Source organism: Dama dama, chromosome 21 (genome assembly GCF_033118175.1).
Source record: "Dama dama isolate Ldn47 chromosome 21, ASM3311817v1, whole genome shotgun sequence".
NCBI lineage: Eukaryota > Metazoa > Chordata > Mammalia > Artiodactyla > Cervidae > Dama > Dama dama.
Genome location: NC_083701.1, coordinates 2133881 through 2406024, shown reverse-complemented (window position 1 = coordinate 2406024; position 272144 = coordinate 2133881). Strand labels below are relative to the sequence as shown.

The following is a 272144-nucleotide window of genomic DNA, read 5'->3' as shown; positions in this document are numbered from 1 at the left end:
CTGAACTGAACTGATGGACAGTACCTTCTGTGAGGGTTGCACATGGCTCTCACGGCCTGTAGCTCTAGAAGCACATAGTCTGGTCCCAAATATAAGAAGTGGAGAAGGAGCAAATAAAGGGCAGGGAAACTCCACAATTGGGGGCCACACAGCAGTCATTGGTCCATGGTGCACATGAATCCTGCTGGACGCAGGTGTGGAGATGCCACCCCTGGCAGAGGAATAAGAATTCTTTGGTTAGGGACTTCCCTGGTGGTCCAGTGGCTACGATGCCACCCTCCCAATGCAGGGGTCCTGGGTTCAATCCCTGCTTAGGGAACTAGATCCTGCATGCCACAACTAAGACCTGGCAGAGTCAAAGAAATAAATTAAAAAAAAAAAAGAATTCCTTGGTGAGCAACTGAGTAAATGATGACATTTACCCAGATGAGGAAAACGGAAGAGTGAGATTGGAGTGGGGGTGTTCTGGGAAATCAGTTCTTTGGTCATGTCCAGCCTGAAACATGAGATGTCTGGGTGGCATACACCAGCAAGAAAGGAAGGGGGCCGTGTCTGCATGCTACTGCCACCCCTTTCCTTGCCCATCTGTCACTTTGTAACTCAGTTCCTCCCAGACATTCACTTAATCTAACAGTTCATGGTCTTGTTTCTCTCCAGCCCCAGAAGGGTTGCTGGCACTCTTCTGTTCCAGAACTTCAGTTCCAAGCTTGGAAAAATAAAGTCCTTTCTGAAGAAGTAAATTTACAAGGGAATTCGTAGGCGGGAGGATTTTGCCCTTGACCATTCTTGACCCTTGCCGGCTTCCAGGGGGCCTTCCTCTACCCTGAAAACAAGGATGGAAAAGCCCACAGGCAAAAAAAATAAGAGCCGGACCCCAGAGGCAGAAGTGCATGTGCAGAAGGACACTGCCAAGGAAGAGAAGGCATCTGGGAAAGAACAGCCAAACCAGAGCCCCACTTTGGCGCAAAAGCACAGGAAGGAAGCCCACCTCAGTCCTGAGAATGAGGAGCACATGTGTGAGGCCTTTGATGCTTCATTTAAAGGTGACTTTGAGGGAGTTCCATGTTCACTCGCTTCCAGAGGAAGAAGCCCTATGAACGCAGCGAATGTGGGCGCATCTTTAAGCACAAGACGGATCACGTTCGTCACCAGAGTCCACACTGGAGAGAAGCCCTTCCAATGTGCCCAGTGCAGGAAGACTTTCAGACACAGCTCTGACGTGACCAAGCCCCGAAGGAGTCACACCAGAGAAAAGCCCTGTAAGTGTAGTGAGTGCGGCAAAGCCTTTAACTGCAGTTCCAATCTCCTGAAACCAGAAAACCCACACTGGAGAGAAGCCACATGGATGTAAGGAGTGTGGGAAGACCTTTACCTACAGCCCATGTCTCATTCGCCATCAGAAACATCACCCACGGAAGAAGCGCTGAGCGTGGGAAGCCACCCGCCAGACTCGGGGCTTTGTGCCCACACGAATGTCCTGGCAGGCCTGCCTGGGGGTCCTCTCCCCTGGAGTCTGAGCGGGCTGGAGAGGGTCCTGCCCTCACCAGGAGACTCACCTGAACCAGGTCAGCAAACGCCCAAACCATACAGAGAATCTCCAGGTTGAGACACCATAATAACAAGCATGCAAACTGCTGTCCACAGGGCAGGCTTGGGACCCGAGCACAGCCCAGCACCTCCCACTGCTGCCTCACCGGTGGCACCCATGCTGGCCTCAGCCCTCCCACCGGCTCCTTTGAAGACTGGTCTGCAGACCCTTTGCCCACTGTGTCCCGAGTCCATCTCCGTGCAGCCTGGCAGGAGGCCTGTGTCCCTGGGCTGGACAGCAGTGCTTCTGCAGTGAGCACCGGGGACCCCACTGTCCCCCCCACCTCGGCTGGCTGTGCCGGCAGTGAGGTGCTTTGTCCTGTGCCTTCCCTCCTCTGCTGGAGCACCATTCCTTGAACTTGGCTCCCATCCCCAGGAACTGGACTCCCTGTGTGTCCTCCCGGCTCAACCACCATCCCAGCTGAGCAGCCTGGCTTACCAGGTGGACCACTCAGGACACTAAATGCTGCCAGCATGGGCACTTCCTGCCCTGGCCACGTCGGCTCCAGGATCTTGATGGCAGCTTGGATCCAGCTTTTGCCTGCATTGCAGCTTTTCAGACACAAGACAGAAGGCCAGCTCTCCGTTCAGGTGAGTTCCACTTCTCCAAGCCTGGCTCCCAGGTTCTGTCCCACATCCTGCACATCCATGTGCGTGCCTGCCCTTGTCTGCCCCCCAGGAGTGGTCTGGCTGGGCCTTCATGTTCTCCTGGGTGGGGGTGTGGCTTGCCCCAGAATTTTAGCACAGTATAAGAGGGATGAGGGGCCAGAGGGATGAGGGGCCTGTCATCCAGGAAGTAATACAGCTTTTTATCAGTAAAATGTTGACACCTACATTTTCAGCTGTTTGGACCCAGAAAACTAATAATGACCCTGGTCTTAGGGCCTCCTCCATCAGAAGACAGGAGAGAGTGCTCCCAGTGCAAACGTCTCTCCAGGTTAAGAGTGCTGTTCTTTCTAAAAGCTACAGCACTACAACAGCTCTGCCTGCACCAGGCACCTCCATTCACAGCTCAGTGGGCCCTTCTCCTGTACCAGCAGCCCGGCCCCAGGTGTGGCCGGCCATAACCTGGCACTGTGATCCTGCTGGCACAGGCCCAGAACTGGAGATGTGATGAGGCAGAATTGTTCAAACAGGTGCCGGGGGCCTGGCTTAGGGAAAACACACCTGGGATCCTGGTGGGAAAGGTTGCTGTAAGGGATGCTACTGGGACATTTGGCAAACCTTGTGTCTAGACTGTCCACCAGTGGGGGAGGGGGGACATCAACATCCAAGCTCCCTGGTTTGATGGCCTGCAGCCATCTCAGACAATGTCCTTGTCATGAATGTCCTTTATTTTACCGAAGCAGGCGGTGGGCCAGATTCGGCTGATTCTAGATGAAGGATATGTGATATGTCCTGGGGGTTTGGCTTGTTGTTTATTAATTGTGGTTTATAATATCCCATGATGAGTATATTGTTACAATAAAAATATTGTTGTATAACACACATTAATACCATAGATGGAAATGTATCACATGTACTGTAGAAAAATTATCACTCTCTGTGCTAGTGTGTCTCCCATGTTATTACCAATAGGAAGCATTTTTTGTGGCTACCTAATGATCCGTCCTAAAGGAGATCAGTCCTGGGTGTTCATTGGAAGGACTGATGCTGAAGCTGAAACTCCAATACTTTGGCCACCTCATGCGAAGAGTTGACTCGTTGGAAAAGACCCTGATGCTGGGAGGGATTGGGGGCAGGAGGAGAAGGGGACGACAAAGGATGAGATGGCTGGATGGCATCACCGACTCGATGGGCATGAGCTTGAGTAAACTCCGGGAGTTTGTGATGGATGAGGAGGCCTGGCGTGCTGCGATTCATGGGGTCGCAAAGAGTCGGACACGACTGAGCAACTGAACTGCCTGAGTGACTGAATGATCTGTTAAATAAAAAGCCGACTTAACCATTTCCTAACGTGTAGGCTCTTTCTAGTTAGGTCACTATAAACAATGCAGTAAATATCTTTTCCACATTTAGGGCCAATGATGGGTCGCCAGAAATGGACTGACGGATGGAGATCTTGCTGGCAGATACTTTCCTCCAGGTTGTGGCCCAAAAGTGCTCCAGCAGCTCATAGACAGCAGGTGAGTTTTAATCTCACCAGTTTGTTAGAAGAGAAGAAACACTGTAATCTGGTGTCTGTGATTTCCAGAGAGGAAGCGGGTGCAAAGAGCATACTCTCTCGAGCCGGGGTCACCGACTCACCCTCATGCCTTGGAGATGTGGGGCCTCGGCTGGTTCTCACCTCCTTGTGCCTCCAGTTCCCCAGACATCGGAGCATTGACGGTGCTCAGCCTGGTCACTGCCTGTGTGCGACCTCAGTGCCACGCTGACCCCCAGTTTAGCCTCTGTCAGCTCTGGTCACGTGTTAGTGTCCCTAGTGGGGGGACATTGGCCCAGAGGCATGAGAGGTGGCCATGCAAGCAGACAGCCTTCAGTGCCTCTCCCAGGAAAACAAGAGAGACATGAGAAAACAATCACGCAGCCTGTCTACAATCAGCCACCAGCTCTTCTGCCGCCTGGTGTTTGGTACAAACTGATGGTCTCGTTTCTCATTTCTTCTGAATTAACCATTGCGACACCACACCACCTCCAAGCACTGAACCCCACACCCTTCAGATATAAATCTATTTTGATGGTTTTGTTGGCTATTGCTCTTCAAATGAAACTCAAATTCCAGAAAAAGAAAACCTTCTAAGTAACCTGAGTCAAAGAAAAAACCATAATGAAAGTTATAAGATAGTTAAACCTGAATGATAATGAAAATACAGCTTGCCGGAACCCATGCATCTGTGGTCAGTTAATCTGCAACAAAGGAGGAAGACTATACCATGAAGAAAAGACAGTCTCTTCAGTAAGTGGTGCTGGGAAAACTGGACTGCCACATGGAAATCAATGAAATTAGAACATTCTCTAACACCATACACAAAAATAAACTCAAAATGGATAAAAGACTTAAATGTAAGACCAGATAGTATAAATCCCTTAGAGGAAAACAGGCAGAACACTTTTTGACATAAACTTGCAACAATATCTTTTTGGATCCACCTCCTAGAGTAATAAAAATAAAAACAAAGCTAAACAGATGGGACCTAATCAAACAAAAGTTCTTGCACAAAGAAAGGAAACCATAAAACAAAAACACAAGCTACAGAATAGGAGAAAATATTTGCAAATGATTCAACTGACAAGGAATTAATGTTCAAAATATACCGACAGCTCATGTAGCTCAGTATCAAAAAAACAACCCAATCAAAAAATGGCAGATCTAAATAGACATTTCTCCAAAGAAGACATACAGATGGCTAACAAACATATGAAAAGATGCTCAACATCAGAAATTATTAGAGAAATGCAAATTAAAACTACAGTGAGGTATCACCTCACACTGCGTCAGAATGGCCATCATCAGAAAGTGCAAATAATAAATGCTGGAGAGGGTGTGAAGGAAAGAGAACCTTCCTACATTGTTGGTGGGAATGGAAACTGGTGTAGCCACTGTGGAGGACAGTATGGAGGTTCCTTAAAAAATTAAAAATAGAGATATCATATGATCCAGCAACCCCACTCCTGGGCATATATCCGGAGAAAACCATAATTCACTGAACAGAGGAATGGATAAGAAGCTGTGGCCCATTCACACAACAAAATACTATTCATCCATAGAAATAACTGAGGACCACCACCCTCTACAACACGGATGATGCTTAGGGTAAGAGCCAGGCACAGAAGGACAAACACTGTGTGACCCCACTTACATGAGTCCCATCTTGCTGTGTGTGTTCATATAGATCAATTGCCCTGCAGCGGGCACATGCGTAGGAAGTGGAGTAGCAGTTACCAGGTGGGAGGAGGGCGTTGAGGGTTTGACAGGTACCGTTTCTGTTAGGTAGGGGTGACAGGCACACAGCACTGGGAATATTTAATGCCACTGAATTACTTACAGTTGGTTAAAATAATAAATATTATATACTGTTTTATCACAACAAAAAAAGTCTGTTGAATTTGATATACTAATAACAAAATGCAACTTTCTAAAGCTGTCATCCATTTTAGCAACAAAAATGGCATTTTCTGGCAAGTTGAAGATGTGCTTACCTGCTGACCCAGAAACATCACTTGCTGACACGCCGTAGAGGAACTCTGGAACATGGGCCTAAAGAGACATCTACAGCAGTATTTACGCTGAAGTGGGTAAACAGGCATCAGCGTCTGCGGGTTTCAGACACAGCACTCCACAAAGACAGGAGGACACGCAGTATGATTTCAGTTATTACCTTGTGCAAGGCCAAGAAAACAGCATGTCATTCAGGGGCGCACATGGGGAGAAACAAGAGTAGCTCCCCAGCAGGCAGGGCTCGGTGTTTGGTGGCCTCTGCTTCCTGAAGTAGGTGGAAGCCGGGCGGGCTGTGGTCCACCCCCGTAATTTCATCATAGTACATACACCCTACGAAACAGTAGTTTGTTTCCTCACAATCCTGTTGCCAACCAGGGTGGGGTCCCCCACGCTCCAGAGCAGCATGGTCCTGTGACACCTTCCAAAGCTGAAACGGCGGAAAGCAAAGAGGCAGCTACCTCGTTAGAACACATCTCATTCAGGGTGCACAAGACAAATCAAGATGACTCCCCGAGACACGGTTAGCAGCCCTCATGCCTTGGTGCTGAGCCTGGATCCGAAGGAAGGAGCTTGGTGTGGCCGCTCTTAGCCAGTGGCTGATTATAGACTGGCTGCGTGATTGTTTTCTCATGTCTCTCTTGTTTTCCTGGGAGAGGCACTGAAGGCTTCTGCTTGCACGGCCACCTCTCATGCCCGTGGGCCAATGTCCCCCCACTAAGGACACCTGGAAGATGTCCAGCTGGAAGATCTGGAGAGGAGGCAGCTTTCAGCAGAAGCTTGTGCACTTGACTGCACAGAAGCCCATTCAGGCTGGGAAGGCTGGCAGGGCCCGGGCGCCCTGGACCTGGGGCAGAGATGGGCAGAAAAATGGTGATTGGCTGAGAGTAATTAGATCCCCTCAGGTCTCCCCACCCTCGTAGGAAACAGAAGCCTGCCTCCATCCCTCTGAAACAAGGAGCAGGACAGAATGAAGAAGAGGACGCGTGAAAGTCCAGCCCACGGCCACCTCTGTCCACCATCAGGGAGGGCACACTGGAGGGTTGTGTGCACACTCATCACCAGCTCCCCCCTCCCCAGTCATCTCCCATCTCTGGAAGCAGCCAGCAGCCACACTCCAGCCAGAACCCTAAGGTGTCCTCACGCCCACATCCCAACCAGCAGCGGGTACGGTCAGTTCTGTCCCCCGCACGCCCTCCCCCAGCCTCCTCTCCACCTCGCCCATCTCTCCCTTCTCTCCTGCCTCCCCCCTGACCTGAACCGATCTTAAATGCACTCTTCACTCCCTGCTCAGGACGTTTGGTGGCTCCTGGTACAAGAAGAATGAAATCCAGGCTCCAAACTGACTCTAAGACACTGTCCAGCTTGCTCTGGAGTCAGGGACCTGCCCTGTCCCACACTGTGCCCCAGCCTGTGACCCAGGACCTGGCGCCAGGCCAGCAGAGGGGGCAGGGGCACCTTCCAGAACCTGCAGGGCTGGGACGCCTCGAGGCTGGGGCAGGAGTCAGCTGCCCAGGCACCTGTTTCTCCAGCTCCAAGTGTGCTTCAGCCTCTTTCTCAGTTCTCATCCTGGTCTCACCACCCACCAAGGGAGGCCCCTCCCCACACACTTGGTCCTTCACATGTCCCTGGTCACCCAGTTTCTCTGCTGCCGTGGCAGCCACCTGGCACCAGATGTCTCCTCCTCCCTGATGAAACCCTCAGGCCTGGGGCTGTGGCTCCTCTCTTGCTGTCTTCTGTCCTGTACCTGCCCAGACTCAGAGGTGGCCATGGGGAAGCAATTCTGCTGGACATCCACCCCTGGTGGATGTTCATGGAGTCCTCTTTCAGCTGTTGCTTTTCCCAACGAGAGAGTGAGTCCACTTCTCTTTCTGGCTGTAAGATCCGGACTGAGAAGGAGACTTAGTGAACATCAGGAAATTCAGGAAGAATTCCACGAAAAGGTTATGGGAAAATCTGTAACACTCCTCAGGACCTAAAGTTTGGGAATACACTTCAATGGCAGGGTAGTTTAGGGGGCATTTGAGACACCCCAAAAAGAGAGGAGGACTGTCTTCAGCAAGTTCCCTAGCAAATGATGGCCGTCCATGCTAGGGAAAGAGATACCCCCGAGGATGCTTTGGGTGGAACTTTTCTTCTTGCGGACGGGAGCACTCCAGTGGCTATAAGAACTGTGCTTGTAGAATATGTGTGAGCCATCCCTGCCAGGCGCGCGCTGCTCTGGAAGCGTGTGCAACCGGGGACTGAGAGCTCAGCAGACGAACCTGGGGCGACTGACTTCGACAGGCTGCGGGCTCCCGTGATCAAAGGCCAAAGATACTTGTGGGGCAGCCCCCCTCGGCAGCCGTCCAGGTCCACCGGCCTCCGGCCGGCGCCGCACGGGTTAAGGAACTCCCCTCCCACCGCTGTGCCCCGCCCACCGCCCCGCGAGGTCACCGAGGCAGTGGTCCTCCCAGCACCCAGAGCGTCCCGGAAGTGCGCCCGGCCGGGCGGGGCGGGGCGCGGGTGCACTTCCGGCCCGCGCCCGGGCGGCCACCTCCGGCTCGGAAGGTGAGTGGGTACCGGGCAGCGGTGGTGGAGGCTGCCAGGGCGCCTAGGCCCCCTGGCTCTCGTGCGTCGTCCCCGCGGGCTGGGCCCCGCCCCCGCAGCCGCCGCGACCTTGGCCTCGACCGGGGGTGGGGTCCTTAGCGGGCACACTGTCCCCGAACGGTCGCGGGTACCCGTTTGCGAGGCGCCTCCCCACGCTCCCGAAACCCCAGGGACGGGAGCTGGGGCGACCCCACTCTGCAGACGGGAAAGACGCTCAGAGCCGCCTCTGGCCCGAGGTCGGTGGCCGGACACAGCCCGGGCTGCCTGCTCTCTGCTGCGAGGCGCCCGGAGTTCGGGCCCTTTCCCACGGGGCACAGGCTCCAAGCTGGGGAAGAGAGAGTAGGCAAGGTTCGCGCCCGGGCCAGGGCTGTTTGTGTCCCCTCCGCCTTCAGCCTGTCACAGCAGCGTGGAGGTGGAGGGTTTGCGTCCATGTGTGACTGCCACCTCCCCTTAGACAGCCCGGGTAGGGGTGGCCATGCCTTTGCCCGGGTAAGTTCCCTGGACATTAACTACGGGTCTTAGCGGGGATGAGAACCTGCACCCAGGTTCAGGACTGCAGCCCTGCCCTGTGACAGTTTACCTAGCTGCCGGTGACCTTTGCCATCATTAGGGGCTGAGATCTGGTGGGGGCTGACCCCGAGGAGCCCTGTGGCGGCTGCCTCCCCGCCTCCTTGAAGCGGGTACTGTCTGCACCATTGCTGGATGTACGTTAACTTTGGTCCTTCCCCTGCCCCTTTTTCACCCCCACATAAGACCTTCTACTTCATTAAAGTGTGAAAGAAGAACTCTCCCCTTGGTCCAAGCTGTTGTTGCAAAGCAGATTAAAGGAGGGTGTTTTTGCCCCGGAGGAGACTGAGCACCGGGGTGTGCTGGGGCCAGGTCTGCGGCCTCTGAGGGCTCCGTGGAGGGTTTCCTCTCTGGAAGAATCTCCTTGAGAGTTAAGCTGGAATGTTCATGCTCCAGCAGGCAGGATTCAGTTTTTGTCTTCCCCAGAGCCAGCGGCCCCTAGCTGTGACAGGTTTTTCTGGAAGAACAGCCTGCTTCTCTCCGTGGGCAAGGCCTTGGGTTGGGAGAACATTCTGCTCTTGTAGGTGTGCTGGTGCTGTGCACCTGGGGGGACTAACAGCTCCAACACTGGCCCACAGGTTACCTCTTGGTATTCCTTACCCCGGGAGGGAGGCTCCGCCTGCGGCTGATTGCCACCCCCGACCCCTGGCACATCCCTCTCGCCCCCTCATCCTGCCATGGTTTTCATTTTCCCAGGTCCCCGGTGTGCACTCCTTCAGCAGGCCTTAGGGGAAGATGGCAGCCCTGGGGGATGGTCAGGAGCCCCCTCATGTCCTGTCCCCGGTCAGTTTCGAGTCACCCGGGACACCTGGAGCCCACCACCATGAAGCCCAACTTCACCTCCACCTCCACGGTCATCAACATGGTACTTGCCTCCCTGCACCATCACTGCGGGCAGGCAGCTTGCTGGGCACTGGGGCTCCTGCACCCTGGTACTTGGGTTGGGACTCAGGCAGTGGTGGTTGAGCTTTGGGCTGAGCTGTGTGAGCAGTAGCTCCCTAGGGGACAGTCCCCTGGACTGTGTTTCTTTAAGGGATCAGTGCTGCAAAAAAAGCAGCCTTGATGGCCAGGCCTGTGTGACAGAAGCAAGTCACCTTGTCTCTCCCAGCCTTTGCTCCCACGCCAGGAAATAATGTCTAGAGATCTGGGCAAGCTGGTTTGGGTGGGGACCCCTGTGGGGATGGAGCCACCAACCTTGCTCCAGCCCCCAGCAGGATCTGGGGGTGTCCACGTGTAGAAATAGCCAACAGCTGGTTGGGGAGGATGCCCCAGCCCTGTGGCGTGTGGTGCCCCGGGCTCTGCTCACACTCAGTCATCAGAGTCCGGGGCTTCCTTCCCTGTCCCACGTTCCACAGGAGGCCTGGCCTCACTCCTCTCACAGTGGAGGACACAGATATGCTGGTGACAGCTGGATGGGGGCCCAGATGTGTTCCATTGCTCTCAGGGCAAGTCTGAGCTTGTGCCGCTGTCCTGAAGAGCTGGCAGTGTGCCCAGGGCCCACTCTGTGCCCAGGGTTCTCAGTCTTAGCAGGTCCTGGCGTTATAGCAAGTGATGTTATGGCAGCTGAGATGGGCTGAGCACCAGCTATGCTGGGTGGCAGCTGTGTGCTGAGGGCTCTGTGTGGGGCCAGAGGAAGCCAGGGGTGGGCACTAGCACACAAGGACAGTAAGGCCCACAGAGGTCGAGGGGGCGGCCTGAGGTCACACGCAGTCAGAGATAATGGGTCAGTTGAGGACTGGAGTAGGAGCTTCTAGCATGCCCTGTGACGGCCGGGCTGGGGCACGTGCAGTGGGTGTGGAGCTGGGTGCTGTCCGCAAGGAGCCCAGACCCTGCCTCCCGGGCACACACCTGTGTGGGGCTGGCAGAGCCAGCTGCCTCTGCCCACACAGTGGTTTCAGGGCCCCCACACTGCCCCTGGGGGCCTGCACTTCACCTCCAGCTCCTCATGTCACCCTCACACCAGCCTGGCGAGTAGGACCTCCTGTTGCCACATATCTGATGGGGATCTGGAAGCCCAGACCTGACCCTGTGGAGACCAGCAGAAGCCAGACCCCACAGCCTGACTCAAGCACTTGACCTCGATGCCCTTGCGGGCCCAGCGCACCATAGCTTCTCCCCGAGGAGGCAGACCAGCAGGACACAGGACTCAGGAGGGGCTGTCCTGAGGATAAGAAAGCTGGTCCCCAAGCCCCTGCAGAGCAGGGCTGCCCCGACCTAATCTCGCCCAGCCACAGGCAGCACAGGCCCAGAGGCTGGTCTTGAGTGCTCTAAGCCATGTCCAGGTGCCCTGAGGTGCCTGAGGGTTGCCCAATAGGAGGGAGTGGGGCTTCACCCCTCCCCACTGTATCCAGGCTGTTTTCCAGGGCAGAGAGAACCCCTCAGGCTCTCGAGCCTTTCCTCTGCTGCTGAGGCTTCGCTCTTCAGGGGTCCACAGAGGCCTCTGCAGGAAAGACCCCAGCATCTCAGGAACCTGCCCAGAGCCCTCCAGCCAGCGAGGCCAGGACTTCTGGAGCCCCAGCCTCCCAACTCCCAGGTCCAAGTTGGTGAGATGGGCCAGAAAGAGCATTCGGGGAATCCACCCTGGCAGGCCTGAGCCCAGTGACCCCCCCACACCCACCCTGCCTCACCTCAAGGACCATTTCTGAACCTACAGCTGAGCACAGTGCTGGACGCCAGGGAAGGCCAGAGGGTGTCCTTAGAAGGGAAGCCCTGGTCAGCTGGAGCGGGGCAGGGAGCAGCATGGGCCGAGGGGACGGGGCCTGGTCCCTCGCAGGGATGCTGAGGGGGGGGCAGTGCAGGCGCAGGGCAGGGCACGGCCCCTCTTTGATCGCTGCTCCCAGAGACTAAAGCGGAGCCACGCCCAGCTCCACTGGGCTGGGCAGCGGCCCTGGCACAGTCCCTCAGGGAGTAATGCCCTGCAGGCGGAGGGCTGGACCCCTGGGGCTCACTGGCTGGAGGAGGGAGGGGCCCCTGGCCAGGAGGCAGTCTTTGTAGAGGTGCCCTTGGCCTGGCGCCTGAGACAACTCCAGGTGCCCAGTGGCCAACCCCACCCCCCTGCTCTTCTCCTGCAAGTGTGTGCAGGCCCAACAATGCACTTTCTGGGCTGTTTTACGAGGAAAACTTTGAGCCAAAAAACCACCCCACTGCTTTCCCCCTGGAGCACCGGCCACAGTAGCGCGCTGTCCACTTAAGCCTCAGGCCTGGGGTCCGCGGCCAGGATCGGGCAGGCCTGTCACTGTTGCTAGTTAAGAGTGGCCTGCCTTCAGGCCAAGCTGTAACCCTTCCATCACAGCCACCCTGGAGGTGCCCAGCGTAGGGGGTCACAGCACTGAGCTCTGTGAGAGGCTGTGTCAGGATGCGGCCGTATGAGCAGGCTGTCCACCTAGTGGGATGCCTGGCCAGCCCCAGGCTTGGGTGGTTGAGTGACAGAGGCTGAGGGCAGCAGCCCAGAGCTGCCAGTGCTCCAGGCCTGGCCCCCCCCCCCCCCCCACCTCCCCCATTGCAGTGCAGCCACGTGGTGTCTTGGGGCCCCTCACACACCTGTCTCCTGAACACTCAACCCGTTATGGCTCTCAGGAGCCTCCAGAGGAGGGGAGATGAGCCCAGGCCCCCTGTGACCCCCAGGCTTCCCCAGCGGCAGCCCTGAGGTGCCCTCTGGGCCCCCTCAGGGGGCGGGGCCATCGGACCTGGACTTCCAGGACATGGCGGAGGCCCGGATCTGCAGAGACACCTGCTGGTCAGGTGAGTGAGTAGGCCGCACCAGGGCCCTGCCCGCAACAGTTACCTACGGCTGCTGCCCGCCAGGCTCCAGGCTGTGGGAGCGAGGTAGGCTGTGTGCCCACCACACAGCCAGGCCCCTCTCGTCCCTGGCTCAGAGCACTTCCGTCCCCCACAGCCTGTACCCACTGACACCCATCCTGTTGCTTCCACTGTCTGGGCTGTGAGTGCTGCCCAGGCCCCTGTAGCCCCCGCCTGTCCAGCTAGCGTCTGCCCTAGCATCGCTGCCACCCAAGACCAGCACTCAGGGAATCGTCCTGGCCCCCCTTCCCCCAGTGTATCCCCCCCCTCCCCTCCGTTTGCCCCCTAAATCAAGCTCTGGCCCCATCCCCTTCTCCCCAAGGCCTGAACCTGGCTTCACCCACCCAGGCTCTCAGCCCCTCCGTGTCTCTGCTGCCTCACCCTGCCCCGCCTCTCCCCCAGGGAAGCCCTTGTGGTGTCCCCTGGGCGTCCGTGAAGCAGCTCAGGGGCCTGGAGAGGCGCCTCCTCAGGGAGGACAGAGCGGCAGCTGCTGGCTTCTCGGCTGGAAGCCTCGCCCCTGCAGGGCAGTAGCCTCGGGAGCAGGGGCTTTTCTGTTTGGCTCCGAGTCTGAACCTCCTGTCTGCCCCGCCTCTGAGCAGTCCACGCAGGTCCCATCCGCCCCCACCGTGGCGCAGGCACCCGGGGTGGGACGGGGGTCCCGTGAGGGACGGCCGCTGAGAGCCATCCGCCTCTCCTGCTTCTCTCTTCAGGTTCGGAGTCGGAGCCAGAGCAGGCCCCGTCGTCTCCCCGCCCACACAGTCCTGAAGACGAGGTGCACCAGGCTGGGGGCGTGCTGAGGACCCTGCTGAGGAGCCTTCCCCGCAGACCCGGGGTTGGGGGCCGCTTTGGGCAGGAGCCCAGCCTGGAGCGGCCAGCAGGCCAGCCACCGAGGGCCAGGCCCCGTTCCCAGAAGAGAGGCACCTGGCTCGGTTCGCAGGGAGCCTCCGGGACGGAGGGCAGCCCGGGGCGCACGGCCGAGCTGGCAGGCAGCCTGAGCCGGGTCTCGGGCCTCGGGACCCAGCAGGGCGGCCCGCGGGGCGGGAAGCCGCACAGGTGCGAGGCCTGCGGCAAGAGCTTCAAGTACAACTCACTCCTGCTGAAGCACCAGCGCATCCACACGGGCGAGAAGCCCTACGCCTGCCACGAGTGCGGCAAGCGCTTCCGTGGCTGGTCGGGCTTCATCCAACACCACCGCATCCACACGGGCGAGAAGCCCTATGAGTGCGGCCAGTGCGGCCGCGCCTTCAGCCACAGCTCGCACTTCACACAGCACCTGCGCATCCACAACGGGGAGAAGCCTTACGAGTGCGGTGAGTGCGGCCAGGCCTTCAGCCAGAGCTCCAACCTGGTGCGGCACCAGCGGCTGCACACGGGCGAGAAGCCATACGCCTGCAGCCAGTGCGGCAAGGCCTTCATCTGGAGCTCGGTGCTCATCGAGCACCAGCGCATCCACACGGGCGAGAAGCCCTACGAGTGCCCCGACTGCGGCAAGGCCTTCCGCGGCCGCTCGCACTTCTTCCGGCACCTGCGGACCCACACGGGCGAGAAGCCCTTCGCCTGTGGCGCCTGCGGCAAGGCCTTCGGCCAGAGTTCCCAGCTCATCCAGCACCAGAGGGTCCACTACCGGGAGTAGCGGGCGCTGGGGACGCGGGGTAGCAGCCTGGGGTCGAGGCGGCATTCCCGCGGCGGGCTTCAGCCTGCGCGCCCTCCTAGTTGGCACAGCCGGCATCACGTGCCATGTCCCGAATAAATTTTTTGTACTTGATAGAGACAAGAGGAGGCCCAGGAGCTGACTTCATCACCATCTTGGGCTCTGTGCAGGGGGTGGTGCAGATTGCATGTGCATGTGGGTCAGTAAATAACAAAAATGGACCTAAACCTGGAGATTTCAGTTGGATACAGGGGTTTTTATTTTTACACGAATAGAAGCAGTGTACCATGCTGGCTATGAAAACCGACTGGAATCTAAAGCCCAACTCTACACTTAACTGTAAGGTTAGACAAGTTAATCTCTCCAAATTTGTTTTCTAATTAGGAAAAAGAGATAATATTAGGGCTCTCCAGAGAAGCAGAGGCAGTTGGAGAGACGGGTAGGTTAGGAATTGGCTCCTGAGATTACAGAGGCTGAAACGCCCCAAGACCTGCAGGGGTGCTGCTGGAGACCCAGGAGCATCAATGGTGTAGCTCCAGTCTGGAAGCAGGCAGGCCTAGGATCCAGGAAAATGCAGTGTTTCAGTCCACGTTCAAAGGCAGAACGAGACTGATACCCCAGTTCAACAGTCAGGAAGAAGTTCACTGTTACTCGGCCTTTTTGTCCTATTCAGTCTGAGCTGATCGGCTGCGACCCACACACGTGAGGGTGAGCAGCCCCAGCAGTTTACTCAGCCTACTGACTCAGATGACCATCTCACCCAGAATAATGTTTGACCAAATATCTGGACACCGTGTGGCCCAGTCCAGTTGATACGTAAAATTAATCGGCAAGGATAAGATCATACTTGATGCTGTAGAGTTGGCCTCATTCCTCCTGCTATGGGTGCTCTCTCTCTCTGGGACACAGACTAGAGCTCAAAGGAGCTCCAGATCTATTGCTTCTATTTTACACACTAGAGGGGAAGGGAAACATTTCAGAGAAGGGTTCTGCTGGGGTCTTAGGCCACTTACTGTCCATCCCTGGGCTAGGGGCTCTAACCAGGGAGATGGGCTCGGAGATTGCCATTCAGCCTGATTCAAAGTCACACCGGTGGCTGGTGGCAGGATTCTGGGATGAGCAGACAGAACCACAAGTTCCTCTGCCCACATTTTCAATACCATTATTGTCCATGTGCTTATCTTTGTCAGTTGCAATGCATCATTCCATATGGGGCTACCTCAGTATCTCATAAGTCTGAACTGGACGAGCGGTTAGGATGGACCCAGACTCCTGAGAAAGGAGCATGTCCAAGGCCGGGGTCAGAGCTTGCTGAAAAACGTTCCCAGACCCCACATCAGGGAAGACAGATTCAGTAGACCTGTGGTGGGGCAAGGGAGTCTGGATTTAGCTCCAACACCCCCAGTGATGTTGACAGTGTGCCAGGCTTGGTGGCCTGTGGGCTCACCCAGCCCCTCAAAGCAGGTGTTTCTGCATGGGCGATGGTCCCATCCCTACTCAGACACCATCTGGAAGGGGGCCAGCACCACTGGACTGCCTGGCTGAGGCCAGGGTCTGCCCTCCAGCGCCAGCCCTCCCAGTTCTGCCCTCTGGGCCTGTCATAGCCTGGTTGTACTCAGCGGAGGAAGAACCCTCAGAATTTGAAGGTGGTGGTCACGCTAGGGGCCGTCTCCTCGCGTCTGCGGTTCTTTCCTAAGCGCTGGGTTCGTGGACTTGCCTCAGCAGCGGACAGTAACTTTCTCACCTCAGACCGAGCCCACACGCGCCCTTCCTCCCCTGGGCCGCCCCAACAACCCAGAACTCGCCTCCGCCTCCCACCCCCTCCACCAGAGTCTTCTGGAGTCACGAGTTGGGTGCTGTCCCTTGCTTGCTTGCTTTCCAGAGTCTCTCCTACCGCGCTCAGGGCCCTACGCGCCGAGCCTCCTTACCCTTTCCCTCCCAGGCTCTGTCTCTGCCTCACCGCCCACTTCGCTGAGGCCCCACGGCGAGTTGCTACCCAGCACCTCGGACAGCTCCAGGGAAGCGCGCCGGTCCGGGCGCAGGCTCAGCCCAGCGGCTCCCGGGGTCTCCTCTCCGGAGACCTCTGTCCCGGGCCAGGTACCCCGCGAGCCCCCCGAGCTTCTGAGAGCTCCGGGAAGTGCTGGCGGCGCGGGGCGGGGCTCGCTTTGGGCGCAGCGCGCCCTTCCGGCTCCCGCGGGAGCTGCGGGTCCCTCGGCCCTGCGGCCCAGCTGGCGGTGGACGCGGTGTCACGGCTGGCCCCCGCGGGCCTTCCTTCCACAGTCCGCACGACCCCCAACTGCAGAGCTGAGTCCGTGCGCCAAGAGGGCGCCCCCCGCCCGGTGGGCCCAGGGACTCGATGGCCGGAAGGCCAGGTTCCCAAATCATGCTTCTCCCTCCTCCTCATTTTCGGGAGTCCGCTGGAAGAGTTGACAATCCCGGGAGAGGCCGGGTTTCGCTTTGGAAGAAGCTCGTCTGGGAGTGTGCGGGCGGAGCTTGTGAAGCCCGGGCCGCTGTGCCCCTGCGGGGAGGCTCCAGGCACGGCCCCATCCTCGCCGCTGGGGTGTGTTTCCCTGAGACCTCACTACGGATCAGCACGACGTCACCCGCTGTGACCTCACCTCCCACTCCGTCTGCCAAGGGCACCAGGCCAGGCTGTCCTCTTCTGGAGGGGAGACCTAGTGACACGGTACTCCCCTTTCGAGCGCCGGGCTGTGTCCCTTTGGCCAGAGTCCTGACCTCGGCATCTGTCATTCAGTGTGCGGCCCAGTCTCCTCCCCGCTGCCCTGCCGCCTCGTCCCAAGGATCAGCCAGATTCCGGGTCTCAGGGGAAACTGAAGGCTAGTCCTCAAGCAGGACAGGTTTTAACAGATCTTTTAATTTTTTGGTTTAATTTTAAAAGTTTATTTGAGCAAAAATCATTTGGAATCAGGCAGCCCCAGACCGGAAGTGGTTAGGAGGGCTCCCAGATTTCTGTTTCTTTAATGACATTGCCGGGGGTGGGGAGGGGTAGAGACAGGTAGTGAGTTGGAGATCGACTTGTACACACTGTTATATTTGAAATGCTGTTGCTGCTGCTAAGTCGCTTCAGTCGTGTCCAACTCTGTGCGACCCCATAGATGGCAGCCCACCAGGCTCCCCCATCCCTGGGATTCTCCAGGCAAGAATACTGGAGTAGGTTGCCAGTTCCTTCTCCAATGCATGAAAGTGAAAAATGAAAGTGAAGTCATTCAGTCGTGTCCGACACTTCGAGACCCCATGGACTGCAGCCTACTAGGCTCCTCCGTCCATGGGATTTTCCAGGCAAGAGTACTGGAGTTGGTTGCCATTGCCTTCTCCTTATATTTGAAATGGATAAACAGCAAAGACCTACTGAACAGCACAGGGAATCCTGCTTGATGTTATGTGGCAGCCCGGATGCGAGGGGAGTTTGGGAGAAAGTTAATACCTGTATATGTATGGCTAAGTCGCTTTGCTGTCCACCTGAAACTATCACATTGTTAATAGGCTATACCCCAATACAAAATAACATGTTGAAAAACATTTTTTAAAAAGAAAGAAACAAGATGAAAAAATAATATTTTGGGAGTTTGTTCCCTTCTCACACACTTCCTCCCCCTAACCTTGATCCCTGCGTAACCCCACCCCAGACACGGGGTTTAATTCCCTTGTTCCCTGAATTAAATGAGATGACGCACCTTCCCCAGGTCTCTGCACACTCCGGTTCAGAGGCTGCTGTCATCTGCTGCCTCCCCTTCCGGCTTCAGCTCAGAGTGAGGAGGAGATTCCAGGGCAGGAAACCCCGGAGAAGGCAGAACCCCAGTGTGTCCGGGGGACAAGTCTCAAGTCTCCGGCGGCAGGGCCAGGGACCTGCCGGACTGTGCAGAAGCCATCAGGGTTCCCAGCTGGCAGGGCTGCCACAGGAGACCTGCCCGCACCAGGGGCAGGAGGAGGAGAGGAACCAAGACCTTGAGACCGTAAGCAAAGCCAGCCTCACCGCCAGCCTGTGACCTGCCAAGGAGACCGCACAAGAGGGAGGCTGGGAGTGGAGAGCCCTACTGTTTGAGCCACTCCGAATCTAGCAGATGTGGGGAGCCCCGGCCCGGGAACCAGCTCTCCACCGGCCTGTGGGCCGCAAGGCCTCCCTGCGCGGACCAAGGCCTGGAGTGGCAGAAGCTTCCAGGTGGGGAGAAGCCTCACCAGTGCGGCCAGTGCGTGCAGGAGGGTTTTCAGGTGGACGTCGGACCAGAGGATCCACACTGGCAAGAAACCATCTCCTGTAGCCAGCGCGGGAAAGCCTTTGTGCACAGCTCCCAGATCACGCAGCCCCCGCAGTTCCGCAGCAGCGAGAAGCCCTTTGCGTGTCCGCAGTGCGGCCCTTCCTTCAGCCAGAGCTCCAGCCTCACTCAGCACCAGCAGGGCCACCGCGGGGAGGAGCAGTATGCCTGCCAGGAGTGCGTGGCGCCTTCAGCATTAGCGCCTTCCTCAGCGAGCACCCGCGTATCCACACCAAGGAAAAGTCTCTGAGTGCAGCGGCATCCTCAGGGCCCTGTCGGATTTCTTCCGGCACCAGAGGGTCCACACCGCAGAGAAGCCTTTCGCTGTGCTGAGTGAGCAGGTCCTTCCTCTGAACTCGCACCTGAGCCAGCGCAGGTAGGTCCATGACACAGAGAGAACCGAGGCAGCCAGTGGCGGGGTGGCGCGCTGGGGCCTCTGCTGCACCGAGGTGACCCTGCACCGGAAGGCGCTGGGGACGCTGCGGACGCCTGTGGTGGTTTGGTGCAGGCGTGGGGAGAGCTGCGCTCAGATGCGCCCTGAAGCTGGCCCGGGCACCTGCACCCCGGTTAAGACGCCTGCGCTGGCTCCCTCGCCCGCAGCCCTGCCAGGCCTTCACTGCCCCCTGGGCCGCCCGGTAACAGTGCGAACAGAGTCCCACTGGCTCCCCCTGGAAAGCGGGACGGGAGGTCGCGGCAAGGCGGCAGCGCCCTTTCACTCGCCGGTAGATCTGACAAATATGCTGTTGAAATGAGCTCCGTGGTCCCCCTAATGGCAGCCCTGAGAAAGGCCTAGACCAGGGGTCAGGCAATGGGAAAGAGCACTGCGGTACACACCCTTCAAGCGGCCAGTGGGCTTTGCATATGTGCGGGCGACGAACTCTTTTCTTTACCCAAAATTTGCAGGCGCCGACGGTGCCGGGGCGCCGAATCGCAGTCTAGCTGGATCACCTCTTCACTGTATTTTGAGGTTTGTACTGTGTTTTCAGCCTCGTGGGTCCTTTTTGGTCATGGAGCTGGTCCAATAATGCAGTGCATAGTCCCTGGCTTGGAGAACATAGTTGAGAAATGACGGCCATGGTGGGACGGTCATGTTTTCAGGTGAGACCCCGTGTCTACTTGGTGTGTAGTGGGAGCGAAGGTTCTGGTGCGGGAGATCGGGTTTGCGTGGTTGGAGTATTTCTTTTGGGAAGAGTGGTCCTCCAGAATATTGCAGGTTTTCCCCTAAGATGTGTCTTGAATCTTATTTCTAGTTTTTAGGTCAACTTTTTGAGATGTTTTCATTTTTACATGCGCTTTATGATTTTTACAATGTTACACATAAATAATGCAGTGCGCGGTTGGCCGTGTATTCAGTGTTTACTGACGCAGGAAATGCCTCAGACACAGGCTCCTGAGGATAGGCTGGTGGGAGACAGGTGCAGGTAGCCCCGTTTGTTGGAGACTCTGGGAGAGTGTCCAGAGGGGCCCCCGGGGATGACGGGGAGTCCAGGGCTGGAAGAGTAGCGGGCTGCAGGTACTTTGGATGCTGGCGATGGTCCAGCTTCTGCCCTTTGGGCCACGTGGCTTATATCTGTATTCTGCCCTCTGCCCTCATGTTCTGAAGCTGTTTCTGAGCCCCAAAAGGTAACGTCTAGGCAGTTGGTGGGGCTCCAAACCACCTGTTCCCTCCCCTCCTGGCGTTTTTGCTGCCCAGCTGCCCACCAGAAAGCCTGTCCTCTGTACTTAGCTCCTTCATCCCCCGCCACCACCCATCTGCCTGCCCCCCAACCCCACCCCAGCACCGTGGCAGGTCTGCAGGCTCCAGCGCTCTGGGCAGTAAAAGGGAATTGGGAAAGCCAGAGGGCTTTGTTCATCTCTGTGTCCTGCACCTGCAGTGACCAGCAGCAGCGTTCCAGTAGTGCCTGTTCCACTGACTGGGCCCTGGAAGGCGGAAGGTGGGCAGAGCTGACCAGGTTTCTCTCTCTCTCTCTCTCTCTCTCGGTTGTTAATGTCAGAAGAGGTGATGGACCCAGGGCAGGGCTCTCCAAGGAGATTGTGGCTGAGGGCAGGCAGGAGAGGGATTTGCACTGTTCCCCAGGGGATGTGAGTGGAGGAACAGACCCGTGTGTGGTTGGGGCCACAGGCCAGGCTGAGTTCAGCTTTCCCTGCCTTGGGCTGGCCCAGCCCTGGCAGCACTGAAGCCCCTTCACTCCTCTGGGCACTGGCCAGCTCTCTGGGGCCCAGAGCCTGGACCTGGAAGCCAAGTGGACCCCCTACCCACTCACAGAGCAAGTGACACTGGCTCGGGTAGCACATGGGGTCAGGGGATTGCTACTGGAACCCCAGGAATCTGAGTTTTCTGGTGGTCAGGGAGGTCTCTGTCCCCTGCCCACCTCTCGTCTCTGCAGGCCCCTGTGGCCTCAGGCTCCAACTGCTCAGGTCTGACACCATCTCGGCCCAGGCTGCAGAGGACACAGCCCTCCCCCCGCTGCTGTGCAAGTGTGTCTCCCCCCGCTGCTGTGCAAACCATAGAGAGTCAGGTCACAGGCCCATCCTGGGGAGGCTGGTGGTATTGGTTCCAGAATGATCTAAGGAAGAGAGGGGAGGGGCACTCCCCACAAAGAAGGGGTCCCAAGCAGAAGCAAACAGGCACCCCAGAGGCACCCCTGATCCTGCTGGGGAAGAAAAACCAGTGCATATCCCATGAGGAAGCTGTCGCTAGAGCCCAAATGAGAAAGCTCGCTCTGGCACCTGGTTGTGAAAGCGACAGACACATGATGGGACCCCGTGGGGACGTCTGGAGGAGGACAGCCTCCACCACCTGCGTCCTGGGACAGCAGCATCGGCCTCAGTGTGCGGCTGATGGTCTCCTCTGGCGCCTGCAGAAGAGACAGACTTAACCCATTTCTACAAGGTCATCCACAAGCTCTGTTTCTCAGGACTTCGCTTTTTTTTTTTTTTTTTTAGGACTTCACTTTTTTGATAAAACTTGACAAAGCCCATTTTCCCTATTATATAAACAGAATATTTTGTAGAAAATTTGGGAAATGCAGACAAGTAGAAAGAAATCACACTAGTTCACATCACATGGCAGAACCATACCTTTTAACTTTTTATATCTATACAAATTCTTTTTTCCCCAAGTCTTTTTAGAATGGATTGCATCCATTATGCCTCTTAGCCCCATAACCCTTTAGTGTGTGTTTCCTACACTCAGGGATGTTCTCTTACAGACCCACAGTGCAGGTACCAAGTTCGGGTAACTGGACACTGACACAACACCCAGCCAAGTGGAGCCTCTCACCCTGTCCATGGTATTTTCCTTCCAACCCAGTATCCAGCGGGGTCACGTCTTGTCTCTGGATGCGATGTCTCCTTAGGAGTGTGAGCAGTTCCTCAGCCTTTCTTTTCTCCCCAGAGATGGTTTGTTCATTGCAGGGGAAACATGGTGCCCACAGTCAGAAAATCAGACAGCAGTGACCATGTGATCAAAATGTAGCCAATGACGAGTTGGTGGACACCATGTCACTACACGTGACACCCAGAGGACACATCGTTGCAGGATTCCAGCGGGAGAGGCATGGCCTGTGTCCAGTGATAAGGGAGGGGAAGGGAATGGGCCAAGGCTCAGAGCGAGGCAGGAGCCAGCCGGGCAAGGTCAAGGACTGGTGACTGGTTTCACAGCAGGAAGAGCTGGAGGAAGAAGCAAGACTGGAGAAGGGGTGAAGGCTAAGGGCCAGCGACGGGCTGAGGGAGGGGAGGCCTGCTGCTGGCCGCCCACTGGGCCTGGGTGCTGAGTGGGCTGAGAGTGTGGGGCGGCTGCCAGAACAGAGCAGAGGGATAGTGCCAGGGGCCTGGGTCATTTCAAAGGCTCTCTGCGCTGTGGGGGGTCCCAAAAGGTGTTAGGATGGGGTGGCTGAGAAGCAATACAGGAGCGTCTAAAGGAAAGTGCCCGGAGCATGGAGAGACAGCACAGGGCAACGCTGGGCACAGGACACCCCTCGCCCAGGCCCAGACCTGTGTCTGAGGCTGACGCTGGAAAGGTTTCTTGGCCAGGGTTCAACACAAGACCCTGTGTCAATCCACTCGGCACACGACCCCACAGCTGCAGCCCCACGTCGCCTATGGAGCCTAGAGAACGCCTGCCCTCCAGTCCTTAATCCTGCCCACAGGCTCCTGAGCCAGCATGGGAGACCCCAGTGGCCAACACCTCGCCTCGACGTAGGAGAGACGCCAGGAAGGTCCCCGCCAGGCTGTGCCCCTGCTCGTGCAACCTAAGGACACCGTGAGATCGTAAACCCCTCAAGTGTGTGGTCGCTGCGGACCAGCGGGGAGGCAGGCCCGGGGACACAGGGCAGGCGGGAAGAGGGGGTCCACCTGCCAGGACCAGCCGCCGTGAGGCTCCGGCGCCCTGCCCTCGGCGGATCTCCGTGGGGAGGGCGGCCCAGGGGTCTCTCCGGCTCTGCCTGCCTCTTCCACCAGGCGCTCCCCGCTTTCTCCACGAGCGCCGGCCTTCTCCGTCCGTGCCTTCGCCCACTGCCCAGTCAGCAAGGTCACCATCCGGAGTGACGACCGCGGCCGCGGACCCTGACCCGGTGGAGGCCACGGGGCAGGCGGGGAGGGCTCGCGCGGGAAGAGGAGGGCCCGGGAGGCGTCCCGGAGGTCTGCGGAGGGAAGCCCAGTAGGGGCAGGAGCGGTGAATGTGAAAGAGGCCGGACAACCGCCGAGGGTCGTGCACGCAAAAGCTAGGGAGCCCGGCCCGGACTCGCGCAGGCAGGTCAACCGTCCCCGTGGCTCCGGAGGCCGCCCGCGTCCCCCAGGGCAGCCGAGTGCCGGGCTTCTGGCGCCCAGAGCGTCACCGGAACTGCGTGCGCCGCCGGGGAAGGCGCTGCTTCCCGCGAGCGGAGGGGCTCCGGGTGAGTGCGGACGAGCCTGGGGCTCGGCGGCGAGAGGGCGGGGTGCGGACGCCTCGCCGCGCAGGGGCAGGAGACCGAGACGGGCCCCAGGAGCCGGGCACGGGGGCTCTTGTCTGTCCCGGGCTCCGCTTGTGAGAAGGCTCACGTCCCGGAGGAGAGCGGAGGCGGCGGGCGGCCCTAACCTCGTCGGGGCCAGAGAGAGCATCCCCCGCCCAGGGTGACGCCCCGGGACAGCCCCCGCCGCCAGGGTGACGCCCCGGGACAGCCTCCACCCAACCCCCCCCCAAGGGTGACGCCCCGGGACAGCCTCCCCGCCACAGTCACCCCCCCCCCCTCAAGGTGACGCCCCGGGACAGCCTCCCCGCCCAGGGTGACGCCCTGGGACAGCCTTCCCCCCCGCCCTGGGTGACGCCCGGGGCAGCCTCCCCGCCCAGGGTGACGGTCCGGGACAGCCTCCCCCACCCTGGGTGACGCCCGGAGCAGCCTCCCCGCCCAGGGTGACGGTCCGGGACAGCCTCCCCCGCCCTGGGTGACGCCCTGGGACAGCCTCCCCGCCCTGGGTGACGCCCCGGGACAGCCTCCACCCACCCCCCCAAGGGTGACGCCCCGGGACAGCCTCACCCGTTCCTTCAAGTGGAATCAGTCTGCCTGTAAGGCCTTTGTAAATTGTTGAATTACCAGCAGTGGAGTGCACCTTGTCCTCTCCCAACGGTGCATGAAGGTACTTGTTTCCCTAATTGTCTCAATGCTCCTAAGGGGCCACTGCTTTTAAGCCTTTGCTACTTTTAGACTGAAACATATTTTAAATTTCATTTTTAATTGCCAACAACGTGGAACAATGTGGGACCTATGTTTAAAATATATATATTGGCTGCTTGTTTATTTTCTTCTCTGGTTACCTGCTCGTAACTTTTACTAGTTTTTCATGCTTTCTTATGTATATATAGTGAGATATCTTGAGGTTATGAATCCTTATCTGTGTTGCAGGTATCTCCCCTGGTTTTTTTGGTGTTTTTTTTTTTTTTTTTCATCTGTTTTTTTATTCTAAATGTCCTGTGTAGTTAAGTCTGTTAGACTTCACCTTTGGTGTCACGCTTAGCAAAAGCATTCCTCAATTCAAAATTGCACCATTCAGATGACTTTTTATTTTTTTTGGTTTCATGTTTTTATATTCAGATCTTTATCAAGAAAAAATTTAAATACATAGAAATGTCTCCAGACGTTTATGCATGTGTGCGTGCTAGGTCTCTTTGTGACCCCGTGACCGTAGCCTGCCAGGCTCCTCGATCCATGGGATTCTCCAGGCAAGAATACTGGAGTGGGTTACCATGCCCTCCTCCAGGGGATCTTCCCCAGGGATCGAACATGCATCTCTTATGTCTCCTGCACTGGCAGATGGGTTCTTTACCACTAGCGCCACCTGGGAAGCCCAAGGACTGCTTAAAGGTGCTCGTTCATCCCTCATGGATCTGAGACCACAGCAGGCAGCTGACAGGTGCTGCCTCATTGGTCTGGGCTCCTCATCTGCTGGGAGGCTGGGGTGAGGGGAGCTAGCGTGGCCTAAACAGAGTTCCCACTAGTTTCTGGAGTCTCTGCTTATTCAGGACCTTGGTTGATAGTGAGGGCAGGCTCTGAACCTCCCTTCACTGAAGGAGCTCTGACATCCCCCCTGTCATTTTCTTCCCTTTTTCCTCTTTCTCCCGGGCAGGGGTCCCACTGTGGGCATTTCTGCAGGAAGCAGCAAACAGAGCCCGGCCTGGGTCTCCAGACCACTACGGAGAGGGCTGCCCTGATGGACACACGCACAGGTGAGGGTGTGGGGCGGCCCGGTCCAGAAGGCTGTCCTGAGCTCAGGGATGTGAGGACAGCTTAGGAGTTGGAGCTTCCCTGTCGACCTGCCTGGCGGCTGTGGAGATGTCACTAGACTCTGGCAGCTTCTGACACTCACAGCGCCCCACCTTCATGCCTTTGTGCTCCCCGCACCCCACGTCCTTTGCTCTCCGGGCCACACTTTTTTTCCATAATATTCACTCATCCAGCTGTGCCGGGTCTTAGTTGTAGATCTTTTAGTTGCTGTGTGTGAACTCTCAGTTGCAGAGGGCGGAGTCTAGTTCCCTGACCAGGAGTCAAACCCGGGCCCCCTGCATTGGGTGTGCAGAGTCTTTTCTCCTAGCCACACTCTGCAGCCCGCTGTCTCTCTGGAACCCCGACCTGGATACTTCTGAGAACAAGAATTTTGTTTTTTTTTTAAATTGTAGTTGATATACAATGCTGTTAGTTTCAGATGTACAGCAGAGTGATTCAGTTATATGTATATTCTTTCTCATGTTCTTTTCCATTATATGTTATTATAAGATATTGAATATAATTCCCTGTGTTATACAGGAGGACCTTGTTTATCCATTGGGTTGCCCAAGTAATTTGGGTTTTTGGTAAGATGTTACAGAAAAACTTGAATAAACTATTTGGCCAATCCCAGTTTTGTTTATATTGACTTCCTCTATTTTTTTTAACCAATATTTTATATATAGTACTTTGCATCTGCTAATTCCAAACTCCAAATTTATGCCTCCCCCCTTTGCTCCTTCTCCCTTTCCCCTTTGGTAATCATAAATTTGTTTTTGGTCTGTGAGTCTGTTTCTGTTTTGTAAATAAGTTCATTTCTATCAGTTTTTTAGATTCCACATATAAGTGACATCATGTATTTGTCTCTGACTTACTTCACCCAGTAAGATAGTGTCTAGGTCCATCCAGTTTGCTGCAGATGGCATCATCTCATTCTTTGTGGCTGAGTACTATTGCATTGTCTGTGTGCACCACACCTGTCATCTGTTGATGGACATTTAGGTTGTTTGCATGTCTTGATTTTGAACCCAGTGCTGCTGTGAACACTGGGGTACATGTATCCTTTTGAGTTTGAGTTTTCTCCAGATATATGTCCAGAAGTGGGATTTCTGGATCATATGGTAATTCTGTTTTTAGTTTTTAAAGGAACCTCCATACTATTTTCCATAATATCTGCACCAGTTTACATCCCCATCAACAGTGTAGGATCCCTTTTTTCCACACCCTCTCCAGCATTTGTTATTTGTAAACTTTTTAGTGATGGTCATTTTGACCAGTGTGAGGTCGTTCCTCACTGTAGTTTTGGTTTGTATTTCTCTAATAATTACCAGTGTTGAGCATCTTTTCATGTGCCTATTGGGCATCTGTGTTTCTTCTTTGGAGAAATGTCTGTTTAGGTCTTCAGCCCATTTTTTGATTGAGCTGGTTTTTTGCTATTGAGTTGTATGAGCTGTTTGTATATTTTGTAAGTTAAGTCCTTGTCAGTTGCAACACTTGCAAACAGTTCTCCCATTTCTGTAGCTTGTTTTGCTTATGGTTTCCTTTGCTGTGCAGAAGTTTGTAAGTCTGATTAGGTCCCATTTGTTTTTGCTTTCATTTCTTCTGCTTTGGGAGACTGACATAACAAAACATTGCTATGGTTTATGTCAGAATATTTTGCCTGTGTTCTCTTTTAGGAGTTTTATCGTATCACATCTTAGATCTGAGCCTATAGGCCATTTTGAGTTTATTTTCGTGTATGGTGTTAGAGAATGTTCTAACTTCACTGATTTACATGCAGCTGTCCAGCTTTCTCAGCCGCACCCTATGGGTGCTCTGAGATGGAGGCTTCTCTGCTGGAGGTGGCCTGTGGCTCTGGGGCATTGAGCAGCCTCCCTGGCTTTCCCAACTTGCTACCAGTGTGACCAAAAGTGGGGTCCAGCTGCTTACCCCCTCAAAAGCCAATAAAGAGGCAAGGGTGATGGAAAGTAAAGTTTGCTTTATTTTGGATGCCAGCAACCTGGGGGTGGGGGGCTCTGCCCTTTGAGTTGGGGGATGGGGGCAGTCAAGGCCACAGTGTTGTCTTGGGGAGTCCAAGGTCCGAGAAAGAGGCTGGATCCCAGCATGTGCCATCAGCACCGCTTGCCCCTGTGCTCCTGGATCTCTGCTTTGCTTCCTCTTGCTCTGCTGCCGACTGCTCTCTGGGCTCCAGTCCACGTGGCCAAACCAGGGAGTCACCAGACCCTGACTGAGGGTCTGTCCCCAGACTTGAGACCAGGCAGACTGAGATTAGAGGCTTGGGCTTTTCTGGAGTCTCAGGGAAGGACCCTGACCACCCTCTCCTGGTCCCTCATCCTGAGACCACAGGGGTTAGAGGTGGAGGAGAACTGGGCAAGACGAGGACAGGCAGGATCACAGGCATCTTGCTGTCAGCTCTGTCAGCACACAGCTCTCCAGCACCACCTGTGTGTCCTTAGCCGAGTTCTCTTCTGAGTTGTGTATCTCTGTCCTCTTTTCCAGCTTTCCAGGCATCAAAAGGAAGCCACTGGGCTTCCTGCTGTGCAGCTTCAGCAGCTGAGCACGGGGCTCAGAGTGCAGGGCTGATGCCTCGGCAGGTGGCCCTGAAAGAAGGGGGCCATGGAGAGGCCACGCCAGGACTGTTACAGGGTCCCTCCCGGACACTGGGGCTTCCAGACCCTTGTGGGAATAAGGAAGCTGCAGAGAGGCCCAGAGGTTCCCCTCGGGTACCGGCTGTTCATGAGGACAGAGTGTCCAGGTCAGAGGTCACCCTGAACACAGCATCTGCAGTCAATGGGAGAGGCCCCTGGAAAGGGCAGCCTTACCGATGCAGCACCTGCGACAGGAGCTTCAAATGCTATTCAGACGTGGTGAAGCACCAGAGCATTCACTCTGGGGAGAAGCCCTATGAGTGCAGTGACTGTGGGAAAGCCTTCATCCACAGCTCCCATGTCGTCAGGCACCAGCGCATTCACAACGGGGAGAAGCCTTACATCTGTAAGGAGTGTGGGAAAGCCTTCAGCCAGAGCTTCAACCTCATCAGACACCAGAGGATCCACACAGGAGAGAAGCCGTATGAATGTGCTGAGTGTGGCAAGTCCTTCAGTCAGAGGTCAGACGCTATGAAGCACCAGAGGATTCACACGGGGGAGCGGCTCTACGAGTGCAGCGAGTGTGGGAAAACCTTCATCCACAGCTCAAACGTCGTCCGGCACCAGAGGATTCACCACAGAGAGAACCCCTATGAATGCAAAGAGTGTGGGAAAGCCTTCAGCCAGAGCTCCAACCTCATTCAGCACCAGCGAGTCCACACAGGGGAGAAGCCCTATGCCTGCCAGGAGTGCGGGCGTGCCTTCAGCCGCAGCTCCTTCCTCAGCGAGCACCGGCGCATCCACACTGGGGAGAAGCCCTACGAATGCGGCGAGTGTGGCCGCTCCTTCAGGGCCCTGTCAGGCTTCTTCCGGCACCAGAGGATCCACACCGGGGAGAAGCCCTTCCGCTGTGCGCAGTGTGGCAGGGCCTTCCGCCTGAGCTTTCACCTTATCCAGCACCAGCGAGTTCATGGCACAGAGTGAACCTGTTGTGGGGTGAACATAGAGTAAAAGTTGAGTAAACAAGGCTGGAGGGTGGGTAGCACGCCCTTCAGTTTTTGCCAGCCCCCCGAGGCTTGTGCACTGTGCTCCACGGCCCACAGGAAGATAACACTGTCTTGTGGTCTGTGAGCTGGCCGTGCAGGCCTGAAGTCTACCACCGCCTCCGGGAGCAGCAGAAAGGAAAGGGGCTGGGGAAGGAGACTTGATGCTGACATGTGCCTCTGCAGCTGCTGTACTTCATTTTCACAGCACCGGGGTTTCCTAGAGTATAGTTTATATGTGGTGTAATGGCCAGCTCTTCAGTGTTTGGTTATATAACAAATATAACCTGTTCTAACCTTTATGACTACCACACTATCAAGATGCTGACTATTTCCATCAATCCAGAAAGATTCCCTAGGCCCCTCATCCTTAGAAACAACCAACAATGTTGTTTTTGTCACTATAATTCTACTTGTTCTGAAATGTTATATAAATAGTGATATAATTTATACTCTTTATGTATTTTTCCCTGTGCTTAAGTTTTGAGGTTTATCCATGTATCAGAAGTTTGTTTTTGGTGTTTTTTTTTTATGTTCATAGCACTTTTGAAAAGTGGTCACTGTTTATGATCTAACATCTCAGACATCACAATACAGCAGCTTTACAGACACCTGTAAATGTTACTTGCCAGATAGGAAGGGAGAGGTGTCTTTGTTGGGGATGATACTCTGCATATCTCTACAATAACAAGCTAAGTGAAGTCATGTTACTGAAAGCTGACTGTAATGTAACCTGGCCACAAGTTCTGGGGGTCCAGCTGCAGGACCCAAATCTGTCATGGCCAGGCTGTGGTTTGGTGCCCCTTCATGGGAACTGTCTACTCTAGATTAACTCCTGACTGAATTATGTGGGTCCTATAGCTGTCTGGGATTTCCAAAACAGTAGCTCAACTTGGGGGCTTCTGTTGGTACCTGTTTGTTTTATGGTGTCCGCTCAGGTGACAGGGCCGTGGAGCCTTTAGGGGCAGAGGTGCCCTCAGTGGCTCCACAGCAGTGGGCTGCCGGCTCCTGGGCCAAAGTGAGGTGGAAAGCCAAGCCTGGGACTCCCATGCAGAGCCAAGACCCGGGTTTGTGCTACCTCCCAGGTATAACAGCGCTCTGGAGGAAAGCTTCCCCTACTTAGACTCTGGTGGCCCTGGATCATGAGATCAAAGCAGTGAACTTAAGGAAGTCACCAAGCACACAGGACAGCATCTCACTGACCAAGGGTTAACAAAATCAGCAAAGAACAGATACAGACCCCAAAGAACTGCAGATTATTGAAACTACCAGATAATGCAGGCAAGAGAATAGTTGTGTGTGAATGTTTAAAGAAATATTAATAAGACATCTTCCCACTAAAATCTGGAACAAGACAAGGATGCCCACTGTCACCATTTCTATTCAACATAGTACTGGAAATCCTAGCCACAGCAGTCAGACAAGAAAAAGAAAACATCCCAATTGGAAGAGAAGAGGGAAAATTACCATTATATGCAGATGACATGATACTGTATATGCAAAGCCCTAAAGGGTCCACACAAAAACACTAGAACTGATAAACAAATTCATCAAGGTGACAGAGTACAATTAACATACAGAAACCTGTTGCATTTCTTTACACTAACAATGAAATACTGGAAAGGTAAAGTTAAAAAAAAAAGTCCCTTTTAACATCACATCAAGAAAAAATAAAATATTTAGGAACAAACCTGGCCAAGGAGGTAAAAGACATACACTGAGAACTATGAAACAGTAACACAGGAAACTGAAGGTGGTTTACAGAGATGGAAAGGTGCTCTTCCCTCCTGTGGCCATCACTGAAGTGCCAGCGGCCAAAATGAAGTTCAGTCCTGTTGTGACTTCTGACCAAAGCAAGAATCAAAAAATGCATTTCAATGTGCCTTCCCACATTCACAGGAAAATTATGTCTTCTCTTTCTAAAGAGCTAAGACAGAAGTACAGCGTTCAATCCATGCCCATCCAAAAGGACGATGAAGTTCAGGTTGTATGAGGGCACCACAAAGGGCAGCAAATCGACAAAGCAGTCCGGGTTTACAGGAAGAAATACGGCATCTACACTGAACGAGTGCAGCGGGAGAAGGCTGGTGGCACCAATGTCCATGTGGGCATTCACCCCAGCAAGGTGGTCATCACCAGACTAAAACCGGACAAAGACTGCAAAAAGATCCTCGAACGTAAAGCCAAATCTCGCCAAGTAGGAAAGGAAAAGGGCAAATACAAGGAAGAAACAATTGAGAAGATGCAAGAATAAAGTCATCTTGTCTACAGCTTTCTTTAAAAACTGTTAAAATGAAAAGAAAAAAAAAAAATGGAAAGGCATGCCCTTGAATTGAAAGAGTTAATTTAGTTAAAATGGCCATACTACCCAAAGCAATCAACAGATTTAATGCAATCCCTATCAAATTACCCATGACATTTTTTTCACAGAACTAGAATTAGTAATCCTAAAATTTATATGGAACCATAAAAGACCCAGAATTGCCAAAGCAGTCTGAGAAAAAGGAACAAAACAGGAGGCATAACTCTCCCAGACTTCAGACTAGACTATAAAGCTACAGTGATCAAAACAGAGTAGTATGGCACAAAAACAGACATATGGATCAATAGAATACAGAGCCCAGAAATAAACCCACACACCTACCATCAATTACTCTTTGACAAAGAGGCAGAAATATATAATGTAGAAAAGACAGTCTCTTCAGCAAATGGTGTTGGGAAAGCTGGGCAGCCTCATTCAGTCAATGAAGTTAGAGCACTGCCTCTCTCCATGCAAAAAACTAAACACAAAGTGACTTTAAAAACTTAAACATAATACATGAGGCCATAAAACTCCTAGAGGAGAACACAGGCAAAACATTCTGACATAAATTGTAGCAATATTTTCTTAGGTCAATCTCCCAAAGCAGAAGAAATAAAAGCAGCTGTTTGGCTTCTGTCTCGCTGAGAGCCATCCGATCACAGACTGTCTCTGACATGCTTCCTGTCCGTAACTGGGTCACCACAATTCTTGAGACTCTTCAGGTTGTCCTCTGTCATTCAGTCTGCAGTCTCAGTCTCTCTGAGGAGGAACATCAGTGTCAGAGCAGTGCCATTTAATAAGGAACTTGATTCTGTACAGAAACTCTTCATAGGCAGATTAGAGAATATGGAACTAGGTGACAGACCTCTGGAGGACCCACTGATGCTGGTGCAGAGTGTCAGGGAGAACTGGACAGAGAGCTTTTTAAGCTTAAGCAAATGTATGGTAAAGCAGACATGAATATGTTCCCTAACTTCACATTTGAAGACCCCAAGTTCAAAGTTGTCGAGAAAACACAGTTCTAAAGAAATAAAGTAAAATTTACTTGGTAATTTGGCTTAGATTAGTGTGTAACTGACCAGAAGTAACAGAACAAACATACAATCCACAGCTGTCAAATGTTCTTTTAATTCTGATTTCAAATTATTTGGTGATGTTGGGTATCAAAAAAATAAAAGCACAACTAAACAAATGGGACCTAATCAAATTTCTGCACAGCAAAAGAAACCATAAACAAAACAAAACAATAGCCCATGGAATGGGAGAACATATTTGCAAGTGCTCTAACAGGGGCTTAATTTCCAAAATATACAAAGAGCTTAGCCATAAAAAAGAATGAAATATTGTCATATGCAGCAACACAGATGGACTTAGAGATTACTGTACTAAGTAAGTCAGAAAGAGAAAGATCAAATACCATATGACAGTACTTATATGTGGAATCTAAAAAAAAAGAAATTATACAAATGAACTTGTTTACAAAACAGAAACAAACTCAGATATAGAAAACAAACTTACAGTTACCAGAGTGGGGAGGATAAAGTAGGAGTTTGGGATTAATACAGACACACTATATAAAGTAAACAAGATCCTACTGTATAGCACAGAGAACTATATTCAATATCTTGTAATAAACTATAGCAAAAAATATTATAAATATCTATATTAATAACTAAATCACTTTGTTATATACCAGAAACTAACACAGCATTATAAATTAACTGTATACCTCAATTGAAAAAAAAAAAAGAAGATACAGTGACAAAGCAATAAGAAAATATCAGGTAAGAAAAGGCAAGGTTTTTAAAACAATTTTTAGAAATAAAAACTACAGTCACTGAAGCAGAACTCAGTGGGTAGGTTAGGTAGTAGATTAAACACAGCTGAAGAAAGTATTAGCATGGTGGAAGAAACATGTAAAGAGGCACAGGATACCACAAGGACAAGGAGATAGGAAACATGGAGGAGATGTTTAAGATTTGAAGACATGCAACAGGCAAATTTGGCCTTGGAGTATAGAATGAAGCAGGGCAAAGGCTAATAAGAGTTTTGCCAAGAGAATGCATTGGTCATAGCAAACACCCTGTTCCAACAACACAAGAGAAGGAAGACTCTACACATGGACATCAGCAGATGGTCAATACTGAAATCAGATTGATTACATTCTTTGCAGCCAAAGATGGAGAAGCTCTATACAGTCAGCAAAAACAAGACCGGGAGCTGACTATGGCTCAGACCATGAACTCCTTATTGCCAAATGCAGACTTAAATTGAAGAAAGTAGGGAAAACCACTAGACCATTCAGGTATGACCTAAATCAAATCCCTTATGATTATACAGTGGGAGTAAGAAATAGAGTCAAGGGATTAGATCTGATAGACAGAGTGCCAGAACTATAGATGAAGGTTCATGACATTGTACAGGAGGCAGGGATCAAGAAAAAGAAATGCAAAAAGGCAAAATGGTTGTCTGAGGAGGCCTTACAAATAGCTGTGAAAAGAAGAGAAGTGAACGGCAAAGGAGAAAAGGAAAGATATACCCATTTGAATGCAGAGTTCCAAAGAATAGTAAGGAGAGATAAGAAAGCCTTCCTCAGTGATCAATGCAAAGAAATAGAGGAAAACAATAGAATGGGAAAGACTAGAGATCTCTTCAAGAAAATTAGAGATACCATTTCATGCAAAGATGGGCACAATAAAGGACAGAAATGGTAGGAACCTAACAGAAGCAGAAGATATTAGGAAGAGGTGGCAAGAATACATAGAAGAACTATACAAAAAGATCTTCATTACCCAGATAATCATGATGGTATGATCATTCACCTAGAGCCAGACATCCTGGAATGTGAAGTCAAGTGGGCCTTAGAAAGCATCACTACAAACAAAGCTGGTGGAGGTGATGGAATTCCAGCTGAGCTATTTCAAATCCTAAAAGATAATGCTGTCAAAGTGCTGCACTCAATATGCCAGCAAATCTGGAAAACTTAGCAGTGGCCACAGGACTGGAAAAGGTCAGTTTTCATTCCAGTCCCAAAGAAAGACAATGTCAAAGAATACTCAAACTACTGCAAAACTGCTCTCATCTCACACACTAGCAAAGTAATGCTCAAAATTCTCCAAGCCAGGCTTCAACAGTACATGAACCATGAACTTCCAGATGTTCAAGCTGGATTTAGAAAAGGCAGAGGAACCAGAGATCAAATTGCCAACAACCACTGGATGATTGAAAAAGCAAGAGAGTTCCAGAAAAACATCTACTTCTGCTTTATTGACTATGCCAAAGCCTTTGACTGTGGATCACAACAAACTGTGGAAAATTCTTCAAGAGATGGGAATACCAGACCAGCTGACCTGCCTCTTGAGAAACCTGTATGCAGGTCAGGAAGTACCAGTTAGACCTGGACGTGGAACAAAAGACTGGTTCCAAATTGGGAAAGGAATACGTCAAGGCTGTATATTGCTACCCTGCTAATTTAACTTTTATGCAGAGTACATCATGAGAAACGCTGGGCTGGATGAAGCACAAACTGGAATCAAGATTGCCAGGAGAAATATCAGTAACCTCAGATATGCAAATAACACCACCCTTATGGCAGAAAGTGAAGAAGAACTAAAGAGGCTCTTGATGAAAGTGAAAGAGGAGAGTGAAAAAGTTGGCTTAAAGCTCAACGTTCAGAAAACTAAGATCATGGCATCTGGTCCCATCACTTCAGGGCAAACAGATGAGGAAACAGTGGAAACAGTGAGAGACTTTATTTTGGGGGGCTGCAAAATCACTGCAGATGGTGACTGCAGCCATGAAATTAAAGACACTTGCTCTTTGGAAGAAAAGTTATGACCAACCTAGACAACATATTAAAAAGCAGAGACATTACTTTGCCAACAAAGGTCCATCTAGTCAAAGCTATGGTTTTAACAGTAGTCATGTATGAATGTGAGAGTTGGACTATAAGGAAAGCTGAGCACCGAAGAATTGATGCTTTTGAACTGTGGTGTTGGAGAAGACTCTTGAGAGTCCCTTGGACTGCAAGGAGATTCAACCAGTCCATTCTAAAGGAAATCAGTCCTGAATATTCATTGGACTGATGCTGAATCTGAAACTCCAATCCTTTGGCCACCTGATGCGAAGAACTGACTCATTGGAAAAGACCCTGATGCTGGGAAAGATTGTAGGCGGGAGAAGAAGGGGGCAACAGAGGATGAGATAGTTGGATGGCATCACCAATTCAATGGACATGAGTTTGGGTAAACTCCAGGAGTCGGTGATGGACAGGGAGGCCTGGTGTGCTGCAGTCCATGGGGTCGCAAAGAGACACGACTGAGCAACTCAACTGAGAAGAGAATAAGTTCTGATGTGGATGTGACAAGAATCCCAGAGGGAGGGCTCCCCAAGTGGCTCAGTAGTAAAGAATCTGCCTGCCAATGCAGGAGACACAGGTTCAATCCCTGATCTGGGAGGATCCCACAAGCCACGGAGCAGCTAAGCCCATGCACCACAACTATTCAGCCTGTGTTCTAGAGCCCAGGAGTGGCAACTACTGAGCCCACGGGCTGCAACTACTAAAGCCCAAGCACCCTAAAGCCCATGCTCTGCAATAAGAGAAGCCACTGCAATGAGAAGCCCATGCACCATAACTAGAAAGTAGCCCCCACTCGCTGCAACTAAAGAAAAGCCCATGTGCACATGTAGCAATGAAGACCCAGCACAACCAAAAATAAATAAAAATTTTTTTAAAGATTCTCAAGGGGAGAGAGTGAAGAAAAGGAGTATGGCAGAACCCTGCACTGACCACTGTGATTATGTAAACTGTCCCCCACAGGCCATCCAGCCCTGCTCTCCAGCTGATGTCCTGCAGGCTGGAGAGTGAGGTGAAGGTCAGGTAGGCAGAGAACAACAGTCAGCCCCATCTGGGGAAGGTGAGTATCTACATCCCCAGTTTTAACCTCAACCAGCCTCCCTGAAATCAACAAAACTATTAAAGGAGTTCAGTTCAGTTCAGTTCAGTCATTCAGTCGTGCCTGACTCTTTGCAACCCCAAAGTGAGTTCACATTCTTTTTCCTACTGTTGAAATCACCATGAACTTCAGACCCACTGCACGTCTCCTCTGGGGGCAGCTACATCCCAGATGCTCACAGCCACCTGCAGCAGCGGCCACGGATGGGACAGCTCGGGTAATGGTTGACAGTGCCATGTCTGCTCCTCTGCTGCATGACCATGAGCAAGTTACTTAGCCTCTCTGTACCTTGGTGCCCTCATCTGAAAAGTGGAGATGGTACCTACCTCATCAGGACTGGATAAAAGCAATGCAGACACAGAACAAGCTCTTCATGGGGGCCGGTTCTCACCAGCATCCCGTGAGACCTACATGTCAAAGCTCACCGGTCCCCACTACAGCATTCTGGGGTGCCCACCACATGCGCACAGCTGGCAGAAAAGGCCAACACTGACAGCATGACCTGTTCCTCCAGCTCCCAAGAGCATGAAAGAGGCCTGGAGGCGCTGGGGGCACTGGGGCTCCGGGGTCGTGACAGGTTGGGGGTGGTGATCAGCGGCGGGGCGTACCATCTCCACCTGCCTGCTCCGTCCTGCCCCGGCCCAACGGTGGCCTCCCCAAGCCTGTTCTTGCCGCTTCCTCCTGCCGCTCCCTCCGCACGTCGCCCCTCCTCCTCGCGGCCTCTGCGCTGCTCCAGGCCACGCTTCTGCTGTCGCTTCTGCTGCTGGGTGTCCTCCCCGGGCGGCGTCCGCGCTCGGAGGCGCCCCCCAGCTCTGCACTCCCACGTCTCCCTTCCTCTCCTTCTGGGGCCCCTACCCCACCTGTGTTCTCTTTCCTTCTTCTGTCTTTTCTGGAAACTACACTCTCTGATGCGACCTCGCTGCCAGCACTCCACCGTTTCATCCTCTTCTTTAACCTCTCCACCACCGCCCCCCCCTGTCTTGTCTTTCCCCGCCTTGATCTCACCGGGCAGCCGCTTGCTACCCACCAACTCTATCCCACTGTCGGTATCGGCCAGCGTCCCCGCAGGGGACAGTTTTCTGGCCCCTGTCCGCGCGTCTGCCCGGCAGCCCCTGGTGCCCATGCCCTTCCCCACAGGACTGCCAGCAGAGGGCACCCCACCCAGCCCAGTGTCTCCACTGCCTCTGAAGCAACCTCAGCAGATGGCATGTGTCTCAGCCCTGCCTGGTGGCCCTCCTCAGGAGTGGGCCCAGGGCGGCGCACAGCCTGTCCACCAACCACCAGAGCAGAGGGCACCCAGGCTCCACAGACTCATCTCACAGACATTCCTATTAGCAAGGTGGACAAGTCAGACAGTGAAGTCACTCACTGTCTTCTATTTTCTGGCCACACAGCAGGAGACCAGACACGACAGATGGAAGCCATGCCCCTGAGATGGAAGCACAGAGTCCTAACCACTGGACCTTCAGTGAAGTCCCCACTGTCTTCCTGCACTTGCAAGACTGAACACCCAAGCGCGAGTGCTTAGAAAGCTGCTCACGATGTAACACCTGAGGATGTCACCTGGCCTTTTTTCCTGGACAGCTTTTCACAGTTATTTTTCTTCACTGGCTTGCTGATCTCTGCAGGTCTAGAATACAAAACTAGACATAAATACTTATGAACAGTATTTCCTAAGTACTAAAACAGAGGAAAGATTTCCTAAAACAGAGGAAAGATTCAAAATAACATAGAGTACAGAGTCTCCAATCTTTTCAGTGGACTTTTTTCTGTTTTTCACAACGTGCTTGGAACTATGAGCACACGCACATCTGTGGGCGGGGGGCTCAATGAGCACAAAGGCAGTCTGACACGAACAAGCTGCTGGAAGCCACGAACACCCCTGGCACACCTCTTGCCAACAGGAGACCTGCTGGGGCTGCAGAAGGAGCAGCTGGCGGGGCCGGCCCTGTCCCTCACTGGGTCCACCTCTGTCCTGCTCAATACTGACGGCCAGGGAATCATCGGTTTAGAAAAGCGATCCTTCAAGAGTAAGCTTTAGGCAGCACCTGCCCAAACGAAACAGAGCGATCAGATATAATGGGCAGAGGCAGGGCACCCCCTCGGCTGCCACGCAAACACCCCCACAGAGCAGGCCCTGCGGGAACCAGGAACAAGGCTGCTTCCTGGTCCCAGCCTCCCACTGGGACGTCCCACTACCAGCTGACTGACCACCCAAAACAGCCCACACCCACAAGGACGGCTACTCCGGGAGAGACGTGAAGGACAGGGGAGCCTGGCGTGTGGCAGTCCATGGGGCTGCAAAGAGTCAGACACGCTTTAGTGACTGAAGAACAACAAAAAGAATGGCTCCAGCAAAAAAGATGGAAATAACAATCACTAGCAGGGACATGGAGAACTCAAGCTCCCTGTATGTTGCTGGTGGGGATGTTAAATTGTGCAGTCACCTGGGAAACAGTGTGGCGGCTCCTGAGCCAGGCGAACGGCTCCCGCGAGACCCAGCAGCTGCGCTCAAGGCATGTGAATGGTCATAGCAGCAGTATTTACAACAGCTCAGAGGTGGAAACAACCCAAAACACCCACCACCAGGTGACTGGATACTCAAAAGGCAGTCTGTTCAAACAGAAATATTTTCAGCCATGAAAATGCAGCACTGATACACAGGCTACAGTGTGGATGAATCTCGAAAATACATTAAGTGAAAAAAGCCAGACACAAAAGGACAAATACAGTATGATCCACTTGTACAAAATACCCGGAATAAGGAACTCCATAGAAACAAAAGGCCAATTAGAGGTTGTGAGGGGCTGGGCGAAGAGGGAAAAGAGCGGTATGGGGTTTCCCTTTGAAGTGATGAAAAAATTCTGGAATTAGTGTTGATGGTTGCCCAAGACTGTGAATGTACCTAGTGCCGCTGGACTGTACACTCTGAAACGGTTAAAATGAATTTTACATTAAATGAGTGTTATCACGATAAAAACAAACACAAAAGGGAAGTTTCCCAAATTTTCTGACATTTTCCAGGAGAGGAAAAGGAAAGCTGCAAGAGGACACCAGGCAGAGAAGACACCTGCCCCTGCTCGTAGCGCAGGGCCGCACCTTTGTGTCTGCCCGACAAGCAGGCTCCCAAAACTTCAGCAACAGGTGACCGCTTGTGATGCCACGCCATGAGAATCCCCACGTGGGGGTGTGTGGGCTGCAGAGCCTGCTCACGGTGCACCCAGGGCTCCCAGTGGGTCCGAGAGCCAGGGACAGAGGGAGAGAGGGAAGGAAAGAGGGCAGGGGGCGCAAGGCAGCAACAGCAGCCAAAGAGGGAGCGGCCCACCCCCCACCCCAGCCCAGCAGATCTGACATGATTCAAACTAACTACTTCTGTACTTGGAGGCCAGGCGCTTCATTTCAAACTGGAAATACTATTAGAACAACAGAGCTCGAAATGCCTGATTTCAAAGCTTAGACTCCTTTCACCATGAACTGAAATGCAAATCCTGTCATCAAGCCACACAATTGTTTCCAGAACCAAAGTTTCCAAAAGCAAAACCTACCCTGGTTTTTTCCATCAGGTTTCTTTCTTGGTTTTACTGGACAAAGGGAGCTATTTACACTACCCTCTGAAACACGAAAATGGCAGAAAATAGGAGATGTAAATAAAGGTCAGTGACAACTGTATACCTAATGCCTTTTAAACTGTTTTTGGTTCAATTCTTTGAAACAGAATTTGGTTACATTGATTGTTACCTTGTTTACAATTATTTCTGACAAGATTATTTGAAACGAAAACCATAAAAAGGAGGACTAACGGCAACTGAGAGGGCCAGTCTTCAGGTCAGTGGCCTGACATGTGGGCTCTCACAGGACAAGCTAGAGACTACTTTCCTGTGGCAGCTCCTGTGACCAGTCACTCTGTAGTTCTACTGCATTCTCAGCTTCTGCCCAAGTGAAAGCGAAGACTGGATAAAAACAGGGAGAGCAGGTCCCAAGTCCACTGCCAAGGCCAGACTCAGGACAGAGGTGCCGTCACTACCCCTCCCACCATATCCTCACCTCCTGCACAAAGGAAAGGGACACAGAACAAACCTTACCCAGTATCTTTGGAAATGGAGAAGGTATTTTCTTCTTTCAGGTAGTGCTATGAGTCTTAAAAGACAGAACTTTACTGAGAACATTTTCATGTTGCAGTAAATGGTTAGAACTGTTAAAACACAAAAGTGACCACCACCAGTGTGTCCTACAGGTGGCCCCTGGAAAGCCCAAACATGACCCTCAGGAAGTGAGCAAGTCAGATCCAGGCCCCTGAGACACCCCTGGCCAGTAACTTCCTCAGAACTCAGTAAGCAGGTGGCAGCCACGCCAAAGGGTTCTCAGGGGGAGTAACTGACAACCCCCCACCAGGCCCGGTCCCAAGGACCAGGCACAACGCAGTAAGCAGCACGCCTTCTGGAATTAGAAATCAAGGCACTTCACGAGAGTACAAAGTGCATATTTGAAAAACTATCAAAATGACATGAAAAATGAAGAAAGGCTTGTGGGTTAAAAAAAAAAAAAGAAGAAGAATATAACTTACTGAAGACTGTAAGTTTAAAAATAGAACATTTAACAGCAAATGAAAGATTCAAACCTGGTCTTTCCCACATCTCCCCTGATTTTTTTTCACTTGGCTCCTTCACTTTCTGTTTCTTTGGGTTTTCTAGGTTCATCTGGCCAGTATTCTCCCTCTTCTTTTAATGGGAAAAAAAGAATGTAATGTGAATCCCAAGGGAGGAAATGCAAAGCCAACAATGAAATGACGACTCTGGCTGGAAGAAACACAAACTTCACAGAAGAGCGACAGGATCACCCCTCCGTCTCCCTCCCCAGCCTGACAGTCTCCTTGCTTGACACCACCTGGGCCTCATCTGTGTGCACAGGCTGCTCCCATCCTATTTTCCGTTAGTTCGGGGATCGGGTCAGTTAGACTAGGCTGTTTCAAGAGCTGAGCCAGCTTGTTAACAAAAATCACAATTCACTGAGCAAAGACCACTTCTGCCCAGAAGCATTCAGTTACCTCCCGAGGACAACCTTATCCTTCACTGAGAAAGGCTTCAAACCAGACACTGGACCATCTCCCATCGTGTCTTCTTTATTGGTAATTGTCTGTCTCCAGCTGTAAGAAGACACAGTTGAGATGCCTCACAGAGGAGGCCAGGTGGGCAGCAGGTCAGTTGGTGAGGAGGTGAGCCTGGGCCCATGTGCAGGGGCAGCCTGTGGTCCATCATACCTGTGGCTGGTGGTCCCGCTGGGCGCGTCAACCTCTAAAACACAGCAAGAGCTAAATCATGTCCACCCACAGCCTAGAGAAGAGCAAGGCCCGCTGCTCAGGACATCTCTCTGAATAGGCGCACCAGCAGGTGCTCGGCGTTCCTGACCCCATCAGCAGGCAAACAGTCTCTAGGCAGAGTTTCAGTTAACAAGTCCTGAGTGTTTCCCTGCGTTTTAGCTGTCATTATCTTTATATATATATTTTTTTATCTTTATATTTTTAAACATCACAATTGACTATCTTGAAGGCAAGCATAACTCCACTGAAAATAGCCCGTTTGCCAATTCTACATGAGTACTTACGGCCTTAGATGCACAGGTCAAAAGAAAAAGGAAAAAGAAAACCAAAAAAAGTTAACTTGAGGTGTTTCTTACAAGATGAACGCCAGTAGGTAACAAAGAGAAAAAAGGCAGCTGAGAACTCAGGAAATGCGGGGGGTGGCTCCACGACCTGGACGGCCCAGGGGCGAAGGTGGAGACTCGGGTCCAGGGCGCCCCCGCCCGGAGAGGATGTGCATCGTGAACAGCGGTCCAGGCCCATTCCCAGCGCGGCCGCGCGGGCTCAGGGCCCTGCAGGCTCGAGCGCAGAAGAGCGGACGGGAAGGAACGGCCCCCTCCGGGCCCCACTCGCCACGCGCTCTGGCCGTCCCACCTGCGGGTCCCCGACGTCGCCGGGCCTTACAGCGACTGCTCGGCCACCCTGACGTGCCGGCCCCTGTGATGCTGTCTGTGCACGCTCAGCGAGGCCTCCACGTGCAACGCCTCGACGGGGCCAGCCTGGAAGGCTGGGCAGCGCCTGCGCGGGCAAGACAGGCGCGAGCCTGAGGCGCAAACTCCTCCACGCAGGGCGCGCGCAGGGGAGCGCGCGGGAGGCGGAGCTGGGCCAGGACAGTGGGGGCAATAAGGAGCAGCCCAGGGCCAAGGCCTCATAGGAGATCTTCGCCCAAGTGTGTGTGAGTGTGAATACATGTGTGTGAACGTGCATACGCACCTGCAGGTTGGGGTTGGGCTTGGGGAAGGGCTGGTGGTGATGGTGCAGACACCGGGTTGGCGAGGCGCTGTCAGGTTAGGGAATATAACCACCCCCCACCCCACGCCCCGTTGCATTTAGAGCGTTGAATGGACCTCAGGGGGCAAGACAGCTCTCGGGGCAGGGAGTCCTGTGGGCAACGCTGTGCCTGGTCCCTTGGGAGACAGCGGTGAGGTTGGCCAGCTCAGGGTGATGGAGCTGGGGACGAGAGGAATTGAGGATGGCACTCAAGGCTCCAGTTTTGATGCCTGCATGGGTGGGGTGTCCTGTGACCCTAAAACCCCATCACAGGAAAACCACCTAAAAACATACCTTAGGTGAAAACAGAGGAGGCCATTACAAACATGCTCCTTATTTTACAACTTGGTTGCTGTTTTATAACTTCTGGTGCCTTTGTTTGATGTTATTAAAGATTCCATTTTCCTACTCTCTTAACAAATGGGTGTTAGGTAAATAGCTATTTTCCTGCTTTGGTGAATAATGGCCAGACGAAAGTCTTCTGTTGTCTCCATGGCCTCTCGCTGCCAGCCGAGTGTGTGCAGCGCAAGTTTTGCATAAAGATGGCATCTAATCTACAATTGCGCCTGGATTTACTAGAGACTCATGGAGGCTGAACTCATTTTATTCTGAACGCCACAGGAGCGATAACCAAAACAGGATACCATGAAGGCAACATCTATCATATGCTTCTTAAAAAACCCCATTGTCAGCATCAGTGACAATGGCATTACCGCTCAGTCACTGAGATTAAAAATTAGTCATACGTGGAAAATAGAAACAGGTTTTCAGGGAGAAGAAAGCTTTGGTTCCACTGAATTATGCCCCTTTTTTGCTTGGTAAATAAATGATGCATATTTTCTGATGATATATATTTTCAAGGGAAGCTACGTCTAGGTGGTCCGGGATTTGGCATAAGAGCCTTATTGTCAGTTGACTGAGTGGGCAGGCATCAAACATATTTCATAAATTGTATCCTAAACAGCCTGACAACAGGGTGTTCAGTTGTGATGTCAAAGTTACCTCCACCCGAAACTGAGTCTTTCTGGATTAGGTTGCAAAGGAATGAGTCTTTGGAATAAAGGGTATTTTCCTTCTCCTAGGTGCCACAGTCTATCAGAGGCACAGTCCGTCTGCAAAGCACACTCAGCTGCCCCCTCACCCATTTAAACCCTGGCTAAACCCAGCTGTCCGCCTTCTGTGCAGCCACACGCCAGCGGGGTCCCCCCTGCCAGAAATCCCCAATCCCTGTCCTTAGATGTCCCCCTCCTCCCCTGCTGTGACCTCCAGCACCCCTCCCCGGTCCACTCTCAGCGAGGGCCTTGCTTCCTATGTCACCAACACACAGCAGCAGCCCACAGGGAGCGTCTGTGTCCCCCACCCACGTGCGCCCTGCCTGTGACCAGGGCTCTGCCTCCTCCGGTACCTGCGGCTGGACTGCTGTTCACTCCGTTAAAGCCCAGCTAGCCCCTCAGCTCACCCCTGACCCCACAGCCACATGTCCCACCAGTTCTCTGCACCCCCAGAGCAGAAGTCCCCACACACGTGCTCACTTCCTGTCCTCTGGCTCACTTTCAATTCTCTCAGAGCAGCCTTTTGCCCCCACAGCCCACTGACAGGCCCCGGCAAGGTCTCCAGAGTCCTCCACCACCTTCCCCGGCCGTGTCCCATCGGCCGTCAGCAGCGTGGGACAAGGCCATGCCCACGGGCGCTCCTTGGAGCCTGCTCCTCCCGCCCTGTCCCTCTGGGTGGCTTGTGGTCCAGCCCTGCTGCCCCAGCCGCTCCTCCTCTTCCCAGTGCTGCCGTGAATGGCTGCGCCACCTGTCCGTGACTGTCCCAGCACAGGCGGCCCTGCCTGCAGCCCGCCCCCTACCTGGCCTCCACTCCTCCAGAGCACGAGGTGGTCCTCGGCCACAGGATCCACCGAGAGGGCTGTGGGGAGGCTTCAGTAGGGGAAGACCTGCAGGCGCCTCCAGCCGTCTGCCCGGAATCAGACCAGTAACCGCCATGCTCTGGGCGTCCCCACCTTGTGCTGTTGTAAGGAAGAAACCAGTTCCCCAGAGGGGCCAGAAAAATGTCTGTGGAGCCAGGCCACGATGCCAGACTACAAGGACCTTCCTTAGACTTCATCCCCCTAAAGAGCCATTCCCCCAGAAGCACCTTCCTTGCTCAAAGAGACCTCTCCTTCCCGCCCCACATGTACCACATGTCCAGGAGGGAGACAGCGCAGACGTGGTCAAGGAAAGGTGCAGAGCGTGCTGGGCACTCGGGGCCCTGGGCCAGGTGCCCCAAAGAAGAAGACACTTTTCAGGCACTCACTCTGCTCCCAAGAGGCTTTTATAGGTGCCCTCTGCTCACTTTTCCCCCCAAGAAATGACTCTCAATTTGCCTTCAAATAAGAATAAATATGTGTGTCTGTTTCCCGAGCCTTTGACAGCCCTGAGCTGGCCCCGGGACTTGGGCAGGATTGATGGCCCTGCCTCACTGGGAAGCCGGGTGCGTCTTTTACTAAAGGTGGTTTCCCAATGATGAATGGCTTTCTCAGGAACACAAAATTGTTGATTGTATTTACAAACAATTCCTTTTTCACGTCCCGTTGATTCTTCTACAGCGTCCGTCCCTTGGTGACGCCCACACAGTGATGCATTGGTGGCTATTACCACCATTGATTAAGGCTTCCTGTGGTCCTGCAGTGCCTGGTATGCCATTTGTCACAGACAAGTGGCTCGCACACAGCAGTATATCACGCTCCCTTCGGGCTTTACGGTTATTTATTCTTCAGTTTAGTTTACGGTTATTTATTCTTCAGTTTATGTTGCGTACCCTCTAAGTAGAGGCACACACCAAAACTCCAAACTCTTAGCATGTCACAACAGTGAGCAAGTATGTGAGTAATGGAATTCTTTGCCAATCCTGGGCCTCCAGAGCCTGACTCCTCTGCCCCTCATTCTGAAAAAAATGCAAATGTAAATAAACAGTGTTAGCACCAGTCCTAATTGAGACTTGGGACCAGAGAGAAACTCAATGAAAGTGCCACCACTTTTCACCAAGTCATCTGACGTTTAGCATCGAACTGAAAGCTCCCAGACCCAAATCCTGCAGTGCCTCATGGGGAAGAGGCCCAATCAAAGTAGCCCAATCCAGACCGGATGGGAATTTTCTAGAATCAGCTGCTCTCTCTGGGTTTCTCTGTCCCACCTCCTCCTCCTAGTACATTTTTGGCTCCCTTGGGCATTCCCCATGGAGCAGGCTGTGTGTGGAGAAGATGCTGGATGCTATGAGGGTCCTGGCTCCTCCAGCTGCATGGCCCCTGGGTCTTGGGCTGGCTGGTGACTCTCCAGATGGCCAAAGGCTCAGAACAGAGCCCAGCTTTCTTCCAATTCAAAGATCATTCACACTGAGAGCCCATCTGGTTTGCATGTGCAAAGTACTGATCAGTGTAAAATTGTGAGCCAGAGCCCATCAGGACTTGTACTGCCATGGAGAGAAATTTATTTTCTCACAGTTCTGGAGGCAAAGTCCAAGATCGAGGAGCCAGCCAATTCAGCTCATGTAAAGACTCTCTTCCCGGTTTGCAGACAGCCACCTTCTCACTGTGTCCTCATGTGGCTGAGAAAACAAACTCTGATCTCTCTCTCTTTTTTTTCTTTCATCCCACCATGCAGCTTGTGGAATCTTAGTTCCCCAACCAGGGACCAAACCTGGGCCCTTGGCAATGAAAGTGGAGAGTCCTAACTACTGGCCCACCAGGGAACCCCCTAGTATCTCTTTTTTTTTTTTTCATATAAAGACACTAATCCCATTGTGGGGGCCCCACCCTCAGGTCAGTTCATTTCAGTCACTCAGCTGTGTCCTACTCTTTGAAACCCCGTAGACTGCAGCACACGAGGCTTCCCTGTCCATCACCAACTCCCGGAGTTTGCTCAAACTCATGGTCATTAAGTCAGTGATGCCATCCAACCATTTCATCCTCTGTCGCCCCCCCTCTCCTCCTGCCTTCAATCTTTCCCAGCATCAGGGTCTTTTCCAATATCAATTCTTCCCATCCGGTGGCCAAAGGATTAGAGTTTCAACTTCAGCATCAGTCCTTCCAATGAATATTCAGGACTGATTTCCTTTAGGATGGACTGGTTGGATCTCCTTGCAGTCCAAAGGATTCTCAAGAGCCTTCTCCAACACCAGAGTTCAAAAGCATCAATTATTCAGTCCTCAGCTTTCTTTATGGTCCCACTCTCACATCCATACATGACTACTGGAAAAACCATAGCTTTGACTAGACGGACCTTTGTTGGCAATGTAATGTCTCTGTTTTTTTAACATGCTGTCTATGTTGGTCATAGTTTTTCTTCCAAGGAGCAAGTGTCTTTTAAAAACTTCATGGCTGCAGTCACCATCTGCAGTGATTTTGGAGCCCAAAAAAATAAAGTCTCTCACTGTTTCCACTGTTTACCCATCTATTTGCCGTGAAGTGATAGGCCCAGATGCCATGATCTTAGTTTTCTGAATGTTGAGCCTCAAGCCAACTTTTTCACTTTCATCAAGAGGCTCTTTAGTTTTTCTTCGCCTTCTGCCATAAGGGTGGCATCATCTGCATATCTGAGGTTACTGATATTTCTCCTGGCAAACTTGATTCTAGCTTGTGCTTCATCCAGCCCAGTATTTTGCATGATGTACTCCACATATAAGTTAAATAAGCAGGGTGACGATATACAGCTTTGATGTACATCTAACGCTAATCACCTCCTATAGGCCTCACCTCCAAATCCTATCACTCTAGGGTTATGGCTTCAACACAAGACTTTGGAAGAGGAATAAAATTCAGCCCATAACATAGTTAGCTTAGCTACCTTACCAAATGATCTAATTAGTCCTAATAAGGGGTTTTTTTGGTTAAATTTCTTGCACGGAGGTCTCTGCCTTCTGGGGCTGACTGGCCACCCCTCCCAGGCGGATTCTGTAACAACAGGGGCAGGGCAGGCAGATGCCAGCAGGTTCTGACACTCAGCTGTGTGGGCAGAGCCATGCAGGGCCTCCTGGCCTCTCCTCGTTAGCCGTGGGCCTCTGACCTTTGTAAGCCGTTCCGTGTCCCTCCATGTCCTACAGGCCGGGGTCCTCTGAGAAGTGGAGGAGATGTCTGCTCTCAGATGGATTTGCTGCAGGACTGTTGAGTCTGGTGCCCCTTTCAGCAGTTTGTTCTATACTCATTGGTCTATCCTTGTTTTTCCACTTTTCTGGGGTCAGCTTTGATGGTTGATATTTGGGAACAGAATCATCTGTCTTCTCCAGACCAGTTTACTGTCATAATGCTCTCTCACGGTTTGTAGTTATCTCCCCGTGCCTTGGTAATTGTCTCTTTTCCTTTCTTGATGTGATGTACTTGTGCTTTTGTGGGGATCCAAACCCATCCTGGTTGTACTGACAGACAGAACCACAATTATTTTGGGACGGCACGCAAGGACAGTGCATTTGCAGCCTCCGATGCAGACACACGAGGCCATGTGACAAAGTTCTGGGGGAACTGGGGGGATGTCTTGTTTTTCTCCTGATGCTTCTTCCTTCCTGGAAACCAGAAATTAGCCCAGAGGAAGTAACCTCACCTCCACTGTGAGGCTCACTGTGGTGGACACCCCTGCGGATGCACCTGCTGCCACCACCCACCTGTGAGTGGTGACCTGGGGAAAAATAATAAACATCTCACTCCCCAGGGCTAAGCAATGCACCCAATCTTATGCAATCAGAGGCGGAGTCCAGCGGATAAAATCTTTTTGCCCACCCTGATTGGGCCTCTTGGGGATTAATCAATTTTTTCCCTCAAATCCTCAGTTTCTTTGCTATGTAACTGATGTCAGCTTTAAATGTTTTGTTATTTCCTCCTCCTTTTTTTTTTAATTTGGTTAATTTACTTCACATATATATGATATCTACATAGTAATAAACTCACATAAAGTTACAGAATTTCCTTTTGTTCTATAAATTTTATATAATGTTATTTACTTTCTAGTTATTTTTTAGGTAACATGCAGTTTGTGTTCTTTCTTCTAATTCACACCTTATTTAGAAGTATCTCTTCATTTCCAAAGGTTTCCTTTCATTTTGGATCCTTTTTGTTGTCAATTACTAGACATCCATTCTTCAAAACACAAGTTTTGGGGTTACTTTGTTATAGAAGGTTTGGGGCTTTACCAGCCTCAGGTCTCCAAGACCTGCTGAGCCAAGAAGGAACCTCCTCCAGCACCCCACTGCCTCTGCAGGGGTGAGCTGCAGATTTGGTGTTGAATCCCACAGTTCCGAAGAACATGCATCTGCAACTGGAGGTTTTTCTTTATTTATCTATTTGTTTTTGGCTGTGCTGGGTCTCCGCTGCTTTGTGCAGGCTTTCTCTAGTTGTGGCTAGTATGGGTTATTCTTCCTTGCCGTACACGGACTTCTCCTTGAAGTGACTTTTCTTGTAATGGAACACAGGCTCTGGAGCATGCGGGCTTCAGTAGTTGTGGTGTTTAGTTGCTCCATGGTATGTGGAATCTTCCTGGACCAGGGATCAAACCTGTGTCCTCCATGTAGGCAGATGGATATATTGATTCCTATCCACTGTGCCACCAGGGAAGTCCCAGACCACATGCTTCTGCATCTGGAATTCTGCTTTCTAACTGAGGCCTTATCTACTGACTTCCCCTCAGCAGAATGAAGCTTCAGCTTCTCTCACCCACTTTTCTTCACCCTTCCCCTCTCCCCTCCTCCTAACAGAAACTCCTTATGGTGGTCTTATGGCCAAGCTGCCAGGGCAGCCTGAAATACACAGCTGAGTCAGGTCATATTATGTGTTACATTTTATTTTCCTCAGAGTTAACAATTACCTTATTTTGTTGTTACTATTGTTTCAGATGGCCAGGGTGGGCCAAGGAACTTAGTTTACAGGATTTAGCTCTGGGGAACTACAAGATCTGGCGTGGCCATTTGGGGAGGGGCCCAGGGCTCTGCACCGAGGCACGGCAGGGACCGTGGGGAGATGGTTATGATGGACAAGGCTGGAACTTTACCGGAACCTGATGAAGATGTGCTGTGGCTACTGCTTATGCTCTGGTGTTCCTGCCCCTGCTCTTCGGTGAGGTGAGCCCCACATGAAATCTGAGTGCGTTACAGAGTTGCCAACTAGAGATATTATGAAGGGCCTGGGGGGTAACCCTGCAGTGAGAGCAGGTTAGGGAGAGTTCGGTTCTGGAGGCAGGCCGGTCCCGGGAGTCAGTTCTAGATGTAGGTGGTGAAAGTAAGATGACTCTGGAAGTAAGTTGTCTAGGGGAGGTTCTGGAGTGTGGGCTCCAGAAGCGGGTTCCCGAGGAAGGTTCTGGAAGCGGATTCTGGCCACCAGGCCAGAGCCTGTGTCCCCAAGCGGAGACAGCAAAGCGGACCTTAAGAGCTGCACGGGCGCTCATGCCAGGAAAACCGTTAACAAGCCATCGCGGGTAACGGACTAGCCCCGCGGAGGCCCCGCCGCCCGGCAGGTGGAACCCGGACTGCCCCTGGGCCCTGCGCTGCGCCTTGTTTTTCCCTTTTCCGCCGGCCGGCGGTTGCCAGGGGCGACCACATTCCCCCGGGGCTCCGCGGGCGCGAGTGGGCAGGGCCTGGCTTCGGGAACCACCTCCCTCACGCTCTAGTTGGCCGGCGCTGCTGTCCGTCGGAGTCGCCGCGGCCGCCGATTGGGCAGCGGGAAGTTTCGCACGCTCGGAGGCCTGCGCCCCGCCCCTCCTGCCGGCGGGGCAGCCACCCCCAGGAGAGGGCAGTGCGGGGTCCCGCGCACCCGGGGTCCCTGCGCCTGCGACGGCCTCCAGGCGGGCGCGGCCCGAAGAGCGAGCGGCGATGGTCCCCGAGGACAGATCGGACGGCCCGGGAGCCGGCGAGGAAAGGGCCCGGCTGCGAGCGGCTGGCACCGTCCGCAAGGTGGGAGCGCCTGGCGGGCGGGGGGCGCCGGGAGGTGGGTTCCCAGACCCGGCCGCACCTGTTGCCCGCTGCCGCCGGCGAGCGCTGGGCTGCGGGATCGGCACTGGTTTCTCCCGTCCGAGCGCGCCGCTGGACTCCGGGGCGAAAGGTCGCGTATCGCACGCCCCTCAGAGGCAAGGTGAGCTTGACGCTGGGGACTGGGAACCCGCGCGGAGCCAGAGCCCGGCCGCTGGGCTCCTGTCTAGTGAGTTTGGGGGACCCCTCCTGCGTCGACCGGAACAGGTCGGAGCGCAAGTCCAGCTCGTGGTTTTCTCCAACACTCCAGGACCCCCTTCTCTGGCAGGTGCTGGGCTCTGGTCAGTGACAGCCCGTGGCCCTCGTGTTTGTTCCTGGCATCTGTCTTCCTCCTTTCCTAGCTGTTCCCTCTCTCCTAAGGCTGTTCGGCTGTGCCCTGGCCACCCAGCTCTGTGTCTGATGGAACTTTTAGCAACAGGTGCCTGATGCCCGCCGGGTACAGGAAACGGCTGGAGGATTTCCCAGCAGGGTGGTTTGGCCCTCCTCACTTCCCCGCACCTCTGCCGCCTCCTGAAATCCCTGATCCCGCGGGGGCTGTGGACTGTGGACCATTTCCAGGAGGACTGAGGAAGCGGTAGAAGGGAGGAGGGTGGAGACATTTGAGTCTGTGTCTGAGGAGGAGGTGCGCTCTGGCTGCCTCACCTTGCAGCCTGGGAGCCTGGTCGCTCCCTGGGAGTCACTGAGAGGCTTCCCAGTGTTTATGCCAGGCCTTGGGCATCCAAATACACAAGAGTTTTCAGTCCTGTACCACCAAGCATAGCTGCACCTACAGCAGGGAGGGTGAGGCCTGGCCCCGCCAACCATCTTGCAGTCTGTTACCAGACCTGTGCTGGCCTAGTTGCCTGCACATTTAGCCAGTTCTGGCCACTGCCCTGCCATTTCCTCCTGGGCTTCTGGGGAATCCATTAGACCAGTGCTGCCAGGGCTGCAGCAGGGAGGGCGTGGGAGAGGCTCGCTGCTCTTCTCCATCAGGTGGGGGTTCTTCCACACATGCGTGAGCTGGCAGACCCCTTCACCACCCGGCGTGGAAATGGGGGTGAGCGTGGCTCTCGCCCACCCAGCACTGCAAATTGGGCCGCAGTCACACTTCCTACCAAGTCATGCAGTCAACCTGCATCCTGGAGGGTGCGTTGGGGTCACGAGGCCATGAGGGGTGCTGACTGCAGGCCTCAGAGGGGACTATGGTCTCCTGACTTCAAGCACACCTCTCCGGGAGCACTTGACATCGGACACCCAGTGAGCTGTGTTGACAGGACAGCCCCGCAGGGCTGGCAGCCTCTCCCCAGTATATGGAGCACCCCTCCCCCAGCAGACAGCCATGCTGCTCACTCAGAACCTTAGGCTGGAGCTGTGCAGCTGGACCATCAGAGGGAGAGGAGTAAAGCTTCGGCTGTGGCCTGCCCCCTGTTCTGGATTCTCAGGCCTCCTGGAAGGGAGACTGCCTGTGTCCTCTTCTCATTCCCTTCTGCACCAAGTGGGTATGGGAGGTACCATGGGGAAGAGGTGAAGGCCAGTGGGAAGACAGACACTCAACTAGCAGAGCGGAGAGAGGAGAGCTGTATTTTGACTTCTTCCTGCCTGGTGCCACCTTGACACCAGCCCCCTTTCTGTCTACAAATGAGGACCTGCCCAGAGTCCCCCAGCAGGCAGTCATCCAAGGTGGTTGCTGTCTCTCTCCTATTGTTCAGTGGTGACAAGTCCCCTCTCCCCAGTTACCTCAGGACCACTTGGAAGTCCCAGAAGAATGCTTCCTCCTGCAGGAAGTCTTCCCTGATTGATCTCTCCTGAGAATACTGGAATGTGGAGGAAACATTGAACTGTAATCCAAGGTGGCCATGTGCCATGAGTCTTGTCTGTGCAAGAGAGTAAGGCCTTCTTTAGGGTGCCTCCTGCTGTGGGGCTGGGATAAGCTAGAGCCCCCAGGAGGCGGGGACTGCTCTGTGTGTGACAGCGGAGACATACATCCTCAGATTTGTGCAAGACAGCGGCCACTGCAGAGAGGCTGCGTTAGCCCTGCGCGTCTATGCTTTCAGGGTGGGGTCCTAGGAGGCAGTATGTCCTCTTCCCTGTTCTGTACCAGAGCCAGGAGACCACCTGAGCCTGAGGACATGGTCCAAGGAAGAACATTCTGAGAAGTCCTTCCCAACTCTCGGGCTGGCGACTGACCAGGCCAGGAGGTCCCTAAATGGCCGCAACTGCACCCGTCCCACTGGGGCCCTGAGAGCTCCTCCCCTCAGAGGAAACCTCTCACCCTCTGAACCTGCTGCAGGGCTCCCTGCCTGGGGCCTGGGACGCAGGCAGGCTGGCGGGATTGCCCATGTGCAGGGCAGAACCCACACTGAGGCACCTCAGATGGGGATGCCAGAAGGCCTGGCCCGCTGCTTATGAGCGGATTGACCCTTGGGGCCTGTGGTTTGGGCATTTGCCACAAGTAAGCAGTCAACTAGGATGGAGCCTGGCCACAGAGTGTGTGGCCCGGGGGAGACCCAGCACCCTGCAGGCAGGGTGCTCTCCATCAGTGCCCTGGCAGGAGCTGGCTGGGTGTCCCCTCCATCTAGACGTGCGCAGTCTGGCATTTATGTGGGCGGGACGGGTCGTGGGGGTTACAGAAGGAATTCAGAAGTGCAGGAGGATGCGGGGAGCAATTGGCCGTCTCCCGGAGGGGCTCCAGCTGGGCTTCTGAGCCCCAGAGCGGCACCCAACGGGCCCAGCGTCTTCCCAGGGCAGTCCAGCCCTGTCCCCACCCGCCACGTCCTTGCTGGCCTGGCCCTGGTGACCTGTGGCCTCTCCACAGGGCTGTGACCTCCCGGCAGATTCATCGCATGGCCACCTGCAGAGCCGCAGGGCCCGGATCCACCAGCAGATCGACAGGGAGCTGAGAATGCGGACGGGCGCTGAGAACCTGTACAGGTGGGCGCTGGCTGCCCGGGACACCCGCCCCCGGCTGGACCCCCAGGAAAGCAGGGCTGTGTTCCCGGAGGCCCCTGTGAGGCAGGTTCACTCTGGGGCAGGCAATGACCCAGCGGGTGCCTGGTCTTTTGGTCCATGTGTAAGTCCATGACCAGGCCTCCTGTTCAGGCTCCTGAGAGGCAGGGCTGGACTTCGCACCAGGGTCTGGGGCAGCCATGCTGCCCAGCAGGGACGCTCACAGATGACTCAGGCCCCCACCTTGGTGGCTCTCACTGGCAGGGTCAGCTCAGGGCCAGCCAGGTTCCGTGCTAAGCTGGAGAGGATGTCCCCACTGGAATGAGCATAGCAGCTGCACTTCTTAGGCTGAGCTGTGGAAGTGACAGGTGTCCCAAGATTGAGGACCTGAGAATGAGTCCTTGACACAGGAATGAGTCCGCCTAGGAGCCTGTATGCTCAGACCTTCACACCCACCTGTTCTCCAGGTGCTGATCTGAGGCCCGGGAAGGGGGCCTCGCCTGCCCGAGCCCCCACCAGTGGGCACAAAGCCAGCTGCAGACCAGGGCTCTGCCAGGCCCTCCTTTTCCTTAGCAGCCCGGCCTCCCTGTCCACCCCGTGCCTTCCTGGGCACCCGCCGGTCACTCTGGCAGGCACAGAGGGAGTCCGACCACATCTCTCCAGGGAAGTTGCCTTCCAGTTTCCAGAGGACGGGCTTGGTGGGAGGACTTACGCCCTGGAAGTTCTGGGTCCAAGCACATGCACTCAGGCCAGAGTCATGACATACATGTACAGACAGGAAACTGCATGACCCACAGGGAACCTCAGAGAGGAGGGGGTCATCTGGTGGGCCCTGGACCCCACCACTGCCTCCCAGGGTGGCTGGGCCCCTTGGCACATCACTGTGGAATGGGCTCCAGAGCTTGGGCTGCGATGAAGCCCTGGGGCGTGGGTCCCTTGGCAGCGCTAGGGCTTCACCTCGGCCTCCCTCCTCTAGAGCTACCAGCAACGCCCGCGTCAGGGAGACTGTGGCCCTGGAACTGAGCGACGTCAACTCCAGCCTGCAGCTGCTGAAGGAAGAGCTGGCGGGGCTTGACAGCAGTGGGGACACGGCCCAGCCCGAGAGGTGCGTTTGTGAGTGTGTGCAAGGACGTGGACTGGCCCCAGAGGCGCGTGTGCGTGTGAGCGTGAGGGAGAACACCACCACCACGCCTGTGTGTGCAGGGCCGGCACCCAGGCAATACCTGAGAGACGTGGTGTGGTGTACCAGAATTGGGGGAGGTGCGTCCCGTGTAGCAGGAGTAGTAGTGGGTGACTCCAGGGCCACTGAGGACAGCGGAGTCCAGCCCTAGAGTTTGGACTCAATACTTCTGCTTCTAGCGAAGCCGTCACTGCCCCCATGATCCCCCTGGGGCTGAAGGAGACCAAGCCCCTGGATTGGGCCCCACCCCTGAAGGTGAGTGCCAGCCTGGGCTCAGCTCTCGGGGGCTTCCTGGTCAGCGGTCTCACTGAGGTGAGGACTCAGAGGGAAGAAGGGTCTGACCTGGAGCCACCTTGCCTCCACAGCCAGAGGGGATTTTGATTGGGTGGGCTTTGCAGAAGAACGCACCCTGGGATGGATGTCGGCAAAACTGGAGGTTCCAGGATGGCTGCAGGGTCCCCGACTCCTGCACTGAGGGTTCCGCTGGCTGGAGGCTGCCCCTCTAGTCAGAGCCTGTGCTGAGAAAACCCTCAGGCTCTGGGAGGCCTTGTGGGCACTCCCAAGCCCCTGCAGCCAGGCCAGGGGAAAGGTGCCTCAGCCTCAGCCTCAGGTGTCTGCTGGCAGGTGGCACTTGGCTCATGGGAGTTAATAAGGGTAAGGGGTTCCAGTAGAGATATCCCTGAGTCCCTGGGCCCCACATCTGTGGTGGGGGTCCCCTCGCTATGGGGCTTCAGCCATGTTGAGCTGGGAGGCTCCAGGGAAGTCCTGCACCCAGCCCCACCCCCACCCCCCACCCCCACCGCCTCAGGAGCTGATCTGCAGGCACTTTGGGGAGGACGGCGCTTCCTACGAGGCTGAGATCAGGGAGCTGGAGGACCTGCGGCAGGTGGGTTTTGGCCCCCCTAGCCCCCAGGTGAGAAGACTGCTGGCCTTTGGGAATGGCTGCTCTGTGCCCGTGCCCGCCCCAGGGACCTTGCCCAGCCTCCCGCCCCAGCGGCCTGCAGTCCCCTGGAGTGGCACGTGTGGTCCCCAGCAACCCCAGGGAGGGCAGGTGTGACCATGTTCACCCCTAGACCCTGAGACGTCCCCTGGAGCTGTAACATCCCTTGGGCTGCCATGTGTGCCCTGGGGTGGGTGGGGGCGGTAGGACCCAGCTGACTTCCATCTGGCAGGCCACGCGGACCCCCAGCCGGAGCAAGGCCGGCCTGGAGCTGCTCACGGCCTACTACAACCAGCTCTGCTTCCTGGAGGCACGCTTTGTCACACCTGTCCGCAGCCTCGGGCTGCTCTTCCACTGGTAGGGGCTGGGGTGGGTAGGAGCCCCGAGGCCGCTCCTGAGACCCCCAGCTTCTTGAGGGAACTCTTCCCAGCCTGATGCAACCCTGCAGGTATGACTCGCTGACGGGGCTCCCAGCCCAGCAGCGGGCCCTGGCCTTCGAGAAGGGCAGCGTGCTGTTCAACATCGGCGCCCTGCACACCCAGATCGCGGCTCGCCAGAACCGCTCCTGCCTCGAGGGCATCGGCCGTGCCGTGGAGTCCTTTCAGAGGGCTGCTGGTGAGGCCGCCAGACCCTGGCACCACAGGTGTGCCTGTGCAGTCCTTACTTCCAGGCTCGAGGGCCAGAGTTGGGGTCGGGGGACAGGCGTGGTGGCCCCCTAGCCTGAAGGGCTAAGCACACACAGGCTCTCTGAGGGGGGCCCAGGGGCTCGGGGCTCGGCCGGCAGCCCAGCTGAGCCCCTCTGAGCCCCCCTCCCCCGCAGGGGCCTTCAGCCTCCTGAGGGAGAACTTCTCCCACGCGCCCAGCCCGGACATGAGCCCCGCCTCGCTGTCCATGCTGGAGCAGCTCATGAGCGCCCAGGCCCAGGAGTGTGTCTTCGAGGGCCTCCTGCTGCAGGCCCCCGGGGCCGCCCACGACTGCCTGGCCCAGCTGCGCCTGGCCCAGGAGGCGGCCCAGGTGAGTGCGGGGCGGGGGGGGGCGGCTGTCCCGGGGGACGGGCCAGGCTGCAGCTCTCAGGTGCCCGCTGAGCTGAGGGGCGGGGCCGGGGCGAGACCGGGGCCTGGGCCGGGAGGGGCGGCTGCAGAGTCTCTCGAAGCCAGCTGTCCTCGTGAGCTCCGGGGGGCTGTTCAGGGTCCCGGGGCCCTGAGTCCCCACGTCTGGGGCAATGCCAACCAGGGCAGGGACTGGGGGCCCCAAGCCCTGAGCTCGGCTCGGCGTGGGGCAGGGCCGCTGGAAGTTTGGTGGAGGCGGGGCCCCAGGGTGGGCAGAGGCCGGGGCCCAGGCCGCTGGGCTCGCGGCAGCGCCCTCCGTCCCCCTGTGCACCAGCAGGTGGCGGCCGAGTACCGGCTGGTGCATCGGACCATGGCCCAGCCGCCCATCCAGGACTACGTGCCCTTCGCCTGGACCACTCTGGTGCACGTGAAGGCCGAGCACTTCCGCGCCCTGTCCCACTACCACGCGGCCCTGGGCCTGTGTGACGGCGCCCGTGAGTGCCCCGCCCCGCGTGCCCGCGTGCCGTGCCGCCAGGGGCCCGTGCGGCGGCTCACCGCCCTCTCTGACCTTCAGCGGTGGCCGAGTCGGAGCTCCCCGTCCTCGAGCAGGTGTTCCTGGCCTCGGCTGAGGCCCAGAGCCCGGCGCTGCCCCAGGAGCGCGAGGAGCGCAGCAAACTGGGTAAGGCCCTGGGCCCCTGCCGGCGTGAGCGCCCCCCTCCAGCCGTCACTCCTCACGGGGCCCCAGCAACACGGGTGGCCTCATGGGCAGGGCAGGCACCCGTGGGAGGCAGCTCTTCCCCGGCGAAACCAGGATGAACTCGGAAGCCCTGACCTGCCCTCCTCGGGCTGCATGTGGGGTGGGGGCCTGGAGGGGCCCAGCAGCGCGAGACAGCTCGGTCCCCGCAGGCAAGGCCCACCTGAGGCGGGCCCTCCTGGGGCAGGAGGCGGCGCTGCAGCTGCACGCCGTGTGCCGGGCCCTGCGCCGGGAGGACCTGCTGCAGGCCGTGCTGGCCCGGGCGCTGCGGCGCTCTCTGGCCAAGTACTCGGAGCTCGACCTGGAGGACGACTTCCACGAGGCCACTGAGGCCCCTGACGTCCAGCGTAAGCAGCGGCCCTGGGGTGGGTGTGTCTTTGCCCGGGCGTGGGCGGCGGGCGGCAGGCAGAGGCCCCTGCGATCAAGCTCCGTGTGCCACACGGAGGGCCCTCGGAGGAGGAGCCCGGCCGCGGTGGCAGCTCCCCGCTGCTCGTTCCTGCCCCGCCCCCCATGGACGTCAGACGCCAGAACCACCAGGATCCTCCTGCTGGTGGTGCCCAGGGGGGCCGGAGTGCACGGCTGCACCTCAGGCCACCACCCTGGGACCCTGAGCCTTGGACTCAGCCCCACCTCCCTTCACCACCCTTTCAGCTAAGACGCAGCAGAGGCCAGAAGGCAGGACACCCAGCTTCTCCCGGGTGAAGGTGGCTGATATCTTCCACAGGCTGGTGAGCACCCTCCCAGGCCTCCCCCTCCTCAGCTTTCTCCTGATGCTCATGCAGGTCCTCCAGGGCCGCCCCCCTCCGCCCCCGCCCAGGCCCCCTGCAGACACCACTGGTCTCTGTCACTGAATGGAGAGATGGCAGCAAGGGCGCTCCAGGCTGGGGGGGAGCGCCCCCTCCAAGTGCAGCAACCCAGCCCGGCCTCTGACCTCTGACCCCCCAGGGGCCCCTGTCCGTGTTCTCAGCCAAGAACCACTGGCGACTGGTGGGGCCTGTCCACCTGTCTCGAGGAGAGGGAGGCTTCGGCTTCACGCTGCGGGGAGACTCGCCCGTTCTCATTGCTGCCGTCGTTCCGGGGGGCCGGGCTGCGGTAAGGCCCCCTCACCGGGGGGCGGGGAAGGTGGGACCACCCAGAAGTGGAGGGGTGCGGCGGGACTCTCCCGGTCTGCTGCAGGAGGCCGGCCTGAAGGAGGGTGACTACATCGTGTCGGTGAGCGGGCAGCCGTGCAGGTGGTGGAAGCACGCGGAGGTGGTGGCCCAGCTGCAGGGCGCGGGCGACGGGGGCGTGAGCCTGCAGGTGGCCACGCCATTGCCCGCCACCGAGCTGCCCATCTCGGTGAGCCCAGGGCCCTGGGAGGGTGTCCCTAACTCCTTGTCCCACCCCAGCCCTGGCCTTTGGCCAGGCCCCAAATACCCACGGATGCTACGAGGGTGCCGGGACAGTCCTCCATGAGGCCCAGCCCGCCCCTCAGCTGCTCCAGGCAGAGGCCGCCTCTGGAGCGCTGCCCCCCGAGCAGGGCAAACCTATGGGGGCCCCGCTCCATGACCATCCTTACATGGACCCCCATCCCCTGAGTCCCCACCACTTCATCCCCTGGCATTCACCAGCTGGCCACAAGCAGGCCAGGCCAGGGGAGCTGACCCACGTCCGTTTCCATGCTGAACACAGGGGGACCGCCAGCCAGCCCTTGGGGGGCTTCTGAGGAGCCAGAAGGAGTGTGGCCAGGAGACACCAGTGCCCTCACGAGCCAGGCCGAGGCCCAGGCCCCTCCTTGGCTGGAACCGCAAGGCCAACAGGGGCAAGACTGGAAGGACGCTGTCCCCAGCCCCACAGCCCTGAGCTGCTCGCCGCCCTTACCCTCTGGGTTGCCCAGGGTGGTGGTGAGGGGCCGGCTCCCCCCACACATGGGCCCCAGTGCAGGCTCCAGCTGGCTGGGAGCGAGGACCCCATGCAGGCCTTCCCGATCCAGGACCCAGAAACTTCAGCCAGTCTGCTGCCCCACCCAGTGCCCGGAGCTGCCCATTAAAGACGGTGTCTGATGAGATGTGTCTGAGCCCAGTGCCGGGGGCCAGGTGCAGCACCCGCACGAGAAGTGCCACAGTCACTCTGGGCACTGAGTCCCACATGCCAGGAGCCTGTGTCTGACCTGCCCTGTCCTCCTGTGCCCTGACTGTCCACTTGAGGGCAGCTCCCCAGTGGAGGTGTCCATGGACTCTTCTCGGACTGGAAGGAGCTGTCACGGGAGAAGGGGGCAGGCTAGGGGGATCTGTGGCAGCGGCCCCTGCAGCTCAGAGGCCCGCTACCTCTGTGCTGGGCTCCTGAGGCCCCTGGCTGAGCTCTCCTGTCCCCTTCCTCCCAGCATGCCACCCCCTGTCCACACCCTCCCTCAGGACCGCAGCCCCAAGCCCAGCTTCTCTTTGGCCTGCAGTGACCCCTGCCGGGCACCCCCCACCACCACCACTGGTCCACCTGGTGCCCCACAGGCTGGAGAAGGACCAGCTCCCCTCCTGCCCTGCCCCTCCCTCCACAGACAGCCCAGGTGTCCACAGCACAGCCTCCCATCTGAGTGGTGTCTCAGCAGAGGCCAACTACTGCATGCCTTCTGCTGTCCCTCGGTGCAAAGAGCGGGACTCCCTCCCTGCTTCCGTACCTCCTGTCCCCTCTCCCAACCCCTTGTGCATCGTGGGCCTCTGACCCGAGCCCGGCCCCCACGTTCCCTCCGGCCAAGCTCCGCCCCCGCCCTGCCTGGTCTCCACCCCCACCCCGTCTGGCCCCGCCCCGTCCCTCCAGGCTCCACTTCCTCTGCCCCCGCCCTGCAGTCGAGCCAGGGCGTCTGAGGCCGCTGCTCCGGCTCAGGGGGTATCTATGGGGCCGTCTCAGCCTCCTTGTTCCCAAGCCCAGCACAGAGGGGTACCCCCAGCCCACCCTTCCACCCTAGCTCCCTTGGACTTCTCCCCAGCCCCTTCGGCACCAAACTGGGCTCCTCGGACCGTGAGCCTTCAGGGACCACGCCGCCCCAGCCACGCATACTGAGAACAGCCCCAGAAACCAGGGCGGCCACTCTGCCCCAGGCCCCACGGTGGTGTGGCTCAGGGTCTGGCCCCAAATGAAGGGGTGGGAGGTGGGAGAGGCTGCTGTCTGCAGTTCTCGCCGGGTTAGGTTGGGGGGGGTCCCGTGGCCACCAGGGGGCAGCCACGGCCCGCTCACGAGGCTGCAGGAGGCGGGGTCTCTGGACCGTGCAGGGTTAGGGAGGGGCGGGCAGCAGACCCTGGAGAGAAGGAAGGCCCCCTGCAGACCAAGGTCTAGCCCCCTCTTAGCACATCAGGCCTGTCTCCTCCGTGGGGTCCCCAAGCAGAAGCAGCCCTTAGGGACCTGGACCCTGCTCTCTCCCACCTTCACCATTACTGGGGCTGGGGAGTGAGTGGGGGACATTGGCAGGGGTGTGTGAGGGTGGATGAGTGGGTGTGATGAGGGTTCGCAGTGTTGGGAGTGGGAGGGCAGGGCTCCCCCCATCTGCCCGAGCCGGGGGACAGGACATCCAGGTGCGTCCCTCCTCGACCACCTACCCCTCCCGGGAGAATGCCCCTCTCAGCAGAACCCGCCAAGGTCACCTCAGCTCATATTAATTTGATTAATAAAACTATGCGTCAAGGAAGCCATTACACGCTAATCAGGGACGACAGGACTGGCAGGTCCTGTCCAGAACTCAGCAGCATCCCCGCTTCCAGCAGCCGACCTGGACCCGGGAGGGGCTGGGGCTGGGAGGGAGCCACCTGCTTCTCACCCAGGCTGGTGGGGAGGGCCTGTCCCAAGGCCCAAACCCTCCCAGCCTTCCCAGGCGGCCTGGCTCCGGGCCCTCGGGCAAGCCAGGGCCTTTGCTCCCCTGGGTCAGGGGTGGCTGGGAGTCGTGCTCTCCAGGAAGCAAGGAAGTCTCTTTCCAGATGGAAAGTAGGCGTTGAGCGAGGGGCACTGACCAGACGATGCCCCCAAGGAAGGTGGGGGCTCCGCCTGCACCCTCCCAGCACCCCGGGGTGGCCCGGCCCACCTGGTCTCCCTGGCACCTCCCTGGTGTCCCCAGATGGCTGAACCAGCAGCTGGTGGAGTCCTGGGCTGGCTCCAGGAGGCCTCGGGGATGAGGTCATGGACACGACTCTGGGCCTGGCAAAACCCCCAGTGGTCAGCTGTGGGCCGACCCCCACCCTGAGGGCAATACTGCACCCCCAGGGGGCCGGGACTCAGGACAAGAGGCCAGCCTGCCACCCAGGGGTGGGCATCGCCATGCGCCTACCTCTCGGACAGCAGCCCCAGCTCATGTCAATACCGGATCTGGCCCAGGAGAGAAGCCCGTGGCCAAGGGGCTTCTCCGAGTGCTGGGGGTTGTCCAAGCTGGGAGACAGGCTGTTTGCCCCGAGAGCCCCCAGGTCCTATACCCTGATGGGCTGGCTCGTGGGGTCCACACACAAGTGGGTGTGCGTGTGAGGAGGCGTGTGCCTGCCTGACCGTCCACTCTGCTCTGTTGTATCTGGGTGCACCGTCTCTTCCCATCCGCCTGCTGCCACCAGCCTCACTCTGTGCTCAGCCTATGCTCTCTGCCTCCTTGATTCTGGGCTGGGATGCACTCAGCCTTCCTTAGACGCGGCCACGTCTGAGGGCCCGGCGTTAGCCCCCCACTCTCTGGTCCAGCCACACCAGAGAGTTGTTGTGCCCCAGATGGGCTGTGGGCCATGGATGGGCACCAAGCCCGCTCCTCCATGCCAGCAGCAGCAGGACACTGCCCTGTCCCCGTGCCCAGCGCAGAGAGGGCCCACGGAGGACATGGAGAGCCGGGGGCTGGAGGGGGCGCTGGGCAGGAGCACACAGATGTCCCCAGCATGTGTTGTGCCCACGACCAGGCCCCCTCCTCGGCCCGGCCCGGCAGGGACGTCTCACTTCCCAAGGCGGTCCTCCCCTGCGCGGGGAGGTCGAGGTGAGCGTGCGCTGTGATCATTTTGCTTAGCCAACAGAAAACTGCCGAGAGGGGAAAAGGCAAACTCCGTTTCGCTTGGGTCAGCAGTGAGCCAGTGCAGATTAATGTGTGGAGAGGCAGGCGGACGGGAGCCCCAAGGCGGAGGCAGCAGCGAGGGAGCAGGGATCAGAAGGGGCGCCAGGCGGGGGACCATGTCAGAGCCGCTGGCTTGGGGCCCTTCCTGGCTTCCCTCTCCCCGACAGGTTCACTCTCCCCTGGGCTCCTCCCTCAGTTTCCACCTGCCCCTGATCCCCCTAGAGGCAGGGTTGACCCAGGAGCCTCCAAAACAGGGCCCGGAACAATGCCACACACCAGCCAGAACCCCGCTAACTGTGGCCACCTGGGGGTTCACACCCTTCACCCCGCTGGACACAAGCGCCTGGGCTGAACCCACAGGAGGCAGCACTCGGGGATCCAGGGCCAGTCTGAGAGGTGCTGAGTGTCACCCAAGCTCACAAACACAGTCACTGGTGGAGCTCAGCCCCCAAGGCCCTGTGGAGGAGGCTGGGGGTTACAGGTCTACTGGTCATGGAGGCCGGAAGGTAGGGCTGGAGCGCCGGGGCATTCCAAGCCCAGGATGCCTGGGGCACATTGTGTTGCCGGCACCCCAAGTCGGAGCCTTTGCTGGAGAGGCTGAACTTGCTGCCTGGCTGCAAGGGGCTCATTGGTGGCCCCAGACATGCAGCCACCCAGAACTGTGAATGGGCCCCAGTTTAGGAAAAGGACCTTTGCTGGTGTGATCACTTAATGGTCTTGGGATAAGACCATCCCGATTACCGAGATGGGCCCTAAATCCACCCATGCATTTTACAGTAAGAGACAGAAGGGGCGAGGTCATGTGAGGATGGGCCAGAGACTGGAGTGGTGAGGCCACTAGCCAAGGACGCCCGGAGACAGCAGAAGCTGGAAGGGACCACAAATGGTTCTCTCTGGTCTCTGAGTGAGCACGGCCCTGCTGCTTTGCCAACACTTCAGTCTCAGACTGTTGGCCTCCAGACCTGGGAGAGAACAAGTTTCTAGCACTTTAAGCCTCCAAGTTGATGGAAATACAATAAGCCAAACTTCCTTAAGTCCCCGAGTTTCTGGACCTCAGTTTATCCTTCCGTAGCAGATGTGACCCAACAGGGCTCAGGCGCTGGTTTAGAGTGGTGGGCTCAGCCCCGTCGTTCATGAGAAACACCCCCCCTGTTAGGGAAAGCCCACCTCACCCCCAGATTCCAAAGCGTGTGGCTGGGGCACTCAGCCACAATGGCCTGAACACGTTTCCAGACTTCCAGCTGGAGATTGACCAACTCAACAAGGCAGCCGCAGACACCCCCAACCCTGCCCCTCTCCCCTGGCTTCAGAGTCCTGGGGATGCAGAGCCTTCTGTGCTGGCCCCCAGGGGCTGTGTGCCTTCGGGGTGTCACTATCTCTCAGATGGACTGTGGCTCAGCCCCAAGTGGAGGGGAGGCCGTTCTAGCTGTGGCCAGCGAGGTGAGGCCCCGGGACTGTGGGGTTGCTCAGAGCCTGCGTGGAGCAGCGGCCAAGCTCCTGGCTGTGTGTGCTGGGGGGCTGAGGCCTGGGGGGCTCCCAGGCTCAGCCAGCAGCCCCATCCCACACACCCATCCTGGCCAGGCAGCCTGGCAAGCTCTGCTCCGCGCCGGGGTCTGTGCATTCAGGCATCCTGCGGGCGGGTCCACCTCACCGAGCTCCTGTGTGGACGGTGAGCCCAGGTGCAGTCACCCCAGGTGAACTTGGGGGCCCTCACTGGGGATGTGCAGGGAGGTGGAGTGCAGACCTGGGCCAGGGTCCGTGTGGCTCTCGCGGGGACGCCCCCTCACCCACCCCCATGAGCCTCCATCTCCCAGCCCCAGGGGTGAGGGCCTCCCCGGGCAGTGCACCCCCCCTGCAGAGTGTCGCTAGGTCTCCGCTTCCCTACCTGTGAGCTCAGAGCCCTGCTGCAGGGGGCCGGGGCGCCAGCCTCGGTCCTGGAGGGGACACGCCCACTGTGACCCCTCCGCTCAGGACGTTGATTGTGTCAGCCTGGCCAGCATGTGCTCACACACACAGCCACCCTCTGCCAGGCCCTGTGGACCCCAGGCTGGGTCCAGGCCCACAGGGAGCACAGGAGGACACACCAGCCCTGGAAGGCGGGGTCACCTCAGAAATGCAGGAAGGCCCTCCTCACTCCGGGGACCCCCTCCAGGCTCCTGGGCCCTCAGAGGCCACTGCCACCTGCCCTGCTGGCCCCACGGCTACGGCTGGTGCTCAGACCAGCAGCAGCTCCACCTCCGTCTCACCAGCACCGAGGGCGCAGTGGGCCAGGGCAGCGCCTCCGCCCCACCTGCACCCACGGCCACCAGCACCCGCGGCCCCCCCACGGCCTCCGTCAGCACCCCCGACAAGCAGCACCATCCCCTCCATGGGCTCACAAGTGTCGCCACCGATTCGGTCTCAATCCCCTCAACGGCCAGGACCCTCCAGCTCTAGAAGCCCCTGTCCAGGCCTCCCTTCACCACCGTCCTTTCCTTGGGACAGAGGACCCCAGGCTGGGGCCGGCTGATGTTGGGATGATGGCTCTGGGGACCACAGGCAGCCACCAGGGCCCCGCTCGGCTGGCCTCGCTGAGCTGGGCTCTGGGCACTAAGAGGCCAAGCTGGGCCTCCGCCTGGTGCGCCAACCAACTGGGGGGCTGAGAGAGGCGTCTCAGGGCAGTGGCGGAAACAGCACAGGGAGCTCTGGGAGCCCAAGGGGCCTTGACCGCCTGCCTAGTTTCAGGTTGGTCCCTCCAGGGATGGGGGGTGGGAGGCAGCAAAGAAAGGCAGCGTGGAGCCAGGGGGGCCAGGGGCCTGGAGTGGGGCGCTGTGGGGGACTGGGACTCATTCCAAGAGCCCACTGGGGGAGGGCACAACCTCCGGGCTGCAGCCTGATCCCGGAAGGCCCCTGGAGGCCCAGACCCTGAGGACTAGGATTCGCAGTTCTAGGACATCTGTGAGGCCACCTGAGCTGGGGGTGGTGGGGTGGGACTCCAGGAGGCAAGCAGGTCGGGGTGGGTCGGCTCAAGGAGACTTACTGGGCTTGGACTGTCAGGGAACGAGGGGCGTGTCTGGGGAGGTTGGGCGTGGTCTGGGGCTGAAGGGGAGGGCTGTGGGTGGGCCAGGAGGGCTACCTGAGGCCTGGCAGAGGGCGATTGGGCGGTTGGGCAGGAGGGGTGCAGGACAGCTTGGAGATCCCACAAGAAGAGGCGAGGGGGAGAATCTCAAGGGGTAGGGGGCAGCCTGGAGCACTGTGGGGAGCAGAGAGAGGAGCGGCCAAGCTGGGGAGGAAGAGAGGGGGTCAGCTCCTCCCTGCCCCCAGGCCAGCCCGGCTCAGGCTGGGTGGCTGCAGCTGCAGGCACTGCGGACCCTGAGGTCTCCAGAGGATGGAACTGGGATGAGTCCAGGAGGGGCAGGGGCCCCTGCTGGTCAGCGGCACAGACCAGACTGGGGGGTGGCCCTCCCCGGGCCGGGTGAGGAGGATGGACAGAGGCCTGGGCAGGCCGCACTCGAGGGCAGCCCCTGGGGTCAGAGGTCTCGCCTTGCTTTGACCAGGAGGAAGGCCTCCGTGGGCCTCCCTCCTGGGAGCGGGCCTCTGGCCTTTGCTGACCCTGTCTCACACACCACCTCTGTGCCCTCCCTGCAACTCTGCACGACTCTGTGCTCTCCTCCACAGCCTGGGGCCTGCGGCTGGGGAGGGGGGCCTGAGGCCAACGCCCACCCGGGATGGGGCCCCATGGGGTGCCTCCTTGGGCCCAGGCCTAATGCAGTATTTACCGCCCCCAGGCTCCACGATCCCCTCCCCCTCGGCCCCTGGACGGATGAGCCAGACGTGCATTAAGACAAGAGTGACTTATCGAGCTGTCAGTGGGAGCGTTTTAAGACAGAATTATAGGGGAGAGGAAAAAGATTTTTACCAAATTAATGAAAAATCAATCTGGCCTCAAAAATCCATTAGCCTTCATAATGCGCTGGTTACAGGCGGAGCCGCACAATCCGATAGCGGCCGTTAAATACTGCAGCCCCCTCCCCCACTCATCACCCTTCGGTGCTTACTTCTGAGAATGACACCTGCCGCCCCGCCCCCCAGGCGTCCAGCCTCGGCCGGCCCACGGCTCCCACCCAGAGCCCCTCGAAGGCCCACGTGCTGGACCACTGCCCAGGGCAGGCCCAGGGATCCCCCAACAAGACCCAGGGGTCCCCAGGAACTGAGTGAGGTGGCAGTATGGTGAAGAGGGGGCAGACGGGATGGGGGAGGCTGGCTGGGAGTGTGGGTGACATCGGTGTCCACACAACTGGCCGCACGGGTGGAAGGCAGGATGTGGTGGGCCAGGGCTCAGGGTGTGAGGCCACAAGGGTCAGTGTCACCCACGACGGTGTTGCTGGCTGCGGAGGTGGGCTGGTGCTGTGCGGGTGAAGAGGCCCCGCCAGCCCGGGCGCTGAGCTGGCTGCTGAGCCCTGGGGTGGGCGTTCTGGGTCCAAGAGGACAGGATGGGCCCGCTCCTGGGAGCCAGCTCCTACGGAAGCAGGTGGCATGCCTGGACCTCCCCCCCAGTGGGCTGCCACTGCGTGGAGGCCACAGGGCCCAGGGCTTGGGGGCAGCAGGAGGCTTCTAGCTGACACCAGGCCCAGGTGTGACCAAGGGGCTTCCTTCCCCAGCAAGAGAAGGTGGCCAGTGGAGGGAGGTCCGCCATGCCCACCAGGGGCCTGCACTGGGCCAGGAGGCCAGATTGATTGACTTTCCATTAAATTGGCAAATCTCTCTCAATTTCTCCCCTCTCTCCTGGAACCCTGCCTTGAAACGCCGCTGGTCTGACAGCCGCATCTGTCAGCAGCCTGGCTCCCTCTGACCCTCCCAGGAGGTGCAGTCAGCACCCTCCTTTCACTGTGTCCCTGGAGGGGTGCCCTCAGGCCTGACCTCAGTTGGGCAAGACCCCCAGGAAAGCCCAGGGCCCAGAGGGCAACCCCCTGCCCCAGTCGTTTTCCTCAGGGCCCCGCCTAAGCTGCTCTAGTGACGGCCATGTCCCCTGCCCTGTGCTCCCTGACTCTGCCCCCACCACACCCAGGTCGTGTTTTACAGTCTTTCCTGGAGCCTCAACTCTGAGCTGTCACCCTGCGGCATCCTCCTGGGGCTCTGCTCACCTCACTTGTTCACCATCCATTCATTCGCATGCTCTTGACCATCCTGGGGGCTCGCCCTGCCAGGCCCTGCTGCCCAGATGGGGCTCAGGCCTGGTCCCTGCCCCCGAGGGGTGAGTGGGGAGGTCAGGCAGGTGAGGGGAGGGCCCCCAGGGTGGGGCGGGAGGCCGGGCTGGGGGGACAGAGGGGTCCAGCCACCAGGAGGGTCTGGGGGCAGATGTGGTGCCGGCCAGGGCCTCGCAGCGGGTGTGGAGGAGAACGGCGTGTGGTCAACCAGGCAGGGGGAGCCCGGGGCGGGGGCAGCTGGAGAAACCCCTTGGGCCCTGCACACCCCCCTGCCCCTGGGGCTCGCTGCCAGAGTGGGTCACACTCAGGAGTCCTCCCAATGTGGGGAGCCCCAGCCCAGAGGGTGACCGCCCCCGGCCCTGAGCAGAAGGGCGGCAGGCGGGGGTGAGGCCTGCCCCTCACCCGCCAGCTGGAGCCAGACAGTCAGACGGGCAGTGGCGGGCTGTGGTCTCGAGGATCAAATCCCAATTCATTAGCGGTGCAGATCTGGGCGGGAGGGCCGGTGTGGGCAGGGGGCCGAGACCACGTCTGCGGTTTTCCAGGTGGCCTGGCCGCCTGGCTCCAGAGGCTCCCAGACCCCATCAAGGGAGCCTGCTCCCAATAATCAATCAGGGGTGGCGCTTGCCAACATGAATCCCTCAGACCGCGGGCGGTCCAAGGTGACTTGAGCCTGGCCTGGCCTCTGTGGGGCGCACGGGGCAGCGAGGGCTGGGTGCTCTGTCCTGTGGCTCCCTCTCTGTCTCGGCATGCCCTGGTGGGGGGGGGGGGGGGGCTCTGCTCCCTTTTTCACCCCCTCCCCCGCCTCCGGTCCTGCGGGTGCCACCTCCTGCTCTGGTTCTTGCGATCACACCCCTCCCTCGCCAGGGGGGCACCATCAGTTCTCGGGCCTGTGCCTTCTCATACCTGGGCAGGTCTGGGGGCCCAGAACCAGTCAATGCAGGAGGGGGCCAGGCCCCCCAGGTCACAGGGCCCCATGGAACAGGCCAGCAGTGTGCCTGCTAGGGTTCAGAGGTCACAGACGAGTTCCCACTTTGCCTGATATCAGGAGTGTCTGGTACCCCTGCCAGGGCCAGGCCCCAGCTCTGGGATGATGCCAAGGCAGCCTCAAGGATGCCCTGGCCTCAGGGTGGGCCCAGCAGAGTGTGGTGGGCACAAGGCAGAGGGTAAGTCTGCACCTCCATCACCCTGCACAGGCAGCCCCACCTCCCCAGGGCCTAGCCCAGCCAGCATCCTCTGATCAATGGCCAGGCAGGACTTGACATCCTGAGCTGGGGCTGGATCTGCTGACCCAGGCCGGCTGGCCCCGTGCTGTCCAATCAGTCGATAGCAGAACATCCCGTGCTATGCTGTTCTCAGCCCCCCAGGGACCCTCGGCCCTCAGGGACCCTCAGCAGGACGCCAGCCGGGCCTACAGCCACAGCGGGCAGGCCCTGGGAGCCAGGTGGGTGGGTAGGCGGTCAGCTGCAGGCTCCTGGGCCTCTCCACCCCACCCGTCTCCCTGGTGGTCTCCAGGGCCCAAGAGGGTGGCCTCCCCAAGCCACCTGGGGGCCTCTGCCAGGCCTTGCCCCCAGGCCTCCTGAAGGGCTGACCTCCCACCTCTCAGGCATTGCCTTGTGGGGAAAAGAGCCTGGCAAGACCTTAAACTCCCACCAGGGCACTGGGAGGAATTCCTGGGCCAGACCACCCTGTTTAAAGAGCTTTCTTATTTTTGGCCGGACCACGTGGCATGTGGGACCGAAGATCCCACTCACGCCCCCTGCACTGGAAGGTGGCGTCTCAACCGCTGGACCGCCAGGGAAGTCCTGGAGGAGCTCCTACGAGACACAGCTGTCTCAGGGGTGGGGACCGTGGAAGGAGGAGTCCCCGTCACCGAGTTGCTCACGACAGGGCCAGTGAGCGGCCCCCGGCAGACAGCTGGGGCCCTGCCTGCTCAGACGGCCGCCTCCTCTGTCCCCAGGGGCTTGCCTGAGCTCCACACACAGCTTGCACACCACCACATCCTGAACTTCCCTGAGCAGCTCGCCCGTCAGACAGAGCTTCCTGCCCTTATAACAGGGGCTCCAGGAGGAGATTAGCCAGCCTGGGGGCAAGCCTGGACCACCAAGGGGCTGCCGGCCAGTGAGGACTGGGTCGCGGCTGGGGCTGTGGCGTGGTCAGTCAGAGGCTGTGTGGGGTGGGCAACCTCAGACAGCAGCCCGGGGCCCCTCAACCAGCAGGACCGCCGCCTTCGGCTCTTCGACCCACAGTGCCCCTGGTGGCCTAGTGACCTTTTCACTGCATCACTGGCCCTCCAAGCCCTGGACCCTGACACAGGTGTTCAGGTCCCTGGGGCTGAGCCTGAGCTTCTGTTTTAGTGCCCAGAGAGGTTCTGAGACCTGTCCAGTGTCACACCGCGTTTGGGCAGTCAGTGGACCTAGACACTCCCCTCTGGGCCTGTTCAGGCAGCTGGTTAGGGTCTGACTGGGAGCCCCGAAGGGCAGGCCCACCCTCTGTCTGCCACCGTACCCCCTGCTGTGGGCAACCCCCACTTTGGTGCAGAGTGGAGGCAGGAGGAGGCAGGGCGAGGAGCCTTCACTCTCTGCCCTGGAGGGAGGTTGTGTGGGGGCCACACCCAATGGCCCCCTGTGGCTGACTTGGCATGTGGACTGGAGTTTACCTGTTCTTGGAACTGGAGTTTACAGATATTCCTGAAGTGAAAGGTCCATCACTTATCCCCGGAACGTGGCCATTTCTCTAACTGGGAGAACATGCAGTTTTCTACACCTTGGAAGAGACGCCGGGGTGGATCGATGGCTGAGCGAGCGCCATCTAAATCCTCTCTGGGCTGGCTGCTTCGCGGGCAGCCGGCCCCCTCCCTGTGGGACCCCCGCACTGCCAGGTCAGCAAACCCCTGCCTCCCACTGCTCATCAGGACAACAGCCGTGATCCCTGAGATGGCCAGTCTCAAGTGCCCCGCCCCGGCCTGAGGACCCCCCACCTGCCCTGTGGGTGACAGGGGGATCCAGTGAGGAGCACCTTGGGGTCGGCCTGCCCTGTCCCCGCCAGGCATCTAGGTGGTCTCATGTCTGGGGGATCTGCCCGCCTGCCCTGCCCAGAAGGGGGTGGGTTAACTGCAGAGTTGAAAAACTCCAGTTCAGTTCAGCTGCTCAGTCATGTCCGACTCTTTGCGACTCCATGGACTGCAGCATGCCAAGCCTCCCAGTCCATCACCAACGACCATCTAAAAGTTGGCCTGCTTTTTATCATGACCGCATTAACCAGTGTCAACAAGAAAGTGCCCGTCCCCCAGCAGACCCTCCTCTGCACCCACCCCCAGCCCCGCTTCCTGCAGCCCCAGCATGGGTCTCAGCCTCCACTACAGGGACAGCGGGTGGTCTCCTGAGCCTGAGTCTGTCCTGGGGGGCCTGCACTCCCAGCCTGGCCTGAAACACCACCTGCCCCCCTCCACCAGCCCACTTGCATCCCCCAGGCTCCCTCGGCCACTGCCACCCCACCCAGGACGTCCTCAGAGGAGGGCCTGCTGGGCCCGGGAATAGAAGGAAGAGGTGAAGCGCACAGACCCCTTAGTACTCCGCGGCCAGGTGCCGGGAGTGGGCGTTGAGGGCATGAGACACGGTGCACTTATATTTTTTCAAATCATATTAAAATATATTTCACATAAATTTCTCCATCTGAGCCATTTTCATGAGCACAGTTCAGTGGCATTAAGCGCATCTACCTTGTACAATCTGTACCACCAATCCGGCTCCAGAACTTTCTCACCTTCCCAAACCAAGACTCCCCCCGCCTAAAAGGCCAGGCAGGGCTGGAATGCCGCCCAGCCCGAGGGGCAGGCCTCACTCCGGGAGGGTGGGGAAAGCCAGGGGGACCCCTCAGGTGGAGGTGGAGCGGTGGAGGGGAGGCGGTGCCGTAACTATAGTCCAGCAGCAAACTGGTATCTCCAGCGGCCGGCAGCCTCCCAGAAGCCCTGAGCTCAGCATCCCCGTGTGAGGCTGGGAGGGGCCTCAGCACTCAGCTCCCACCCCCTCCTCCCCGCCAGGGCTGCCGGAAGAACTGTCGAGATGGGGAGGCTTGTCCTGTGGGTCTTCAGACACCGGTTTCCAGCCCTGCCTGCCAGGCCGGAACTGCCCGGCCCTTGGGGGCCCTGCTGGGGGCAGGGCCAGATTGAAAGCTCCCTCAGCCTCCTCGATCGTATTTGTCAAGGGGCCCATTAGTTGCTGACAGCTGCTTCCCTGGCTGCCCATCTGGGGGCGAGGCCATGGCCCCCAAACCCCCATCAATCACTGACCTACTGGTGATCACTGGTCTACAGCCCCCGCCACCTTGGCCTGGGCCGAGGGCCCTCAATAGGACTGTTCGTCCGGAAAGGACAGGGCAGCTTGTACAGAGGAGGCAGCTCCCAAGCCGGGAGGGGCAGCATAAATGGCCGCCCCCACCCCTCAGCCCCGTGCCCGCTGGTGGACGGAGCACATGCACTGCCCCTGGGGAGCCAGGGTCAAGCTGGCCGCAACCCCACCCCTCATGGCCCACCCTCGGGAGGGGGCCCGAGGCTGACCCTGCTGGCTCTCCAGGCCTGTTTTTGCCCACCACCCGGGCTAGAGGGTGCATGGGAGCCAGTCAGAGCCCAGGAGGGTGCAGCCGTGGGTCCTGTTGGGCTGAGCTGCTCCGGGCGTGGACGCCGGCCCAGGGAGCAGGGAGCCACCGGAAACGTCTGGCCGCTCGCTCCTCCTGCGGAGGCTGGGTGAGGGCCTGGGTGCAGGTGATGGCCTGGCCAGCCCAGCAGCTGCCTCCAGTTCGGGCCTGCCCGGCAGGCTGTGGTTTATTTATATGACGAGGTTTATTTATTTATAGGGCTCCCCCTGGGCGTTGCCCAGCTGTGGACTGGGAGCTCCTGGCGGCTGCAAGGCCCTGAGCCCTGAGTTCCTCAAGGCCCGGCTGCAGAGGGCCCACCGCAAAGCTGGCTGATGTCCATCCCCCACCGGGAAGCGGTCCCCAAGTGGGTGGGGAAGCAGGGGCCACAGGGTGAGTCGCCGAGGGGTGTCGGGCCGCGACGATGACAGCAGCCCTCCAGCACCGCGTTTCTGGAGCACCACGCCCTGACTGCTGGCAGCTGCTGGGCACACTCCTGCAGGAGGCTGGTGGAGATGAGTGGGCCTGGGGGATGGGCGGCCTGGACCCTGCCGGGCCCTGTGGTCACAAGACTTCCCTCCTGCCTATCCAGGGGCTCCCATTCCCTCCAGGGTCTTCAGGTAAAGACCCCACAGGACCCCACAGGCATGCGCATTTTACACAGGCTATGGATACTCTTTGGTATAAGTATTTCCCAAATCAGGAAGGGACATACTTATACTCAAATGAAGTTGTTGATCTGAAATCTGACTGTGGCCAGGTCTCTTGGGATTTTATTTACTGAATCTGGCTGCCCTCCAAACACTGGACAGCAGCTGCCCAGACACCCTGAGGGGAGAAGCAGCCCCACCCCACAGAAGGGCCGCAGAAGGGCCCCAGGGCTGCCCGGCTAGAGCTGCCCTGCCCGCCGCCTCCTCACATTTCAGCCTCCCATTTGCCCTCTGCCCGCCCCCTGCACCGCGCCTGGATTAATTTGGGAAGGGCAATGTTTATATTAACCGTTCATTTATCGACATCTGCTTGCTGGGTCAATAGCCAAATTTATTGTCTCACAAGATGGGCCTTATTGAGCCGTGTATGCCCCTCCCCCAGCCCTGGGTGGACAGACACTGTCGATATGCAGACGGCTGACCTTGGGCCTGCCCGTCTCTGCTGGGGGCTTAGGGTCTCCCAGGAGAGGCTGCAGGAACTGGAGGAGAGCACCCCTAGACCCCACTGTCATTGCGGCCCCTTCAGCAGTCAAACCTTCCCTCCTGGGCAGTGGTGGAACTGCCAACAGGCCACAGCTGGGACCCAGGCAGGGGGAGGTCAGAGGCTCAAGGAGATGGGGGACAAGCCCACTGGGCACCTGCCAGGTGATGAGGAGGCAGGCAGGAGACAGCTGAAGGCCTCAGCAGTGCACAGTCACACGTGGCAGCTCCAGGCCGGAGCCTGTGGGGGGGCGGGGGGCCAGGTCAGGGAGGGAGCAGAGACTCCAAGGGTGCCTGAGAACTGGCCCTGCCCTGACACCGGAGTTACAGGTTCGTGTAGACGGCTGGGTCATGTAGATGACTGGTGAGGACCCCTGTGCCAGCACGGAGGTCCTGTGCAGACTGGGGCATTTGCAGGCCATGCCCACTGCCAGCTGAAGGGGAGACCAGGCCCCCAGGGGCCCTGAGCTTCCCCACATTCCAGGCTTGTCCTGGTCCCAGGGGTCAGTGTGGGCACTTGTCCTCCTGTCTGTAGGGTCCTGTGGGGCTTACAGACAGGAGTCTTCCAGTCGGGGAAGCTGCCAGCGCCAGGGTCCTGAGCAAGAGTGGGCAACAGCCCGGGGCCAGGGGCCAGCGGGGGAGGCTGCCCAGGTCAGGGTCAGCAAGGGTGGGGAAGGGTGAGCAGGCAGTTCCTGTGTCTTCTGAAGGAAGACGTGAGAGAGGAGGGGTCTGGTGGCTGGTGGGGAGCAGAGTTGCTGGGGAGCTGCTCTGCTGGAGGCCCACCCCGCCCTGAGCTCCCCCAGGCCCCCCTCCCCACCCCTGCACTGTGATGCCAAGGGCTCACTTGTGGGCAGCAGGTGGCCGGTGGGTCCAGGACAGCACGGTGCTGACCAAGATGCCTCCCTGTGTTAGAGCCTCCCGGGGGGGGGACAGGGATGATCAGCTCATCTGGGGAGCAGGGCCCAGATGTGGGGAGAGACAGGGGCTGGGAGGATGTGTGGGCCCCCTTGGGGCAGGTGGGTCCCATCCCCTCAGAGACCCCAGCCCTCCATCCATTCATGCCAGGCCCCACATCATTTTGCTGTCTCCTTTGATAGCTAGGTAGCTAACTGCTGCTGCTGCTAAGTCGCTTCAGTCGTGTCCGACTCTGTGCAACCCCATGGAGGGCAGCCCACCAGGCTCCCCGTCCCTGGGATTCTCCAGGCAAGAACACTGGAGTGGGTTGCCACTAGACAGGGGTAAATATAGAAATAAAATTCATAGACTTTGGGGGGAATTCAGTGGTTAGGAGTTGGTGCGTTCCCTGCTGCGGTCTGTATTCAACCCCTGGATGGGAAACTAAGCTCCACACACAGAGAATTAAGAGACCACTTTTGAGCATTTTTTTTTTTTGGCTGCACCGCACAGCATGTAGGACCCTAGTTCCTCTACCAGGGATGAAGCCGCGCCCTCTGCTTGCAAGGCAGATTCTTAACCAGTGGACCAGCAGGGAAGTCGCTTTGAGCATTTTTATGTCTATGGAAAAATGAGCAGGAGGTAGAGTTTCGGTGGACCCCCTCATCCCTTCCCAGCACATGGCACTAATGTGATACTTGCATTGTAACCGATGAGCCAATACTGACACATTATCATTATGAGCTGAAGTCTCTAGTTTTCCCTAGGGGTCACTCTTGGCGGTGCACACTCTCTCCCGTGTACCCACCACTGCGGTATCATTCAGGAGAGTTCGACGGCAGAGAAGTCCCGGGCTCCTGCATTCTCCCTCCTCACCACACCTCTGGCAAACGCGGGTCCTTTCATTATCTCCGTAGTTTTGCCTTTTCCAAAACAGTCATAGAGACTGAATCACACAGTATGTAATTAGATTAGCTCTCTCATTTAGGGACATGCGTTTAGGGTCCCTCCATGTCTTTTCATGGCTGACAGTTCTTTTCTTTCTTTCTTCCTTTTTTGTCCCCTTAAAGAAATCTCTCTCTCTTTTTTAAATTGAACCGTAGTTGATTTACAATAGCAGGTTAGTTTTAGGTACATGTAAGCAAAGTGATTCTGTTTTATATACATATACTTTTTCAGATTCATTTCCCTTACAGGAAATGAAGCATAAAACGCTGAGCACAGTTCCCTGTGCTATACAGTAGGTACTTGTTGGTTATCTATTTTATGTACAGCAGTACGTGTCTGTTAATCCCAACCTCCTAATTTATCCCTACTGATAGCTCATTTCTTTTTCCATTAATACTCCATTGCCTGAACGGACCACAGCTTCCCCACTCACCTACTAGAGGACCTCTTGATTACTTTCAAGTTTTGGCAGTTATGAAGGTGCAGGTTTTGTGCAGGTGTAAGTTTCCAGCTCATTTTGGGTAAATACCAAGGAGCAGGATCCCTGGACGCTGTGGTAAGGGTATATTAGTTTTGTGAGACACCACGAAGCTCCTTCTAAAGCAGTTGCACCACTTTGCATCCCCCCCGGCAATGGATGGGGGGGGGGGCACCATTCCTCCACATGGGTGCCCATGGTCAGTGTTTCCTCTTTATTTCCAAATAATCCGTGAACGTGGCTCTCTTGATTTTTCCAGCGTTAGTCGTCCCGGACAGTGGTCCCCTTCCTCCTCAGAACAGGGGGGTCTCCAGGCCCCTACCCTGCTCCGCCCACATCCTCAACAGTCTCACCTGTGGTTACAGCGCTCTCTGGCGGGCCCTTATTGTGGCAGTGTAGACCTGTCCACACGTGACACTGAGTCCCCCAGCTTCCTGAAGCCAGTTCCCCCCACCAGGGCTCCGTGCCCGCAGCGACTCTCAGCAGCGTGACACTCCCACGGCCTCCCCCAGGCCAATCCTGGACCTTCTGCCTGCAGGGCATCCCTCGTCCCGGGATGACCTTGCTGCTCCTGTGGCTGCCCCCTGGGGCTCTCTCTCCTGTGCCAGATTCCCTTCTCTGGGGACCCATGTCTTCCTCCTCACTGGTTTTCTCTCACAGCTGCTGTCTGCTCACTTCCCCAGGAAGTACCCTGGAAGGCAAACCTCCGGGGACTTGGCACACCTTGAGCTGTCCTGATTCTACACCCCACTGCGCGGCGCGGCCAGCCCACACTCTGGCTGAAAGCCAGCTCTGGGACAGCTCTGCTGTCTTCTGGCTCCTCCCCTTCTGATTTCCTTCGTTGCCTGTGACCTGGGCCACCCCAGCCCCTTTAGGATGTTCTCTTTGTCCTAGGGTTGGGAAGTTTCAGACTGATGTTTGGCCTCTTTCCACCGGATGTCATGGTCCAGGAGTGAGATGCCTCATCGCCCACGGGACCCCTGCTAGCATCCCACCTCTCTGCACAGGAGCGGGTGCCCCCTCCCTACTCAGCCATGCCCCCTGCCTGCCCCCGCTGCCTTGGCCACCCAGTGGGGGCCAAGGGAGGCCGAGGAATAGGTGGGCAGCCAATTGGATGCCCAGGCAGGGCGGGAGCTGGGAACCTGATGTCCTGCTTGGGAAGGGGGAGGCTAGGGCAGGCTGGAGGCTGCGGAGGTGCCCCCACCCCCGGGCTGAGGTCACCTTCCAATCTCAGCCAGCTGCATTATTCATGTCGCGGCGGAGTGACCTGAAACCCAAGCCCAAGGCTCCAGTTCCCTCTGCAGAGCCCAGGGCCTGGCCCACTGAGGGGCCGTCACTGGCCAGAGCAAGGGCGAGGGCAGAGGTGGGTGTGGGTGCTGCCCACGAGAATGTGCCCCAGGCCCTGTCCTCTCCACTCCCTGGCCTCTCGGCCCTAGCTGCAGGTCACCTGCGAGGTCACCCCCATGTCACCTCCCCAGGAAGCCCTCTCCCAAACTGTCCCTCCACCGTCCACAGCCCCTGTGATCCAGCGATGTGAACCTGGCCCCTATGAGTTTGGCCCCAAACCCTGAAGGCAAATTCTGGGCAAGTCCTTGGCCCCTTGGGGTCCCCAAGACTCCTGGTGCTGGGTGGGCACTGTGGTGGGTGCCGCCCTTAAGCACATGGGGTCTGGGGAGCCTACAGAGAGGGCCTGCGGCCCTTCTCAGCCTTTTAACGCCTCCCTCCCACCAACACGTTGTGATAAATATTATATACTTCACTTCGGTCAAATAGATCTGATTAGGAAAACAGAGCTGAATTTCATTGCTTTGAGAAAATAAAGCAAATGCAGGCCAGAAAGAAATTCTATTTATTTTAATAAAAGTGCATCAGGCCTGGTGGTTTTTAAAAGGCCACACCCTACAGCCCCTCTCAGGTCCTCACAGCAGCCATCTGCTTCCAGGGCAAGCATCCCACCCCCGACCCCCACTCTCAAACCCTCCAGACTCTTCTGCAGTCTGAGCCCAGGGACCTCGCACACTGTGCACAGCGGTCTCTGGGCTGCAGCACGCCCACGCCTGTCCTTCAGTCTCCACCCCGCCTGCACCATTCTCCCGAGGACCACAGCACCGTCTCCAGTGCCCGGAGCACCTGCCCCTCTGCGGTCTCCTCCCACCGCCCCACCCCTGGCGTGTGGCCACCCCTCCCCACCCGGGCCTGGTCGACCACCCTCAGCACCGAGCCCACCCACGGCAGCCAGGAGGACAGGGAGCCCCCTTCGGAACGGGGACCCAGTAGGCTGGCCTGGGCAGAAACAGTGCTCCTCTCCCAACGGCCCCTCACACACCTCCTGCCTCCACCCCAGAGCGGCTTCAATTATCCACAAGCCAGCCAGTTCCTGGGACCACCACCTCCTTCCAGAAAGCCTTCCTAGCCCACTGCCCACCCCTCATCCCAGGGGAGAGGGCAGGAGGCAAGGCCGCTCAGAGCAGACCTAGGCTCCAGGACTCCAGCCCTTGCTCTGCCCGCCTACTGCCTGCCCCCAGGAGCCATGACCTCCTTTTTTGTCTCCAGCACCCCCCCCTCCCAACCCCACTGAAGGCCTCACAGGGGCTCACAGACTACAAGTCTGTGCTCAGAGTCTGCTCAAGACAAGTGCTCAGCTGGCCGCAACAATCAGGGGATGTGCCTCCCCCGGACCCTTAGAACCAGCCCATAGCGGCAAGGCCAGTGCCCTGGGACCCCCGGCCTGCCCTGTGTTTTGAGGCTGTGTGCCCACCCCCGCCGCCCCATACCCCTCATCTTCATCTGGGGGCAGCCAGCCTGGAAGCAGCTAAGATGGCCCACCATCCATGCCCTAAGGGTGGGTGCCCTTTTAGCTGGATCCTTGGTGTAGGTGTCCCCATGGGACAGCTCCCAGGGAAACAGGGGTGTTTTTCCCCCCCCCTGACAAGGAGACAAGGGTGCCGGGCTGACAGTTCAGCGAGGCCTCGGAGAACTCTTTGTTGCTGCGCCTCTTCTTCTGTCTTTAAGCCTCTGTTTCCTGCCTAGTCTTCGGATGTCCTGTGTGTGCATCCTCAGTCTCTTCAGTCCTCTCTGACTCCTGGCAACCCCATGGACTGTGGCCCACCAGGCTCCTCTGTCCACGGGATTCTCCAGGCAAGAACACTGGAGTGGGTTGCCTTTTCCTCCTCCAGGGGGTCTTTCCGACCCAGGGATGGAACCCAGGTCTCCCGCATTGCGACGAAATGCTTTACCGTCTGAACCACCAGGGATGTAGAGTACATCACCTAAATCATCACCTGGCCCCACGCCCTGCCACCCAGAGCAGGGGTGGGGAGCAAACAGCTCACCTGGGCCGCAGGGGCAGCCCGGGGCAGGTGCCATGGCGCAGAGGCAGGCAGAGCCCGCGGGGGACGCGAGGAGCAGGAAGAGCCTGCTGGAGAAGGCGAGGGACAGGGAGGGCACGAGGCGGGTGTCCCGCGGGCTGGTCCCGGGCGTCCTGGGAGCCCCGGCCGCGCGTGCGCACTGGCGGCCCGGCCCGGTGCCGCGCAGCTGAGACTTGACAGCTGCGTCCTCCCGCTCGCTGGTTCCCACCTCGCCGCGCCCGGGCGCGTCGGGACAGCCGCGGGCACCGGCGGTGGCAGCTCGGCGTGTCACCTCCCTTGCCACCCGCGCGGCGCAGCGGGCACGCGGCCCCTCCAGATGCGCGGGGCCCGGGGCGTCCTCGGCGAAGGCGGGGGTCCGCCCGGGGCGGCGCCATCTGACACCCCCTCCATCCATCCGCCCCACCCTGCGCGCCGCCATCTGTCTGCGGTGGAGCCGCGCTAGGCCAGGGGCCAGGGCCGGGAGGGCGCCCCGGCCGCTCCCCACGGCCAGCCGTCCCCGCCCCCCCCCGGCTCGTCCCAGGTGACGCCCCTGCGGACAGGGCAGGGAGGGTGTCGGAGCTGCGGTGCCGGAACCTCTGCGGAGCCGAAAGAGGAGCCCCTGGGACCCTCCTTCCCAGGACTCCGCTCTGGGGCCTCCTCGGGTTCAAGCACGCCTGCCTGCTGCGGCCCTCAGTGTGCCCCGGTCCGGCCCCCAAGCCGGCGTGCTGCCGGCTCCAGCTCTCCAAGCGCCCCCTCCAGGCTCCTCGGGTTGGACCCTGAGTGCCCTTCACCTCTAGTAAGCGACCTCCGACCTCCGCAGCCCCGGAGCCGCGAGGAGCCTGGGGGCACTTTGCCGCTGGTTCACTCTTCGTGGCCCCTACTCAGGACCGCTAGCGGGATCCCCCTGGCCCCCCAGGCCATGCCGCCTCTCCTCACCTGGGAACCGGGCTGAGCAGCAAAGAGCCACGAGGGGGGCCGGCCCCCCTATCCCTAGAGGGAGGCTCCCCATCACCCGCCACTTTATTTACAGATGAGGCAGCAGAGGCTTCGAGGGGGTGTGGCCATCCTCTGGCCGTCCCACCCTCCGCACCTGCCCATTGGCTCCTTCAGGGAGAGGACGGGTATGCTCTTCCTGCCCTGGGGCAGTGGGACCGGGAAACCCCCAGGCCGGACAGTGCAGGGCAGGCACTGTGGGCTGGAGGAGGGCCACAGGAGCTCTCTCAGAGAGACCCGACCCCTGGGTTCCCCCCACCTCTAGGCTGTCTTCTCCTCTCCCCTCCCCTCCCCCTCCCCCTTTTCTTTTTTCTTTTTTATCTTATTTGGTTGTGCCCTGCCGGGCCTTAGTTGCCCTCTGCAGGGTCTTCAATCGTCACTGCAGCGTGTGAACTCTTAGTTGCAGCATGTGGGCTCCAGTTCCCAATCAGGGATCAAACCTAGGGCCCCTGTATTGGGAGCTCATAGTCTTATCACTGGACCACTGGGAAGTCCCTCTTCTGATTTTATCAGTCTTCCCACTCCCCACCCCAGATCCACTCAACCCGATGACCTTGTGGGGAAGCGGCCACTCAGAGATGGGCTGCAAAGGTGTGGGGGTCTGCCCAAAGCCATTGCCTGTCAGGCCACTGAGTCCCAGTCCCCTGTGGGTCCATGGCTGATTGGAGTGAGGGAAGGCCGAGCTGGAGGGCAGAGGGGCCCAAGGGTCACAAACGGGTCAGGACCCTACAGAGGGCAAGGACCCTGCCATGCGGTGTGGGCATGCTGCCCTCACGGCCAAGAGCTATGGTCAGGGCTGTGGCCAGGAGCCCGAGGACATGTGTTCCCTGGGAGAGCCATCTCCAGAAAGACGTACTCCCCACCACTGGGCGAGCTCAAGTCCTTTGGGCAGGGATGTTGAGGTGGAGAGTGGCCGGGGGCCAATCTGTCCGCAGTGGTTGGAGAGGGACAAGAGAGGCCCGGGGCCAGGGCCAGACCCAGGAGACGCAGGGAGCAGAGCGCTAAGGACGGGACCCGAGGACCAGGGCTGACCTGAGGGTGGGGCCAGCCTGGGAGAGCCAGAGAGCGGCCCAGCGAGGAGGAGCGTCCGCTGCCAAGGCTGCCCTTCACCCTCCTCCAGGCTCAATCAAGCTGCTAATTAGCATCCTGACCACTCAATTAATTAGGCTGTATGTTCTTAATTATGACAGAGCGCCCGGCAGGGGTGGGGCTGCGTTATCAGCCTGGGCCCCCCAGGAGCTGAGGTTTATTGACCAGAAAAGACATATGAGAAGACCCTGGCAGCAGGGGTTTGCCGGGTGAGTGGAGGGGTAGGGGAGGCAGGCAGGAGCCCCTCAGCCCTGTGTGTGGGGGGCAGCCCCATGTCCTTGGCCCGGGTCCCACCCAGGTCCCTGGGTGACCCTTTCCACACCTCTAGTCCCTGAGTTTCTACCTGAAGTCATCCCAGGCAGGGTGGATGTGTGGCCTGGAGTCCCCAGAGTGGAGGCCATACCCATGCCCAGCCCTCTTCTCTTGGGGCCTGGAGCAGGTCACCTGGCATGTTCACCCCCAATCTGTCTGCTGATCTGTTCAATTTATGATGGACCACCAACCACAGTGGCAAGCCTCATTGGCCCTCCCAGACAAGCCCAGCCTAGAGATTACTCTTCTGTGGGCAACAGCCATTAATCTGGCATTAGTTTTCCTCAGAAATGACAAGAGGTTGTGTCTTATCTCCCAACTACATGATCATGAATCTAGCAAGGTCTGCAGTAGACACTGAGGTACATGAGGCAGTGGTGATGGTGCTGGTGATGGTCAAGGTCATGGTGGTGATACTGGTGATGGTGCTGATGGCCACGGTAGAGGTGATGGTGAGGTGAGGGGCCTGCCTTGGGATGCTTCTTACAGGCTTGAGTGACACGTGTCTTGAACACAGCCTGGCAAGGCTGAAGGAAGGTGCCCTTGTCTAGGAAAAGCAGCGCCGGGTGTGGGCCCCAGGGACCTGGGCGGATGTTTGGTGGGCTCTGGGCTGCTTCTGGCTCCTGACCTCACCGTCCATATGGGGAAACCCAGAGTAGACCTCCACCTGACCTTTAACCTCTGTCCCAGACGGCCTGTCCCAGGCACACAGTAAGGCAACACTGTTAAGGACCCCAGTGCCCTCTGCCCAGCTGGGCCTCAGAGGTGACGGGGACACAGAGGGACAAGTATTCAGAGAAGAGAGACTGGGGCGGGGTAGGGCCCAGGGCTTCTGAGGTGGGGCTGAGGGGCTGGAGGCAGCTCCCTAACGTGGGAGGCGGGGCCGGAGTCCCCAGGGGTCTTCCCAGCGCGACCTGCAGTGACCGAGATGCCCCCCACTGTGCACCTGCGCCCCCAGGCAGTCCCTGCCAGAAGTGGTGTCTCAGCAGAGAGACGCCCACCGGGGATGGCAGGAGGCCAGGAGGCCCCTGCGGCAAGGCCCTGCGGGGGAACAAGGAGTCCAGGCCAGACCCAGAGGGAGCCTGAAGCTTCCTGGGAGGGAGAGAGGCGAGCGGCCCCGTCCTGGCTCTGGTGGGGTGCCCTGGGCCCCTGCGCTGGCCTGCGACGGACTCCCATCAACACTGGGAAGCTGAGAGCCTAGCCTTCCCCAGAAGGTGAGGCCAAAGAGGACCCCTGTCCCAGGGGCCACGGAGTGGAGGTTGGTCCGGTCCCAGGGAGAGGGTGGAGCTGACCCAGCTGAGAGGGCCAAGGACTGGTACCCCTCACCCCCGAGGCCCTGGTGGGCGCTGGGAGTCAGATACAATTACTCACTCTGTGCATCATAATTACTGCAAATAGCCCATTAAAGAGAAATTACCATCAATATGATATTAGCAGACAGCGGGGAAATGAAGAAAGAAAAGTGCTTATTCTCCCATTGTCCCCTTAATGGGGACACGGGCTGGAGAGGCAGTGCCACCCTGCTCGATGACCTGACCCCCTCCTCATTGCCTGCATCCCCGCATCCCCGAAGGACCTGCAGGCCCAGGGGCCACGGCTGGACTGGCGCGGCCCTCCGCCCTGCCCCTCACAAACCCAGCTCCGGGCACCCCGGCCAGCTCAGGCTAGCCTCCACTGGCCACCCCGCCGTCTGGCTGGGGCCTCCCGCCCCAGGCTCTTGGGAAAAGCCCAGAGATAGGAGGGGTCTGAGCTCTGCCCATCCTGGCTCAGCGCAGGAACACCCCTCAAGTCCCGGGAGCCCAGACTTCAGTTAGACGTGGTGGCGGGGATACGGGTGTCACTTCCTGGAGTCTCCCAAATAACGGCCAGCGTGACAGAGAAGCAGAGAGAGAGATGGTCAGTGGAACCAAGAGCCGGAGAAAGGACGTCCCGCAGAGGGTTCAAGAGGACCCTGTGGGCAGGTGGAGGGTCTGCTGGCAGAGCCTGTCCCAGCCACGCAGAGGTAGAGGTCTGCCTCGGGGGAAGCTGGCTGAGCCCAGGATCGGGGAGGGGGGCATATGGCAAGAGTGGCTCTCTGTCCCCAGAGCACTCGGGGACCTGTCTTGGTGAGTGATGGCCAGGAGGCTAACTGTACCCAGAAGGTACTTGCAGGGCGAAGGACCCCGAAGTAGGACAGAGCAGAGAGCCGGGGGGTTGCCTGACCCTGCCCTGTGCCCCCCGCCCCACCTGTGTGCCAGACCCCCATCTGGACTGTCTCTGGTGGTAGCAGGTAGAGCCCAGACTTCAGCCTTGAGGAGAGAGCGCCACGGGTGGGGGGTCTCAGGGAGCTGAGGGTGTGGATGGAGACGAGGGCCTCAGTACTTCTTAAGCAACCCAGGCAGGAGCCAGAGACCAGCTCGGGGGGGTGGGGGGTGGCAACTGGGCTCTAGGAACGGATGAGACGGCGGAGGGGAGCCCTCACAGGGTCGGTCCATCTCTCCACCCCCTTTTCCTGTTTTCCCCTTTCAACAACTATTTTTTAAGCATGTAGTCTGTGCCAGGCACTGTTATAAGCTCTAGGAAACCAACAGGGAAGTCACACAGAGGCTGCCCTCCTGGAGCTGACACTGTGTGGTGAGGGGAGGTGGAGTGAGTGAAGAAGTAAGGTGTATTAGAAGTGATGAGAGCCGAGAGAGAAGCAAGGCTGGGCGAGGAGAGGGGAGCAATGCGGACCCCAGTGGTGCCATAGGCTTCTCGAATCTGCAAGTGCAAGATCAAGGAGGTCTCTGAAAAGAGGGGAGAAGGGGACAGAGGTGAGCAGGTTCTGATGGGAGAGTAATAGTTTTGGAGTTGCCCCAGAGCTTTGTGCAGCATCCACTTACCTGTCCACCCACCCACCTACCCACCCATCTATCCCCATTCATCCATCATCTACCCACCCATCCATCTATCAACCATCCATACATCCTTCTATCCAGCCACCATCCTCCTGTCTTCCCACCTGCCCTAGCCCTCCATCTTCCTAGTCATCCATCCAGTTTTCTATCTGTCCATCCATCCATCCAGCTAGCCAGCCAGCTCATATGTATCAAGTGTCTTTTCACTCCACATGGCCAGTCCTGACCCAGGTTGCAGCTGCTACCCCATTAGTGGCCTGGACTGTGGGAGTAGGAGTCTTGGGGTCTGGATTTGGCCCCTGGATTGGGGGCCAGTTGCCTGGGGCTGTAAGTCATGGTTTCCTGGATCATAATCTCGACATGACCCTAAATGCCCTGTCCACGCCTCAGAATTTCTGAATTCAGCTTAATTCAGCCCCCCAAACTCAGTAGTATTTGCTGAGTGATGGGAACGGGACTGGCCCCCAAGAATAACCCCAGTGCACAGGTCTGGGCAAAAGCAGTGCAGGCACAGCCCCAGACTGGAGGTGGAGGAGCTCTGAGGAGTGGGGGGACTGGGCAGCCTGGTGCCCCTCCTGCACATCTTCCTTCCCTGCCCGCCTCCCTGGGGCCAGGAGCCTGGCATGAGGCTCCTGCAGGTGGTGGCTTCCACAAATGTGATCATGGCTTGCAACCCCTTTTGCAAACCCTGCCCCAGTGCACCAGGAGAGACATGTCCTGCTCCCTTCTGTGCAGAGCCTTGTCTTCCAGGAAGCCTTCCCAGACTGACAGAGGACTTGCCTTTTCTCCTTTATCCCTCACAAGGACCCTGGTGGACACGGGTGCGGACAAGGGGAGCTCTGTGTCCTTTCCACCCACGAGGTGATTGAGCCCACAGAAGTCACTCCTCCTACTTCCAGCTGGTGAGGAGCAGACTGGGAACAGAATCAGGTCTGACGCTGGTCTTGGTGTGGGTGGGGTGGTGATTGGGGTGGGGGAGCCTGGGGAGCCAGGGGAGGTGTCTCCCCAGCCCGACCTGGCCCCTAGGCCTGGCCTCCGCCCACCCAGACTCGCATGACCCAGTGCCTAGGCACGGGCAGCCCTGCTCTGCTCCAGAGAAGGGGCCTTGCCTGGCTCCAGGCGGAACCCTCCACACCACCCCGTGCTTCCTGGACTCTTGAGGTGTCCAGGTGCTGGTGGCGTGTCTGCCAGCACCCACAAAGTGCCTGAGGGGCTGCCCTTCAGGGGCACCCAAACCAGACTCTGACCCTGGCTCTCCTGGGGGGTTGGCGAGATGGAGGGACAGGCTCTGATCACTGTGGGGGTGGAGGCTCTGGGGCCAAAGTTACCCTCACCGCAGCCCCAGGGAGATCTGTGTCACCACCAACCACAGAGGAGATTGAGGCTAGAATGGGGCAGTTGTTGGCCCAGACCTCACCCGCCTGGCAGCCCGGGGAGGCACATGCCTTGGCACAGCGCCCCCAGAACCCAGAGGGCTGAGATGAGGGCAGGCAGGGCACCCAGGAGTGCCTGCACTCAGGAGAAGGAAGAGGGTGAGGCCCCCAGGCCAGGCCTGCCTGGCTATACCCGGCCCCGTTTCATCCCCAAGCAAACCCGAGGGAAAACTGAGGGCTCCCGCCCCTCTGAGCCACAGCTTCCTCTCAGCCCTCCCCTGCCTCCCTCCTGCACCCCCTCCTCCACTACAGCCCCACGGATTGGGCCCCAACCCCACCCCTCCCCACACCCTCCCCCACCCCTTCTCCCTGCCACTCCCCCGCCCGCCCGTTTTACTGTCTGCGATGCTCACCTCACTCTGACTTACTCTGTCATTTGCTTAACTTGCTGACGGGCTTCTTCCTAACAGAGCCCGCACCTGCCCCCCAGCACAGCCCCTCCAGCGCCCCAGCATAGTCCCTGCTGTGCTGTTCCCAAGCTGTGCTCACACCCGACCGCCCCGGAGTAACAGGTCCCAGCACGGTGCTTCCACGCGTGTCCTGCGGCGACCGAGCCAGAACGTCTCACACACGGAGACACACATCTGGAAGTGCCACCTCTCGACACCCTCTGCCACTCACACCCACAGTCACGTGTCCCAGCCTGGGAAGGAATGCGGCCCTCCTCGCCTCCACAGTCAGCGCTGGAGGAAAGCCTCCCCCGGCCCCGGGGGTGCAGGTCAGGGACCATCCCCCACCACCCACCAGGGCCACTCCAGCTCCTTCCCCAGCTCCACCCTCTGGGGTGCCCTGGACTGGGGAGGGGTCAGCTGTGTTGTGGCCCCAGGCAGGTCTGCTGGCCACGTGGTGGGGGTCTTCACTGCCGATGGCCTGGCGAAAAGCCCTCCATCTACCTCCTGTGTCTGGGGTGGATGAGCAGGGCACCATAGGGGTCAGCAAAGGGGATACTAGGAAAGGGTCGGAGTCAGCTGAGACGACAAGAAAGAAGAGCCTCCTGAGAGAGGAATCAGAGAGCCCTAAGGCCCCAGGGCTGTGGTCAGATCCCTCAGGAGCTGGGGGTCAGGGCACCGGGGAGCCACAGGCAGCTCCTGCCTGGAGCTGAAGAGGAGAGACCAGAAGCAGGAGGGAGAAGCTGGGGTCAGGCTCTGGGTGGGCCCTAACCTCGGCCAGTTGTGTTTAAAACCCCTTCTGTCTCAGGGGAGCAGGGGGCATCCTGCGCCTTCTGTGTCCTCAGCGCTCCCTGGGGCACCTGTGCCCTGCAGAGAAGGAGCCATAAGGGGTCTCTGCCGCTCCCCCGGGTCTGTCACTGAGGAAGAAGGGGCAGCGGGACCATCCTTAGCAGAGCAATGGGGCACCTGGGCATCATCATCTGGCCTCTGGGGCCCTGCTGAGCCCCGCTGAGCCTCCTCAAAGACAGTCCCTCCTCCCCCAGGCCCCAGCCCCCACGCCCAGCCCCTCATCTGCAGAACAGGCCATTGCCATGCCAGGACCATTCCCAGGAGGCCATCAGGAGATCTGGAGCCTGGTGCATGCTGGACACTCCATGACATTCCTGGGCCCTCTCTGAGGACAGGGCGGGACAGAGGGCCATCAGAGGAGGGCGGTGGGAGAGAAGGGAGGCCAGTCCCCTGGGGGGCCAGGACCAGACTAGAGCGATGCAAGTGTCCAGGTGGAGGCCCAAGGGGCTGGGTGAGTGGAAAGGAGATGGAGTGGGATGGGATGGGGCTGAGGGCGGTGGTCTGGGAAGGCAGGGGCCTTTGAGCCTGGCATGGCTGATCCCAGCTGGCCTCAGCCCCCTCCCGGGGTGTCAGACAGCAAGGACTCCAGAGTCAGGGAGGCCACTGTGGAGGACGTGGTGAGGCTCACGGTAGTGCAGAGCCAAGAGAGACAGGCAGAGGGCTGCTGCTTCGGGCAGCTGGAACACCCCTCCCCCTTGGCTCCTGCCAGCACTGGGCTGACACCCACCCCCACCGATACCCACCGCCTGCTTCTTTCGGCACCACCCCCTGACTTCTGGGGGCTCTCCCTGCAGGCCTCTCCACCCCTGACGCTTGCCTCCTCCTGCGACCAACTCGGGCCCCAAAGAAAACCTGGTCTCTGCCCCCTGCCCTATAACTTCAGTCTGAGCGCCGTAGAAATGCAAGTCAGGCACCTGCATTTTAGCAGGGTTCTAGCCGAATCGTGAGGATGTTCCGACCCGGTTCTCCTCCCTAGGCGAGGATGCAGGGTTCACCTGGAAGCCTCCTGAAAGAGGGGGCGGGGGACAAAGAGGAGCCAGGGAGGCCCCGCCCCGGCTCCCGCCCGGTGCCCCTGGCCGGGCCCTGGCTGGCCCCGCGCCCGCGGTCGCCGCCCATCCTGTTCTCCGCCCCCGCCCCCAGCCTCCTTTCCTGCCGGGTCGCGGGTAATCGGCTGTGACAGCTCGAGTCCTCCGCAGCTGAGCGGTGTCACCGCGCATTAGGCAGGCGCTGAGCCCGCCAACCGCAAATGACTCGTCGCTGCAGCGCCGGCGGCGACGGCCTCGTGAACAGCCCGGGGCAGGTGTGCCGCGGGCTCGGTCCGAGGGACGGTATGGGGGGCGCGCCCCGCGGCCCGCGGTGCCCGGCCGTCCCCACAGACCCTTCCCAGCACGGCAGCCCCAGCCCTTCTGCCGCCCCTAGCCTTGCCGACGCCCACCCCACCCTGGCCCCCCACCGCCGGTCCTCGCCCACCTCCGCCTCCGCTGATCTGCTTCTTCGGAACTTGGCCCGCAGAGGTGGGAGCGCGCCTCCGCCTCCCGGGCCGACGCTCCTCTGCCGGCGGCCTCCCCGCTCCTCCGCCCCGCACTTACCCAGTTCAGGCTCTGGCTCCCCGGCCCTCCCCGGCTGGCCTCCAGCGAAGTGTCCTCCGGGCCCTCTGGGGGTGGGGGCTCCGGCTCAACTCTGCCACCTCGGGACGCTGCAGCCCGGGCCCGGCCCCCCACTGCCCCGAGGGGCCATCACCCTCAGCTCCCTACGCAGCGCCCCTCCTGGAGGTCCTCGCAGGCAGCCCCACCCGCAAAGTGCTCCTCTCTCCTGCAAGCTTCACCTCAGCCCCACCACACCTGTTACCTTCTCCTCCCCCAGATCCCTCCGCCAGGAAAGTTCCATCCCAGTTCTTGGGGCCCCAGGTGTCAGCGGTGGGTCTCTGCTGGCTACCCCCGCCCCGCGCCAGCCGCTACAGCTGATCTGCGCCCCGGCTGGAGGGCGGCCTCCCACCAGAATATGACCAGGCGGTGGGCTTCCTGTTCCCAGGTCTGACCTCACCTCCAAGAATAGGCCTGGCGCGCAGTGGTGCCTAGTGGATAGTTCGGAGTGAATGAATAAGCCCCCTCCCCTGGAGAAAAGGAGGCCCTTCTTTTCCAGGCTGGCCCTTCTCCACCGGGGCCAGTGTCCCCTGGCGGCGGCGAGTGGGCTGGGCTTGTATCTGGGCGGGCAGGGCCGAGGCCGAGTTCCCAGCACCCTAACAGGGCCTCCCCAGCGAGTGGGTAGGGGAGACTCTGGCCTGGGGAACTGCTGACCCAGGGAGGGCCCAGGGAGGTGAGCCGGCTGGTCCTGTGCTCAGAGCTGCAGGCAGGGCGAGGTGCTCGGCAGGGGGACAGCTTTGGACTCCCGCAGGACTGACTGGTGGCCCTTGCCTGTCCCTCAACTGTCCCCTCCAAGTGCTGAGGACAACTCAGCCTGTCATCAATGTGGCCGGCTCAAACCTCCCGCTTGTCTGCTCCCTGGAGCAGCTAGAGGTGAGGAGACCCAGGCTCCCATGCGCTGGCTGAGTGTGCGCCCATCCTGGGGAGGGGGAGGCCAGGGAGGCAGGCGGATACCTTGGCCTTGGCTGGCCCCACCCCAGGAGCAGCTATAAATAGGAGGCCAGGGAGGGGCCTCCAGACAGTCCCCTGCAGAGGGCAGGGCTGCTGTGGAAATGGAGAGGGGCTGGGGGGGGCTACAAATGGAAGTGGGGTGCTCCCAGTGTAGAGCCCCCTCTATAAGGCCAGCAGCTGGTGAAGGGGGCCAGAGCCTCTCTGTCTCTTGGAATCCCAGCTCAGGGTTTTTGCTGGAGCCCTTAACCAGCTGCAGAGGGCGGGCAGCTGTGGCATGTGTGTTTGGGGTGTAGGGACCCCTGCACCAGTGGAGGGGGAGGCCCAGCCGGGTGCTCTGTGTGTGGGGCGGGGCCTGAAGTGCTGCTGCCCCCAGAGGCTGGGGCAGGCCCTGCGCGGTGAGCCGGCGGTGGAGGAGGGCTGGGTGGGGTGCTGGTGACCAGTTCTCAGCTCAGGCAGCCTCCCTGGGCCAGGAGCTGGGGCTGTCGGGGTTGGTAGCCCTGGGGATCCCAGCGGGCAGGGAGGCACTCGCTGCGGTGGGGCAGCCTAGGGGAGTGTGCTGGCCACAAGCGTGCACCCGTCTGCGTGTGGATCGTGTGTGTCGCGTGTGTAATGAGTCGACAAGTGTGTCCAGCGTGCTTGGGTGCGTGCGCCTCCCTGTCCCCTCCAGGGTTGCACTCTTGGCCCTCAGGCCTCAGGAGGGCGACTCTGGCCCCGGGAACACTGCGTGCATGCTGCCCCCCAGACTGCCCCAGATCTGTTCTAACGTCCCAGGTCCCCCCGAAGTGCCGCCCCTCCTTTCCTCCAGGCACTCAGCCATCTCTCCCCGCTCCGGACAGGGCTGAGATCTTGGTCCAGCCTCTGGTCCCCAGTGGACGAGGCAGAGTTGGGACTCACACTGAATGAAGTCACAAAGGAGTGAAAACCGAATCCCCCCCAGAGGTGGGGGTAGGGTAGGGGGTCGGGGGTGGGCCCAAGGCTGCGAGGTGCAGCTTCTGTCTGCAGGATGTTTCAGGAAGCCTCCTCCCAGAGCGCACAGGGTGGCGGTGTGAGCCGGCATCCCTGCCACGCCCGAGGCGCTGGGACAGCGCAGCCCATGAACGTCCGGCGGGCACGACAGCCCAGGGACCTGGGCGTTGAGTAGGGGTGTGTCCTGCAGCCTGGATGGGCAGCGCCCTCCACCCCAGGCCGGGGCCCTCGCTGCCCCACCAGGTCCCTCTCAGCCCAGTCCAGGTGGCTCCGGGGTCTCGGTGCCGTCACTGCCCCTCACACCTACAGGATGCAACCCACATCACAGGCACACAGGTGGGCACAGATATCACAGGCACACACATGGGTACAGACACGCCCAAGCACTGAGCATGCCCGAGGTCCCCAGGTGTGGTGAGGTGGTGGCCCTCCACCAGGCACCTCCCTCCTGGGCCCCCACTGGCTGCAGCAATCCTTCTGGGGAGGGTAGAGGTTCAGCCCCCAGCACCTATAGGGGCGGTGCCCCGCTAGAAGGGGGCGCCCTGAGGGGGCACGTGGGGGCCTCTGCTCTGCTCTCCACAGGCTGCCTGCTTTCCTGCAGGAGGTCTGCACCCCATCAAAAGCTTTCTGGAAAAGCTTTGTCCCTAAACTCACATATGAGCACTCCTCCTGTCTCCCCGAATAATTTCCACGTCTTGTGTGTTCGTTTGTCTCTCCATTTTATCTTAGAGGGAAAACTGGAGGAAAGAAGTTGGGGGGGGGGGCGGGGGAGGAAGGAAAGAGGGAAGGAGGGAGGAAAAAGAGAGGAGGAAAGTGAAACCAAACCCGGCACACAGCCCTTACTCCGGCCAGCCTGCCCTGCAGAGAAGCCCAAGCAGGAACCTAAGCTGCGGCTCGTTTTGCGGGTGGGGTGGCCCCTCTTCCCAGGCCTCCCCAGCCCCTGCGCTGGATTCAGGCCCCAAGAACTGGGCTCTGGGAGGCCTGGGGTGCTGCAGGGAGCCTGGCTCCCTCCCCCTAAAGAATACTGTCGGCCCGCGGCCCTCAGCCCTCAACCTGCTTTCTCTGCCAGGAGGACTCCCCAGTGGCTCCTTAGGCGACAGCAGTGAAAACTAAGGTGCCCTCACTCACACCAGCCAGCAGCCCGGCCCTCCCAAGCACGCAGACGCTGGGCCCTCCTTGGCCAGGCCGGCAGGGATCCTCCTGGTGCCCCCTGGCTGCGCTGCAGCCTCCCCAGCTACCCTTAATTCATCCCCATCCCTGCATTTCTACTTCTCTCTGCAGCAGCAGTTTTGCCCACCGAGAGAAGCCTGCTCCATTCCGGGCAGTTAGGGTGCTCAGCCTGTGTTTGGGGATTTTGCTCAATTCCTCTCGGAGACCCAGCATCTTGGTTCTAAGTTTCATTCTAAAGCAAAGAGGAAGGGGGCGGCCCTCGGTTTTGCTCTGCCTCTCGGATTGAGATTCTGAGACCAATTTAGGTGATGTCCTCTCGGGAACCGCAGCTCTCCCAGCCCAGAGGAGGAGCTGATGCCCCCAGACAGAAAAGCTGGGTGCTCTGCGGAGGCCGGCGGGCTCCAAACGTGCAAACCACAGGGTTCACCGGACCCTGCCCCCATCCCAGTGTGAACAGACAGTACTGGTCAAGCATCCTGCGCTGACCCCAGCCCCCCAGGGCGAAGTTTCCAGGGTGCCGCCCTGCCCGCTGCTCCTGCAGTCCAGGCCTTGGTCCTGCAGGTGGAAGATCGCAGCCTCAGAAGAGCTGAGGACAGCGCCTGCCCTGCCCAGGACACATTGTGCTGCCAAGGGTGGCCTTGAGCGCAGGATTGCGTTGGGCTGTCATGGGGGTCGGGGCCTCGCTGTGCGGCTTCCTCCCCACGGGGCAGCTCAGGGGGCAGGTTCCTGCCAGTTGGCCCAGACTGCAGCATTTTTAAACAACTCTGGCCACTCCCCCCTTCAGCCAGGGTGGGTCACCTGGAGCTAAGGCAGGGCTTAGTTCGGGAAACTCCTTTTCTTTCTATTCAGGATGAAATACGGCAGAAACGAAAACCACAGAAAAACCAGCCAGGCTCCAGTGACTTTTGGATCTAAATGAATTTATTTTGTGTGTGTGTGTTTTTCTTTCCTCAGTTTCATAGCAAATGAAAAAAGAACCCAGCGAAACCCCACAACACAACAAAACTTGCAAGAAGTTGGTGTCTCCCGGGCCCCCCACGTGCAGGCACAGAAGGAGCCCAGGCCGGGGTGCAGGGGTGCAGTCCGGGGCTGGGGGCTTTCAGAGGCCGGAGCTCGGCCTCCCCTCCCTCTCTTCCAGCCACTCCAAAAGTGATCAGATTGTTTAAAAAAGAATCCACAAACAAAACGAAACACATTTTAAATTAAAATAAAAACACTTTCTCCACCCGACCCCATGCCAGGAGATTCAGGCGAAACCTCCTCTCAAAAAAAATTTTTTTTCTGCTAGAAATACTGTGCATTACTTTTTTTTCCCCCCACTTCTCTTGAGGGTTAAAATAAGATATATTTCCCCAGGAGTCATAAATAGGATCTGGTGCATAGAGAAATAGCAGCACGGGAGTCCCGGCCAGCTCCCCCCTCCTCCCCCCCCCCCACCCCCGTGGAGTACAGTAGGGCAGCAGGACTGAACACAGCTTAGATAATGCTCCTCCGCGTCAATCTCTAGGGGACACCAGTGGCAGGGTGGGGGGCAGGCGGGCAAGCGGGCAGGCAGGGTCCGGGACCCTCCGAGCGAGCGACACATGCTGGGACACGCGGACATCCGAGGGCAACCGCGGAGGGAAGAAGGGAGCTTTCTCCGGGGTTTCCTTTTCTGATCACGGAGCAAAATAAATACAAATACTTCGAAAATAAGACCGCTTCAAAAAGGAGTACAAAAGGTCTGGGTAGGGAGGCCGAAAGAAAGGAGACCAAGAGTGCAGGGCGGCGCGGGCTGCCCGCGGCGGTCCGGGTGAGGTCGGGCGCACAACCGCGCTCCACGTATGTATAAGCGGACGCCAGGAAGGACTTCGACCCGGTCCAGCTTCCTGGGAGTCGCCGTGCTCCGAGCAGAGGAATTGGAGCAGAGTCGGGACGGCGACCCGGGAGGTGCGCAGGCCGGGAGCGAGGAGGCCGCGCCGAGGGACGGGCCTCTGTCCGGCTCCTGCAGACGAGGCGCGCGGGGCCGGCTCGGCCGGAGGCGGTGGCACTCACGCGGGGGCCGGCGCGCTGGGGAGGCTCGGCCCGGCCGTGCGTCCTCGCCCTGAGCTGCGGAGTCCAAGTCCAGGCCCCCGGCCACCCGCGCGAGCCTCTACTCCGCGGTGGCGCGGGCTCCTGGCCCCGCGCTCACAGGAAGAAGTCGGGCGCGCCCTTGGCCCCGCCGGGCCCGGCCTGCGGCGGCGAGGACTCCCGCGGAAAGCCGGCCCCGCCCGCGCCCCCGGGGCCGCCCCGGCCGGCCAGCTTCTCGTATTTCTCCTTGTACAGGTCCCGCTCCTTGGCCAGGCGCCCCACCTCCAGCTTCAGCTGCTCCACCTGGCTCTGAAGCTGGCACTTCTCGCTCTCCAGAATGTGCCGCTGCTGCACCCGCTTGAAGCGGCACGACTGCGCGTAGCCGCGGTTCTTGAGCGTGCGCCGCTTCTGCTTCAGCCGGATGACCTCCTCCTTGCTGAAGCCGCGGAGCTGCCTGTTCAGCTCGCGCACGGACATGGACACCAGCTGGTCGTCGGAGAAGCGCTCTTCCAAGCGCACGTGGTGGGAAGTGCCGCCGCCGCCGTGGCCCGCGCCGCCGTGGTGGTGGTGGTGATGGTGGTGGGCGGCGTGGTGGTGGTGGTGGTGGTGGGCGGTGTGGTGGGTTCCGTGGTGGTGGCCGGCGCCCATGTCGTCCGCGCCGCCGCCGCCCGTGAAGCCCTGGCCCCGAAAGGCCTCGTAGGCCGCAGCGGCCGCTGGGTGGTGCGCGCCGTGGTGCCCAGCGTGGTGGCCGCTTCCGATGAGCGCCTCCACCGCGTCCTCGGGCGTCAGGTTGAGCGCCTCGGGGTTAAGGTGGTGCTGGTAGCCACTCATCCAGTACAGATCCTCCAGCGCCGGCTTCCCCGAGGCGCCCCCGACGGCTCCGGGGCCCCCACTCGCCTGCCCCGGGGCGGCCCCGGCCTGCGCCGCGCCGCCGCCGCCCCCCGCGCCGCCGCTGGTGCCGGGGCTGGGCGCGCAGAAGCTGGGCGAAGAGGGCACGGAGGAACAAGGCGTGCTGAGCGGCGTCGAGGACAGCGAGCCGGGCGGCAGTCGGTGGCAAAAGCGCTCGGCCTCGGGCGGCTCCTTCTTCACCTCGAACTTCATCAGGTCGAAATCGTTCACGTACTCGATGGCCAGCGGGCTGCTGGGCAGCTCGGCGCCCATCGCCAGCTCCGCGGCCATCGCCTGGGGGGCCCCACAGCCTCGCCCGGCTGAGCCCCGACGGGAGGCGGGGCGGGGGGGGGCGAGCCGCGGGCCTCTCCCCCCCCTTCGCTTCCCACGGGCGGTGGGTCCGGGCGGCGAGGGGCGCGGGCTTCGAGCCGAAGCGAGAGGCGAAAAGTTTCACGCGGCCAACTCTGGGGTAGCCAATGGGGACGCCGCCGGTAGGGCCTCTCGCGCAACCCTGGGTTGCTCCCCGGTGGATGCAGGCCGGCCGCGGTCCCTTGTTCCCCCCGCCAGCGGCCCGGCGATAGCCGGGCAGGCGGCTGTGCAGCCACCGCCTCGGGCTGCTCGGGGTCCCCGCGCTCCGCCCGCGCACGGCCGGCCCCGCCTCTACTGCCAAGCTCCGCGCCGCGCGCACCCCTTTATAGGGCCGGCCGTCTGGGCCCGCCTCTCTGGGAGGAGTACGCGCCTCCGGGCCAATAAGAGCCCCAGATCCGTCACTTCGTTTGCATATCCCCATGGCAACCGTGAGCCCAGCTGTCAATCTCCTGCGGGGAACAGCTGTGGGAAGGGGTGGTGACCCGCCGCCCAGCAGAGGAGGGGCAGGGCCCTCTGGTGGCCGCCTCGGGGGGCTGCACGGGCAGGAGCTGGGGCGCCAGGGGCGCGCAGGGGCCTGCGGCCTCCGAGGCCTCGCGTCCGCCACGGAGTGGCAAGAGTCTCGGGGAGCAGGGGGTGCTCCTCGGTGACCTCGTCCTCCTGCCGCCGACTGGCCGTGATCCCACAGCCCCCTCCCAGGATTTTTTCCGTCTGTCCATCGGGGAGCCCGCGTCCAGCCTACTAGCCTAGTGGCGCCGGGACATTCCGGCCTCTCAACACGGGTGACGCTGCGCGGCCTGGCCGGGCGCTGCGCGGGAGCGCTGGTTATTTTTAGCTTCGCGGTTCAGGCGGGTTCAGGAATTTAGTCAACAAAGTTGCTGGCACCTCGGTGCGGCGGGATTCACCGCCGGCCGCCCGGTGCCCCGCTGTGCGGTGCAGGTGGAGAGGGAGTCGCGCGCGGAGCAGCGAAGACGGGGCCAGGGACCCTAGCGTGGGGGCCAGAGCCCGCGCGGCTGGTGGGGCCTGGGGCTCCAGGGCTGGACCGACCCGGCACGGGCGGGGAGCGGGGGCTGGCCCAGGGCTGAAGGGCTGCCAGGCCGACACAACGTTAGGAATCCGCCCCCAGGTGCCCACCCGCCCAGATCTGGCCTCCTGGCCCAGAATGGGGCCCAGAGCTAGGTGGGGGCAGGGATGGGGGGTGGGCGGAGGTGGGAGGCCTCCAGCGCCATGAGAAGCCTTGAGAGCCGGACTGAGAACCAGACTCGCGGAGCAGAGGTGGCTGGTTCCCCAGGGCTTGGTGACTGGGTAGTTATCTGTGGAGCCACAGATGTGCCCTGAGCAGGGGCCCTCTAGGGTCAACTGAGATGGGGGGCATGACCCAGAGAGCCCTCCACCCATTCTCTATACTATTATATGACTTCTACAGTTGAATTCATTCTTAAATGCAACCGACTATCTATGCACAGAAGGAAAAGTCTGGAGGGACTACAGGCAGGACATCACCAGGGGCAGCCTAGCCATGTGCTGGGGAGCATTTATCTATCAGGGCTTCTACCCTGTTCCTCACAAGTGTCTAGTATTTTATAAGAAGAAAACTGTCACAATGGTGAGTAAAACCTCACTTTTTAATGTACCATGGGGGTGACCCAGCTCCTCTCTCCTCCCACAGGGATGGCCCCAGCCTGGGTGCTCGGGCACATGTGTTGCCAGGTTTGGGGCTCCCTTTAAAGCCCTTTTGAAAGAGATGGGCATACCAAACCACCTTATCTGCCTCTTGAGAAACCTGTATGCAGATCAGGAAGCAAGTTAGAATTGGACATGGAACAACAGACTGGTTCCAAATAGGAAAAGTAGTATGTCAAGGCTGTATATTGTCACCCTACTTATTTAACTTATATGCAGAGTACATCATGAGAATGCTGGGCTGGAGGAAACACAAGCTGGAATCAAGATTGCTGGGAGAGATATCAATAACCTCAGATATGCAGATAACACAACCCTTATGGCAGAAAGTGAAGAACTAAAGAGCCTCCTGATGAAAGTGAAAGAAGAGAGTAAAAAAGTTGGCTTAAAGCTCAACATTCAGAAAACTAAGATCATGGTATCTGGTCCCATCACTTCATGGCAAATAGATGGGGAAACAGTGGAAACAGTGGCTGACTTTATTTTTCGGGGCTCTAAAATCACTGCAGATGGTGACTGCAGCCATGAAATTAAAAGAGGCTTTCTCCTTGGAAGGAAAGTTATGACCAACCCAGACAGCATATTAAAAAGCAGAGACGTTACTTTGTCAACAAAGGTCTGTCTCATCAAGGCTAAAGTTTTTCCAGGGGTCATGTATGGATGTGAGAGTTGGCCTATAAAGAAAGCTGAGCGCCAAAGAATTGATGCTTTTGAACTGTGGTATTGGAGAAGACTCGACTGCAAGGAGATACAACCAATCCATCCTAAAGGAAATCAGTCCTGGGTGTTCATTGGAAGGGCTGATGTTGATACTGAAACTCCAATACTTTTGCCACCTGATGTGAAGAGCTGACTCATTTGAAAAGACCCTGATGCTGGGAAAGATTGAGGGCAGGAGGAGAAGGGGATGACAGAGGATGAGGTGGTTGGATGGCATCACCAACTCAACGGACATGGGTTTGGGTGGACTCCAGGGGTTGGTGATGGACAGGGAGGCCTGGCATGCTGCGATTCATGGGGTTGCAAAGAGTCAGACACTGAGCGACTGAACTTAAAGCCCTTGGCATTCAGAGAGAAGCCACAGCTCGGAGGGGAGATACCGCATGGCAAACTGGTGGTCCATCTGCCCCTCTGAGATGGAGCGAGCCCTTGCACTGGCCACCTGGGCTCTGCTCCTCATGGTGTGGCTTCAGCCAGGTTGCTGGACCAGGCAAGAGTGTGGTTCCAAGCTTGGGAGGGTGCTGGGTGGAGCCAGGATGGTGCAGATGGGGGTCCTCCTCACAGCTCCTGGCCCCAGGCCAAGGGCCACCGACCGCAGCCATTCCCGAGTTCTGAGGCACCCCCAGTCCCACCCAGTCGCCACGCCTTGTCCTAAGAGGTGCAGTAAGGCTGCTAAAGCCAGGGAGGCCTTGCAGAACAGCCCCGCCTCACCCCAAACCTCCGTGAGGCCTGCGCTCGGCCACCCTAAGTCAGGGACAGCTGCCCCGCATCTGGCCCCAAAATGTGGTGCTCCGGGGTGCGGGCCAGAGCCAGCCAGCCCCTTGCCCAGTCATACTCACAGGCCTGTCACTGTCTGTCCCCAGGGGAGAGGGACCCAGGGCAGGGCCAGCTGTAGAGACTGCACTCAGAACTGGGAACAGGCACAGGGGCCTTTGGGCAGCCTGGGACCAAGCGAGGCACCCATGGCCCTGACTGCCTCAGACCCTCGGTAAGTTCTCCAGTCCTGGGCTTGGCCTCAGGTCAGACTGGCTTCCCAGAAGGTCTCTGGGCCTGCAAGCCTGGCCTAAGCTCTCAGGAGCAGGAGCCCTGGAGGGTGGAGGGGCCTGGAGTCTGCTCCCTGGCTTCTCGTGGTGGCGGCTGAGCCCTTCTCTGTCCTGAGTCACTGCCAGGGGGCTGGGAGAGGGGCTGAGCGCCCCCATACACAGGCCCCGAACACCTGGCGCCCTGCACTGCGGGCGAGACGGGCTCTTCCAGCCCAAGGAAAGTCTGCCCCTTCCTGACTTGGGTTGCGGGCTTCAGGCTCGCTCCTTTCTCTTCAAAAACCTCTTTGCCACTTGGTGGCCTGGGACCAGGCAAGTTCAAAGAGGGCCTCTCAACTGACTCTCAGGAGCAGAGGCCACGAGGGCCCAGGGCCACCTCCTCTCTGCCACGAAAGGCTCGCAGCCCCCAGAGACGGCACTCAGGAGTGCTTCAGGCCCAGCCGTGGCTCCCTAGACCAGCAGTGGAGCCGGCAGAGGATGCGCCAATTCCACGTGGCCCAGAAAAGGCTCCTTTTCTTCCTCGCCCTCTGGGGGCCTGCCCCCGCTTCCCCGCCCCCAGCAAACCACCAGCACTCGGACCCAGGGAGCCACAGAGACTGCATAGAGGCTGCTCAATAAATACACCCACGTCTTTACTGAGCACTTTCTGTGTGCCAGGCGGCCTGTCCAGGGGCAGTTTCCAGCACCTTCCACCAAGGAGGTGGCCCAGAGGTCCCTGGTGGGAAAGAGATGCACGTGCGCTCTGCAGTGGACGGGTCATCCTGGGTGCAGCTGGACCGTGGCGGCTGGGAGGACTTGAAGGCTGAGGGACAGGACAGCTGGTGGCCGGCAGACTACAGGGCCGTAGCCAGACCAGCATCCACACACGGCAAACCTCACAGCATGGCGGCTGGTTCTCAGAGTGAGTGTCCAAGGGAGCCAGGCATGGAGGTGGCAGTGCTTATATCCAGGGGGCAGACACCATCCCCCATGGAGTCTGTAGGAAAAACTACACAGTCACAGCATCTCTAGAAAATACAATCTACCAGAGAGGGGGTGAGAGAGCAGGAAATAAACCATAAAATAGAAAGTGAACTACATAGCACATCGGTTTCCTGCTGCTGTGCAGGAAGTCAGCACAAGTCCAGCGCCTGCAAGCAGTGCTGTCCGGAGTCCTGTGGGGCTACGGTCTCAAGGTCGTGGGTGGGGGCGCTGCTGTCTGGAGGCTCCTCTGAGGAAGATACTCCCAAGCTCGCTCAGGTTGTCGGGACTCTTTCTTGGCGTCTGAGGAGCCAAGACCCCGGGCTCAGGGGGTTGGAGGCCGCCCTGGTTCCCCACACCTGACGACTGCCCTAGAGAATCCAGGCAGGTGGAGGGGCCCCTACAGAATGGGAGACGGGAAAGGCCAAGGGGCCTGGCCTGATGAGGGGGGATCGGAGCCTGGGGGGCGGCCCCTCTGGGGACCGCGGGACCACCCTTGGGCAGCGCGGTGCCAAGGTCTCAGCTCAGTGCCTTAGGCTCTCGACAAGTCCAGCCGCAGGGTGCGTGCGCCATCACTCAGCACTGCGCGGCAGGGTCTGCCCGGGCCCAGCGGTCACCCAGCCGCCCAGCCTCACGGAAGTCACAAGGCGAGGTTGCAGGAGTCCTCGTTGGGAACAGAGGATCCCGCTCTCCAGGCGGGGCTCAGAGGTGCTACACAGGCTCAGGCCCGGCCCGGCTGAAGACGTGGCAGCCCCACTGTCCCACCAGGGGCTCCTTCCTGGACTCAGTGAGGGGTGGGTGCCTTCCCCACCGACCACGGTCAGGAGCAGGCAGCGCACCCTGGGGAGGGCTCAGGCTGCAGAGGAGCCGGGAGAGGCAGGCCCCTCCCAAGTGGCCCCTTCCCCAGACCCCATATGGGGGCACTTTCGGGTCCCCACCTGAGATGCCTCCCCCGAGTCCAGCAGCCCAGATCCCGAGGCCCTGCTGGCTCACCTGTGGGTCCGCCCTGCCCGCGGGAGAGGTGCTTCACTGTCACCGTGCCCATCCCACAGCCCTCACAGGAGGCTCCCTGTCCTTGCGGCCGTCACCTGAGAGGCAGCACCAGGGCGAAGGGCAGTCCACGGGGGCACAGGCCTGGGGCGGCAGCAGGCCCCCGTGAAGGGAACAAAGGTGCAGGGCCTGCCTGGAATCCCCGCCCCCACGCAGTCGGGGCTGGTGGGGACGACGGACCCTTCCTCCCGGGAGCCCAGCTGATCTGCCCTTAGCACAGGGAGCCCAGAGTGACGGTGACCGCCTCCCCTGCCAGGAGCAGGGAGTCTGACCAGGCCGAGCCCGAGACTGACCGATCCTCCGGGGGTCACGGGGTTCGGGCCCGCATGGCAGGGGCCCAGGAGCACAGGGCAGCTGTTGGCAGGGCTCCCCCTGCGCCCTGGGGTGCCCAGCCCTTCCTGAGCCTTCCACTCTGGCCTGCAGCTGTCAGGCCGGCTGCCTGGTGGGCTGTGCCGTGGGCAGTGGGCCCGGGTACAGGAAATACACCTGAGGAGGCGGAGCGGCTGGGGAGGCCACAGCACTGGTCCCAGCCGGGCGGTGGGCAGCCAACAGGAGGGGCCCAGCACCCACTGGTCTGTCGGGAGCGCCCCGCGCAATGGATACACCTGCCCACCTCCTGTCCAGCTGGTGTCTGCCTCACAGTCTGGGGTCCCCTCCGCTACTGTGGAGGGAAGCGTAGGGAGGTCAACTGGATGGGAAGGACAAACACCTGATTCTCCATCAGTCTCCCGTCTGTCCAGGCAGGGGAGGGAGAATTGAACCTCGGTCCTCCCATCATCAGAGGTTCCTCTGCCCCTCTGTGGTGGAGCCAACTGTGGGAGTCAAGGGCAGCATATGGAGGAGGTGGGGGAGGCCTCGGTGGCCTCCAGGCTGCGCCCTGGTGCCTGCTCCTCCTGCCAGCCTTGCCCAGGAGGAGGAGCCGAGCAGGGGGCTCAGCCTCGGCCCAGGGCGCCCGGCCGGGCAGGTTGCTGCCCCAGCTCTGCGGGCTCCTCACTGTCAGCACTCAGCCCAGGGGCCTCGGCCTCCCCCACCCCAACCCACACGGCTCCTCCAGGGCTGTGACTGAGGCCTGCACCGAATCCCACGGGGCCAGCTGGAGGAAGCAAGCGGGCCCACAGGGGGCCCCTCAGCTTCCTGCTGGGCTGGGGGCCCATTCTTCGCAGTCAGGTCTGAGCTCGGTCTCCGCCAGCCTGCTGAACTAGCACAGGTCAGGCCCCAGAGACAGGGCTCGGGGCCCCGGGCGGTGGTGCCAGCGATCAGCGCAGGACGACGGGAGCCCTGCTCTGTTGGACAGCGGGCCCCTGCGCGCTGACGCCAGGCGGGCTCCTCACCACGGTCCCCCCGCCTGGCTCTCGTCATCTGTGGGACCTCGTCTCGGCCTGGGGGGGGGCAGTGTCCGTCCCCCCTGAGCCGGGGAGGGCCCAGGGGCCTCCTCTGGTCAGTGGGACCCTCGAGGAGGCAGTGTGCACAGAGGCCCGCACTGCCCCCGTCAGCCAGTACAGGACAGCGCTCTTCCCACCAGGGCCAGAAGCAGTAGCAGGACGACGAGCGGCCATGCAGCTGACTCCCCTGCGGTCAACTGCAGAAGGCGTGTGGGGCTGCGGGCAGGGGAGCCCAAAGGCGCCCCACCTACGGGGTGGTTTGTGGTGCAGATCCCGGGCGGCAGCCGACTGACTGACGGGGATGGAGGCAGGCGGGGGCAGGGGTACCCCAGGAGCGAGGCTGTGGGCAGGTGCTCGAGGGGAGCACACCCTACTTGCCTGGGGGTGAGGGGCAGATATCCTGAGCGGCCTGGCTCTGCTCCAGGCCTTGGCAGTGGGGGGCTACCAGCCGGGGCTGCATCCTGTCAGGGCCCCGGGCTGAGGCCATCACTCTCAGCCAGCTCGCCCAGGTGCCCTGGGACTGGAGACAGCTCAGGGGGCGATGAGCTGTGCCCTCTGCCCTACTCTGGCCCAGCTGCTCTCCCGAGGCCCCGGGGCAGGGGCTCTGGAGGAGAGTTCTGCTTGGGGGAGGCCCTCTGGCCCCAGCCTGGCACCTCCAGTCCCCAGGGCCTGCCTGGGCCTCTCCCAACCGCAAAGCACACTGGCCTGGCCATGGGGGACAGGCAGCCTCAGCCCTGAGCCACCCGGGGCGGCAGGCGAAGGGCCCACGTACCCGCCCAGAGGCCGGGCCAGGTGGGCGGCGGGGGCTGGAGGAGGCTCTGGGGCATACCCCTCACCTTTCCCTCCACCTCAGGCCTCCAGGCCCCCTGGAGTCGCACCTGGGGGAGGCTCTGGGACCCCTAGGCCCTGTGCGTCCACCTGCACTGTGCTCAGCAGGCAAGGCAGCAGCGGCAACGGTCGGGACAGCCAAGCAAACACAGGACAGAACCTTTATTGCTGAACACAAAGTACCCGCCAGGGAGGCCCACCCAGCAGTCTCTCCTGCAGCAGGAGGCCTGCGGGAGGACAGGGCAGGCATCGCACGGGGGAGCCCTGCCGGGCACCCCCTGGGGCAAGGCTGAAGGCCCAGGGGTGGGGAGGTGGTGGGGCCCAGCCTGAGGGGGGCCAGGCATGGGCACTGGTCACACAGGGCTGAGAGCCAGGCAGGCAAGGGGACTGCCCTGCCGCCTCCGGGGGCACTCCGTGGCAGGCGGCCCCTCGTCTGGGGCGGTGGCAGACGGAGCCTCCTTCCTCTTGGGACAGGGCTGAGGTAGGCGCGGGCTGGCCCCCTGGGCCCTCACAGACGCGGCTTGATGTGCAGCGACTTCCCTGTTCCAAGAAGGCCAAAGGTCAGGCATAGGAGGGCCCCCTCAAGGCCTCTGGGTCAGGGCTCGCTGGAAACTGGAAGGGGGCTGGGACACCACCCACTGCCTGGCCCAGGGTCCCGCATGGAGCAGGCCCAGGCCTGGCCCTGGGCAGGGGGCGGCCCCGCAGGAGCTCAGCAGCCTGCAGCTGAGCTGTGAGCACTGGGAGCCGGCGGCCTGCACACACAGCTCAGGCTCACACCTGGACGGGTGTCTGGCGCTGCCAGACAGCGCCTTCCACACAGAAAGCCAGGGTGTGTGTGAGCAGCTGCTGGGGGCCAGGGCCCCGCAGACCGGCCGGGGCTGCAGGGCTAGAGTGGGAGAGGCTTCCCAGGACCGAGCAGGCTGCCGCCCTTGGCCCCACGCCCACTGGGCACCCCGGTGCCTCTCCCCACCGAGGACACTCCTGGTGACCTCACAGGCTGGCAAACCAGCTGCCCACAGGCCAGCATTGTCCGCGTGCCCCCTGCAAGCTCGCGTCTCCTCCTAGGACCCCACTGCAGGGCCAAGGACCCCAGTCACCTGCTCAGCCAGCCAGAGCCCCGGGCCCCTCAGCCTGCCCCTCAGGCCCCCAGGAAGCCGGCAAGGCCTGGGCAGGGAAGGACGGCCACTGGGCCCCAGCCGTGGAGGTTGACAGTCACCTGGCCCGCAACCCTGCTTGCTGCCTCTGATTCTAGGTTGCAGGGTTCCCCGACGTAATTAAAAAACGAAAATTAAAACGCTGGTGGCTTGGGGCTATCTGCTCCTTCCTCCCGCCCTCAGGGCATCCTGGCCACGGAGGGCCTGGCCGCAGCTCGGTGCCCCTGGCTTGGGGGCTGAGCAGGCGGCGTGTAAGCTCGCTCAGCAGAGCTGGGAGAGGAGGCTGCAGCAAGCATCTCACATTAACATTACGACCGTGAAATATGACAATAAAATGATAGCCGTATGGTCGCAAATTTGCAGCCCGCCGAGCTGCGTGGGGTTTATCGTCACTCAAACGCGCAGAGAGCTGTAAAATGTTTACAGAAAGGGTCGTTTGCAGCCATAAAATCCTCTTTTCTCTCCTAAACAAGGCTGAGTGGAGCCATTTACCAAGCCCCAAATGTTCATCGGGGGAGAGGAAACATCTGTTCTCTCCAGGAGTGTGCGGTGATCTTCCAGAACAAATTAACAGAAATGGGTGCTTTCTAATTAAATCAGCCCTCGGCTGGGCAGTCTGTGAGTGGCGCTCTGTGCCTGCACCTTACGCCCGCCCTGTGGGCCCGCAGGCACGCACCTACCATGCCAGAGACCATGCTGCTGGCTCCCCAGGACCAGCAGGCCCCCCAGGCTGACCCACAGGCCTGAGGTGCGCGCGGCCAGAGGTGGGCTGCCTACCTGAGTCCTTGGAGGGGGCGCTCCTGGGAGCCCGGGCCGTGAGCTGGCCTCCAGGACTGGGCGAGGACTGCAGGGCGATGAAGGAGGGCAGCTTGGAGAGGCCGCTGGAGCCCGCTCCCACCGAGACCGAGGCCGCCTGCAGAGACAGCTCCTCTGGCTCCAAGGACAGGGAAGCCGAGGGGGGGCAGGGGGAGGAGCGGGAGGGGGAGGAGGAGGGAGAGGAGGAGGAGGAGGGAGAGGAGGAGGAGGGAGAGGAGGAGGGGGAGGCTACAGCTAACACCCGCGGGGAGGAGGGGGGCGAGATCGAGCCAGCAGCCATGGAGCTGGGGGGACTGGACATCCGTCTGGCAGGGCGCAGGGTGGCCGAGGGCTTCCTGCAGGAACGGGAAAGGAGCTGGGTGTCAGGGGGGCGGCGTGGGGCAGGCGGGGTCCAGAGGGTGCTGGTCCACCACCTGCACACCGCCCGTCCCTCCCCACCCACTCCCGCCCAGCCGCTATCAGGCATTGCCACGCAGGTTCAAGGCAGGCCTGTGGGCCCAAGGACAGGCTGGTGACACTTCAGGGCCTCCAGCGGCTGCATGCTGACGCTGTCCTCGCCTCCTGGAGCCTTCCCTGTCCACACGGGCTCCCACACGTGCAGGCAGGGGAGCACACCGTGAGGCCCAGCCACAAGCATCGCCCAGGACCTCCCCTGCCCCGGAGAGTGGGGTGGGTCAAGGATGCTCTCGGCTTGTCCAGCCTGAGGACCGGGGGTGGGGCACCTCTGGAGGTCACTTCCCCGTCTTTGACAGAGGCTTCTTTGGGGGCATGAAGCCCCCAGAGCTGGCGGGGGTGCAGGGCTCCCTCCCGCCCCCACCCCGAGCTTACACATGCCACACCAACGTCCCCGTCACCTGGGCCCGTGGCTGGTGGAAGCCCTGCTCCTGGGGGGCGTGCTGCTGGGCTCCGGGGCCGTGGGGGTGGCTGCCCGCCGGCCCGGGCGCCTCGGGCGGCGGTGGAGCAGCTGGCACTGGGCGCCGCGGGGGCACACGCCCCGGCGGGAGAAGTCGGGGCACAGTAGCGTGTGCTTCTTCTTGCACTGCGGGAGAAGGGGCGCAGCTGGGCGAGCCGGTGGAGGCCTTGGCACGCGTGGGGGCCCCGCCTGCTCCGCCCAGGGGGGCTCGAGCTGAAGCGTTCCTGTTGGGGGGCTGAGGTCCTCAGGCCGGAGAGGCCCCAGGGCACGGTCAGTCTGAGGGTCAAGGGCACTGCCCTGGTTGTACCAGCACCACCCAGCCTGGCCCTGGGCCTGGACTGAGGCTGGGTGGGGATTCCCAGGGCGCTACCTCCTTCTCCTGACAGCAGCCCACCTGTCCTGGCGGAGGACCAGGGTGGGGGGCACCCCACGGGGGGTGCACCGTCAGGCAGGTCAGGGAAACAGGTGGCCTCAGCTCTGCCCACCAGGCCCACAGGGAGCATAGAGCCTGGACCCAAGGCCTGCCTCTCCATAGCCCCCCTGCCCCCACGGTGGGAACTGAAGCCCTGCCGTGTGCCTGCTTCTTGCCCGGTCCTCCTAGAGGAGGGGGCCTATTCTCCCACCCCTAACAGCGGGCTCAGTGGGCACCACCCAGGAGGAGGAAGCCACCTTCATGCTGACCAGGTGACAGGTGACATGCCTGAAAGAGACCCAGATGGAAACCTCTGCAAGTAGAACCCAAACCCACCCAAAACCACGCTGTGTGCACTCAGGCGCTCCATCGTGTCTGACTGTGTGACCCCATGAACTGTAGCCCACCAGGCTCCTCTGTCCATGGGATCTCCAGGCAAGAACACCCAGAGTCAAGTTTAAAACCAGCCCTGGTGCCTGAGCAGCTCGATGGTGCCCCCTGGCACAGCCACTGGAAGTGTCATGGCAACAGCCTCAAGACCACTTCCTTCTGGACCCGTCACCCACACTGGGCACATGTCCTCTGAGCCCCAGACGTCGGCCTGGCTCCCAGCACCCAAAAGCCGGCCGAGGACCCCACGGAGACTGTGCCCATTCCCGTCCCCACACCTGGCCCTCGGCTGCCATGCAGGAACCAGAGGCCCTTCACACTGGTGCCTGGGGCTGGTGTTAAGACAGGCAGTTAGCACCCCTGCACCCAGATGGCTACCCCTCCCTGTGCTGGGCAGACCCAGCCCTGCTCCCCAACACCTGTTCCCCCAGCCCTGGAGCCAAGGGCCCTCTGCACTGAATCCCAGTGGTCCCCTCGGTGGCACATGCTGCAGCGGGGCCTCCTGGGGAACGAGGGGAGTCTGAGCAGGCAGAGGGATGGGCAGGCCCTCTGGGCGAAGAGCCCACGCTGGGCTGGGTGCAGAGAGGTGGCTGGAGGGTGCTCTCTGTGCCGTCCTGTGGTGGCCCTCAGCCCAGTGGCTCAACAGGAGCGACACACGGGAGGCGGGACCCAGCACAGAGGGACCCAGTAAAAGGCAGCACCTTGGTTTCCTCCCTGACTGCACAATGACATCTGTGAGCTACTGGGTCACATAAACTCATTCCAGCTGTTTCTGTCTCACTTTCTTCTGGCGGCACTAGAAACTGTGGAATCCCACATGCGGTTCACATCCGGTTGACTGTGGGACTAGAGATGGCTGGTCTGAACTGACTGTCCTCCCAGAACAACCGAAATCTAGGCTTAAACGTAAAGAACTTTCTGAAATCATCCAAGAACTACTGAGCAGGTGCAATGATGGAGGAAAGTCTACACAGAGATGTGGTGGGTGCAGGGCTGGTCTCAGACCTCAGAGGCCCCCTGCCATCCTTAGAGCAAGGTTACTGAGGAAAAAGCAAACCCAGCACCCCTGCCCCTGCCCCATGCGCCCCGTAGAGCTGGAAATAAGGAAAATTCCTGGGATTATAGACTGCCAGGCTCTTCTGTTCATGGAATTCCCCAGGCAAGAATACTGGAGTGGGTTGCCATTTCCTTCTCCAGGGGATCCTCCCGACCCAGGGATGGAACCCAGGTCTCCTGCATTGCAGGCAGACGCTTTACCATCTGAACCACTAGGGAAGCCCGGAAATAAAGAAAGTCACTGCTAAATAATGCGTCAGTCAGTCAAGAAGCAACAGAAATTAGGTGATATTTAAATGACAACACTAAAACAACCCATCAAAGTTGATGGACTAGAGCTAAAGGAGTGCTTGGAGCAAAGCCCTCAGCCTCAGAGTCTTACGTTAGCAAAGAGGAAACACCTCAAGTTAGGGCAAAACAGAAAAATAAATAAAAGAAAGCAGACAGAAGGACACAGAGAGAAAAGGAACATATAAACTATATTAGGAATGACAAAAGTGTCGTTAACTTCTGGTGCTGCAGAAGGTGATACAATGAACAAATTTTATGCCAATAAATTTGAAAACACAGACAAAATCTACAAATTCTAGAAAAACTGCCAAAAACTGACATTAAATCTGAATGAATATTCCTATGACCATAAAGGAATTTGAATCAGTAGTTAAAAAAATAAGGCAAGTGCCAGCCCAGGGTTTCACGGTGGTTCTACCAGATATTCAAGAATGCACCACCAACTTCCCATGAACCGGCCCACAAAAGAGGACAGCAGAGACCACTCAGCTCAGTCTACTCAGCCGAAGGGGTCTTAAAACTGGAGCCTGATCACAGCAAGATGATCAAACAACCTTCAGGCCAACTGCATGAACAACAATCCACAAGTTCTATGCAAATCATAAATAAACTGAGTCCTGAAATGTGTAAAAAGGCCATGTCAGGACCAAGCTGAGGTTATCTCAGGAATGCAAGGTTAGTTTAACGTTAGAAAATCAGGGAATCGAAATAAGCACATTAGCAACCTAAGAGAAAGGAATCACATGATCATCTTGAGAGGCAAGAAAGAAGAGCTTCATAAAATTCAGCATCAACTCAAAGTTTAGCAAATTAGCGATAAAAGGGAGCTTTCTTAGCTTGATATAGAACCTTCTAGAAACCATCATCATCACTCACCAAGGGGTGCAGCTGGAGGCCCACAGCCGTGAGTTACTATCTCACTGGGCTTATAGGCAGGGCAGAAAAAGAAAAGGCATTTAAACTCAAAAGGAAGAAAACACAGTCATTATTTGGAAAAGATATGATTGTTTATGTAGAAAAACCCAAAAGACTAAGTCCCATGGATAAATTACTACAATTATTAATATAATTTAGCAAGACTGATGGAAACAAAATCAATATTAAAAATCATATGTCCGTAACCAATGAACAGTGAGAAAATAACATTTAAAAACAAGCTCTTTATAATAATAATAATAAATGTGACAGAAATAAACTTAACAGAGGTAAGACAAGCAAGAATTTTATCAAACGTCAAAGGAGAGTCTGTGTCACGAGAGACAGCGCCTTGATCATACACAGGAGACTGACTGTAGAGACCGGTGAGACCAGTTCTCACCAAACTAAGGCACAGGTTCAAGACAACCCGAATCCAAATTCCATCTCTAAAAACCTTACCTGGAATTTAAAATACATTTCCGGAAGGATAAATGGGCAAGAATAGTTAAAATAGCCACAAGGAAGAAAAAAGTGAAGGAATCTGCTTCCTTGTTATGACTTATCCCAAAGCTCAAACAACTGACAAAGGTCCCTGTAGTCAAAGCTGTGGTTTTTTCCAGGAGTCATGTATGGATGTGAGAGCTGGACCACAAGGCTGAGCACTGAAGAACTTATGCTTTTGAACTGTGGTGCTGGAAAAGACTCTTGAGAGTCCCTTGGACTGCAGGGCCATCAAACCAATCAATACTAAAGGAAATCAACCCTGAATATTCATTGGAAGGACTCACGTTGAAGCTGAAGCTCCAGTACTTATCCATCCACCTGATGCCAAGAGCCAACTCCTTGGAAAAGGCCCTGATGCTGGGAAAGACTGAAGGCAGGAGGAGAAGAGGATGACAGAGGATGAGTTGGTTGGATGGCATCACTGACTCAATGCACATCAATCTGAGCAAGCTCCAGGAGACAGTGATGGACAGGGATGCCCAGTGTGCTGTAGTCCATGGGGCCGCAAAGTCAGACACAACTGAGCGACTGAACAGCAGCAACCTGGGGCTGTCTAAATAACACCCAGACTCGTGGGACAGCCAAGAGTCCAGGTTTCAGCAGGAACTGATTCCATACCAAGAGCTGCTGGCATGGGGACAGTGCATGTGGTGGGCTGACTATAAAGTTACAGGCAGATTTTATACTGTGTTGGGGGTGTGGTGGTATTCAAGGGTCAACTGTATAGTACAGAGATTGAATCAGGTAATCATAAAACCTCCCAACCAAGAAAAGCCCAAGACTAGATGGTTTCAACAGGTGAATCATACTAAACATGTAAAGAATTAATACCTGTTCTTTTCAAATTCCTCCAAAAACACAGAAGATGAGAGAATACTTCCGAACACAAACAAATCTCACACACAGCCAAAACAATCTACAAGGCTAGCCTTACCTTGATTCCAAAAGCATACAGAGATACTATAAGAAAAGGAAATTATAGATTGACATTATTATGAATACAGATGTCAAAATCCTCAACAAAATACTACAAAACTAGACTAGTGGCGTATTAAAAAGATTATATACTATGATCCAGTGGGATTTATTCTCAGAATGCAAAGATGGTTCAACATCCAAAAATCAATCAATATACTTGTGGTCAGTATGTCTGATTGACCATCTTAATAGAATGAAGGGGAAAAAACCCACATGATCATCTCAACTGATACAAAAAAGATTTGGGCAAATACTCTAAGATTCCACCTATGTTAAATACCTAGAATAGGCACAGTCATGGAGACAAAATGTTGATTTGTGGTTGCCAGGAGGTGGAGAGACGGGGGAACAGGGAGTCATTGCCATGCGTTTAGAGATTCTGTTTGGGGTGATGAAAAAGTTTTGGAAACAGATAGTGGTGATTGTATAATATTGTCAATGTAATTAACACCACTGAACTGTACACTTAAAAATGGCAAATTCTGCTAAAATTAAAAATGTAATACACAAAACCCACAGTACTGTGCACTTAAATGGGTGATTTGTATGGGATGTGAATTCTCTCTCAGTAAAGCTGTTAAGATTAGAAAAGACTGATGCTGGGAAGAATTGAAGGCAGGGGGAGAAGGGAACGACAGAGGATGAGACGGTTGGATGTTATCACCGACTTGATGGACATGAGTTTGAGTAAACTCCAGGAGTTGGTGATGGACAGGGAAGCCTGGCGTGCTGCATTCCACGGGGTCACAGAGAGTCAGACCCAATTCAGCAACTGAACTGAACTGACACGGAGACACTGTCTGTGATTTCAAAGGAAGACATCCAGAGGACAAGGAGCTTCTGCAGGGCAGGAGGTGGCGGGGGTGGGCCACTTACACACGCGGGGGACAGAGAGATAAGGAAGTTGTGGAGAGCCGGCCAGGGACCACGAGGGTGGGGGAGTCACTGTCGCTACAGAGGCACCAGTGGATGATACCCACGCTCAGGTCTGCTCTGCTCCAGGAGGGCCTGGAGAGGTGACCCCTAGCTGCAGCGCGCACCCAGACCGCGAGTTTCAAACCAAGGATGGAGCCAGGGGGCCTGGAGGTGCGGTGCTCCAGGCCAAGGCAGGGGTGGATCTCCAGCCAGAAAGCGCCCTGGGGACTGTGTGGGCAGCATGGGTCTGGGAGGAGTCCTTGGCCCACAGTGCCACAGACACCTGAGTGGGCAGGCCGGGGCGGAGGGCAGCACTGGTGACGCAGGGGCCGGTGCTCCGTGCTGGGCGCTCATCTGGAAGACCAAGCAGCAGCGCTGTAACACCGCCCTCGGTGTCTCCTCGACACACGCGCGGACTCGGCAGCAGCGCGAGGAGTGGCAGAGCAAGCGTGAGGCAGTCGCTGGGACATCAGGCGGCTCACAGAAGGCTGGCCGTGTCCCCGAGTGTCTGAGAGTCCGGAGGGACAAACTGAGGAGCCATTGAGCCCCAGACCCAGGAGTAGAGTGTGGCCCCTTAAGATGAAGGACAGGGATCTATTCCAGCTTAAATTATTCACAAGAAAAGGGGACGCGTGTCTTTAACAAGCCAGCACTTTATGAAGCAAGGTTAACAATTCCACTTGATTCAGTGGAATATTATAAACTCTCTGGGGCCCATCTGAGGACTTCCACTTCAGGAGCAAGGTGACGACTCAGCACTTTTTATATTATTTAGAGAATAAAATTAACCCTCGCCAGCCCAGGCTGCTGCCTCCACCCCCGCTGGATCCGGCCTGCTCAGCGCTTTTCCCATCTATAATTACAAGCCGCTATCCATCATGTGGCAGCCACGCAGCGCCCACACGCCGAAACGCACGCAGTAAGCACTTCCACTAATAGAAGCAGAACTTAAATATCGCCTTGATATTTTCATTTACATTGGAATCTTTTACAATAATCACCCACAGTCTCCGTGGGGGTCCTGCGCCCCCGCCCCACCCCCCTGGGCTGCTCTGGAGCCGCCAGCCGGGCCCCACCTCTGCAGGAGGGGCCTCCTCGGGGCCAGCAGGGGAGCAGCGGTGCTCCCGCCGTGCTCCCCACAGGGCGAAGCCCGGCCGGGACGGAGAGCTGGCCTGCAGAGACGCGCACTCCCCGGGCTCAGGGCCCGGCCTGCACCCCCAGGGCAGCCACAGGCCCCGAGGCAGGGTGGTCACTCACGAGCACCCGTGGCCTGTGGACGAGGAGGCAGCGAGGCGTGCTGAGGCCCCTGGGCTGGTGAGGAGGCTCCCCCTTGGGCACGGGGCCTGCTGCCCAGGGTGGGTGGGGTCTTCCCCGGAGCAGCGGGGCTGAAGCAGGTGGGGAGGACAGGCCCCCAAGGCAGGGTGGGCCTGGCCCCCAGCGCCCCCCACCCCAGGCCCCTTACCTTGGCGCCCAGAGGACAGTAGCCTCTGAGGAAGTCGGTGCAGACCTCCGCCTTGCGGGACACGTACACGTGGCTGTAGGGGCAGTTGCTGTTGCTGCAGACGCCCTTCAGGAAGTAGGAGCAGACCGGCATCTGCAGGGCGGAGGCAGTGAGGCCCAGGGCAGCACCCCGGCCGCCCTCCGTGCCCCGCCTCAGGCAGGGCCCACCTAGGGCTCCACCACCGGGCGTGAGCCCATCCCAACGTGGGACTCCCAGCCTCCCCGGGGGCAAGGCCGCCCAGGCTTGCGGTCACATGAGGACAGAGATGGTGACCCAGCCAGCGGGATGGCTCAGGCCCAGATGTGCTGTCCCCAAGTCCGCCACCTGCCCCGAGCCTGCCTGCTCTGGGCTGCGGGGCTGTGGGGGCCTGGAGGGGGCCGGCACCCAGAAGAGCAGGGCAGGGGAAGAGGGAGGCAGCGTGCGGATGCTCCAGCGGGGTGACGGCCTACAGGGCCTGACATCCAGCAGGCTTTCCAGCTGCCCGACAGGTGGGCACCTGGCAGGGTCCGTGAGCTGGAGCAACCCTTGTGGGGGCTCTGCTGGCACTGACCAGGGGCGGGCACCATAGGGGCCTGGCAGGGGGCAGGCCGGCCCAGGGGAGACCTGGCGGGGGACACAGGTGGGCAGCCCACCTCCGCCTGCAGGCCAGCCTCCTGGGGTGGGGGAACCCTGCCAGGAGCTCACACAGCTGTGGCCCTGCAGGTCTCACGCTGCGCGCCTCTCCCGGCCCCTCCCTGCGCTGTCAGCCCTGCCTGCCCCATCCATGTGGTGCCCACTGCACCCACCGGGCGCTCTCCTGCCTCCAGAGGACACAGAGGGGCTTCACTTTTCTGGAAGGAAGTGGTGGGGCTGGGGGGGTGGGGGGTATGACTGTAGCCGAGGAGGGAAGGAGGGAGGAAGCAGAGAAACAAAGGGTGATTTAGCGAGGAGAGTTTATTTTTAATTGTCTTTTAACTGCAGCGCAGAGGGGAGCGGCCGGCCTGGGGCTGGCGGAGCCACGGCTGCAGACAATTCCCTTAATGTGCGTTTTGATACAGGGCCCAAATTAGCGCTAATAAAAAGGGATAATAAAGCCAACTCTTGCACCAAACGGAACTCCTCCTAGCTGTCAGCACCGCTATCAAGAGGAAACTGCATTCTCATTTCAATTAACCTTGTTTGCACCCAGCACGTCCACACAAATAACAATAACATTAATTCAGGGCGCTGGTGCGGGGCGTCCTCCTCAGACAGCTCAGAGCCTGTGCTGGCTCCAAAGCCGGAGCTAATGAACCCGAAACTCGACGTGAATTTCCAAATTGCTCACAACAGAGTTTCGAAGCTCTATTAGGGAGAAAAATGCTGATTCTTCCCAAGTTCCTCAAGGGGAAAAGCTGTAGCAGCAGCAGCACCTCCCCGGGCCCGCCACAACCCCCTCTCGGGGCTGGCAGGACACCAGCAGCCACCACAGACCCCTGACTTCAGCTGCCCGAACAGGGGGGCTGACACAGCTGTGCGCCTCCCTCTCCCACCGCTGGCCCCCCACTGGCGCACCTGGTGGGGGGGGCCCCCCACTGGGCGTGTGGGGGATGGGAGAGGGGCCCAGGTGAGCCTAGCAGGGTGGAGGGGCAGAGCCTTGGGGCTGCGCCAGCCCCAGGCAAGGGGGGACGCTCACCTTCTCCTTAGAGACGTGGTGGGAGAAGGGGCAGGTCCCGTCCGTCTTCTTGCAGGTGCCCCGGACAAACCTGTGCACACAGGGCGGGTCTGAGGGATGGAGCCTAGGACAGCCCTGGCCCCACGCCGCCCCGGGCCCGCCTTGGGGTGGGGGCGCACCTGGTGCACACGGCCACCTTCTCAGGGTCGTGAACGTAGGGACAGCGCTCGCCGCGGTTGCACCGGCCGAAGCGGTTGTAGTACATGCAGTACTCCTCCTTCCGCCGTCGCCGCCGCTGCCGCGCCTGCCGCACGATGGCCAGGCTGCGCTGCACGGCCCGGCTAGGGGCAGGGAGAGAGCTGTGAGCCCCAGCAGGCCAGGAGGCCGGGGAGCCCCCCAACCCCGAGGCACATACCTGGCCAGGGAACGGCTGCAGCTGCCGGCAGGGTCCATGCGGCCTGTGGGAGGAGGGGCTGGGTCACTCCAGGCCCACCGCCCAGGGCTCTGCCCTCCCCCTGCTCACCAGCCAGGCCACCCTGGCCAGGGCAGGGAAGAAGCCAAGGGGAGCCGGCAGAGGCCACCCTGGTGTCTGGCCAGTGGTCCTGCCTCAAAGCGGGTGGTCACAGGAACAGGAGGTGGCCTCCCTGCCACCTCCCTCTGCTTGGAGCAGAGCCCAGGGACATGGGACCCAAGTGGGGTCTCAGAATGCCACTCGGTTTTGCAGCAGCTAAGAAGGACTTGTTTAAAGCACTGTAAAATAGAAGCTAAGAAACGTATGGCCACAAATGCTGAAATCCTCCACAAAAGCTGAAACCCACCGGAAGATGGGTGTTCCCTGCCTGGAAACCAGGATGGCCTGAGGAGCAGGCTGTGGGCTGACCTGCCTCACGTGGCACCCCGCTCCGGAAACTGTGGAGGCACCCCACAAGACACTCCTCAAAACCCCAAGTACGCAGACCAAGCAGGGCCTCTCTGAGGTCACTGACTGTGGCCCGAAGGGGAGTCGTTGACGGTGTGATCCGTGGTGACAGGAAGACAGGTGGACACGCGGCCAGGCTAACCTGCAGCTCCCGCCTGACATTTAGATACCCGGGCAGTCCCCAGGACCGAGGCGGGCAGGCAGGGTGAGAGCTGCTCGGGACAGCCACAGCTCCTCAAAACACACGTGACCCTCCCCAGACCAGATCGGGTTTCCCACAGGAGGCACAAGTGACATCACTCAGAAATTCTAAGGACCTGAGGCGATGACAAAGCATTCCTGGTTTAAAAAGGGACGTCCCCAAGCTGCCCGGCCTGGAGGCGGCCCCCTCGCCACCTGGAGGGCCCTCCCCCGGCTCACCACAGGGCGCCCAGTGCCACCCCAGGCACGCGCCGGCTGAGCGCTCTGGGCAGCGCCCGCACTGCGCTGCTGGGGCGCTCCTCCGAGCCCCCGTTTCCTCTGGTTAGAAGGCGGCTCCAGGGCTGTACAGCGGAACCCCTGGGAGGGAGGCCGCTCCTGCGGGGGTCCAGGCCCAGGGGGCGGAATTACATGGTTGAATGGGGGGACACGACATGGAAAGGAGAGGGGTGCCCAGAGCTGAGGGGCCGGCACGGAGGGGTCTTGGGGCAGCTCCAGGCCGTACTGGACTCTGGTTTCCAGGCAGGGGACACCCATCGTCCAGTGGCAGCGGAGGTCAGTCCAGACGGCACGTGGTGGCCCCCACCTGCTAGTCCGAGGGTGACAGTGCAATCTGATAGCGGTCAGTGAGTGCGGCTTCCCGGCCGTCACCCAGGCCGCCACCCAGGCTGCCAGTGATGCTGGGGCAGCGCCTGCCCCCCAGGGACATCGTCGTCAGAGTCCGCTGTCAGACCAGACCCAGGCCTGGCCTCTGGTGGGTGCTTAGGTTCAGGCCTCTTTCCACAGTGGCTCTTAAAAAAATGTCAGTGTGGGCCTCGGTAGGAATTTTTACAGGAACAGGAGGAGGCACCTTTGCAAATGCTTTGCAGTGTTAAAACATGCACATAAAGTAGCTGGCTTGAGAGGCGCTGAAACGCTCAGCTGGAAACCCTGGCAACCTCGGGGCAGGGGGGCTGAGCCTTCTGCAGAACTCACGCTTCCTAGGGGTCTTCCCGAAATAGAGCAGCAAGGCCGCCCCACCCCCTCCCACCCAGGCAGCGGCTCACCGCCCCAGCTGAGGGCCCTGGGGTCCGAGCGCACAGAGGGGCAAGCACCGCCAGCTCCCACAGCCCCTGCCCGCCCATGATGCCCTGGAACACGCCACCCTGGGGAAGAGGCGTCCAGGAGTGGCAGAGGTCGCAGGGCAGGGCCTTGGATGCGCAGGGGCAGACTGACCAACCGGTGAGACCCTCTCTCATATGCAGCTCTGCGTGACCCTGCAGCACCCAGAGGGAGCGACAGGTCACAGGTTATAGGTGAGGTGCAGAGATCCCCCGCCTGCCCCGGGCCCGAAGTGGAAGGCTGGTGGCAGAGAGACTGCCCCCCACAGCCTACGCCTGGGGCCTAAGGCTCAGAACAAACCTGGGAGCCAGCCCCGCAGCGCAGGCTGAGCGAGGGGGCTGGGGCAGGCGGACTGGGGTCTGCCCTACTGCAGGGCCTCGCAGGCTTTTAGGGCTGACCCGTCCTTCCGGGCGAAAGGGGAAGTGGGGAGTAGGCCCTGGGCTGGGTCCTGCAGGCAGGCAGACTTAAGACCAGGAGGAAGTGCTTGGCTCCAGGGTTCTGGGGAAGTGAGGTGTGCCTGCTAGAAGGCCCTGCCCCTGGAGCTGAGAGACAGGCAGGGCACGGCTCTTCCCCACAAGGCCTGGGATGGTGGGCACCCCGACGGGGCTGAGGCTGTGCTGAGAGGCCTGCAGCCAGGAGAGGGGGGATGGAGCCCCCAAGCCCCACAAGGAGGGCTGCACTTTCTTGCTGAAGTCACAGTTCCGTCGACACCAGAGGAGAAAATTTATTTCTTTAATTATTACTCATCTAAGTGAGCTGCTAGTCTGTGGGCATTCCCACAGCTGGGAGCAATCCACCCTCCTTACAGCCAGGAGCTGGCCACCGGATGTGGGTCCAGGCAGCTGGTGCTATGCTGGCCGGCCTCGTGCCCCCAGGATAGGCTGCCCTGTGGTCTGTGCACCAAACCCCACCTCCCTGCCCCCACGCTGAGGTGGGGGACTGCCCCAGCTGACTGGTCAGCAGAGCGTGGGCAGTGGCAGCCTGTGGGGGCAGGTGGGGCAGGGAGGTGGCTGGGGGGCCAGGGAGAAGGATGGGGAAGGCCAGGATCCACCCCCCCCCCCGCAGCTCTGCAGGGGAGGTGGGTTCTGCGGAGCTCAGCATGCAGCGTGGCAACTCCCCAGAGAGAAGCATGCTGCCAGCCCCGGCGGAGGGGCCCCCGGGTGAGGGGGATGCGCCCCCACACCCCAAAGGCTGACCCCTCCTGCCCTGACCATGCCCCAAGGCGGCAGCGGCCTCAGACTCAGGCCCCGCGCCCGGCGGATGGCTCTGACAGGGCTGCTGGACTGTGAGGGGGCAAACCCGTGTCTTCCTCCCACTGGCGGGTGCCCTGGGGGGCGGAGCAGCCCAGGTCACGGGTGGCCCCCACAGCCCACCAGTCCATTTGGGATCGGCCTCACATGCAGCCCAGGATTCCATGAGAGCCACAGTGGCCAGCGCCCAGTGGCCAGCCCGAGGGGGCAGAGAGCAGGGCCCACACAGAGGCCTGGTCGCTCCACAGCCCTCGTGGGCTCGTGTGGAAGGGTCCCACGCACACCGCCTGGCTGGGGCAGCCCTGTATGGGCTCCAGGTTCAGGGAGGACAGAGGGGGCGTCTGAGACCCCTGCCCTCTGAGACACCCAGAGCTGTATGTGGGGCCCACAGACCACGTGCACCCGGTGAAGGCAGCAGAGGGGGCCTGCACCTGCGGCGCCACCAGGCAAGCTTCTGAGGCTGGGCAGAGGGCGGGGGCAGGCCCACAGAGAGCCCAGCTCCTGGAGGGGGGCAGGATGCGCGGGGGAGCAGAGCCCTGGGCCCCCAGCCCCCTGCGCTTGTCCTGGGGGGCCCGGTGCACCCGGCCTGGCAGAAAGGAGCTTCCAGGGGGCCCTCCACTGTCTCCTGTGCCAGCCGGCCCCACGCCCCACCTACTTCCTGAGCTGGGCTTTTTCTCCCTTCTGCCCCTCTGGGGGGGTCAAGCTAAGGACTGGGGGTAGCTGGGCCTGTACAATCCCCACAGCCCCTGCAAACCCCACCTTTTTTTTGACAGAAAAGGAAAGGAGTAAAATTGGACTGAAACCAAAATACTTTTCTAGTTAATTTGTACAATAAGCGAATCCGAAGCATTTCCTTCCCTGAGGCCTGTCTCCCTGGGCCGCGGGGATGCCCGCGCCTCTGGGCACGGTTGGGAGGCATTGCCAATGCGATCAGGCGCCACGGCCCCAGGTGCTCACATGGGCTGTGTTTACCATACCTGACTCATCTCCTTTGTCCCCGAGCAAAACACGGAAAATCAGAGGCGGCTCAGCCAAGCGCGAGTTGGGTACAGCCGGCGCGCCCTGGGGGCCTCCCTGCCGCTGCCGCCTTGGCGGGGGCAGTTCCAGGACGCTGTCGGGGTGCCCTCACAAGAGCACAGGCACAGCATCCCCCCCAGGGGCCTCACCTGTGCGCAGCAGGGGCCTGCCACCCCCGTCCCCACCGGGCCGGCTGTAGGTCTTGGAGAGCTTGTTGGCCGAGACCTTGTAGAGGACACCTCCGATGCAGCAGTAGCCTCTGCTCCGCCACCGAGGGGAGCCGGTCTGGGCTCTCCCACCCGCAGCTGGACGCAGGGTGTTCAGTGCCAGGGACCTGCAGAGACAGGAAGGCCCGTCAGCTCAGCCCTGGGCGGTCAGAAGACCTCTGTCCCCCACCGTCCGCGGGCCCAGGAGGTGGCACCCTCAACCCCACCTCTGAGGCTGGGGCGCCTTTGTGAGGGGAAAGCGCTCAGTGCCAGCACTAAGGCGGCCCTGGCGGGTCACCGGTGTCCGGAACACCTCCTGGACGCTGCCCCGTGCTGCACCCTGACTCTGGGACAGCAGTGTTGTGCGGTCAGCACAACTCCTCCGCTCCTCTGTCCTCTGCACGGAGCGCCTGGCATCGCAACCGGGAAGGGAAAGCCTCATGGACCCCCCAACCCAGGGAAGCAATCTGGGGCAAGACTGGAGTCGCCTCAAGGTCAAGGGCTGGTAAAGGCCTGGGCCGCCTGTGGGGCCAACCCAAGGGCAGATGGGTCAGAAGTCCCCCACAGACCCCCTGGCCACAGCAGGCAGGGAGGGCCACCCCCCCCACACCCCCGACTCAGGTCCCACAGAGGAGGGCCTGCAGCTGCCCAGGAGCTGCCACATGGGAGGGGCTCGGGACTCCAGAGCTACTTGGCCTTGACCTTCCACGTGTCTTAGTAGAAACCTGCTTATGCAAATTGAGCTCAGTTCTCTCTGAGCTCAGGGCACGTCTGGGCTGCTGGCAGAGCTGGGCAGGGGAGCGCCCATCCAAGAGTGTCACGTCTGCTGCGGCAGGTGGGGCGCGAGGAGGGCGGGCAGCAGCAGGCAGGGCCACCAGCCGCAGCTCTGGGCTGTCCGGGGGTCCTGGGCTCCCCAGCGCCTCCTGCTCCTTAGCAGGAGGAGGAATCCTGAATCCTCTTCCCCAGGAGCCTATGAACCCCAGCTCCACTGGAGCAGCAGAACACGCTCTTCTGGCAACCCTGGGACCACACGGCGGGGAAGCCCTGACCTGGGTCTGCAGTGCAGAGCTTGCCCCACAGGTGGCCCACGGCTGGCCTGACTCCCCACCTGCAAAACAGCCGGGCAAGCCAGGACCTGAAGCTGCAGTGTCAGGAGGGAAGCGCCGAGCAGGCCTCTAGAAAGCACTTAACCCAGTTTCCCTTAATTAAAACTCAAGTTCACAAACACCAATCTTGGAGGGATCAACCCCCACCAAGGTCCTTGACAGCCCTGCCCACCCTGGCTGCGCCAGAGGGGCTCCTGCTGCCCACTCCCTGGTCCAGCCAAGCGCTGGAGAGGCAGCCAGACCCCAGGCCCTCCCCAGACCCCAGGTCTCGTGCCTTGGGGTCAGGGCATCTGCGTGCCCAGCAGGCGCCTGGGCTCCTCCAAGGCAGGCAGGGGCTGAGGAGGGGCGGGGCTGGGGGGTCCCGCCCTCACTGAAGAAGCCCATCAGCCTCGGGAGCTCTGGAGCCCCTGCAGGAGTCCCGGACATCGCCCAACGGTGCAGCCGGCCTGAGCCCTGACCCCCCACGGACAGTGGAGCCCAACCAGTGGTCCCCACAGCCCCCAGCTCGAGGCCAAGAGGCACCCGCAGTCCCAGCCCTGCGCTGCCCAGAGCCCTCAGGGGCCTCCCACCCACAAGGCAGCTGCCCTCTGTCAACGTGCCCTGGGCAGGGGGCAGAGTGGGGGGTCACCATCAGGGCACCACCTCCAGCGCCCCCCCAACAGTCTGTGCTCTCAGATGCCAGGATGCACTTGTTGGAACATGGCCCTCTCAGCCATCCTCGCCTCGCTGGAGCACCCTCTCCCCCAGCGCTGGCCCCCATGAAACATGAGACACAGGCAGAACAATGCGAGACAGTGGCGGGTAGGAAGCAGGGCCACGGATGCCCCGAGACCAGCCCTCCAGGGGGTGAGGAAGCGCCCTACTTGGGCACACGCTCCGGGCTAAGGCTGGACAGGACACCACCCCCAGAGGCAGCCACACAGGCGAAACTATGGATCCCAGCAGCACAGGGCAGCCCAGCCCTGGCAGGCCCAGTGGGTGGAGGCTGGAGGGCCTGGGAATGACTATTCTTACAGATGAACATGACCAACCAACCCGGCCCCTTTTCTAGAGAGAAGACCGTGCTCCTGGGCTCTGCTGCGGGCCTCGGGATGGGGCGGGGGCGTAGCAGCGGGCCAGTGCTCACACCCGTGCTCACACCTGTGCCCAAGGACCCACATGCCCAGGCGCAGGGCTGCGGCAGGGCGGGAGCCTGGGAGCCAGGCTGGGAGGAGCCGCGTCCCCAGGATGGCACCCTGGGGCTGCAGGGGGGAGGTGGGCGCCCCCAAGAACTCGGGGAGGGCCCTGCACCCATGGGCCCCGGCCCAGCCGGCAGCCGCACAGCCCCCTCTGCCTGCCTTTGCCCACTGGGCCCACTGACTCTGGGCCTGCGGCCAGCAAACGCCGGGGCAGGAGCGGGCTGGAACACTGGGCTGGGGTGCTCGCCCCAAACGCCTCGTAGTTTTTCACTGCTGTGGGTGTCACGGCACTCCAGTAAATTGTTACCCTAATGGAGAGGACAGCCTTTGGAAACGAGCTGTATTGAGAAGAGGGGATAAAATTAATGAGATAATAGCAGGGCCAAGGACCCAGGGAGCGCTCCTGCCCTCGCGGCAAGGGCCTGTAATTCCTTTTCTACAACAGGAGCCTCAGACCTAAAGCCTTCTCCCATCCATCCGGCAGGCCCACGCCGCCAGGAAATTTCATTAACGCTGGAAAATAGGAAAGGTATTAAGCGTGGATAATGAAGGCCAGGGAGGGAACCATGCCTTAAGATAGTCCTCTTTCTCGCCTTTGTAATGGGAGGCATGAACTTTCCCTTCAAATCCATTTCTAATCCATTTGAAATACTACAGCAAATTATCTTTCCTTCAGCCCGAAAGCGGCCAGCCAATTTACTCCGAATAGAAGTGACAATGCCCCAGGATTTATCACCATAACCTTGACTACACAGGGGTGAGGGCTGGGCTTCTCCTGGGCGCCCCCCCCCCCGGGGGGCACCACGAAAGACAGGGCGGGTGGGAGATAACATTTTAAATGAAAAGAGCTGGTAACGGGGAGAAAGACACACACACCGCAAAAGTAGGTTTAAAAAGAAACGCGATCCACATGTCCGCTGCCCGGGGAGCAGCTGAAATGTTCCAGGCCCAAGGCCGTCCAGGAGCTCCCAGGGGCTCTGCCCTCAAAGGCCCCCTCAGCTGCTGCGCCCAGGAAGCAAGGGGACGGTCCCAGGGAAGCAGGACCCTGAGAGCCAGGGCATCAGTCTGGGCAGGACAGGAAGGCTCCCCCAAGAGCCGGGACAACTGTGGCACATCCTCTGCTGGGTCTGCAGGTTGCCCCCCACCCCGCAACAGCACCGAGCCCACCCTGCAGGGTGCCCCCCAGTAGCACCCTGCCAGAGTCCCCCTGGGCTCCCTGCACATTCCCTGGCCACTGCCCAAGCAGGTTGGTGCAGGCCCAATACTGCATACAGGGCACCTGCCGCGGTCTGCTTCTTGAGCTGCACGGCTAAGATGGGCCCACCCAGGCATCCTCGCTAGTGGCCTGGCAGCCTGGGGCACAGGCGTGCACCCAAAGAGCCACAGGCAGACGGGCTCCCAAACACGCCTACACACTGAGCACACGTAGCTTGCCCTCCCACTGGCAAGACCTGATGCACAGTGAGTGAGTGCACCCCAGGCCCTGGGCCGGGGACAGGCAGCCTATGGGTTGTGTCGCCTGAAGGCCACAGAGTGGCTCCCCCTGAGCATGCAGGGAGGTGGGGGCAGAAAGCTGACCTGGCCCTGGAGACTCTGGAAATGGCCCCGGCCCCCAGGACGCCCGGGGCAAGGTAAGCTGCACCCTGGAGCTGTGCCCACCTCCGGCCCTGACATGGGCCCTGCCTCGCTGCTGCTGCCCGGCCGGGACCACAGGAGCACACGGGAGCGGAAGGGGCCCGGCTCCAGCAGACCCAGGGCTGAGGGTGCCACGGCCTCTCAGCGCCCAGTCGTAAGGCAGCCTGACGAGGGTGGGCCCTGTGCACCCAGAGAGGGTGGGGAGCCCCTCGGGACAAGGCCAGGGCCAGGCCAAGGGGCCCACACCTGGACAGGGAGATGCTGATGGAACTAAGGGCTGCTTTCCCACAGGAAGGCCTCTCAGCACAGAGGCGTCTTGCTGGCCCGTTCTTCCCGGCCCCCACAGCCTGCGTCCCCTGGCTCCTCCTGGAGACCCTCACCTCTCTGGGGACCACAGGCCCAGACCCCAGTCACCAAGGACCCTGCGTCCCTGAGCCAGCCTCCGCTCTCGCCCCAGAGGCAGTCTGGGGCCCTGCCCTCACTGAGACTCCCCGGCGGGGTCCCCGCCGCACTCTGTCCCATCAGCTCATCTGAAAACCTCGAGTCGGGTCCGGCTCCCATCACTCCACGCCCTGGCAGTGCTCCCTGCTCTGCTGCGGGGCCCTCAGCACCGCTCCCACTGCCTGCCGTCCATCCCTGCGCGGGGCCTCTGCATGTGCTGGGCCTCTGCCATCATCTGGGTCCTGCCCTGAGCCCAAGCTTGGACGTCGGGGCCTTGGGAAGCCTCCCCTGACCCTATACAGGGCCCAGTCGCACCTGGGGCAGGGGCTCCAGAGACTCGTGCGGGGTGAGCTCACACCAAGAAGAAGGCTTGGAGACCACCCGAGTCTCCCACCCTGGGGTCTGCCGGGGTGCCAGTAAGAGAAACGAGGGGAGATCTTGGTGGGCGGGAGCCGGGATGTGTGGGCACCCACACCAGGAGAGGCCTTTGGCTCAGCGCGGCGGGCCAGGAGGTGGGCAGCCTGTAGGGAGCAGAGAAAACAAGCGGGGAAGCAGTTTTCAGGACGTGGAGTGGGTTCTGCGCAGCTTGAGCAAGCGAGGAGTGCGCCGTCAGCAGAAGGGCGCCAGGGGCGGCCGCACAGCGAATCCCAAGTAGGTCAGGCTCGGCGCCGCCACCGTGACGGCTGCAAACTGCTTAAGCGGGCTTTCCACAGAAACGCTGACACCCGGCGCCCCACAGGCCGGGCCGGCCGGCACGCAGGCAGCCGGTCCCACGGGTGCTGACAGAACACGCTGGGGACAAGGGCCCAGGCGGGGCAGCGGGGCAGGAGGGCCAGGAACTCAGCGGGCAGGCGGACAGACAGACAGCGCGGGTCTCGGGGTGACTGGGGCCACCTGGCCTCCTAGGACCCTCCTCCCAAGTGTGCCCACCTGCCCTCTGAGCTCCAGCCACCTTGCAGCAGGGCCAAGGTGATGGCTGGGCTTCCCAGGACGCACTTGCTCGCAGTAGCTGGGGCTATGGCCCAGGTGGGAGCTGAGACCTGAGGACCCTGGTGGGTCACAGCAAGGACAGGACGGCACCCAAGAGGGCTGGCGGCCCAGGGCTCAGGCTGAGTGCTTGTGGGGGGGGGGACTAGGGGTGGGGTGCAGGACACACCTGAAGGCCCTGCTCCTTCCCCAAGGACAGACCACTGCTCCGTCTCTCCCCAGCCACTAGCAGAAATGACTCGGGGGCGCCCTGACCAGCGGCACCAGAAGGTGGGGGAACAATAACTGCCACCCCCAGGGCGAGCACGGCAGCTGCTCTAAGGAGCCAGGGCTGTTTTATGTGCTCACATCTATTCAATCGGTATTTCGATCAATGGATGCATTACAAGCTTTCCCTTTAAGAGCCTAATAAACAACAAGATAGAAAGTAAAATTCTCCATAAAATGACACTTTTAAAAATCCATTTTAGCTGAAGCTATTGGTGTTTTGCGTGTTAGCTGCAAAAAGCAGGTATCGCTGGGCCTTAGGGGCCCCCCTCCGAGTGCAGAGCTCAGCAAGCCAGGCCCAAGATTGGCCGGCTCAGCCGCCCCGATCCTCGTTTCCCGGTGTTATCCTGTAGGCCGGGCGGTGGCTCAGGCCCCGGGCCTGACACTGGGGACGGCGGGGAGGGCCTGGCCCCGCTGCAGCCGCCCCTCCAGCGCCGCTCACTCCAGCCATCCTCCTCCTCTCTCTCTGGCCCACTGATACCCCAGCCCCAGCTTGCTGTGCATGTGAAGTCCAGTCCGCCCATCCCTGTCCTCTCCCCACACGGGCAAGAGGGGAGGGAAGGAGGCTGGGGCAGCAGAGCCCGTGCCCCGACTCCTCTGGGAGGGACTCAGCAAGTCGAGGCCCCACCTGGCTCACTGGCTCCCAGAGAACACCCCGGGGTCACCTCCTGGGGCTCCCTCCTCCACTCTGGGCCTGCCCGTCAGCCCCACTGCCCACACACCCCCCTCACTGCAACCTCTCCTCTGTTCCCTGGTGTCCGTGGCTCAAACCCCATCACCAGGGGCGTGGGGGCCAGCCCAGCGCGCACCCTGCCACCACACCAAGAGCCCCGGCAGCTGCCACCGGTCGCTGTCCTCTCAGCAGGACAGGTCTCGCCAAGGCCCCGATCAAAAGCCTGGCTGCCTGGCCTCTGGCAGCAGAGGGCTGCACGCCTTCGCAAGGCCTCCCATCACGTCCTGCTGGTGACCTCGCTTGGGGTCTCTGCCCTCACCCTCCTTGGGAGTGCTGCTGGCCCGCCCTTCCCAGGACACCGCTCACAGCCCCTCCCTTGCTGAGCCCCGCGCAGGGCCTACTGCTCACAGTGGGAGGGCGCTGGCCACCTGGGCCCCACGCTGTCTCTCCAGCTCCCCCTGCCACCAGGCGGGCCCGTCACTGGCCCCAGGACCCAGGGCCACTGTCCGCCTAGCTTGAGCCTCCCTGTCCCTGCAACTGCAGCCCCTCTTCACCTCTGGATCTCACACCAGTTGCCCATGCCCCTCTGGGGAGCCCTAGGACACTCATGCTCGAGGGTACGTCATGAAGGGGCCCCAGTACCTGGACACGGCTGAGCAGAAAACACCAGAGGGCGGCCCAAGCCAGGGACACGTGACATAGTGGAAATGTTACAAGACCCCAGACGCCTCAAGCCCCGGCCATCAGTGACCCTCGTGTCACGGCTACCTAAAGATATTCGGGAAGAGGGGAGATGGGGGAGGCAGGGGACCCACCCCACCCCACAGGCCCCAGCAGGAGGGCTCCTCTTAGAATCCTGTGAGCACAGCACAGCTCCCGGGAGAAGCTGTGGTGGGAGCGCAGACCCCAGGCACAGTCCCCTGAGCTCAGCGTAAAAGCTCCTGCAGGTCAGATGGTGAGCAGGGAGCCAACTACAAGTGAAGCACTCCCACCGAAGCTGCCAGGCCACCAGTGGGACCAGCTGGACCACCAGAAAAAGCCGAACAAGCACTGCAGGCGACGCTGTGGCAGGTGGCCACTGGGGAAGGCCGAGACTGAGCCAGTGTTCCCACGGCTCACCTGAGGAATGCGGGGGGCCCAGCAAGGGCACAGTCTCTGGCTCTGCACTTCTGGGGGCGGGGGGTTCAGCTCACTAAACGTTTTGCTGTCAGGAGACCAAGGAACCTCGACCCTCCCACCTCAGATCACAAGTAAAAGTTAACTCATAAGGGATCGCAGACTTAATATAAACACTGAAATAGCCAAGCTTCCAGAAGAAAATGTGACCTTGGCAAACAGTTCTCAAACAGGACGACACTCATAAAAGAAGACTGATGAACTAGACAGCACTGAAGGCAAGCCCCGCTGTAAGAGGATCTCTGACACAGGAGTGTAGTCATCATATATAAAGAATACTAGCAAATCAATAAAAAGACCAACCGACACAAACGTGGGTGAAAGACTGCACAGGGCACTGCACACTACGTCACGTGTGCAGCCTAGGGTGGCCTGCGGTAGCTGTCCTCCCCAGCCACCCGCTGCCCAGCATCCATCTGCCCACTGAGGCTGCAGCTCCACGGTGGGGCGGAGGGCGGGAGTCCTGGTCACTTGGCAACATGCCCCACAGGACATGGCAGCAGAGACAAGAAAGCCCCAGACGCCCACCGAGAGCACCGTGAGTGCAGCGTGGGCACACCTGGAGAGGAGCAGGACAAGCTGGCTCTGGCTGCTGTAAAGCACCCGGTTTCCCCACAGTCCTGGAGGCTGGCAGCCCGGATCAAGGCACCAGCCAGGTTAGCTCCCAGCACGGCCTCTCTCTCTGGCCTGCAGAGAGCCTACGAGCGCTCACAGGGCCTCTCCCCAGGGTGACTGCAGAGCAAGCCCCGTCATCTCTTCCTCCTCATATAAAGACACCAATTCCATCAGATCAGGGCCCCACCCTAATGACCTCATTCAGCATTAATCACTTCTCATCTCCAAAAAGCCACAGTGGGATTCAGGCTTCAGTCTATGAGTCTGTTTGGATAACAAATGGTAAGCAAAAGGAGTTACACAAAACAGCACCTATTAGACGAACCTACTTATATGAAGTTCAAAAGTTTCGAGACAGAGATTTTCCAGACAGAGAGGGACCACAGGGTAGGTGGGGATGTATGGGCGGAGCACCCTGCAGGGGGTAGGTAACGGGCACACTCTGTGGTAGATACACAAGATAAAAATCCACAGAACTGACTACTGAAAATACAAACAAATCACCCGTTTTGCCTATGGAAATCGAATGTCTGTTCAGAAAGTCAAGTTCAGGAATAAGATTTTACACAATAAAGGTGACATTTTCAAATAATGTGGAAAAGTCTAAATGTTTGATAAATGTTCTGAAGACAACCAGATAAGCATTAAACAAAATTAAATTCGACCTTTAACCTCACACCAAGTCTCCAAATAAATTCCAGGTAGATTACAGTTTTAATTGTAGAACTGGAAAGTACAGCACTAGAAGAGAATACCTGACCTCATGTTATCACGGGACGACGAAAGCAGTTCTAAGCAAATCAGTGTCTTAAGAGACTGACAGATCTAAGAATACAGAAAACGTAAAAGTTTCATTAAAAATCCTCACGAACAAAAGGCAAAACAGAAATTGAGGAAAAATGTGTACTCTGCCAAAAGGGTGCCCCCCTAAATATTTAGATTCTTGAAAACCTGTAAGAAACAGGCCAGTGGTGGTCTAGTGGTTACGGTCTGGCTCTTTCACCACCATGGCGGGTGTTCAACCCCTGCTGGGGGAACTGTGATCCCACAGGCCACGTGGCATGGCAGCAACGAAAACAACCAAAGTCTGAATGAACACTGGATTGCAATCTCTTCTAGAATAGGCAAAAAGTTTGGCAGGGGCAGCTAACACCTGGAAGGACAGAAGACGCACACCATCGCGGCAGAAGGTGCGCACCTGACTCTCCCCACAGCCCAGGAGCCGAGGCCCGACCTGGACGGACCAACCTCAGCTGCGGAAAGAAGACCGCCACCGAGCGGAGCAGCCCCTTGCTGCGGCACAAGTGCAGACTAGGGCAGCGCCGGGGAGACCGGCCTTGCGGCTACAGTCCAGCATCCACCGCGGAGGCTGCGGTTCAGGCCGCATCCACCTCCACTGCCAGCCCCGGGAGGCTTCCAGAAGGCTTCCCGGGGAGGCAGAACCCTGGGCGAAGCCTTCTGCGGGAGCGGGAGGCGGCGGCAGTGCAGTCCGCGCAGGGTCTCACACGGCAGAGTCCTTACCAGCACCTGGGGCACCTACCGGCGGACGACCGTCCAGGTGCAAAGCACTTGGCCCACCCCCCCCCCAAAAAAAAAGTAAAAAAAAAAAAAAAGAAAAGCACTTGGCCCCCACGACCCCTACTAGGGGGAGGGGCGGGTTGGAGGGAGCCCTGGAGGGCAGGGGGGCAAAGCCCACCCTTCCAGCACCCAAGCCCAGCAGGGAGGGGCGCTGCAGCCGGCAGGCCGCGCCCCAAAGCAAACCCCGCCCCAGGCACGCCCACCGGGCAGGCGGGCAGGGCCGAGCGCAGCCCCGCCCCACCCCGCCCCAAGAAGGGCCCCACCGAGGGACAGAGCCCGGCCTTAATTTATGGTCCCCCGCCTATGCTTTATGGCTTTCTTAATTCGGCTCCTGCTACTATTAATGTAGTTAATGCTGAGATTATATCTATTTTCTGGTGTCAGGCGGTGATTTATTCAAGCCATTTTTCCGGTGGAGGCTCCCACGCTGTTAAATCAAGCGCCTTGCCAATTAAGTGCTGACTTGGGAAGTGGACGCAATCTTAACAGACATCTAACCGCAAATTAAACCGGGGCTCCTTACTCTGGGGAGTGGGCGCAGCAGCCACAAAAACCTTGCTGACTTCGAGGAAAGTCAGAGAAAAATAAACCAGCTCGCTCGCCGGCTGCCCTGACTCCAGGAGACTGCTGGGCAGGCTCGCAGCAGCCGGGGTCAGGGTCCTGCCCGGCCGGGAGCACGAAGTGAGGGTGGCCGGGGGAGGGCAGCAGTCGCTGGACCTGCCCCAACACACAGAGGCTCTGCACTCGCAGCCCCTCCCACCTGGAGCAAACGCTGATGGGCGTCTGGCTCAGCAGATGCTGGGTGGAGCCCTAAACGGCAAGGGGTGACTGAGGGGTTACCGAAGGCCCCCCTCTGAGGACCCGCAGGGCACACGGTGGTGGGGGTGGGGGCAAGCACAGGGGGGGAGCAGGAGGCTAACTGGAGCTCTGCAGGGGGAGCACGTACCCAGCCCATCAGAGGGTGCCCATGCCCGCTGGGAGCTGCCTGCCCAGAGCGCCTGAGAGCCACACACGGGGCCCTGGGGACAGGCGGCCTGAGGCCTGGCAGGGCCTTTAGGGCATGGTCCGCAGCACAGTGAGCCCCCACACCCCACAGCCAACGCAGGGGGCCCATTTTTCTGTCCAGGGAAACCCCTAGAACAGTGCCTTCCCTCACCCATCTCCAGAGGCCCTGGCCCGGCCCTGAGAGGGGAACTGTGTTTTGGGGTACGACCAGGCTGGAAGTTGATATATGCAAAGAGTTAAATGTGGTATTGATTATCTGAACGATACTTTACTACCACCTCTAAAACCAAGATAAAAGTGGTGTTTAAAACGATGTTTGATTGTGTAAGGCACCCAGGAACCGCTGGGTGACAAGGACGTTTTATTTCTTCCTGTCAGGAGCAGTATTTTCAGCTTCCCTGCTCCTCACCTCCAGGGACGCCCGGGGGCACCGACACAGAATGCGAGGGCCTGGTGCAAGGTGTGGCTGGGGCCTGGGCACGACTGAGGGAAGCCCCATGGGGCTCCACGGGGAGGGGCCTCGAGGGACCCTCCCAGCGTCCTTCCAACAGTCCTGCTGCCTGCAGAGCAAAGCTTCCCTCGGGCAAACACGGGGGTTCCCTCTAGGTTTACCCTGAAGCACTCTGGCAGATCCAACCGTGTCTCCGTGAGGCGTGCCGCCAAGCACGTGGGGCGGCCAGGCGGTGGCCGGTCACACAGGGCCCTGCAGGGGCCAGGGCTGGCCAGGGCAACACGCTGCCTGCCCGACCCTTTTCTACTGCCGGTCTGAAGGCTGCCTGGCAGGCCCTGGACACTTGAGCCAGCTCCCAAAAAGCAGAGACGCCAGCTGCACATCCACAATCAAGACACACTGCGCTGTGGATGGCCTGGTGTCCAATGGGGGGGGGGGGGGCAGGCAGGGGGTCCGCGCGCAGCAAGGATGAGGGTGGCCTGGGGCAGTGCTGCCCCGCCAGGCTGCAGGACAGAGGCTCAAGGGTCACCGCCAGAGGGGCCAAGGACGCGGGCACCCTCCTCACCTCCCTGCTCCGGGTACCCGCACGCAGCCGAGGCACCAGGGGGCAGAACAGAGGGAGGGGTGCACACGTCTGTGCGTGGAGAAAAGGGACAGAAAGTGAGAAAGCCACCGATGTGAGGAGGCAGCGACAGACAAACAGGACAGAGAGACTGAAGAAAGAAGGCCAAAGGCTAGAGGGCCTGTGAGTCACACACAGACGAGAGGCCAGCAGGGCAGGTGGGCACCTGGGGGGCTGCAGATGACAGAGACTGTCCCACAGGCGACGGGCCTGTGGCAGAGCCTGGGTGGGGGGCAGAACGCAGGCCACCCCGGGGGCTGCCATGACCGACCAGCCCTGACCCCAGCCTTCCACGGCAGCTCCTGCCGACCAGCATGGCCTCAGGGACACCAGCCCAGGGAGACACCCTGGCCCACGGGCTCTGGGCCAGCTCGCCATGGGCCTGGAGAGGGAAGGGCCCAGTGCCGCGTGCCGCAGCTCCGGTCTAAAATACAGAAAAGGGGGTCCAGTGTGTGCCACTTCCCACACCGCCCACAAACGGAACCCAGGTGCCACCTGTCATGCGGTCTAGCCACAAACACTGTGGCAACAATGCCCGTGACCCGGGCCCACGCCAGCAGTCCCATAGCCAAGGAAGAAGGGGGACACGGAGCAGCCTCGGGGGCAACCGTCACAGCGCTGTTTGGACACCGAGGAGGGTGGACCACAGGCGTGGACGGAGCCCCACACTGGTGCCTCCACGCCCGTCAGTGTCTGCCCAGAGCTGGCCAAGGAGGACAGCCCAGCTTCGCCCCTGCCCAGGGGCCGCGTGGCACCGGTGGCCCCGCCGAGCACACCCTCTCCTCAGGGCACTGGGCCCTCGGTGCTGGGCCCCCACACTTCTGGCCACTGCCCCCGACCTCACACGGCCCACCCTGGAGCTGCCCGCGCTGGGGAGGATGGGGACAGACCGGGCCCTGATGACCAGCTGGTCTGGTTTGAAGCCAAGGCAGCCCTGGGAGGGGGCTCCACGTGCCAGCCCACCCAGGGTGGCGCGCTGACAGAGCGTGGACAGAAGAGGGAAGACGGCAGCTGGCCTCGGCCCGGGCCCCTGAGGGTCCTGCGTGCCAAGCCTGGCCTGCCAGGCAGGGGCTGGGCTCTAACAAGGCCAAACAAGGCTCCCTCTGGACCAGGTTCTGGAGACAGAGTGGGCATCCCACGGCACCCCAGCCCCTGTGCCCACAGGGGCAGCTGTGGCCTAGCAAGGCTGGTCCCTCGCCTCCCCCAAACTACCGAGGGGGCAAGGAGCCAAGGCCGCAGGCCCTCCCAAGCCCCGCCGAGGAGGCAGACAGGCTTTAGGCCTCAGGGCTGCTGACAGCCAAAAGGCCTGCTGGACTCAAGAGAAATGAATCAACCACCTAGGCGCGCTCTGAAGCTACTTCCAAATTAAGAGTTGCATCCTTGCTGTCAGGCCCCCGCCAGCAGTTTCCGTGGCACCTCCCATGCAGAAACGCACCTCAGCCCATCTATTAGAATGATGGAGGCAAAGGGACCCACAACCACACTCCTTCCTTAATGAGCAGCCAAAGGGATCGGTAAGCATAATTCCAGAGGCCAGTAATATTTTATATAATCGCCGAGTGGTTTAAATTGAAAACCCCCAACTGAATCAATATTTACTGCATTGAAACGAAATGAATAGTAATAAGTCACTAAGCTCTCTGTCCTGTTTCATAAAATAAAAAATTATAAAAATGAGCACAGGCACAGGGAGGCCATCACATTAACTTTTACAGCACTCAGGGAGCCGTAACCGCCTGTTCTCATAAAATAAAACCCTAAAAAACCTGCCAGAGGAGACCTGCTTCAGCATCACACAGGGAGGCAGGAGAGGAGGGGATGGGGGTCACCTCAGGGCCTGGCCTGACCCCTGCCAGTCCCACCGAGTCCCCAAGAAGGCCCAGAGGAGGCGCCCCAACCCCTCCGAAGCTCAGCACCAAGAGCTCTGGTCTCGCACCCACTCCCCGCCCCTGCCATCACCCGCGGGCTGAACTTCCTGCTCTGATTTCTTTCCTCTCTTCAAATCCCACCTGGCGTGCTCTTGGCAGCTCCCGCAGGCACAGGAGAGCCTGTTGTTTGAGAATACAGGCGTCTGTGGCGAGGGTGGAGGCCGGGCTCCAGCACAAAGGTGCTGTGAGAGGCAGGCGATGCCGCAGAGCACCGCCAGGCCAGGTAAGAGCCCCCGAGAGCCCCTGAGACCTCACGCTGAATGGGGCACAAGCCCCTAGCGGGCCGAGAGCCCTGGCAGACCCACCCCAGGCTCCAAGGCGGGAAAAGCTGGGCACAGAGCCCTACACAAGTGGATGGGTCCTGGGGCTCAGGAGCAGGAGGCACAGCAGCCATTAAAAACAGACACGGGCCGTGAGCATGAAAGACAGAGGAGACAGGAAGAGCCTCAAGTGTCTGTGCTTAAGTGTTCAACACCCCTGGTGACCAGGAAACTGCAGATTAAAGCACCAGAGAGCCACATACGTTGAGAGCATGCCCGTGACAGGAACACATGGGACTCTGACCCGGGAAGGCCTGCAAGGAGGATGCACACCCCTGCCTAGACCCCTCGACATGCTCCTATCACCCGTCAGCACTGTCGAGAGACCTCCCTCCCCTGCCCACATGGGCTGAGAACCACCAGGAGCCACTGGGCTCCCAGGAGTTGGGCCCACAGAGAGAAAGTCCCAGGTGAGCCTGGAAGTTTCTGCTGTGTGGGCGAAGGAGGCTCGGTGAGGGGTGGTGCCACGTGGAGGGAGCCAGGGCAGCCCCCAGGGGCCTCCACAGGCCAGTGAAGATGGCAAATGGATGGTCAGAACGGAGCAAATGGCAACAGATCAAGTAAGGACCTCGAGTCCACGCAGACGGAGCAAACAGTAACAGATCAAGTAAGGACCTCGAGTCCACGCAGACAGAGCAAACAGTAACAGCTCACAGCCTGTCAAGTAAGGACCTCGAGAAGGACGTACAGGGTGGTGGGAAGGAGGGGAGGCGGCTCCCTGCAGTATGCCGCGCCCCTGGGGCAGGAGGCGCGGAGGCTGCGGGAGCACTGAGGTCCAGCAAGGACAGGCCGCTCACACAGCCAGGCACAACAAACACCCCGAGGGACCTACAGGGCTCCTGCCGAAGGGCGAGCTGCGTCTCCTCATGCAGGGGGTTGTCTCTGGAGCCCTGGTCAAGGGCGCTCAGGCTCGTGTCCCCACAGAGGGGGCGGAGCAGAGGGGACAGCGCAGCAGATGGAGTGGGGTGTGCAGAATCAGGGCGCCCAGGCAAAGAACACACTGTGGTTCCACACACCATCACTGCAACTCTTCTGTGCTTCTGTGTAGCTGAGAATGCAGTTACCCACAACACTGTATGCTAGAAACTGACGAGGAAAGGGACCAAGAGTGAGCCCAGGAGCCCGTGGGACTGCCTGCCACCCCGCCCTGCCCACCGGCCCAGCCCCACCCTGCCTCCTGACGCACCCCTCTCCCCGACAGCCCCTGGCATACAGCTCCCCTGGGGTGGACAGGGGTCAGCCGCAACAAGGCACTGTCCCCAACATGCTGACATAAAGCGGCCACTCAGGGCACGAGCCACAGAGCAGGGCTGCAGCCTAGAGGTGACCATCTGGACAGAGCTGTGCCTGGTCCCCTCCACGCAGCGCAGCCAGGCCTGGCGGAGACCCCGGGCGGCAGTCACGCCCGGGTGGCACCCAACACAGTCGGTCTGCCACTGGGCCACAGCTTCCAGACAAGCAGGGGCCTGACACAGGGCAGGCCCCCCACAAGCACCTGGGGACTGAGTGGACCAGAGGAAAGCATGAACTGACCCCTCTTCCCGAGGCCCAGGGGCAGCAAGGTGTCACCAGGGTCACTTGCCTGGGGCCTGCTCTGCTTGGCCAGGCCTGAGCTGCGGCACTGACAACCCAGGAAGGAGAATGCTCAGCCAAGAGTCACGTGCAAACACCCGCCTAAGTGGAAGGCCTGTCTCCAGAGGGAGCAGCCTGTGGGGGCCGCGGCAGGCCCTGCAGAGTGTGGGGGCCCCTCCTGTCCCATTCAAAAGCCCCAAGGAAGTGCTCTCACCCACCCAAGGAAGTCTCACACACCGGGTGAGGGGTGGCCCCACCCAGCTCCCTGACCTCAGACGTCCAGCTCCAGACCGAGGAGTAAACGTCTGTGTGAGCCGCCCAGCACCCTGGTGAGGCGGGTGGGGGGAGGCTGGGCGGGGCAAGGGGGCTACCTGCCCCCCCAGAAGGGCGGGTAAGGGGACGGCGTGGAGCCACAGCCCCCGCAGGGACGCTGCCCATCCTTGCAACGAGTGTCACTTTGGAGAAGCGCTTTAAAGCCTTCAAAGTCGCAGCCAAAACCTCGTCAAACCGCCTGAGATTACTTAAGATTTACTGCACAGACACAAAAATAAAATAAAAGAGGGCAGCGCGGCGAGCGGCAGGCCCGGTGACAGCATCATTTGTAGTCGGGACAGCGCGGCCTACAGACGCGGCTGCTTAAGCACAGAGGCTTCTGTTTATTCCGCACTTTCCCATCAGATGAATTCGGAGAAAAAACAAGTGACAGACTGTTTAGGGACATAAGTCATACCTCAGCTTCAGTTCAGATTCATGAACTTGCTAGAAGCCAGCGAGGGCATGGCAAATCCACAAATCTTAGAACTAAAAAAATTAAGCCCTCTCAGCGTGAGCCTCAGCTCCGGGGCGCACTCTGTGAGCCCCTCTGGAGCAATCACCAGCCTGGGCCCGCAGGGCCAGTCACCGCGGCCCCCACAGCCAGGTGGTCCCCAACTGGGGCGTCTGCCGGCCTGGACCGCAGCATGGAACAGCACCGAGGACTCCACCCAACTCCGGCCAGCGTCGCTCCCAGGAGGGGCAGATGCCCCATCCTGTGTCCCACCTGCTCGGGCCTCCACACACTCTCCTGGCCAGGGTAGCCCGGGGCTTTCGACGGGACGATGGACACATGTCTAGGGAGCCTGGTGGGCAGTGCCCGGGACAGGGTGGCGTGCGTCCAGGAGCTTCTTACCTTCCATCTGCCCCAATGGGATGAGGGCTGACTGGCCGACGGACCTGATGGGCTAACGGCCCTACTTCCAGCGGACTGCCGTCTCAGGTGTTTCTGGAGTCAGAGCCTCACCACAGCAGCACCAGGACCTCCTCCACCTCCAGAGCAGACAACAGGGGGCGGGCAGGGACCCCAGCCTCCTGCTGCGAATGTGGGCTACCAGGTGGGCCTCAGCCCCCCACACGTGAGGCCAAAACTGACTGGGGGCTCAGAGTAGGTAGGTTTCCATCTAAATCAGGGGGCAAAACGCAAAGCCACCTCGTGAGGCAGACGTGCTCCCTGGTGCCCGGGATAGCGCTAACAGTGGTGGCCATGCCAGTGCGTGGCTCAGGCCACAGTGAGGCTCACAGGCCTCCAGGGGGTAGAAGGATGCTGCCATCTCTGTCTCTTCCTGGACACCAGGAGTCAGGTCTGGGGACAGTCACCCTGCTGGCTCCCGCAGGGCAGGGGGTGGGCAGAGGGGCTGCCGCCCCCCAAGGATGGGCGGGTGGGCTGAGAGCAGGCTCAGCTTTCGGAGGCCACAGGCCCTCCTGAGACCTTGGGACGGCAGGGCCTGTCCGCCAGCCCGCTGCAGGCATCCTCTCTCCCTGGGGCACCAATCTGTAGCCTAAGAAGAGCCTTTGGTCCCTGGGCTCAGCCCGGCACCTGGTGGACAGCCCCGCTTTGCCGTAACTCAGCAGCCAGAAGCCCATCCTGGCCTCGGCCCAGTCGCCAGCCCAACTCCTCCCGCCAGGGAGAGCTGGGGAAGCTGCCACTGCAGGACAGAGGTCAGGGCCAAGGCCAGCAGGCCCTGGGACCTCTCCACTGCCTGCCGACCACGCACAGGCAGCCCCAACTCTGAGGAACTGAAGGAGCAGGGCGGGCAGGCATCAGGGTGGCCGCCAGCCCTGGGGACAGGCCCGTCCCACTGCCTCGACAAGCTGAGCCGGGCGCAAGCAGCTGACGGCGGGAGGGGCAGTGGCGGGCGGCAACTCTGCCAAGGAGGAGGCCGCACCAGGGCACAGGAACCCATCCACTGGCAGACACGCTGCCTGGGCCTCCCGGCCGCCCAGCTCCCCCACCCCCAGATGACGTCCGGGGGCCTCCCAGGCGCCTGGCGGGGGTCAGACAGGCCTTCAGGGAGGCGGCCCCTGAGCAGGCCCCACAGTCGCCCTCAGCTAACACGCAGCTTGGCCGCACCTCCGCACGGGGCTGCTGAGAGCTGGGGCAGCTGCAGCCACCAAGCACGGCCAGGGCTGCGGGGCGGCGACCCACCCTCCCCACCGGGCCGGGACACCTTCACAGGACGCAGCGCTTGAGGCAGGCAGCGGCCGAGAGGGGCTGGCGGCCGGGCTGGGTGGGCCCGTGTCAGCAGCCCGTGCTGCGCACCCGACCCCTCCACCTGCCCACACCGCAGCCCCGCGGCCCCCGGACCTGAAGTGGAGGCACAGCCCAGGCCCTGCTGCTGACCGGGCCATCCTCCACCTGGGGGGCTGGGTGATCGGCTGGAACCAAGGCGGCGGCTGCCTCGGGGGTGCGCCCGGCCACCCCCTCCTCAGGAACCCTGCCCCTTAAGCCTGGTGCTCATTTCTGGTCAGTGACCCCATCATGGCCTGGCACGCTCAGCACTCAACACTGGCCCAGCTGGATCCACACCGGGGCTCCCATGGCCCCAGGAGCCAGAAGGAGAGGCCCGTTGGCGCCTCCTGACAAAGGTCACGCGGCCCCAGCAGAGGTGGGGCCAGGCCTGGGCTGCCAAGGCGGCCGGATGCCGACTGCAGGAGGGGGAGGCAGGAGCAGGAATCAATAAATCTGAACCTCATTCACGATGATCTGGGGCTCTTATTAAGTAAATTAATTTAAGTTAATTTAGCTCGATCATGACTCCCGATCACAGTGATTTAGTGAGGGGGAAATTGCATTAGGAAAGGCCATGCTCACCAGATAGGAGAACGGAAGAAAATTAGACCCACTTAGCACTGTGAATTAATATGGAAATAGAAGGTGTAAATTTAACCTTATCGAGAGAGTGAAAATTATCTTCATAAATTTGTAGAAATAGCCCCCAAGATGCTTATAAATCTATTTAAAACAAAAATATTACAAAAAGTGCAGTAAAATTAATTTAAAATATACTTCTAGCTATCGCCTCCAGAAAAGTCAGCAGCAAGGCCAAGTTTCGTGTGGCCTAGCAGGAGGGAGGAGGGTGGTGGGCACTGCTGACCACCTGGGCAGGCTGACCTCCTGGCAGACCTATCGTGGACCAGCAGGTCCCCAGCGCCTCTCCCACGGCCACAGGGCCAGGTAGCCACTGTCCAGAGGGTGGGGGTCCTGAGGGGGCTGGCAGGAGGGTCCCTGCTCAGGGCAACAGCTGCTCTGCCCCATGGTCAGCCCCAGTGCACCCGGCTGGACGCTGACAGCGATCCCTCAGAGGGGCAGAGGGCAGAGGGGAGGATTCCCACCCACTCGAGCTGTCACCCCCTCCCCTGCCTCACTGAAGGAAGGGGCCACACCCCACCTTCTGCAGCCCTCCTGCTTCTGGGCCCCTGGCACCAGGAAAGAGCATGGGGCCGCCCACCCTGCACACGCCCTCAGCCATAGGCCGCCCGGAGTGAGGCCACAGCCCTCGGCGGGCAGAAGGATCCTGGTGCCAGCAGCTGGAGCAGGCTGCAGCCTCACCTCGCACCCCTGACGATTGCCCTAAGGACAGAAAGCTGGCCCAGCCTCTCTCACCAGAAGCTTCTCCCTGAGGGACACCCAGTGTGCTGTGGCCTCAACAGTCCAGGCCATGGCTGCTCCCAGACCACCCCCGGTGCCTTGCTTGATAACAGGACAGGGAGCATGAGTGCACGAGTGCGTGGCACACACAGGCTGGCCACATGACTGGTGCAGAAATTGCTGGGTAGAAAAATGAGCGCATTCCCCTGCCAACAACTACAGACCAAGCTCTTGAGAAGGTGCGCTCAGTCCCTGAGGCCCTCTGGCCTGCCCCGCCCTCTGGAGCCCACCAGGCGCAGGCCTCTTACCTGGACAGGGAGAGCCGCCGTGCCCGCCAGGAGGGCGGGGCTGGGGGGCTGGGGGCGGTGCTGAGAGGCGAGATCGGGGTCTTCTTGATGATGCGGTAGCGCGTCTTGATCACTTTGCTGGTGGGAGGGAGCCGCTGGCCATGCAGGCTGGAGGCTGCAGGGAGACCCAGACACAGAGGTCAGGAGAGGTGGGGGAGCTGCCCACCGCCCTGCCCACGCCCACCCCACTCCGGGGAGCCCAGCAGCTCCTGCAGCCAGAGCCGGCGGCAAGGCAGGCCCAGCTCCTGTGGGCAGTGAGGACGGGCCGCGGGTGGGCTGCGGAGGCTGGGATGCGAGGCGCTCACCTCCCTCTCTGGCCACCCTCACCCACACCCTGCATCCACGTTAGATTTATGTCCTTAATCATTTCCGTTTCCATAACATTTTGCAGAGTGATATACACCACAGCTTTCCTCCTTGCTGAAGGTTTCATGCAATTAACAGGGATCTGTTTTGCCCCAGTTCCCTCAACTTGATAGCCAGCAATTTCTCCGTGGCTTCGAGGAACGAATCTAATTGCCGCCTTTTGAAACGCACGGCTCTAACTGCCCAGATAATTAAAGCTAATGCAGCGCTGCCGCCCCTTGTGGCCCAGCCAGCACCCAGGCCCTCAGGCCGGGCTGCTCAGGCCCAGGCTCCCAAAAGCGCCTCTCCTGGGGCCCACTTCCACATGCCTGCACGCAGCCCGGGGCTCTGCCTGGAAGGGAGCCACAACCACCACCCCCGCAGCGTGCAGCTTCTGGGCAGCACAGCTGTGGGGGATGGACAGACGGGGGGCCAGGAAAACACACTGGTCTCACCACCAGAACTCCAGCACAAGGAAGGGCAAGGATCAGCTGACCCTCAGCTGAAGGCTGCCCAGGCCCGGCATGGCCCAGAAGAGGGCGCGGCCCCACAAGGCCCCATGTGCCTCGCTGCTTTACGCCAGTCCTGGCGATGCCCAGCCACCCCACTGCCCAGCGGCACAAACCAGTGCATCCTGACCCAAACTTGCTCCCCTAGGCCCAGGACACATTTTCCCAACACCTGCAAAGCCCACAGAAAGTAGTTACTGCTCTGTGAATGATGATGGTAACACTAACTAAAACCATCTCCCAGAGCTGGGAACAAAACAGCCCACCAAGCCACAGCCAGGCCCTCCCCTCTCAGCAATCAGCACCTCGGCCCGGACCTCCTCTCCAGACCCACCCAGCCCGGCGGGCGGTGGGGTGGGGGTCTGCTCGGGCGCAGCCAGGACCAGCCCACCCAGCAAAGCAACCACACCTGCACGGCCATCGGAACGGGCACTGTGCCTCCCGGTCCAGATGCTGGAAGGGCCCCGCCTTCCCGCATGAGACGGCCAGGACACGGCAGGGACTCCAGGCCCTCCTAGGAGCCCCCACAACAGAAGAAGGAGGTGTGCAGGCTACACACAGCCAGCCGGGTCAGGTTACGCATGGGCCACAAGGCCCAGGGAGTGCTGAGAGCGGGGGACGCCTCTGCTCCCCAGGACTGACGGCAGGGACCCACAGCCACTGCCCACCAGGGGGGTCCACAGAAGCCTGGGCAAGGCCGGGCCGGCACCCCGCCCCACCTGTCCCCACCTGTCTGTCTCCTAGCAAGGGCGGAACCTCAGGAGGGGTCGTGGGGAACAAGGGGAGCTCAGCAGAAGCACAGAATCACCTGGGGGCCCGGCCCTGCCGAGTGACCAAGCAGGCAGGCCTCCAGCCTCGGGCAGCCCCACACCACACACTGCCCAGCATGCCCCAGCAGCTGCTGCTGCTGCTGAGTCACTTCAGTCATGTCCGACTCTGTGCGACCCCACAGACGGCAGCCCACCAGGCTCCCCCGTCCCTGGGATTCATTCTCCAGGCAAGAACACTGGAGTGGGTTGCCATTTCCTTCTCCAATGCATGAAAGTGAAAAGTGAAAGTGAAGTCGCTCAGTCATATCCGACTCCTAGTGACCCCATGGACTGCAGCCTATACCAGGTTCCTCCGTCCATGGGATTTTCCAGGCAAGAGTACTGGAATGGTGTGCCATTGCCTTCTCCACAGCATACCCTGGGCATCAATAAATAAATGTTTGTTGAATTGAATTTTCAAGGTCTTACAAGCAAGGAGAGACCAACGAAAATCAATAATAGCTTGCTCCAACTATGAGCTCAGGAACATGAGAATTCCTCTAAGTTATCACCAAGCCCCATGCTGACCTCATGGCCTCCAAACCCACCCCAGCTCCCTGCTCCCAGAGCCTCTGACCTGGACAGACCCCTGCCTGTCCCCTCCAGCGGGCCGCCCACCCTCCGCCCCATTCTGACCCCCCATAGTGGCCACCACCCACCAGCCGAGGCTGTGACATGCACCGCAGAGCCCGGGGTGCCCTGCTCTGTGGCCTGCGGCACAGCTGTGTGGGGTGGGAAGGGGCGCTGGGCCGTGAGCAGGCCCCCACCCCAGTCTGGCTGCTTCCATCCCACACTCCACCCCCTCTCCCAGATGCACGCCCCCTTCTCCCATCCCCTCCCTGCTCCACCAGGCACCACCTCCTTCAGGAAGCCCCCAGTCCCCATAGCCCAAGGGACTGGACTCCACATTCTGCAAAGCGCCTATTGGGACACAGCCTCTGCACCTGGCCCTCACTTCTGCCTGTGAAGAGCACTGGTGTTCACGACATCCCTGTGCAATGCAGCCCCACTGTGAGAGCAACTTTATCATCAACTTATTGCGTTTTCCTTATCAGTGCCCCATTACCACTTCCAAAAAAACAAACTAATAAAGCAGACCGTCCCTCTTAAAAGGCTAATTGTCACTCTCCAGACATCTCCCCTGTCATACCCCGCCCTCTAAATCCAAAAGGCAGGAGGGAGGGCACAGAGCCCATGCCCGGCCCCCACAGTGGGCTGTGACCCCCAGCCTGGCCCTGTAGATCCTCCCGGTCTTCCATGAGCAGCATGTGCCTGGGGGTGAATGTGCCTGACAACGGTCACAGAGAGGACCGTCCAGGGCGCCCCTGTCCAGGGCACAAGCTCAGCAGGGCAGGCAGACGGGTGGTGTGCCACCCTTGTCCTAGGCGTGGTAGGACTAGGGGCTCCTAAGACCGCACATGGCACATAGGGGCCAGAAAGCTGGGGTGGGAGGTCCAGCAGCCCCGAAGGCTGTGTGCAGACGGAGTGGCGGGCATGCTCTCCAGGAGGCAGCACGCTCCTCACGCGGGCAAGGCCACCTGAACCCAGCACAGCCCCGCCAGGCAGCAGGCTCTCCCCTTCCTCCTGGCTGGCTGAGGTCTGTGTAGATAATCATGTTATTTAGACAGGATGTTGGTTTAATTCCCTTCATTACAGACTCCCAGGGCTGTAATTTTTTTCTCCGCATGATGTATTCCCCGTGGCACATTTCACTCAAATCAAACCCTTCGTGCCTTTATTGCCAACGACGCCCGGGCACCGCGTTATCAGGCCCACACACACAGCCCTCTCCGCCCCGCTGTGCAGAGGTCACTTCTAATGACTAATCGATCTCATTAGCTTCCCTAATTAAAAACTTTACTACCGCAGTGGAAGACAAACTACCAAAAAACTGCTGGCATCATATTTGAATGGGTATGAGCCCATCCATCAGCCAGGCCCTGGCCCCACGCACCAAGCACGCGGCTGGGGGTGTGGGGGGGCACTGCCAGGGAGGCCGGCCGCAGGGTCTGGCCGTCTGGGAACAGGGAGCACCAGCCCTCAGGGGCCCCTGCCGTTGGGGTGGCCATCCGGCAGCATTGTCCAAAGCAGCATGGCCTCCGGCTGACCCCAGCCTCCACTCCACCTCAACAAGCACCACAGACAGCAAAGCCACCGGACGGAGGGCAGGCCCTCACTCTGTGTCACTGCAGGCTGGGGTTGAGACGGGGTTCAAGTTTTTATGGAGCTTCAAAGAGCGAGAACTAGGAGGAAATGAGCTGATTTCACGACTGTTTAATGAGAGAAGAGGAGCTGGAACCGGAGCTCCTCTGAGCAGAGACTGCCTGGGGCTGCCGATAGGAGCAGGAGGCGGCGGGACAAGCCCCCAACAGCCCGGTGGCCAGTGGCCCCCACGCCACCCAGCGGTCCAGTCAGCTCCGGACATCCCAACGGAGGCAGGGTGGGCGCCATCAGGAAAGGCAGGGCGGGGATGGCGAGGCTGATCTGGGACCTTGAGGAGCGTGGACCAGAGGCCTGTCCCAGACTTTCCCTGATCAGGCCCCGGGCCCCGCGGCCCATCGTGCATCTGCTTCCAAGTCCACACAGGCATTGGGGACTCTGGAATGGGCAGAGTGAGCAAAAGGCCGTGGGGGAGACCCGAGGCAGCAGACAGTCACGGCTGGGCTTCCCACACGGTCCAGGGGCATCACCCCAGCACCTGAGGGCCAGCAGAGCGAGGAGACAGCTCAGAGCCACCGGGGAAGGCTGAGCCAGAGAACACGGACATCGCCAACCCTCCCACCCGGCGGGGTGCCGGACAGGACTGTTGGGCCACAGCCAGCGCCTGGCGTCCAGGTGGGGGATTCTCCAGAACCAGATGCACGAGGTGCCTGGGCCAGGCACAGCCTGAGGATCGAGAACCCCACCCACCTGTCAGGCACCCCAGAAACCAAGCTCTGCTCCTGAAGGGGGCCCCAGGCCCCGCCAGCAAACCGAGTGGATGGGGTCAGTCAAGCACCCGGCCTCCTAGGGCCTTGCAGTGCAGCCGCCGGGAAGTGGGCGGGTGGGCTGTGGGGTGAGCCTCCTGCCAGCCTGGGCATCCTGTGCCCAGTCCTGTGACTCAAGGCCCCCCAGTCACCGAACCTGCTCTTCCTCAGCAGCTGCCCTGACACTTCCTCACAGCCCCAACTCTGAGGTAAGACAGCCGAGAGGCCACGTCACGGCTCAGGCTTTCAGGAGCCCCAGGAGCTGCCCTCCCCTCCCAGTAACGCGTGTCCCACTGGCCCGTCGCCTTACCAGCAGCCCGCACTGCACCCTGCTCCCCAAGGCCACTCAAAGCCCCCACAGCGGAAGGCCTCCACCTGACTGGGGCCGTGGGCGCCAACAACCGAAGCAGCTTCCGAGCACCCAAACCGGCTCCCCCTGGTTCCGAGGTCTGAAAGGGCTTTCACGCCCGTGGTTCCCAAGAGGGCTCCCCCATGACACCTCTTCCTAGGGTGCCCCCCAGACCACCCCTGGCCTCCACGAGAACAGGCCCCTCCAGCTACTGCCTGCTTAGGGATCACAAGGCAAGGAGCTCAGGGAGCACGCCCACACCACCACCGCCGGCTGGGAGGGTCTAGACAGAGGGGGTGGCATGGCCACGGCCCCCGGACAGTGGGAAGCAGGGAGGGCTGCAGGCAGGCAGAGAGTCTGGGCCCACCCTGTGCTGCCTCGAGGCTGGTGGAAGGCTCACACCTGGCCAGCAGAAAAGAGCCCGCCAGAGCGCCAGCGACCGGCCTGCCATCTCTGGACACCATCTTTTCTGAACATCAGCCTGTCTGAGCTGTTCCCTTGGTGACGCCTATGATCCTGGAGATGGTGAGACCACAACAGCATCAAGAGGACTGAGGAGGGGCGCGCAGACCCCAAGGGCCGCCAGGAGAAACTCCTCCACCTTCAGGAAGCAGAGGGATAGCTACGCGGCCACAGGTGCTCCCAGAGGGGGTGCTCCCAGCAGACGCCAGGGGCAGGGCAGCTCCCACTCTGGACCCACGCGCCCTGCAGAAGGGCCGGGACCTGAAGTAGAGCCAGCGAGACGCTGCCTGCAAAGAGACGGATGGACGCAGGCATCATGGCAGGAGGCTGGGCCCCTCACCCCACCCAGACTGCAGTTCGCAGTTCTCAGGAGAAGACCCAGGGAGGGCTGGCTCTGGCCAGCTCAGGGGGTGCCTCCTTGTCAAGAGAAGTGGGGACCCTCTGCCCTCCACTCCCTACAGAGAATCCACAGTGCCCACCGTGCAGCAGAGCCGCCAGGCACATCAGCCCTAAGGAAGAAGGAAGGAAAATGACCTGCCCACCTTGCCCAGCAGGACGAGACCCAGGCTGGGCCAGACGGGCACCAGGCCCAGGGGCCTCTGCCTAGGAGTCTGTCAGGAAGGACAGAAGAGGGGCTCAACTCTGACATCAGCCTGGAAGACACATGGCTCCAACCCACAAAGACAGCTAGAAACACACTGCGACCTCCCCCTGCCCCGACACCTGCCCCAGCACCCCAGATCTCCCCCTGCCCCTGCAGGCTCCCTGCACCCCCAGACCTGTGTCTCACCCCTCACCGGAACACCGCTCACTGCCCACCCTGGGCCCACTGCATTCAGTGCCCTGGCAGCCAGCAGCCGCAGCCGGTCCCAGCCGCGGACCTGCAGGTGCAGGGCGCATGCGGTGACCAGGCCTGGCCCTCCTGCTCCCACCCACAAAAATTCAAGCGAAACATCAGGACAAAACCTCCTGGAGGAGGCAGACGCCCTACCCCCAAGCTCGCTCAGTGGGAGCTGCCAGGGACCGCAGCCCCCGCGCTCTAACAAGCTTCAAACGGAGGGTGACGGGGATCGCAAAGGATGAATTTTTATGAGTCTAATAAATCACTCCACTTTTCCTGCGCTTGATGGCTGCCAGCACCTCAAACGGTGGAAAAGCCCTGCCGCGGTCAGGCAGCTCGGCCGTGTCCCCGCAGGTGCCACACAGGAGGGGACGGGCCGCCGAGGCCCCGCCCGGCTCCCACGGCACCCGGTTCTGCCTCCGGACCAGCCCTCCTGCAGGCCCCCAGGAAAGGCTCGGGCAGTCCATGGAGAGGCTCTGCCGGACTCCGACACACAGAGGGCCCACCCCTGCCTTCCAGGCCAGAGTCCGCACAGGGGCCCTGGGGAGAAGGTGGCCACGTGGACACGTGCTCACTCACATATGCGCTCACTCACACATGCGCACTCACTCACACGCAGGCATAGGAGGCCCTGGGGAGAGGGGTGGCCACGTGGACACGTGCTCGCTCACACACACGTGCGCTCGCTCACACTCAGGCTGTGGACGCACGTCAGCAAGGGAGAGGGACGCCTGTCCCTGAGAGGGGAGAGGCAATCCTGGGTTGCACCCCGCGAGACTTCCTGTCTCCTGCTCTGGGGACCAGCCTCAGCGAACACCTGTTGTCACCAAATCACAACAGCAGCCCAATCAGGCTGCACGTCACCCGGCGGCACCAGAGGAGCATGGGCAGCAGGGAGGTGACAGACAGCCCTGTTGCGCCCGGCCCCGCGCGCCACCATCCCACGCTACCTGGTGTTTAATGACGATACTATCGGCCAGAGACACACATTGCCGGGACTGTCAGGGCCCTATTAGAGGGAAGATTGAGACCCTACTCTTCTCAAACTCACTCAAGCAGCACAAGCCGCCGGCTCCTGTAATTATCATGCGCGAGCCATCGATCGCAGACGCCACCCTGTCCGTGTGAAACGGGGCAGCATGCTCCCCGACAGTCTGTGCATTGCGGGGGCGGATCTAAAGGAGGGAGGAGGGGAAGGGAGCACCTCCCAGCCCCCACCCACCTGCAGGCCCAGGGCACAAGGGGCAAACTCGGGGAACAAGGCCCACAGGTGCAAGAGACAGCCACACCCCAAGGCCAGGCTCCCCAAGCAAAGGCAGGGAAGGTAGGATCCAGGCCAGGCAGACAGCCCCCCCCCCCAACTCCCCCAGAGACAGGGCCAGGCCCAAGCAGGCATAGAGCAGTGTCCAGACACGGCTGGGCTCCCCACCGGCCCCCTGGAGACCAGGCGGCCCCTGCCCGGGCTGAACCAGGCTGTGCTGGGATGATGCACCTGTGTGCAGAGGTCCAAGGCCTGACTGCCCAGGGGACCAGGGGCCGGCCAACACTTAGCCCTGCACTGGGTCTGTGGGCACATGGTCTCCATCCTCACAGGACGGCAGTCCTTTCTCACACCTGTGTCCGTCCATCTGGGAGCCTGTCCCAGGCAAGCCAGGAGGACAGGGAAGTGGCCTGGGGGGGAACCCACCCCCTACCAGACTGAGACCCTAGAAAGCCAGAGCCCGAGGGAGCAACAGGGGCTCCCAGGTCCACTAAGGGAGTGGAGGGGCCTTGTCCACACCCCACTGACAGCACCAGGGCCCCCAACAAGCCAGGTCAGCTGAGGGGCCAAAGCCGATCCTGGGAGGTGAAGGCCCACCCCACCTTGGCAGTTTCTGCTGAGGTTTCTGGTGGCAGAAAAGTGCCCACCAGTCCCACGTGGACAGAGGCCCACGTTCCAAGTGTGAGCGACAGGGGATGTGGTGCAGAACATGCCTGCCCTCCCCACGGGGCTGGCCCAGACACTAACCGCCATGCCACGGGATAGGCGCCAACCAACATGCCCGCCTCCACCCTGCTCACCCTCAGGGACCCCATCCTCACCCACGGGGGGGCACCGAGGGGGGGCCCCCAGCAGACACAGGGTGTGCCCCCAGAAGTGTGACAGACAGCGGGCCTCAGTCGTCCCCAGAAACCCCAGTCCCACTACATGGCCCAGAGCCGGTGGCCCGCGCGAGGACAGCGCTCCTGCTGGCCACAGCCTGGCCCCTCAGGCGCCTGGTCCAGCTTCCTCAGAGTCGGGGCCAGAGACGGATGCTTCTGAGAGAGACTGGAAATAACCCCGCTATAAAAAGCAGTGACCACGGAGAGAAAACCACGTGCGCCCTCACAAGTGCCAGGCTACCCGGATTCTCCTGGCCACTCACCCGTCCTATCTGGTGGCTGGAGGGGCAGAGCTGTAGCCCAGGGGCAGCGAGCAGGCGTGAGGGCACCTGGGCGCAGGGTAGATCTGGCCTCACTCAGCCCTGGAGCCAGCCTGCCTGGCCAGAGACGGGCCAGAGAGAGGCACCGTGGCCGAGGCGGGAGGGCAGCAGAGCCACTTGGGCTCATGGGCCAGAGGAGGCCTGCTGCCAAACGCGGAGGCAGCGGGGGTGCAGCACAGGCTGGCCAAGAAGGGGACCAGGGGCCCCCCACCCTCAGCTCCGAGCCCACAGGGAGGAGCCTGGGCCTGGGCCACTGCAGGGTCCTCCAGTCCTGCTGAGGGACAGCTCCTAGGCTCCACTCGCAGAAAGCACGCTACTGGGGCCAGGGTAAGGCTGGGGGCGGCTGTAGCCCCACACACCTCTGAAGAGAGGGCCTCGGGCCTCTGTGGCTGCCATGGGGGAAGGAGGGGTGGGAGGTGGCAGGAACGGGGAGGAGGGTGGGGAGGGGGTCTGCGAGGCGCTGTGGGGGCTGGGGCTACCCCGGGCAGGGAGGGGGCCGGGCAGGCAGAGGCCCAGAGCAGAGGCCTCCCAACCTCAGGGTGGTGGGCACCCCAGGTCGGTCTGCCCGAGGCTGGTGGACTCTCCAGAAGAGGGCGCCGCCTGTCGTGAGGCTCAGCCCTGCAGTCGGCAGCCCAGAAAAACTCAGCAGATAAAAGAGAGGGAGGCAGAGGTGCCTGGAGGGAGGGGAGGCCGTCCCTCACTGCTGACCCCCCGGTCACAGCGCCCGGCAGCAGCACAGTCTGCAGGAGCACTTGGGATGCCCGAATTCAGGAGGGCAGGTCCTGGGGGCCAGCCCGCTCCCATTCCAACATTGCAGCCTCCACACGGGTGCAGACGAGCAGAGATGAGAACACGTGGTGCTGGTGACTCGCTGCACAACGTGGCTTCAGCAAAGCTCACCCCGGACACACTGGGAGCCGTGGGCCCCCGCCTGATCCTCCCCACCCTCCCACCGTCCTTCTCAGACTCCATGGTGGCACCGGGGCTAGGGAGTTTGTGTTTGCTCACAGGGCCAGGGCCTGCCTTCCATCTCCTGCATGCAGTGAGGTACATACGCCATCTCTCCCCCAACACCCCGGGCCCCACCGCCCACCCCACATACCTCTGCCACCCGCAATGACTCAGGACCAGGCGGCTGAGCCGCTGCGGCCGGTGTGTGGGCAGCGAGCGGCTCTGAAGGCACCCCTGACACGAGTCGCCCTGCACCTGCGGGACAGCCTGGGACAGACGGGCTCACCCCTGGACCGCACCGAACACATGCTGCCTCACAGGACGCCCCCTGCTGGGTGGCGAGGCCATTTGCTGTCAGCCGCCGGGGGCCCGCCCGAGCCCAGCGCTTGGAGCAGCGGCCGCTGTCACACCCAGCGCCACAGACAGAGTGCTCCGCACAGGCCACCACTGATGCAGAAGGGCAGTCAGGAGGACAGTGGCCAGAGCCCGGGGGTCTGCACAGCCTGCGGCACACTGTGAGAAGAAAACAGCTCCAAACTGACTCAGAAAGCGCAGCGCTCCAAAGGAGGACAGCAAACAGCCCGCAAATGTGGGGAGCTGGGCCCTGCACCAGGCCCACAGCGCCCAGAGGCCCAGTCTGGCCCCCCAGAGGCCCTGCCAGACGTGCGGCTCTCCAGGCTGGAGCGGTCGGGGCTAGGGCCGGCCCATGCCAGGCTGATGGCCCAGACACTGGGCCCCCAGACTCTCAGACTCTCCTCAGCCAGGTGGGCAGGAGCACCAGGAGGAGCACCACCTGGGGTGTCCCCAGACCCCCACCACCCAAAACCAACGCAACGGGAGGGAGTGAGCGCACCATGAACCAGGCCCCGGCCCAGCCCCACACTGCAGATGCCCGGGAGCACGCTGGCTCCCTCAGCACACCTGGGGGTGGCCCCTGCACAGCTGCAGCAGTTGAGGACAGGCCCCCAGAGAACACCGGCTCAGAACCCCCCGGGCATCTCCAAGCACAGTACCCGAGGGTCAGCTGCCAGGGGCACAGAAGGTGGGGAGGACAGCAGCTCGCTCCCATGCACACAACCCCACAGAAGGGACCTGCCACCTCCCTGAGCTGGACCCCTGTCCGGACGCCGCCCAGACTGATAGCGGCGGGACTGGACTCCTGAGGACCGCTGGGCGCAAGATGCCAGGGGGCCGGGCCTGGGAGAAGACACGGAGGCAGAGCAAGAAGCACCTGCACGTCTCATGGTCAGAAGCTGATGGATTTGCAGTTGTTGCGCACAGCTATAGACTGTATTTGCAAACCCCATCAATTCTATGCATTAGGACCAAACCTGCAAACCAGAGGGATCCCTGGGAGCACCAAGGGCCCTGGGCCACACAAGTGATGCTCAAGTGGCACCAGAAGCCCCACTGGGCCAGGGGGCCTTCTCAGCCTGGGATCTGCCTGGCAACAGCTCATCTGGGGAGCCCAGGCTCACCTCCCACAGACACCAGAAAAGACAAGAAGGCAGGAGGGCCACTGAGAGCAGAGGGCCCCGAGGACCCCGGCGCCCGTCCAGGGTCAAGTGGTCTGCCCAGACACTCCGACAGCTGAGGAGGTGCAGTCCCCCTGCAGAGGAATACCAGGCCCCGCCTTCCCAGGACAGCTGAGCCCTCAGCTCATGTCCCTCCCTCGGTAGAGTAACCCGTGGGAGGCCAAAGCGTGGGAAGCAGAGGGTCTCACCTCAGACCCGGGGGAGGCCCCCGCTTGGGGCCTGTCCTGAGCGGGCTCCATTCATGTTAATATGCCCCCACAAGGACACAGGGCTGGTGGGGGGTGACCAAAGGGCACAGTCCTGAGGGATCCAAGCAAGCGCACCAGCGCCCACCACCCGCCAGCTCTGGGGTGGCAGTTCTTCCTGCCCAGGACCCCTTCCACCATCCCACAGGGAGAGACGGGGCCTCGGGTGCACAAAGCTGGGGGCTGTGCGGCACCAAGTCCTGCTCCTCCCCACAGGAGCTGCAGGAGCAAGCGCCCAGAAGCCTGAGCCCCACCGGCCCGGCCCCCACGCCCCCTGGAGCAGAGACCCCTGCCCTCCCCGGGTGAGTGCCAGCAGAGGCCTCGGCACACTAGGGCAGCCCACAGGAGTGTGCGCTGAGGCGCTCAGCTCTCAGCCAGACCAAAACTGATGAAAACCAACAAGCCATGATTCAAGAAGCATCACACACCTAAGCAGGATAAATAAAACGCACGGGAAGCACACCGTCATACACCTGCTGAAAACCAGAGACGGAGAAAACTCCACAGCCAGATGGGGACAGCAGACCCCGCAGGAGAGTGGGGGCCAGCCAGCAACAGCCAGGTCCCCCCCTGGAGCCCTGCAGCCTCCCACGCAAAATCACTCTCCAGAGAGGAAGACTTCAGATAACCGTCCACGGAGAACAATGGCCCCCAGCACAGCTGCAACATCACCGGAAATCTCAAGAGGTGTTTCTCGGTGGAAGGCAAGGAAGGAGTGAAAAGAGATGGGAAAATAAATACGTAGATGTCTGGGTCAAGGCTGACCATACACAACATTTTCTAGGGTCTAAAACACATGGAGAATTAAAATCATGGTAGTTGCAGCATGTCTGATGGAAGAGAAGAAAAAAGGGGGATGGTGCTCTAAGTTTCTCATGCTGTCCAGGGAGGGGTCAGACGGCAATTTCCAAGACTCAACAAGACTCAAAACAGACTCAAAAACATACAATACAACCGAAACAAAAATAAAAGGAAATATAATAAGCTAATGGAGGAAAAAACGGAATTTAAACATATACATACAAAAGAAGAAAAAAAAGAAAGAAAAAACAGAACAGGGACAGTAAAGAAGCAGCACATAGTAAGGGCCTGGACTTAAACCCAAATACACCCAAGCTGTGGTTTGTTGTGAACAGACAAAATCTTTTCTTACAAGGACAACTTCAGGTTGCACTTAAAATGCAACTATTTGCTGATACAAAAAAAGAAATCTAACCGTAATACAAAACGGCTTTTTTTGGACTGTTTACAATACTTTGTGCTGTTTACTTATGAAAGTAAACACGTTTGCACACGTCACGCACCAGCATTTGCAGAGAGAGAGAGAGGGAGAGAGGGAGAGAGGGGGAGGGGGAGAGAGAGAGAGAGAGAGAGAGTGTGTGTGTGTGTGTGTGTGTGTGTGTGTTAGTGGCTCAGTCGTGTCCGACTCTGTGCAGCCCCATGGACTGCAGCCCACCAGGCCCCTCCATCCATGGGGTTCTCCAGGCAAGAGTGCTGGAGTGGGTTGCCATTTCCTTCTCCAAAAGGAACTATAGAAAGAAAGTGAATTTGCTCAGTCATGTCTGACTCTGCAACCCCACAGACTGCAGCCCACCAGGCCCCTCCATCCATGGAATTTTCCAGGCAAGAGTACTAGAGTGGGTTGCCATTTCCTTCTCCACGTATGTATGTATGTACACAAGTGTATATGTACATATTTTGTGACATTAACTAAAAGGAAATTGGCCTACATATACTTACTTTAGAGAAAGTAGACTTTAAGACAAAAAGCTGGGGATTAAAAAAAAAAAATTTCACAACAGTAAAAATTCATTCCACCAGGGAGATGTAACAATTCTAAATGCTTTGCACCCAGTAAAATAACCTTAAAATAAATACTAATACAAAAGTGACAACTGGAGACATGAACACATTCACATGCTCAGTGGAAAGTCTCCACACTCTCTCGGGGACTGTAAAAAACACAAGTCTTCCCTGCCTCTCAAAATCAGGAAGTTTACCACAGGTTTGAACAACACAATGAATACAATTCTCCTTAGAGCCCCAAACTCATCAAGTGGAATCATTCTTTCTAAGCACACACAAGAGCTTTACCAAAGTGGACCCTAAACCCCCGCCAGTGAAGGTGGGGAGTGGTCATTTTACAAAGAATCTCAAAACCCTCAGGGGTTTAGAGACGAAGGAATACCTTCTGAATAACCCTGATCAAAGAAAAAATTACAACAAAAATTAGAAGAAGTTTTAGAGGAACACAAAAATAATTGACTTGCAGAAGACACCTAAGGCTATGCTCAGGGGGGAGTTTATAATCTTACATATGCGTATTTCAGAAAACAGAGGCTAAAAGCAAACGTTCAACCATCTGATCCTGGTGTGCTGTGTCCAAGTGCAAGCGCACTGGCCCGTCCGGGCAGTTCTGACAGCAGCCCCGCCGGGGCCTCCACCCCCACTGCTGGCCCCGGGGCACTGTCTCAGAGCTGGCCAGGGACACCTCCAGCCAGACCCACCATCAGGGCAGCAAGAGAGGCAGCGTGGCCCTGCGGCCCAGCACCTGCTCCCTGCCTTCACAGCACAGCATGGGGGCAGCAGCCTGAGTCAGATTCAGCCAGGCCCCCACCCCTCCTGGCATCCTTCCTCGTGAAAACACGTGGAGTCACGAGAGCCAGGAACAGAGCGCTCCCCGGGAGAGGCGTCTGCCAAGGTCTATCGGAGATGCCATCTGGGCCCAAGTTCAGGTCCCCATCCCGGTGCCCCCAGCTCCACGCCAAGAGGGACAGGAGAATACCTCCAGCCCAGAGCCTGGCTCTGAGTCTCAAGAGGGAGGGTCCATCGCATCACTGCCCGCCCTGCACAGGGCCTGGCCAGGGTGTGCAGAGGGGTCTGGGGATATTGTGTGGAGGAGTCCGGGGCCGGCTCTTGGACTGGGAGTCATGGTGGTCACGCCTGCTCCTCCCACTAAAGCTGGAACCTGAGGGCAGGACCACTCCAAAGTCAGCGACCATCCCTCTCCCAAGGCCGGCTCCACAAGGTCCACCCCGGGGACACCCCCACCATGGCCTGTGGGGTCTCCCTCCCTCTCACAGCTGGCCCCGGCAGGAAAGAAATCCGCCCAGAGGGCTCAGCCTGACACAGCCCTGCCTCCCAGGCAACTCCCAGCACCAATCCCCAACTGGGTCCCAAGCCACGGCCAGGCCGTGCTACCCCAACACACCATCCACATTCATCAAGACGCCTGGGGACTCTGCCCACGAGCCCCCAGGGCCGCAGTCGTTGGGAACACCGCCCCTCCTTCCCAGGCAGGAGCGGGTCCCAGGGCTTCGGCTGGCGTCACGGCGGTGCCCTGGCTCCAGGAGCTCACAGCACCCCAGGAGGCCCACGCTGCCGGGTATACACAGCACTGTGTGCACATGCACACGCTCCTGCGCCAGCCCTGCCGAAATAATTAATTAGCACCGCCGTGACAGACGTAAGCCGGGAAGCCTCCGACACGCCTAATAATTTATGCAAGGCTCAGGATCGCTGTGACTGCCTTCTGCAGGGCCTGCTTCAGCGTTTTCCTTTTCCCTTAGGAAAGCAGGGCTCCGGATGGAACAGCTCTTGCGCCCTTTGTGGTGTCTGCGGCAGTAAAACTGATAACCCATCGGCACCCCAGCAGGAGATGCTGGATCACAGATCGCTCCAAAGTGGGAAAGTCCAGCAGCCAGGCAGTCTAGCGTCCACCAAACCTGCTCTAAGCACCTGACCGCCCCGCTCCCTCAGCCAGCACAGAAACCCCCAGGACGTGGGAAGAAAGCAAGCCAAGGTCAGCGCCAGCCTGAAGGCTCATAGCCAGGGCTTTCCGCGCCTCGGGGAGGCCCCAGGACAGGAGCACAGGTGAGCACGGGGACACCTGGGGAGTCCCCCAGGCCTGTGTCCCCTCTGTGCCATGGCAAGCCTGCCTCCTGGCCCTCCCAAAGCGCCCCCGGAGGGCACTAGTGATGAAAACGCTACTGACAAATGTGGAGACCCAGAGCAGGCTTCGCTCTGCTCCCTCTGACCACTGACCGCGGCCTGGAGGCCAGCGAGGCCAGGCACGGGGCTGCCCGGCACACAGCAGTGGGTTCTGGGCTGCCTCCGAGAGCCATGCTGCAGGGCCCCTACCTGCTGGGCACACCTGGTCAAAGGCGGGGTGGGGCAGGGCCCTGTCGGGAGGGGCGCGGGCCTGGTGAGACGGGAGGGGCAGGGAGGGGGCAGGGAGGGTGTGGAGCGGGTCTCCTGTGCATCTGGAGCCATCGGGCCACGAAGGAGGTTAAGTGAGGACAGCTTTAAGGATGCCCTTGGCTCCCCGGGCACTGCCAGAGCAGACAGTGGGCAGGCGGAGCACTCCCTGTGGGTGTCCACCCCAAGTCCCTGAGCTGGTGCTGCTTGAGGGGAGCCCTGCAGAGGCCCCTCAACAAACTGAGCTCCACAGGCCAGTTTTGGCACCCAGGCAGCTGAGGGCCTGCTGACCTCCACTGGCACAGGAGGGCACCCCAGGGACCTGGGGACAGCCCGAAGGCAGGCCCTTCAAGCCCAAATGACCCAGCGGCAGGGGAGGCAGCCCCAGGACTTGCCCTCAGTCAGCCCACAGATGGGCCACCAGGGGGCTGTGCGCCTCAGGGACCCCCAGCCCCCACAGGCCCCTGCTCTGGCCTGGGGGAGGGCAGAACAGTCATCCAGGGCCTTGGTGAGGAGCCCAGGCACCAGCAGGGAAAGGCGGCCGGGGTGGGGGCCCGTGGGGGGCTTACACGGGAGAGACTCCCTGACAGCTTCCTGGACAAACTCGGACACAGGGATTGGGGGCTACAAGGTGAAGACTGGGCAAGGCCCCCACCTTCTCTGCTGGTGACCGAGGACGCGTGGACACCCCGCTGCACCCACAGACAGGCGGCGCAGATCTCCCAAACCGCACAGCTGGCACGGCAGACTGAGGGAAGGCCCCAGAGGCCCTCAGACCCACACCTGGCTGCCCCAGGAAACCTGGGCCCTTCCTGTCAAACACGGCCCCGTGGCTGTCTGCGCACCCGGGGCTCCGGGCAGGCGGGCGAGCGGTGGGGGCTATGGCCGTGTGCCCACTGTGCTGGGCAGGTGAGGTGGAGGAGGCCAGCCCCCAGCAAACCCCGGGAGACGAGGACACCACTGCCCATCCAGTCGCCTGCAGTTTTTCCTTGGCCCAAGAAGCAAACACTTGCTGCTCCCAGGAAGCCCCCTTGCAGCCTGGAGCCAAGTGGCAAGCGCAGCGCGGGGTTCCTGTGGCGCCCGCTGCACCCTCTCTGCACACAGGGAGTCAGGGTCCGCGTACACACGGAGCCTGTCACCTCAGGGCACCTGAGTCAGAGCGCTGGGCCCAGTGTGGCGGGGAGGGGAGCCCCAGAGCGGGCAACCCCAGAGCGGGCCCTGAAGCCCCAGGCACTGGAAAGAGCCCGCCCTCAGCACACTCCCTAGAAGCTCTCTACTAAAGGTTCTCTATCCTGCAGCCTTCTCTGGGGTCTGTCTGCCCTGAGGCAGATCAACCAAGGTGCAGGTACATCCCAGGGAGCTTGGGGAGGGCAGTCACACGGAAACCCCCAGGGACCACCTGCCCCTCCCCCAGCCAGAGTCGGACTCTAGGCCCAGGGACTAAGGGGAGGGTCTGAGGGCTTGGCCCAGAGCCAGGAAAGCAGGGTAGAGGCAGGCAAGAGAGAGAAAGTAAGAGGCGGAGTCAGGCTGAACCTCCAGTTCAGCCCCCAGGCGCAGTGTCCATGTGCCTGCTGAACAATGCAGTTTTGAATTCAATTAAAGCGATTATCTGTTGTGCCAAATAAATTGTGTACAGCATATATCCTGCGGCACTTTACACCTCCGGGCTCATTATTCCCTAACTGTTTCCTCCTGTTTATGCGCTCTCAAATTAAATTGCTGATAATATGCGCCAAAATAAAAAATGAGCGCACCTTGTCCCAAGAAAATTGATTCTCCCTTTTCCTGAGCCGGCGATTGCCAGGTTTTATATACTCTGTTCCTGGTGATCATTAGTAATTCAATTTTCTTTTTATTAGCCCCCTTATCTGCTGAGCAATATAGTGGCAGAGCTGACCTCTTTCGCACGGGTAAATGTTTAAAATCTTTTCCCTGATTAATTTTGCCAGTTAAGAAAAAGAGGAGAAATGGCCCGGCTCTTAGCCATCACAATGAATAAAGCTTAATGTTGATTGTGATGGAATTTCTAATGCCAGGGAAATTGATTGAACGCGGCAATTACACTGCAATAGTAACTCAAGGGAGATGGGATCGCTTTCTCCTGGCCGCAGCCTTTTGGTTATTTAAAACAATCCAATTTGCAAGGATAATTATGTATTAGTGTTTTATCTGCCACTTGAAATGAACAGGGGAGTTTCGATACTGGCCCAGCATTAGCAGGTTATTGCTGCAAATTACTTGATATCTGCTTTCTTTCACATAAAGAGGAAATTAGGCAATCAATTACCAGAAAAAGGTGGACGAAGAATAAGAGGGGCGAGTGTGCCCTCTTCTGGCCACCGGGCTGCACAGCAGGCCTGGAGGGGGCCCCAGGGCTCTCCCTCCCCCTCCTCAGCCCTCCCAGCCTGGGCGAGCCTGCTCAGAGAAGGGCTGCACCTGGCACTAAGGTCTGTGCGGGGAAACAGGGCAGAGAAGCAGATAAAGGGGCCGCCCCTGCGGCGATGTGCACACACGGACACACACACAGCTGCTCAGGCCCACCAAGGGGGCCAGGAGGGGCTTACCTGCTCATCCCAAGCACCCACAACACTAGATAAAAGCCCCAGTCCCCACAGAGCTGAAAGGGAGGGAGCCGGGACGGGCGGGGAGCAGGATGGGGCTGCAGCAGCCAGGGAAATGCTGCCCCTCACCCCTGCCCCCACCCCAGTCCTCACCCCTGCCCTCACACCCAGTCCTTACCCCTGCCCTCACCCCTACCTTCACCCCTGCCCCCACCCCTGCCCCCACCGCTGCCCTCACCCTGCCCTCATACCCAGTCCTCACCCCTGCCCTCACCCCTACCTTCACCCCTGCCCCCATCGCTGCCCTCACCCCTGCCCTCATACCCAGTCCTCACCCCTGACCTCACCCCTACTTTCACCCCTGCCCTCACCCCAGCACCCTGGTCTCCACACAAACCTCTTCCGCGAGGTCCCTGCCATCAAGCCTGGGGGTAAGGAGCCCAGCCCTGGACCTGGAGGTCAACCCTCACCCACAGGCCCACCCTGGCTCCTGCCCCTCTGGCCCCGGTCACTCCTCGGGCCCGGACACGGCCGCCTCGTGTCCCCGAGCATGCTTCCGTAGGACCCCTGCGCCTCCCCCCTCCCCAGTGGCTTCCCAACAGGATCCCCTTTCCTTACTGTGGCCCAGTGCCCCTTCCCCCACTCCAGGCGCACCTGCCTCCAGCCTGAGCCTCACCTGCCTCCAGCCTGAGCCTCTCCCGCCCTCCGCAACACCCAACACTGCGCAGGACAGGCGTCCACTCCTGGGCGAGCGAGCTCAGCCCCACGGCGACCTCGCCTGCACAGGTGTGTCCCCTCGCTCTCGCCTCCCCTCACATAGGTGGGTTCAGGGCTCAGAGGGAGCTCCTCAGAGATGCCCCAGACTGCCTGCCTGGCCAAAGCTGGCCCCCACCACCCGTAGCTCCTGAGACACCACCGCCAGTTTCCTTTTCCGCAGAGCGCTTCTGCTGCCTGAAAGCAGTTTTTCGACCTGTTTACAAGTACCCAAGGAGCTTTCTGTGTCCACCGTCCACCTACACACCCCGGCCCAAGCACGTGGGGGACCGCGGGAGCCAGCACACAGCACAGCACAGAGGTGCAGTGCATGGAAGGCTGAGGGGTGGAGGACACGTTGGGGGAGGAAGGGTGGCCGAGCGAGCCTTCTCCAAGCCCCCCAAGAGGAGCCTCTTCGCAGCTCCCCCTCCCTCTCCCCTGCAGGGCGCAGTCACCACGCGTCTACAAGCTGATCTGTCCGCCTCCGAGCAGGGAGCGCGTGAGGCGCCGCGTCCGCACCCCACACCCCGTGGTGTCCACGGCCTTGCTCCCCCTCCCTTCGAACAGCAGAACACCCTGCCAGCAGGAGCAGCCTCCACCGTCCCCAGCCTGCCCCCCACTCTGCCTGAGGCCTAAAACGGGACCATGCGGTTCCCAAGTGCAGGTGCAACTCCAGGAAGGACACAGGCCGCCTCCCCCTCGTGGCCTGGCACCAGATTTGTGGCCCCGTCAGCCCCTCACCCTGTCCACCCTGCAACCGGGTAAGCATCCTAGAGGGTCTCCAGCCCACGGCCCTGGGACGCTGCCCACGGGCCCCTGTCCCACTCCCTGGCTCCCCGGCAGCCCCTCGGCCCATGGTGCCTACAGCACAGCCGCAGCCAGGCTGTTTCCAGGCCTGGGGCAGCCCTCACCCCGACCTCCAAGCCACCAGAGCCCTCCAGCCTAGAGCAGGAAGAGCGGGCCCCCAGGACTCTGCATGGACAGTCAGCAGTGCTAACCTCCCCCTGACCTGGAGAGCGCTCTCAGCCCACGGCACAGGATGACCTCTTCGACTGCATGGTACTCCTTCCACGGGGCCCAGGACACAGGATGGCAACCATCTGCCTTGGGCCCATCGGCCCGCAGCCTAGGCTCCGTGGGGCAGGGGCAGCACAGGGCTGGCAGGGACACAGTCGAGGCCAGCGTTGGTCCTTGCGTCAGAACCCAGCACCCCAGGCAGCAGGAAGGCCACCAAGAGACCCAAGGCCTGTCTGCCACTACCGTGCCGCCCTCAACACCTGCCTAGCAGCTGCTCCACACACACACTGGCTTCCAAGGGAGCCCAGTGCCCGGCAGACACCCACCAGCTCCCCCAAGGGCTCTGCTGCCCCTGCTGGGACACCCTCCCCAAGCCCCCTCCTACCACGTCCGTCATTCAAGACCTGCGGAAACACCACCTCCATACAGGACCTCTCCTGGATACCCCCTCTCCCTGCTCGTAGCAGGTTACTAAGGAAATGCCCCAGCACCTGGCCGGCTCGCATGCAGGCCCCAGAAGGGCAGGGGGGAACACCTCTGCCTTGGGGCTCTGGGACCCCCAACTCCGGGGTGGCCCCCTTCCCACTCCCAGCCCTGAGCACCATCACCTTGCGGCGCCTTACCTGTGGGACAGCTCCTCCTGCAGCTTCTCCGCCGACAGAGATAGCACCGTGACCGAGAGCACCCAGACAGGGGCCATGCGGCCCTGCAGACACTCACCCTCCAGAGAGCACCCCGGCCCCTCTCCCAGCTGCCCCAAGAGGCCCCAGCTAGCCTTGGGCTCTCGGCGGGCTCCCCAGCCCCTGCCAGCCTCTTAAAATACGAGGCTGCTCCACTTGTTCTCTCCAGTCAATCCCGCAGCCAAGGCCCAACCCCCAACCCAGCCCCCAGAAGCCGCTGACAGGCTCCCTCTGCTGCCACCGGGGTGAAATCCAAGCCTGCTGGGACCCCAGGACATGCAGCCAAAGGAGACTGGGTAAAAGGGAGGCTGGCGCCCTCTCTGCCCCACGCGGCCCTCCACCTGGGCCCCCAGGGCCCACACTCTCTGGCCGGCTCTGCACAGGTGCTGAACGTGGTCCCGGACCCCAGCTGGGCCCTGAGCACCAAGGCGGCACAGTCCCTGGAGCACAAGCCCCAGCGGCAGTGCCCAGGACCAGATCCCTGGCGCATCCGCAGGGAAGCCCCAGCTGCTCTGTGCAGACACCCAGGACCAGCACGCCGGAGCACTGCCATCGCCACGGCGTTTGGTGGGGGGGGGGGGGGGGGGTTGCCAGGGACTCACTGAGAGGGCAGAGCAACCCCTCCCAGGCCCGCTCAGGCCTTGAGAGGAGGAAGCAGCCCACAGGGAGGGCAGTGAGGACAGGAGGCAAGGGTCCTGGGCAGCACCAGCCAGGCCGCCCCTCCCTTCAGGGCTGCCTGCCTGCCACCCTCTCATCCCCTTCCCACTTCTGCCAAGATGATACGGCCATGTGGGCATGGAGGGATGTGCTGAAGAGGCTGCATGCGCCCGCCTGGCAGCCTCTCCCCAGCCCCGAGTGCAGCACACAGCACCCCAGCCAGAGCCGCCCACTGCCCACCAGGCCAAGCAGCTCTTGGGCCACGGCCTGACAGCACAAGGTGGACGGGGACCATGGGTCCCAGCGGGGAGCAGAGCCAGCACAGGCCCAGGGGGCCCCTCTTCCCAGCGTACCTTCCTTGGAGGGAAGGTAGGCACGGCCGGGAGGCAGACAGCACGGCCGGTGCTTGGTAACCGGCATCAGCCCCTTGTTGGGAGTCTTCTTCGTAACGGGGCTGCTCTTTCCCCGGAGGGCCTGCTTCCGCCGCAGGCTGAACTGACTCTTGGCCATGGCAGCAGGTGGGGGGCTGCTCTTCTTGTCCCCAGGAAGGCTGCAGAGACAAAGCAGGTAGCTCTAGCAGGCACCCTCCCTGTCTCACCCACCCAGATCCCAGAACCAAGGGATCAGCCCTGGCAGGCAGCCAAGCCCCAGCAGGGTCTGGCCCCCCCACTTCGCTTTCCCACCTGATCAACCTCAGCAGCTCGCTGCCCGTCCAACTCCCCCCAACCCAACCCACCCCACCCTACCCCACCAGGCTCCCAGCCGCAGCCCTGGAGGACCCCAGAGCCAGGGCAGGTGGAGGGCAGAGGAGCGCAGCCCTTGACCCCCACCAGGTGTTTCCAGGACCACTTTCTCCACCTCCCCGGACAGATGAAATGAGGCCCCACGTGGAACTGGGGAGAAGGAGAGGAGGCAGGCGTGGTCCCAAGGAGGAGCCGCCATCAGCCTCATGGCTCCCCTCTCCACACTCACTGACACAGAGGCTGCCAGAGAGAAAATGCGGAGAGGAGAGCATGGAACCCAAGTGGTCCAAGATGGCACCCATCCAGGAGAGCAGGGCCCAAGGTCAAGGTCAGCGGTGGGAAGGACCTCTGGAGTGGGACATCAGGCATGTGTCACCATGCCTGATGGCACAGGCATCTGGCAGCCTCCACAATTAAGTCCCTGACCCTGAAGCCCTGGGCCACCATGCCATCTTCCAGCCTCTTCAGGACCTAAGTGGGTAGAGGGCGGGGAAGCTGACATGCCTTCGGTGAGGGAATGAGTCACTGTCACCTGGCCACCTTTCTCCCGCAGAGACCCTGCCCCTAGCCTGGACACAAAGCTGTCCATCCACCATCCCGCAAGCCGAGAACGGAAGCCACCCCAGCAACTTCTGGTCTCTCGCCAACAAGGGAAAGGGAGGGCTTGCTGGCGCCACCTCCGCTCGTCCCCTCCCCATAAACTGAAAAGGACAGCAGTAAGCGCGGCCTCATTCCTGCCGGACATGCTGACGCACCACAGGCCAAGCTCCATCATCAGGCCCCATCGGGGCGATGCTTCCTCCCTGCCTCCCACACCCCTGCCCAGACAAGACCCGGGGGGGTGGGGGCAGGGACCCGCACCTGGCACTGCCCCGCCTCCGGATGATCTTGGTGCGGCTCTTCACTTTGTAAGCTGAGAGCGGGGTCTCACTGAAGACAGGCTGCAAGCTGCTGGGTTCCACTGCCCGTCTGTCCACTGGGGGAGACCTAGACGGGACGGGGGAGAGTTGGGCGGCACGGTCCTTGCTGCCAACCTCTGACTGCCAACGGAAGGAGGAGGCCGAGGAGGCCGAGGGGCTGGAGGCCTTCCACTTGTACTTGCTGGGGGAGGCCCCAGGCACGGAGGACATGGCAGACCTCCTGGGCTTGGCGTCTGGGTCGGCTCTGAGCTGTGGCTTCTCTGTTCGTTCTGCTGAAGCAAAGGGGGCCTTGCACACGTTCTCCGCCACCGCCCTGGGACTGAGGGCCCGCCGAGAGGCCCGAGGACCCTTCGCCGAGGCAGCCACCCACTTGTAGTCGTTCTTCCGGAACTTGTTGGTTCGACAGGATGCCAGCATCGAGGGCTCCCTGGTCTGCCTGGGTCCAACAGCAGGTCTAGCTGGGCCTACCACCAGGCCAGAAGCGGCAGACGGACCTGAGAGGCTGGTGTTCACGCTCCCGTCCCCACGGAGCTGTGTAACACAGCTGGCCACAGAGGGCGAGCCCGCTTTCCGGCCTAGGGCCATGCCGCCTCGCTGCGGCAGGCTGGAGGGCAGGAAGCGGGACTTTATCGCAATTGCACTCTCACTGACCGTCCGCCGGGGCTCCAAGGGGCTCTCACTCATGCTGCTCATTGACTTCACTACCCGGGGCTTGCCAGGCTCCTTCTGGCAGACGAGAACGGGGTCCTCTGAGCTGCAGCTCCCCTTGGCTCTCCCTTGCCTGGAGGGCTGCCGCTGCCCACCGGGGGGCTCACCCTCACCTTCCTGAGGCCTGTGGTCATTCCAGGGGGTGTCCTCGTATTCTTCCAAGGAGGTCCGCAGGACCCCTGCAGTGCTGGCCGAGCCCGGCTTGGACGGTGGTTTGATCTTGATGACCATGTTCTGATCTGGACTGAGCTGCACTTGCCTCTCCAGGACGTACTGCTGCGGTTCAGGACCCTGGCTGCCCCCGGCCCTGAGCGGCGGCTGTGTGGCACCATCGCCGGGCGGGTCCGAGGAGCCCAAGGGCCGATTCACGAGGGAGTATTTCTTGCGCCACGCAGGCCCATGGTTTGCAGAGAAGCCCCTCCGGCTCGGACGAGGGTAGCGAGCACCAAAGATCCTGCTGCTGTTGTAAGTGGGCGGCTGCCACTGGGACGTGGCGGAGGTGCCCAGGGCAGCGGAGGTGCCTGGGGCAGAGGCACTGCCATGGAGGCTTTTGTAGTCATCGATCAGACCTGAAGAGGCAGGAGCATAGACTCTGTCAACCGGAGGGTGAGGAAAATCAGGGAGAATCCCCTGGAGGGACATCAGCTGACCAAACACCCTGTAAACCCCACTGGACCCTGCCAAGTCCCAGTACATGAGGGGCAGCCCCTGGGCCTGAGAACCACTGACAGTCAGCCTAAATCCCCCAGGCCAATCTTTCCCATGAGCCTCTTCCCATCAATTCTACTTCAATCCTATCTCTGGCTGCTTATCCTTACAATGCACCCCTGTGGCATAATATTCCCTATTCACCAGAGATATTATACTGGATTCCCAATCCTCTGAGGCGAACTGTCACCCAGCATGAAGAGACCGGCAAGGCCCATGCTGCAGAGCCTCAAGAGAGACACGGAAGTCCTCTGGCTTGCCCACAAATACAAAGGGGGCAGGGCTGCACCTTCATGACCTCCCTGCCTGGCACACACAACTGCGAGTGTAAGATAACTGACACCCTGGGTACTCCACACGTGACAAGAATGTCACATCATCCTTCCACAAGAAAAGAGGCCTAACATTTAGATTTCCAGCGCAGGGGACCACCAGGTGCCTTTCCAAGGAAGCCCCTGGACAGCGCTGTGCAGGCAGACACAGGTCTCAGCTAGAATCACCCAAGCTGTCACAACTTAGCCAACAAGCCCTCCAGTTACAGCACTCCCCCACCATATGTCCCACCCCCAGGCCCAAAGAGAGTCACATCCAGACCTGGTGACAACTCAGGGTAGGTATGATAGAGAGCCAGGAAGTGGCTAGTAGATAGGCTCAGCACAACTGAACTCTTCCCAATACACACTTCCCAGTTCTTAAGTCTTCTCTTTGTGGGAAGAACCTTTAAAACGATTAAAAAAAAAAAAAAAATACAGCAAGCCATCTCTCATGACTCAGTTGTAAAGAATCCATGTGCCAATGCAGGAGACACAGGAGATGCAGGTTCAATCCCTGGGTCGAGAAGATCCCCTGGAGAAGGAAATGGCAACCCATTTCCTTCAAAGTCCTGGCAGACTACAGTCCATATGTGCTCAGTCGCTTCAGTCGTGTCCGACTCATTGACCGTAGCCTGCCAGGCTCCTCTGTCCATGTAACTCTCCAGGCAAGAATACTGGAGTGGGTTGCCATGCCCTCCTCCAAGGGATCTCCCCCACCCAGGGACCGAACCCGCGTCTCCCGTGCCTCCTGAACCACAGGCGGGTTCTTCACCGCTTGAGACATGGGGCAGCCCCGGGCTATGGTCACTGAGGTCGCAAAAGAGTCAGACACGACTTAACGACTGAACAACATGCCGTCTTAGGTCTAAAAATGGAAAAGTTTGGAAAAATCTGAAGGTCGGGGATTCTGGGCCAGGAATATAAAGGAGAATGTGGCTGTAAGGAGGGACAAAGGCATCAAAACCGGGCGTACGGGGAAGAAATACACACCCCTGGCCCCGAGCGAGGGAGCGCGCCGGGGGCGCCGAGGCCGCGCACGCCCGCGGCGGCGGGGAGGGTCGCTTCGTGCCGGTTACTAAGCGACAGCCAGGCCGCCAGCGGCCGCAGCGCCGGTAACGCTCGCACCCGCCGCGGAAACCCGAGCGGGGCTGAGCTGGGCCGGCCGGGAACGCCCCTCAGGGTCCCCAGGACCCGGCCCGACCCCACCCACCTCCCCACCGACCGGACCCGGCCTCCGACACGCGGGTGGGAGCGGCCCCCTTCGGGGAGGCAGGCAGGGGCCCTCTGTGAAGCGAGGGATAGGAAGGGGACGCGCGACCCGGGCCCGGCGCGACCCACCCTGCAGGAGGCGGATCTGCCGCCGTAATTGCTCCTTTTCCTCCATCTCCGGAGTCCGCGACGCCCGGCCAGGCCCCCGCGACGTCATCGCCGGGCGACCGTTTTACCGCGGGCGGGGCGGAGCGCTGGGAGGCACCGCGACTGCGCACTGCAGCCGGGCCCCGGGCGACCGACGGCCGGAAGTGGGGCCTCGGGAGACGTGCCGCCACGGGAGACTTGCGCCCACGCTCTGGCTGCGCCTGGAGGGGCGGGGTCACGCACGCGCAGTGCTGGGGGCGGAGGTCACGTCACTACGGAGCGCCGGGAAGTCCTCTTTCGGCGCCTGCGGAGGGGACGCTGCGGCGGAAGGTTTGCGCCCTGAGGCGTTCTGGCCGGGTTCTTCGCCGAGAGCGTTCGTTCCCTGTGGGTCCGGGGCGAGGGGCAGAGCCGGGTACTCCACGCTACCCACAGCGCAGGTCCTTCCGCGTCGAGTTAGGCTCTGGGGCCTCTGCGGGAGTGAGCCGGCGCGGCGAGGGTCCGTGCGGCTCTGTTTTGGGGCGGCCCGAGACAAGGGAAGGGACGTCCGGGTTCGAGAGGCACTGCAGGGACGCGTTAAACCTCTGAAAGCGTGAAAGACTGTGCTGTTTCCGTAGAAACAAGTATGAAAACAGGTGTATACATCACTGTATAGAGCTGGGGGGTGTGAAATGACATGGCCGCTGTGGAAAACTAATGTTTCCTCAGAAAGTTAAAAATAGACGCTTTGACCCAGCAGTCAGATACTTCGGGGTATATACCCTGAACAAGTGAGTACAGGGACTGGAACGTACTCGTGCGCCAACGTTGGGTGAAGCATTATTTGCCATGACAAAATGTAGAAAGAGCCCAAGTGCCCATGAGGGTGAATGGGTAAGCGGTGTGTATCTGTACGATGGAATAGGATTTAGTCCTGAAAAGGAATGTAGGACTGGTCCGTGATACAGCGTAAACGAATCTCAAAAACAATAAATGAAATAAGTCAGCCACAAAAGGACAAATATGATAAGATTTCACTTGCATGACATATCTTGAATAGGCAAATTTGTAGAAACATCAGAGGTTAGGAAGGGTTGAGGGGAGGAGAAACAGGGAATTAATGCTTTTTGGCTAGGGAGTTTATGTTTGCAGTAATGAGAAAGTTTTGGAAACATATAGTGGTGATGGTTGCACAACGTTGTGAATCTCCTTAATCCACCGAATTGGACACTTAAAAATGACGATATGAGGACTCCCCTGATGGGCCAGTGCCTGAGACTCCAATCTTCCTACGCAGGGTGCCCGGCTGCGGTCTCCGGTCAGGGAACCAGATCCTGCATGTCACAACTAAAGATCCCACATGCCACAACTAAGACCTGGCACAGCCAAATAAATAAAAATAAATTTTTAAAATAATTATATGACAACTTATATACTGTATATATCTTGTTCAATCGCTAAGTTGTGTCCAACACTAGGACCCCATGGGGTACAGCACGCCAGGCTTCCCATCTTTCAGTATCTCCCAGAGTTTGCTCAAATTCATGTCTGTTGAGTCGGTGATGCCATCCAACTATCCCATCCTCTGCAGCCCCCTTCTCCTCCTGCCTTCAGTCTTTCCCAGCATCAGGGTCTTTTCCAATGAGTCAGCTCTTCGCATCAGGTGGCTAAAGTATTATAGCTTCAGCATCAGTCCTTCCAATGAATATTCAAGGTTGATTTCCTTTAGGGTTGACTGATTTGATATCCTTGCACTGCAAGGAACTCTGAAGAGTCTTAAACACCACAATTCAAAAGCATCAGTTGCTGCTGCTGTTAGTATGTATTTTACCACGATAATAAAAGGCGGACACAGTGTATCTGCAGGAGACCTGAACAATAGGAAATGTTGAAGGAAATTCTTCTAACTGATGGGGAATGATACAATATGGAAACAGATCTTTATGTAGAAAGAGAACAGGAAACATTTTAGTATTAATAACTTTTTAAAAAGTCTCACTTTTTATTTTCTCCAAAAGATAGTTACAGCAAAAATAATAAAAACATGGGTTTGTAATGTAGGTAGAGGAAAAACATGCCAACAGTGATGCAAGGGGTCACATGAACTGTGTCTCCTGCAGGTGAGGACGCAACCTCCAGCCTGCCTCCTAGGTCAGCGCTGCGCCCGCCCCAGGGAGTTAGTGTTACTCTACTTAACGTGCAGCAGTGAGCACTCTGGAGTTTCTTAGCGGTGGTGGTACCAGGCAATAGAATGACCCCTGCACTCAGGCTGTGGGACAGGGTGAGCCACGGGTCATGCTGAACACTGTGTGAGACCCTTAGGCCTTGGCAAAACTCTGAGGGCGGGGTATGGGAGTTCCCAGACAATGAAATGGAATTTCCCACCAGGGGTCGTGAAAAGCACTTCTTTGGGCTGGTGCTGTCTTGGCTTCTGAGAATCCTGCAGCCATCACCTCCTGAATGCGCCAGGACTGGCCTGCGGGAGGACGGGCAGCACATGCCCACTTAACACCACTGACCCTCTTGACAGTATGCTGTCTGCCATCAGGTGCTAGCTAGCCACAAAGTTAATAAACCCAGGTGATGCCACGTGGAGCAGAGATAAGCCTAAATGTCATAATTTAGGGCACCTCATAATTTTGGGCTTCCCTGGTAGCTCGGCTGGTAAAAGGAATCTGCCTGCCATGCAAGAGACCTGGGCTCAATCCCTGGATTGGGAAGATCCCCTGGAGAAGGGAAAGGCTACCCACTCCAGTATTCTGGCCTGAAGAATTCCACGGACTGTGTATAGTCCATGGGGTCGCAAAGACTCAGACATGACTGAGCAACTTTCACATAATTTTGACCAAACCAATGAATGTTTACCTCAATAAGTTTTAGGGTGATTTATTAGTACAAATTGATGGATTCATTGGTCTGGCATTGAACCTATTGTCTTTTGTGCCCAAAAAGCTCTCTGCTCCTGGACTTTAGTCCAAGAGTGGCAGAGGGGAGAGCCCAGCCCCTGGCCAAGAGGAGGTGAGGTTTGTAGATTTGTCTCCTGGAGTTGTGAAACAGTAAAAACTGTAACTAGGATGTAAGTGCTGTCACAATTATCTGGCTAAAACTGACCTTGACAGTTACACTTAAAATACTTTGATGCCCATCAAGCTGGCAAAGATTAAAAGAGCCTTGGGGAAAAAAAAACAATCTGCCCTGAGTGTTTGGGGGTGAAAGGGAAGAGACTTCACCGTTTAGTTTTTTAGGGTGTTCGCATAGCCTTTCTGAAGGGCAGTTGGCAATATATGCCAAGACTCTGAATACCTTTTGAGGAATTTCACTTTTCGAAGTCCCCCCAAAGGAAATAAGGAAACACACACAAGGCCTTCTGAACAAAAATATCAGGTGCTGGGGGAGGGATAAATTAGGAATTTGAGATTAGCAGATACAAACTGATATAGATTAGTTTGTATATTCAATTTATTCAATAAGAAACTATTCAATTTCTTATAATAAACCATAATGGAAAAGAATATGAAAATGTATATGTATATGAATCACTTTGCTGTACACAAGAAACTAACATAACATTGTAAATCAACTATACTTACATAAAAACTTTAAAAATTAAATGCTGAGTTCCTTACATGGGACAAAAATATTGAGCCTGTTGATAGCCCATTATAAGGCTTCCCTGGTGACTCAGGTGGTAAAGAATCCACCTGCAATTCAGGAGACCTGGGTTCAGTCTCCGGGTTGGGAAGATCCCCTGGAGAAGGAAATGGCAACCCACCGCAGTATCCTTGCCTAGAGAACCATGGACAGAGGAGCCTGGCAGGTTACAGTCCATGGAATCATAGAGTTGGACATGACTGAGCGACTAACCACAGGCCCTCATAGGAAGAGGTGTTGACTGGCTGGGACCACTACCCCATGGATGCCCCCTTGCCTTCCGTCCCAATGGGGAGGAGCTGGAAGTGACTACAAGAGACCAACCATTGAGGACTCTGTGGGTCCCCCCATCCCAGCCGCTAACCCCCACTCTACCCTCGCTGCAAAGCGTGTCCCTCAGAACCAGATCCTTTGGGAAGAGAAGTTGACTAGTTGCTGTTTCCTAGATGGCAGCATTTCCACGAGGCTCTCAGGGGCCACGGAGGATGGATGGTTGGGCATCACCACAATGTCCCACATGCCCTAGTCCTGGGCAAACCGGGACAGGGACCCTGCCAGGTGCAAAAGTCACCACCCACCCCCAGCCAAGCGATGCCTGGAGGCCAGTGCTCAGACTCCTCCTGCTCGGGCAAATAAAGGGAGGCTCAAGAGCATGGGAAACCAGAGCAGTAGGGCCCCTTCCCCTGCAGGGTCACTCGGGGTGGAGCAGGACTCTGTGCCGCTTCCCCAGCCCCTGCCGGCAGAAAATCCAGGGAGCCAGGCAGGGCTCAGGGCCGCTAGGACCGTGCGGGAACCGCTGGTCACGCACCTCGACCCGGAGACCGGCTATAAGCCTCCGCTGATCGCGCCGCACCCTTTCCCTATTCTGCCCGGCCTTCCTGCGGCCTCCGCCCCTCCTGACTCCGGAGCTCCCCTGGGCCCGAGGCCGCCCCGTCGCCCAGCGATCCGCCGAGCGTGGACCGCGGGCCTGTTGGACAGGCGCTGCTGCCCGACGGTCCGAGCCACCGCCGAGGGCCCGGGCCAGCAAGGGGGGCGGGGGCGGCAAGCGGGAGGAGGCCCCGCGGGGACTCAACCCGGGAGGAAAGGACTCCTGGACTTCGGTGCACTCCGCACCCCCTCGGCCCCGCAGCGCTGCGCTCGTTCCCTCCGGGCCGAGCGGCTCTCAGGCGCAAAGGGCACTCCAGGCCGCCCTTTGCCCGCGTGGGTTCCAGAGCTGGAGGCACGGGGCAGCGGCCGACATTGCGGCGCCCCGTGTCACTGGGTGGAGGGCCCAGGGTGGAGCCGCCGCCTGCCGCCCCCCACGCCCCTACCCCGTCCTGCGCTGAGGCCTGGCAACCCTGACCCGGAGTGCCCTGAAGCCGGATGGTCCGGGACTGGGTGGGCCCGGTGGGGTGGGAGCGCGGGTGGGTTCCTCAGGACCACTCCCCCTCCCCTCACCCCACACTCCCCCATCTCCTCTGAGGGGGTGTCCCAGCCGCTGCCTCTTGCAGCCGGTCTGGTCCTGCTCTGTTCCTCCGAGGGGCTGGGCATTTCCAGGACAGGGACCGGCCCCCACTGCCCATCTCCCTTCAGGGTCTGGCCGGGTGCCCGCCCCACTCTGGGTGATAGAGGCCTGCGGCTGCAGTGAGCTTCTTCCTTCCAGCTCTCTCGGAGGTGCCACAGCCTCCCAGCACACAGCCCAGAGCCCCTCCCAGCCCTGGTCACATTTCCCCATCAGGCACAGTGTCCTCCCTGGCTCTGGACCCAGGGCCTTCCCAGAGTTTGCCCAGGGAGGCCTCTGCACCCCCATGTCACCTGATGCTGCCCCAGACTTCCTGGGGCTCCCTAGGCCGGCGATGGGGGAGAGGGGTGCAGGGCCAGCCCCTCCCGCCTTCCTTCTGCTTCTTCTCTAGTGAATTCACTTCCTGCCTTTTCAGGCTGACCTCTGCCCTCAGGAGCCTGGTGACACCACCACTCACCAGCCCAGTGCCTCTTGGGTAGGCTGTTGCTAAAGAACTGAACCCCGGACTTCCCTGGCCCTCCAGCAGTTAAGATTCCTCGCTTCCACTGCAGGGGCACTGGTTCCATGATCCCTAATCAGGTCAGGGAACTAAGCTTCCCCATGAACAGGCAGCAACAACACCCTTCCATGGTGCATTCAGTCCCAGGTCACTGCCTGAGGCAGGGGGCACAGTGGAGTATGACCCCCCTATTGCCATGGCCACTGGAGTCACCGCACTGCTCCTCCGTGTGGATGGCACCTGCCTCCTCCACTGGTCCACCCACATGGCAGCAAGGCCTTCTAGAAAAATAAACCCGGGGCCAGTCATACCCCAGCTAGAAGCCCACAACAGCTTCACCCCATACTGAAGAGGCTGCTACCCCTACCCTTGGCCTGGAACTTGACCAACTGGAGAGGTGGAAGTTAGGGGCCACTGGGAGGCTACACAGCCTTCCAGAAGCTTTGCTATGGGAACAGGGAGAAGCAGGAGAATGCCCGGTGGTCCCAGCACACACCGTACAGAATACAGGACTGCACATACGAGGACACACACAGAGACCCAGGTACAAGCACATAGCACGCAAAACACAGCCATACGAATACACAAACATGAACACAGACATGCGTAGACCTACATCATGCACGTATACCCATACTTGTGGACATGTGCATATATGCTTACATTATATGCACACGGGAACACGGACACGCACACTCAGCCTCCTGGAGCATCCTGCCACCAGCAGCAGCATGCCCTGCTCATATTGGCAAATGGGCTCCAGCGACTGGGTCAGATGTGGGAGCCCCACACCCCAGTGGGTGAGGACCCATTGCCCCAGAGGTCCTCAGCCAGCAGAGCTCACTGGCCTGCACTCTAGTCCCCTGATGTGGACAGACAAACGGCCTCAGAGACCCCAGTTAGGCACTGAAGTCACCCTGCTCCCCACACCACCCCCTCCGATGGACAGTGCCTGCCTGTGTCTGCCCAGACTTCACAGCAGCTCCAAACTTCTGCTTTCACAAGATTGCTTCCTTCCTGTTTGAATCAGCATTTCCACTTATTTGCGGCTCCAACGTTCCAAAACATACAACCCCTGCACTGGCGTCGGGGCTGACGCCAGCAGCTCTACCTGGCGGGGCCCTCGTCCAGTTCACTTCAGAGCCCTCATCTGCAGGAGCACGTGGTGCCGGGTGCTGACACACAGCCACCCCGCCAGTGAGTGTGCACGGCGGAGCTTGTAGGTTGTCTCGGGCCAGCCAACCAGCAGGGACCCTGGCATGCGCTCCAGACGGTCATGAGACCTAGAGGCAGGATGTGGCAGTGGAGCAGTGGAGAAGCGGGGTGTGGGGCTCCTGGGCACCTTGCCCCGGACACGATCCACACATGGCCCAGGAAGGAAGGACATCAAGAGCCTGCGCTGGGCCTGGATGTCGTCACTTGGCTTCACGTTTGCACAGTAACAGCTTTGAATGTTACTGTGGTATGTGAGATATAATTCACAAACCATACAATTCACCCGTTAAAAGTGTAAAATTCTGGGTGTTTAGCATATCCAGGCTCGGGCAACCACCAGCACAAGCAATCTGAGAACATTCCCATCACCCCAAAGACACTGTCACGCCCCTCGCCCCTGGCAGCTATAACTCTGCTTTCTGTCCCTGCAGGATCTGCCTGTTCTCATTTCATACACCCAGGTCCTGAGAGCTGTTCTCCTGCTTGCCTGACTTCTTACCTTGGCCTACCGCTCTGAGGTCCACCCACGCTGTGCTGTGTCAGAACCTCCTCTGCGAGGCTGCACGCCGACCGCTCCATCGTGTGTGTTTGACCACGTTGTTTGTTCATGCCTCCATAGGTGGACATTTTCCATAGATGGACATTTGCAGTGCATCTTGGCTGTTAAGAATAACGTTGTGAGAGCATTCATGTGCAGGTTTCCGCACGAACATGTTTTCATTTCTCTTGAATGCACACCTAGCCATGGAATGGATGAGCCTATGGTAGTTCTCTGTTTAACTTTTTGAGGAACTGCCAGACTGTTTTCCACGGGCGCCTGCACCCTTTTACAAGCCCAGCGCTGTGTGCTGCCCGATTCCTCCAGGTCTTCTCCCACACTTTTTATTCCCCTTTTATATTACAGTTAACCTATGGGTGTGAGGCAGCCTCTAACCTTGCTTTGATTTGCATTTCCCTGACGCTAATGACCTGAGCCTCCTCTTCGGAGTTCACTAGCCATTTGTACACTTTCCCTGAAGAAATGTTTTTTCAGACCCTTTGCCCTGGCCCCGGGGTTTTAGGAAAGAAGGATCAAAGAAGCTCCTCGCGGATGGAGGCTGTCGGGGGTGGGGTGAGAGTCGCCCCCGCCCCCACCCTCTGCACCCCCACTCCCAGCCAGGCCAGGGGGCGGGCTCACCAGGGGCGTTTCCGGCTCCTCTCAGCGTCGGGGAGGTTTCACTTTTGGGTCCGGGAACCTTCAGGCTGTGTGCGCGCTGGGCAACTCCAGGACAGAGGCTTCCGATCCTGGCCCGCGGGGCAACCTGGCTTTGGCTTCGTGGGCACAGGCACACGACGGTCACAGTCACTGGTGAGCTGCCCCTGCCCGTGCCTTGCGCTGCTGCGCCCCGCAGGGGCTGCCTGCCCTGGCTCCGGGGTGGGGCACTTGCTTCTCCTGGGAGTGGGTGGGGGGGAGGCCAGCAACTCGGGGTGGAGATTGGGTCCTGTCACCTTCCTTGGGCTTCCCCAAGCCCCCCAGGACTCCCCTCATCAGACCAGCTGGGGAAGCCCCGGGCCTCTGGGAAGGGGGCTCCCTCCGAAGTCTGACTGGTTTGGGCTTAGCTCCAGGCAGGCACCTCCAGGTGCCCCTGGGCCCACTCTGGGATCTCAGGCCAGTGCCAAGGCTTAGAGACTTCCTGCAGCCCAGACGTCCTGGGTCCTGAGTCAGGCCTGCAATGGCTCCTGACCGCTGAAGACAGACGAGTGACTCACGGAGCTCTGGGTGTTGAGGAAGCCCTGGAGGACAGGCCTAGGGGCTGGGGATGCTTGGGCCAGGCCTTGCCTGGGCCTTCGCACCAACTGCCCAGGAGGCGATGGCTTCTGCTTCCTCCCTGCTCTCTGAGCACCTCGGCCAGGAAGGCAGCTGCTAAGGCAGACAGAGCCCCAGCCTTGCCCTGCTCTTCCTCGGTGGCTGCTTTTCGTGAGCAGCCCGAAGCCTTGTTGAAGTAGCAAAGTGATGGAGGGCTTGGTGGGCGGCCAGGGCTGCCCCCTACCCGACAAGCGCTGCATTCCAGGGCTTTTCTGGGCTTCATGCGGGCACTCTGGCCACAGGACAGATGGTGTGCGTGGCTGGCCCGAGTCCTACGGAAGGCTGCGAGTGACATCCAGCCTGGAAGCGCTTGGGGACCCTTGCAGAGATGGACAGTGGGTGACAGGGTGCACTTGGAGGCGAGCATCCCAGGCCTGGCCAGGCAGGACTGCCTCAGAGACACTTGAGCAGCTACCTCTCCGCTCTTCCCCTCCCCTGCCCTCTTCCAGCCCTGAGGGTGGAAGGCTGGACCAGCTGCCCTCCTCAGGAGTATGGCATCGGCCTTTGAGAAGGTGGTCAGGAGCGTGGTCCGGGAGCTGGACCACAAGGAGCTAACCCCTGTGGACAGCCTGCGGAGCTCCGCCAGCTTCCAGCCCTACAGCCTTTTGAGCAGGAAGCCCTTGAGCTCACGGTTCTGGAGACCACGCTACATGTGTGTCAACTTGTCCATCAGGGACATCCTGGAGCCCGACATGCCGGAGCCAGGTACCCGACCGGCACTGAGTCCGAGTCGTGGGTGGGCAGATGGGTGGGCCAGCCAGCTCCCACTCGGGCCCCTGGGTTCTGTCTGCAGAGGCCCCTCGGCCAGGCGGGACAGGCAGCGGCCGGTGGGCAGGGCCTCAGCTGTGCTCTCGCTCCAGCCCTGGAGTGCGGTGGCACCTTCCAGTTCCAAGACACGATGGACGGGCAGCTGCAGGGCAGCGTGAAGCTGGCAGCCCCAGGACAGGGCAGGCTCTCAGGCGGGGCCGCGGTGTCCGGCAGCTCCAGCGCCTCGATGGACCTGTGCACTCTGAGAGTGGCCCCCAACACCTGGGAAGCCATGCACCATGAGAGGTGAGCCCCAGGGCTGTGGACCCGCTGTCTCTGGGCAGCTCCTGGGTCAGGACCTCGGGGCGGCAGCAGTCATAGGGTGTCTGTGAAGGCTGAGGGACGTCCCAGAGTCAGGGGCCGTGTGGGGACCAACAGCTGGGAAGGAGGCTACCAAGGTCCTGGGGGCCTGCATCCTGCAGGTCGGGGGGCCAGGGGTCAGACTGAGCCCTGCTGCAAAGAGGCTGGGGTGGAACACACACAGGGACCTTGGTGAGAAGGACCATTAGCTCAGCACACAGACGTGAGATCTGAACACAGGGAGTGGAGGGAGACAGCAGACAGGTGAGCAGCCAGCCACAGAGTGGGCCCCCGCTTCTTCCTGCCCCCCCGTCTGCCCACAGGCACTGAAGCACCCAGGGGATGGGGCAATAAGGGTCCCGTGCCGGGGCATCCACATCACCCTATCCATGGCCGCAGACACTGAGGTCCAGGGAAGGGAAGGCCATCCTGGGGCAGGGGGAGGGGAGGGCAAGGCACACCCTGCAAGCCTCCCACTGGCCCACTCACCACAGGCGCCTGCGGCAGCCTGAGCCCAAAACCCTGCAGCAGCTGCGGAGTCGGGGGGATGACGTGTTCGTAGTGACCGAAGTGCTGCAGACACAGAAGGAGGTGGAGGTCACCCGGACGCACAAGCAGGAGGGCTCAGGCCAGTTTGCACTTCCAGGAGCCCTCTGCTTGCAGGTGGGCGGCGAGGGACCTGCAGTGGACACAGCGGGGGAGGCAGGAGGGCAGTGTCCCCACGCAGACCCCTGCCACCAGCACCTGGCTGCCCCCAGCCCCACCGGGTGGTGGGGAGCCCAGTCCTGAGCCCACATCCGTCCCTCAGGGCAAAGGCGAGGGCCACCTGAGCCGGAAGAAGATGGTCACCATCCCCTCGGGCAGCACCCTCGCATTTCGGGCGGCCCAACTGGTTATTGGCTCTGACTGGGGTGAGCTGGGGTCTGGGTGACTTCTGGGGCCCAGGCTCCATGGCAGAGGCGGGGAGGCCTGGAAGAGTCACCGGCTGCCTGGGGGTGCTGGGGACATCTGGTGGCATGACTGTGGGCCGGGGTGGCTGAGAGCTCCTTGTTCAGGCAGGTGGGAGGTCAGGGCACAGAGCGGGGACTGCACAGGGAGCCCCAGGTGGGCCAGGGAAAGGCCAGGTGTTCCGCCAACCTGCCTCCCCCATCTCTGCCCCTCCCGGCTTCCAGACATCCTCCTCTTCCCAGACAAGAAGCAAAGGACCTTCCCGTTGCTGCAGGCAGGTGAGGCCCATGCACCTGGGAAGTGGGACAGGCTGATAAGGAGAGCCCAGCACAGCACATCTGGGAGACACACACACACATGTGCACGCACACATGCACACACTAGTGCAAATGCACACACACACCCATGCAAACACACATGCACACTCACGCATACACACACACGCAACATGCATACTTGTGTGCACAAATGCGCACACACACTCACACACATACATGAGCAACACACACACAGTCGTGCAAATGCACACACACACGTGGGTAGCATGGCGACAGGCTGGCACCAGGTGGGTTTGACCTTGCTCCTTGCCCCAGGCTGCCAGGGCTGGGGTGACAAGCTGTGAGGGCCCAGGGGAGGCCTCAGCCCTCTCTGGCTCAGGCCCCGGCCCCCAGCACTGACCAGCCCGCCTCGCCCAGGCTGCAGGCCCTCCAGCAGTGCAGACGGCCATCCATGTTCGTGCTTCAGCTTTGCCTCCATAAGGGCCCTCTCTGACTACTTCCAGTTCCAGTCGGGTCAGTACCTTCTGGGCCACCCTGGGGCCCCTGCTCCGCTTTTGCCCCCAGCATCTGCCCTCCCTTACCAGGGCTCCTGGGGCCACGTGGGCACCTGGGCAATTGCAGACCTGTCCCCACAGATGGGTCCATGGAGCACTGGCTGGCAACCACTGATGACTTCCAGGGCCTGCGGGCAGAGGTGGAGGCCTGGGCCATGGGCCTGGAGGGCTTGTCCAAGGGGCCATGTGGGCAGCTGCTGGGTGGCCTGGGGCAGGTGCTATGGGACGAGCCGGCTCTGCAAGCCCTGGAGGAGTCGGTGAGTGAGCTGGGCTGTGCGTGCGGGGCATTAGGGGGTGGGGTAGCATGAGAGCTGGGTTGGGTGGTGGAGCAGATGTCTGCCTGCCCTGCTCACCCCCACTCCCCCAGGTGCCCCCACCTGGAGCAGGTGCCTGCCCACCCTGCTCACCCCACTCCCCCGGGCGCCCCCACCTGGAGCAGGTGCCTGCCCGCCCTGATCACCCCCACTCACTCCCCGAGGCGCCCCCACCTGGAGCAGGTGCCTGCCCGCCCTGCTCACCCCCACTCCCCCGGGCGCCCCCATCTGGAGCAGGGCCTGTCCCGCCCTGATCACCCCCACTCCCCCGGGTGCCCCCACCTGGAGCAGGTGCCTGCCCGCCCTGATCACCCCCACTCCCCGAGGCGCCCCCACCTGGAGCAGGTGCCTGCCCGCCCTGCTCACCCCAACTCCCCCGGGCGCCCCCATCTGGAGCAGGGCCTGTCCCGCCCTGATCACCCCCACTCCCCCGGGTGCCCCCACCTGGAGCAGGTGCCTGCCCGCCCTGATCACCCCCACTCCCCCAGGCGCCCCCACCTGGAGCAGGTGCCTGCCCGCCCTGATCACCCCCACTCCCCCAGGCGCCCCCACCTGGAGCAGGTGCCTGCCCGCCCTGATCACCCCCACTCCCCCAGGCGCCCCCACCTGGAGCAAGGGCTGTCCCGCCCTGCTCACCCCCACTCCCCCGGGCGCCCCCACCTGGAGCAGATGCCTGCCTGCCCTGATCACCCCCACACCCCCCAGGCGCCCCCACCTGGAGCAGGTGCCTGCCCGCCCTGATCACCCCCACTCCCCCGGGTGCCCCCACCTGGAGCAGGTGCCTGCCCGCCCTGCTCACCCCCACTCCCCCGGGTGCCCCCACCTGGAGCAGGTGCCTGCCCGCCCTGCTCACCCCCACTCCCCCGGGTGCCCCCACCTGGAGCAGGTGCCTGCCCACCCTGCTCACCCCCACTCCCCCGGGTGCCCCCACCTGGAGCAGGTGCCTGCCCGCCCTGATCACCCCCACTCCCCCGGGTGCCCCCAGCTGGAGCAGGGCCTGCCCGCCCTGATCACCCCCACTCCCCCGGGTGCCCCCACCTGGAGCAGGTGCCTGCCCGCCCTGCTCACCCCCACTCCCCCGGGTGCCCCCACCTGGAGCAGGTGCCTGCCCGCCCTGCTCACCCCCACTCCCCCAGGCGCCCCCACCTGGAGCAGGTGTCTGCCCGCCCTGATCACCCCCACTCCCCCGGGTGCCCCCACCTGGAGCAGGTGCCTGCCCGCCCTGCTCACCCCCACTCCCCCAGGCGCCCCCACCTGGAGCAGGGCCTGCCCGCCCTGATCACCCCCACTCCCCCAGGCGCCCCCACCTGGAGCAGGTGCCTGCCCACCCTGCTCACCCCCACTCCCCCAGGTGCCCCCACCTGGAGCAGGTGCCTGCCCGCCCTGCTCACCCCCACTCCCCCAGGTGCCCCCACCTGGAGCAGGGGCTATCCCGCCCTGCTCACCCCCACTCCCCCGGGCACCCCCACCTGGAGCAAGGGCTGTCCCGCCCTGCTCACCCCCACTCCCCCGGGCGCCCCCACCTGGAGCAGGGCCTGCCCGCCCTGCTCACCCCCACTCCCCCAGGCGCCCCCACCTGGAGCAGGTGCCTGCCCGCCCTGATCACCCCCACTCCCCCTGAGTGCCCCCAGCTGGAGCAGGGCCTGTGCGGCGGGCAAGTAGAGCCACAGGACGGCCCGGTGGGCACCATCCTCGAGTCCCTGGTGCTGCCCTCTGGACGGCTGGAAGCAGAGCTCGCAGGCCCCGTCTTCTACCTGCTGCAAGCGCTAGCAGGTAAGGGGCTCAGAGCGGGGCAGGGAAGGGGCAGGGACGTGAGCTCCTCTGGCTGGCCCCTGGAAGCCCTCTCACCCAAGGTCTCTCCGCAGCGCTGAGTGAAGCCCAGCACGTGCTGCTGGCTAAGGTGCTGGAGACGGGGGCCCTGTTGGGGACCTTTCAGCTGGTGAGAAGGCCAGGTGTAGGGTAGGGGTGGGCCGGTGTGGGGCCCAGTGCCCGGCGATGGGGTGGTGTGGGCGGGTGCCCGATCCTCTGACTGCTCCCACCCTGTCTGCCAGGTGGAGAGCCTTGTGGAGCAGAGCAGCCCGTGGCAGGAGCGCCAGGCTGTGTCCCTGCCGCCCGAGTGCCTGGGCGACAGCTGGGGCTCAGAGGCGCCCGCCTGGGCCCTGCTGGAGGCGTGCGGCCTGGAACCCCAGGTGGGCGCCCCCCAAGTGTGCTGGGAGCCGGGGGCCTGCGGCTGCGTGTGCGCACTTTACGCCTGCCTGGCACTGCTGCTCAGGCTGAGCCGGCTCTGCTAGCCTGTGGCCCACCTGCCGCAGGCACAGCTCGCCCACCGGCTGCCAGGAGCCACACCCAGCCATGTGGGTGGCTCTTCACAAGACCTGGGGGATGGGGACAGCCAATAAATGGGACGAATGACACACACAGGGAATGACGCACTGAGCTTTCGAGGAGCCCTCTCTCAGGAGTCGGAGGGCCCAGTGGGGGGTGCCTGCACAGGACGGGGAGGGACCTGGGGGCCAGGAGCAGGCACCAGGGGCCTTCCGGGTGCTGGACCTGGCCACTCCGGAGCGACCAGCCACGTGGCCAGGTTCCTCCCCGCCCCTGCCCCCCCATAGCAGGCTGGCCTGGAAAGAACAGGGCAGGGCAATGCCAACCCCCAGGACTGTTCTCTGTCCACCTCAGGAAGCCTGAGAGCATCCTAATGTTCTGATGCAGGCAGTGGGCCATCCTCCCTCTGCAGGGCTGCAGGGGGGCAAGGACACGGCGCTAACAGACAGACAGGCCTGCACTCCTGGGGCTGCATGGGGGCCTGGGGGAAATGACCCGAACCAGAGAAACTGGCCTTTGGGGTGTGTCTCATCCAAATTCATTCACTCAAAGGTAAGAGTCTGTGGAGAGGAGAGGAGACCTCCTGGCCTGAGCCGTGGTCCCTGGGCCTCGCTGGGCACAGAGAGGTGGTGACTGATTCAGCCAGGCAGTTACCCTCACCCTGGAGTTGTCACAGCCAGGAGAAACTTGTGGGAGCCGGTCGGCGGTCCTCCTCTTGGTGGAATGTGAGGGAAGCCATGTTCCCTTCCTGTCCGACTCGCCGCTGCCCTGCAGCCCCAGGACTGGCTAAACAGAAGGGACAAGAATCCCTGGTGGTCCAGTGTTTAAGGACTCAGCACTTCCACTGCTGGGGCCTGGGATCGATTCCTGGTTGGGGAACGAAGATCCCACAAGCAATGTGGCCAAAAAAAATAAAAATAAAGAGAAGAGGTGGTCGGCCCAGCTGTGGTTGGGACATTAACCTCTGAGAAAACTCAGGATTGAGGTTGACAGTAAAATTAATATTAAAACAGAGTGCTCCCTAAACATCCCAGATCCCAGTACCGAAACGCTTAGCAATTGTCCCCTCACCCAGGGCAAGGGAGAAGTTGGATACCTCCCAGGCCTGTTTGTGTTCCCCGGAGCCCAAGCTCCTCCTTTGGGAACCTTGCTAGGGCACTGAAAGTCATGACCAAGGTGAACAGGACTGGAGCAGCGCAGGTCTGAGAAAGCGGCAAGTAAGCAGGCCCACCAGCCCTGCTTCTGGGGCCCCGAGATGCTCCCCGCAAGGTCAGGCGGTGAACCGGGCCTGCTGAGCCCCACCCAGGTGCCCTTTGGAGGGTCTCACTGTTGGCCCTCAGGCTCCAGGGTCGCCAGTGCCCGGAGGTCTCCAGTGACAGCTCACTTGAGAGCATCTAAGCATCCTCTGTGTAAAGCAGCGCGCCCCGACCCTAGACCTTGGGGGGAGGTGAGCGCTCTGTGGGCAGCTCTGCTGGGCCTCACTGACCAACAGTGCTCACCCAGGAGTGGGGCTCACCCGGGAGCAGGCCTATGGTGTCGCCGCCCTGACTGGAGCCTCCCTGGGAACCGCACCGGAGAAATCCCTGAGAAGCATCCCACTCCCAGGACAAAGCGGCAAGCAGGGTGTCTGGTGGGGCCCCAGCTACAGGGCAAGGGATACCCTCACAGGGGGGCAGGTGCACACAGGACTGAGCACGCGGGGGCACGTGCACTCCAGATGGCCAGTGGAGTGGAGGGGAGTGGGTGCCCAGGCCAGAGAGGCCCAGGCCCTGCAGGGAGGCATGGGAAGAGGCAGGGCGCTGCCTGCCGAGCCCCCCCATGAGGCTGGGCCCCGCTTTCCAGCGGGCCTCGCTGGGGACTTTGCCCAGCCACGCCCTGTGGTTGGACAGGCTCGTGCCTGGTGGAGGCAGTGGGCCTCAGACGCTCCCCCAGCTTCTGGCTCCAGGCTGCAAGCCCCTGAGGGGCCCAACCATCGGGTGGCTGGGGGGGTCCTCCTGCCACCTTTTGGGCAGCAGCGGAGGGGCCGCAGGGCTGGGACCTGGCGCCTCCCTGAGGGGGTCAGGCTGGAGACCCCCGAAGACATTCTCACCAGCCTCCCTTCCTTCTGCCTCCCAGGTTCTGACAGCCTCCTGACCTCCCCAGCATGTCCCCGGATGTTTCCCATAGTTTAATCCAGTTTTGGCATTCCCCTTGGAGAATCATGGACTAATACACCAAACTATGCCCCTGGCTTCTCACAGATGAGTGCCCTTGGCCAGGGCCTTCCCTGCCCTCAGAGTGACCAACGAGGAGACCCTGGCCCCTCCCTGCTGAGCTCTGACTCTGCTCAGGGTCTGTGTGGGCAGCACAGCTTCTCAGTCAGGGCAAAGCCTGCCTGACTCTGCCCAGGGCTGACACAAGCCCCAGCCACATGCTCAGCAGTTCAGCTCAGATCAGTCGCTCAGTAGTGTCTGACTCTTTGCGACCCCATGGACTGCAGCACACCAGGCCTCCCTGTCCATCACCAACTCCCGGAGCTTGCTCAAACTCATGTCCATCGAGTCGGTGATGCCATCCAACCATTTCATCCTCTGTTGTCCCCTTCTCCTCCCGCCTTCAATCTTTCCCAGCATCAGGGTCTTTTTGCATCAGGTGGCCAAACTATTGGAGTTTCAGCTTCAGCATCAGTCCTTCCAATGAATATTCAGGACTGATTTCCTTTAGGATGGACTGGTTGAACGTCCTTGAAACCCAAGGGACTCTCAAGAGTCTTCTCCAGCCACCACAGTTCAAAAGCATCAATTCTTCAGCACTCAGTTTTCTTTACAGTCCAACTCTCACATCCAGACATGACTACTGGAAAAACCATAGCCTTGACTAGATGGGCCTTTGTTGGCAGCCACCTGCTGCTTTCCCTGTAATTTAAGCCCAAGCCTGATCTTGGACCAGGCGCAGCTCATCAGAGCCCAGCCTTGGCCCAGACAGACACTGAACCCCTAGGATCTATGTTTTTCATTTTGGCTGCACCATGCGGCATGTGGGATCTTAGTTCCCTAACCAGGGATCGAACCTGTGCTCCCTGCATTGGGAGTACAGAGGTTTAACTGCTGGACCACCAGGGACGTCCCGCTGTATCTTTATTTTAAATGCTTTCCATTGGGATGGGCAGGACCCCAGCCTCCAAGAGGCTGTGTGAGTGGAGGCCTCCTTCTCTGAGGAGGCAGCTTTGGGGGCCCTGAAAGGGCAAGAGGACACCTCAAGGTGGGCATTCCAGGTGGCAGAAGCCACTTGTCCCGGGTCTGGAGAGCCTGGGTCACTGCTTCAGAGCAGTCCTGAGGGACTTCTTCCATCACCCGGCCCTGAGCAGGTGCTGGGATGCGGGTGTGACAGTTCAGCCTGGTGAGGGGCAGATGCTGGCACTCCACACCTGAGCCCGCAGGTATCATCTCAGACCTGTGGTGTCCAGTGGGAGGTCAGGGGCAGCCTCCAGAGAAGACCCGGGGGTGTCTGAGATGGTGAGCTAGAGGGGAGGGGCAGGAACAGGGCCAGGCTACTGGGCAGTGGGTGTGGACAGGCGGACAGACGGATGCTTCTTGAGCAGGGAGGGTGTGGCCGGAAACCTCAAAACCTCCCAGCCAGCATGTGGCCAGCAAGGAGTGGAGCACATCAAGGGGGCTGACGAGCGGCCGGGAGGGCCAGGCAGAGGCAGCCTTTCACGGGGCTGGCTTCCGGGGCGGCACCCACTTCTGTGTCCCCACCTGTCCTGGGCCCAGAAGGCCAGGCGCCATCCAGGCAGGGTACACACCGGGGGGTTGGGAGAGGAACAGGCCTGTTGGGGGACAGACGGACGGAGGGATGGATGAGGCGAGAAGCTGAGGGTGAAGGTGCTGCGTCAGAAACTCGTGGTCCATCTAGTCACAGGGCTGTCGGGGTTGGGGGTCATTGTGTGCAGCAGACTATGCAGAGCCCCGACGGGGTCGGGGACGGGCTCTGGTGCCCAGCACCATGCCCAAGGTGCCCCTCAAGGCGGACCTCTTCTGCAGATCTGCCCCCCGGCAAGACAGGCCACAGAGCAGGGAGCCTGAGTCAGCACCCTGGCCCCCATCGGAGGGCCAGCCGGTCAGCTCAGCCTGGACCTGAGCAGCCCCAGCGGCCGGGGAGGCTGCAGTGCTGAAACCGGCTGTCGGAGTAGACGGGCGGGGGCCGAGCCGGCAGGCAGCTGGGCCGGCCGGGGCGGAGGAGGCGCCAGCCGCAGGGCTGGGGCTGCACGCGGGCCAGCAGCGCCACCTGCTGGCCAGACACGCGTGCTGCCGCCGCCACAGCAGGCTCAGGGTCGCTCTGCAGCCTCCCCAAGTCTGCGGGGACAGGGCAGGTCATGTGGCGGGGGGAGGGGCTCTCCAGCTCTCCCCCACACATCCCAGTCCCCTACCCATCCACTTTGCCCTGGCAGCCACCACCTCTCTGGAACCCTGCGGAACCCCACGAGGGCGAGTCGGGCTCTCACCCTGGAACAGAGAGTCCAGCAGGTCCTGGCTGACGTGGCTGGGGCTGGAGTGATGGACCAGGAAGCCTGGACCAAAGCGAAGCCCTGAGTGCCGGCCCCGTGCCCGCAGCAGCAAGGGGCTGGCCCAGCGCCCAGAACCCTGGGTGCAGGGAGCAGCGTGATGCCAGGCCTGCCTCACCTGTGAGTAGGGTGGCTGCCAAGCGCAGGGGGCTCTGAGGGCTCCGCAGGTAGCCCTGGGTCTGACTCAGGAAGCTGGGCACGTGACTCGGGTACCACCGGACCTGGGGACAGAAGGGCTCCTGGGACGGGAGGGCCAGCTCTGCATGGAGCGGAGGCCTCAGAGGTGAGGCCAGGGCCCAAGGGCCTCTGAGGCCTTGACGAGCCACCACCTTGACCGGAAAGGTGAGGAGTCTCAGTCTGGGGGGGAGTGGCCGTGGTGTATACTGGACCAAGTGGGCAGCTGACCGCACCCCGTCATTCTCACCGACCCCCCAACTGACCAGGCGGTGGCAGATGCGGCTTAGGGCCTCAGGGCTGTGGTAGTGGGCCTCCGTGCCCACCTCCTCCAGCAGGCCCCAGGGCAGGGCCTGGTCACAGCAGGCCAGCGTCCATTCTGCACTCTGGAACGGGTAGGGAGCGAGGTTAGAGGTCTGAAAGCAAAGTGGCAAGAAAGGACCTGGGAGGCAGGAGGTGGCCAGGGTGAGGGGCAGAGGAGTCCTGCTTGTCCAAGCCCCCTGCGGTCTTCGGGTAAGTCCCTGACCTGCGCTATCTGGAGAGGCGGCTGTGGTGGGGAAGGGTGGGGTTGTCAGGACAGTGTTGGGGGCTGACCTCAGCGGTGTCCGGGCTGGGGTCGTGCTGACGCAACAGCAGCGGAACGAGACTCTGCAGCACCAGCTTCCGCAGGGGGCGGCGGAGCCCCACCCGGAGTCCGCCCCGGCCGCGCCGCACCAGCGTCCCGAGCAGCCCGACTGCGGAGGCGCGGACCGAGTCCCGGGCCTGCACAGGAAGGCGCGATCAGGAGCCCGCAGAAAGGGGGCGTCCGGAGGGCTGCAGTCTGCGGGAGTTCCCTGGGGGCCCCAGCGGGGCCTGGGTCGGGAACTCGGGGGCCGGGCCGTGGGAAAGACAGGCGGAAGGGGCGGAAGGAGCTCACGTCGTCCAGGAGTGGCGGGAGGCGGGGCCGCAACTCCACGCTCAGGAGCCGCACCGGCGCCCGCGACCGCAGCAGGACCCTCTGCAGCGCCCCCAGCGCGGCGTCCACGAGCCGCGGGTCACCCTCGCTCAGCGCGCCCAGAAGCGCGGGCAGCAGCGTGGTCGCGTGGCGCACCTGCGGGGACAGGGACTCGTGGGAGCCCCTTGCCCCGCCCTGCCCCGCCCCGCCCCGCCCCCGCCCCGCCCTCACCTTCCTGCAGTTCAGCGCCAGGTGGCCGAGGCCCAGCAGGCCCAGCCAGCGCACGGTGGGCTCAGGGTCACCCTGCCAGGCGCGGAGCCATTCCAGGATCACCTCCTCCCGCAGGAGCCGCGCGGTGGGCCGGCTCTGCAACAGCTGGCCGGGGGACACAGGGTCAGCACGCTGACTTTCCACACAGGCCAGGGCCGCTCAGGGGCCAAGCGCACTGTCACCCCTCCCCACCCCTCCTGGAAGCGGGCTCACCCCAGTGAAGAAGGCCATGGCCGTCAGGCGCTGTGCATCGTCTGTGCTGCGCAGCCGCGGCAGCAGGTCCCCAAACAGGCCTCGCAGGTGGTGGTCAGCGTGGGCCACCAGGGCACTGGGACGGGGCCAAACGGAAGCTCTCCCTCAGGAAGCTGCCCCCTGACCACCCCCATGTCCCTGCTTCTCCCACACCCCCGCCCCGCACCTGGCCAGCAGCAGGACACCCTCCAGGTGGGTGCGGGCTCCCACCAGTCTCCTCCAGCCTCCAGCCTGCTCCATGCACGTTACCACCATGCGGCCTCCATCCCCAGTGAGCAGGGCCTTCAAGGCCTCCACAGTGCAGCTGGAGGCGGGGGCAGCAGCAAGTGGGCAGTTAGGGCCAGCAGGGCACGAGGCCAGTCCTCACACCCTGGAGTGTACCCCCTCACCTGGCGTGACTGTGCGGTGGCCCTCGATGAGATGGGGCCCAAACCTTGGGTGTGTCGGGGGGGTGTGCATCCCAGGCCAGCTTGTGGAGCTGAGTGACCAGCACCAGGAGAAGGTGCGGGTAGAAGCCTCGGGTGGCACCCACACAGCCGGACACAGCCAGCATCTCCCCAAGGGCGCGAGTGGCCTGTGGAACCAGGGGCTCATTCAGGCTCAGACATGGCAGACAGGGAGAGGACAATGCCTCCACGCTCGAGGGACGTTATGGACGGGTGTGACTAGGGTGAGCGCCTGCTGTCCCTGAGCCCCTGTAGCCAGACTCTCCTGGCCTCTTGGGCCAGGGCTGGGGTGTTCTCTGGCAAGCTGGACAGAGTCACCTACCGCCAGCGCCTCCAGCTGGGATCCGGCTGAGCCCTTTAGCGCCCACAGCAACTGCACCAGCACCTGTCCATTCACACGCTGGTTCCGGCTCAGGCTGCGCCAGAGCTCGGTGGCCGCCCTGGGGGCACGGAGCGTGTGAGACAGGGTCTGGGGCTGGGGTGAGGTGAGCCCCCAAGTCGGGGAGGCAGCCACTAGGACTGCAGCAGGAGGAGGGAGGGTTAACTGCCCCCCACCCCACCCTGGCAATCCCTGAGAAACAAGACGAGTGGCATCTGCGCAGACCACATGGGACCCCGACGGGCCAGCAACAAACCTGGCATCATGAACAGTCACCGTGGGGAATAACATGGAAGATAACGTCCCTTGGGGGCAGACTAACCAGAGCCAGGGGCGTTGGGGGTGCAGAAGCCACCTGGCTTGCTCAGGCCGGCACCCCCAGGCCGGGAGAGAGAAGGCCAGGCGCAACCAGGAACTGGCAGGGGACACGAGGTGGGAGGGGCTGCAGGAGGGAGGAGGGGAGGGGAGGCTCCCTCCTCCGCCTGCCTGCCCTGGGCCAGACTCCACGACCTAGCCGGAAGGGGGAAGGAAGCCGCGTGGGGCCCCAACGGACGCTCGCCAGGTGGGGCGGGAAAGGTTACCGGTTTGGGGCCGGTGAGCAGCGCAGCAGCGCGGACACCACATCCCGGGAGTGCTCCAAAGCCAGCGCGCTCAGCACCCGCAGGGCCGCCCGCCGGGGCCGCCCCTCCGCCAGGTGGGGCACCTGTGCCAGCAGCCCCCGCACAAGCCCATGCACCTGGGGGACGGCGGGCGGCGGTCAGGTCTCTGTGAGCCCTGCCCCCACCAAGCGGGCTCACGCCGACACCCCCCCTCCCCCCGCGCCGCCCCAGGCTTGGAGGGGCTTGGCAGGGCGGGCCCGGGCAGGAAGGTGCCCGCGGGGAGGGGCCGGGGGCTCACCTGGTCCTCCAGCCTGTGCCCCCGAGCCTCCAGGGTTGAGGACAGGGTGAGCGCTGTCGCCTGGGTTCCCACAAAGCCAGCCTCTTCCAGGCAGGCGGCGGTGTACACGGCCAGGTCTGCGAGGGCCCCCTCCTCCCAGGAGCTCCAGGGTGTCTGGGGATGGGAGGGGGGGGGCTGTGGAGCCCCCTTGCCTCTCCCACGCTCTCCCTCCCTCCACAGAGCCTTTCTGCCCTCTCCCCGCTCTCTTCCCGGTTACCTCCCCTGCCCCCCAGGCAGCCCTCCTGCTTACCTGCTGGGGCGCCCCTGGGGCTGGTTCCTGGGGAGGGGGCGGGGAGAGGGGCTCACCACCAGCCGTGGGGGCGGTGGCTGCCCTCCCAGGCTCCCCTGCTGCAGGTGCAGGCTCAGGCTGGGGCTGAGGGCCTGGGGCAGGGGGTCCCCAGGGCTGCCCCCGGCTGGCCCGGATCCCTTCAGCCAGGGCTGTCAGGGTCAGGGCCCCCACGGGGGCCCCACGGGCTGGGCCCCACACGCCCCTAGCCATGGCCGAGGCACACACCGAGCTTGTAGCACCTGTTGTTGGTCCTCCCAGGAAGTCGTGCCCAGGCCTGACCTAGAAGCAGGCCCCAGGCAGGCGGGACCAGGGACAGGTGTGGTGGCGTGCGCGTGCGCATGCACGCGTGTATGTGTGTGTGTGGGGAGGGAGTGGGGAGTCATACAGAGGTGTTTCCAGGTGTGGTACCTGCCAGGAGCTTTAGGGGGGCCCTCCTGCCCAGGCTGCCTGCAGCCTGAGTGTCTGGGGTCCGGTTCTGCCCACTGGGCCCTAGGAAAGGGCCAAGCGAGGTCCCTGGGGGACAGATGATCTGCCGGGGGAGGGGCACAGGGCTGGTGGCAGGGAGGAGAATCCTTGACCTGACCTCCAACCCTGCTGGGCATGGAATCCTGGCAAGTGTGCACAGCTCTGAGGGTCTGGGCCCAGCCCTGAGCCGAGACCTTGCCTGACTCAGCCCTGAAAGGCAGTCAAGTGCACGCTGGGCCAGGAGCCGGGGGCTAGACTGTCCCCTCTGTGTTCCCACCCAACCGGACCTCCGGGAAGGGGATGGTCGGACAGCGGTCGCCCCCTCTGAACTCAGAGCACCCTGGGGGTGGGCCAGAGGAAGAGGAGCTGCCCGGTGCCTCATGTCACTGGATGGGTCACTGGGGGAGGGTCTGGGTCCTGGTGCCAGAGTGCAAAGCTCAGAAGTGGAGACCTGAGGGGGCCTTGGGCCTGGGTGTGTTCTGCTGTGTGCGTGCTGGCAGGGGTGTGTATCTCTCTCCAAGCCCCCCTCTCCCAGGAGGCCTGACCGGGCCTTTGCCCCAAATCCTCACTGTCATCCTCACCCAGCAACACAGTGGCCACTGCCCAGCCTGGGCTGGGGGAGCCGGAAGAGCTGGTCCTGCCAAATACCTGGGCAGGCGGGAGAGCCCTGGGCCGTCCCCTGGACAGTCAGCATTCCCCCGCGCCCTTGCCGGCTCCTGGAGCTGCCCACCGCCTGGACAGGAGGCCGAGGCCTTGGCCCCCGTGTCCCACAGAGCCTCGACCCTCCCTCCTGAGCGGCTCCACTGGAGCGGAAGCTGGTGGAGACCTGACAGGCCTGCGGCACAGAGGCAGGGCAGCCGGGGCCTGGCCGGGAGCCCAGGGCGGGCCCCTACTCCCTAACTTCTTCCCTGGCTCAGGCAGGCAGGCCCCACAGCTCCACGCCTTTCCTGGCATTTTGCGGGCAGCAGCTGGGTCCCCACGACCGAGGCCTGGTCCACACTGTGACACGCTGGAGCCCGAGAGGGAGCCGGATGGGCGGAGCCCGGGGCACAGGGACCCGCAGGCCTGCCAGCAGCAGCGGCAGGGGACACCCAGGCCTCCCCTTGGGGAGGTGGAGGTATCCCAGCGAGCCTTCCAGCGAGCCTTCCTGGGGGGAATCCCAGAGGCCCTCCAGCTGGTGCTTCAACCCACCTCCAGCCTCATGGAGAGGTCTTCCAGCCACTCCCCCAGCTCTTAGTTGGGCGCAAAGACGGCCCCCGTTTCCCTACAGCCCTGCCCTGCCCCCAATCTGCCCCTAGAGTCCAGCTCCTCAAGCCTCGGACACCCTCCCACAAGCCTTAGCTGACGTCAGGCCTCAGCACCGGGCTGCTTCCCGAACCCTGGCCAGGCTGGGGTCTCCCCTGGGAGCTTAAACCCTCTCACTAATTCCTGACTCCAGTCCACCCCAGGAAGCCCTGAGGATCCAGCGAGTGGCAGGCTGGATGAAGAAATGACACATGGCAAGTTGTGGGGACAGTGAATGACTCATGTTAACTTCAGGCAGGTCCCAGCACGAGGTTATCAGAGGGCTCCTCTGGCACTCAGTCTGTCCACCAGGGCCTGGAGCTTCTCAGACAGTGCGACCTGCAGGGGGGGAGACGTGGGGGTGACATGGGGGCAGAGAGCACAGGCTGAGTTGAGGACGTAGGCCTGCGCGCACCTCGTACAGTGCCGGCTGCTCCAGCCGCCTGTGGGCAGGGCTCAGACGGTGCAGGGACTGCTGGGCGAAGGCTCTGGATTCAGCCAGAGACGGCAGTGGCTCACACAGCTGTTGGGAGGCGGGAAGGAGCTCAAGGTCAGATGTCAGAGCTTGGTCTGGGTTGAAGGTGCAGACTCGGGGATGGGTAGGGGTGATCACCTGTCCCTGCTTGACCCAGAGTCGCAGCAGTGGCTCCACGTGGGCTGGCCTCACAGTACGGGACTCCCGGGCCCCTTGAGGCCAGACTCGCAGCTCCTGGCCAGCCTGCGGAGGTGGCTCCTCTGCCAACTGCAGCACGTCTAACAGCAGAGACCCTGTGTGTGCGTGCACGTGAGGGGCGCCAAGAATAAGGTGAGGGGCCTGGGGCTCGGAACTGAACTGAGGAGAGTGGAGGGGCCTCACCATCAGAGCCCAGGAGCCGGAAGGCAGCCTTGCTCCCAGGCAATGTCTGCTTCTTGGGGTCCTCAGTCAGCTTCATCCGCGGCTGGCCTCCCACAGACACCAGCTGTGGGGACAGGGTGCTGGGCTAGCTGGACCTTCTCCCCGGACCCCCAGTCCACCCCCAGCCCACTCGCACTGCACCCCACCTTGTAGACACAGCCCAGGGAAGGCTGGCGAGGGCAGGTGACCACGCTAGTGCCGATGCCAATGACATTCACCTCACTGCCCTGGAAGGGGAGTGGGTGGGCACTGAGCTCGACCAGCACGTGCAGGCCCAGGGCCCCCACGCCACCCTCTGGCCTGCCCCTGCCCCTGCCCTGCCCACCTTCTGGGCCAGCCGGGCCAGCTCCTCCTCATCAATGTTGTTGCTGACAGCAATGGGGACCGACTGCAGCCAGGGCACCCCAAACCTGTGGCAGGGGAGCCCCTCGGATGTTCCCGACTCCCGCGGCCCCCATGACCTGTCCAGCCGCCCTCTACCACCTGCTGGTCTGGCTCAAGCCTTCGTGCCTACAGGCCCCTGAGCGAGCCCAGCGCAGCCTCCTCGCTCACTGCAGCATTGAGACTCGGGTAGCATCAGAGAGCCTCCCTCCTCCTTCCCCTGAGCTGGAGGGGGTCTCTCAGCAAAGCCCCTCCCAGGGACTCACTGGGCCGCAGCTGTCCGGAAGACCCCGCGGATCTCCCGAGCCTGCTGAAGCAGGTCGCCACTGTCCAGCCTCACACCCACTGCCTGGTAGCCCAGCTCCTGCAGGGCCAGGGCTACAGCCAGGAAGTTGGGGAGCCCGCTCCTGGGGACGGGGACAGGAGGGTCAGCATGGGGGGTCTGCAGCTCCTCTGCTGAGACCACCCCGGGGTGTGGCCGGGCCTCACCTCCGCACACTGTAGGTGTCCAGCAGGCCCTGGAAGGCCCGGGGAAAAGCCAGGGCGTAGGCCACAAAGGCTGCCCGCTCCCCCCGGTGCGGCTCTTGCACACCCAGCCCCAGGTGGCCACACACACGCTCCAGCCACGTCTCCACGCTGGCAGCCAGATCCACCTGGGAGCCCTGACCAGCCGCCGGAGCCAACATCTATGGAGAGGGGTGAAGAATGGAGGACCCAGAGCATGGTGGGGGGGCTGACTCGCCCCAGTAGACAGTCTGAGCACCCGTCTGCCAGCGCCACACCGAGACACCATCCCAAGGTGGCTTGGATGGGCCAGGCATGGTACCTGCCTGAGAGCTGAGCAGGGACTGGTGCCTCCTCCTTCCGGGGAAGGGATGGCCCTGGGGGTCTCCCCTCTGGAATGTAGCTAGAGGTACAGGGGTACTGACCGGGTCAGGGGGCACCTCGCTGCCTGAAAAGGAAGTGACGAAGGAGTGTGCCAGGGTCCCGGCCACCGGCACGCCCCGCAGCTGTCCTGCGAGCACGTTGCTGCTGGCATCGAAGCCTGGATCAGGGTAAAGTTGGGGGACTTCAGACATTGAAGGGGGTAGGTCTCGGGGCTAGACTCCTCCTCCCTTCCGTCTCCTGGCCCTCACCGCCCAGGTAGCTGTAGGTAGAGGCAGTAAGACCCCCGTCGGGGCCCTGAGCACGCCGAAGCCCCATCTCCAGCAGCCGCTTGTCGGGCCCTGCGATCAGGCGAAGGCGCGCGGCATTTGTAGCGATGAGGCTGTGGGCGCGGGGGAGTAGGGGACCGGAGTGACGACCAGGAAGCTACCCGGCCCGGCCTCTCTTGAGACACCGCGCGGCGGGACGGGCGCGGACCGCGCTCCACCCCCACCCCGCCCCCACGGGGCCACGCCCCACAGGCGGGCGGGAAGGCCCCGCCCACTCGCGGGACCCAGCCTTCCCACCCCGGGCCCCACCTGGCGTAGCTGACCAGGCAGAGGAGCGGCGTCTCCAGCAGCTGCACCACCAGCAGCGGCCCGGACACCTGCAGTAGCGGCACCTGCGGGGCGGGCTGTCAGTCGGTGCCGCCCTGCCCCGCTCGCCGCCCCCCTCCCGCCCCCCTCCCGCGCCCCTCCCGCGCCCCCGCCACCGCGTCCCACCCCCCGCACTTACGCCGGGGAAGGCGAGGGAGCCCTCGGGCAGGGCCCGCACCGTCACCCCAGAGCAGTCGAGGGCACGAAGGTGCTCAAAGAAGGCGGGGTCTGTGTCTGAGGGCAACGCCGAAGCGAGGAACTGCACGTCTGGGGGCGACAGAGGCCATTGCGGGCGGGGGTCTGGGGCGCGTGGGCGGGGGCTCGCCGGGCCGGGGCCTACCTGCGTCCCGCAGGCGGAAGGCGCGCAGGAAACGCACGCAGTCGCGCAGCCCCGCGGCCAAGGCGAAGGCTCCGCCGAACGGGCACTGGCGGAAGAAGAGCTCGAACTCGGCCTGGTCCTGCGCGCGGCCGGCGCGCCAATAGCCCAGCGCCATGGTGGCCTGGTACAGGTCGGTGAGCAGCGGCCGCGCCGCCGCGCGCCCCTCAGGGTCCTGCTCCGCCGCCATCGCCCTGGACTCTGGCCGCCCCGCCTGCCTGCTTGACGTCCGCGCTCGCCGGGGCCTGCCCCGCCAGCGGGTTGGAGCGGAGAGGTTGGGCCACCAGGGCGCGACCGCCTCTCCTGGCAACCAGAACCCACGGGGCGGGCCGCCAGCCTCCAGACGCCCGGGAGCAGTTCCTGAAGCTGGACTCGAGCTGGGGCGTCTGCTACCCCTGGTCGGCCCCGTGAGGCACGGTCTGTCTTGTCCCCTGCCGCCCGCGCTTCCGTGCAGCGTAAGGAAGGTAAAAGAGGGCAATGCGAACTCCACACCCCCGGGCAGCTCTGGGCCACCACCACACCGCAGCAAGGCCACACTGTCCTAGAAGAAACGTGGTGCCAACCCAAGTAAGGGGACTTCTTGTCCACCAGCTGGCATGGAAGGCTCTCCAGTCCTGCACGCTAAGCCCCACGGGAATCCTAAGGGGCCTTGGAGGCCCCAACAACTCTCTTTCTCACCAGTCACACCAGATCCAGGGAGGAAACACTCGTGACACAATCCTGCCCAGACCAGAGGCTGAGGGGGGCACAGGCGGGCCAGGGGCACAGCTCCATGGGGTAGTGTGTCCTGGGGTCTGTCAGGGGCCCAGGTCTCTCTCCAGTGGGTGTGTGTGTGCGCCAGGTGGGGTGATGGGTGCCCTTCCAGGGCTGGAGGGAGAGGGGCAGGGCTAAAGGAAAAAACCCCACCTCCTTCCTAGACATAGATGCGCACAGGCTTTCCCACAGGTGACTATCTATATAGTCTCAAGGGCATGGTCAGGACGGCCACTGGGACCTCTTCCCTGGATGGTTCCAGGCTGGCACTTTCGTACCCATGGGGATAACTCAAAAAGAGGAGGCGGAGTGGAGATGGTGGGGGACTAGGTACCCCCCGCTCCCCAGTGGAGGAGACAATGCACGCTGTTAGGGCTCGACCTGGGCATGGCCGTGCAACTGAGAGCTAAGCGAGGAGGGGATGGGGTGGGCAGGCAGAGGGGTGCCCGCACGGCCACACCAGGGACCCAGGCCAAGGGCACTCACTCCCTGGATGTGCCCACCCACAGGGCCCAGACTAGGACACACAGGAGCCAGAGGGCTGGAATCTATCTGTCTTTATTGGCTGCAAGGCTGCACAGGCTCAGGCCAGGGCTCAGATCTTGTTGAAAGCAGCAATGTCGACACTCTGCACCTGCAGACAGGGAGGCTGGTGGTCACACGGGGCCTTGCTTCCCAAAGTCCCACGCGCCTGCCCAGGGGTTCACGTGGGACATCCCTGCACCTCCGAGCGTGCCCCCTCACTCACGTGCTCCTCAAACTTGGTGATCTCCTCTTCCAGCTGGTCTGTCCCCACCTTGTCGTCCTCCACCACACACTGGATCTGCAGCTTGCGGATGCCGTAGCCCACAGGCACCAGCTTGGAGCTCCCCCAGACCAACCCGTCCAGCTGGACGGAGCGCACACAGGCCTCCAATTGGGCCATATCCGTCTCGTCATCCCACTGAGGTGAGAGGGAAGGGGCACAGGCTGAGTTTACACCTGCCTTGCCCAGTGCTGACCCCTCCAGAACCCCAGGCATGGGGAGGGGAGGGGAAGGTCGGAGGTGAGCCACTCACAGGCTTCACGTCCAGTAGGATGGAGGACTTGGCCACCAGGGCAGGCTTCTTGGCCTTCTTCTCTGCGTACTGCCGCAGCCTCTCCTCACGCAGCCTGGCAGCCTCCTTGTCCTCCTCCTCGTCGCTACCGAACAGGTCAATGTCGTCATCCTCATCGTCCTCCATGGCGGTGGCCGCCTTCCTGCTGGGTGGCTCCACTTGGCGCATGGGAGACACGTGCTGCCGTGGTGGGGGGAGCGGGTGTGGAGGCTGAGACCCACACAGGCAGGACCCCAGGCCCCTGCCCCTCACTGCTGCCTGGGCCGGCCTGCAGAGGGCCCCCAGCTCCTCAGCACCAGGCCGGGGGTCCCTGGTGGGGGTGGGCCCTCACCTGGGTCTGTGGAGCGGTGGCCCGGTGGGCAGGCGAGCTCTTCTCCAGGGCACTCAGCCGTGCCTCCAGCTTGGAGACAGCTTGCTGCAGATCCTGCACCACTGTGGGGGTACAGGGATGCTGGTCGGACAGCAGGGCCCAGGACGGGACACCCCCACATCAGGCCCAGGGTGGGACACCCCTACCCCCCCACCCCCCACCCCCATCAGCCCAGGGCCTCACCCCCTCGCAGGCTCTGGTTCTCTACTTCCAGGCTGGCAATCCGGGTGACCAGCTCACTGTGGTCTCCACTGGGCCCGCTGGAGGCCCCGGGGCCTGCACTCTGCAAGGCAGGAGTAAAGGCAGGGCTCACACCCTTGCCTGCCCCTCGGGGTCCCCCATTCACAGCTGTGCTAAAGCAGAGCCCCGAGCTCAGCCTGCGGGGGGAGCCCTGTGAGCACCAGGCTGAGGGAGCACCACAGCCGGGTGGGAACCCAGCCCAGGAAGCCAGGGGCTCGGGCGGCCCCGAAACGGAGGCAGCGCTGAGCTGAGCCTCAGCTGCCGTTGCATGTGGGACAGCGGGAGGAGGCCAAGGACTCACAGTTCCAGGAGCGGCCAGACCCAGGGCAGGGGGACTAGGCAGTACAGCCTTGAGCTAGAAACAGGAGGACAGCAGGGGAGGACCCGCCGGGGGCAGAAGGATGAGCACCCGGAGCAGGAGCGGCAGCCTGGCCCTGCCTCCCTGGGCCACACGGCTGCCCGCCTTGGAAAGCTCCGGTCCAGCCTCCAGCCTGCTCCGCTCCTCTCTGAGGAGGATCCGTCGTCTGCCCCAGGCGGCACTGCCCAGGGAGCTCACCCACATGGCGCCACAGCTCGAGCCCGAGCTACACGCCAGGAGCCGGCATGTGGTCACGTGCACCCTGCACCCAGTGGAATGGCTCCCAGGACAGGCGCCCAGCCCTTTCAGACAGCTGCTGCCCGCCTCCAGCATCCAGTCACGAGAAAGACCTGGGGCCTTGGGCCTGCCCACCAAGCACCATTTGGAAAGCACGTGGCTGCTCCGTGCCCTGCACACTCCCAGACCGCTACTGGGGTGAAGGTCTCCAGAGGCTGACCAACGCTGGCTCCCCATCCCAGGACCAGCGGGTAGTGCTGGGCTGACACCATGTCTCGCAGGCCATCACTCCCACCACACAAAGCACCCAGCAGAGCCGGCCAGTGGTGCTGGGTGACGGGAAGGGGCAGCGACCAGCCCCCGGACGCCCCCTCCCTTCATGTCAGCCAGGAACCCACCCCAACCACCCCCAGCTTCCTACTCTGGTCAGTGGGTGGCCGCCCCGCCCCCCACGGCTGACCACCCTGGCCACATCTCTGCCTCTGGCTCGCAGCTCAACTCGCGCTGCAATTCCCACTAGGAGGGTCCGCGGGTCCCCTGGCTAAGGGATGAGATCCAGAACCACCTGCTTCTCGGAAGCCCACCCCCCTCCAGGGCTCCACCAGCCTCAGGCTCCCCCACAGCCAGGCCAGGCCTGCCCTCCTGGAGGATCCGCACCCACAAAGCGGATCAAACAGGTCCCGGAGCCTTGAGGTGGCTGCAGCCTCAAACCTTTGCCCTTCTATGCCTGCCACCCAGCCCCAGGGACCTCCGGACACAGCCCCGACAACACTGACGGGCCCCCAGGTCACAGGTTACGGACAAGGCCCCACCTGCCGCACAGCCACAAGGACACCAGCAGCTCAGCCCATGGCCTCCAGGCCCCGGGCCTAGCCTCCCACCCTGACTCTGCGGAGGAAGCCGAGGGCTCAGGGCGGGGGCCGTTCCACGACCGCAGGGTGCGGGCGGTGCCACCCGAGGTTCTGCGCCCGGAAGCCCGCGTCCCTGCCTGCAGCCTGCCTGGCACCAGCAGCCCCAGGAACCTCTGGAGCCCCGGTGTGTGCTGAGCCCATCTGTCCCAACCCAAGCCCAGGGCTGGGCCGGCACCCTTCCCGGGCAGCTGAAGGCCCCACCACAGGGCCTCAGGGTGGGAGACACTGTCAAGAGTGGGGTCCTCACAGGGGTAATCAGCTGCAACGGGGTCATGATAGGGGTCCCAACCCAGTGACTGGTGTCCTTGGCAGCGGAGATTTGTTCACAGAAAGAAGATGGAAAGACACAGGAAAAAGACAGCCGCCAACATGCCAAGGCCTCTCCTTCTGAGAACCTCAGAAGGAGCCCACCCCATCCACACCTTCCGCTCCGAGTCTGACCATCCAGGTTGTCAAAACAAGTTTGTGTTGTTTCGGTCACCTGGTGTGTGATGCTTTGTCATTACAGAGCCAGCTCAAAGTCCCCTGACCCTGTGGAAAGGTGACCCCAGGGCAGAGGGTCTGTGGAGCTGGATGGGCAAGCTACCCTAGATTAACCTGCAGGGCCTGGTGTTGTCACAAAGTGCCCCATCAGGGAGAGGCAGGAGAGAGAAAGAAACGAGATGGAAATGGGTGTCATAGTCCCGACACCGCTGGCTGGAAGCCACAGGCCAAGGCATGTGGACAGCTTCTCAAGGCTGGAAAAGGCAGGAAGGTGGGTTCTCTCCTGGAGTCTCCAGAAGCACAGCTCTGTGGACACTGAGCCCGAGGCTGGACACTACCCTGCGGCCCTGGGCGGGCGAACAGCAGGGCTGCCATCCCCAAGGGCCATGCCCCAGTCAGGCCAGGGACAGAGCTGGACGGGGCTGTGCTCCCCTCCTGACCTCAGGTGGGCCGGGAGGCCACGCTGGGCTGCAGGCCCCTCTCTGGGCCTGCGATCAAGATGGTAGCTTCATGCCCTGTGAAGCTCCAACACTTCAGCCACCTGATGCAAAGAGGCCACCTGACTCATTAGAAAGACCCTCACGCTGGGAAAGATTGAAGGCGGGAGGAGAAGGGACGACAGAGGATGAGATGGTTGGATGGCATCACTGACTCAGTGGACATGAGCTCGAGCAAACTCTGGGAGTTGGTGAAGGACAGGGAGGCCTGGCATGCTGCAGTCCATGGGGTCGCAAAGCGGACACGACTGAGCGCCTGAACGACCATGACGACATGGTGACCCACCCCTCTGGGGACAGCCACACTGACGGGGGCGGAGGAAGGAGGGCAGGCGCCAGCACGCAGGCCCGGGGTGACAGGAGCCACCGCCGCAAGGCAGGCAGTGCCAGGTGACCACCAGCTTGGTGAGGCCACGGGAGGGAGGGCGCCCTCTCCTGCAGTGCGGTGGACAGCCCTGCACGCCTCACCCCAAGGTGCCCCGAAGGCCATGCTGGGGGAAATGCCAGACAGGCCGCCTGGCGTGAGGGCAGTACTCACTCCAGCCAGAGACTTCTGGATGTTTTCTCTGGCTCTCGCAATGTCACGGAGGATCACACTGGCGCCATTCTCCTGCAGATGGTGCAGAGAGAACCTGTCTGTTTTTTCAATTAAAATTAAAAAAGAAAAAAAGCCTCAGCTACCCCGAGGCCAAGTGCAGCAGCCCCTACCTGGCGTGAGGAGCCAGCCATGGGCCCGTTCATCTGCTCGTAGAACTTCCTTTCTGCATCGTCATATTTGAACTTGTCAAACCAGATCTTCTCATGCACGAGGAAGTTTGTGGCCATTTTTCTGTTGAAGAGAAGAGAGAGACTAAGACCCGCCAGGAGGAGAGGCTGCCCGCACCAAGGCCCCAGGACCTGCCCACACACGCACCCTCCCGACGGCCTGGACCCCGAGGGAGCGGGGCAAGCTGCCCAGTCCTGGGTGGCAACGGCTCCAGGTCCCAGAACAGGGCACCAGAGATTCTCAGCATGGGCTACAATGAGCCTGGGACCCCCCCCAACCCCAAGCCCACTGTATGGACCCCCTTCAGGGCTAAGGCCAGTGGTCTCCAGGCCAGTCCCCAAGATGAGCAACTCTCAAAGCATGGCCAGGGACCTCTGGGGGTCACCAAGGTCGTTCCTTTCCCCACCACATATCTGTTCAAGGCTGGATTGGTCAGACAATACACACCCACACACTGAATGCATAGCAGGTTTAGGAATCCAGCTGTCTCCTATTAAGCCAGACACAAGATTTGCAAAAATACAAAATAAGGCCACCCCACTTCACTGAATATTTGTTACAGAAAAACTATTCCTCACATAAATGTTAGTAATGTGTAACAAGCTTATTATACCGCATTTAACTGCTACGGTGGGAAAACCAATAGAGAAAACAATCGCTCTCTAACACCTCGAGTGTGAGTCTGGCTGCTCCAGGTGTGTCTGTGAGCCAGATCCAGCCACATTCAAGGCTGCAGCCGGCAGCTTTTCCACCACTCGGCAGGGCAGGGGAGCCGCTAGACCTGGGCCACAGCCCAAACGACACAAGCAAAGTCCACTGCTCAGGGCTGCCCATCCCTCAGCCAGTGCAACAGAACAGGATCCGATCGAACTCTTTGCTGCAGATCCCCGGCCACCATTGGACCTCAGTGACGAGAGAGGAGGGACCCTGAGACCCCCCCACCCCTCCCCCAAGAGGCACCGTGAAGACTGTTTAGTCCCACACCTCACCTCCGACCTTCTGGGGAACATCTGACCACAACAGACCCCACACCAAGGCCAAGACCCTATCAAAGCAGCATGTCCACGCCCTCTGAGGGGGCAGAGGGGCTCCTGCCAGAGTCTGGGGTCCAGGGAGCGCCCCACACGCCCGCTGGCCCTCTCCCTAATGCTGTGCCTCCAGGCTGCCTGCGGTCCACCCGTCTCTGCCCACCTGCCTGAGCCCCGCAGGATAGCAGACCCCTTCTTCAGACAGGCCCTGGCCCCCAGAGATCAGCTGGCACTGCACAAAATCACTCTGGGGCCAGACCCCTGGATCCACAGGCAGGAGGCAAGCTGGCCTGGTCCAGTGGGTGTCTTTCAGACTCAGGTGGAGCACCAGAGACACCCACCTCATCTCAGGTGGGTTCAGATGAGGGCACAGGGGAGACGGCAGGAGGGGTGGGGTGCCGGGCCCAGTGGGGCTCAGAGACCAGGACCCGCCATCGCACACCCCAGCCCCCACCCGTGACTGTCAGGGGGGACTTTGCAAGCTGCCCGGCCAGAGGGGAAACTCCACACAGGCCACATTTGGGCCCACTCCGACCCCATGGGAGTGATCAGGATGCAGGCCCAGGTGGAGCCCAGAGGCTGCAGTGCCCGGGGCAGAGCCCTATCCCTGGAGAGCTGCTGGGGTAGCCCACTCGGGGGGCTGGCAGTCTTGGGAGCAGCCCTGCCAGGGTGGGAGCAGGGAGGGGCGCATGCTGGCCTGGGAAGCCCAGGCACCCAGCCGGCACGCTTCTCCTACTTGGGTCTCAGGCTGGACACAGACGAGCCTGGCCGGGCACCGGGTCGGTGAGCCAGGGACGCAGCTTCGAGGCGCCAAGCCATGCGCAGGGCCTCAGCCGCGTGGTGGCGGCACTCCGCGCTGTCGTAGGTGGGCTTGCTGAGCCAGGGAGCCTCGGCGTCCTTGTGCAGGAAGTACAAGTAGGGCAGGGCACAGGCAGCCTCCCCGTTGGCCCGTCGCGGCCCAAGCCGCTTGCTTCCCGCGGCGTTGCGGCCCCGCCGGTCTCTGCGGCCCCGCCGGGCACCCTCTGCCTGGCCGGCTCGCTCCTGCAGGCGCACCTTCCCAGGCGGATGGCCGTCAAACAGGGCCTCGTAGAAGCCCCTCTCGGCTGCGTCGTAGCGGGGTTTCTCCAGCCACACCTCTCGCACCAGCGCCTGCAGGCTGCCCAGCGGTGGCTGGCCGTTGGCCGGTGGACCGGACTGGTGGAGAAGGCGCAGGTCGAGGGCAGCCGCCCGCTGGCCCGTGTCGGGAGCCCCCTGAGCACCGCTCCCCTCTGCGGCCAGCAGCAGGGCCTGAGACCACTCCACAAATGCCCGCTCAGCCTGGTCGAAGGACGACTTGTTGACCCAGATGCCCCAGGTCACGTGGTGGCAAGCCACCTGGCTCCCGTGGGTGCAGGGGTCCCCGGGGGCCAGGGTGGGACGCTGGGCTGCCTGGGCAGCCACATCGGCCAGCCTCTGGCGGTATGAGCTCTCTGCCTGGTCGAAGAGCGGCTTGTCCAGCCAGACGTGGTCGGCCGAGAGGCCCACAAGGGCCAGGTCCGCCTGGCTGAGCCAGCCCTTCGGGGAGCGCTTCCTCTTTTTCTGCAGTGGCTTCTTTCCGTCGAGGTTCTTCCCGGGCTCGCTCCTGCCGCCACTGTCCGCCTCGTCCTCCTGACCTGGCCCATTCATGGCCAGCGTCTCGGCCAGGAGCTGCTGGGTGGCGGCTCTCGCGGCCTCGTGCTCGTAGAACCTCCGCTCGGCTTCCCCATACTTCTGCTTGTCCTCCCAGACGGTCTCCAGGGCCCAGGCGGCCTTCCCGCTCCTCATCTTGCGTGCAGCGTTAAAAAGTAAGCACAAGAGGGCAGTTGCAACACGGCCCCTCCCAGTCGGCCCTCCCCGCTCAGCCTCCCGAATGGGGTGCCCTGGGTCAGCATGCACTGGGAGCTCGGGAGGCAGTCAACACGCGTGTGCAGGGCTGGGGGGGGGGGCACGTGTACATGTGTATCATCTTAACTGCAAAACTTATCTCATCCAACAAGTACCCAGGCTCTCTCCAAGAGGTCCAGAGAACACTTTCCAAACCTCTTTGGTTATAGAAACCTTTCCTGTGAACCCCAAGAATGGCCACCAGGTAAAACACAGGATACACTCAACTAATCTGACTTTGACGTTGACAGCAAATGATCTTGAGAATAAGTTTGTCCCATGAAACAGTTGAGACTCCCAGTCTCAACTGGGAAAAGTGACTTTACTGTTCATCTCAAATTTTAACTGGACGTCCTGTGCTTTCACTAGGCCTGGCCAACCCCCGAGGCACCAGGGCTTCTGTTCTAGGGAAATGACTTGGCGGTCTCAAGAGGACGGCCCCTCACAGCACACCCCGCCTGACCTGAGTCTCCCACCCGCATGGCCACACTGCCATCCTAAGCAGGGCCTGTTCCAAGGGGGAACTGGAGGGTCAGTGACAAGGGGCAGCCAGGAGCAGATGGTGAGAGCCCACCCCCATGGAGGCCAAATCTGGAAAGGGAATCACTTTCTAAAAGGGAAGGTACCCAGTGGCCCAGGCAGAACCTGATCACCCCGTCTCCAGAGCAGGAGGCAATCAGCCCCACCATGGGTGCACCTCGAGGGGCCACACAGGAACCTGAGTCCTGTCCCCGCACTTTAGCACCTTTTGGTTAAGGGGCTCCATCACCGGAACACTGGGAGGTGACCACGGGGCTCTGCACCTCCCGCGTGACCCCTAGACAAGCTTCTGCTACACCCTGATCCTGCTGCTGGCATGGGGTCCCCCGTTCTGCTCTGGGGCATCAGGTTCCACAAAGACTAGACCCCACCCAGGCAGCCCAGAATGCTAAAGCGCCCCCCACTGCCAGAAGCAGCCCCGCCCAGGAAGCCAGCCTGCTCTTGGGATGCACCAGGGGCCCCAAGCCCACACCAGACCAGCCAGTTCTAGAGTGGGGCTGGACTGGCCAAGGTCTCCATGCCCCTCAGACCCTGTGCTGGAAGCAGAGGCACCAGGCCAACTGGCCCAGGGGCTGGGCAGCTGCCCCCTAGGACGTCCCGTGTCCCCCTGCTGCTGCTGTGAGGTCTGTGGAGCCCCCACCCAGGATGAGGCCCCAGGGGGAGGCAGATTGATGGCACACCCTACCTGCCGTTCCCTGCAAGGTCTACAGCCTTTCCTAACACCATCCCCCCAACCAAAACCCGATTCCAATTACCCTGTGATGCACAGCCTAAGTCCCGATCTGCCCAGGACTTCAGAGAGACCCCTGTATTCTGAGGGGCAGGGGCCTCAGGCTTAGAGGGGTCCCTGGCCGTCCCCTCGAGCCTCCTGCTGGGCAACAGCAGCACTTACCGAGGCTAGGCTGACGGCAGAGGCAGTGATGGGGGGCAGGGCCGGGTGACCACGGGGCAGGGCCATTGTGACATCACCCACTGTCCCCATGGGCTGCGGGCCTACCAGGCGAGGCCTGTCTGCCCTCTGCCCACGCCCATAGACCCTCACACAGCAGCCTTGCCCACCAGGCTGAAGCTCTGCCTGAACCTAGCAGCCTAGACACGTGGCTCCTCACGCCAGGCCAGGCTCCGCTAGGAGCCCTCTGAGCCACTGCTCTGGGCAAGGGGGCCGTTTCTGAACATGCCTGAGAGCAGGGCTGGCCGGGGCGGTGGTGGCGCCCTGCCCTCCCACAGGTGGAGGAACGCAGGCTGATCCCTGCTCAGGGGTACCCCCCACTGCCGGGGCTGGGGCTGACTCGGCCCGGGACAGAGCAGAAGCTACCCCCCAGGCCCAGCCTCCACTTCAGATGAGGTCAGGCGCCCTGGAGGTGTCAGGATGCAGCAGGCACAGGGGCTGGGCTGTGGTGCCCAGGCGCCTGGGGCAGGAGGGTACTTACTTTCCCTTTGGTCTCCTAGGACAGCATGAAGAGAAAGCAGCAAGGTTAGAGGTGGTCTGACAGGGCGGCCCGAGCAGGCTGGGGGCCTTTGCTGAAGCTGCTTGGTGAGGCGGTGTGGAGGCACGTTTGGTGGAGGAGAAAGACAGCCAGAGCTCACCCCCAAATCCCTGTTCAGTTCAGTCGCTCAGTCGTGTCCGACTCTTTGCGACCTCATGGACTACAGCGCGCCAGGCCTCCCTGTCCATCACCAACTCCCGGAGTTTACCCAAACTCATGTCCATTGAGTCGGTTACGCCATCTAGCCACCTCATCCTCTGTCGTCCCCTTCTCCTCCCGCCTCCAACCCGCCCAAATCCCAGGGGGTGGCCAAGTCCACGCTCGAGGCAGCACCGCTCCATTGTCGCTCAAAATGGGCCGGAGCCCCTGCAGCACCAAGGCCCCAGCTGGGCTCTGCCCTGAGCCCACCTGGGCGTGAGCCAGCACCTCCAGCACCCCACTGTCCACGGGGAGCAGGGTGGGGATCCCCCACTCCACAGGGTCCAGGCCTCTGGACCAAGCGCAAGGTGACAAGGACCCCACTAAAGGATTCCACATGGGCACCCAGGCCCAGTGCCCATGCTGGACAGGGCCTCTCCCTCGGGGCCACTGTTGGGGCAGGGGCAAAAGGCCAGATGGGCAGGGTGCCACTGTCCCCACAGGCCTCTCAGGGACAAAAGGACAGATGGGGCGCCTGGTCCTGAATTCACAAGGGGCAGCATCCCAGGAGCCAAGGACCCGGCCAGCCCTGCCCCCCAGGGTCCTGCCATCCCCCCCCAGTTCATGCCACGCTGAGGCCAGCACTAGAGCGCCAGCATCAGGTCGGCGGCACACAGGGCGCACCAGGAACCTCAGGGGGCATGCAGCAAGGCTCCAGGAGGAGGAGGACTGCGCAGGACAGTCATCCCAGTGAGGCCGACCACACCGTGCAGGCCGGTTGGTGAAGCCGGTGTCGGGACAGGATGCTGGAGGGCGGGGTGCCAGGGTATCTCAGGACAGCCAGACCGCTGGCTCGCCTGCAGGGCCAAGGGCAGGCTGCTGACCACTGAGGCCAGTTGAGACCTCTTGCACAAGAGGGGCCACAAGGGCTGCCAGGCCCCGGGGTGAAGGCAGTGAAGCAGCTCACCCCTGCCTCCCAGCCCAGGCCCGGGGAGTGAGTACACCAGCTCTGCCCAGCGGACCGTCTCCAAAGCGGGGCCCAGGCTGGGGCTCCACGCAGCTGGGAGGGCGTTCCTGCAGTGACAGAGGGACCGGGCAGTGGCCCTGCCCAGAATACTCTGGCCTCAGGGTCCCGAAGGTGAGGACACCATGGTGGGGGGCCCACAAGTCCCTGGGGGAACGGAGGTTTCCAGGTAACCCAGGGCTCACACGGCCCCATCGCAGCCACAGAGAGGGGCTCCCAAGTGATCTACCTGGGGGTCAAAGCGCTACGCCCACCTTCCACAGGAAGTGGGAATCGGGGTGAGGTGTGTGCAGACAGGGCCCTCGGCTGGTGTGGCCTGACCGAGAGCTGCCGGACAGAGCACCCCGTGCGTACAGGGTCCAGGAGGGCGGGTGAGGGCAGCTATGCCCCGGGGCAAGTGCAGGGCCATGATGCCCCCTGCCCTTCCCCTAGGGGTGACCGCCACAGCCCCATGTTCCTCCTCAGATGCTTTCCCACCCGACTCCTGGACAGTTCACTCCTGCTCAGAAATGCCAACCTGCCTTGCAGGCAGGAAGGGGGGTGCCTGCACCCCAAGACTCAGGCCCTAGGCTGTGTCTGCCCATGGCACCCCAGTCCAGCCAGCGCCCCGTCCACACTGCAATGCCACAGCCATGGCGCTATTTCTGCCCCGTCTCTGGTGCCCCATCAATCCACCCTGGCCGCTGGGTCCTGCACCCCTCCCCCGGGGCGGCTCCAGCAGCGTGCACCCAGAACCCGTGACCCCTCACACAATTGGTGGGCTGGAGGAGGGGAGACACGTCCCGGGCCAGTAGGTGAGGGGCTGGGACTCCACGTCTCACTTTGACACCAGTCCTTCACACAAATGTCACAATGCTGTCCACGTTGAAATCACACATATCATCTTAAAACACGGGCACAGGGCCAGAGCTCACGCCAGCACTTCTTGCCTGCAGCCCCCGGAAACCTGACACCAGGGCACAAACACTGGAGATAAGCTGTGCTGAGCCCTGCAGCCTCACCCAGCTCCCCAGGACTGCAAGGGGCTCTGCCGGGGACCGTGCCACCCACCCAGTCTCCTGTGAAGCCCACAGCGGCCGCGCTCCAAGGTGAGGAGCTGGAGGGCACCCCCGGCCCTGGCCCAGGACTGACCGCCCCGCAGAGCTGGCCCAGAGCACCTGCTCCTTGGAGTCTGTGTGCCACCCCTTCTCAGCGGACACCTGCGTCTGGAGCTGGTGAGGAGGGTGGTCTCGGGAAGGACGCAGTCACCGTGAGCTCAGCCCACTTACCGGCTGAGGCTTCTCAGAGGAGCTGGGAGTGTCAGAACTGCTTCTGAGACAAGACCTGGGGCCTCCTCAGCCCCAGGCCCGCCAGGGTCAACTTGCCCTCCTGACAGACAAGGTCCACCCACACAAACGGCTTTCTTGCTCTCCGCGGCACTTTGCTCTGCAAACCTGAGGACGCCTCCATCGGGTCCCCATCCTACTTAGCTCCAGCACAAGCCTCTCCCTTCGTTCCAGCGACACTGCCCAACAACCCGGACCACCTTATCCAAACCTAGCTCCACCACCACCACTCTCAAGGAAGGCGGTGTTTGAGTCACCCAGCAATCACATCCTTACTCTTCCCCGCGTCCGTGAACTGTCCAGGTTCTGAGACGGCTTGACAGAGGTTGGGCCCGCGCCTGGACCCCAGGCCCAGAGCCGGCGTGCAGCAGTCAACTGCTCAACAAACGCGTACAAACGGGAAGCTACAGGCCCGGGCCACGGCTGGGCAAACATCCATGTCACCCACCGAGGCGGGGGGCAGAGCGGCCCCGGTATGCCCGCCGCCGCCCTCCCGCCCAGCCGCAGAAGTCCAGCGGGCACGTGGCCCGCGCGCCCCGCCCCTCCGCGCGGCCACCAGCCCGCAGTAGGCCCCGCGCCGCGGACTCCGCGGCACTGCAGCCCGGCCCCCACCTGCGCAGCGCGGGCCGCTCCTCCCCTGGGCCCAGGGGCCTGGCGGCGCGAGCCGCGGTACTCACACGCCAGCCAAGGACGCGGCGACCAACGAGCAGGGTTCGGCGGCGCGCGACGGCAGAGGAAAGGGAGGGCCACGCGGTCCGCGCACGGGAAGTGAAGCGGCGGGCTCTACCACAAGCCGGAGCGCGGGGGACGCGACCCGCGCGCACGCCCTACCGCGCGGCCCGGGCCCTCCGTGCGACGCTCCCCGCGGGAGCGAGGGCAGAAGCCAGTGGGAGACCCCCGCGGAGCTCGATCTTTCCGAGAGGAGGTGGAGCAAACCACTGGACACGGCGCCGGCCCCGGCCGTCCCCCTCCGCCGCAGCTCGGATGGACTCGGCGGGCGGGGGCCAGTGACGCGCGGCGCGGCGCGGGGATGGGGGCCCAGCGCGCCTGCGCGCGCCCGGGGCGAGACAAAGGGGAGGGCCCGGCCGGCCCCGCCCCCGGCGCCGGCCCAGCGCGGCCGGCCGGGAGGGCGTATGGCTCCGGCTCCAGCGGCCCCGCTGCCGTCGCGGTCGCCGCAGAAGCCATGTACCCTGCGGGACCCCCGGCCGTCCCGGCCCCTCGCCGCGGTCGCCGACCCCCGCCCGGACGCCCTATGCAACCGCCGCGGCCCCCCGCGCCCGCCCCGGTCCCCGCCGCGCGGCCGCCGCCCGCCGCTCCCGCGCCGCGGCCCCGCGTCGCTGTGAAGATGGCCTTCCGCAAGGCCTACTCCATCAAGGATAAGCTGCAAGCCATCGAGCGCGTCAAGGGCGGCGAGCGGCAGGCCAGCGTGTGCCGCGACTTCGGCGTGCCTGGCGGCACGCTGCGCGGCTGGCTTAAGGACGAACCCAAGCTGCGCTGGTTCCTGGAGCAGCTGGGTGGCGAGGTGGGCACGCAGCGCAAGAAGATGCGGCTGGCCAACGAGGAGGAGATCGACCGCGCCGTCTACTCGTGGTTCCTGGCGCTGCGCCAGCACGGCGTGCCACTGTCGGGGCCGCTCATCCAGGCGCAGGCCGAGGCCTTCGCGCGCCAGATCTACGGGCCCGAATGCACCTTCAAGGCCAGCCACGGCTGGTTCTGGCGCTGGCAGAAGCGCCACGGCATCTCCAGCCAGCGTATCTACGGCGATGCCGAACCCGCGGCCGCCGACCCCGCGCCTGGCCCGCCCGTCAAGCAGGAGCCCGCGCAGCCCACCCGCGCCGGGCCCCTGCCCGACCTCGCCGCTAGTACCCTGGCCCCCGCAGAGGGCGGCTACGGCGACGAACAGATCTACAACGCCAACGTCACGGGCCTCTACTGGAAGCTGCTCCCGGAGCAGGCTGCGCCCGTGGGCGCGGGGAGCTGCGGCCGCCGCTGGCGGGGCGACCGGGTGACGGTCCTGCTGGCCGCTAACCTGACCGGCAGCCACAAGCTGAAGCCGCTGGTCATCGGGCAGCTGCCAGACCCACCAAGCCTGCGCCACCACAACCAGGACAAGTTCCCCGCCTCCTACCGCTACAGCCCCGACGCCTGGCTCAGCCGCCCGCTGCTGCGCTGCTGGTTCTTCGAGGAGTTCGTCCCGGGTGTCAGGCGCTACCTGCGCCGCAGCTGCTTGCAGCAGAAGGCCGTGCTGCTGGTGGCCCACCCTCCCTGCCCCAGTTCTGGGGCCAGGATGCCCGCCCTGGAGGAGAGCGAGGAGACCCGCAGGAGGTACCGGCCCGAGCCCATCGGTCCCCCGGAGGAGCTGCAGACCCCCGACGGGGCCGTGCGGGTGCTGTTCCTGTGCAGGGGCAGCGGCCGGGTGCACATACCCGCCCCCCTGGAGCAGGGGGTGGTGGTCGCGTTTAAGCAGCTGTACAAGCGGGAGCTGCTGCGGCTGGCCGTGTCCTGCGCTGGGGGGTCCCCGCTGGACTTCATGCGCAGCTTCATGCTCAAGGACATGCTCTACCTGGCCGGCCTCTCCTGGGACCTGGTGCAGGCCGGCAGCATTGAGCGCTGCTGGCTGCTGAGCTTGCGGGCTGCCTTCGAGCCCCGGCCGGTGGAGGAGCGCGCTGGGCAGCCTGCTGGCCAGGCGGAGGAGGCCGCGGAGCGCAGCAGGGTGCTCAGCGACCTCACGCACCTGGCAGCCCTGGCTTACAAACGCCTGGCTCCTGAGGAGGTGGCCGAGTGGCTGCACCTGGACGATGATGGGGGGCTGCCCGACAGTGGCAGAGAGGACTGGGGCCCCAGCCGGCCTCCTGTGCTGGTCCCCGGGGGCCCCCTGCTCCCTGCCAGCCTACCCTCAGCGGTGGCAGGAGGAGCAGAGGAGGAGGAGGCCGTCCCCACCGCTGGGGAGGCCGTTCGGGGTCTGGAGACAGCGCTGCGGTGGCTGGAGACCCAGGACCCCCGGGAGGTGGGGCCGCAGAAGCTGGTGCAGCTGCGCTCGCTCATCAGCACGGCCCGGAGGCTGGGGGGCATCGGGCCCTCATCCACGGTTCCCGACGACGGGCTGTGACCAAGCCCGCCCCGGCAGCCCCCAGTGGCCTTTCTCCTGAGGCATGTGGAGGGGGGAAAGACAGAGATCCCATCTTGCCTTGCCTTCCCTGGAGTGGCCCACCCCCAAAGCTCAGGGGTTGACAGGGATCCCAGCCTGGCCCGAGAGAGCCCTGTTGGTGAAGGGCCGGCCCTTCCACTGGCACCCTATCTGGTGCTGGGTTAGCTGGAAGAGAGGCCGTGGCCACCCCTCCTCCCCGGGCAGGCCCACACGTGGCTCGGCAAGGTGCCCTCCCACGCGGACCTGGCATACGCCACAGCGCTTAGCAGAGAGCAGGTAGCCGTGTTCTCTCTGGCCCCTGTGGGGCTGCCCCAGCCACGTTCCTGTCCCCCCAGCCCCCCGGGGCCCAGCACTTGCCCTGGACAAGGGCCCGGCATCCGGTCCCCATGGACCACAGCCCTGTGGTCGTCCCAGTGGGAAGCACACCACTGGTCTTTGGTTTGGCACATTAACTCTGTTTTTTCCAGGTACTCTTCAGGCAGATGCTCGGGGGGCTGGGAAAGAAGGATGGGGCTTTGAGTTTCTGGGTGCAGCCAAGGTTCTTGTGTTTATCATCTTTAAGGAAATGCTATTCTAAACAGCTTTCATTCTGTAGGGTTGACGAGCACTAGACCTGGGCCCCTGCCCCACACCCCAGCAGCCTCAGGGCCCGGAGCCATGCTCTCTTCTCGGAGCAGCCCTGTGGCACCGCCAGCCACGCCAGGACAACCCTCAGTGCCTTAGCTCCCCTCCCAGGCTGCCCGGCTCCCGGCACTGCCAGGGGTGTAGCCGAGGAGCCACTTCCCACAGGCCGTGAATTAGGCTTCTGGGTGGCATGGCTTGAAAGGAGGTGGCGAGGGCTCCGTGTGACCCTCCAGCTCCCACACTGTTTTGCTGCTCCACTCAGCTCTAGATTCAGGACCCTGTTGGGGGCCTGAGGCTGAGACACCCAGGTCTCCCAGGGGCTGCCCGGCAGAGACGCCCAGAGCCCTGAGGAGGGCTGGATTTGAGGTGCTGCTGCCTGCCTCGGTGCTCTGCCCTCCTCTTCACCTGCCCCTGCCTCCTGGTGCTCCTGGGCTATGGAGGCCGCACCCAGGTGATGTGTTTCTGGGAGGGAAGGGCCATGCATGGTGGCAGGGCCACGGGGGTGCCCCCGGAGCAAAGATGTCAGCTCTTCCTTGGAACCACCTCTAATCAAAACACCCACACATGTACGTGTATGTGTCAGATCTGAAAGCTGATCGATGGTGCGGAGGATTCCAGGCGAGAAGGGAGGCATGGCCACCAGCCCCGGCTAAAGCCTCCACCTCACCTGCTGCCCTCACTCCGCTAGCAGCTGTGGCAGGCCTGCACCTGGCCTGCGCCTCTGGCCTCAGGATGTCTTGCATGTCACACCGTCAGGGGCCCAGGCGAGAGTGCCTGTTCACCATAGCCCACCTGCGGGGCCTCTGTCCTGCAGGTCCCTGCGAGGGAGTGGACTTGGAGCCCGGGTGGGCGCCGGGCCAGAGTAGTCTCTGGTGGCATCCTCGGTGCCACCCCTCTCGCCAGGTTCCCGGTCTCACCTTTGATCCTCTGTCCCCGGGGTCTGGGCAGGGGGGCTGCGGTTGATGTTGAGAACTGGGTGTTGGGACAGAGCCTCCTGCCTCACCCCCTGTGGGGCACTGAGGCTGCACCCCAGAAGGCAGCTCTGGCCAGTGCCCGGCCCCAGATGGCAGTGCAGGAATGAGGCACAGCACAGGCTGGTCTGGGCCTTGAAGAGCCAGGGCCCTGTCGAGGGTGGGGCTGGGGACACCTCACGTGAGGGCCTCTGAAGTCCTCCTCCCTAGAGTGCAGGCCCAGCTCCTGGAGCTCAGCTCTGTGAACCGTGGGGAGAACAGCTGAAGTGCCTTGCTGTGGTTACCGCTGGGCCCGAGGCATCTCAGCTGCCAGGCTCTCCACTCCTGTTCACCATCATCTGTTGAACCCTTAAGGCAGCGAGGGTCACGAATTCCAAGCCAGCAGCCCCCAGGCAGGACCTCAGGGCTGGCCTGGCAGAATCAGCAGCGGGCAGAAAGTGTCACCCATGACTTCTGCTGATACCAGCCCACCAGGGGGGTCGGGAGAGTGAACCCACCCGTGTGAGGCCAGCCTTGCCCGAGGGGCCACACACTGGGGAACAAGCCCCCAGGTGACAGTGGACCACGGATGGAGCCCTGGAGCCTGCGGTGAGGAAGGGGCCTTGCCAGTGCGGGGATTGGCCCTGAGCCTGTGGGCCCGAGAGCAGGTCAGGATCTCGGGGGCAGGGGGGCTGGAGTGGGCTCTGAGGTGCTTACTCTGTCAAGGGGCCCTTTCACAGCTAGCCTCACTTTATAATAAAGGCTGAACATGCCCACTTCACACAAGCTCTGTCCCAGTCTTACTTTTGTAACTGCACCCAGTGCATAGCTCCAGAACACCATCTGAGAAGCAGGGAGGAACAGCAGTGGGCCCACAGATGCCTCACGCAGACTGGCCACCTCAGGGTAGGGCCCCAGCTTGGGCCCAGGGACTTTGCTGGCTGACGCATTGCTGAGGGGGGTGATGGGAGATAGAGGGGAGCCCCGTCTGTACCACCCACTTGAGTCTGAGCCCAGGGCCTTGCTGATGGGACCCCAGGCACTGGGATTTGGTTTTATCCACCTCCAGTGAAACATTGATCGCTCCATGCTATAGGACAGCATCTTTATTTCCATTTTAAAGGTTAAAAAAAAAAAAATAGGTGAAGAAATGGACTCAGCCTCTAACTAGTAGAAGGGCCGGGGTCAGACAAGCAGTCCCTGGCTGAGGGCCAGCAGGACACTGGTGGCTGGAACTCGGGGAGGGCTTGAGGCCGGGCAGCAGAGTGGGGGTGGCCAGTGGGTGCGTCAGCCCTGTTCACAGACGCCTGGCAGGTGGCAGGAAGGGGCTCCAGCACTTGGGCCTGCGTGGGATGGGGCAGTCCCCCAACAAAGGTCCCACGTTTCTGGCTTTCCAGGCCTGTTGGTCCCTTCACGGACATGTTGAGAACCAAATCCGGTAGTCAGAGGCCAGGCCACAGGACCCTCCGGGGCTCCTGACCCAGGGAAGGGTCATCAGGGCCAGCTCTCCCTGCCCTTGCCAGGAGCTTAGGATCCAGGGAGGGGCCACACCCTGCTGTGTTCCCTGCGGGCCAGGGCCCCTCCTCCCTGCAGGACAGAGGGGACCCGAGCCACCACAGGGTAGAGGTGTGGCCCGCACCTACTTCCTGCTGAGCTCCCTGGCCCGGCAGGTGGCGGCCTCCACGGCGCTCATGGCTGCGGCCCGCAGCCCACCCTGCTCCAGCGCATGGAGCCCGTAGATGGTGGTGCCGCCTGGCGTGCACACGTCAGTCCGCAGCTGAGCCGGGTGTTGCCCCTTCTGCAGAAGCACCTTGGCTGTCCCCTGGAGAGAGGTGTTGGGGTGACTTGGGGGGAGGGGCGGTGCTGGCAGCCTGTCTGCAGCTCATCCCCCCCCAGCACCCTGTCTCAACTCAGGCCAGCTGGCCGCCTCCCCATGCTGACCCTCCCCTTCTACACACTCCCCGGGCCGTGCAGCAGGGTCTCACCAGCAGGGTCTGGACAGCGATGCGGTGGGCCAGGCCACTGGGCATGCCCATTTTGACAGCACCTTCAGCCAAGGCCTCAGAGAAGGCACACACCTGTAGCAGTGGGGAGGGGGCGGGAGTCAAAGCTAGCCCTCCCTGGGACTCAGCACCCAGCCTGGAGAAGGCTGGGAACCTTCAGAACAAGGCCCAGGGCACCAGCCACCAGAGCCAAGGCCGGAGCCCAGAGGGGTCTGCCAAGGGGCCGGCCTCAAAGGCCCAGGAAGGCACTGATGTGGGGTGGGCACACACGGGCAGCTGAGGAACAAGCGTGGATCCCTGGGGGCAGGGGCTGTTGGGGGGGCTTGGGAAGGTCCCACTTTGCAGAGGGAGGGCTGCCCACCATACTCACAAAGGCTACGCCGCTGCCGCTGAGGCCGGTGTGGATGTCCACCTGGGCCTCGGGCACCTCCTCGCACTGCCCGCAGGCCTCCAGCAGGGACCGCAGGAGCTGGGCCTCGTAGGTCCCAGCATGGCGGCCCCGTGCCATCACCATGGCACCCTCCTGGACGATGCAGGGCAGGTTGGGTGAGACCCTGAGCACCCGAGCCTTCGGGGGCAGCAGCTGCCAGAGAGAGGCTGTGGTCAGTGAGGCCTGTGCCAGCCAGCGGAAAAACTCTGCTCCCCAACCCACCCATGCTGGCTTCTGGAAGGGCCGGGCCCCAGCTGCAGCCGGTCTGGGATGGCCGGGTTGGGAAGTCGAGTCTGGTCAGCAGAACCCAGCCTGAGGTCAGCGTCTCAGCCCCACCGCGCCCTCAAGGGCCACTCACCTCCTCCAGGGTGCTCAGGGACACCCCAGCAGCCACGGACACCAAGATGTGCTCCGCAGTGACGGCAGGAGCCACCTCCACCAGCACGGTGGGCAGGATGTGGGGCTTGGTGGCGAAGAAGACGAGGGGGCAGCTGTGCAGCACCTCCGGGTTGGAGTGGGTGGTCTGGCAGCCCATGGCCTGCAGCGGGGACGCCAGGGCCAGTCTGTCAGCAGGCGTCCTCCAGACCGCAGCCCCCCTGCCAGCCCCCACGGCGGATGGCTCTACTCCCGGCGGCCAGACCACCCGTCCCTGCTCGGGACCTGACCTCAGGTGGGCCCTGACGGCAGCACAGCCTCAAGCCCTCTGAGCCGGTGAGTGCCCATGACGTTCCTGCCCACCCAGCACGCACACCCCTTTACCCCACCCTGGCCCTCCACGACCCTGATGTTCCTTCTGGCCTTTGACCTCCCCTTCCCCAGCCCAGGCCATCTCAAAACTTTAGCCAAGTAAGCAGCGCTTCCCTGGCCCCAAGGAGCGTCTAAGGGACAGGAGCCAAGAGCCACCTGGGAACTGCCCGGCTCACCTGGAAACGGCAGAGGTTCCTGTCGGAGGGTGCGCTGGCCAGCACGTGCTCAGGTTCCACTTTTCCTGGAGGGAAAGACAAAGAAGAGCGGGGGTGTCAGTGAGGAAGGCGGGGCGGTGGAGCGAGCCTGCCGGGTCTGCAAGTCTCTGAGGCTCAGCCACACCTGGGCCATCCTGAGCCTCTCCAAGAAGCCAGGAGCTCAGCAGGGCAGTTCCACGCGGCTGGGACCAGACCAGACCACCAGCCTCACTTGATTCTACCCGGCAGTCACTGCTGCCTACCTGCTGCCGAGTCCAGACACGTTGCTGGACACAGGGACCAGGAGTTCGCCTTGTCTTGTGAGGACATGGATCCCAGGGACTGCTGCTACTGGGAATAGGAAGGCTGGGGAGGGGGCATGGTGGGTACGGAGGCCCGGGAAGGGAGGGTGCGGGATGAGGGTGAACCCTAGGAAGAGGGTGTGTCTGTGCTGGGACATCCAAGCAGAGAATGCCTGTTTGGCAGAATCCTCTACAGATCAGATTTCTACAAGGTCTAACAAGAAGGCAGAAATGCACCCCACAACTTGGACAGATGGTGGCAGCCACTATGTGTTGCCTGCACTGTGTCAACATGAACTCCATGTAGCTGGGGGTAGCAATTAACACTCCAAGTTTTACAAGTAAACACCTGAGGCTTGCAATAACCTGCTTTCTGATGATTTTCATCTCTCTAGACATTTCATCTCTCTAGACATTGACATACAGCTAAAGGCAAAAAGCTAGTCCATAATCACCACAAAACGATCCTAAATACTGTGGAGCACAATCAGGACACCACCACCATTCCTGCTGTAGTTCAGTTCAGTCGCTCAGTCGCGTCCGATTCTTTGCAACCCCATGGACTGCAGCAAGCCAGGCTTCCCTGTCCATCACCAACTCCCGGAGCTTGCTCAAACTCATGTCCATCGAGTCAATGATGCCATCCAACCATCTCATCCTCTGTTGTCCCCTTCTCCTCCTGCCTTCAATCTTTCCCAGCATCAGGGTCTTTTCCAAGGAAGTTCTTCGCATCAGGTGGCCAGAGTATTGGAGTTTCAGCTTCAGCATCAGTCCTTCCAATGAATATTCAGGACTGATTTCCTTTAGGATGGACTGGTTGGATCTCCTTGCAGTTCAAGGGACTCTCAAGAGTCTTCTCCAACACCACAGTTAGAAAGCATCAATTCTTCAATGCTCAGCTTTCTTTATAGTCCAACTCTCACATCCATACATGACTACTGGAAAAACCATAGCTTTGACTAGATCGACCTTTGTTGGCAAAGTAATGTCTGCTTTTTAATATGCTGTCAGGTTGGTCATAGCTTTCTTCCCAAAGAGCAACCATCTTTTAATTTCATGGCTGCAATCACCATCTGCATTGATTTTGGAGCCCAAGAAAATAAAGTCTGTCACTGTTTCCATTCTTTCCCCATCTTTTTGCCATGAAGTGATGGGACCGGATACCATGATCTTCTCAACCAATGATTTTGCCTGCCCCCAACACTGGCAGGGTTTGGAGACACTTTTGGCTCTCACAACTGGGGATGTTACTGACCTCTTGGGAGAAGCCACGGAAGGGAGCTAAACACCCTACAACGTGAAGGATGGAGGATGATCTGGCTCCAGATGTGCAGTGCCAGATACTAGGAGTGCCGCTGGCAAACAAATCAAAAGAAGAGACATAGGCTCAGAGCGGTCAGGCAACTCAACCGAGGCACGAGATCTCACTCTAAGCTAGGACTGTCCAAGAGAAACATCGCTCAACCCATACATGTCACGTTACAACTTCTAGTAGTCATATTAAACAATCAGGAAAAAAACAAGTTTAGTTATAATACACTTTATTTAACCTAAGGTAGCCAAAATGTTATCCTTCCAACAGGTAATCAATATTAAAAATTACTAAGATACATTACTTTTTGTTTGTGTGCTGAATCTTCCAAACTCGGCATATGTGTTATTTTATGCACTCACAGTGGAATACCAGAGCACCTGACCTGCCTCCTGAGAAATCTGTATGCAGGTGAAGAAGCAACAGTTAGAACTGAACATGGAACAACAGACTGGTTCCAAATCGGGAAAGGAGTACGTCAAGGCTGTATATTGTCACCCTGCTTATTTAAATTATATGCAGAGTACATCATGTGAAATGCCAGGCTAGATGAAGCACAAGCTGGAATCAAGATTACTGGGAGGAATATTAATAACCTCAGATATGCAGATGACACCACCTTTAGGGCAAAAAGCAAAAAACTAAAAAGTCTCTTGATGAAAGTGAAAGAGGAAAGTGAAAAACTTGGCTTAAAACTCAACATTCAGAAACTAAGATCATGGCACCTGGCCCCATTACATCATGGCAAATAGATGGAGAAACAGGGGAAACAGTGACAGACTTTATTTTCTTGGGCTCCAAAATCACTGCAGATGGTGATTGCAGCCATAAAATTAAAAGACACTTGCTCCTTGAAAGAAAAGCTATGACCAACCTAGACAGCATATTAAAAAGCAGAGACATTACTTTGCCAACAAAGGTCGATCTAGTAAAAACTATGGTTTTTCCAGTAGTCATGTATGGATGTGAGAGTTGGACTATAAAGAAAGCTGAGCATTGAAGAATTGATGCTTTCTAACTGTGGTGTTGGAGAAGACTCTTGAGAGTCCCTTGAACTGCAAGGAGATCCAACCAGTCCATCCTAAAGGAAATCAGAATATTCATTGGAAGGACTGATGCTGAAGCTGAAACTCCAATAATCTGGCCACTTGATGCGAAGGACTGACTCATTGGAAAAGACCCTGACGCTGGGAAAGATTGAAGGTGGGATAAGGAGACGACAGAGGATGACATGGTTGGATGGCATCACCGACTCGATGGACATGAGTTTGAGCAAGCTCCGGGAGTTGGTGATGGACAGGGAAGCCTGGCGTGCTGCGGTCCATGGGGTAGCAAAGAGTTGGACGCGACTAAACTGATGCACTCACAGCGCATCCCAATTCCGACCGCCTCACGGTTACCGTGTGGACGGCTGGCTCTGAGCCTCTCCACCACATCCCCTCCAGCCGCGCTCCCAGAGGAAACAGAGTCCGGAAAGGCAGAGTCCGCGAGCCGTCCTGTCCCACGCCCGCCGGTGAGCTCCACCCTGGGGCCCCTGCGCCTAGGGCGCCGCGCTGCTCTGGGATCCGCGGGGCAGGTGGGCACGGGACAGGTAAGCCCGCCCCTCTCACCTCAGGCCGGTCTCGGACGCCCGCTGGCCCCGAGCCTGAGGTCCCCACGCGCCCTACGCCCGTGGCGCCCTACCTGCTTGGATGAGGCCATGCGCGATGGCCTCCGCCATGCGGCCCGCGCCCACAAAGCCCACTCGCCTCCCGCCGGACTCCGCCGCCGCCGCCGCCATCACGCCGCCGCGCCGCGCCCCACCCCCGTCCTCAGCTACGCCAATAGGCTGCGGGGGCCTCACCTGCGCTCCTCCACTGGCTGCGGAGACCTCACGCTCCGCCCTCTCCCGGGGTTTCCGTGCGGTGCGTAATGCCGCGAGGGGCGGGGCGCGGCGCCGCGAGAAGCGTCCGGTCCATTGGCCGGTTGCGTACTTGGGTGCTCCACTGGTGTGTGAATTTCGCAAGTAGCAACTTGAGGGTCCATTTACAAGCGAAGGGTCGGAAAGGGTGGAGGCTCCTGTGGGATGGGGTCCCTCGCGGGGCCAATGGGAAAGCGCTGATGGACACCGGCCAGCTGAGCTTCCAGGAGGGGGCGACTGAGCAGATTCTGATGAAACTCCCGGCAGCCAGAATCCGGACTTCCGCTTATCAGTAGATAGCGAGTGGGACTCTGCCGGCCTCGGGCCGGTTTCTGGGTGGGAACAGCGCGCGCTGGTTCTGTTTGGAGCCTGTGAGCAGTCGGGTGTGGAGGACAGGGCTGCCTGGTCCCGGCTTGTGGTCAGCTTTCCCCCAAGTTGCAGTGGGTCCGAGTGACAGCATAAAATTGACGCAGCCAGTGAAACGTGGGAGCAGCGGTCTGCGGCTTTGCTGTTAAAGAAGCTCCTCAGGCCAGCCTGGGTTTTGGTTTCTGAGAGCCTCTCAGGGAGCTATGTAGGGAGGCAGGGGAGACCTGCCTGAGGTGTTCCCCAGGAGAGACCTGGCCTCTCTAGTTGGTCCTAAGGAAGAGAGTGTGTGGCTGAGGACAGGAAGCACCTTAGAGACTGAGAGGGGGAGGGTGGGTGTGGGGTGTGCTTGTGATTTTTTATTGACTTAGGAAAAATAAGCTTAGGCTGCAGTTTTTAAGATTGCATTTTAAAAAACATTTTGTTATTTTCTTTAAACTCTACTTTGGCACGTTCTAAATTCTTCAGCGGGCTTCCCAGGTGGCTCAGTGGAAAGAATCTTCCTGCAACACAGGAGACACAGGTTCAATCCCAGGGTTGGCAAGATACCCTGGAGGAGGAAATGGCAACCCACTCTGGTATTCTTGCCTGGGAAATCCCGTGGACAGAGGAGCCTCGTGGGCTCCATGGGGTCACAAAAAGAGTGAGACACAACAACTGGAAAGTTCTTCAACAGTGAGAGTCCCTCACTCACTCAATGCTGTCCCTTCAGTGAGAAGCCCCTGCTCTGGGGCTGGGAATGAAGGCCTCACAGCAGCAGAATGGACAGCCAAAGCCCTACCCTGCAGACCTGCCCCTCTATGATACACACACCCTGCAAGGGACAGTTCAGGACATGCAACCACTATTAGTGTCCTCCCAGGCACGTCCAGGCCTTTCTGCTCCTGCCCCCTTCTCACTGGGCTGATCCAAGCTCCAACTCAGGTGTCACCCCTGCCCATCTCCCTTAACCAGCAGACCCTTCATTCACAAATGGCTGGCACCCGGGGGGGATAACACCATGAAGGCAGACCTGGTCCTGGAGCTCTGAGTCGTGGGGGTGGGGGAGGGGAGGAATTTCTGGAGAAGCAGGCTGGTGGGATGGGCTTCAGAGAGGAATAACCGTCTGGACAGAAACTGAAAAGGTAAGGAGGCACTGACACTATTGGGGAGAGGAATGGGGTGGTGACAAACGCAGTGTGTGGTCAGCTGGACAGGGCGCAGAGGGCAGGACTGTGTGCCCAGCACAGGGGGGACAGCCGACACTGCCCAGATAAACAAAAGATGTCATGACTGTGTGGGCACACACACTTGTGAAGAGGGGGACCCCAGAGCCAGGGAAGGTGCCTGGGTCCTGAGGGAGGCAGTCCTGCTCTGGCCTGGAGGCTGGGCACCCACAGCACTGCCTGACTGGCCAGGGCGCCCGTCTAAATCTTCCTGTTGAGGAAGGTGCCACTCACCTCCCTGCCCGCCAGGCCCACTCCTGCATGACACCTGTCACTGTCCACGGGAGAAGGACAGGCTGGGCCCCAGCACCCAAGCTGCCACATGAGGGCTAGGGAGATGAAAGGGCCAGGTCGAGCGCCTCTCTACTGGGGCCCCAGGGGAGCCTGAACCAGCAGACTGACAATCTCCTCAGATCCCTCTGTGCCCGCCTGGCCTATCCAAACCCGCACCCAGCCTCTTTCCCCGAAGTCCTGGGAGGAAGCAGGGGAGCCCTGGGGAGTGCGGTTACCCAGGCCCATATGTGGCCGTGTGGGGAGAGGCTGGCTCTGGCCGCCACACTGGAACCACTGCAGGTGCCCTGCCCTTTGTCCCCACCAGCTGACAGCCCACCCTCTCCTGCCACCTGCCCACTCAACACTCCTCTGTGTCTCCGCCCACTGCCACCCTTCTGCCCCAGGGGCAGTTGGTCACCATGGTCCAGCAGCTCTTGGGGGCTGGCGGGTGGGGACGGGGGTGGCTGGCACACAGGCCTGTGAAAATGCTCTTTATTGGCTCCCAGGGATCAGAAGGGGACACTCAGGGATGGAGCTGGGGAGCAGGGTGCTGGGCCTGGCTTCCCTGACATGGATGGGGGCCGCACCAGACAGTCACTGAGGCCTGCCTCGGCAGACGGAGTGGAGCAGAGGCCACTATCAGGCAGGCAGGCGGTGCCCCCGGCTCCTGGCAGGTTCTGTGAGTGGCTGCTGCTGGGCACTGCTGACCAGGCGCTGGGGAAGTGGTGGACGGGCTCCGGCCGCAGGCCTCACTTCCGGGCCTGCTCATAGTTGTCGGTGAACCAGACACAGGTCTCCTTCACGGCTGCAGAGGTGGGCAGGTGAGGGCCCGGTGGGCAGGTAAGGGCCAGGGTGGTCCTAACCTCCCGGGAGGAGGGAGGAGGAGGGGGACCCAGGGAGTCCTGCCTCTGCAGTGAGGGCATGGAGGCCAAACCCACAGAGTGTCCCCCACAGCAGGCAGTGGGGAAACTGAGGCCTGGGCAGGGGCAGTGGTGGCCCCCGGGAGAGGCTGGAAGGCCCTGAGGAACAGGGTGGGAGGCTCACCCTGCTTGAAGGGTGTGAACTGGAAATCGGGCAGGTAGGCCCGCAGCTTGGCATTACTGGCCGTCTTCTTAAACTGCCCATCTGACTTAGTTGTATCAAACTGGGTACCTGGTCAAGGCTTCAGCATGAGGGGAAGCCCCACCGCCCTCCGCCTGCTCTTGAGCCTGGCCCAGCTTTCCCAGAAGGAGCCTCCAGGGCAGAGCAGCAGTGCCCCCACCCCCCAGCCGCCAGGGTGAGTGCCATGGGGGCATCAGGGCACAGTCTTCTGCAGGGAGGCTCGAGGCACCCCAGCCTCTGACCAAAGGATACAGTGACCTCCCCGTGGAAGTCCATGGCCTCCACCACGGCCTCAGCTGCCTCCTGGATGGATACCTCATCCTCCTCACCCACTGTGGGGAACCAGGGACCAACGGCCGGGTCAGGCCCCCACTGCCCAGCCCCCAGAAGTCCCCTCCCTGCTCGGTGGCTCCAGAGACAGATGGGGTCCCGCCCAGCTGGTGGGGGTGGGGGTGGGGCTGCTGGGCGCCCACCTGACAGGATGATGGGCTCCACCTCATCGTACTCCCGCAGGGCCCAGATAAAGAGCCGGGCCAGGTCCTGCCAGTCAGACGTCCAGGGTCAGAGGCCACCAGTGACAGCCCACAGGGGCACATCCCCTCTCCAGCCCAGGTCCCTCCCTTTGGGCATTGGCCGGCCTGCTGTGCCCCAAGTCCCTCCTCCAGATGAGCTCAGAGCTACCTCAGTGACTCTCTCACAGACAGGAACCTACAGGGCCCCAGCGAGGATGGGGGCAGCCTGGACCCCCACCCCTTGCCAGGCTCCCTCCTGCTTGCCCACAGCCAGCATGGCGGCCCCAGGAGATGTTCTGAGGGACAGCCGTGCCCCGCTGTGGCACCAACCAGTGAGTAGATGAACTGCCTCCGGGGCCTCCCCGTGCCCCACACCGTCAAGGCTGAGCCGCTGCCTGTGGGTCGGGAGGGCAGGTGTCAGAGGTGCTGTGGCAGTATCAGCCATCCCCCCTCCCCGGGCTGCGCCCCAGGGGCCCCCGCGGGCAGCAGGCACTCACTCTTGGCCAGGTGCACCTTGTGGATGAGGCCAGGCAGTACGTGGCCGTCCTCGATACTGAAGTTGTCGTGGGGCCCGAAGACATTGGTGGGGATGACCGCGGTGAAGGTGCAGCCATGCTGCTGGAAGTAGGCTCTGCGGCGGCACAGCATCCCCTCTGGCCCTCACCCTGGGGCCACTGGCCCATCCCATCCCGAGTCCCGCCCCAGCTGAGGTCTGGGAGCCCTGCTGGGCTGCCCCCTAGGCCCACCCACCATGGGGCACCCCGGACCCCTTCCCCAGCCCTGACTGGTCTCCACCCAGGGGGCGCAGGAGGAGGACCTGTTCTGCACGTCGATCATCCTCTTGGCGTAAGAGTAGCCAAAATTGCTGCTGTGCGGCGGCCCATTGTGAATCTGGGGGAGCAGAGGACCCGCTGCTTCTCAGCCCCGCCCCCAGGCCAGGCCCCACCCTGCCCAGGCCCCTCCCCTCACCATGGTCTCATCGATGGGGTAGGTGGTCTTGTCTGGGAAGATGCAGGTGGACAGGCAGGAGACCACCTTGTGCACGCCCACCTCGAAGGCCGAGTGTAGCACATTATCATTGATGTGTATGTTTTTCCTCTGCGGGGGGGTGGGAAGCAGGGCTCAGGCCCCTCCAGACAGGGTCCAAGGCCTCACCTGCTCCTCCAGAGGGGACGCACCCTGGAGGCCACATCTGAGCCTGAGTTCCAGCTACTCCCAGGGCCCACCCCCAGGACTGCAGAAGGGTCTAGGCCTGCCTCCCCTGGGGCTGCGGGAGGACCTTGGAGGAGAGGGCTACACCCCAAGCTCAGGGCTGAGCCCCGCTCTCAGGGGCTGCTGAGGCGGTGCAGAAGCCCAGGGGGCCCAATCTGGCCCTGAGGCAGGGAGGGAAGATGGGGGCCTTCCACATCCCCAATCCCAGGAGCTCACCCCTGGCTCTACTGCTCAGTAGCAGTGAAGCCTGGGCTGGCCACACCCCTCCTCGGGCCTCACTTCCCTCTCCGACGACATGAGCTGGCAGGGGCATTTGAGTGGTCTGGGGAGAGGGGAGAGGTGGTGGACAGGCAGTCTCCCGGGAAGGCTGTTGCTGAGACAAGGACGACAGGCCCACGTGCAGAATTGGGTCTAAGCTTCCACCATCCCAGGCCCAGAACAGGGCTGAACCACACCAAGGCCAGCGGCAGAGACAGGGATAGCCCTCAGGGGCAAAGCCTGGCATGGGTGGGGCCCTGGGACGGCCCAGCTCACACCTCTGCAGCCCAGGGTGCGCCCCAGGCTCAGTGCAGCTGGACCTCCTGGGAGCAGGGGCATCTGGAGGCCCAGGAGGCAGGAAGCAGTTGGGGCAGGGTCACACAGCAAATGCTGGCTTCTCTCAGCTCACCCAAACCCCATTTACCTCTTGGCTTTCCCTATTGGGCCAAACGTCCCCCAGTCTACCTGTGTGCCCCTCTGCCTACAGCCCAAGTGTAGGGCACTGGGGGCCCTCGGGGCTGCCCCACCTGCTGGGCCAAGCCCTGACCCTCAGGAGCTTCATGGGGCCAGAGCAAGAGCTTGGGAAGCTGGCCAGAAAGCCCCCAGAATCTGGGATTCTGGCTCCCAGTGCTCACTGGGGCTCTTCCTTACCCAGAAGTCCAAATTGTATTTGATATTCCGGAACAGGCCCCCCACCATTGCAGCAAGATGGATGACAAGTGTGGGCTGGACTTGTTCAAACAGCGCTCGGGTCTGTGCAGCATCCCTGTGGGGAAGCCAGGCCGTCAGAGGCTGCTTGGAGGCCCGAGGGAATGAGCGCCCTGGCTCAAGGCACTGGGGGCAGGAGCCAGGCAGGACCAAAGGCAGGAGGGGCTGCCAAAAGGGAAAGTGGCCAGGCCAGGTCCTGGCTGGTAGGAGAGTGTGGACTTCCAGGAAGAGAAAGGAGGAAGTTTGCCCAGGAGCAAAGCTGTGCACACCCTGGCCAGGCCAGCCATCTGGCAGGGAGGGCCAGGATGCGAGGCCCCACTAGGGACAGGGCTGGTCTGGAGCTCTCAGTCTGGAGAGGTCACAGTGGGGGTGCTCCAGGGATGGGCGGACTCACGTGAGATCGGCATCCTTGGAGGAGACAAACACCCAGTCCTCTCCAGGCAGCCTGGCTCCATCTTCTACCACCTTCTGGATGGCTCTGCCCACCAGCCCTGAGCCCCCAGTCACTAGGATCCGCCTGGTCCCCGGAGGATCACTCATGGTGGCTACACCTGTAGGGCCAAATTATGTGAGGCTGAGGCCATCTGCTCCCATCCCACAGAACACCACTCCCCTGGGCTGCCCCAGCCCAGGGTCACCGCCCCTAGCGCTGGGGCACAGTATGAGGTCACCAGGCCAGGGAGACTGCCTGCTGGTGACCAGGCAGACCCAGCTAGCCTGAGCCATCCGCTCCTCTCAGCTCTTTTTCCCAGGGAGCCCTGTGCCTAGAGCTGCACAGGGGGCCTGGGGCTACCACTCAGCCAGGAGAACCAACCCTGATCCCAACTGGACCAAGAAAGAGAACATTTGGCTCCTCTCTGGCTCACAAGACGGGAGGCAGCCAACCTTGGGTCTAGGGCTTTCTGGCCAAAGTCCACATGCTACTGACTGCGGGAAGGGGCGGCGCCTGTGTTTGCAGCCCAGTGCCCACTCCAGCTAGCCTTGGAAAGCTTGGTTCCTTCTGGGCAGGTAAAGCTTCTGGCTACCTGGAGAAATAGACAGGCCTCAGGGCACCACCACCCCGGAGGACCCTATCCTGGGGGCTGGAAATCTGCTCGGGCAGCTACCGGAGGACTTTGAACTCCCCGATGCAGAGCCCCACGGGCAGCCCGGACCAGAGGGGGCCCTTCCAGGACATTCTGCTGCTCCTGATGGCACGGGCAGTGTAGCAGCAGGCCCTGGGGTAGACGCTACTGCAGCCGGGCGCCTCCCACGTTTCCCCAGGCGCTTCCCAAGGCCTCCACCCGTGGGCCAACCTCTGAGCCCACTCGCACAGTGCAGTTGGGCCCCTTCCGTGCTTCCTGGGTCCCTCCCACGCCCCCAGTTCCCGGCACCCTTCAGGCATTTCTGATGGTCAGGGGGCACCCAAGGTCCAGGCCCCGGCTCGCCATGCCACGTCCCCGCCCCCGCCCCCGCGGTCCCCTCAGCGCTCCTCGCCTTCTTACCTGCGCCTTATCCCACCTGCCCGCAGAGCCGCTTCCGGCGCCGGCTGAGCGCCCAGCCACGCGCCGGGGCCAGGTGGAGGGGGCAGGACCAGGTCAGGCCCTCCCGAGGCACTCTGGGAAGTGGAGTCCTCGAGGGCCGCCCCGGGCGCTGCAGGGACATGAAGTCCAGGGCCGCGCAGTAGCCTGGGAAATGTAGTTCCCGTCGGCTCCGCCCCACCAAGGCCGCTCACTACTAGCCTCTAACCCCGACCCTGCTGGCGTTGGGCCCGTGGGAGAGGACGCGAGGCAGCGCATCTCCGAAAGCCCGCAGGCTCTGGACGCAGGAGTAGCGGCAGGGCCAAAGAATATTCTGAAAACGGAGGAGCTGCAGCTGCTCGGTGCTTTCCTAGGGTAAAAACTGCATTTGTGAGAAGCAATTGCAACAGTTACTATATTCAAGACACTGAGGGGGGCAGTATATAAAATATACTTTAATAAATACATTAAAAAGACAAACACATTTCACGAGATTATTAATAGCAGGAGATCGCTTGGGGGCCACTGCTGCAGTAATAAGGACTCAGAAGTTTACTGACTGAAGCAACATCAAGTTGGAAGAATTAAGAGGATTCCTGCTTCATTGGCTAGGCAAGCTAAGGGAAGAAGTTAGGTACAAGGCCTGGTGTGATGGTTGGTGTCAACTGGTTATGTGTCAACTTGGCGAGGCTGTAGCACCCAGTGATTCACACACAAACCTAGGTGCTGCCAGTGAAGATACTTCATAGACAGTAGCATCTTAGATCAGGTGACTTTAAGAAAACTAGACTTTGCTTGATAATGTGGGTCTCATTCATTCAGGAGGATTCCCAGGTGGCACAGTGGTAAAGAATCCACCTGCCAATTTAGGAGGCACAGTTTTGATTCCCGAGTCAGGAAGATCCCCTGGAGGAGGAAGTGGCAGCCCACTCCAGTACTCTTGCCTAGGAAATCCCATGGACAGAGGAGCCTGGTTGGCTACAGTCCAAGGGGTCGCAGAGCCGGACACGACTGAGCGAGCACATCCATTCAGCTGCAAAGCCTTAGAGCAAAACTGAAGTTACACTGAAGAAGACATTCTACTTCAAGACTGGAGCATTAGCTCCTGCCTGAGACTTTTAGCCTGCCAGCCTGTCCTACAGACTTCAGACTTGCCAGCCCCACACTCATGTAAGTCAGTCCCTGGAAATACATCTATATCTACCTATCTATATATACATATATGTATTTGTTATATATATAGTTTGAGTTTCTGTCTAGGGCACTGCAAGTATGGTGAATGGAGTTTTCACCAAGGGAAGTAAAGAGCCGGAATAAAAGCAACTGTAAACTGAATCCAGCAGCATAGTAAAAGGATTATACACATGATTAAGTGGGATTTATTTCTGCAATGCAAGGGATGGTTCAATTTTTAAAAAAAAGTATCAAGTACACCACATTCATAGAACAAAGAACAAAAAAGTTCTCAGCTGAGGCAGATAAAGCATTTGATCATGTCTAACACCCTTTCATGATAAGAACACTCAACAAACCAGGAACAGAAGAGAACTTCCTCAACTTAATCAAGGGCATTTATGAAAAACCTACAGCTAACATCACACTCCTTTAACATCCCAAAGGAAATCAGTCCTGAATATTCACTGGAAAGACTGATGCTGAAACTCCAATACTTTGGCCACCTGATGCGAAGAACTGACTCATTGGAAAAGACCCTGATGCTGGGAAAGATTGAAGGCAGGAGGAGAAGGGGATGACAGAGGATGAGATGGTTGGATGGCATCACTGACTTGATGGACATGAGTTTGAGCAAGCTGTGGAAGATGGTGAAGGACAGGGAAGCCTGATGTGCTGCAGTCCATGGAGTCACAGAGTTGGACACAACTGAACGACTGAACAACACCATACTCAATGAATGAAAGAATAAAAGCTTTCCCCTTAAGGTAAGAAATTAAACAAGAATGTTCATTTTTGCCACTTCTGCTCAAAATTGTACTGGAAGTTCTGGCCAGAGTGACTGGGCAAGAAAAAGAAAAACAAGGCACCCAGACTGATAGCACCACTGTGACTTCCTACAACGGACCCTGGGAAGTGCTGCAAATGGAAGGAGAGGTACTTTTACAAAAAGAAAGGAGGATGGATTCCGGATGGGCTGAAACAAGATATGTTAAAGACAATCCACGCCTTGACGACCCAATATCCACATCAGTACATTTTCTCAAAAAGCAGTTTCAAAGCTTCTGCCCATCCATATGTAATTATTACATAGCTCTGAAGCTGCTCCCTCCTCTACCCCAAAGGAACATCATCCAGTGTCTCTTCATTAATTGCGTCCTGTTTCATCCAGTGTTTCTGAGCCATGTCTTCTTTATCTCTGACAAGACTCCATCATATTTTTTGCATCTAATGAACTTAATTTGAAGAGGTAAAGGGAAAAGAAAGGAAATAAGCTTTAAAATTTGACTCTAGGACTTCCCTGACAGCCCAGTGGTTGACTCTGGACTTCCACCATAGGGGGCTCAGGGAACTAAGATTCTACACTCCCCAAGGCACAGTCAAAATAAACAAATAAAATATGGTGACACATTAAGGAAATAAATATGGAAAGAGCTGCAGTCTTTGTTAATTAAAGCCTGGGGCAAGCTTATTTTTTCCTGTTGGTGATCTACATCTTTTTCCTGGGTGTTTGTGATCCAGTCATTTCATGAAACTTCATGTTCTCTGTTTTTTCTTTTGCTCACAATCAAGTCTTTCAGTGTCAAGAGCAGGCACTCCTTTAGTTCAGGAAGGTTTTCTTCTGCTACAGCTTTGAATCTAGATAGTCTGGGTGAAACACTGTGGGCAACACCCAAATCCCACCTTTTCATTGTCAGTTTATCAGGTTCCTTTGAGTCAAAATAAAACTTCCGGTTATATTTTGCTCTATTTTATTTTAGCTGCACTGCACATAATGTGGGATCTTAGTTCCCTGACCAGGGATCAAACCCATACTCCCTACAATGGAAGCCTAGAGTCTTAACCACTGGACTGTCAGGGAAGTCCCATATTTTACTTTATGTTTATATATCTGTATATTTCCTCAAATGATCACGTATTGCTTCTGTAATTAAGTTATTTAATCTGCCTGCAGGAAAATGGCTGAGCACGTTTAGTTTCACTAGACATGTGACACTTAGCCTCTAAGCAGCAAAAGGTATGCCAAGAGTTCAGTGGTTGGTCACAAAGGCACAGCCTCCCCCTGCCCACCCCCTGATGCTTGGGCAGTGCTTGCCAACTAACCTTCCTATAGATATCCTGTGTTTCATGACCACTGGCTTCTTTTATATCTGTTTTCTCTATTTCCACCATGTGTTTTAAATTTTTAATGTTATTATTGTATAGAAAACATCCATACTATGCAAATATATTCTCTATGGAAGAACTGGCTGGAAAAAAGAACAGTCCAAATGACATGCACACTCTTAATGTTTCATATGGCCTGACTCAAGCAGAGTTGGCATGCAGAACGGTGAAGCTGAGCAAGCAAAGCCACAGGGCCAACAGCAAGGGCTGAGCTGCCCAAGATGGAACACTCACATCCTGCTTAACTAATTAGCATCTGAAAACAACCAGCCAGGACCAAACGGTGACCAGAGTTACAGTGATCTTCTCCTGATGCTCAGAGCTGCTGTGTGATGGAAGATTGATTATACAAAAGTTTGGTAGCCCATCTGGATTTCAAAGGCATTTAGAACCCACCTATGATGCAAATAAACCGAAGACCTACATTTTAAATTTCAGAAATAAAATCTGGATGCAGGTGAAAATAGTAACTTTCAAAGTATCAATTTGTCCACAGATGTCTCACAGCTACACTGAATCCAGCAGGCTAGCAGGTCCTGCTGGCTGGGGCAGGCAGGCCTGGGCTACCCCTCGTTGTGGGAAGGACGTGAAATGCGCTCGTTGGTCTCCGATGGAGAAACAGTCCAGTCCCTCATGCTGGTCTCACTCTGCGCTGGGCCATGTGCTGAGGACATCCTTCTGGGGCCCTCCTTGCAGCAGCAGCCAGCCCTACGCTCCCCCTGCCAGCGGCTACTTAGCTTACAGAGATCCACGCCACCTGGCTGCACAGGTGCGATTTCTGATGAGTCCGAAAGCTGGACTTCCAGATGAAGCTCTTCCCGCACTTTGAGCACCGGAACGGCCTCTCTCGTGTGTGGATCCGCTGGTGCTGGGCGAGGAGAGTGCTATAACTGAAGGGCTTTCCGCACCACTGGCACCCGAAAGGCTTCTCCCCGCTGTGGACGCGCTGGTGGCGGTGCAGCGTGGAGAGCCGCGTGAAGGCGCGGCCGCACTGCCCGCAGGTGTGCGGCTTCTGGCCGGCGTGCGCGCTGCGGTGCTGCGCCAGGTGCGAGCGCTGGCTGAACGCACGGCCGCACTCCCCGCATGCGTGCGGCTTCTCACCACTGTGCGTGGCCTGGTGTCTCACCAGGCGCGAGAGGTATCGGAAGGTCTTGGTGCACGTTTCGCATGTGTGGGCTGTCTGCCCTTTAGCGTTTGTCTCGCGGCTACAGAAAAGGTCCGGTCCCCATTTACCGCCTTTCTGGGCCCCTTCTCCTTTGGAGATGGTCCAGAAGGTTCCATGTGATGGTCTCTCCTGGATAAGGAAGTTCTCCAGGCTCCCTAGCCTGCCCTCCTGCCCAGGGGCTTCTTTGCAGACCGGTTTTGGAGGCTCACCCCCGGAGAGGCTTCCAGATGCTCCTCCTGGAGGCTCTGCAGCTGGAGTCATTTTCACCCTTGCAGTCACATGTTTACACAAAGACCCCTGGGTGGAATCTGAAATAGAGAAAGTGCCCACGTGTTACCCTGTTTGAGAAGGTCCACCTGGGCCCCCACTCTGTGCCCGCAAGTATCAACCACCTGCAGGCCCTCTCCACGAGGTGTCTCACGGGTGAGTCCAGGCTTACTGGCTGTGCGCATGTGCCCACCTCCTTCATGGACTTTCCCCTCACATGTCAACTTTTTCTCTCCACCTTTTTCTAAGAAAGTTGAAGTTTGTAGCTGACGCTGCAAGCACCTTACACCAAGCCCCTGCCTCCCTGGGATTCCAGCCCTGCTGCAGCAGACAGCTCTGAGAGCTCCGTCTGCCAGCATCCTCTGGGGCACGCGTGCCTCTGTCTTAGCCGAGGTCTGTACTTCCAGCCCAGGCTGCAGACAGGTACCGCCCCAGGGGGAGGGACCAAGGACAAGTGTCCCCCTCCCTTGCTCTGATGGGCAATCCCAGATGCCTCCTGTAGCCTCTCAGTGGTCATGCTCCTGGAACTGTGGTGCTCCACACGCTGGCAGTGGCAGCTCTGTACTGACTTTTCTCTCCTCTCTCTTCCTGCTTTCTCTTGCCTGCTTCCAAAACTTACTGCCTTCCAAATACACATCTATACCTGAAACTCTAAGGCTCTACACTCCGGAAACCCAAAGGACTGGAACTGGCCCTCAGGAAGGGTCTCTGGGACAATGCTCTCACTTCGCAGACGTCCACAGGCATCCAGTGCAGGAATGAGGTGTCAGAGCTGGACAGCAGGACAGCCAGTGGGTGTGCAGAGAGGTGAAGAACTGGGTGGTATGAGGAACTCCCTATATTTGGTGTCAGAAGTGATGCTGTGAGGAGAACAGAAGTTCCCGTTTAAGGGCAGGTGGGCAGACATTTCCAGATCATGCAAAGGTCACCAGGGGCCACTGTTACCCGTGGCCAGCAGCAGTTCTGGGAGGCGAGATGTCTGGCTTGACTGATGTTAAGTGTTCTGGATCTCAAACTTATGCCAAGGGCATTATTTAGAGCCTGAGACCCATGAGGCTGAAAACCAGCCCCAATTTTCACGACTTGAGCCAAGAGCCTCCCCCCAGCTCTGGCTGGTTTGGTTGGGTTTTCAGTTCCTTGTAACTGAGGGTTCTAAGTGATAGCTCATCCCATGGGAGAAAGTGAGGCACAATTTGTTAAGCATCTGGCACGGTGCTGGACTCCCAGAAAATTGTCCTCAATCTGCAATGAAGGGGAAGGGCAACAATCACAGCCTTTACCCCTCATTGCTAACTGGCTGCCTGTTTTCAGTTGATGGATGTCCATGTGCCTGGGAAAGGACACCAAGGGACAAGCCAACAAAAGTGCACTTTATGACTGTGTCCTTCTGTCTGGATGTTGACAACACTGGCTGTGTATGCTGAGTGCAAATACTGAACAACCAGAGGCCTGTGGCTCCCCTCACTCACCTATGCCGGCATCTCCCACAGTCTCTGCTTCCTGGGCCCCCAGCAGGTCTGAGCCCCAGGGCTCCCTTCCTTGCTCCAGTTGGGAGATCAGATCTGGTTTGGATCCTGGAACCTCTGCCCGAGAGGAGAGAGGAAATGGGTGAACTGAAGTGCTAAGGCAAGCTTGGCTTCCCGCTCCAGAGGCAGTCTGGGACTGGGGAGTTAGCTGGCCCCACGATGCAGGCTCTGAAATATGGAGTCTCCCCAGGAGGTTGAGGTGGGTGGGGAGCAGGGCAGGGATGAGGACTCAACAGAGGCCCACCTCTGTGAGAGACGCGGACACCTCTAGTCTCCAGGCAGCAAAGTGCTGGCAGAGGCCCTGCCCCAGGGAAGGGTCCAGAGACCCCACCTGTCACCTGGGAGCAGAATGTCCCACCTCTGGTCCCAGAGTCACAGCCAGCCTGGCCCCTCCCGGATCCCACCTCAGCTCTGAAGGGGGCTGGGGGTGGGGAGGAGGGAAGGGCTCACCTAGAGAGACCAGGTTCCTGTAAGTCTCCAGCATCACGTCTCTATACAGGGTCCTCTGCCCAGCGTCCAGACGCGCCCCTTCTTCCTGGGTGAAGTGCACAGCCACGTCCTCAAAAGTCAGGAGGCCCTGAAACAACACTGGTTCTGCCCATGGGGTCAGCACATCAGGATTCAAGGCGGAGGAGGCAGATGGCTCACCAGCAGGAATGTGGGACCCCTGGACTCCATCTCAAGGTACCCTGCTTGCCAGGGAACCCCTAATGACAACCGTCAACGCAACCTATCCATACCCCAACCTGCTCAGTACCGCCTTTCCTGGTGAGTGTCCCTCCGCAGCCTTCGGAAGGCCCTGGGGAACAACGCGGAGGGGCAAGGGAAGCCCCTGTGAGGCCCCGTCCTGGAGAGGACCTGGGACTCAGGGTCCCAAGTGAAGCGGGCTCCGAGGAAAGATCTTCTGGGAGGCAAGGAGCCCAGGTCCCGGGGGCAGGCGCGCTCACCTGGGGCCAGGCGGCCGGGGGGCTGCCCGCCATGCCGGCTCCCCGTCCCTCCGCGGCGAGGGCAGCGGCGGCGGCAGGGCGGCCGGCAGACAGGAGAGAAGGCAGGGGACGGCGGTGGGCCTAGGGCTCCGGAGCCAGCCCCAGCCCTGCAGCGGCTCCAGCTCGCAGGCCGGCCGGGACGGGGGCCTCGCGAGGACGCAGAGCTCTGCGTTAAGGTGCGAGCACCAGGGCGCGCTGGTCAACCATAATAGAGCAGGGTAGCTGGGTGGGCGCCGCGCGGGCAGACGGAAGTCGGCTCACGCCCTGTCCCGCCCGCCTGCGGCGAGGCTGTAGCTCCAGGTCCGCTCGGCTCCCGAAAGCGCCCCGCCCCGCCCCGCTCCGCCCCGCTCCGCCCCGCTCCGCCCCGCCCCGCCCCGCCCCGCCCCGCCCCGCCCCGCCCCGCCCCGCCCCGCCCCGCCCCGCCCCGCCCCGCTCCGCTCCGCCCCGCCCCGCTCCGCTTTGTCTCCACAGGCCCCGCCCCCTCGGCCCTCGGCCCCGCCCCCGCCCCGCCTCCTTGGGCTCCGGCCTTGGGACACCTGCGACGCTTGCTGAACTCAGAGATCACGGGCCATTGCCGCTGAAGTTCTAGTTCCGTGGGTCTGAATATACTTCGGAGTCAACTTGAGGAAGCTCTCCTAGAGACTCTATGGAGGGCAGACTTTAGCACCCTCCCGTTCCTAGGACGTTCTGCACCTTCTCCACTGCCTGGCCGGTGCTGGAGGGCCTGCTAGTCACACACGCCTCCCAGGATCTGGGCTTGGCGCTGGCACAACTCTGTCAGGAAGGGAGGGAGGGAGGGAAGAAAAGAAAAGAAAGAAAGAGGCACCTGGTCCAGATACCAGGAAGGTTTGTGGTTGTGACCAACCGGTGTTGGAAAAGTCCTGCTTCCAGGTACAAGGAGGTTTGGAGCAGCGGAGGTGCTGCTCAGGTGAGGAGACAGATGACTGACTAGATCCTTCGCAGGCAGTTGGTCCAGCATAACGAAGCGCAGCTGGTAGTAGCGAGGACGATCGTTACTCTTGATTCTTCTATGGCAGTCACGCTGCAGAACGGGATAGACTCCACCCCAGATTTGATTGCGATGTGGGCTTATGGTGCCACACACACACCAAGAAGGTAGCAGAACATTTACTACTTACATGAGGAGGCTTTTCTGGGGGCAGCAAGGCAGCCCGCTGAAAATGGCTTGAAAAAGCAGGCAAAGAAGACTGGATTGGGGTTTGATGGTGGTTAGAGGGTAAGCCAGGGTATTCCCACCTACAGGCAGGGAGTTGGAGGGAGCACCCAGGCCTTCTCATCCACTTGTCCAGATGTGGGGCAAAGGGAAGAGGGAGAGGTGAGGTTTAAAAGCCGCAGCACTGAAAGGAATGCAGACTGTCAACATCTTCCTGCTGCAGGCTGTGGCTTCAGAGCTCCTCACACACCCCATAGCATTCACAGTGTTTGCACACTTTGCACTATCAAGTGATTCACGTTCCTTTCAACCACGTATATTTGTCGATGTAGACATTGGTTGCCTGTACTGATTTTTTATCATGGCAATTAGATGGACATTGAACCTCAAACTGCAAATATTTTATTTTTATAAGCATATTTAATAACAACTATATTTTCAAAAAGCTAAATTTCAGCATTTCAGCTTTAAAATTCAAGAGCAGAGAAAACCAATCTATGGTGAAAATACTGAGAGAAGTGTCGTGTCTCTAAGAGTCCGGGGGCAGTGGGGAGGCATTGGCTATGCAGAGCCTTGAAATTCTTCGGGGTGATGGTGACACTCCTTATCTATATAAGGGTTTGAGTCACAGAAGTGTCTGCATATGTCAAAGTTCATACAAGGGTACATGTAAAACATGCATTTCACTGTCTAAGCTTTACCTAAAATGTCTCCTATAAACATATTATAGTCTAGTCGGTGATTTGCATGGTGAGTTAGGAGTGGACTGTACTAATATCTGCAACTTACTTTGAAATGCACCAGAAAAATAAGATGAATGAGTAGAGAGAATAGATAAACAGCTGAATAAATACATGATAAAGAAAGATAGCAAAACAGTAACTTGTTGTTGTTGTTCAGTCGCTAAGTCACATCTGACTCTTGACCCCATGGACTGCAGCACTCTGGGCTTTCCTGTCCTTCACTATCTCCCGGAGTTTGCTCGAATTCATGTCCACTGAGTTGTTGATGCCATCCAACCACCTCATCCTCTGTCGCCCCCTTCTCCTCCTGCCTTCAATATTTCCCAGCATCAGGGTGTTTTCCAGTGACTCAACTCTTAGCATCAGGTGACCAACAGCCACCTGTTGGAGCTTCAGCTTCAGCATCAATTCTTTCAATGAATATTCAGGAAATAAACACACGATAAAGAAATATAGCAAAACAGTAATAGTAGAAACTAAATACTGTGTATATGAAGGCTCACTGTACAAGTTTTTTCAAATGTATTTTAAAAAATAGTCATGATATTGGCATTTTTCATTTATCAAGTTTTATTTTACAACTTTATACTCATTAACTTTAACTTATGTTGGGGTTAACTTCAGCTTTTTATTTTGAAATAACTTTAAACTCACAGGAAGTTGCAAAATACTACAGAGTTCCCATGTTCTCTTCACTCAGTGTTTCCCAATAAAATATCTTACATTATTAAAGCCAGGAAATGGATGATGGTATTAATTCATGTACAGACCTTACCTGATTTCATCAGTCTTGCATGCACGCTTTATTTTGGGAGTTCAGTTCAGTTCAGTCGCTCAGTCATGTCCCACTCTTTGTGACACCATGGACTGCAGCACAGTGGGCCTCCCTGTCCATCACCAACTCCTGGAGTTTACTCAAACTCATGTCCATTGAGTTGGTGATGACATCCAACCATCTCATCCTTTGTCGTCCCCTTCTCCCGCCTTCAATCTTTCCCAGCATCAGGGCCTTTTCAAATGAGTCAGTTCTTCTAATCAGGTGGCCAAAGTATTGCAGTTTCAGCTTCAGCATCAGTCCTTCCAGTGAATATTCAGGACTGATTTCCTTTATGATTGACTGCCTCCACTGCTTTGTGTTCCTTTTGGTTGCAGACTTTTCTCCCCGCTGTGAGGCTGGACCTGGGTTTGTTTGTTCATTCAACTGTTAAAGGACATTTGGCAGTTGTGAATAAAGCTGCTATAAATATTTAGATGCAGACCTTACTGTGAACATACATTTTTATTTTTGTAGGATAGATAATCAATAAATGCAATTGCTGGGTCACATGACAAGTTTATGTTTAACTTTTCATGTGCTTTTTTGTTATCTCCTTGCAGTCCAAGGGACTCTCAAGAGTCTTCTCCAACACCAGAGTTCAAAAGCATCAGTTCTTTGGTGCTCAGCATTCTTTATTGTCCAACTCTCATATCCATACACGACTACTGGAAAAACCATAGCCTTGACTAGACAGACATTTGTTGGCAAAATAATGTCTGCTTTTTAATATGCTCTCTAGGTTGGTCATAACTTTTCTTCCAAGGAGTAAGAGTCTTTTAATTTCATGGCTGCAGTCACCATCTGCAGTGATTTTGGAGCCCAAGAAAATAAAGTCTGTCACTGTTTCTACTGTTTCCACATCTATTTGCCATGATGTGATGGGACCAGATGCCATGATCTTAGTTTTCTGAATGTTGAGTTTTAAGCCAACTTTTTCACTCTCCTCTTTCACTTTGATCAAGAGACTCTTTAGTTCTATTTTGGTTTCTGCCATAATGATGGTGTCATTTGTGTTTCTGAGGTTATTGATATTTCTTCCAGCAATCTTGGGAGTAGGGGTATATTTTTTGAAATTCTGTCACCACTGTGGAGTCTTGTAACCACCACCACGATCAGGACACAGCATTGCTCCATGGCAACAAAGAAATGCCTTTGTGCTACTTCTGTATAGTCACATCACCCTAGGACTGTAACCCCTGGAGATCACCCTGGGTCTCTATCACTATGGTGTCATCATGTTTTAAGATTGGCTTTACCATTCAGGATAATGCCCCGTAATCTGCCCATGTGGCATTAGAATTGTGTTCCTTTTGGTTGCAGACTTTTCTCCCCGCTGTGAGGCTGGACCTGGGTTTGTTTGTTCATTCAACTGTTAAAGGACATTTGGCAGTTGTGAATAAAGCTGCTATAAATATTTAGATGCAGACCTTACTGTGAACATACATTTTTATTTTTGTAGGATAGATAATCAATAAATGCAATTGCTGGGTCACATGACAAGTTTATGTTTAACTTTGCAAGAAACTACCTAACTCTTTTCCAGAGTTCTTTTTATATTCCCACCAGCATGGGAGGAGTGATGCACTCCTTTACCTGAATTTAGTGTTTTCACTATTTTTATTTAATTTTAGCCATTTGGAGAGATTCATTCTGAGAGATGCATTCTGATAGATATCCCACTATAAATTTAATTTGTATTTTCCCTTATCACTAAAGATGTTGAATATCTTTTCATGTGCTTTTTTGTTATCTGTATATTGTTTTTTGATGACATTTCTGGTCAAATCTTTTATCCATGTTCTAATTGAATTTTTCATTTTCTTACTGTTTAGTGAATTCCTCATATATTCCAGACAAATTCTTGGTCAGATATGTGATTTGCAAATATTTTCTCCCAGTCTGCAGCCTGTCATTTCATCCCCTTGACAGAATTTTTTGAAGACCACAAGATCTGTGGGTTGCAGGGCAAATTGAGCAGTGGAGGCACTCAGATATGAAAAAAGGTAAAATAACTAATGGCTCAAATCTTTCTTGCTTTTCTTCCTGTTCCAGTCTATAACTCCAGGAATACTCAGGAACCAGTGCAGTACTTGCAATAGTAGCTGAGGAACATTTTGTAGTATTGATTCATACTTCTCTTGAATTTGTATGTATGTAAGTCTAGATGAAACATTCATTTGACTTAAGGAGATGACTGGGAAAAAAATAAACTTACCATTTTAAGCATTGATTTTAAAAATTACCAAGGGCAAGTAGATACTACTGGCACTGACATGATTAGAGACGTTAAAGGTGTGTAGAAGCCAGAATTTTGGCCAAAAATTTAGAAGCATTTTTTGTGTTCTGTATCATGTTACTGGGAGCCTGACCTCAATTGTGATCACGAAGACATCCTCTGGAATAATTAAAAGATCATATGCAAGACTTTCTGGATCTACCCAAAGATGAAACATCTTGGGAAAACTTATCACATTTGACCTTGTAGCTGCCCCTGGACTTGTGATGGGGATGCTAAGCACTTTAAAGAAAGTAGATTAGGTTAGATTCTAGAAGAATCAGAAGAGTTAAGCAAAACATGATTCTCAAATAGAGAGCAAATCTTGGTCCTAAGGAGAAAATGAAATCTGAACTTTGCACCACTCACAGGTATTTGAGACAGACTGTTTATTAATATTGACAAAAGTTTAACAAAAAAAATTCCAAGGTTAACTGTTTTACATTTTTTTAACAATTGATGAGCCAACACTGATACATTATTAAGAACTGAAATTTCCATCGAATTGCTTTTGCACTTTTGTTAAAAGTCCGCATTGGTGTGGATCTGTGCCTGGTTCTTTATTCTGCTCCAGGGACCTAGGTGTCTGTCCCCCCACCAATGCCACACTGTCATGATTTCAGAAGCAGTATTATAGATCTTAATATTAGGTGGTGGTCCTCCCATTTTATTCTTCAAGAATGTTTTAAACTATTCTAGGGCATAGCCTGTACATATCCATTTTAGAATAAGCTTATCTAAGTCTACTAAAAATCTTTCTGGAATTTTGATAGGAATTGCATTAGACCTTTAGATTAACCTACGGAATATTAACATTTCTACTATGTTGAGTCTTCCAATCCATGAACATATTTATTTATTTAACTCTTCCATTTATTTAACTTCTCTTTGATCTCTTTCACCAGCATCTTTTAATTTGCAGCATACAGATCTTGTCCACGTTTTGTTAAGAGACAATCCTCTCAGGCTTCCATAAAAGACCCCCCTCCTCCAAGAAGCTTTCCCTGTTGGGCAGAGAGGTGTGTGGGGGGGCGGGGGGGGGGGGGAACTGGTCAGGAGCAGTTCCTCAGGGCCCAGTGCCCCTCTTTGGCACGGCTTATTGTTGTAATGACTCCCTTGCTTGCTCCTGGCATCTTACCCCCTGACAGAGCTGGTGCTTGTGAATGCTGCTGTTCCCCAACTCCAGCTGATGGTTAATTGGATGCCTGCTCTTCCACCCGGGAGGTGGGGGTGGGGGGTGGGATAATGGCATTTCCCACGACTGTCCCCAGAGGCCACCCTTGCGCCCACAGGACCAACAGCATAGCCGGGCCAGGAGCGTGGCCCCAGAGGTGATCGGCCTGGCCACTCACTAGCTGTGTGACCTCTAGTGACCTGCCTTCTCCGGCTTCAGTCCCTGGACTGTAAAAAGGACTAAGTCAGAGGGCCCTCCTCGTGGCTGAAGAGGGAAGGGAAGACGCGGGAAGTCTCGGGAATCGCTGCCCGCTGCGGGAAGCAGGAGAAAGCCCTCAGCGGCCGCGCCACGCCAGACCTCGCCTCTGAATAGCGGCCCTCCGACCAAGCTCGAAGGCGGAGGGCGGGCTCACGCTCTGGGGCCCCGGGGCGATGGGCGCAGGGAGCTCCGCCTGCCGACGTTTTTAAGGTTGGCATTTACAGCTTACAGGAAGCCAATTCACCCTTGGGGGACAGGCGGCGCTCAGGGCTGCAGGGACGCGGGACGTGAAGTCTCGCCCGGCCCTCGACTCGGGTCCCTTCCAGCTGCACCCGGCCGGAAGTGCGCACCACCGAGAGGCCGGCCGGCCCCGGAGCGCCTAGAGCGGCACCGGAAGCTCTCAGGGCGGGCCCTCGGGCCGATTTCCGGCCGCGGCGTGCGGGCTCCTGTGTAGGCTTTGTCGGTCGGTCAGCGGGGCGGGCGGCTGGCAGTCCGCGTGCGGGGCTCCGGCGTCCTCTCGCCGCTGGGCGCCGGGTGAGTGGCGCGTTCCGGGCCCCGAGCGGGTCGGCAGGGTCCTCCAGTCGGGTGGACGGGCGGGCTCAGCGCGGCCGGCCCCGCACGGGGGTCCAGGAGCCTCGGGCTCAGTGAGCCCGGCTCCCAGCAGCCGTCACGGCCGCCCCCGCCGGACTGCAGTCCGGCCCGGGTCCCGCAGCTTCTCTCCCCAGGGAACGTCGTGTGGGTAAATGACTGATTCCACTCTCTTGGTTCCTTTCCCCGGCTCCAGAGGCCACACACCCCAGGCGTAGAGCCCCAGCTTCAGCGTCAGTGTCGCGGCTCTCAAGCCCACTGCTGGCGCTGGGGTGGCCTGGAGGTAGGTGAAGGGCACGGTGTGGGTAGTGCTGCTCTTTTGTTCCAAGCCCGCCGGCCTCTCCCTCGAGCCCGAGGGAGCTCTCCAGATGATGCTGGGAGAGTTACCGGCGCCTCGAGCCTGCCTGTGCTGGAGGAGGTGCAGAGCCGGCACCGCTGCCCTGGCGGGGTAGAGGTGAAGAAGAGAATCCCCTCCAGATGCTGGGCTGCGCCGTCCTTTTCTCGAGTCATATCAGTCCTGGAGGCCGTCTCTGCTGGTGCGCTGGACGTCTTGCCCTTCATGCAGTGGCTGCATCGTAGTCATGGGAGCCTCAGGGCCTGAGTAGCATGCCTCTCTGTGTTCCCGGGAGTGTTAGGTGGAGGCCCGTTTGAACTCGGGCAATTTGTCTGTAGAGCTCATGCTCTTAATCAGGCCGCAGTGCCCTCTCTGGAGCACATCTTTCTCCTGAGCTCCAGTCTCAGTGAATGACAGGACTTGGTCCTGTCCACGGAGGTGGGACTTTCGTTAGATGTAACAATAACAGGATCTTAATAATGGCAATAGCTACAGCGTCACTCATGTGAAAGATACCAGAGAAATGGGGCGGGGCGGGGCGAGGTTGCTATGTCTTTTCACAAGCCTAACTTCTTAGCTCCAGTGTCTCCTGGAGAGATGGGGATGGATTTCTCCTGCAAAGGCCTTAGGGATGGTAAGGCTTGCACGGAGGAGCTGAGAAAGCCCAGACCGCGTTCACAAGCTGGTAATGGAAGGGGTGCTCAGAGAAGCAGCTGACCCAGAATAGGGCAGGGCCTTGAAGCAGTTCAGGGAGCTGTCAGGCACGTCCAGTGCTGCCTTGGGTTGTGGAATATGATCGGTGAAAGGACACTGAACTGCTCAGGAAAGGAGAAGACCATTGACATCTGGGCAGAGCCCTGGGAACAAAACTCAGATGGCTGTGGGGGTGGTTTGGGGAGGAGACCGCAGCCTGCAGCAGGCTCAGCTGTGAGCCAGCCACCTCCCCGAACCTCATGGATGATTATGTGGTGAACACAGGAAATAAGAGAAGCACGCGCGGGGCACTCGGTCCCCCCCGTGGCTGTGGTGGCACAAGTGCAGGTTGGTGACACTGTGGCCGTGGGGCCGTGCGAGGGTGCAGATTCTCCTGCAGCTCTAGTCCTGTCTTCCCTGGGCGCCCTTTTACTCTCCCTTTTCCTGCTGCTCCCAAGGGTGGAGCTCTGCACACCTACCTGCTTCCTTTCTTTAGACTGTAAGCAGCAGACAGCCACACTGGTAACTTGCAAGCCCAAGGCTTATAACGCCCCTTTACTAGTGCGCGTGCACAGCTTTCCGTCCCTGCAGTGGGCACTGCCCCCTCTCATCTCAGAGCCACTCTGGCGGCTCGTAGGCCTCACTCCCAGCTCAGAGGCTCGCCCATCTCAACCTCAACAGTGTTGTGTTATATTTTGTCCAGCAAGTTCTAACAAAAGGGAGGGCCATGTTAGCCCCAGACATTATGGAACCAGCAGTCTGATGTATTTTTACTTCGTTTGCTTCATTCAGGTTTCTTTAAATGAAAAAGTATCAATTTAACTTTATTTGAATTCACAGGGGAAAAAAAGGCATTAAGCAGAAACTGAAAGATTGCTGATATTCAGATAAACGTTTATTCAAAGCAAGGTATATTTAATTTTAAAAACTTCCTGAAAAGTTAAAGTTATGAAAATCATGAAAAGGCACACATTTTAAAGCTATATTCTTATAAATAGACACAAGCCTGTTTTCAGGTGTTATAACAGTCCTTTTAAACAACAACAACAAAAAATAAGGAAATATCACCTCCAAAACAAAAAACCAAATATACGTCCTTGTTTGGATTAAAAAAAAAACAAACAAGATTTAAAATATAAGCTTACTTTTAGAATACAAATCCCAGCTGCTCTAAGCAAAATACCCTGTAACAGCAACATCACACTTGCGGAGGGAAAAATATCTTTGAGAATGGACTCTGGAGGCAGACAGGCCTGACTCTGAACCTAAGCTCTGCCACTGACTGGCTTAGCAGCCTTGGGTAATTGACTTTCTCAGCCTCTGTAAAATAGAGTAAATAATCGAGGTCATGTCTGCCTCGCAAGGTTTGGAGGTGTGCCTGAGACTGTACAGGCCAGTTCAGCAGTGCTGGGTTAGGGTTGAGGGACGCTCATCAATAGCACCCCTCCTGCCCTCCCGAGCCTGCACCAGTGAGGCCCACGAAGAGCGAAAGTTCACCTCGCCACTTGTCCAAGCCTTGGTTGAAGTGATGCTGGACTTCTAGGCCAAGTGTCCGGTTAGGCCATGTCCTGCCTGCCCACAGGCGGCGCTGGATCGCCACAGCCTCTCCATAGCGCTGCACTCCTGGCCCAGAGCAGCAGGACCTGTGCCCCAGTGGATGAGGCTGGGTCCGACGTGCCTAGTTATTCTCCCAGACCTTTCATTCGGCTAACTCCTTCTCCCAGTCTGGGGAAGGGAGGTGGGCCGAGTACTTCAGGGAATGTCGTCCTCATGACACCAGGGGCACCTCCGGCATCTGAAGTGTAGTGGGGCCTCGGAGCACCAGGGCCCCGTGTGAATGAACTTGAAGGATTCGGGGATGTGTTAGAAGTGGGGGGAGGATGTACAGATGGACAGGTATATGTGACCCCATGTTTATACCTACAGATGGCATGCATGGAAGTAAATGTGTCATTTTTGTTTAAGCAGAAGTCTGGATGAATGTGTATAAACTGAACAGCTTGCAGTGGTCTCTGGGATTGCTGGGGATTATCCTCATTTTTGTTTACCACTTGAAGTGTTCTTACAGTGTGGGTCTATAATTGCTCAGAATGGACAGTATAAAAGTGAAGTAAAATAGGATGAGACTGAGGAGTGTGGTCCTCATTTCTTAATACATTGGTGCAGAAAAAACGTCAGAGAAAAACATCAATGTGTAATCTGAGTACTGGGGTTAAGAATAATTTTATTTTTAGTCTTTCTCAACTGGCATAGTTTACCTTTATGCCTTGAAAAAAATAACTAATTAAAGTAATTTCTGTAAGCAGGAGAAAGATTTAAATCAAGTTAGTGGGCCTTTAACTCAGAAGAACAGTGTCAGTGAATCTCACTGGGCAGTGGTCAGAAATGCTGTGTTACAGGGCGCCCAAGAGGGCCACTGCTCCAGGAAGCTGTGTTGCAAACCTCACATGGAGAGAAACGCCTCGAGTAGACTTGCAGCTTCTCACCCTTACTGTCTGCTGTTGGTTCAGTGTCTTCATCATCACAGGGAGTGTTGCATCTGAATAGTCAGGTTGTCTAACAGCATTATTTAAGCATGGGTTCCTCTTGCTGTAATGGAGATTCAAAACTAGTGTTCCCAACAGTAAACTTGGTTTCTGGTATCCCATCTCAGAAACAGGGGGAGGGCCCTGCCCCCCCAGGAGCCTGCGGTGCGGCCTCGTGCCCATCCCTTGGGCTGGGCTAGAGGGTGGCGCCCTGGAATCAGTCACAGGTCACCCCTGACATCAGGGGACTTCTGGAAATGTGGTGGTTCGCTGCTGGCTCTGTGTCCACTGAAATTTCTGGAGGGATTTCTGTCACTCAAAGCAGGGACACTGAGCGGCCTCATGTCTGCTGTAGCTGACCAGCTGGCCCTCTGGCCCCCACACTAGGCCGTGCTCAGTTGCTGCCTCCAGCCCGGAACCAGGATCCCTGGCCTGTGGCCTTTTCTTGGCACCAGTGCGTGTCCACACAGCCACAGTCTAAACTCCCCAGATGCTGCCTCCTCCCCCAGCAATAGTAGATGACTACATGAATGCGTCCACTCAGGAAGGGGAGGAGCCCAGAGCGCAGGCAGTCACTGGTCCACAGCGTCAGCAGTTCCTGGGAGTCTCCAAGGGCGGCCTGAGCTGTAGCCACTGAAACGGAGTTCCAGGGCTCAGCGGGAGCAAGGACCTCTGTCGGCCAGAAGACAAGCACAGGACCGTGCTGCCAGCCCCTTGGGGTGGAGGGCAGAATCGTGGAAAGGACACAGCGATGTGTTCACGCCATGAAGGCTGCCCACACTGAGGTCCATGCAACACAGGTGGCCTCCCTGGTGTGGTGCTCAGCGTCAGCAGACACCTGGGGGGGGGATCTTGATGATGCTCAAATTAGTGTGGAAGGTTCTACAACCTTAGAAATATGCTAAGAAGCACTGAATTGTGTGCTTTAAAATGGTGGATTTTATGATGTGTGAGTTCTAGCTCTATAAAAAAGTGGGTGCCTATTGAATAAAAAGCAGACACAAAACAAACCATATGATTCCATTTAAATGCAATTGAAAACTGCAGAATTATAATAAGAGACAGTTCCCCTTAGAGGGGGGCCTCCTGGTGATGGGAATGGTATGGTTAGAAAGGCGAGCAGAGGAGTCCAGGGAGACTGCGCTAGATGTGCGCTGTCACTCGAGAAGGAAAGCAGCCTGTTGGAAGGAACCTGGGGAGCCCTCCTGCCCCCAGCGGCTCCCCACCACCTGGCTCTGTCCTCAGGGGCACATCTTTGCCCTTGGGGACTTGGGAGCATCTCTGTGGGGCTGCACAGCCGGCGGACTGCTTCCCACTGGTGCAGATTTGGGGAGAGAAGTGGTCCTGCGGGGTCTTGGGTGGAGCTCCCGGGAACTGGGCTCAGCTGGGGAGGGAGCACTCGGGGAAGCATCTATGAGCAAGTTGGGATGGGGCGGCAGGGGGAAACAAGCTGGTGGAGTTCTGGGGCTGGACGACCCTTCAGAGTTGTCCCACATGGAGACTGGGGCACTCTGGGCTCTGTCATGGGCCAGGCCCCCTCTGGGATGTGGCAGGCAGGGTTCTGCACTCCTCCGGACGCAAGGGAGGGCTCTTTCAGTCATTTGACGAGAGGTGGGGCTCATCACGAACCTTTGGAAAGCAGGGTTTTTACAGCTGGTTGCAGAAGAGAAGGAGAGGGCATCTGAGCTGCTCCTACCTGGAAGGTACAGGTGCTCCCAAGGGGCCATCCCATGACCACAGGGAACCATGTTCTGCCAACAACCTGAGTGAGGTGGAGACAGTTTTCCCAAGCTTCTAGACCTTCCTGAGCCTCGCTGACACCGCGTGCAACCCTTTGCAGGGGCCCACTTGGGTCAGGCTGGTATCTGACCTGCTACCTTTTGAGATAGCAGATGGGTTGTAGTGATGGAGGGCTGGCAGTAGAGAAGGCATCCCCTCAGCAAATTCCTGCTGAAGGAGAAATTTTCTGTTGGGGCAAGAATTCCAGAGCTGAAGGCACGTCCCAGAAATGGTGCAAGGTTCCCTAAGCACAGACTTTTCCATGGCAGACACACCTGTGCAGCACAGTGCCCCCCTGTACTCGCAAGCACCATCTTCCTAAAGACCATCTGTGACTCGAATTTCCCACCATGGCCAGCTTTGTCTGCGTCTGAACTCCGTGGAAGTAGGATCACACACTGAGCTCTTGGGCTCAGTGTCACCCCAGAAGGTCCACATGTACTCTGGTGCAGGGATGCCCTCCTTGCTGGAGGACACCTCAGTTGGCCCTTTCTTCTGCTGATGGATGTTCTGGTGACTGCGTGATGCTGTGGTGACCATTCCCACCCCAGACTCTGCTGCTGGGTGGGCACAGGGTACACAGGTGGATGCGTTTACCTCGGATTTCAAGGAGGATGTTTAACCCAGTACAGAGGGCGGGCCTGGCGTGGGCGCCAATGCTGGTATCATGGTAAATATGGGAGAAAGTGGGTGTTCTCATCTAATTGCTTCTGTTTTCTCGTTGGAGGAAGCCACAAGGCCATCATCCCTGGGGTGGGGAGTGCTGTTGCACTCTTGAGAGGAGAAGCCAGAAGATGGTCTCACGGGAGAGTTAGCCATGTGTGGGAGCTGCTGGCAGCTCCGGGGGCCTGTCAGGCAGGTGGTTATAAACGTGAGAGCTCCATTGGCAGGAACGGAGACACCCATCAGGAAGCAGGCTGAGCTTTGCCCCAAGGGGAGGGCTAGAGGGTACACGTGGTGGAGGAAGGAGAGGGCAGGGGAGCAGGGTTAACAGGCCAGAGCTCGTGTGAGTCTCACCCATCTAGCGTCTCAGCTGGGCAGGGGGCGACCGAGTGGGGGTCAGAGTGGTCTTCCTGTGTTTCTTAGGAAACATGTCTTGATTTTGAGTGGAGTCCAGACCCATCCCTGCCCATCAACCCATCTGTCTCCTGAAACTGGTGTTGGTGGTGGAGCCCCCTACACCAGTGGAGAGGCCAGCAGGCTGAGCCGAGTGTTGTGCTGAGCGGGGCTGTGGGCAGGGGGCACGTCTCTCTGCTGCTCCAGGTGCAGTTCACCCCATCTGCTCCAGCAGATTCCCATCTCGTAACAAAGGGGAAAGATGATCTTACTCTGCTTTATTTCAGATGCTGACTGCTGACCAGAAGGGGACTTGGAGCCTGGGTTTCTGGGCGTGGGAATCTGCAGAAGGCAGTGTCCAAAGCCATCCCAGTGATGGAGCTCACAGCCCCCACGTCTGGGAGGGGCCCTGACCCCAGACTTGGGAGGCTTTTAGGAAACCTGGATGCACAGAGCCTGCGGAGCTGCACCTCGCAAGAAGGGGGTTTCCAGCAGGTGACAGTCACCCACTGGAAGATCCAAACGACAGAGGCAGCACAGGCTGGAAGTAAGTCTGAGGGGAGCCCTCTCCTGAGCCCAGATCTCCTCCTGCTTCAGAGAGAGTTGATCGAGGGGGAGGCCCCCCAGCACGAGGCCTGCCGCAGCTTCCCATTCAACCCGGGCCTGGCCAGACATCAGGCTTCTTGTGCTGGGGAGAAAGCTCACAGGTGTGACGAGTGCGGGAAGGGCTTCAGCCAGAGCTCCCACCTGGCGGAGCATCAGCACATTCATGGCAGGGAGAGGCTATACGTGTGTAACGCGTGTGGCAAGGACTTTGTTCTCTACACGGATCTCATGGAGCATCAGAAAGTACACACGGGAGAAAGGCCCTTCAAGTGCACTCAGTGTGGGAAGGCATTCTGTCACAGCTCAGACCTGATCCGCCACCAGCGGGTCCACACCCGCGAGAGGCCCTTTGAGTGCAAGGAGTGCGGGAAGGGCTTCAGCCAGAGCTCACTGCTCATCCGGCACCAGAGGATCCACACGGGGGAGCGGCCATACGAGTGCAATGAGTGCGGCAAGGCCTTCATCCGGAGCTCCAGCCTCATCCGGCACTTCCAGGTCCACACGGAGGTGAGGCAGTATGAGTGCCAGGACTGTGGCAAGGCCTTTCGCCACCGCTCAGACCTCATCGAGCACCAGAGGATCCACACTGGGGAGCGGCCCTTCGAGTGCAACGAGTGTGGCAAGGCCTTCATCCGGAGCTCGAAGCTCATCCAGCACCAGCGCATCCACACTGGGGAGCGACCATACGTCTGCAACGAGTGCGGGAAGCGCTTCAGCCAGACGTCCAACTTCACGCAGCACCAGAGGATCCACACCGGGGAGAAGCTCTATGAGTGCAATGAGTGTGGGAAGGCCTTCTTCCTGAGTTCCTATCTTATTCGACACCAGAAGATTCATACCGGGGAGAGGGTGTACGAGTGCAAGGAGTGTGGGAAAGCCTTTCTCCAGAAAGCACACCTCACCGAGCACCAGAAGATCCACTCTGGGGACAGGCCCTTCGAATGCAAGGACTGTGGGAAAGCCTTTATTCAGAGCTCCAAGCTCCTCCTGCACCAGATTATTCACACTGGAGAGAAACCCTACGTGTGTAGTTATTGTGGGAAAGGCTTCATTCAGAGGTCAAACTTCCTTCAGCACCAGAAGATCCACACTGAGGAGAAACTCTATGAGTGTAGTCAGTATGGGAAAGAGCTCACCCCACCCCCAGACTTTAAAAGCAGTCAGGAGGCTCCCCAGGAGGGCCTTCCCTTGAGTCAGACAGCCGTACACTTGGGGGACACGTGTGGAGGGCCGGGGGGGCACACAGACTTCTAATTATCCTCCAGCTCACTTAGTGATGCTGGAAACAAGTGGCAGGGGCCCTGATTCGTGAGGTTTTGGAGGAGTCAGCATTTTCCAGGGTCATGGATGGGCGGGGCTGCCACCTCTCACTTGGCTGCAGTGGGGCCTACTGTCCTCCGTTGGGAGCACATGCTCGCAGGAGAGCCACACGATTGGACAGCTGGCATGGAGCTGGATCAGTTATGGGAGAGCTGTGGGTGTAGGAGCAAGGAGCTTGGCCTCGGAGAAAAAGATTCTATTCCACTGCACAGTAACAATTCACCTTTGAGTTAAATCCCTTTTAAAGCAGAGTTATGTATCTAATTTTATAACTTTAAAAGAGTATTCCTCAGCCATTTTTGATCTGTCAGAAACGCAAATTGGAGAAAGATACTTTGTTACCTAAAACCATAACTTGATTCCCTGTGGTCCTTAGGAGAAATTCTGAACTCCCCACCGTGCATCCAAAGGCTTCCTGGAGCCTCATCTGCTCCCGGTTCACTCCTGATCACAGAGGTAGCACCAACTGCTGGATGTGCCCCCTCATCCAGGCGCTCCTGCCTCCCAGCCGACGCTCAAGTGCCCCCTCTCATCTGGCTGATGACCCATCACAAGCTTCATGTTGGGTTCAGCCCACTACCCCTCTGCTGCTTCTGATCCTTGGTGGCCATTCACCTCTTGTTACTGTGCTTGCTCTGATTGTTCTGTGTGCTCTCTCATTGTTAAGGACCGTGAGTGTATCTCACTGATTTGTGTGTCCCTGCTATCTGGAGCAGGGCAATAAAAAGCACAGCCCAGTCTGTGTACACTTGGCACCTCTCTTGCTTTGTCCTATCTACACTGTTATTTAAAACATTAAAAAAAAAAAAAACTTTTTTTTGGTCATTGCTTTTTTGTTTTGTGACAGTGTAGTCTGCTGGTCTACTGGAAATACCTCCTCTTGGCCCTGCTGACGTCTCTGTTCGTAATGCATTCAACACTTGCAGGCAGTAACAGAGTAAGACTGGCCTCTTGTATGTTTTGCCTTCAGAGTTTGTCTATGAATGACTGTCCACTCGCTTGGGGGTGCTGTGGGGGGGGGGGGGGCGAGGTGCTCATCTTCATTTAGTGTTCTGTGTATCTCTAATTCACTCAGAGGGCACACAGTCCTGATACACTTCATGACTTTCTTCTGTCTTAACTCCATGATTGAGCCCAACTTCTTCCCCACCTCCCTGTTCTCCAGCTCACTTTCTCACTGATTTGAAAATGTATTGATCAAAAGGACCAGTGCTAAATACTTGGAAACCAAGGTGAATAAGACATCATCTGTCCTGAAGTTGTCCATAGTCTGATGGAGGCAGAAAGGTCATGGCAAGCTGAGTTCAGTGTTGGAGTTGAAGTATGTTTCCAGTTGTGCAGGGGTGTAGGTCAGGAGGCAGCTAGTTTGGTGTGGAGATGTGAGGCAGCTTCATGGAGGAGGTGACAGTGAACTGGACAAGTAGACACTTGTCACCTAAAAAAAGAGGGTGGTCTGGGAGGGACTCTGGAGAAAACAGGAGGCCTGGAGGATCCCTCTCTGATCTAAAGCAGGTGAGTTATATCACACAGTGGATAACTGTCTAGCAAAAGTGTTAGTTGTTGCATCGAATTTCTTTTATCTGAACATGAAAACAGTTTTGAAATGCTGTCAGAATGTACTGCCCGTGAGGGCATGTCTTGAGTTCTTAAATTCCAGCAACTCTTGAAGCCTTGAGTGGGTACAAAGCATATAGTACTCCATCGTTGGAAGACTCACCCATAACAGATGTTTCAAATGGTATAGAAACATATTACCAGACCATTTTAACCAACTTTGATTGAGGTCCAATTGCCATATAGTAACACACTCATTTTAAGTGTACAGAATTTTGGCAAATCCATATACCTGTATAACCATCATGACAATCAAGAAAAATAACACTTCTATCACCCAAAAAATGTTCCCTCTTGCCCTTTCCCAGGTCCCACTCCAGGCCCAAGTAAACACTTTGTTAGTATGTATTCATTCTGCCTGTTGTAGGACTTCACATAAATGGATTCATACGGCATGTAATCCTGTGTGTCTTATTCCACTTTGGCATGTTTTAAAGACTAAACCAAGTAGCTCTGTGTTTCCAGAGCTGTTTGTGAGTAGTGTTCCATTGTATGGGTGAAGGTCAACATCATATATTATTCATTCATCTGTTGGTAGAAATTTGGGTTTCCAGTTTTGGCTGTTATGAATAAAACAGTTATCAGCATTTGTATAAAAGTATTTGGACTTGCCTCTTTATTTCACTTGGGTAAATGTCTAGGAAATTAATTGCTGGATTATAAGATACATGAGTTTTAATTTTATAAGGAATTGCCAAAAAGTTCTTCATCGTGGTTATGGCCTCTCTTGCCACTGTCAGGTTCAACTGGTCCACATCCTTATCAACATGTAGTATGGTTACACTTCTAAAATGTAATCCACTCCAGTGGCATATATGGGTGTCTCTTTATGCTTCTATGCTTTATGCTGTGTATTTGCCTACTGAATGAGGGGACTCCCCAGGTGGCTCAGCAGTAGTGAATCTGCCCACCAGTGCAGGAGCCGCTGGAGACATCCCTGGGTTCAATCCCTGGGAACAGGAGGAAGATCCCTGGAGGAGGAAATGGCAACCCACTCCATTACTCTTGCTGGGAGAATTCCATGGACAGAAGAGTCAAGCAGGCCACAGTCCATGGGGTTGCAGAGTCTAACACGACTGAGCACGCACAGGCATACTGAGTGATGATATGGAGAATCCACGTGATCTTTTGTCCATTTTAAAACTGGGTGGTTTGTCTTATCTACTTATAAGGATTTTGGCAAAAAAGAAAAAAAAAAGGCAAAATGGTTGGGGAGGCCTTACAAATAACAAGAGAAGCAAAAAGCAAAGAAAAAAAGGAAAGATATCCATCTGAATGCAGGGTTCCAAAAGAACAGCAAGAGGATATAAGTCTTCCTATGTGATCAATGCAAACAAATAGAGGAAAACAATAGACTGGGAGAAACTAGAGATCTCTTCAGGAAAATCAGATTCCAAGGGAACATTTCATGTAAAGATGGACACAATACAAGACAACCGGTATGGACGTAGCAGAAGCAGAAGAGGTGGCAAGAATACACAGAAGAACTATACAAAAAATTGGGAAAGGAGTACGTCAAGGCTGTATATTGTCACCCTGTTTATTTAATTTATATGCAGAGTACATCATCCCATCCAGCCGGGCTGGATGAAGCACAAGCTGGAATCAAGACTGCCAGGAGAAATATCAATAACCTCAGATGTGCAGATGACACCACCATTGTGGCAGAAAGTGAAGAGGAACTGAAAAGCCTCTTGGTGAAAGTGAAAGAAGAGAGTGAAAAAGTTGGCTTAAAACTCATCATTCAAAAAACTAAGATCATGGCATCTGGTCCTATCACTTCATGGCAAATAGATGGGGAAACAATGGAAACAATGACAGACTTTGTTTTGGGGGGCTCCAAAATCACTGCAGAGTGTGACTGCAGCCATGAAATTAAAAGACACTTGCTCCTTGGAAGAAAAGCTATGACCAACCTGGACAGCATATAAAAAAATGCAGAGCCATTACTTTTGCTGACAAAGGTGCACCTAGTCAAAGCTTGCTCCTTGGGAGAAAAGCTATGACCAACCTGGACAGCATATAAAAAAAGCAGAGCCGTTACATTTGCTGACAAAGGTGCACCTAGTCAAAGCTGTGAGTTTTCCAGTAGTCATGTATGGATGTGAGAGTTGGACCATAAAGAACACTGAGCACAAAGAATTGATGCTTCTGAACTGTGGTGTTGGAGAAGACTCTTGAGAGTCCCTTGGACAGCATGGAGATCCAACCAGTCAATTGTAAAGGAAATCAGTCCTGAGAATTCATTGGAAGGACTGCTGCTGAAGCTCCAATACTTTGGCCACCCAATGCGAGGAACTAACCATTAGAAAAGACCCTGATGCTGGGAAAGATTGAAGGCAGGAGAAGGGGCTGACAGAGGATGAGATGGTTGGATGGCATCACTGACTTGATGGACATGAGTTTGAGCAAGCTCCGGGAGCTGGTGATGGACAGGGAAGCCTGGTGTCCATGGGGTCGCAGAGTCGGACACGACCGATCAACTGAAGTGAAGGATTTGGGGGGGCTTCTCTGGTGGCCCAGTGGTTGAGAATTCATCTGCCAATGCAGGGGACATGGAGTCAATCCTTGGTCTAAGAAGATCCCACATGCTATGAGGCTCTGGAGCCCTGGAACCCGCAACTACTGAAGCCAGCTGTACCCTAGAGCCTGTGCTTTTGCAACAGGAGAAGCCATGGCAATGAGAAGCCCGCTCACAGCTAGAGGGTAGCCCCCGACTCTCCTCAACTACAGAAAGCCTCCCAGCAAGGAAGACTCAGCACAGTCAAAAATAAACATCCAAAAAAAAAAAAAAAAAAGTGGAATTTTAGATACTTAGTTTTAGACCTTTCTTCTGTAAATATTTAAATCCAGGAACATCCCTCTAAACATCGCTCTAGCTGCATTCCACAGATTTTGACGTGGGGTGTTTCCATTGTTCCCGCAGCCCGGAAGGGTGGGACGAACCCAGCGGGCTCAGGCAAACAATGCCACTAAGACAAACTCCTAAAGGGGCGGAAGCGCCGCTTCCGACGGTGAGAGAAGCATTTCCGCTGGGGCGTGTGCGTCAAGGCTAGTCCCCTCTGGACTACTTGTAGAGTTCCCAGGTGAGGTTACCTCCGGGTCCTCGCCAGCTAGTCAAGGTGCGGCCGCCGGCCTGACGCTCCTCCGGGCGCTGGCCCCCACCCTCATCAGGCCCGAGCCTGTTTCTGCTTCCGGCTGCGCGCTCCCTGGGCGGCCGGGTGGTTTGGGCAACCTCGACTTGTGTGAATTCAACCTGGACCGCTCCGGTGGGAGCGCTGTGCCCCGCTGCCTGCTTAGTACCAAAAAATACCCTCGCTCAGGACTCCTTCACAGGTGGGAGCCGCGTGCTCCTACCTAGCCCATCGGCCGAGATGACTGGCGCTCTAACACAGGAATAGCCTTGAGTTTTGCCCTCTCCGTTTCCACCCTCCACGTCTCCGCCCGGGCCCCTACTCATCCCTCCACTCGACCATCTCACTGGCCAGTGATCGTCTCCCTGTCTTCCCTTATCCCGTCCTGCCCTGCTGCCGTACGATTTGCTCACCGAAGGGATAATCTTTCTGAAGTGTAGCCATCACAAAAGGACCTGCCTTTCCTGTAAAACCATGGGATCTTTCTGAAGGTTAGGAAAAGATTCTTCAGTTTCTTTTCTTCTAGAAGCATTATAGTTTCATCTTTCACATTTTGGTCCAACATCGATCTTAAATTATTTTGGGGTATGGTATGAATTACATTGATGCCCTTGTCATAAAACACACTTAACTGGGGGATTCCCTGGCAGTCAGGTGGTTAAGCTTCCACTGTTTCACTGCTGAAGATTCGGGTTCATTCCTTGGTCAGAGAACTAAGATCCGGCAAGCTGCCTGGCACTACCAAAAACAAAGAAACCCACTGAATTGTATGGGTGAGTCTATTTCTGCACTCTCTGCTGTTTCATTGATCTATATATTTATGTCTGTGCCAGTACTACACTGTCTTAATTACTGTAGTCTTAGAATCAAGGAGAGTGTAAGTCTTCCAGTTTTGTTCTTCAAGACGGGTTATTTGATGTCGTTTGCTTTTCCATGTAAATTTTATTGTCATCCTGTTGATTTCTACAAAACAAAACCAAAAAAACCTTGCTGTGGTTTTGCTTGGAGTGGTGTTGGATTTCTAGATTGGTTTAGGGAGAACTGATGATACCCATAACTGGGGGACATCGCTCCATTTGTTTCCATCTTAAAGTTTGCTTAGCATTGTTTTGTCGTTTTGAGAGTAGATGATTTGTTAAATATATTCCTATGTCGAATGTGTGTTTTTTCCCCACACCACCAAGAAACTAACTGAATTGTGACACACTGTATCTGGAGATAATGTCAGATGCCACAAGTTAAGGGCTCAGTCCCAGAAGGCTGCCTCTCTCCCCACAGCTGAGAGACCAAACTTAAGTCCAGGTTGTCACTTGTGCTTCTGACTGGCTATAGATCTGGAGGTTACCACAGCAGAGGCTGTGGGTTTGATTAGTTTGCTAGAGTGGTTCACAGAACTCAGAGAAACATTTAATTCACTGGATCATGGTTTATGATCAAAGGATAAGGATCAGAATAGCCCGATGGAAGACCCATAGGGAAAGTATGGGGAAATGGCCCATGGTCTTCCATGGTCTCTCCAAACACTCTACTCTCCTGAATTGCCATGTGTTCACCAACCTGGAATTTCTTGAACCCTTCCAGCACTGGAGTCCCTCACTCCAGGCACTGGAGATAAAACCAACATTGTGTTCTTGGGATAAACTCACTTGGATGTGATACAGAGTTCTTTTAGTAAATTGCTGTACTGGGCTTCCTAATGTTTTGTTAAGGACTTCTGTGTCTGCTTATGAGAAAGTATTTTTGTATGTTTCTTGTGATGTCTTTATCAGGTGAAGGCTTTGCTGGCTTCATAACACAAGCTGGAAAGGGTTTGCTTTCCCTTGTTCTCCTACAGGCTTCTAAGATTGGTATAGTCTTCCTTGAGGGTTTGGTAGAGTTCATCAGTGAATCAGCTCAGTCCGGTGTTTTTTCTGTGACAAGGTTTCTTCTTTTGTCAGATTCACAGAATTATGTCTATAAGGGAATTTGTCCATTTCATCTGAGTTGCTGAACTTGTTGGCCAGAGTTGGTCAGAGCAGAAGTAACACTACTCTTCATGTCTTTAGGATCTGTAGTGTGACCTCATTGTTTCATCCCATACATGGGGAACTAGGCATCTTCCTCCTGCTGGCCTTTTTCTTAAGGTGTCTTGGACACTGTCCTCTCTTGCATCATCAGGAATAGCTCGATGGATGTCTGAAGCAGGGCTCCCTGCTTCATCTGGGAAAGACACAAGGACTCACTGTAGCCAGAGACTTTGGGATCCTGAGGAGGGTGATTCTGAACAGATCATCTGGACAGAAGTTGGATCTGAGCAGACCAGGTCTGCATAGTTTGGGGCGGAGCTTGTGGCTTATTCGCAAAACTTGGTGAAGGATAATAAAGCCCTGATGGAAGAATCTGATTTGGGGGGAAATACCCAAGAATCTCCATGTGTGCAGTGCTGTGGGTATGGGCTGTCTGTCCTGGTCCCATCTCCTGAGGAGGTATCAGGGTGGGATCTGATCCCCAATCATCCAGTCTGGTATCTGGCTAAGCTGTTGGCTTTCAGCCATAAATGGATGGTCTTGGTCACCATTTGGTGGTAGCCTGTGGCTTGCTCTCTGGAACGTCAGAGTCTTTTGTATGGCAGGGGGGACACAGGACACCCAGTGGTTTCCTTACTGATGCTAGCACCTATCCCACTCCTAAATTCCCCTTCCATCGTGGAGCAGGCATGAGTCACTGGGGAGGGAGGACTAAAATCCTGTTATCAGCAGGTTCTAAGTCAGGAAGGTGTGACGGAAATCTAAAGCATTCCAAGGGCTGGGAGGACGGTCAAGAATTATAGTTCAAATGTGCATTAACACTTCTCAGGTGACCACTGACTGAGAAGAGTGTGACTGTCACACAAGCAGAGAAACAGTGAAATCAGAGGGAGGAGGGTTCAGCTGAAACACAAAGGGAGAAATACAGAAAGTATAAAATTAACTGATAAAAAAGAATACTGCTATTAACACTGCAAGTAAACCAATGTAAAATATGCCCTGAACTTAAAAGACTGAGACTGTCAGACTGTATTTTAAAACACAAGAATGAGAGGGATGCGGGTTCCATTCCTGGTTGGGAAGTTGAGATCCCACATGACAGGGGGCAACTGAGCCCATGCACCACAACTAAGGCCTGATGCAGTCAGAAACAGATAAATAAGTAAATATTAAAAATAATAAGATACAAGAACCATATTTACTGATTCTAGGGACACATCTAAAATATAAAACTGACACTGGTAGAAAGGGGGTGCAAGACAAGCCCCCTAAAAGCTGGAGCTGCCATATTACTGTCAGGCTGTGGGCAGCAGTGAACACTGCAGACTGATGAGAGAGTTAGTGCACAGAGGACAGCCAGTAGTTCTACACGCATATGCAACTCATAATTGCTTCAGCACACATAAAATAACAGAACTACAAAGAAATTGACAAGTGCCTACTCAGAGCTGTTTCTCAGGGAACTACTTCATGGAAACTAGCGGGCTAGAGGTCCTGAGGACCCGAGGTGTCCAGGCAGGAGGGCAGTGAAGTGTCAGTGCTGGGAAGAGGATTGTGGACTGTGCTGCTGTCCATTAGCTTCCTGGTTACCAAAACACTCCATTGATTTAACACCACAAATTAAAGCAAAGGCTTGAGCAAGGTCCACAAGTCCCATTTAGTGGAAATGTTTCTTAAGTCTCTGTTGTTTCGTCTCAAAGTTGTGCCCGACTCCTTGCTACCCTGTGGACTGTAGCCCGCCAGGCTCCTCTGTCCATGGGATTTCCCAGGCAAGAGTACTGGAATGGGTTGCACTTCCTTCTTCAGGGGATCTTCCCAACCCAGGAATCGAACCTGTGTCTCCTTCATCTCTTGCATTGGCAAGCAGGTTCTTTAACACTGAGCCACCAGAGAAGCCCTGAGCCTCTGATACTTGTTAACAATTTCCCCTCTATACTTTAAGAAAATTCTTTGCTATTCATTTTTGGCAAAAAAGGAGAGTCATTTGTCCTATAGAGGTTTGGATGACTGCATCCCTACTCTGCCTTTTAACATATTCCTCTGTCCCCTGTATTTTGTATCCTGGTAGTTACAACTAGAAGCTGGATTATATGAATGTTGTTTCTAATGCTGTATAGGTTGCTTGGTGTAGATGCTACTGTTTCACACCAGAAGGCACTTCATATCTCACTCTTAGTAAAGTCAGGGTCATTCATGGATTCAGGGGTCAGCTAGACCCATTTATTATCCTCATAAAATTCTACCCATAGACTTTAGCAACCATCATGATTGAGTATTTTTTCTACACCTATATTAGGTGGAGTTCTGTATGTAATTTTCCTTCATCAACAATTTGTTTATCCTGACATTCAGGTCATATGGGAAAGGCAGACTGGATGTGTGATTCTCTGTTTACCAAATTTTATTATTTATTCACTTGGCCCCTCCACACAGCTTGTGGGACCCTAGTCCCCAGTCCAGGGATTGAACCCAGGTTCCCTGCAGTGATAGCACAAAGTCCTAACCACTGGCCCATCAGGGAATTGGGAATCTAGCAATTTTTAGAATGCTAGATTATTGCATTTTAAGTTCATGTATTTTAATGTATTTGATGTGTTTCTATTCAATACATCCTTTTTGATGCTGAAATTGTTGCATTTTTGGCCAATCAGAACCCTTTACTTTGCTACTCTGACCTCTGGGAGCAACTTTGTATCTGGCACTAGTTGCCACAGACTCAATTTGCTTTACTTCCTTTCCCAAATCTCTAGAGAGACCCTTTAAAATTGAAATCAGTTCTGAGAACCTGACTGTCCTGGATTTCAAACAAACTTTTCCCAGAGAATTTGTGTTTGCTGCTGCCAGGCGCCTCTGAGGATTTTCAGCCTAGAACCAGAATATTTAAATTTCCAAGGGCGGTGTCCGGGTACGGGGGTGGGGCCCAGTTTGAAAGCTGCGGTCTGAACTCCTTTCTCCAAAGGGCCCAGGTCCGCTGGGTACTGTGGCGCGTCCACCTGGGGAGACCGGGGAGCCCCTCGAGGTCTCCACGCCCAGGAGCGCTCCGGCCGCTCTCGCTGCGGCCACCTCGCCGGTCGGTTCTTCCGACTCCGTGAAACCTCTCTCTGCGCTTGTCATGAAATCCCTACCCCTTCAGCCAGCGCTGAGGGTGCGTGGGGCCTGGTTTCCCCCACACTTACCTCCCTGATACAGCCTCGAGGAATGCAAACCACACGTGATGGACACCGTACTACCCGGCCTCCACGCACTGGGTCTGACAGCGAAATCAAAGTTAAAAATTATCCCCGGAATTCCCCAGTGGTTAGGACTCTGCGCTGCCGGGATCCAGGTTCAATGTTCAATCCCTGGTCGGAGAACTGAGAATCCAAAAGCCGCCCAGCAGGGCAAGAAACAAAAACCCCAGTAGGTTAAACATAAAAACTCCCACGGCTCCGTTTGGCGCCAGAACAAAGCCCAGCCCCTCCGAAGGCTCCCGAGGGCCTGAGACTCTCCACCAGCGCCTCCCCGGCCTGCCAGACTCCCTCCCTGCTCGAATACTACCTGTCCACGCCCCCGATGTCCATGTCTGCCACCAGACTATCAGCCCTGTGGGCAGGACGGTGGCGTGGTCGTCTCTCTCTGCCCCTGCCAGTGCAACCAGCTGTGGAGTCCCGGCAGACACCCAAAGCAGAGAACGACCAGCGTTGCAGGTTGAAAACTGGAAGCCATCATGAGTGGCCCCTGCGCTGGCCGGAAACGCTGGACAGCGAAGCAGGTAGTGCCAGAGCGGAGAGTGGAGGAGGGAGTCACGCCTTTATTTATAATCCACTCACCAAACCCGCCTCATGGACAGCCCCTTTCCCCGCCACCTTCTGGCCTCACTAGCCTTCCTCGAGGTAGGTTCAGGCTCTCCCGGAGGCGGCTTCATCTGCAGCATCACGGTCGCTGTCTTCGTCGACTGGGAGAGGGTAAGAGCTCGACCTGGGGACGAGCTTCCCAGAGAGGATGGTGTTCTGTGAGGCGGCATGCAGTGAGGACCGCGAAGAGAATTGAGAGTCGGGCTCCGGGCCGGATGGGGTCAGGGATGGGACCCTGGAACCTGGGCGCGACAGGGACAAGGACTGGACCCTGGAGCCCGCGTGCGACGGGTCGTGGGATGGGACTCGTGAATTGGCCCTCGAAGGGGCCAGAGACAGGACCCTGGAGCCAACACGCGACGGGACCAGTGACGGGAGCCTGGGAACTGAGACCTTCGAGGGCAGGGGCGGGGTCCAAGAATCCGCGCGGCTTAAGACCTGAGACGGGTTCTGGGAGGCCGGGACTAATGGGACCGGGAAGGTCGCGCGCGACGGGGTCTTGGAGGGAAAAGACTCGGGGTCAGAAGCGGCCGGCGACGGCTCCCAAAGCGGCGGGCCCTCGGGGCCCCGGCGCAGCCAGCCGTGCACGCGCGCCAGGTCCCGCGTGTCCTCAAGCTCGCGCCGCAGCTGCTCGCGCTGCTCCAGCAACTGGCGCCGCGTGTCCCGCAGCACCTGGGCCCGGCGGCGCAGCTGCAGCACCTCCTGCCGCAGGCGACCGTTGTCCACTCTGATGGCCTGGGTGTGCGCCAAGAGCGCGCGCGCCGCCTCCCGCTCCGCGCGCCGCGCCAGCGACTGCACGCGCAGGCGCGCCTCGCGCTCAAACGCTGCCTTGTCCTCCAGGAACTGCTGCCTCGCGCGGTGGAGCAGCTGCGTGTGCTCCACACGCATATGCAGTAGCTCGCGCTCCAGGGCCCGGATCCGGGCCAGCTGCTCCAGCTGCAGCTCCTGCGGGCGCGGCGCGGGTCAGCACCGGGCCGCGGCGCGCGCCCACCTCGCCCGGCCCCCGCCCGGCCCGCCCGCGGGCGCGCGCGCACTGACCTTGTAGGGCTGCAGCTCCTGCACCTGCTGCGCCATCTGCGCCGCGCGCGCCTCCATCTCCAGCAGCTGCGCGCGCAGCCCGTCCTCACGCGCGCGGTAGATCGACTCCAGCTCTGCGCGCTGCCTGTGGATCTGCAACAGGTCCACGCGGTTCTGCTCTTCCAGCGTAACGACGGCGTTGGCGGAGCGCTGCGCGCGCGTGCTCGCGTAGCTCGCGTAGAACCGGTTCTCCTCGCGCAGGCGCGCCGCCTCGCTGTCAAGCAAGTCGTTCTCCTGCCTCAGTTGGTCGTCGCGCTGCTTACAGGCGTCCAGTTCCTCAGAGAGCAGCTTGTGCTCGCGCTGCAGGTACTGACCGCGCTCCGACAGCGGCGGCTCGGCGCCCTCTCCCGCCGCGGCCCCCCGGCGCCCGGCGCCCGGCCCGCTCTTCTTCTTGGGCGCCATGGGTCGGGGCCCGCAGCCCGGTCCTCTAACTCATCCCTGCCCCGACCCCAGGCCCGAATGTTCTGGCAAGGTTGGGCGCGTCTCAGGGTCACGAAGCTGCGGGAGGCAGAATCAGGCGTTTGGGGTCAATCAGGGGTCAGGGTATTGTCGCCAACCTTTACCAGTGGGGTCTTACCGGACTCTGGCCGTCAGTCGGGTGTCCTCCACCTTCAGTAGTGGTGTCGGTTAGCCGGAACGGTCTCCATGGAAACAGAACTTAGTCGCCCTTCCCAACTCCAGTCCTGATGCTTGCGCAGCGCCTCCCCACCCCCACCCCGCCACCGCCCCTCTTTCTCCATTCCCCCCAACTCCCTCACTCAAAGTCGGTGCGTGATGGCCCGTGTGCCTGCCCTGCAGAAATCGGAGTCCAGACGGGCAGGACTTTGGCTTTCCCCGGAGGACCACGCTGGGCTTGCTTCTGAATCTAGCAGACCCAGCAGCAGCCAGAGTAGACCGCATTCTCCATATCCAGATGGCCCTTTTGCAGCCCCTGCGCCAGTGGCCGCCATATGGGGAGAGCTTTCGCCAAGTTCTTGGCCTCCCCCACCGCACCCTGTCACACACAATATCTCCCTGTATCTCGTCACTACAGAACGCTTCCTCACAACTTTTCATCACTCAGAGACCCAGTTTTCCTGGAAGCACTTCGTGATTCCTTCCTCCTCTCTGGAGCCCTCTAGGAGTTAGGACTGCTGAGAAGGCCAAGCCCATACGGATGCCATCCCCTGGTCAGGAAAGCTTTTCTCTGGGATTTCCTCTCCTCAGCAGGCCGGTGAGGCAGCTGTTCAGCTCAACCCACCAGCCTGCGCTTGGTCTTCCCAGCCGGCTGGAGTGGCTGGTCAGGCCTCCCATCCTGTCTGATGCTTTTGACAAGTAACTTAAATCTCTACCCATTTCTGCCCTGCCTTCCTACAGTTGGGTTTCTGTCCCGATGTGTCCACATAGGCTGCCATAGGGACAGGTTCAAGAATTGATGACTTGTAATGTGAGGAGCACAGTGTAGGAAACCACATGTGTAGGAGGGCTTGCCTCCAACAAGCCTTAGGAGATTGAGTTCAGAGCCCAGCACTTTGCTCCAATGGCTGGACTTGCTCTAGTTAGTTACACGTGCACCAAAGGTGGGGCAGAGCTTCTTAAAATTAGGAACACACTTGAAGCATTTTTCTCCTTATAAAAATGTATTTTATAAATTAAAGTGACAAACTTTTAAGACTTCAGAATTTCCATTATCTTCACGTTAAACAACTCTAAAGAAATACTGACTCGTAAAATCCTAAAACAGCATCTGAGTGTTGGCCTTAAATGACCTGGGCTTCTTACAAAAAACTGGGGAAAGCCTAAGGAGACCAATCAGCCATGACCCTGCAGTGGGGGCTTCACCAGGCCCATTTGGTACCCCTTCTCCTCCAAGCCTGGCATTCCTGACCAGGGTCTCTCTGCCTCCAGAGGCAGCCACCAATGCTCTCCACCGTATCACCGTGGGACCTGCCTGGGGCCACTGTCACCATTTGACTGATGGGAAAACAGACTGCTGATCACATGGACCAAGCCTTGTCTAACTCAATGAAACTATAAGAGATTTTGTGTAGGGCCACCCAAGACAGACAGGTCATGGTGGAGAGTTCTGACAAAACATGGTCCACTGGAGAAGGGACCACTTCAGTATTCTTGCCTTGAGAACCCCAAGAACAGTAGTGAAAAGGCAAAATGATAAAACACTGAAAGATGAACTCCCCAGGTTGGTAGGTATGCTACTGGAGAAGAGTGGAGAAATAACTCCAGAAAGAAGAGATGAAGCCAAAAAGAAAACAATGCCCAGTTGTGGATGTGACTGGTGATGGAAGTAAAGTCCGATGCTGTAAAGAGCAATATTGCATAGAAACCTGGAATGTTAGGTCCATGAATCAAGGTGAATTGGAAGTGGTCAAACAGGAGATGGCAAGAGTGAATGTCAACATTTTAGGAATCAGTGAACTAAAATAGACTGGAATGGGTGAATTTAACTCAGATGACCATTATATCTACTACTGTAGGCAGGAATCCCTTAGAAGAAATGGAGTAGCCCTCATAGTCAACAAAAGAGTCCAAAATGCAGTACTTGGGTGCAATCTCAAAAATGACAGAATAGTCTTTGTTCATGTCCAGGGCAAACCATTCAATATCACAGCAATCCAAGTCTATGCCCCAACCAGTGATGCTGAAGAAGCTGAAGTTGAATGGTTCTATGAAGACCTACAAGACCTTCTAGAACTAACACCCAAAAAAAGATGTCTTTTTCATCATAGGAGACTAGGATGCAAAAGTAGGAAGTCAAGAGATACCTGGAGTAACAGGCAAGTTTTGCCTTGGAGTACAGAATGAAGCAGGGCAAAGGCTAACAGTTTTGCCAAGAGAACACACTGGCATAGCCAACACCCTCTTCCAACAACACAAGAGACGACTCTACAGATGGATATCACCAGATGGTCAATACTGAAATCAGATTGATTATATTCTTTGCAGCCAAAGAAGGAGAAACTCTATACAGTCAGCAAAAAACAAGACCGGGAGCTGATCATGAACTCCTTATTGCTAAATTCAGACTTAAATTGAAGAAAGTTGGGAAAACCACTAGACCATTCAGGTATGACCTAAATCAAATCCCTTACAATTATACAGTGGAAGTGACAAACAGATTCAAGGGATTAGATCTGATAGAGTGTCTGAAGAACTATGGATGGAGGTTCTTGACACTGTACAGGAGGAAGTGATCAAGACCATCCCCAAGAAAAAGAAATGCAAAAAGGCAAAATGGTTGTCTGAGGAGGACTTATAAATAGCTGAGAAAAGAAGTGAAAGGCAAAGGAGAAAAGGAAAGATATACCCATCAGAATGCAGAGTTCCAAAGAACAGCAAGGAGAGATAAGAAAGCCTTCCTCAGTGATCAATGCAAAGAAATAGAGGAAAACAATAGAATGGGAAAGACTAGAGATTTCTTCAAGAAAACTAGAGATACCAAGGGAATATTTCATGCAAAGATGGACACAATGAAGGACAGAAATGGTATGGACCTAACAGAAGCAGAACATACTAAGAAGAGGTGGCAAGAATACACAGAAGAACTATACAAAAAAGACCTTAATGACCCAGATAACCATGATGGTGTGATCACTCATCTAGAGCCAGACATCCTGGAATGCAAAGTCAAGTGTGCCTTAGGAAGCATTGCTCCGAACAAAGCTAGTGGAGGTGATGAAATTCCAGTTGAGCTATTTCAAATACACAAAGATGATGCTGTTAAAGTGTTGCACTCAATATGCCAGCAAATTTGGAAAACTCAGCAGTGGCCACAGGACTGGAAAAGGTCAGTTTTCATTCCAATCCCAAAGAAAGGGAATGCCAAAGAATATTCAAACTACCACATAATTGCAGTCATCTCACATGCTAGCAAAGTAATGCTCAAAATTCTCCAAGCCAGGCTTCAACAGTATGTGAAAAGAGACCTTCCACATGTTCAAGCTGGATTTAGAAAAGGCAGAGGAACCAGAGATCAAATTGCCAACGTCCGTTGGATCATCGAAAAAGCAAGAGAGTTCCAGAAAAACATCTACTTCTGCTTTATTGACTAAGCCAAAGCCTTTGACTTTTTGTGGATCACAAGAAACTGTGGAAAATTTTTTAAGAGATGGGAATACCAGACCACCTTACCTGCCTCCTGAGAAATCTGTATGCAGGTGAAGAAGCAGCAGTTAGAACTGAATATGGAACAATGGACTGGTTCCAAATAGGGGAAGGAGTATGTCAGGGCTGTATATTGTCACCCTGCTTATTTAACTTCTATGCAGACTGCATCATGCAAAATGCCAGGCTGGATGAAGCACAAGCTAGAATCAAGATTGCCGGGAGAAATATCAATAACCTCAGATATGCAGATAACACCACCCTTATGGCAGAAAGCAAGGAAGAACTAAAGAACCTCTTGATGAAAGTGAAAGAGGAGAGTGAAAAAGCTGGCTTAAAACTCAACATTCAGAAAACTAAGATCATGGCATCTGGTCCCATCAGTTCATGGCAAATAGATGGGGAAACAATGGAAACAGTGACAGGGGCTCTTTTGGGGGCTCCAAAATCACTGCAGATGGTGATTGCAGCCATGAAATTAAAAGACGCTTACTCCTTGGAAGAAAAGCTATGACCAAGCTAGACAGCATATTAAAAAGCAGAGACACCACTTTGCCAACAAAGGCCTATATAGTCAAAGGTATGGTTTTTCCCTTGTATGGATGTGAGACTTGGACTATAAAGAAAGTTGAATGCAGAGAGTTGATGCTTTTGAACTGTGGCATTGTAGAAGACTCTTGAGGGTCCCTTGGACTGCAAGGAGATCCAACCAGTCAATCATAAAGGAAATCAATCCTGAATTTTCATTGGAAAGACTGATGCTGAAGCTGAAACTCCAGTACCCTGGCCATCTGATGCAAAGAACTGATTCATTGGAAAAGACCCTGATGCTGGGAAAGATTGAAGGCAGGAGGAGAAGGGGATGACAGAGGATGAGATGGTTGAATGGCATCACCAACTCGACGGACATGAGTTTGAGTAAGCTCCGGGAGTTGCTGATGGACAGGGTGGCCTAGTGTGCTGCAGTCCATGGGGTCACAACAAGTCGGACACCACTGAGCGACTGAACTGAAGTGAGCTAAACTGAAACAGACTGAGAGGTGGGGACCTGCTCTCAAGACCGGGCTGGGCCGGTCCTTCGCGTCTCGGACCCCTTGCCCTCCCAGGCCACGCCGCACCGTCCCCCTCCCGGGCTCCTGCGCCGCACACATCTGCGCGGGAGTGTCTAGGTAGACCTTGGCCTTTTAATTTCTGTTTCGAAGTGAGGCACCCGATGAGCAGAGGTTTTTAAAGTCGTCCGGGCCTCACAGGTTTCTCGGCGACTTGTCCTCGCGTTAAAGCTCATAAACGCCGCTTTCCCGAAGAGGCATGGCGAGCGTTTCCTCTTGCTCGTTCTCTGGGTTCCTGGAGACTCGCTTCTCCCAGGCACTGTAATTCCCGATGACGCAATCCCAAGGGCCTCGAAGGCGGAGCCCCAGGGAAGCCCCTCCGGCCCCTGACCTGGTCCTGGGGCGATCACGGCAAAGCCCGCCCGATCTGGGCTCTGCTCCCTCCCGGCCCCGCCCCACTCGCCGGGTCCGCCCCCTCCGCCCCCTCCCAGCCGGAAGCGTCCACCTCGGCGCTCGCAGCTGAGCTGGCCGCCCGGGCTGGACCTCGCCTCTGCCTCGCGGCAATTCGGGTCAGAATTGTGTCCTTGGGTTCCTAGGGCTCGCTCCGCGCCGAAGGCCACGGGGTGCGTGGGTGTTGCCGGGAGCGGCCCCTCTCCCGGTGAAGAGGGGGCGTGCCGGGCCTGGAGGCGGGCTGAGACGCCCCCAACTGCAGACCTCAGGGGGCTTTCTCTTAATTGTGCTGAGAAAGGGGTGTCTAGTGTCCAGGCCCCCCATCCCCGCCGCCCACTGGAGACGGAGCTCATCTCCAAGGGCCCAGATTCAAAGCCAAGTGTTAATCCTGATCCATCTCCCCACCCTTGGGGTCTTCCCCCCTCCCTTCCTGATGGTGTGGGGTCTCTGTCCTTCCAGGGGCCAAGACCCAGGCTGGGGAGCGTCTGGAGCGGTCACTCACCTCTTAACCGGGACCCTGAGCTGGAAAAACACTGGAAGGAAGAGGCGCTGGCAGTCTGCTCAACTTCTGCCAAGGCCGCCCCCACCCCCTTCCCGGCGGACTCTCCCAGAGCCTCGCGCTGGACCCTGAAGGCCGCAGTACAGTGTCCCATCCGGCTTGTTCCTAGGTTACCGCTCTCTTGGCTGAGCTCCTGCCCCTACCCGGCCAGGCCACCAGAGGGCACAACTTCCTGCCCAGGCTTGCTGTTCCTTCTGCCTTGGAGCCCTCCCTGCTGAGCTCTGGAGACTTGGGGTGAGCGCCCCTTCTCTGGAGTACCAACGGGCTTGGGCTGTGTGTCTGACCCGCGGGCGAGCACTTCCTGGTCCCATTTCACAGATGGAAAAACTGAGGCACAGAGCGAGTTGTGCAAGGACTCCTGAAAGCACTGGGTCTGTGACTTGGGCCTTAGTGGGCTCTTCCCACAGTGTGTGCACTGCGTCTCTGGCAGAGGTCACACGAAGGGGGCCTGGCAAGAGGGATGCCCCAGCCCCACCCCAGTACCTTGTCCCTTGATCAGAAGCACAGCACTGATGGCGATCACCGTCGTGAAGGGGAGGATGGGCAGGAACGTGAGAGAGGTCCAGGAGAGCCTGTATATCCAGCGCATCCTCTGGCTGAGGTCAAGCCCTGGAGACCCCGGACCTGGCAGTTCTCTTGCCCTGGGCAGGCCCCCAAGTCTGTCCCCTTCCCTAGATCCCCGTTTGGGGCTGCCTGCCACCCTGCCCTGCCGCACCCCCAACCTGAGCTGGCCCTGGGCTGGGCACTCAGGACCCTTCCTCAGGCAGCCTCCCCGGACAGCCAAGTACCTTGGAACTGGTGCCAGACCCACACCAGGCTCATGGTCAGCCCCAGCTGGAAGGACCAGATCCAGGCCACGACATAGGTCAGCTCCCACAGCTGTGGCTGCCTCTGAAGGAAGCGCCCTCCCCAGACATACGGAACCGTGAGGGACACACAGCCGTGAGGGACACAGCTGCACATCACCCGATTCCCAGGAGCCACATGGGCAGGAGCCGGCAGGAACCCTGGGTGCGCATGTGTGCGCTCGCAGCACACGAGGGTCGGGGCCCTGGGGGATGCTGCCATGGTGACCCAGGGCCCTGGCCTGCTCAGGGTCAGTGGGTCACAGCTCTGGGGAGAGGCCTCGTTGGAGCCCAGGGCCTGTGGCTTGGTCCTTGGTCCCCCCTGAGTGGCCAGGCCAGGGTGGCTGGGGCTCAGGGTATGATCCAGGTTGGTCTACGCGCCCCCCCAGGGTTGCTCGCTTACCTCTGTTTGTGAGGAAGAGGATGACAAACAGAAGGATGCCCAGACTCCAGAGCCCTGCGCAGGCCCCGATGGCAATGCCAGCACCCACCTGCACAGGCTGGTTCAGAGACACCCCTGAGAGACAGTCAGGAGGGGCGTCCCCTGTTTGAGTCTGGACACATGATCTGGAGACAAGTCCATCTACAACCCAAAGGTGCCCTCCTAGGAGAGGCCCAGGCAGCTGCCTGGGGTGACCTGGGGTACCTGGGTCCATAGCCATCGCTGGGAGCGGGAGAGGAGAGCCCAGCTTGGAGTCCCAGGTGCTGGGGAGCACAGCAGGTCCTCCTGCTACGGGCTCAGGCTGCTCTGGGGACAGGATGGGCGGTGGGCTCCACCGTAATGCAGATGGGGACGCAGCTGATATCTACTCAGACTTGGACACTGAGGGGCAGCAAGGGTGGGGCGCACACATGGACTGTGACACACAGGACGGGCGGGGCCCACAGGGACTGTGACACTCTGCGGTCCGGGAGGCAGGCTCCCTGAGTGAGTCTGGTCTCCAGGGTGTTAAGGAGGCTGGAGACCGTGAAGCAGGAACTTCAGGCCAAATCATCTCGACCTGGGGGTTTGACCTGCCACGTGCTCACTCCCCTCAACTGTGGGTTTCCTGGATGAGGCCCCCCCAAACCACATGTGATTTCCCCATGGGTCAGCTAAAAGTTCAATGCACGGTCCACTTTTTCTTGAATGCATAATAAATACCCTAAATCAATAATGCATTCAGAACAAACCTGAAGGCATGCAATAAAACTGTCAACTGACACTTGATGAGAAAATAAAAACTTCTTGACAAAATTTATATCTGCAAGGATATTTAAAGAAGAGGAAAATGGACTGGGTATAAATAATGGCCCCAAGAGAAAACACATAATAGCAGATTTAAAAAGAGCAAGTGGATGAGTCAAATGACCACTGAAAAACTGATGTAATAATTAAGTGAATGTAATGAAGTTCACGCTGCAGAATTCTTTTTTGCTGAAATTCACTCATTTGGGGCTGCTTCTGCTTAATGGCCATGTTCTCGGTGGGAGAATGGCAGGGCTGACTGCCTTTGACTGTGGGTTCCGGGGAGGCGGCAGGGAGAAGAGGGGCTGGCCTGAGGACCAGTGGCCAGCGGTGCCCACTGCCCTCCGCAGCTGTGTGGGACTGCTCCACGCCCCTGGTCCTGCCTCGTTGATGAGTTTACGAGGCTCCTGCTGTCCACTTGCTCTTCCTGCTGCCCTCCGGTGGGGAGTGCCTAGCTATGCCTCATGGCCCCGCTCCCCACCTCAGACCCTCCGAAGTGAGTCTAGCTCTCATCCCTTTCAGCCTGTCCACGTGGTTGTCAAGCCCTTCTTTTCCTGCTCTTCTCTGTCCTTGTAGGCATAGAGCTTTTCACTTTGTTTATTATTGATTATATCTGGGGAATATTCCCACTCATTCAGTGAATTTTCCATTTCATCTAAGTTATCAAGTATCTTGTGGGAGGTTGTTGACAATAAATCCTTATTTTCTGGTCAATGCTTGAAGGATTTGGTAGGAATATAGTCTTTCACTCCTGATACTAGTACTCTTTAATTCTTCAATCGCATCTTTATTTTCTATGGTCTGTATCAGTTTTCTTGATTATAAGATGTCAATAATATGAAACCATTTTTAATGTAATAGAACATTTAATTGCATCCATTTCCCATCAATGCCCAAGTCATTTAATGATTTATGTCAACTATTTCCATTGGCAGGGGCCTTTCCACTGAAGGCCCTTGTGGTTTCCCGAGACCATGTTTCTCACCAGATTCTGTTCATTTCCAGTCTGAAGCGTCACTGTGTCTGTTTGGCAGCCCTGAACTTGCTCTTCTAATTTTTTAACACTGAGTTCTGCTTTAACCACAGTCAGTTTCTCATTTGTAACCTGTTCTATATGCTTTCTATGTGTGTTATTCAATCAGTCGTGTCCAATTCTTTGTGACCCAATAGACTGTAGCCTGCCAGGCTCTTCTCCTCTGTCCATGGGATTCTCCAAGCAAGAATACTGGAGTGGGTTGCCATTTTCTTCTCCAGGGGATCTTCCTGACCCAGGAATTGAACCTGAGTCTCCTGCACTGCAGGCAGATTCTTTACCATTTGAGCCTCCAGGGAAACCCATGTTTTCTATATGCTGCACTTTTAGGGATTGGTTCAAGAACTCTAGACTGGCTTTTTCCCCCCTTGCGTACATTAATGATGTCATTGCTTTTTCTTCTGGCTTGAATTTTTTTTCTGATAAAAACTCTACAGTAATGCTTATTTTTTTGTTCCTCTGCATGTAAATCTCTTTGGTTATTTTAAAAATTGTTTCTTTATCACTGCTTGTCATCAATTTAGTTATGAATTCTTTGTGTTTTTCCTAGTCGGGCTTCATTTAATTTCCTGAATCTGTGAATATATCATTTTTTCTTTAAATTTGCAAAAATTTCAGCCATTACTTTCTCAAACATACTTATTGCACGCCCCTTTTGGTTGACACTATCCCACAAGTCATTACTCTTTTTTTTTTGCCCCCTCTGTGGTTTCAGTTTGGGTAGCTTTTATTGCTGTATCTTTGAAATCACTGATCATTTTTTTCTACTATAGTTGTGTTTTCTCTATGTCCAGGAGCATATTTATAATAGCTTTTTGAAGTGCATCCGTACTCAGTCATGTCCAACTCTTTTCTGACCCCGAGGGCTGTAGCCTGACAGACTCCTCTGTCCATGGAATTCTCCAAGCAAGAATACTGGAGTGGTTGCCATTCCTTTTTCCAGGGGATCTCCCCAAACCAGGGATTGAACCCAGATCTCCTGCATTACAGGCAGATTCTTTACCCACTGAGCCACCAGGGAAGCCCTTCTGTGTTTATAGAGTTACGTATTCTGAGTATTTCCTTTAAGTGGAAATCATTAAATATGTGACTTTTTGTATCTGATTTATTTCACTTAGCACTGTGTTTCCACATTGTAGCATATACCATTACTTAAATCCTTTTTATGGGTGAATTATATTCCATTGTCTGTATAGATGTCATTTTCTTTTTTTTGATGTCATTTTCTTTATCCATTCATCAGTTGATGGATATTTGGGTTGTTTCTACCTTTTGGCTTTTGTGACTAGGCTGTTGCAAAAACTCATGTACAAGTATTTGTTTGAATATCTGTTTTCAATTATTTTGGATATATACTCAGAGGTTTCTCAGGTGGTGCAATGGTAAAGAATCTGCCTGCCAATGCAGGAGATGCAAGAAATGTGGGTTCGATCCCTGGGTCAGGAAGATCCCCTGCAGTAGGAAACAGCAACCCACTCTAGTATTCTTGCCTGGAAAATTCCATGGATAGAGGAGCCTGGCAGGCTAAGAATTGGATGACTGATCAACTGAGCACACACACACTTATACCCGGAAGTGGAACTGCTGGATCATATGGGAATTCTATCTTTTTTTTGGGGGGGGGGAATTCTATCTTTAACTTATTGAGGAATTGCCAGTTTCCACAGTAGCTGCACTGTTTTATATCCCACCAGCACCTTCTGAGAGTTCTGATTTTTCTCCATCCTTGCCAAGACTTCTGTTTCATTTTGCAGTCAGCCTAGTGGGCAAGTGTGACCCCCACGTGTCATGACTGAGTCTCCCTGATAGTTAACAATGTTGAGCATCTTTTCCTGTGGTGCTGGCCATTGGTGCATCTTCTTTGAAGGTGGGTCTATTCAAGTCTTTGTCCATAGTTTTCTGGTTTGGTTTTGTTTAAATTTTATTTATCTGTCTTTGACTGTGCTGAGTCTTCATTGCTGCATGACGGCTTTCTCTGGTTGCAGAGAGCAGAGGCTACTCTCTAGCTGCAGTGTACTGGCTTCTCGCTGTGGCGACTTCTTTTGTTGTGGAGCACTTCACTAGTTGCAGTTCCTGGGCTCTCTGAGCTCAGGCTCACTAGTTGTAGCACTCAGACTTGGTTGCTCCAAGGCATGTGGGATCTTCCCAGACCAGGGATGAAACCCATGTCTCCTGCATTTGCAAGCAGATTCTTTACCATTGAGCCACCAGGGAAGCTCCTGTCCATAATTTTAATTGGGTAAGTCTAGTAACTATTTATTGGGTGCTGGATATTGTGAATTTTACACTACTGAGTATTGTTTTGTTCCTGTTTCCCTTTAAAGAGTGTGGACATCCTTGGCAGCCTGTTACACTAAACAGCCTGTATCATCTTGCTCTCTTTGAGGCTTTCTCTCCACACTCATGATGGGTGCGGAATAACCTTTAGTTGAGAGCTAGTTCAGTCGCCTCACTGAGGCCATGACCCGCCTGGGGTTTCTCCTGAATGTTCTGATGTCCACCCTGGCTGCTAAGCATTAAAGATGTCCTCTGCCTATATGAAATCTGGACTGTTCAGCTCCTCCCGCACCCCACCCCCTCTTGTTCTATGCTTGGACTTGCCGGGGTCCAGCCCCGGCAGGATTCAGGGGGTACCCTTAGGATGAACGGTGTCGGCGAGAGAAGACCCTTGAGACCAGCCTTGATAGGGCCAAGTCTGCGAGGGAGAGAGAGAGAAAGAGAGGGAGAGAGAAAGAGAGAGAGAGACCAGACGGGGGTTGTAGAGTCTGGCAGAGTCTGGCCATGCTTTATTTTTTACTGTGCCTTTTATACCCTAAATTAGTACATTTCTAAGGGGAAGATAGTTTAACATCACATCAGCTTGTTCTTCACGAAACCAGGGTGTTTTCTGCATACTTCTTTGTTTATGAGGGTCTTGTACATTATCTTCTGGCCTTGGGGCCTATTAACATTTTATGCAAGTCAGGTAAATGTAAACCTATTTTCTGTTTCTATGGTGACCTTAACTGAAAGGTAGCAGTCTCATAGGGCAACAGTACAGAGTAGAAGTATAACCTTGTTAATTAACACAAAAATTAATCCTTCTGCAGAAGTTGTCAGTTGCGTTTATCTAAGAAGTTTACCCCAGACTGACTCTGCGACTTTGGTGAGGCAGCCTCTGCCTAGCACTCCTGGCTGACAATTAACAACCATCTCATTGTTACCACACTAGGGCTAAGCTCTTATTTCTCTAGATCTTTAACTATATTAACAATAGTTTCTATAAAACAACCTTAGCACATTAAAAGCAAAAACACAGCAAGCAAATGTTAACCCAGTAGCTACTTTTAGAATAATTTGTGTTTTCTAATAGGGCTTCCTCACCCCCTGAAGGGCTCTATGTCTGTTAGGGCCTTTATATGATCAGGTTCTTTATGTTATTTTATGATTAGGGTATTATAAGCAATCATGCATATTAGTACCAAGGGCATAAATTCATTTGCCAAACAAATTAAAATATCAGCAAAGGAGTTTAAATTAAAACACTCCTTTCACCCTGGACAATCTCATAAAATACCACCACCTGGGAAACTTATTGATTAAAGTTCTAAATTGATTATTTGGAAAGAGATCGGGGAAGGCCTTCTGCCTGTGTCACAGAAATTAGGGAGTAGTCTATTGAGGCAGGCATCAGAAAGACAGATATCATCTTTAAGGTGAGCACTGGGGGCAGCTTTTCAAAATCCCTGAAAACCTGATCCGCCTTGCCTGTCAGGTTTTCTCCCTCATGACCTTGTCATGGGTGGGATCTCGTGTGTTGGCTCCCAGCATGGACTCTCGGAAATTTCTCCATCTTTGCCCTGACGTGGTGCTCAGCAAGAGAACTAAGAGGCCCTCGTCTGGTCTGATTTGCTGAGAGCACAGTCCTGCGGCACTGGTTGTCCAGTGTTTGCAGTCACGAGGTTCACATACTTGTTGTCCAGTTTCCTAGCTCTTCACTGATGAAGGGCATGGATAGTCCAGTCACTTCCTCACAACCAGAATAAAAGTCTCTCATCTCTTTTTTGTTTCTTTTTCTCATGTTTATCCCCTCCCCCTCCAACTTTATATTGAGATACAACTGAAGTATAATAAACTGCGCGTATTTGAAGTGTACAGTTTCAACTGTTTTGACATATGTGTTAAATTTCTGAAACCATCACCAGGCTTGAACATTTCTATCACCTCCTAACGTTTTCTTGTACCACTTGCAATGCATCTCTCACTCCACTCTACCACAAGGCTATCAGTGATCTGTAGTTGGCCTTTTCTAGAATTTCATACAGATGGCACCATACAGTACTCTTGAGAGAAGATCTGGCTTCTTTAATCAGCATAATGATTTTGAGCTTCATCCATGTTGTGTGTATCAGTAGTTGTCCTTTTGTTTTTCTGAGTAATATTCCACTTGTGTGGTTATACCACGTTTTGTTTATCTATTCCTGTTTCAAATGTTGGCAGCAACA

General features: G+C 58.7%; 16 protein-coding genes and 1 pseudogene across 34 annotated transcripts in view; 8 read left to right on the top strand and 9 right to left on the bottom strand.

Moving 5' to 3' along the window:
• Positions 1-3537, top strand: part of ZFP41 (ZFP41 zinc finger protein) — a 6937-nt gene extending 3400 nt beyond the window's left edge. The window contains 4 exon segments of the mRNA XM_061123079.1: positions 658-1061; positions 1064-1148; positions 1150-1311; positions 1313-3537. Coding sequence (XP_060979062.1) covers positions 836-1061; positions 1064-1148; positions 1150-1311; positions 1313-1427 — 588 coding nt within the window. The 5' untranslated portion in view covers positions 658-835 and the 3' untranslated portion in view covers positions 1428-3537.
• A 2711-nt stretch (positions 3538-6248) lies between these two features.
• On the top strand, positions 6249-14581 carry GLI4 (GLI family zinc finger 4). The gene is made up of 6 exons (XM_061123903.1): positions 6249-6266; positions 6824-6915; positions 7952-8293; positions 9596-9831; positions 12524-12640; positions 13408-14581. The coding sequence occupies exons 1-6, from the start codon at positions 6249-6251 to the stop codon at positions 14328-14330; spliced, it is 1728 nt and encodes a 575-aa protein (XP_060979886.1). The 3' UTR covers positions 14331-14581.
• A 15098-nt stretch (positions 14582-29679) lies between these two features.
• Positions 29680-32583, top strand: LOC133042470 (large ribosomal subunit protein uL24-like; annotated as a pseudogene).
• Positions 32584-50328: 17745 nt separating this feature from the next.
• RHPN1 (rhophilin Rho GTPase binding protein 1) lies at positions 50329-59478 on the top strand. The gene is made up of 15 exons (XM_061122781.1): positions 50329-50510; positions 53380-53495; positions 54487-54615; positions 54870-54945; positions 55499-55576; positions 55863-55987; positions 56079-56245; positions 56451-56644; positions 57017-57173; positions 57254-57358; positions 57586-57780; positions 58085-58161; positions 58379-58525; positions 58610-58771; positions 59105-59478. Exons 1-15 carry the CDS (start codon positions 50430-50432, stop codon positions 59273-59275), a joined length of 1980 nt encoding a protein of 659 aa, XP_060978764.1. The 5' UTR covers positions 50329-50429; the 3' UTR covers positions 59276-59478.
• A 34508-nt stretch (positions 59479-93986) lies between these two features.
• Positions 93987-95048, bottom strand: MAFA (MAF bZIP transcription factor A). The gene has a single exon (XM_061122780.1). It carries the CDS (start codon positions 95046-95048, stop codon positions 93987-93989), a length of 1062 nt encoding a protein of 353 aa, XP_060978763.1.
• Positions 95049-103153: 8105 nt separating this feature from the next.
• On the bottom strand, positions 103154-164958 carry ZC3H3 (zinc finger CCCH-type containing 3). Of its 2 annotated transcripts, XM_061123060.1 has the most exons (12): positions 164834-164958; positions 161707-163042; positions 160456-160652; positions 138725-138878; positions 118902-119086; positions 114683-114725; positions 114447-114608; positions 114289-114358; positions 112596-112727; positions 105611-105795; positions 104718-105091; positions 103154-103326 (listed from the first exon to the last, which is right to left on the bottom strand). In XM_061123060.1, exons 1-12 carry the CDS (start codon positions 164919-164921, stop codon positions 103295-103297), a joined length of 2958 nt encoding a protein of 985 aa, XP_060979043.1. In that variant the 5' UTR covers positions 164922-164958; the 3' UTR covers positions 103154-103294. The 2 variants fall into 2 exon arrangements, with proteins under 2 accessions (XP_060979043.1, XP_060979044.1); XM_061123061.1 differs by lacking the exons at positions 103154-103326; positions 104718-105091; positions 105611-105795 and adding an exon at positions 112363-112403.
• Positions 164959-172889: 7931 nt separating this feature from the next.
• GSDMD (gasdermin D) lies at positions 172890-180042 on the top strand. Of its 3 annotated transcripts, XM_061123057.1 has the most exons (12): positions 172890-173041; positions 173989-174244; positions 174400-174592; positions 175141-175309; positions 175455-175557; positions 175819-175872; positions 176290-176385; positions 176508-176683; positions 178273-178513; positions 178606-178679; positions 178792-178929; positions 179618-180042. In XM_061123057.1, the coding sequence occupies exons 2-12, from the start codon at positions 174031-174033 to the stop codon at positions 179696-179698; spliced, it is 1539 nt and encodes a 512-aa protein (XP_060979040.1). In that variant the 5' UTR covers positions 172890-173041; positions 173989-174030; the 3' UTR covers positions 179699-180042. The 3 variants fall into 3 exon arrangements, with proteins under 3 accessions (XP_060979040.1, XP_060979041.1, XP_060979039.1); XM_061123058.1 differs by lacking the exon at positions 179618-180042 and having other exon boundaries at positions 178372-178513; positions 178792-179156; XM_061123056.1 differs by lacking the exon at positions 179618-180042 and having other exon boundaries at positions 178792-179156.
• Positions 176706-177715, top strand: LOC133042464 (sporozoite surface protein 2-like). Its single transcript, XM_061123059.1, has 2 exons — positions 176706-176812; positions 176924-177715. The coding sequence occupies exons 1-2, from the start codon at positions 176759-176761 to the stop codon at positions 177479-177481; spliced, it is 612 nt and encodes a 203-aa protein (XP_060979042.1). The 5' UTR covers positions 176706-176758; the 3' UTR covers positions 177482-177715.
• A 2129-nt stretch (positions 180043-182171) lies between the features above and the next one.
• MROH6 (maestro heat like repeat family member 6) lies at positions 182172-189000 on the bottom strand. 4 transcript variants are annotated; one of them, XM_061123051.1, is made up of 14 exons: positions 187250-189000; positions 186961-187113; positions 186645-186799; positions 186007-186124; positions 185628-185812; positions 185405-185542; positions 185200-185314; positions 184948-185091; positions 184699-184872; positions 184377-184544; positions 184049-184168; positions 183727-183829; positions 183549-183614; positions 182172-183399 (listed from the first exon to the last, which is right to left on the bottom strand). In XM_061123051.1, the coding sequence occupies exons 1-14, from the start codon at positions 187496-187498 to the stop codon at positions 183170-183172; spliced, it is 2118 nt and encodes a 705-aa protein (XP_060979034.1). In that variant the 5' UTR covers positions 187499-189000; the 3' UTR covers positions 182172-183169. The 4 variants fall into 4 exon arrangements, with proteins under 4 accessions (XP_060979034.1, XP_060979035.1, XP_060979031.1 ...); XM_061123052.1 differs by having other exon boundaries at positions 184109-184168; XM_061123048.1 differs by having other exon boundaries at positions 183727-184168.
• Positions 189001-189257: 257 nt separating this feature from the next.
• NAPRT (nicotinate phosphoribosyltransferase) lies at positions 189258-192433 on the bottom strand. Of its 3 annotated transcripts, none has more exons than XM_061123053.1 (13): positions 192174-192433; positions 191973-192100; positions 191777-191859; positions 191450-191580; positions 191144-191358; positions 190803-190999; positions 190580-190720; positions 190258-190342; positions 190079-190159; positions 189894-189996; positions 189651-189805; positions 189453-189560; positions 189258-189376 (listed from the first exon to the last, which is right to left on the bottom strand). In XM_061123053.1, exons 1-13 carry the CDS (start codon positions 192397-192399, stop codon positions 189314-189316), a joined length of 1716 nt encoding a protein of 571 aa, XP_060979036.1. In that variant the 5' UTR covers positions 192400-192433; the 3' UTR covers positions 189258-189313. The 3 variants fall into 3 exon arrangements, with proteins under 3 accessions (XP_060979036.1, XP_060979037.1, XP_060979038.1); XM_061123054.1 differs by having other exon boundaries at positions 191243-191358; positions 192174-192432; XM_061123055.1 differs by lacking the exon at positions 190079-190159 and having other exon boundaries at positions 191243-191358; positions 192174-192432.
• A 1071-nt stretch (positions 192434-193504) lies between these two features.
• EEF1D (eukaryotic translation elongation factor 1 delta) lies at positions 193505-206190 on the bottom strand. 6 transcript variants are annotated; one of them, XM_061123047.1, is made up of 8 exons: positions 206043-206190; positions 197864-197984; positions 197694-197765; positions 194613-194712; positions 194391-194491; positions 194021-194239; positions 193711-193905; positions 193505-193596 (listed from the first exon to the last, which is right to left on the bottom strand). In XM_061123047.1, the coding sequence occupies exons 2-8, from the start codon at positions 197978-197980 to the stop codon at positions 193558-193560; spliced, it is 843 nt and encodes a 280-aa protein (XP_060979030.1). In that variant the 5' UTR covers positions 197981-197984; positions 206043-206190; the 3' UTR covers positions 193505-193557. The 6 variants fall into 6 exon arrangements, with proteins under 6 accessions (XP_060979030.1, XP_060979027.1, XP_060979025.1 ...); XM_061123044.1 differs by lacking the exon at positions 206043-206190 and adding an exon at positions 205978-205998; XM_061123042.1 differs by lacking the exon at positions 206043-206190 and adding an exon at positions 199686-200767.
• A 288-nt stretch (positions 206191-206478) lies between these two features.
• TIGD5 (tigger transposable element derived 5) lies at positions 206479-210873 on the top strand. The gene has a single exon (XM_061123040.1). It carries the CDS (start codon positions 206549-206551, stop codon positions 208472-208474), a length of 1926 nt encoding a protein of 641 aa, XP_060979023.1. The 5' UTR covers positions 206479-206548; the 3' UTR covers positions 208475-210873.
• Positions 210874-211178: 305 nt separating this feature from the next.
• Positions 211179-216874, bottom strand: PYCR3 (pyrroline-5-carboxylate reductase 3). Its single transcript, XM_061123041.1, has 6 exons — positions 216759-216874; positions 213444-213508; positions 212879-213058; positions 212461-212673; positions 212073-212165; positions 211179-211909 (listed from the first exon to the last, which is right to left on the bottom strand). The coding sequence occupies exons 1-6, from the start codon at positions 216853-216855 to the stop codon at positions 211727-211729; spliced, it is 831 nt and encodes a 276-aa protein (XP_060979024.1). The 5' UTR covers positions 216856-216874; the 3' UTR covers positions 211179-211726.
• Positions 216875-219291: 2417 nt separating this feature from the next.
• On the bottom strand, positions 219292-224210 carry GFUS (GDP-L-fucose synthase). 4 transcript variants are annotated; one of them, XM_061123036.1, is made up of 11 exons: positions 224092-224210; positions 223002-223158; positions 222551-222665; positions 221399-221527; positions 221247-221320; positions 220927-221060; positions 220760-220824; positions 220391-220457; positions 220170-220249; positions 219861-219960; positions 219292-219621 (listed from the first exon to the last, which is right to left on the bottom strand). In XM_061123036.1, the coding sequence occupies exons 2-11, from the start codon at positions 223145-223147 to the stop codon at positions 219566-219568; spliced, it is 966 nt and encodes a 321-aa protein (XP_060979019.1). In that variant the 5' UTR covers positions 223148-223158; positions 224092-224210; the 3' UTR covers positions 219292-219565. The 4 variants fall into 4 exon arrangements, with proteins under 4 accessions (XP_060979019.1, XP_060979020.1, XP_060979021.1 ...); XM_061123037.1 differs by lacking the exon at positions 220391-220457; XM_061123038.1 differs by lacking the exon at positions 221399-221527.
• A 1259-nt stretch (positions 224211-225469) lies between these two features.
• LOC133042453 (zinc finger protein 679-like) lies at positions 225470-231706 on the bottom strand. Of its 3 annotated transcripts, none has more exons than XM_061123034.1 (4): positions 231351-231706; positions 230854-230997; positions 230347-230460; positions 225470-228918 (listed from the first exon to the last, which is right to left on the bottom strand). In XM_061123034.1, exons 2-4 carry the CDS (start codon positions 230885-230887, stop codon positions 228179-228181), a joined length of 888 nt encoding a protein of 295 aa, XP_060979017.1. In that variant the 5' UTR covers positions 230888-230997; positions 231351-231706; the 3' UTR covers positions 225470-228178. The 3 variants fall into 3 exon arrangements, with proteins under 3 accessions (XP_060979017.1, XP_060979018.1, XP_060979016.1); XM_061123035.1 differs by having other exon boundaries at positions 230854-230991; XM_061123033.1 differs by having other exon boundaries at positions 230854-230980.
• A 13474-nt stretch (positions 231707-245180) lies between these two features.
• ZNF623 (zinc finger protein 623) lies at positions 245181-248942 on the top strand. Its single transcript, XM_061123901.1, has one exon. It carries the CDS (start codon positions 245181-245183, stop codon positions 246663-246665), a length of 1485 nt encoding a protein of 494 aa, XP_060979884.1. The 3' UTR covers positions 246666-248942.
• Positions 248943-256915: 7973 nt separating this feature from the next.
• CCDC166 (coiled-coil domain containing 166) lies at positions 256916-265469 on the bottom strand. The gene is made up of 3 exons (XM_061123032.1): positions 264498-265469; positions 258357-258893; positions 256916-258263 (listed from the first exon to the last, which is right to left on the bottom strand). Exons 2-3 carry the CDS (start codon positions 258795-258797, stop codon positions 257364-257366), a joined length of 1341 nt encoding a protein of 446 aa, XP_060979015.1. The 5' UTR covers positions 258798-258893; positions 264498-265469; the 3' UTR covers positions 256916-257363.
• Positions 265470-272144: the final 6675 nt, after the last annotated feature.

What these genes read in the sequence shown, in the direction of transcription:
- CCDC166 (XM_061123032.1), bottom strand. Translation starts at nt 258,797, where the DNA reads ATGGCGCCCAAGAAGAAGAGCGGGCCGGGCGCCGGGCGCCGGGGGGCC. An exon ending in AGGAGCTGCAGCCCTACAAG is followed by an intron (nt 258,264 to 258,356) that starts GTCAGTGCGCGC and finishes CCGCGCCCGCAG; the next exon opens with GAGCTGCAGCTGGAGCAGCT.
- MROH6 (XM_061123048.1), bottom strand. Translation starts at nt 187,498, where the DNA reads ATGGCTAGGGGCGTGTGGGGCCCAGCCCGTGGGGCCCCCGTGGGGGCC. An exon ending in CCCAGCTGGAGGCGCTGGCG is followed by an intron (nt 185,813 to 186,006) that starts GTAGGTGACTCT and finishes CTGGTTCCACAG; the next exon opens with GCCACTCGCGCCCTTGGGGA. An exon ending in GGCAGCCACCCTACTCACAG is followed by an intron (nt 183,615 to 183,726) that starts GTGAGGCAGGCC and finishes GCTTTGGTCCAG; the next exon opens with GCTTCCTGGTCCATCACTCC.
- RHPN1 (XM_061122781.1), top strand. Translation starts at nt 50,430, where the DNA reads ATGGTCCCCGAGGACAGATCGGACGGCCCGGGAGCCGGCGAGGAAAGG. An exon ending in GACACGGCCCAGCCCGAGAG is followed by an intron (nt 54,616 to 54,869) that starts GTGCGTTTGTGA and finishes TTCTGCTTCTAG; the next exon opens with CGAAGCCGTCACTGCCCCCA. An exon ending in CTCGGGCTGCTCTTCCACTG is followed by an intron (nt 55,988 to 56,078) that starts GTAGGGGCTGGG and finishes GCAACCCTGCAG; the next exon opens with GTATGACTCGCTGACGGGGC.
- NAPRT (XM_061123053.1), bottom strand. Translation starts at nt 192,399, where the DNA reads ATGGCGGCGGAGCAGGACCCTGAGGGGCGCGCGGCGGCGCGGCCGCTG. An exon ending in TTCCGGACAGCTGCGGCCCA is followed by an intron (nt 190,343 to 190,579) that starts GTGAGTCCCTGG and finishes CCCCTGCCACAG; the next exon opens with GTTTGGGGTGCCCTGGCTGC. An exon ending in TGGCCCGGCTGGCCCAGAAG is followed by an intron (nt 190,160 to 190,257) that starts GTGGGCAGGGCA and finishes CTCCCCTTCCAG; the next exon opens with GGCAGTGAGGTGAATGTCAT.
- TIGD5 (XM_061123040.1), top strand. Translation starts at nt 206,549, where the DNA reads ATGTACCCTGCGGGACCCCCGGCCGTCCCGGCCCCTCGCCGCGGTCGC.
- MAFA (XM_061122780.1), bottom strand. Translation starts at nt 95,048, where the DNA reads ATGGCCGCGGAGCTGGCGATGGGCGCCGAGCTGCCCAGCAGCCCGCTG.
- ZC3H3 (XM_061123060.1), bottom strand. Translation starts at nt 164,921, where the DNA reads ATGACGTCGCGGGGGCCTGGCCGGGCGTCGCGGACTCCGGAGATGGAG. An exon ending in CAGGCCCCTGCTGCGCACAG is followed by an intron (nt 114,726 to 118,901) that starts GTGAGGCCCCTG and finishes CTCCTCCCACAG; the next exon opens with GCCGCATGGACCCTGCCGGC. An exon ending in ACCACGTCTCTAAGGAGAAG is followed by an intron (nt 112,728 to 114,288) that starts GTGAGCGTCCCC and finishes TCCGCCCTGCAG; the next exon opens with ATGCCGGTCTGCTCCTACTT.
- EEF1D (XM_061123042.1), bottom strand. Translation starts at nt 200,752, where the DNA reads ATGAGGAGCGGGAAGGCCGCCTGGGCCCTGGAGACCGTCTGGGAGGAC. An exon ending in GAACCAGAGCCTGCGAGGGG is followed by an intron (nt 194,492 to 194,612) that starts GTGAGGCCCTGG and finishes GTACCCCCACAG; the next exon opens with TGGTGCAGGATCTGCAGCAA. An exon ending in TCCTACTGGACGTGAAGCCT is followed by an intron (nt 193,906 to 194,020) that starts GTGAGTGGCTCA and finishes CTCTCACCTCAG; the next exon opens with TGGGATGACGAGACGGATAT.
- LOC133042453 (XM_061123033.1), bottom strand. Translation starts at nt 231,383, where the DNA reads ATGGCGGGCAGCCCCCCGGCCGCCTGGCCCCAG. An exon ending in CAGGAACCTGGTCTCTCTAG is followed by an intron (nt 230,461 to 230,853) that starts GTGAGCCCTTCC and finishes CCTCTCGGGCAG; the next exon opens with AGGTTCCAGGATCCAAACCA. An exon ending in TGTGGGAGATGCCGGCATAG is followed by an intron (nt 228,919 to 230,346) that starts GTGAGTGAGGGG and finishes TCTCTATTTCAG; the next exon opens with ATTCCACCCAGGGGTCTTTG.
- LOC133042464 (XM_061123059.1), top strand. Translation starts at nt 176,759, where the DNA reads ATGTCTGCCTGCCCTGCTCACCCCCACTCCCCCAGGTGCCCCCACCTG. An exon ending in GGTGCCCCCACCTGGAGCAG is followed by an intron (nt 176,813 to 176,923) that starts GTGCCTGCCCAC and finishes CACCTGGAGCAG; the next exon opens with GTGCCTGCCCGCCCTGCTCA.
- GFUS (XM_061123036.1), bottom strand. Translation starts at nt 223,147, where the DNA reads ATGAGTGATCCTCCGGGGACCAGGCGGATCCTAGTGACTGGGGGCTCA. An exon ending in GGCAGTTCATCTACTCACTG is followed by an intron (nt 220,458 to 220,759) that starts GTTGGTGCCACA and finishes TCTGACTGGCAG; the next exon opens with GACCTGGCCCGGCTCTTTAT. An exon ending in GTTCACACCCTTCAAGCAGG is followed by an intron (nt 219,622 to 219,860) that starts GTGAGCCTCCCA and finishes CCACCTCTGCAG; the next exon opens with CCGTGAAGGAGACCTGTGTC.
- PYCR3 (XM_061123041.1), bottom strand. Translation starts at nt 216,855, where the DNA reads ATGGCGGCGGCGGCGGCGGAGTCCGGCGGGAGGCGAGTGGGCTTTGTG. An exon ending in GGAACCTCTGCCGTTTCCAG is followed by an intron (nt 213,059 to 213,443) that starts GTGAGCCGGGCA and finishes TCCCCGCTGCAG; the next exon opens with GCCATGGGCTGCCAGACCAC. An exon ending in TCGCTGTCCAGACCCTGCTG is followed by an intron (nt 211,910 to 212,072) that starts GTGAGACCCTGC and finishes ACCTCTCTCCAG; the next exon opens with GGGACAGCCAAGGTGCTTCT.
- GSDMD (XM_061123056.1), top strand. Translation starts at nt 174,031, where the DNA reads ATGGCATCGGCCTTTGAGAAGGTGGTCAGGAGCGTGGTCCGGGAGCTG. An exon ending in CTTCCCGTTGCTGCAGGCAG is followed by an intron (nt 175,873 to 176,289) that starts GTGAGGCCCATG and finishes CGCCTCGCCCAG; the next exon opens with GCTGCAGGCCCTCCAGCAGT. An exon ending in CCTGCTGCAAGCGCTAGCAG is followed by an intron (nt 178,514 to 178,605) that starts GTAAGGGGCTCA and finishes GTCTCTCCGCAG; the next exon opens with CGCTGAGTGAAGCCCAGCAC.
- ZNF623 (XM_061123901.1), top strand. Translation starts at nt 245,181, where the DNA reads ATGGAGCTCACAGCCCCCACGTCTGGGAGGGGCCCTGACCCCAGACTT.
- GLI4 (XM_061123903.1), top strand. An exon ending in CCCAACCAGCAGCGGGTACG is followed by an intron (nt 6,916 to 7,951) that starts GTCAGTTCTGTC and finishes CATCCCTGCCAG; the next exon opens with GCGCGCGCTGCTCTGGAAGC. An exon ending in CAGAGACACCTGCTGGTCAG is followed by an intron (nt 12,641 to 13,407) that starts GTGAGTGAGTAG and finishes TTCTCTCTTCAG; the next exon opens with GTTCGGAGTCGGAGCCAGAG.